Source organism: Chaetodon trifascialis, chromosome 22 (genome assembly GCF_039877785.1).
Source record: "Chaetodon trifascialis isolate fChaTrf1 chromosome 22, fChaTrf1.hap1, whole genome shotgun sequence".
NCBI lineage: Eukaryota > Metazoa > Chordata > Actinopteri > Chaetodontiformes > Chaetodontidae > Chaetodon > Chaetodon trifascialis.
In genome coordinates this window covers 5,306,216-5,562,787 of record NC_092077.1, presented here as the reverse complement: position 1 = coordinate 5,562,787, position 256,572 = coordinate 5,306,216, and the positions used below count along the sequence as shown (strand labels likewise).

Genomic DNA, 256,572 nt, shown 5'->3' with positions numbered 1-256,572 from the left:
TGTTGGATTTGTCCTCAGATCAGTCTATTCGCCAGGTGGATGCTGGAGGTAATGGTCAGGTTGTGGGAGTAGATTCCTCCGACTACACCTACTGTCTGACAAGTACCATGGCCTCAGCCTACAGTGGAGTGGGCAGCGTGAGCTGGCAGTCCCTGTCACGGAAAATGCGGTACTACAGCTGCAGCCCATACGGATGCTGGGGAGTTGACTCGAGTTATCAGGTCTACTTCACACAGGTTGGACACTGCAGTGCTTCTGAAATCTCATGTCATGTTAGCTCTTGGTGGTGTTGGTATTACTTTTAGGGCACATGAACCATACTCACTCACTGATCAATGACAACTCCATGTACGCTTCTTATGTCAGGGAATGAATGAAACCACCTGTGCCACCAGTGGCTGGATACTCCTGCCAGGGCTGAAGATGACGATGATTGAAGTGGGGACTGATGGAACTGTTTTTGGAGTGGGAACGGACGGCAAGATCTACCAAAGGTAAAGCAGTAACATTGGTAACACACTGGTCCTTTAATACTACGTCTTTTAGGGCATTAAATCTTGCATGTATGTGCAATGCATGTTAAAATGACAGTATCCATCCATCCAACTTCATTGCTTCCATGTGTGTTATAAGGCACGAGCTTAAAAGTGTGGCCACTCATTATTGCACTTACTCATTACATATACAGGACTGTCTCAGAAAATTAGAATATTGTGATAAAGTCCTTTATTTTCTGTAATGCAACTAAAAACATGAAAATGTCACACATTCTGGATCCATTACACATCAACTGAAATATGGACAGCCTTTTATTGTTTTAATATTGCTAATTATGGCATGCAGCTTAAGAAAACTCAAAAATCCTATCTCAAATATTAGAATATCTAGGCTAACGAGGCTAACCAGTAGGCTAACCAATCATTACACATCATTGACACCCTCCTGATGGAGGGTGTCAATGATGTGTAATGAATCCAGAATGTGTGACATTTTCATGTTTTTAGTTGCATTACAGAAAATAAAGGACTTTATCACGATATTCTAATTTTCTGAGACGGTCCTGTAGGTATGAATATATGCACCGAAGAAATCAGGACCAAAACAGAATTTTCTGTAAAAAAAAATAATCTCAAAGGGAAACCTTCATGAACCTTATGCAAACTGCTCTAATGGAGTGGTTAAGATGATTGTTATATATATTTCTCTGGCCTCTTTCTCAACAGAATTGGCATCCAAAGTAATTGGAGACTAGGCACAGACTGGTCCGTCACCGGAATATGTATGTCAGCCCGCCACGTGTCCTACGACCTGGGCAATCTTTGGGTCGTGACCACCTCTGGTTCAATCTTGAAGTGCACATAATAATGCTACCTGTACGGCAGGTGCTCATTGTGCACCACCGTCTGTTTGTTGTGGAAGAATCCGTTTTTTCGGGGAGTGGTGTTTTGGCTGTCATCTCTGTAATGTTCTATTCTTTCTTCAGGATACTCAGTACACAGTGCATATATGACTGGCATTTGATTTTTCTATCAATGTAAAAGCTACGGTATAACTATTCATTCATCTCCTTGTTATGAGGCTACTACTTGAGGCTTCTAGACAAAAATTGATTGAAATTTGATTTTTAGATGAATCGCATGACTCAATCAGAATGTAACAATAATGCTTTATGAATAAATCTCTTTTTAAAGATATGTACATCGCAGCAGAGTAGCCACAATGGTAAAGATTAAGAAAATACTGTAAATTACATTTTTATTTAGGTGTGTTGGACTATGAACCTGGATCATTTTTAACAATCTCAAACATGTATAACCTCCACCTGATACTTGGCATCCTTTCTACTGTTTTAATAAATGATAATGGAAGCAATTTCATCTGACTCTTTTGTGAATGAGTGTGGAAAGGAAGAACAAAGAAAGCCTTTCCAACCATGTTAAAAATGTCCAGAAGAATTATAAGACTCCTAGGCAAGGCAAGGCAAAGCAAGGCGAGGCAAATTCATTTGTATAGCAAAATAATACACCAGACAATTCAAAGTGCTTTACAGAAGCAAAAAAATACCTTAAACTCCTAAATAGAAAATACATTTCAAAGAAAGAAAGAAAGAAAGAAAGAAAGAAAGAAAGAAAGAAAGAAAGAAAGAAAGAAGGAAATTAGAAGAGAATAGAAAATAAAAAAAATAAAAATACATTTATTTTATCTTATCCTACGAGCCTTGCATTTTTTCAAGTAGTTGAACCATTTTCACTAAACGTGTCCATCAATGGTACAATAGTGTTTTGGAGTCCCAGAACACTATTGTGTTGAATGTGCTTAGTCAATTAACCATTCGCTAAACAACTGTCCAATCATAGCTTAACAACTATATCTAAGAAAGCATTGGTTTCCTTCACATGCTAGAGTGGGCATGGGGCTCAAGCAAGAGTGATGCTCAATATCTAATATCAAAGTGGCCATGTCCATAATTATGCATAAATTTAAGCCTTTATATAATTTAAACATGGAAGCTCTATCAAACTCCAACCCCAGTATACTTGTCATAAATGTGGAAATTAGCTATAGAGACTCAAACCACTTTCTGTACCAAGCTGTAAACATGTAAACATTTATTCCTGCTGTGAAGTTGGGCATTTTGATATGGAGGTCTATGGAGATTGACTCTTTTTGCACCCATCCTGGTCATCTAAGGAACTGCAGTTTTGGGCTGTTTTTCAGTCCCAGAGGCTGCTTCAACGCTCTCTTGTGGACTTTTGTGGACTTTTTTGGTTGGATACTTTAAAAATTTGCTGTAATTTCCCATTTAATTAAAAAAAAAATCTTCCCATTTACTGCAATGCTTCCATATTTTAAAGGATGATTGATGCTGAGTTCTACTCTGACTGTGGACAAAATGTAACATCTTCTGAAGCTTTGAAGTGAGCTTTCCAAAGTTGAAAGTAGTTGAGCTTAAAAAAGCCCAGGAATTTGGTGCTGTTGAGTTGCATTATGGGTCCAGTTTGGGGCCTGATCCAAACTCAGGACTAAGACTCAGGATACTTTGGCCTCCGTTCGATTTTAGCCATTAGTTTTTAATCTAAGTAAATCAACAGTATATGCATATTTTCACCAAAAGTGCAAATGGACAGACCCGTCATCTGGCTGTCAGGGGTCATATTTACACATTTAACATGTTTAAGAAAAAACAATATAAAATGACAACCTTATCTTTCATAGCTGAGCTGTTGCAACATCTGCCAGCAATAAAGCATTACAAAAAGGTGCTGAAGCTCAGGGTAATGCACTGAAACAAATCCATGATACTCAAATAACTACATAAAAACAAACAGTAAAGAAATCAGGAACAAAGCAACCCCAGTGTGTGCTTGATTCCTTTTAGGGTGTCACATTCACTGAAACGGTGCCAGTGATGAAGAGGGAAATTAAGTTCATTTACCGTTGAATGGTGGATTGATTTGTGGCTCCATTTGTGTATGTGTTGCTGAGCTGGATTGGTAATATCACAAAACTGTACGACATTAATGAGAATTTTATGGTTTCACGTTTCAGCACAGCATGGATATGTGCACATCATAACACACAAGCAGGAAGGAACTGAGACAAATGCAGGGATTTACTACTGAGTAGCTGGTTTTAGCGATGGAGTTTCAGATCTCCTCTCTTCCCTCTTGTATTAATGGATGTAAAGTATCTGCCATTTAAATGTCACCAATAAGTTTTGCACACCCATGATTTGGGAGCTTGACAGGGGTGTGTGGGACCATACAGCCTGTCTTGGGCTTGTGCTGGTTGTTAAGAGTCCTTCACCTTCTCCTCCTCCTACTACACCACCTCTCTTAGCACTTCAGCAGCATGCAGCATCAAGACGACATGTGGGTCAGACAGAAACACATTATACTATCTTGGAAAAGCTATGAGTCAACAAGATTTGGTAGTAGAGTCATGGGAGGTCCAGATCACTTTGTTTCGTGATTAATTCTGTTTGTATGCTTGTGCTTACAGTTCTCATAAGGATCAAGTGTCAGCACAAAGGTGAAGGTATCTATCACTCGACAGTTCTTCTGGTCTCAAGATTTCTACAAACAATATCCTGCCACCTTCCAATTTCTTCCCCATCCACGCTCTCCCTCTCCGTCCTTTGCCTCTGTAACTTAGTACTTAGTACCACGACCCTAAATAACATGAGGCACAGTTATATCCTGTTTATTGGTAAACAGCCCCACTTTTTACAGACTCCTGAGCAGGTATGAGGCATCAGGAGCAAACTCATAAATCCTCCAGGATGCAGTCCTGCATTTAAATTAGATTATTAAAAAGTCTACTGTAGGTTGATGCTTCATGCTTTCCTCTGTCTCCGTTCATCTCTCTGTGTTGAGCTTGTTTTTACGTACACACCATAACTTTGTTGTTTTGATTGAGAGGACAGGGTACCCTATCATGAGGTCCTGTCAACCCATCGAAGGCAAACTAGGAAAAGAAAAAGCATCAGTAGCTGGAAAATTCTGATTCTTTCCCAGACGTACAGTAACATTTTGAAGATATTGACAAATGCACACAACTTCAGCTCAGCTTTTTTTTCCACTTTCTATCAAGCTAGTCATGAAATCGTACCTCTTTGACAGCCCAAGCCTGATGGTCCAAGGCTGCAGATACATCCAGCATGTCTTAGCCCCAAAGGATGCAACTGTCCTGGGGGACACACACTGATGGAACTTGAGGCTCCACAAAGCCTCAAGGAGTTCAGGGATCTACCACCCACTCCACTCCACCTGCATCCTTGAGGCCCACAGAGCCATGAGACTGATGATTCTATCTGCTTTTTAAAATTGGAGGCCATCTATTAAGGGAACAGAGGTGTAACTGTGCCAAGTACCCAAGTACACCCACATTCATTGTTTCAATGCATCCTTTCAGTGCACTGTGTGGCCTGTATTCACTGCATCTAACCATGTCACTCACCAAGCAAGTGCCATGTTGATGATCAAAATAAGTTACGACATTTAAAGCTAGGGTTGATTAAATAATTCAGAAGCATTTTTAGTTATGTTGAAATTCTCCTTACATCCCGAAAGCAACCAATAAATGCTTGACTTAAATTGGATGCCACCTGCCTGTCCACCTACATACCTATCTCCTTTTCTCATTAATGAGAGCCCACACACCTCCAGCTCCGTGCCAAGCCAGACCATCAGTCTGTCCACTGAAGTAATATTAACCGTCTATTAAACTCACAGCAAGCAGATTCCCAAACCTGTGAAGTAACAGAGAGTTACTCTGCTAACTGACTGTTCGCAAGCTCATTGTAGCCACATGGCTCATGTGCATACATGTATTAACTATTGCAGCAACATGAGATAATCGGCAGAGGTGATGAATATTGTTTAGTGTAGTGTTTTTTCCTACACACACACACACACACACTCACACTCACACACACACACACACACACACACACACACACACACACACACACACACACACACACACACACACACACACACACACACAGGCTGTAGCAGAAAAAAAATGCCTACATTTAATATTAATATTGTTGCACAGTTTAGATGAGACGAAGCAGGAGAATAAGTCATTTCTGTGATTCTGGATATATTGTAGGCAGGGTGCTGGGTGACGGTAGTATGTAAAATGGTTCAGAATAGAGATGTTTCGACTTCTCCAGACCTTGAAAGGAAGACGTGACTGAGTGACTTTATAGTGTGATTGAGCAGTCGGGTCCATCAACTGCTCTGAGTGATGTGGCTGAAGACAGCATGAGAAACACAGGGAAGGAAAGAGAGCAAGCAGACATTTGACTGCAGAAGTTGTTTAAAACATTCTCTCACACTGAATCACCATAATTAAAAAAAAGTCTAACTTTAAAAAGGCCCAGCTCCCTTTGCTCTTTGATGGACACATTAACTGTTCAAGCACAATATTTTCTTAAAAACAGTGTAGTTTATTTGTGTAGTTTGTGTGTGACAATAACAAATGTATGTTTTGAGCACGTGTACCTATACAGGTGGGGGCTAGGTTGTAACTTACTCCTAATACATCCATGATCTATGGCTTACTACTACTGTGTATCTGAGGATGTTGGGAATTGTCAGCAGTACTTTACGCTAAATGCTGTCAGCATGATAACATGCTGATGACAGCGTGATAATGCTAAGATGCTAATGTTTAGCAGGTATGACATTTGCCAATTGCCTTGTTCAACATTTTACTTCAGGGTGTCAGCATGCTAACATTTGCTAATCAGCACAAGTACAGCTGAGGCTGATGGGGATGTCGTTGGTTTTGCAGGTATTTGGTCAGAAACCAAAGCATTGGACACAAAAGTTTAAACAAACAACACATTACAAAATCCTTTTTTTTTAAATTCTGTATTGTATATGCTGCACTGTTTTTATTTATTGTGTTGCTGTTTACTTGTGTTATTTTATGCACACGTGTGAGCACGTCCAAGACGAATTTCCACTACTTTTGTAAAAGGCAGCTCATGCATTAACTGTAGAGATATTTCAGTCTTGTCCAAAATGGTGGACTGACTAACTGATTGACATTTCCATCCCTGGAGGCATGCTGCTAACTGCTAGCAACACAAGCTATCATACTTCACTCAAACTTGCAGTCATTATTGACTTAATATACTTATTTTCATTATGAGTGTAATGAAAGACAAGGATAGGAGGGGAGACATCAGCCTCTGTCTATTCCATCCCTGCTTCCAAAGTCTCCATAACTTGACCAGTGAGCGAGCGTTGAGCAGTTGCAAGCGCGTACGTATGGTCGAGCTCGCACTTATTACATCAACGTGCTCATGGGACTGTATTTGTGCATGCAGAGCAGAAATGCTCCCTCATGAGGATGCTACTGTTCTGTGTACTCGTATTACGTGCGCACGGCTGGTGTTCAAGTGTGTGTTTGTGAGACCACTCAAACGTCACAGAGGAGCTCCATTTCTCACTCTTTATCAGTGTTTTGCAGCTTTCTCAGTGCAGCTGAGGCAACATTTCCTTCCTCTTCAAGATATAAAAAAAAGAAGAAAAATCCCCAAACCACAGCATCGAATCCTGATTTGGAATTCGATTGCATTGCTAATGGTAAAAGCTTCAGAGCATTAAGCATTCGGGCCAGCCGTAATTTAAAGTGTTCACTCACAGCTGAGGTGTTCAGTATTTTGTCTTCCATTTAACAACTGAGGTGAACTGAAGTGTGACGTTCACTGCTGTGAGTGAGCGGGTCGTCAGGCGTCCAAGCTGAGATTATCATTTACACATTTCAACAATGCAATTAAAAGTAGCTATAGCTAGCTATAGTGCAAGAGTGTGCTGACAAAATGTACTTTGCATTTACTGACTAAAAAACAAACAAAAAAATGGATATCCGAAGAACAAAAATCGGTCAAAAGTCAAGTCAAATATTACCACCCAGCTCTAGATCATATATAATATAAAACCAGCCAAGTGAAGGCGGACTTCAGTGCAGCAGCTGCTGGTATTTGGTATTCAGCGTGGAGACCGTGTTGAGCAAATGTGTTGAGAAATGGGCCCCTCAGCTGATGATCCATTTCAGTGCAGCGTTAGGCTGAATGCACTGAGCTCAGCCTCCTGCAGGCTTTCAACTCTCTCCATTCCCCATGCATCACACACGTGAACCCTAACTAGCAGCTGGCCGGCCGACTTGACGCCAAATTGCACCAAATTGTTTTCTTCTTGTGAGCGGAATCAAATCACATCGCAGTGCGGGGGAGCATATGAAGCATTATCATCCCCATTCAAACTGAGGAGGGAATTTAATAGAGGACACCTCTCAGATATAAACAGGTTTATTTTCCATCCATACTATTTATCTGTGATAAATCATATTGTGTAATGTCTCCACTAACCCAGCCTCTGGCCTCCTCGGGTTTTAATTTTTACAAAGAAAAATGGATTTCAAAATGCCTCAGTGGAAATAACTAAAAATGATGGCCTCAACTGATTTGACAGTTTTGTGCCACCAAGTTTGCACAGTGTGTGATTCCAGGTGTCGTAGGTCCTTTTAATATATTGTTGGCTCAAGGGCGCCCTCCCTCAGGAGGTAAATGTCAATCTTCATTGCAAACTTTTGACAGATCATGAGCGACAAGTCAGAGGAAGGCCGCTAAGATCAGTGTACTGACATTAGAAACACCTCTGCACGAACAATGTGGCACAAACTGCGAGTCAAAAGAGGTCAACTATTACTGAAGTTCACTTGTTTCAAGGTGGGCTGTGATTGGCTGCCCTTGACTGTCAAACGTTTAAATGATTCAAATCATTTAAATAATGTTTTGTACATTTGTGTTTGTGAATGGATTAAACAAACGGGTTATAATGTGTTAGTATGTGACCTATACATATAGCTGCTTCTTCCTGCCAGTATTTATGCTAAGCTAGGCTAATCACTTTATAGCTTTAGTTACTTAAAAGATGAGCGCTGAAAAGATTTGATTATGGATCTCAATCGATTCAGATTTGATAAGACGATTCTGTGCTGGAGTCAGATTCAATAAAATGCTGAATTAGCTGTTTACTGTTTGTGGATGGAAATGCACATGTGAAAAGGGGTTTGCTTTGTTTTGGAATTCTTATCTCTTTCTGGAGTTTGCAGCTGGGCATACTGTACGTTTAATGTTGAAGAAAAGTGACGCAAAAATGTAACTAAGCCCTAAAAGAAGCACAACTGCAGAGACTAAAAGCCTAAATTTAACTTTAAGGAACATGGCTGCAGGAGAATTTGGATATAATCTTTTCCAGCTCTGAGGTTCTGTATTGTGTAAAACGATTGAAGGGGAACTCACTTTATCGTTGAGAGTTTCATTCTAACATCCATCCATCCATTATCTATACCGCCTATCCCTTTCGGGGTTGCGGGGGGCTGGAGCCTATCCCAGCTACAATGGGCGAGAGGCGGGGTACACCCTGAACCGGTCGCCAGCCGATTGCAGGGCCACATGCAAAGACAGACAAACATTCATACTCACACTCACACCTACGGACAATTTTGAGTCATCAATTAACCTAATGAGCATGTTTTTGGTCTGTGGGAGGAAGCCGGAGTACCCGGAGAGAACCCACGCATGCACGGGAAGAACATGCAAACTTCACACAGAAAGGCCCCGTCTGACCCGGGGATCGAACCGGCAACCTTCTTGCTGTGAGGCACGCGCACTACCTGCTGCGCCACCGTGCAGCCCTCATTCTAACATTTAGATCTGTTTCTGTAGAATTTACATAGTGCATAAATACTATTGATTCTTTAGCAAGGGAAAAATGCCTGAATAAATCAATGCAGCCGTAATGTTTTCAACCATCTACCATTAAAAGTGAAATTTATGACAGCAGGCTGCGAGTGACACTAAATAGGTTAGGGTGAGCTCCAATCCATGTCTGTCTCATAAAGGCAGACCTCAGACACTGTTTTCCTCAAGGTCACATTCGAGCGTAAACAGTAAAACCTGGCTGCACCCTGGGCCTGCAGGCATCCTCAAGATTCAAAAGAAAGAATAAACTGGAGATTATAAAAGCAGCAGAGGGCAGTGCAATGGATGGAGTGGGCTTATTGGTCCAGGACTCCAGCAATGCATCCCTGCTACAGCTAATGTGAAGCTTATGTCATTATCAAGGGATGCAGTATGACTACATTTAAAAACCCATCTTACATCTTATAGCAGTGATGAAGCCTAGTGGAGAGTCAAATCTTCTTTGCATAAAGACAATAATTTTGCCACAGTTAATGTTGACATAAGTTGTTGAAGTCCACAGATTTCAGACATGACTGTTTCCATCAACACACACATATGAGGACAAAGGTAGGCCTAAGTGAATATATCGAGAATGAGCTACCTTCAGTTGAGCTCTGCCTAAAATTTGAACAAAAAAGTTAAGAAATGTGGAAAAGTTACATCTCAAAGAAAATGGAATAAAAATGTTTTACCTGTTATCTTGCACTGCTTTATTCACAACAGCAGACGGCTGCATGGCAGCTCTCAAGAAAGGCTAAGCGTCAAGTTTTAGGTAATCCTAGAGAGAGGAGTGTGTGGCGGGCTGTCAGCCCACTCACCTGCAAGAGAGAGGGGGCTCCTTTCAGGCTGAGAGAGGCAAGACTCGGCGCAGGGGAGTGCAGCTCCTTGGCTGGACATGAGGTGGCGGTGTTGCGTTCCTAATCTCTGACAGTGGGAAGGGTTCCCCATGTCCTATGGCCTCTGGGACAGGCTGGGAATGGTCAAGGAGGTCCTTGAGAGGTGGGATGCCCTGTAAAAAAATAAACATAAAAACAGAAATCAAGTTAATAGAACAGGAGATCTTCAGGTGTTTTCAAGGGAACCCAGTCAAAATATTTTCTTTCTGGTTTTTTAACTTACAATTAAATAAGAATAAAAACTAATGCTGGCCTTCATGGTGCATGCAACTGTGATGATGGCAGTAACTATGTTGATGTTGATGGTAAGTCAAGTCAGATACTCTGTAGCTGTCCAGTTTTTACATCATATCTAACATATTTAACGTTCAGTTTAATGAGCTGGTAACAATCTGCCAAGCTAATGTGATCAATTCATTGGAGGCAAGCTATCTTATCTTAAGGTAACTGGGTAAGGTAACACACGGTCTCTGCAAACCCAACTTCACTGACATGAAATGATATGAAATGTATCTCCCGATCTAAGTTTGTTAACGCTATTTAACTCTTTTTTTTCTTCAGGCTAAATGTAAATAATCCTCCACTTTAGAGGGCGCAGGGAAGTGGACAGATTGATTTCCAATATGTCTGTACTACCAGTCAGACCACTGACTCCAATTAAACCCACAGTGCTAATTGTTTAGCTCATTTAGCCTGATCTCCACCATCCCTTCTCATCAGTGGCATTTACTCAGTGGTGTTCTGCCATCTGGCATAATGGGACAAAGCCCGGTGGGCCACCACATCAGTGGGCCATCAAAAATCCATACAGGTTTTACCAGCACATCCATTGACCATGCGTCTGTAGCTGTTTCCAAAAAAAAAAAAACCCTCCAAACTCAAAGTTACCAGCTGTAGCTGAATGAGTCAATGAGACGCAGGTGAATAATAAGAATGACAGGGGAAAAAAGTTGTTCAGCTTGATTGTGGGTGAAGGCACAAATAGCACAACTGGTGGCTAAATCAGGGGAGGGCAACCATTTTCCTATCAAGGGATATTTAAATTTTTATAACATTCTTCAATGGGCATCCTCAGCAGCATGTTCAAATGTCATAGCAGGCTTTGCACCATGTTACCTCTCCCCGGCTGCACTTCAAATGATTTCCCATTTAAAAGCAGAGAGCAGAGAAGACACTTTGGAACAGTTTTACTTTGTCTGGTGCTAGCAGCTCTGCAGCAGCAACAAGACTCTCCTTCACAAATTCTCATTCTGAATGAGGTTTCAGCCTCTTGGCCATTAACTCACTCCCCACAAAACTTGCCTGCTGAACACCGTCTCTGTCAGAATGTGGTCTTGTGAAAGCTGCTTGTTGGACACCCGAACTCCACCGAAGAGCACTAACTTTATCCAAGTGCATTTATCCTTGCAGCTCCCCCAGTTTAGCATGTTTCCAGTTCCAATGACACTCGAAATTAGCCTTTTTCATCACTTTGAGTTGCTGAGTCCTGTTTATTTTGAAGGCATTTTCTTGGTCAGTTTCTGTTGGAAAGCGTGGCACTCCGTACCCACTTAGGATTTTGTTCACAGGCGCCATGTTGCCATGACATAATATAACCGCGACGCGGGTGGTGCGTTCAGGAACCGATCGGAAAAACGTTTAATTTACCATTTATGTTATTTTCTTTATCGCTGAAAAAAGTGACTGGTTTTTGCTGGGGGGGGGGGGGGGGGGGGGGGTTTATGAAGTGCCAATACCTGCTGTATATTGCTGGTATTGCCTTGAGTTGCAGCACTTGTTGTTAAGTCAGACCTCATCTGAAAGAGAGACTTTGTAACCCCTGAAAGATGAAATAACATATTCTCTTTCAAATGAAAAGCAAAGTCAGACTCACTCTCTTCAGTAGGGGTCAGTAGAAGGTTATGTTGCTGCATCTTTACAATAACAGCTTGGTAATATTGGATCACATTCTGCCTCTCTGTCCTCCCTCCAGCCACATTTCTACCCAATCACTGCCACTTTCTTTCTGTCCACAAGATGTCCACCGACTGTATCAGAAGTGCTGACAGACATGTTACTGGGTTCAACCTAAAATCGCAGTTGTGATTTTTATGTGAAGATGGCTCATTTATTCAGACATGAGATGTTAAATTGCTGTCATATTGGCGTAAAGAGGTGATTATGAGCTTTTCAGAAGGCATTATTTGGATTAAAGCAGGCTGGCTGGCTGGTCATGAAAGATTGTTTACGTCAAGTCTTCCAGAAGTGTCTCTCTATCTCAAAGGGAAAGTCCCAGAACTGCCATCAGGCTGACAGAGCTCATATTTACACATTTAGCATAACTAAGAAAAAAGAAGAATATCAAACGGTGACCTTATCTGTCATCCTTAGCTGCTGCACCATCTGCAAACCATAAAGCATCACAGAAAGGTACTGAAGGTCAGGGTAATGGACTGGGACAAATCCATGATAAATAGATAAACAGATGAATAAATACTCACACACCCTTGTGCAGGATTAGTGGTTTTGTCCAGAGCTCCTGGATCCTATCATCCAATCAGCTTGATAGATCCATATGGGAATTTCTAAACATCTTTTGCAATTAAAATGAAACTTTCAGAGCACTACACAGGTTTTCAGCGGGTCTCGCTCATATTTAAATGGCTTCACTGGGTTCTGTCTAAACATGCGAGGGAGTTTGGCAGGGATGTGGGAGTTGATCCAGCCTGTAAACCTGATGGGTGGCAAGATGTTTGACAGGATAAGACAGAAGACAAAACAGCTGATAGCTCATCTTTGTTGTTTCCTTGTGAATCACCACACAGTATAACTTTATCTCATCACAGCACTGAAAATGCTTCAAATGAAGTCATTTAAGAAGGAAAAATTGCATTGTGACGGACATGTACAAACTGACAAGTGACAAGGTTTCAATAGATTTAACCAAAATCATGATCTTTCTGTCATCTTAACCAAGTGCTTTTGTATGCCCGCCATCTACTCAGACCACCTCCCGCAACTCCAGCACAGTACATAAATGTAATGTTACCTCAAACAAGCACTGTCTCTGAACACAATCCAGGCAGTGATGATATAATGCAAATTAGTTGTTTATGAAAGTCATTTCTAGGAGACAGGGTTGCACTGGGTCACCTTCTAATTTATTCACTCTCTCCGTCCCTGTTCTCCGTCTCTACAACTCTCACTCTGTTTTCCTCTCGTCTCTGTACCTTGACCCCAAACAGCAGGACGCACAGTTACATCCTGTTTATTAGTAAACAGCCTCACTTCTTACAGACTGATGAACAGGTATGAGAGATCAGGTGCAAACTCATAAATCCTCAAAGATGTTGCCTGCATTTTAATGAGATCATAAGTTATTCGATCCTCCTCTCCTCTCTCCATGAAACAAGCAGTTAAATCACACCTCTTTGACAGACTGATGGTAGAAGACTGCAGGCACCTCCAGCACCGAGAGGCCCCAGAGAATGCCGCTGTCCTCAGGGACAGAAGCTGATGGAGGTGCCTGCGTAACTTTAGGCTCCATAAAGCGTCAAGGATCAGCACATACCTGTATACGCAGTAGAGGCCGTTCATCCATAAAGAGACTGATGACTCCACCCATCGTGTAAGAATGGATGACCCCCACAGTCAGGATGAAACAGATCTGTATGTGTGGAACACTTTAACTCTGCTTTACCATCCATGTTTAAGCTTTAAAGCTGCACTAGTCAATATTTTTATGTTAACAAACAATCAAATGATTATCTGTAATAAAGAAAGAGTCACTGGTGGAGACAAACCCACAGAAAATTATCCAGTGTTTTCAACTATATGGAGAATTTTAGTATCTTTCAGGTTATTGTTTTGGTTTCAGGGCAACCACTTTATTGTTTTGGTTTACTTTCACTCTCATTAGCATTGTTTCCAGCCACAGCAGGATACACGTTTTAATAAACCCATTACACTAGTCACCCAGTGCCAAGTTGCTCTAACAGACATTTAATGCTTATATTGATTTTTTTTTTTTTTTTTTTTTTTGCTAACATGTTAGCCATAATCACTTTGCTATGCAATATCAAGTTAATATTGTGTTTCCAGCTTGATCCACTGCCACTAACTGGTCACAAAATGTCTTATATACATTATACCCATGAGCACTTGAGAGCAATATAAGAGCTCTTTCTGGACCAGTTATACCTTTGTCAGACCTAGGATCAATTTTGAAATCAATTTAAATGGTTGCACTGCTGACAAAGATGCCATATTGCAATTACATGGAATTAGACTGAAAAAAAAAAAAAGCTGTGTATGGAACAGCACTGTGTTTGATCATTTGATCTCTCGGTAGTGGAAAGAGAAGTAGGAGAGAAAGACGGTCCGCCGACCTCCCCCTATAAGTAGTGGCACCGGCCAATCACACCTCTGGACCTGTTACCCGTAACAAGGGCAGACACAGAACAGAACACACACACCACCTTGTGCCCAGGATGACACACAGCATCCAGGATACACCAAAACAAAACCAATGAATAGGAATTATAACACACGTCACCTGTTGGTTATATATTTATGAGACCCTCTTGACGGCATCTAGCCATTTGTCTGTTCTGAACAACACAGAGCACATCTGCCTTCTGCACTTAAATGTACAATGGAACTTCATGTTTCCTCTGAACATTTAAATGCAGGGGACAGATTGCAACAGTCACTGTTAGGCTCCCAAATCTACTTTCCCTGATCATACCTATTATCATTTAATAGTCTATTCCCAAACTGCTTCTTCAAGCCTGTAGCTTATCTGCTCTGCTCTCTCTGAGATAAATCACAGTCACTCTGAGTTCTGCTTTGGAGTCACTTCTGGAATACTGACAGGTCATGTGGAAATACAGTCACATTTACAGTAAAGTAAATGGAGTCTGGAATGGTCAGGCATTGTAGGACGAGGGAGAGGGTTACAGCTACATGGGTGCGTGTTAACGTTGGTGTGAAACAGAATCCACTGTGGAGATTGAAGGTTTTCCCTGCCCAACCATCTACCCTAATCACCTGTCCTAGATGTTTTTGCAGCAGTGCAATGAAGTTATGCTAATTCTGCCAGTGCCTCTAACAGTATCTGCCAGAGATTGCATGCCAGGCCAATGATAAACATAAGATTTTAGGTGTTTAAAGTAGCATTTATTACTTGTGTTTATTCGATTGTCGGTAATGGAAAGTCAATTACTAAATGCAGTTTCCAAAACTGTTCAACCAAGCAGTTCTGATGAAGCAAGCCAGCAAGTTAAAGTGATGCTTGATGAGTCTAACCTAACCAAATAAACCAAGGGCAAACGTCATCATTAGCCTAAATATCTTCCAAATATATATACCAAGAGGCAACTCTTCAGAGAACCTCTGGAATCTTAATGAGTAAGAAGTTATCAAAAGTCCATGTAAATATTTATAAAACCTGAAACACTTTTAATTTTCCACTGATAAAGTAAAGTGGAATTGTACTGAAAAAGTACATAGTAAGTTTAAAAGGTTAAGGGGACACTGTGTGTGTGCACATCCATATTTTCTCTCCTCTTTTCCTGATTTCATTCTCAAGTTCTTTTCCCTTATCTTCTTCCTGTCCCACCACCACCTCTCCACCAACACACACACACACACACACACACACACACACACACACACACACACACACACACACACACCCTGCACAGCTATCTGCTCTTCCCCATTGAAATTCAAAGCATCATTTCATCACAACCTCTCATCTCACCCGGGTTCTTCATATCTGTGCTCGACTTCACGATCAATACAGCCAGAGGAGATGTGATACAGCAGGCTTTACTACTTCTTCTCATACCTGCGCTCACCTCTCCCCATCCCCTCTACAAGCACAACCCCATCACTTCACTGCCTGCCAGCTTGAGTTTTGTGTCGCTGCACATAAACAGTAGCAAATATTCTATTCACTCTGGTGACAGGTATAAAAACAGCATTGTAAAAAATATTACAGTTCATCTCAATGAGACACAGATTTCCTAAAATTGTACCTCACTGACAAAAAAATCCACCAAAGTTCCACCATTAATGTTCAACAATGAAAAGGTGAAACTATATTGTCTTCTGTTCCACTTATGTGAATATACTTGCAGTTGAGATGCAATAGTTGGAAAGAGTTCAGTCAAAAATCAACTTGTCAATATTGAATAAATTCAAAAATAAAAAAGACATGAACACAAACACTACCCCACAGAGAAAGCTTACACTATAGCCAACCAATGGAAGAGACAGAAATGGTCCCAAACAAACAAAAGGTCAAGTGATATTTGGCAAAGATTATAGTAGAGAAGCAGCAAATGTTAAATGGATTGAAAATAAGAGTCTTCCCTGAACCATCATTAATCCATTTTAGGGGAAGCTCTACGCCACAAGATAAAATGATATCTTCAATCAGACGCCCAACAATCACTTGGTCTAAAACCCAAGACGTCCTACAAGTATAACTATCATAACCTGCCTATCATACCTGCACATGCAACCGAGGTAATGCAGACTAAGACATTTATCAACTTTACACGTCAGGAGTTTGCCATTAATCATTTCAATAATTGCTTGATACCTACAGACTAACATGTCCCTAAGTTTTTACATTGGAAGAGCAAAAAGACGCATGCCGGGCTAGCAGAACACTAGCGAACAAATGTAAACAAACCTATGTGGACTTCCATAACAGTAACACATTCTCATTATGAGCCTTTGGCATTGACAACATCCTATTTTTCACATGAAAAGATGGCAGACAAAAGAAATTCAACCAACACGAAGGATCAATCAATTACAGGCCACTAAACACCTAAATGAGGGTATAGATTTAACTATTTTTTGTAAACATTCATGTGTCTTGTGTAAACATTTATTTGTACCATTGCCAGTGTTTGTATTCACTATGTTGCTATGAATATTGTGGGCCAAATGATGCCATCTACTGGAGTTTTTATAAGCCTACATCCTCTCTCAGCCCTACCACCATGTCCACAAGGAAGATTCCCATTGATGGAATATCACTATGACAGGGACTTTTGTTCCATGACATCTTATGCATCTTGATGCTGTTTGTTGTTAGATCTAACATGACCATGCATGACAGTAAAGGCATTTTACCTTTGAGTTTACTTGTGATGTTTGTTGGAACAAATTCTCCTCAAGTTGCTCCTTTTCACATCATCAAATTCTGACCTGAGTAAGGTGGAAAAAGAAGAAAGAAAACACAATCAGGTTCACGTCAGACTGAAGGATAAGAGGGCCCTCCAGTGGTGCTTCAGCTCCAGATGTCAGATATTTTAGTGGGGTGGTCATAGCATAGCATACCTAAACAGGTTTTGAGTGTGTGGTTCACACTCAATAAGGGACAAAATGAAGTGTACTCAGAAAGTATGCAAGAACTTTTTGAGAGTGCCATTGATGTACACTGTTGTCCTACAATGAGATATACACATGTGCAAAAAACTTAAATAAATTACAGGTAGTCATGAGACAGATACTGAAAGACTTTGGAAAACGAAAAAGATAACTATAACAGTGTTAGAAAAACGTGTTGCTTTCTCGTTATGAGGTTTTAATGGCTTTTGGTCTGTCCACACACACCCACTATATCATTTCCTGTTAGCACAAAATGACTCCACAGATATGCTGGTCGGTAAAACTTACACAGACGTTTGTTCTCAATAACTTTGGCAATCATCTGGTGCCATAACCAGGTCTACATGTTAATATGTCCAATACTTTGGTTTATGACAATCCCCAGGAGCCACAGCTACGCATTATGTTTAGTGCTAATTAGGTGGGTAATTAGCAAATGTTTGCATGCTACCATGCTAACCTAAGATGGTGACAATGGTAAACATTACATCTGTGTCCCAAATCCATAGCACACATCAATACTGAGCAAGTTTTGAGAATTTTGTTTGTTCATGCTGGAAAAGTGACAAATAAATTTTACTCAATCATAAGCTTACTAAAAATGTGATTTTTGAGGATGCTGTCGATGGACACTATTCAGTCATAATGCAATGTAGCCGTCAGTTGACAACATTAAAACTGACAAGGAACGTTGGTGAAACAGTTCCAGGAAACATGTGACAGCACAAGTATTGTAATACCAGCTGCAAAAAGCAGTGTACTCTGAAGATGACTATATAGTATACAACTGTACACAAATTAGCATTAGCGCTGAGTTAGAACACAGCATACACATACTAAACATTAGCATATTAGCATGCTGACATTAGCCTCACAGAGCCGAGCATGGCTCAAGTTTTGTAATGAGACATAGCTATCAGCAAAAATCCACCTGTTAAACATGATAAATACAAGCCAAAAAGACACTTAATTTGATGCCAGTTATATGATAAAACCTTAAGCTGCAAAAACTTTTTGCAGTGGCTTTTTTTTGTCATTTGTAGTACTTTATAGCACAGCTTTCTCTGTACTATGGATTTGTACTGTGCATTACACCATTAAATGCAAGGCTCAAACCCTCACTTTGAACAGAGCTTGTGTGAGAGCATCATCTTTTGCAGCTCACAGGCTGCTGCTGATGCTGCTGCTGTCTCTGCCACTGAGCAGAAAGTATGTTAGACGCTGCATGTGACTAAATCAATAAATATTAAAAGTTTATTTTATAAATGGGGCACTCCGTTGAAATCAAACCTCTGTGTGCTAAGGGAGCAGCTTCTAATCTGTTTAATCAAGCAGAGAGGCTTTTGATGATTTGGGGAGAAGGTCTGTCACTGCGGCGGCTTCAACATCAGCTGTGGTTAAATGTCTGCTTCAATTTGCATCAATAATACATCGGAGCTAGGTTTAAAGTTCAGCCGTGTTTAATGAAATCTGCCTCAGATCTTATGTATGATACAAAACTGATGTAGAGTCAGCACTGAGGCAGCCTGGTGGCTATCACAGGTAGAGCCATGCCAACATGAGAGAGGCACAGCCACTCAGCTACACCAGTTATTAACGCCTACATTCAATTCTCAACATCAAAAGCCAGGTGGGCATTTATCTCTCACTGTAACAGCAGTGCTCTCGTACCTAGATGTACTTCTACTGTAGCAATAACATGAGATGAAAGCATTAATATTTTTGCCAGAGGCGAAGGATTTTGGATGAATACATATGCTCTGTGGTGCATACTATATATCTCACTATTCGTACTGAATGAGCCTTGAGCCTTTGAACAGAGGCTGCAGAAAAAGTAAAAGAATACATATTTACATTTTAGGCATTGAGCCAATGCTGTTTGCAGTGCAATTTACATGGTGGACAACAGTAGACTAAGCTTTAATTCTGTGAGTAAAAATAGAGTTAAGGAAGGAAGGAAGGAAGGAAGGAAGGAAGGAAGGAAGGAAGGAAGGAAGGAAGGAAGGAAGGAAGGAAGGACACAATGGGAGGTTGGAGGATCTTTAAGAAATCCTCTCACATCAGAAGTACACTGGACTCACTTTAAAAACTGCCAGCCTCCATCCCCACCAACACGATCAGAATAGAAATCCTGACTAAAATCCACTGCTGTCACATTAACTCAGGCTCATGCTAGATGTTTGGAATATACTTTTGGGTGAGTGTAACTACAGCAACCTATGATTCAATGGTGCCATGTTTTCTGTTGATTGCAGACTGTTTGACAGGTAGACTCCAGAGGGCAAAGGTGTTTTCACTCCACTTCTATTGTCTCAACAGTTTTGACTTATATCAACGGGTATGAATGACCAGACTTAAAATCAGTGCTGGAAAGTAACAAAGTGCATTTACGCAATTCATGTACTTTAAAAAAACATGTTTGTTTGTTTTTACTTTTACTGCAGTATTTCCATTTTTATCCATTTTTATGTTATTTTATACTTCTACTTCACTGCATTTCAGAAGAAAATGTATTTCTTAGTCTATTACATTTTAATGACAGCTTTAGTAACTATACTGCATTAAGACTTGGAATAATGGTTGTACATTAAAAACACTTGATGAGCTTTGAAACATAATACATTTTTAAAGATTAAACAAGTGATGACACTTTTAGTACATTTAATAATACTTCATATTTTTATAAGGGACTATTTTCATAGCAGTTCTATTTAAGTGAAGGATCTGAGTATTTTTTCCATCACTGCTGAAAACTAACAATACAATAACAAAACTCTGTCTTGGTTCTGTAAGGAACAAACTAGCTTCAACTCAACTTCAAAAATCTATGCTGGCCTTTAGAGTTAGATAAACAAATGTCTTTTTGCTCAGTGTTTTATGAATTCAGTTTCAGATATACAAAAGAAATGCTCCACATTGTCATATACTTGTCACTTGTTCTCACAAGATACAGGAACATCAACACAATATAAAAGTAGCTGACAACAGTTGGGCCCCTGTGTTGTGGAATGAGTGGAATGGCATCAGCAGGACTGTGTATGGCTTCACTGAGTGTGTTAAATGTGTCCTCGTGATCATGCAAGTACTGCATGAGACAAGCACAATGGAAACAGTCTCATTAAAACATTATTCCTCATTTCAAAAACAGCTCAACACTTTGTGAAACACCCTGCTGACAGATCTTCTACTTAAAGGTGCGAGCACCCAGAACTTTAAGTCTGATGAAACACATCTCTGATACAAATGAATAGGAAACATATAATATAAAACCAGCCAAGTGAAGGCAGACTTCAGTGCAGCAGCTGCTGGTATTTGGTATTCAGCGTGGAGACCGTGTTGAGTAAATGTGTTGAGAAATGGGCCCCTCAGCTGATGATCCATTTCAGTGCAGCGCTAGGCTGAATTCACTGAGCTCGGCCTCCTGCAGGCTTTCAACACCCTCAATTACCCATACATCACTCACGTGAACCCTAACAAGCAGCTGGCCGGGAGACACGAAGCCAAATTGCACCAAATTGTTTTCTTCTGATATTGTTTGCATCCTGCTTGCCAGGTGAAATCAAATCACATCTCGCTGCAGATGAGAATCTGAAGCATTATCGTTCCATTTATTTTCCATCCATACTATTTATCTGTGAGGATTCAATATTGTGTAATGTATCATCTCTGCAGTAAGCCAGCCTCTGGCCTCCTCGTGTTTTCAATTTCACAAAGAGAAATGGGTTTGAAAATGCATCCAGTGCCAAAGTGGTAATAACTGTAACATTTCTGGCCTCAACTGTTTTATATTGGGCGTATGTTTATGTAAATTTCCAAGGTTTTTGGATACAACAGGGCACTGAATATGAATCCTAACAAGATTTTTATGCATCCACAGGCTGTGGAGCAGGACTATAAAGAAAAGGAATTAGTATGTGCAGTCACGCACATGTCTGAAATAAAGCTGTGAGGTTGTAGATGGAAGCTCGAGTTGTCCACAGTCACAGAGTGGTTGGAAGCAAGCTTTATGATATTTAGACATTACAAGTCCAGTGAGGGATTTTCATGTCAGACAAATCATCTCAATCGCTTTTAATTAGTTCACAATACAATTGTATTTTAGTATCGCCAGTGAATTATTTATGTTGGTAATTGTTATGTGCACAGCATCAGCAGTGCAGTGACATCCCTGCAGTGTGTGATCAGATGATCCGCTGTTGAAAGTGTGTGGAAGCCGGCTGTTCATGGTGAAATAACAGAATATTGACTGAGAGCAGGTGAAATGACCCTGGTTGGACTCTGAAAATGACATCTCTGCTTTATCATCCCTCACGGCCACAGAGGACAAGAATCTTCATTTCTCCACATCTGCAGCATCTTTTCCCATTTCATTCTCCAACAGGGCCACACTGTAATGTACTGACACTGTGGGGCAAATCATTTTCAAGGCTGTTTGTGTAAAAGTTTTTTTTTTTTTTTACCATTTCCATCAATGGGACTAATCGATGGATTTAGATTTGGGGTCAGGTTGTCAACTTCTATTCAGTTTTGATTTGTCAGTTGTCGGAGGGGTTTCAGGGGATGCAAGGATCTGTATGAGAAGTCTTAGGGCGGTCACATAGAGTGGAAGGTTATGTTTTTGCATGTTGTTGTCTTCCAGTACAGAATTCTTCCTTTGTGAGATTTATTGTAAAAAAATCAAATAAAAAACTGATCAACTAAATTAGAAAAAAGATGGCTTTAGTGTTAATCATGCTAATTGTTAGTAGGACAAGTGTTACAGTTTTCACCAAGGTTTCAAAACTGGACCCAAGGATGCAGACCAGAGAGAGGGCATGTAAAAATAACACAAATTTATTATCAACAAAAAGCACACTCAAAAGGAGTGGAACAAACAATAAATGAAAAGCGCACTATAACAGAGTGGAAATAACTAAGGGAGCTCCAAACGACGGGTCTGAGGCAAGGCACACGTGGAAGTGGCAGACAGGCAACTGGAACAACAGAAACACACCATTAAAGGTGGAAAACAAAACCTCACGCTAGCTAGAGAAGAAAGTACTTATGATAAAGATATTCAAACAGACCTGGAAGGTTCTCAGGAGGAAGGAGACTGGAACAATCCGGCAACAGGTATGGGCGAGCTCTCTCCTTATATCCTGTGCCTGATTAGCCTGATCAGCAACTGGTGTGCACAGGAAGGCGGAGCCGGCCAGGTGTAGGACACACCCAGCTGCACAGGCAGGGGAAGACGGACGGACAAAAACACACTGGGAAAAGGGAAAAAGGAAACACAAGGGAGAGACACACTGCCACGTCCTAACAACAAGTATGTTTCTGTAGAAAAACAGAATAGACATTAGTCTTTAAAGCAAATTTTTTGTAGTACTTTGCAGAACTATAGCAAATGGAAATATTAATTTTGCCTATAATCTAAGATTAATTACGGTTTGGAGCTTAATAACGCTGCAGAGGGCCTTGATTGAAACAACATTGCTATGAGATTATGGGAGGACCGCTCTTCTCTTCAATCACTGCAACAGTAAAACAACATTTCAAGGTAGCATTCATCTGGAAGTGTCTGTCTTCATATAATCAAAATAAGAAGACACCAAAACACCGTCAGACCTCTAAGTGCTATTGATTTTCTGCCTCCTTCATGAGAAAATGCTCAGAGAGGAAGAAACGGCAAAGTGGTGCAGGGGGCAGGAGAGGCGAGCTGTTAAGTGTGCAAATGTTTTCAGAGGAAAGGCGGAAAAGAAAAGGGCAAACATTTTTGTTACATTCATAAAGGTACACAATTCAGTGACCTTTGACCTTAACAAAACAAAATGCAGTTAATGTTGTTCACCTTCTGTGTGTGTTTATTGCATTATCATGTTCACACCCTGTAATCCTGACAGGGATAATAAAGTCAACTATAACCCACAACCTCAAAACACAGTTTGTTTACAGTGTCTCTGAGGAATGAAGCTTATTGTTGCACTCGTAGTAAGCTGCCATGGATGAATGCATAGAGGCAGTGTGAGCAAGGGATGAATACATAGGAGCATTTAACACGGGTGGCGGAGATGCTCAAATCCTTTCATATCAAAATGACCCTAGAAGAATTCTCCATGAAGAGTGAATAAATAAAGGTCTAAAAATAACTTTATTTCAATATGTATTCACAAGCTCTTACTAAAAATGTGTTTTATGGTGCCGTACTTGCAACTCAGCTACAGTTCAACCCAATGTGAGTGCTGTTCATCCCCTGAACTGAATTACGGTAGGCCTGCAACCAGTAATTGTTTTTGTCATTTATTACATTGCTGATAATTTTCTCAGTTAACCTCTTTATTGTTTGGTCTCTAAAAAGGTCAGAAAAGTAGAAGAAAGGCCCATGACAATTTCCCAGAGCTCCAGCTGACATAATCAAATCGCTCCTTTTGTTCGATCAGCAGTACAAAGCCCAAAGGTATTCACTTTGCTGGTAAAGGTGAAGAAAACCAGCAAAAAATCACATTTGAGACGTTGGAGCAGCTGAGTGTTTGGCATTTTTGTCTTAAAAATGATTCATCTATAATCAAAAAGGTTAGCGATGAATTTTGAGTTATAAAGGAACACTTCTGGTCTTTGTACTGAGCTCTGCTGAGCAGGTCATGGAAGCACCTCTGTAAACACTCCAAATGTTTATTCCCTTGCTTAGGATGAGTATCACACTGCACTAACTGTGCAGCAGTTGTCACTACTGATCTGACTACACATCAACATGGATCAGACCCCTTGGCAGATTGGTATCTTAGGACTCTCAAAGCCCTTCGCGGGCCAATCAGAGCTGAGCACTGAACAAAGCTGTGCTGTGTTAGTCAAACCTTAGAGATCAGTGGAAGCGGGAGGAGGGGAGCCACTTCTGACTGTTGGGACCCAAGCAGCTTCAGCTGACTCCCTGACAACTTGATAAGGGCAAGTCACAACCTGTCCGGCTGAGAAGGTAGCGGGGGCCACAGGAGAGCTGCATGAATTACCCGACTGGTCAGTCCACAGAGAATAATCAGCATCTATTCTGATCGAAGCCAAATCGACTTAACACTTCGGTCATTTTCCAAGCATACATGGCAAAAAATCATTAGGTAAGGACGTTAGCTAAATGTCCAGGAGTGTTCAAGATTGCACTAATGCGTCTTCTATTTCAATTTGAATTGATTTAAATAGCCGTTTAGCTGATACGGCCGCTGATGGGTCCGTCACAGCCCTCTGCTGCTGTGTTGCAACTCAAATAAATGTTTGAGTTGAGATTAGCGACGGGAAAAAAACTATGTTTTTCTGCATCACACTGATCAAATTAATTTTCACATTTATGATGCGTTCACATAAATAAACACTGTGTTTAAGAATTTGTGGAAAAGATTTACATTTAAGACATTTAAAGGTACCATCGTGCACATTTCTATAGAGCAGCTTTTTGTTCTTCATTACTATTACATCCTCTCCACCTCTGCGAGCATACTAATGACCGATGCTGCTTGTGCTTGCTGCCGTGCATCCTGGTCCTCAGCCCACATGCAGACACTGATTCTACTTCTACAAAGCACCTCATAAAAGCTTTGGCACCGTCTGGGTGACCGCAGAACTCAGTGTAATGAGTCATTTCAACAGGAATATCTAACAGGAAAGTGCAAAGATGCAGTGTGCTATACAGGGCAGGTCACATCAGGGAGACTAACTTAAGACCCGGTCCAAAGCCTTTACTAAACGCCAGTGTCACATGTAAGACATTTCAGATGGAAAATGTCCACATCGAGCTCAGTGTGAATTGAAACGATTTTCCAGGGGAGCAGTTTGAGAAAAGGTCAGTGTGCAACACCGAGCAGCAAAACACAGGCAAGAAAAATAACAACATCTATGTGGGAGTCAGAGAAGTTTGGAGGGAAGTGAAAAGGGCAGAGAAAGAGAGACAAGTGGAGAGAGCGAGGCAGGAGGAGCAGAGCTGAACAAGATGCAGCTTTGAGCATTAAAGGAAACGTCGGCCCTTTCTCCCTCGATGCAGTCCTAAAGTTAACCTGCTGAGTTAACTTTCCCAGAAGGCCTTATGGGGACAACCACAGAAAACATGCCTGAACTTGTTGCACTCAGCTGTGGCTCATCCCCTCAAGTTAACCATAAAAAGCCAAGCAGGGACAAGTAAAAGTCAGTTTTCATTTGCTCAGTTTTCACAACAGTTTTGTAAATTTAAACAAAAAAAAAACTCCTCAATTTGGCTGCAGAATGTCACACATGAGCCCAAGCAAGACAACAGCAGCTTCAAATTAGGTAACAATTTGCATTAAGAGTCATATTTTGTAAATGAGTCACATTTGTCAGGGGTGGAGCTCGAGCCGAGGAAAGGAGCCCATGAAAAACAGTTTTTTTTTTGCAACTTGTTTAGTGTTACTGCAGCTTTCTCACTAGCAGTCAGGGCAGCAGACGGGGAGTAGAAAACCAGCTTATCCAAACGGACATGGGCTGTGAAGGAGCAAAGAATGGAGCAATGAGAGCTTTACTGGGTTTAAAAAAGGTTAAGAGCAACTCTTTTTGAAATGTAAAACAGAATGCTGCTGAAAGGGAGCAACTGTGCCAAGTCCATTACTCTGGACAACAAACAAACCTGTTCACACTTCATCCAGTGAAAAGCTCTCTTGATTTTGGCTGTTCAACCTCTTGATGTGGTCATCTGAGTGGATGATGAGGAGCGTCAGAGAATTAAACACAGAAGGAGAACATTAGATGAAACGAGGGTTTCACAAAAATTTGTGTTGCAGCAAACCTGCGTGTCTTTGTCGGTCTCCCTCCGCTCACACAGCTGTCAACGCAGCCCTAATCAGCGTTTCACAAGTGCTGACAGATCGAGGCGCCATCTGCACATCTACAATGAAACATTTTCCACACGCGCCACTTTCCTTTGATTTGATGTTCAAATTAATTACATTTATGCAACAAGCACCGCTAACAGAATATCTGCGCTGGCTAACAGCACAGAAGATGATTCAAATATTATTATGGTGCTTAACGTAACCAAGTTAGAGCACAGTTGGCTGTGTTCTGGCAGCAAAGGATCAAAGCATGTAGCTGCCAGATTTCGGGGTTTTGGGGTGCTAACCTGGGCTGAATTGGGCTGTATGGAATTATGAAATTAGCTCCTGTTAGCCAGTGTCGGCACCTGGATTTGGTTGTTTCTTGATCACAACTTGGATTTAGTAAGAAAAGCTGGTCGCTGAAGTTTCAAAACGTGACGAGTTTCACACAGAACAACCTGACACAACCGTCCCATAGCCCAACAATACGTGCATTTGTTTGACAATTAGAGTCACTCACAAGGAAACAATCAGCACATGGAAACAGTTTCATCTTTCACAGCTGTACACGCATATTCTAAAATAAGTTTCTGACCTTTTCGGCTTGTGAAGAAGGTGAAATAGTGATTTTTAACTTCTTGAATTGTTTCATTTGAAGGATTTTCAGAAGTCTGTAAAAGAATAGTATAAATGAAGAAAAAGCTATAAAAAATAGAGAAAAGTCAAAAAACAGGACTTGTTTTTACTTATCCTTTTCATCACCTTGTGACCACTCAGATTTATCTCAGGACCCCTTTATGACTCCAGGTCCCCATATTGGAAACCACAGTCAGAAAGGTGTTATAACCACACATGGAATAAGAAAGAAGGGATGTACTTTAATACTCCAACAGATTAATACAGGCTATGTGGTCCTTTTAAAATGTATTGCATTTATTGCACTTTAAATGGATATTTCCCTCCTGCAGCACTGGCACATATTTGAATAGCGTTTGGCGGCAGATTGTGTGTATTGGGGGCTACTTTTATGCAAGCACTTGGGGCGAGTCCTCAGACACCCCGTTTGCATGCAGGGCGGGACCCTGTGTGCAAAAAAATGACTCCTCACTCCCACCACTACTTTTCGCGCTGTGGCCCAACTTATATTAGCGCCACTGGTGCTGTCCCCCTCCGCCCTCCCCGGCCTCCCATCTGTCTGTTCCAGCCGCAGAGCTAATTAAGCTGCAGGCAGCCGCAGAGACAAAGCCTTGATGATTAGGTTAAACGTATTAATAGCGGGTTTCTAGGTGCGGGGATTTACGTCTTGACGCTGTGTCACTGAGGGCGCAGATGCCGGGGGGAGAAGCCAAGTCTCTCAGCTGAAAGTCAAAGATCGTTTATGATGAAGAGGGTAACTCGCCAAAAAAAACAAACAAAAAAAAAAACAACGTAGCAGGATGGCACGTAGAACTAATTAAGTACTAAGAACTAAGTACTCGAAATATATTAGATGTCTTTTACTTGTATAAAAGTGGCCAGGTTTATCAATCAGGTATAGAAGTTGTGATTCAGATTACTCAAGTAATGTTAAACTATTACAAATGCACCTATGAAGTTTGTGTCGAGCTCCATTTCTGTCTCATATTGTCTTTTACAGTGTGGAGAACACTACACCAGGCAGTGTTTCTTGTTCGAGCGTCAATTGTTCTAAGTAAATTACCTAAAAACTGCTGACCATATTAAACAGGTTCCCCGCCGCCATTTCTGTTGATATACCCAGAAAAAAAAAACTAGAGAGTGAGATGTCGCTTCTTTCTTTAAACTCCCCTCAAGCTGGACAGAGCGCGCCGGTTGCCCCGCCAACACAACTCTGGAGGCGTGGTCTTAACTCACGCCCATTGGTTGAGGCTGAGGCGCGTACCCGGGCACAATATCACTGACTGGTTGGAGCTGCATGACGTCGCCCCTCGTCTGGGTGCTGATTGGCTAGACTGACCCAGATGCCTGAGAGCGCCAGAAAACAAGCTTGAGCGGGTGATGCTGGACTCCACGGGACAGTGCAGAGTTTCCGCTAATCGGACAGGAGTCTTTAAGGAGTATAGATACAGGCTTAGGAGGACTACCCGCTTATTTTAAAGAGGGAAATTATCTGCTATGCTGATCTGAAAAACTACGCACTGACAAGCCTGTAACAACGGACACTGAGCAACACTGGAATATTTCATTCATTCAAAATCGGAGTAAGGTGAGGAATGGTGTTTTCCCTCCAGTTGTTTCCTAGTTGTGATACGCTTATCAGCTGAGCTAGTAACATTAGCCGAGGAGCTAATTACAGCTAAGTTAGCTTTTATGACTATTAATAAGTCACAGATATATAGTCGCTGTCTTTCACAAGAACTGCCACACCTAAGTGTGTGCACTCATTTGGGTGAATTGGCCCTGTACTACGTTAATAACGTTAACGCTCCATCCTACGTTACAACTTAGATCTAACGTAACTAATTAAGGTCATGCAATAATACTTTCAACTTCCTACATTAGCTGCTAGTCAGTAGGTTTAAGGTTTAGCAATAGACCTGAGTATTAAGGAGGGAAATTGATAGTTACGTTACTGCCGTTAGCTTGCTAAGGGCTAATTAGCTGATGTTCTTTGCGCCAAATTCAAGAACACTCGTTTTCTGAGCTGCTTGAAATCTCTTAACTTCCCCATCACCCCTGCTAGTGTGTTTTACGTGCATCTGTTTCTGAGTTTCTACACGTACATTTCTTTTTTTGGACTACAGGTTACGCAGATGGAAGTTGAATGTCTTGCACTGAAAGACCTCACAAGTCCAAGGAAAAGTTTCACAGTAGAGCCAGAGGAGGAGGAGGAGGATGGGGGCCACAATGAACAAAAGGTAAGGTAGCCCACTGCTTCAATCTTCAATCCAAGGTGTGGTCAGAGAAGTGCAGCAGGTCTGGTATGTCTGCAAATGAGGGAGAGCTGCACAGCTAATCAGAGAGAGGTTTAGAGCAATGTTGTGACATGTTAAGAGTCTATGAGATATGGGCAAGGCTGCAGTGGGGTTTGGCTTTAAGCAGCAGGGTTTTCATGAGACACAGCGGGCAAAAAGTTTGTGGATTGGGGAAAAATCAAATGCGTCAGCATGCCTCAGGTGGCTGTCCTACTGTCAGCATTTGACTGCCTAAATAAAGCCATGTGATGGAAAGCAGCAGCTTTAAAATGACTGCTGGTGGTATTTCATTCTGCTGTCTCCATCACAGGAAAACATCTGCAAAGAAAAGAAAAGATCCACGCCAATGAAATCAGCCGAGTCCGTTGTTCCGGTTTTGCTGATAGGCAGAAAAGGCACCACCCCCGACATGGTCCACATCACCCCCATCAAACACACGGCTCTGGTGGAGCCCTGGACGCCCACAGCCAATCTGAAGATGCTGATCAGCGCTGCAAGCCCAGACATCCGGGACAGGGAGATGAAAAAAGTGCTCTTTAGGCCTATAGAGAACGAGGAGAAGCCTGTGAGTCCAGATGTTGTGCCGGAGGATACAGAGGTGGAAGAGTCTTGTCAGGTATGTGAGATGGAACATTTCAGCACCCACCACAGAGGCTAAGAGCTAAACAAGAAAATCAAGAGGTTTTCAAAAGCACAAATGCAATCACTCACTTATGCATAATAAATGAAGTCATATTTAATATAAAATGGCAGCCGGAGCCTAAATCGCCCTGAGCTTTTGTGGCGTGAAAGTTTTTCCCAGCCTTATAGGATCGGTTTACCTATTTATGTGTTCATCTGTCTGTCCAGTTTGAAGCCGCGGAGGAAGAGGATGACGCTGACAAAAAGCCGAGCAGGAAGCAGAAGAGTTTGGGTCTGCTGTGCCAGAAGTTCCTGGCCCTCTACCCAGATTACCCACCGCCACACAGCCCCATCTGGATCTCACTGGACGAGGTGGCGACCAGTCTTGGTAAGAGTCTGAGTCTCGAGGGAGGGGAGGGGGGCTAGACTTGTCCCAGCCTGTTTTTATCCAAATGTGAGCATGTTTTCCAAGAGCAGACAGGTCATTTCTCTGCTCTCTCACTCTAATTGTCAGGGGTGGAACGGCGGCGAATCTACGACATAGTCAATGTGCTGGAGTCTCTCATGATCGTGGGTCGGATAGCCAAGAACAGCTACACCTGGCACGGCCGTCGGCAGCTTGAGGCCACGCTGGAGGAGCTGCAGCGGAGGGGCCGGCAGCAGGGCTACCACCTCCAGATGGAGCTGGCCTCCGAGGCCAGAGAGGCTGGTCCGGGGCGCGAGGATGACGGAGCGGAAGGAGACGCTGGCAGTGGTAACGAAACAAGAGATTTCCACTAGCTTCTATTCCCCCCCCCCCCCCCCCCCCGGCGCCTTCACATGTGTTTACATTGGCTGCTCTAACAGCGGTGATAAAGGAGCTTATTGTTGAACTTAAGACCATCAGTTTGATACTGCACTTGGAAAACTTCGAGCGTGGGGGTTATTTCAGGAGAAGGTGCCACCAAATTAACACTACAGCTAAACGATAACTCCTTCCCCCCTCGCACCAACAGGAGTGAACACAAGCCTGGTTTCCATAGCGACCCAACCTCCTCTTACACGCACAGAGTTTTCATCAACAGGGTGTGTGTGTGTGTGTATGTTGACTTGTCAGTGTGGCTGGGTGACAATAGCACTCATGACAAAGAGGTAGTTTACAAAGGTGAACCCTGGGAGCAGGCTGTGATGTCCATTGAGTGGTTAGTGTGAGCTGGTATTGTTGTGGCTTATTGGATGTGATGGCCTCATATAATAATGCAGCATGCCTGTCATCAAAACAAAATCTCACAGTTTATGATGAGAGAATGTTAATATTATTATGATATTTTCTGAATTTAACCCTGTGACTGCAGTAGTGTGACATACTTGTTTTTTTTCTCTGTTGTTTGTAGCTGGTGGCAACAGGAAAGACAAATCTCTGCGCATCATGAGCCAGAAGTTTGTCATGCTGTTCCTGGTGTCCAAAACCCAGACCGTAACTCTAGACGCGGCGGCGAAGATCCTCATCGAGGAGAGCCAGGACTCGTCGAGCCACAGCAAATACAAAAGTGAGAGAGAAAGAATCGATAATATGTAAAGCAAATACTGTTTCTTCTGTTTGATCAAAACTAAACCTCACCTCTGGATCTGCAGCCAAAGTGCGGCGACTGTACGACATCGCCAATGTGCTGACCAGCCTGGGCCTCATAAAGAAGGTCCATGTCCGCGAGGAGTCAGGCAGGAAGCCGGCTTTCAAGTGGCTCGGCCCTGTTGAATTCAGCAACTCCACAAATGCTGGTAAGAGTTAAAGACTGGCTTTGTAAACTACACTGAAGTAGTTCAGAAACACTCCTGATCCCTTTCAAAGACCTCTGCTGGCAGTCATTCACATGTTGTTACTGCTGTCGTGCTAACTCAGCCTTATCGTCTCACTATCATCATCTGTAGGAAACAGCGTGAACGTGGCAGCTGTGACCACACAGCCAATGGCAGACCTCAGAAAAGCCAGGATGGCCCGCCACGGCTCGTTCAACATCACGCCGACGTCTGTGGCCGTCCAGCGGCAGGTCAGCTCTGCACCCAGCAGTCCGCGCCGAGAAGCTGCCGGTAAGGGCCTCTCTGACTCGCTGTTTCATCGGTCAAACAGAACTGTTTATTACAGTAGAATGTTTTTCTGTTCCTGTCTGAGTAATTGGTTTCTACCTTCATGCCGCAGGTCTGCCAAACCAGCCTGTGGATTATTCCAGAAGGACAAGCAGCAATGCAGTGTGTCGACTGCAGTTTGGAAACAGCCCTGAGTGAGTTTATACTAACACACGCGCACACTTGGGGCTTATTTTTCTGTTCATTCGGCTTAGATGCTGTGAAAAATTGTAGGGAAAACCCTGATCCTTCTGATTCTGCATTTCACAGTTGAGTCCTGTCTTGGTTTAGATTTATCTGCAGTCAGCCACCACAGATTTACTGCACACAATCGCTCAACAGCTGCCAGGACTGTGTCAGCACCGCTGTGGAGCGTCCACACCGGCTGCCTGTAACAAGAGATTAGATAATAATCCCGGGTCAGGCCTTTCTGTGTGAAATTTGCATGTTCTTCCCGTGCATGCGTGGGTTCTCTCCAGGCACTCCGGCTTCCTCCCACAGACCAAAAACATGCTCATTAGGTTAATTGGTGACTCTAAAATTGCCCCTAGGTGTGAGTGTGAATGGTTGTTTGTTTGTGCCCTGCAATCGACTGGCGACCGGTCCAGGGTGTACCCCGCCTCTCGCCCGTTGATGGCTGGGATAGGCTCCAGCACCCCCGCAACCCCGCAAGGAATAGGCAGTATAGAAAATGGATGGATGGATGGATAATGGTATCCAAAGCTTCGTTCAGAACATTTCACACTCACTGGCAGTGTTTGCACTGGCTCATGTGTTTAGCTTTAGGCAGCGTGCAACGTGAGCTGACTGCTGTGGACACCAATAGCGTTCGTCTCCTATGAATATATGCATTGGCTCCATAGAAACAGTGTTCAGTACTTCATGTTATTTCTATGGTCGGCCAAACCACTGCTGCCTCAAGACTGTGGCTGTTAAGTGTTTATGGAGGGAGGGAGATAATGGGACGTAGAAGTGTGTGTTGAAAGGGGATATTTTTGACATGAAGCTGGGTGAAATGCACCAGAGGCAGTGGTAGCCCACAGGATATCAGTCAGGGGTTCATAGCGGGGAGGTGGTCAGCTGGAAGTCGGCACATGAGCGAGAGAGATCAGAGAAATCGAGCCCCTTTTTTTACCACAAGGACTTTTCCAGGGGTTCAGGAATTCAGCTCCTCTGGCGTCGTTCCTGGTGCCTGGGGCGATGCATCCAATGTAAAACTACCTGACTCAGTTGACTCATGACTGACCAAAGCCTGCAGGGATGAATGCCTAACGACCGCTCATTTGTTGATACTGTCTGGTTTCTTTGCAGTAACTGTCCCAGCGCTGCATCGCAGACCTCCTTCCGCAGCAGCAACAGCCAGCTGCCCCCATCCTCCACCCATCCCACCCTGCTGGTGCCTTCCCTCCACCCGGAGAGCCTCATCACACCTTCCTCGTCCTCTCCCCAGTGCTTGGCCTACCTGCCCAGCTTGTCCCAGCCCTCGGTGGTCATGCTATACAGGGCGCCGGACAAGCCGGACCAGGCAGCTGAAGGCCAGAGATCGCCGAGGTTGGAGTCTGAGGAGGGGAGGAAGAGGAGGAGGGAGGAAGGGGAGGAGGGGGTGGCGGTGAAAAAGAGGGGAACATCTGGGTTAGAGGAATGTGACCTGGTGAGTGTTTGATGCATCAGCCATCGTTATTGTCATTTTGGTCCAGACTGACTGAGTAATATGATTATATTACGTCTCCCCCCAGATTCAACTTCCTTTTAATTAACGTGCACATCACCCAGAGAGCATCTGCACACTTAATAAATCAGAAAAAAAATATGAGCAAGCCTTTTCATTTAAAGCTCACGCATGAACAGTGAGCCAGCGCAGAGACATCAGTCCCATTGTTCTATGATCCAGCTCCTTCGATCCAGTGCGAACTCTGGCAGCTGTGCAGGAAATTTCTGCCCATCCAGTGACGGTTGTTACTGGATAGATGCCCTTTTTATGTTCTGTGCAGTAAATTCACATGCTGGATGGCAGTCAGCTAAATTGAAAATAAGAAATACTACATGCCGGCTAATGAGGATAACTCATCCCCTGGTGTAATTAAAGACGTATCACATTAGTGATGAATAGGATATTTGATCACTGGAAATCCCTCGCCATTAGCTCGGCCACACAGTCCTGGTGATTGGAAAAGTCCCACTTTTCATGATAAGCTGGTCTTTTAGAAAGGCACACCTGAAGCTTTTAAATTACTTGGCAGGAGTTAACTGGTTTTTAGTTGCTGAGGCATAAATTGTTATCATGATATTAAATGTTCATTCAAGCTGATTGTAGAAGTTGGGTCCTCTACAATTACTGTCCATCATGAGATCCACGTTTATTCATTCCCAGTGTTTGTGTTTCCTTCCAGATGAGAGCTGAAGCTCACAGGGAAGCAGCGGGGGGTTCACAAACAGGCAACAGCAGGACCTCCCCCAGTCGCCCAGCAGGCCTCTCCAGAGAGCAGCCTGCTGACGGGAGTCCAGGTGGCAACAGCAGCAGAGAGCCCGCCCAGCCATCACACTACCTCTATGTGCCCAACAATGCAGGTACTGCATACGAAACTTGTGTCTGTTAGCTTGTATGTGTTCGTGCAGCACACAGAGTTAGCTATAGCATGTGCTATATGTAGAAACATGGCTTTGATGTTTGGATAATAGATAAGCGTATTTTTACCGAATGGAAGCCTCTGGTACGTGCTGATCCTCGGTTAATTAGACTCGTAGTTCCTGCTGAAGGCAAAATTGGAAGTTCTCTGACCGTTTATACGATTGTTGTATGAAGTGGTGAAATTTGAAAAAGCAGTACCAAATTATTCAATTCTAACTTTTAAATCTTCAGCCAAAAGACTAAACAAGAAAGTATGTTTCTTGGAAGAGAACATGCCATTTTTTGCTTTACTGCAGCCAAATCAGTCCACCGTGATGATGATGATATAACAATAAAATGTCAAATAAAGACTGATGGGGCACTTCCTGTCTCAGTACAGGTCAGGAGAGTTTTTGAAAATGTTTTACAATAAAGTCACAGCAGCTCTTCTTGTTTTGTCCTCATCCACCTTCTCCAGGTCTGAACAGCCTCAACTTCCTCCTCTCTGCCAGCCAGCCACCAGCTGGTCTTGCACTTCCTCCCAGCGGTGTCCCCACCCTGGCGCTGCCCTATGTGCTGCTGCCCTCTTCAGCCCTCTCCCACTACCCCTTAGTGGCCAGCGGCCTACCACAACAAGGCTCTGATGCCCACAACAAACTGAGCTTCAGCCTGCCCGGTGTGATGTCACCTGCCCACTTTATGGTGGGGGCGGCACCGTATGGCCTGGCAGCAGCATCAGACATTGGCAGGTCATCGGTTCCATCGCCCTCCACTCCAGAACAGAGCCGACTGTACAGCTCAGCTGCAGCTACTCCACATTCTCCGCCAGGACCACGTCAGACTGTCAGCATCAACACACCAGAACCACTGGTGAGACTTTTCTAAACCGCTGTAGTCCACACACACACACACACACACACACACACACACACACACACAGGTCTCTTCTCTAAAAGCGCATTAACTTCAACATCATTTGCTTTCATAATGAGACGTGACCTTTCTGGTATCAGGCAAAATGCCACAGCACAGCTTGACATGAGAGCAAGTGCAGCATCTGTTATGTGGAAGGTTTCCCCTCATTTACTCCTTTAGACACCGTCTTTGCGCCGCAGCGGTTCAAGTTGATTAATCTCCAAGTTGTTAAATAGGGATTAATGTTCTTGTCTGCAAAGCCCAACACAGCCTGCAGGCATTGCTCTTCTCAAACAGAGGCGCATTTAGACAGCCTGCTGAGGCGCTGGATGGCAAGCGAACGCAGCGTTAGAGACAATGTGGCGAGTCAATGACTGCGCCGCACAGAGGCATCAGCCAGGAGCGTCCTCGCTTTCCCGCCCACTTTCATGTTCAATGGAAGTGGAGTGACACCTTCATGAAAAGGGCCAGCTGCTAGTTGCTGCAGTGTTTAGTCACACTGCATGCCATATCCTGGTAGAGCTGAAACAGTTGTTCGATTGATAGATAATTAGAAAGGCTGAATACTTCCTGAGTTCATCAGAGTGACGTTTCTTTGCTTATATTCATTTATAGTATTGTTATGTTATCATGTTCTGGCAGTTGTAAGCAGGGATCAGATGTGAAGCATCCAGAGAAGCTCAGATGTTGAGCAGCAATGTTTTAGCACCGAGAAAAACTCACACCTTGAGTCCTCGAATGCACCTCCAGAGAAATGTATGAAAATGCTCCTAGCTCACCACAGTATACAGTGTAAATCTGACATCGCTCTCTCCCTTTGCAGACTCCTCATACTCCAAAGGAAACCACATCTGCTTCGAAGGCTTTCTTCCAGACCCCAGGCGCACTGGGAAATGTAGTCAGCGCTGTGCCAGCTGCCCGAAAGAGGGGCTCCGCGCAGAGGAGACTGGACGTCAGCCACCCTCCAGCCAGTTAGACGCGAAAGGAGGTGGAATTTGTGGCTAACGTGCTGTTTTAACACTCAGGTGTTGATCCTAAAAGTGAAGAATGTGGTTTCAAACCATTGGTGCTTTGTTAGTTTATAAATGAACAAATGAATGGTTGATGGGGGTCGCATTTTGAAGTGAAACCCTTCCACTATTGGTTGTGATGTGAACAGTTCAGGTGCGCCTCACGGTTCAACTGTAGGACAGGAGATTCCAGAGTGAACGAGTGAAGCAGTATTGCCAATGTGACAGTGCCCTCCTGTGGTGGGAGTCGGCCACTGCTGTATTTTGTATTTCAGCCTTAACTTTCCCTCCCATACATGATCAAGCTACCTGATTCCCCATCACTTGTGTATTATAGCCCAATTGCTATTTATATTTTAGCTAATATATGTTGATTACAAGGACTGTAATGGAACATTGTCTTTGTTTTATAGCACTAAGGATATGACGAATGTATGTCTAATATTGAAGTGATTGTTTTTCGTTGGCCCCTTCAGGTTTTGTTATGTTATCAAGGTATAATAGGAAATCTGTTAGCTGCTGGTCACCGGTTTCCACTGACAGCAGCAGACAATCCTCCCTTTGCTCGTTTCAAATATCACAGTGAGGAGAAAATAACAAAAGCATTAAATGTTTACAGCCAACCGGGTATCTAAAGGAGCTGTTCTCAGACAGATGTTACTGGTGCCATGTCTCTGAGTATCTGCAACCATGGTGCTGAATGGTTAAACACCAAACCCTTTAGCTCTGTTACTGACGATGAAGGGACAATGTGACGATGCTCTCAGGTACTTGAATACTTGCGACTTTACTAGAGGTGGATTCTGGAGACATATCAGAGTACTGTAAAGATTTTTTTTTATCCAAGCAGAGTGGACTTGAGGTTATATGCTGTCTTTTTTTTAGCAGCACTGTTCCACATTAAGTTGGACGGCTCCCAGTATGACCACAGTCTGCTGTTGGCCGGCACAGTTGGGGGTTGAGTGCCTTGCTGAGAGTTGATGCCTCAGCGCAGCCATGAGCCCACTAACCTGCCTTCCAGCAACCCAGCCAGATGATTGGTGCTTTGTACGGGAATCATTCAGGAGAGCTTAGCTATGTCACGCCAAAGGGTGCACAGATGATCCACTCTGACCGGTGGGTGTGTAGTCATTAATGTACAGTTTTATGTTAAGTTTGTACATTGTATTCATAGTGCCATTTCTACTTTCAGTGAAGACTGTTAAACGCTGCTTTATTGTGTTTAAAATAATCATTATTGCACTGCTAGTTGTAGTAGTCATGTCTGCTGATCTAACTTTCAAAAAACTGAGCTGTAGCTGTGCTCTCTGTAGTTAATGACCCATTCTGGTTTTCCTCTGTATGACCTCTGCAAACTTTAATTAAAAATGTATTTTCACCAAAGCTTTTGTCATATAATTCCTTTTTTATCTTGATTTTTTTTTTTTTTTTGTTAGTATGATGTATGCTGTTCAGTTTTACTCTACAGTGGAAAAAACCCACTAAAGCAGCAATCCAAACGACAGATTTACAGATGGCTTCAGTTTACCAATTTACAAATGTGCAGATGCTACCAATAATTCAGGGTCTAATTCAGAATGGCTCAGCAGATGGAAGCCAGCCACGCTCATGTGGTCAGATGACACAATTCATCTCAAACCGGTTTCCTGTTCTCGCAAACTGCAGCGTTGTACACTCAAACATAAGATGGAACTGATGATCTGGGCCCACAGCATTACAGTACACATTGTTAGAAAATCTGATTGTGAAAAATCAGAGGCTGTTAAAATTCTAATTCCGGATTATTGGCAGACACAACTGAGGTTAGACTCTTAATTATAATGAAGGAAGTTCTATTGGGAGAACCACTGAACACATCACATGCGATCTCAGCGGCAGATAAGGCTGATTGAGCTGCACTTAAAAACACACCAGCTGTCTGAGGACATCAACATCTAACCAAAGCTTTTTATATTGGCAATAAAACCGAGCTGAGGGAGCCACCAATAGATGTTTGACCCCTGCAAGGGATTTATGACACTGAAACTCAGTAGATGGGATGATTAACTTCATATAGATAGATAGCTTAACCAAGTATCTGTTGTGGCCAAATATGCTTCGATGAAATTGCGCTGTTCCAGAGGCAAAACAGAACAATTAGCTTCCATGCATACACCACAACTTATTTTGTATGATGACTACTGCTATTACTACTACAGTAGATACTATTGCTACTCCTACATAATGCTAAGATACTACCTTTCTACTTTCTAAGCATTGCTAGTTGATACAACTGCTAGCACATCAATACTACTGATATTAGTGAGCAGTGTGGGAAAGATATCTATTACCACTTATATCTGTATTACTACTGACAGAACTACTTTTGACTACTCGTACATCGCCAGTACGACCCAGTAGTCTAACTGACAAATTAACTTGGTCTTTAGGTGAAACAGCGTCTACGATTACAGTAAAGTAAGGATTAAACTGTGCTAGCTTACATGTAGCCCTTACGTCAACATTATTTAATGACTTTATTTCAACATACACTTAAGACTCAACCTGAATTTTTCCTTTTAAAAGGAGTAGTTTGACACTCATTAGCTTTTTCACCGAGAGTGAAGATAGGAGAATTAAATGTGGACTCCTTAACATCAGATCTCTGTCCTCTAAAGCTGTTCTAGTAAATGAGTTAATATCAGACCATAATGTTGATTTATTTTGTCTGACTGAAACCTGGCTGTGTCCTGAAGAGTATGTGAGCCTAAATGAAGCTACTCCTCCGAGCCATATTAATACCCACATTCCTCGAGGCAGCGGCGGAGGAGGTGGAGTTGCAGCCATTTTTGACTCAAGCCTTTTGATCAACCCTAAACCTAAACTCGACTATAACTCATTTGAAAGCCTTGTTCTCACTCTTTCTCATGAGAAATGGAAAACAGTGCAGCCACTTTTATTTGTTGTAGTATACTGCTCTCCTGGTCCTTACTCCGAATTTATAGCTGAGTTCTCGGAGTTTCTATCAAGTTTAGTCCTTGAAGCAGATAAAGTAATTATTGTAGGTGACTTTAATGTACATGTCGACGTTGATAATGACAGCCTTAGCACTGCGTTTATCTCAGTATTAGACTCAGTTGGCTTCCGCCAGAATGTACATGAACCGACTCACTGTTTTAACCACACCCTCGACCTTGTTCTGACATATGGCATTGAAATCGAAGACTTAATAGTCTCCTCACAGAATCCTCTTTTATCAGACCATCATTTAATAACTTTCGAATTCATATTACCAGACTACCAGCCAGTAGGCAAAAATTCTTATACCAGACTCCTGTCTGATAGTGCTGTAGCTAAATTTAAGGATATGATCCCATCAGTATTTAATTCAATGCCATGTCTCAATACAACAGAGGAGTCTTATGCTAACGTTAGTCTCTCCCAGATTGACTACCTGGTTGATAGTGCTACAGGATCGTTGCGTATGACACTTGACTCTGTTGCTCCCCTAAAAAAGAAGAAAATTAAACAGAGGAGGTTAGCTCCATGGTATACTCCTCAAACCCGCAAATTAAAGCAAACTTCACGGAAAATAGAAAGGAAATGGCGTTCTACCAATTTGGAAGAATTTCGGTCCGCCTGGCAAGACAGTCTTAAAATATACAGGAAAGCCCTCCGCAGTGCCAGGGCAGCCTATTACTCTGCACTACTAGAGGAAAATAAGAACAATCCCAGGTTTCTCTTCAGCACTGTAGCCAGGCTGACAGAGAGCCATAATTCTGATGAACCATGTATTCCTTTGGCTCTGAACAGTAATGACTTCATGAGCTTCTTTAATGATAAAATTCTAACTATTAGAGACAGAATTCATCGACTCCTGCTGTTAACAGGTACTGTTTTGTCTTCAAACACAGAAATCGTAGAAACTGTTACTCAGTCTGTCGCAGTTTTAGACTGTTTTACTCCTGTTGACCTTCACCAACTAATTTCAATAATTTCATCATCAAAATCATCAACCTGTATTTTAGATCCTATCCCGACTAAGCTGTTTAAAGAAGTATTACCTCTAATTGACTCTTGAGTATTAGACATGATCAATCTCTCTTTATCAACAGGCTACGTACCACAGTCCTTTAAAGTAGCTGTGATAAAACCGCTACTGAAAAAGCCTACTCTTGATCCAGGGGTTTTAGCCAACTATAGACCGATATCCAACCTTCCCTTTCTCTCAAAAACTCTTGAGAAAGCAGTTGCCAATCAGCTGTGCGACTTTCTAAACAATAATAGTTTATTCGAGGATTTCCAGTCAGGATTTAGAGTGCATCATAGCACAGAGACAGCACTGGTTAAAGTTACAAATGACCTTCTAATTGCATCTGATAAAGGATTTGTCTCTGTACTAGTCTTATTGGATCTTAGTGCTGCATTTGACACCATTGACCATGGCATCCTATTGCAGACACTGGAACATTTCATTGGCATTAAGGGAACTGCGCTAAGCTGGTTTAAATCCTACTTGTCAGATCGCTCTCAGTTTGTACGCGTTAATGACGACTCCTCTGTGCTCACTAAAGTCAGCTATGGAGTTCCGCAGGGTTCTGTGCTTGGCCTGATTACTGCCAGACCTGTTGAATTAAGAAATCACTTAAATCATAGTGACTCATCCAGGAGGTCACAAAAGAACTCAGAACAACATCTAAAGAACCGCAGGCCTCACTTGCCTCTGTTGAGGTCAGTGTTCATGATTCAACAATAAGAAAGCCATGTTAAGCTTTGTACCCACATCCATCCGGCTCATGAATGCCTGACTGATGTATGTATATGGTTGTTTACACCACTCCTTTAAGTCGACCAGGGATTGCTCTTATTTATTTATTTATTAACTATATTTTTTGACAATTGTTTTTTATCATACCTATCCACAATTGTTTTTATCATATGTGTTTATTGTGCTTGCAGGCTTTATTTTTTTTTATTTATTTTTTCTTCTCTCCAATTTTTACTGTTAATTGGTTGATCGTTGTATTTGTTGATTGATTGTGGTATATTGTGTTGTGTTCCTGGTTATGTGAACTGTACACGCACTGATGCTCTGCACAAATGAAGTTCCTAACGGATAAATAAAGTTCTTTGATTGATTGATTGATTGATTGATTGATTGATTGATTGATTGATTGATTGATTGATTGATTGATTGATTGATTGATTGATTGATTGATTGATTGAAAGAGACTGGGCAAAAATGGCATCCATGGGAGAGTTCTAAGGCGAAAACCACCACTGACCAAAAAGAATACAAATGCTCGACTCACATTTGCCAAGAAACATCTTGATGATCCCCAAGACTTTTGGAAACATATTCTGTGGACTGACGAGACAAAAGTTGAACTTTTTGGAAGGTGTGTGTTCTGTTACATCTGGTGAAAAAAGAACAAAGCATTGATAAAAAGAACATCATACCAAAAGTCGAACATGGTGGTGGTAGTGTGATGGTCTGGGGCTGCTTTGCTGCTTCAGGAACTGGATGACTTGCTGTGATTGATGGAACCATGAATTCTGCTTTCTACCAGAAAATTTTGAAAGAGAACGTTCAGCCATCAGTTCGTGACCTCAAGCTCAAGCACACTTGGGTTATGCAACAGGACAACGACCTGAAACACACCAGCAAGTCCACCTCTGAATGGCTTAAAAAAAAAAAACAAAATGAAAGTTTTCCAATTGAAATGCTGCGGTGTGACCTTACACGGGCAGTTCATGCCTGAAAACCCTCCAATGTGGCTGAGTTAAAACAACATTATCGCACATGCTTGATTGCAGTTATTGCTGCTGTGGGTGGCACAACCAGATATTAAATTCAGGGGGACAATTACTTTTTCACATGGGGTCATGTAGGTCTGGATAGCTTTTTTTCCTTAATAAATAAAATCATTATTTAAAAACTGCATTTTGTATTTACTCAGGTTATGTTTGTCTAATATTAAAATTTGTGTGATGATTTGACATATTTAAGTGTGACAAATATGCAAAAAAAAAAAAGAAATCTAGAAGGGGGCAAATACTTTTTCACAGTACTGTATATTTGTTTCAACAGTGTTTTAAATACTCTTTTTTTAAAAATGTAGGCTTGTATTAGACTTCCTTGACACAGTTTATAGAATTGAAATGCCTTTGAAACAATAAATATGGAACTCATCGTTAAAAAAGAAATCTAAATTTTTTTTTTTTTTTGTCTTGCAAATTAACAAAACTGTGCTTATCAGACATGCCACTACTGGTGCCGACTTACATTACAACTGGTAGTACTATTATTGCAGTACCACAAACTATTAATAGCGGCACCAGACAGAATTGGTGGAGTAGGATGCAGGATATGCTCTCCATATGTTCAAGAGCATTCAGTGAACATTAATTGTCCTGTGGGTTTAGTGATCCCCCCAAAATCCAATATGGCATCTTCCTTCATTATCCTTCATCCCTCCTTCAGAAGGCAAGAGAGCATATCTCCAGTTATAACTCACATCAAATAACCTCAGAGCACTTGTGCAGTCAAAGGAGTACTATCAGACAGTGAATGAGCGTTGATCTCATGCATACAGGGTTCCGCTTTCCTTTACAAAAGGGCAACATGTTCATTTATGGGGGAAAAACATCAGCAGTCTTTTTTTCTGGTTAGTTTCAGCTCACACAAATTCTTTCTCCGTAACACTGTTAGACTTATTAAACCCAGATGTGTTGCCCAGTTTGTAAAACTTTGAACAAAGAGCTCCACAGTGAATACTAAATCATGTGAAGATGTCCTGTTATTTTATATGTCTTTCACATTGCTGTAGTGGACCTGTAGGCCTCTCTTTAGTGCAGCAATGCTTCAGCTTCACCTCAGACACATTGATAGATTTTCAGGTTCAGGTTCTGCTCTGCACTGCAGGATCCTTATATCTGACCAAGTGATGTGTTGTAGGTAAAGAAAAAAATCTATTTTATTTTAAAAAACAATGTAATTTTTGTGAATTCCTTCATATCAACAACCATCTATATATTTGTAATATATGAATAGACATTAAAGAATGGGGGAATGACTAAAATGAAATTAAAACATCTTAAATGTTGAAATCAAATGCAAAAAAAAAAAATGAGCAGAACTTCCCCTATTGTGAATTTTTTATGTAATGTATTAATTATAACCAATTCTATTTTGTACAATCACTCTAAAACCTCTACCACTTTAAGATACCTTTATATTTTCAAGTTAGTTTGATAAATAACTTTATTTTTGATTGCAATTATGAAAATATTTTTTTTCTTTTATCTTGCAAATTTTTAAATAAGGGCCCAGGTCCTATTTGATTTACAACAGATATGACTGGGCCCTGTTAATGAAAATGCCTTCACGGCATGTACAACTGCCAGATAGAAGAAAGGAGTGATAAATGTAGCGATCCCGAGCAACAGCAACATCAGGAAGTAGGAACAGGAGAAGCCCGAAAAATACCAAGGGTTGAAAGAGTGAGAAGATGTGGGGAATAAAGACAACAGTGAATCACAAGGGGCAGTGACCCACAGACTGGGAGAGTGGCTTCAACAGATTACAGCAACAACATCTGAGTTCTCCGTCCAGAATAGAACAGCTAAGATATAGCACAAATCATGACCATCATGGAAGAGTCATCCAAAGAAAACCCTCTTGTGTCCTCATCACAAAATTCAGTGTCAGAAGTTTGCAAGAAACATCTAAACAAGCTGAATGCAATTTGGAAAGAAGTCTTGTGGACTGCTGAATTTTTTTTGATCATTGCAATTGTGTAGGTTGGCGAACCGGCGCACCTGGAGAAAACCCTTATGGAGAACACAGAGGGAAGCAGGGCTGGGGGTTGAAGCCTTACTTTCTTACAGTAAATACAATGCAGCCCTAACTCTCCTCTGGTTGATTCAGACATGGCTTAGATTGGACCAGCTGTACGTCCAGCACATCTCCTGTCAGCCCTTGTACCTTTCTGGTCAGTCCAGAAGCTTCTGTGGATGACAAGGGGGACTGATGGGCCTGCTGCTCCCCCTCCTTCCCTTCAGTGTCCAGCTGGACACTATCTCAGCTCCTGTCCTCCGCCTTCTTTTCCTTGACCTCGGCGTTTTCAGCCCTAACTGTCTCGTCTTGGACCTTGTCGTCTGGCCCTCCAGTGTCTTGTCTGAGGACAGCTATTCGTGGACATTCCTCATATCTGCCCTCAACACATTCAATATTCTGGAGCTCTTGGAGGAGCTTTTGAACTTTGTTATGGAGATCAGAATTCTCTTGGCTGAAGGTCTCTGCAGCAGATGTGATGTTTTTATGCTCCATGTCAAGTGACTGTTGCTGCGTGAGCTTATTTTGAAGATACCTGAGATCCTGCCTGAGGGCAATGTTCTCATAGTAAAGCCTCTCCAGCTGAGCTTTGTCCTGATAATACTGCCTAAACCAAGGGCCTTTACTGTTGTATTCATCTGCCTTTTCCCGGATTCTATATTGGAGTTCGCAATTTTCGTCTATGCCTTTCTTTTTGTCATCCAACAGTTTTGCGTAATTGGTCATCATCAGCTCTTTATTGCGAATATATTCTCTCATTTCAGAATTCTTTGTTTTTAGGTCAGTGATGATGCGGCTCAAGTCTACATTCTTCTCCTTCTTTGATTTAATTTTCTTTTCCAAGTGATTTTGCCTGAACATTTTCTGCCTGAGGTCCTGAACTATGACCTGCAGCTGATTCCTGTGCTTGCTCAAGACATTGTTTTGAGTCTTTAGCGCCTGATATTCATCCTCCAAGGCTTGATAGTCCTTGAATCGCTCGTGTATTCTTCGAATTTCTTGTTCAAGAATGTGGTTGTCTTGGAAGATTTTTTGCGTTTCTTCTTGAGCAACCCTACATTTTCCCTCCAAGTCTCTTTGACGCTGGAGGTTAATGTCCAAGTTGGTCTTTTTGTTGAGAAGATATTTGTTTGAATCTCTAGCTGCTTTTCTGTCAGCTTTTAGCTGTTTATATTTCTCTTCGAGATCTTGGCTATCAAGCTGTCGGGCATTCTCATGCCCGATATCTTCTGTTTCCTCAGCAGCAAGACAAATGTTGTCAAGAAGACTTTCTCTATCCTCTGTGAGTTTCCAAAACCTAAACATCTTGCTGTAGTTTATGTCTACTTCAATATACAACTGTAAATGACTTGTCAAGTGTCAATGTGATACTATGCTGCGCAGTGAAATTGTGCTAACCTTATATGTGTGTAGAACCAACTGGAACACAGCCCAGCAGGAACAAAGTTCTTTGATGTGCTTTGATGTTTGTTAAAAGAAGATCAAAGCCCCGCCCCAAACATGGAAGCTCAGACTGTGATGTCACAGTGACATCACATGCCTGCCACCATGGGTTCAAAAAAAAACAAAAAAACGAACCAAAACAAAACAAAAAAGGTATATATATATATATGTATATATGTGCTGTCAAAAAATATTGCGTTGTTAACGCGGTAATGCAAATCTTTTTAACGGCGTCATTTTTTTATCGCGAGATTAGCGTTCTTCGTGCACTTGTAGTTTTTTATAAGCTATGGAGCCCCCTAAGGGACATGGGGAGAAAAAAATTTGATGGGTGAAAAAAAAACAACAAACCTCTGTGAGATCTCACAAAATAATTGCGAGATCTGCAAGATATACTGCGAGATCTTTATTCCACAACACACAACAATGGAGTATATGCATCCTCCGTGGGAGTTTACTGAGTTTTATTTTGGCATGGGCCTCACATATAAAGATATTAAAACAGTTCTTGGCTGTAGACACGGCTTTGATATAAGTGAGAGACATCTAAAAAGATTACTCAGCGTGAGGGGACTTTCTCGTCGTAAAGGGTACTCTGATCTTGCAGTCGTGGTTGAATTCATCACTAACGAACTACAGTACTCCGGCCATCTTCACGGGTACCAGTGGATGTATGCGAAATGTGGAGAACATGGACTACAATTAAGGAAAGAGGATGTGCGCTTGGTGCTGAAGGAGCTGGATCCGAGAGGAGTATCATTAAGGCAAGCGAGACGCTTAAGACGACGGAGTTACTTCTCGAGAAGGCCGAACTTCATTTGGCACATGGACTCCTATGATAAACTGAAGCCATATGGCTTTTGCATCAACGGAAGCATCGATGTCCCCATTCGTCCCCATTCCTCCAGATGGCACTGTTGATAGTTACTTGGAGGGAGCTAGCACCGACAATCAACGAATCGAACATTGGTGGGGTTTTCTACGCAGCCAGTGTGTGGAGTTCTGGCTGTCCTTGTTTGGAGACATCAGAGACAATGGGTTCTTTGACAGCGGGTTTCTGGACAAGGCAATCCTTTAGTTTTGTTGCATGGGACTCATCCCGGTGAGTTTGGATGACACTGCACAGGTTTGGAATGCACCATCAGACCGTTGAAAACATCAACGTCCCGAGTGGTCGGCCCAATGTGATGTATGCATTGCCTCAACTTTATGGGACCAGAGACTTCCTTTCCCCTGTTGAAGATGAACATGTTAATCTGTGCAAAGATGAATGTGTCTTTCGCCGGGCGATACCATGCATACCATGGCAGAGTCCCATCTGACTCTGCCAACAGATCCCTATCAGGCTGTGACCTTGTATAGGCACCTGAGGGAGGCTATCACTGCTTCTTAGTCAGAGGTATTTCATTGTAGGTGCCTGTGTGTCAAGATGTGGAGTAGAATGAGGTGTTGGTTGCACAAGTATTGCTGTCATTTCCATTTTATGAAGTTTACTTTTAAAGGAATACTCCAATGATTTGGGAGTTATGCCCTTTCTCATATCATTTTCATAGTGAGACATGATCAGTATCTTCCAGCTGCCATATCGTGGCTTAGCACAATTCATTCCAGTCTATTGGAGTCAGCATACTCTGTAAAAGTGAACCAAATAAACTTTACAATAGAACTTAAGAAACCTTGAAGCTATTGTATTTGCACATGCATTTAAAATGAAGGTTTTTAAACATTTATTCATCAAAACTAGTCCTTCTTAGTTGTTTTAGAAGAAGTTTGCTACATGGCACTACAGTATATTTATGTCATGTGCTGTGCATGTGGCAAACGGAGGTGACACACTATACTGTAGTTTCATGTATCAAACTTCTTCAAAAACGACTAAAAAAAATGTACTAAAAATATCAAGTGACATGTATTTGACAGTGAGGATATCTGTGAGTGAAGAAACTGCTGAGCTGAGTTGAAAACAGCACAAGAATCTGATATTTTTGTGGAAATATTTTATGAATTGTTCGGTATCCATTGTGAAAATCATGTGTGAAATCTGCAGCCCTGAATAAACGTAATTTTGCCCATCTGTCTGGTTTGTCAATTAAAAACAATTTACACAAATATTTACATTTCAGTACTTATCGGTTACTTCATGGCGAAATGCACTCACATACAATAAAAGTATCTGTGGTGGCATTAAGTTGTAACAGTAAATTAAAGTAATATAATGTAAATATTACAATCATTCTGAAGGCCATTTGAGCAGGGCTATCTTAGGTCTTTTCAGGTCACATTTCACACAGGCCAAATCAGCTTGTACATTTTGTAAACAAGACCCCTCATGGGTATCTTAACATTAACTGCCAAACTGTCTCTGAACAACTATCCAACTGGCATGACTTTAACATCAGCAATTAAAAAACAATTCTGACAGTGACAGAGAACTCCGTAAATTACAGAATATTACAGTGATATGCTTTTTAGAAACAAGTTTAGCACTGAAGCTGGGTTAGACTCAAAGTGATGGAAAATAATTATTCTACAGTCATTTTCAAAGTATAATTCAAAATATATAATCCATGTGAAAACAATGACGGTGTACTATTGCACCAATAAAAAAAAAAAAAAAGAATTGCAGCTGTATAAAACATGAAATAAGGCTGCTCACCACACAGTTCAGTGCATCAGATGTTTCAGTGACAACATAAACAACAAAAACAGACAAAAATAAATACACTGTGGCCTGTTGCTATTTGGCATGATCAAGATTGCTCTTAAGTTCAAAGGATGTCCATTTCCAAGAAGTTGCTTGACAGGATGTTGTCAAACTCTGTGCGAAATTCCGGGTAAGAACTGTATGTACACGGCACTTCCAGTGTAGCTCCACAGGTGTGTGCAACAGGCCTTCTGTTGAGCCCAGTTTCAACATTGTAGAAGTGCACTGCAGAAGTGCAGGATTTTCTCCGCTTTGGCTTGATCAGCATTTTTCACGTAACGCTGGAGATGGTTGAAGGTTACTTGTTCTCTTTGAGACAGCACCATCTTTGTTGTTTCCAGCAGTTGCATCACTCTTTTGCCTGTGGCCTTCTTTAACTCATACAGACTAAACACACTTTCTGCCATTGTTTCTATGGCAGGCTTTATGCTACTCATCGGAGGAAGGAAATTGGAACCCATCCCTCCTCATCACCTTCCTCCATCGTGCCCTGGAGAGCCTCCTCAACTGCTGATCTTTCAGTGAGAGGTAGGTAGTTGAGAAATGAGGACATCAAGGTGTCTGTATCAACAGTCAATTCCACTGATGCATGCTAAAATTAAAGCCAGCTGTCAGAAAAAAAATGACATATTTTCCTCCAAAATGTAGGGGACTACAAGTATAAAGTAAATGCTCAAGGAAAGTACAAGTACCTCAATCTGTTTCAAGAGGTTTAATTCTGTACCTGATATTTCCTTCAGCCCGGTAACCTTCAGCCTTCCACTCTGAATTCACCTGAAGTTGGTATTATCATAAACTGTCCCATGAACATTTGAATTCAAAACAGTTATTTAGGTTTGAATAAAGCTCGGCTGCACTGCACAAATGTTTCCAACTGGTGGCTCAGTGGTTTCATTTTAATTCTAATCTTAAATCTCATCTGTGTTACTTGCATTAAGTCTACTTTTTCTCCTGTGGCTTTAAAACCATGAAAACGTCTTTTCTGACATCACCGGCAGCTCATCTCGGCATCGCTTGCTGTAAATGTGAGCTGTCATGAGAGTGTTATGTGCCGGTGAGTGTAACATGGCTGTCACAGTGGTGATCATGTGACGAATATTATTATTATTAATATTATTTGAAAAGTACGACAAAAAGAATAATCAACTCAGGAGGTCAAATAACTGGAACGAAGGAGGCAGTCTCTGCTGGAGGACACTTAACAGCTTCTAATGAAAAAATACAAAACTCCGTTAGGGAAAGCTGACAGGCAAAAGGAAAAACAGGTGCTGGAGGGAAAACTCGACAGCTACCGAAAAAAAACCAAAAAACACTGTTCAGAGAAAAACTCAAGCTATACTGATACTCGACAGTCTCAGGTAAGGCAACAAAAAACTCCGCTGGGGGAAAAGAGCACACAGGCATACAAAAGAAAAAACAAGCGCTGGAGAACAACTCAACACACACAAATAACAAAAATCTCCGTAAAGGGTTGAGCTCACAGGCAGGAAAACAACTCACAAACGACAGCGCTGCTCGAGGGCAAGACGGCTGGAGAACACGAGGCAGGGACCAGGAGATCGTAACTGGGGCGAGACACGCAGCATGAGCAAGAGGATCATCTGGCACCAGAGTATGGGAGAAGCATGCTTAAGAAGGAGAGTCCTAATTAGCGGAGATAAGCGACAGGTGTGTCAGGTAGCTCAACCCCTGCCGTGCTCCAGCCCTGGAAAACACACAGAAAACAGAGTCAGAGCAGATCACCAACACCACAGCCACAACAGATCAGGTCTTTCCACTGATATCTTTTACTCCCTCCCTACACTGTACAAATCCCACAGTGTAAAAATCCTGCGTTCAAAACCCGATTTACAGCATCAACATTAAAAGTTCTCATTATGCAGAGTGGACCATTTCATAATCATTTCTGTTATATATTGGATTATTATTGATGCATTAATGTGCTCATCGTTTTCATGTTGCAGCTGTTAAGAAGAACGGTTACCATTCCTGGAAATGTTCTCAACATGCCCACTGCAGAAGGCTGTGTCAGCTGGAACAAATGTCCCAGCATTCATTTCAGCATTTGAGTGAAGAGTGGAAAACAGCAGAGAAAGAGGCAAATAATGGCCCTTTTTTCATGTTATTTCATCAACTCTGAGAATTTTTGAAGAGAGAAATGAACCTTGTAAAATTGACAGTTTTATGAAAATCAATGGCAAATTTGACCTTAAATTAAAGAACATCTGAGGAAATGAGGGCACTCATTGAATGGTGAGCCATTAAGGAGACCCTTTTGACTGGTATACACTGGTAAATATTAAGAGAGATTAAATGTCAGTGCTCATTTTGAAAAAATCTACAAAGCCAGAAATCTTGGTGTAGTTACAATATCAATTATGTTGATATTATTTAATCATACATGTATTAATATACATATGGGTATACAGAATAACAGTGACTGTCTACCTGTGGAATGTTTCAGGCAGGTGTTTTTGGAGAAGGGACTAAAGTTAAGTACAAGTACCTCAAACTTGTACTTAACAGCAGTACTTGAATAAATGTTCTTCTGTACATTACACCACTGAGCAGTACAGAAGCAGCTTCTGTTATTTACCATTTGGGAGGACATATTAGGTAAAGTTAATCCTGTCCAAACAGGACTTTTGTCTTGTTAAAATCTAGAGTAACTCAAAAAACCATATTTGATGACACACCAGCACTTCTTCTTTATAACCATCATAATATTATATAATACAGGGTATAGACGGGCAGGAGAGCACTGCTTGCAGGGGAATGGACATTGGTTGCCCCCCCCTGCCGTCCTCTTCCGGAGGAGGAGTCCTGTTTCCATACACATACACAGGGGCACAAAAACACACCCAAGCCCACACAAACACCCCCGAGAACGGTGGCAGCCCTAACACCCCTCCCCTTAAAGCACAAAACCAGGGGTTTTGTTACAGCTTTACCAATTACACTCTAGACTTAAAGTCTGGATAAACCATAAACTGGCACATTATCTGAGCCCTTCTTATGCCGGATGTCCAGATTATAGTCTTGCACAATCAGAGCCCACAGCATGAGGCGCTGGTTATGAATGTACATGCGGGGCAGGAAAACAAACGGGTTGTGGTCGGTGAAGACTGCAACGGACTGCACGTACACCTCAAAGTGTTGAAGTGTCAACTGTCAGGGGATTTTCTATCACAGGCCTTCTGTGGTAAGGCACCCAAAAGAGGCCTCAGACAGAGACACATTAACATATATTTGGAGGCCATTCTAGCAGACAGCAGATAGGAAGTCTCTCCTCATGAGGTCATCAAGGTCTTACAGATAAACTGTATAGACTGATATCGGACCAATTCAAGGAGGAATGATCGAGGAGACATTCTAAGAGAATTAGGTCAAAAGTGTCCTCAGTTAGAGGGATGGATGTCAGGGCATACGTAAGTATGGTATGAGCTATTGTTTGGGCTTTGACTATCAAATAGAGTACCAGAAATGTAGAAGGAGGGTACAGAATATCCATAATAGGGAAATAGTTCAAGGAGTAGAAGGGAGAACATGTGACATTGGGAATATTAATACACCCCATTAGAACGGACATCCTCAGAATTTGGTGTGGCACTACCTTGGTTCACTTGTGGACATTGTGTTGCTCATCAACTTCTCCTTGATGCATCAAGCCTGCAATAAATACCTCTGCATAAGACATCTGAAGTCTCCTGGTGAACTCCCTCCTTCAGCTCACAAGAATTTCCACCATACCAACAACAAAGCAAGGGTTTCTTTTTCCATGGGGGAATATCTAGCTTGGAACGCTCGGGAAAAGCAAGCCACCTGGTGGTCGACCCCATCCACATCCTGTCGCAGCAACACAGCACCTGCATCCCCAGCACTGGCATCCACTCCCAACCCGAAAAGGCGAGAAAGATCAGGAGCAGCGAGCACAGGCGCATACCTGAGAAGAGACTCCACACTTCAAAATGCATAAGGAGTCCACACAATATCCACCCCGGGACGTTTGAGAAACACTTCGGTAGCGCTGGATCAGCCCATTGAGCAGCACACACAGGTTCACTGATCACCGGCAAGGCCAGACAATCCGGCAAGAGCGCGTCGAGACCATCGGAGCGCGCCAGCTCCGCAGCGCTGTCACTCGAAACTGCAGAGCGACTCTCCGTTTTATTCGCCAATTCACCCTCCCCTGAAAAGGCTGTCACTGAAATATTATCAGACACGGAGACATCGTTGTCTTTTAGTGCTTGTGCACGAGTGACGACACATGAAGGAGTGAAATCAGTGCGTGTCAAAGTTTCTCCGCCGAGCTCAGTGCGCTTCTTCCAGCACTTCTAGCGCAGGAGTCACGTATATCATTCCCCATCAGAAAAGCTATCCCCTCAGGAGGGAGGGCAGGACAAACAGCGACATGGAAAAAACCTGTGACCAATCTAGACTGTACGTGAATGCGGTTTACAGGTCAGAGAACGTATCCCATCTCCACGCCACGTAATACGGCACCATACTCGCATACTGACTGATCAGAGAACGGCAACACGTTTGCAAGAATCACTGATTGTGATCCACCCGTGTCTCTGAGTATTTGCACACTCTGCTGATCGCTTGGCTCACCTGTTAGTGATACCAGGGCTTCAAAAATGAATGGTTTGACGCATTCATCTGGCGCCTCGCGGTCAAAAGTGACAGTGTTAACACCGGCTTCTGCCCTGATTAAACCAATGCCTTTCGGCTGCGGTGCACGATGCGAAGATGCAGATGCGCCACGAGAAACCTGCTGCTCTTTGCACTTACGGAAAAGAGCTTTGCTGCTACGTTTAGCAGGAGCTGAAGTCCAAGACATCTTCTTCACTGTGGATGATGCAAACAACGGTAGATATGACGGTGCAGTAAATAAGTTGAATGCCCATTTTACACCGCAGAAAAATATCCCCTATGACAGACATGTGTTTAGACAAGCAGAACAAGCACAAGGAGAGTCCACAAACAATTTTGTGCATAGATTAAAGAAGCTAGCAGCTACATGTGAGTTTGGGGACAACAGAGAGGATTTCATACGTGATCAAGTGATTGATAAATGCTCATCAAACGCACTGCGCAGACGGTTGCTGCGAGAAAAAGATTTGACACTCCCAGTGCTCCAAGAAATTGCAAGAGTGATGGAAACAGCAGATTATCAGACTGAAAGGATGGAAAAATTGACAATTAATGCTGTAGGAAAGAAATGTGACAAAAGTGGAGATAAATCTGTAAGATCCAGATTCACTAAACACCAAAGTCAGTCACCACGTGATGAGCACAGCATCAAGTGTTACAGGTGTGGGCGTGCAGTGAGTGCACAGTGACGAAGAACAAAAAGTGTAATAACTGTGGAAAAGAAGGACATTTCACAAAGATGTGTAAGACAAAGAGAAGGCATAAAGTCAACAGAGTCACAACCACAGTAACACACCAAGGACCCAGTGACAGTGAAGATGACCATGTGTTCACAGTGAATGATTGTGCTGCCGAGGGGACACTGTCCATATTAATGAATGACCAACCAGTTGACATGCTGATAGATTCGGGGGCTTCATGTAATATCGTGACAGAATCCAAGTTTGAGCAGTTGAAGTCAAAGAGTTGCATCAAGCTACAGCGCCCAGAGAAGAGAGTCTATCCATTTGGCTCTACAACACCACTACATGTAAAAGCTATTTTCACAGCTGAATTCAAAGCTAATGAGACATCAGAAACAATCACAGCAACAGTCAGCAAAAGTGATTGAAGAGGCACAAATTTGTGTGTTAGGCAGACACACTGCTGTGAAACTGGGACTTCTACACATTGGACCTATTGAACAGCTGACACAGAGGACAAATACAAAGACTGTTTTCAGGGCTTAGGAAAACTGAAAGACTTTCAGCTGAAGCTGCATGTGGATGACAGCGTACAGCCAGTTGCGCAACCTGTTCACAGGATACCTTTCAGTGTGAGAAAACAAGTGGAGGTGAAATTGAAACAACTTGAGGAAGATGATGTCATTGAGAGAGTAAATGGACCAACACCATGGGTATCACCTCTTGTTGTTGTGCATGGTAAGAAAGAGCCTAGACTGTGTGTGGACATGCACAGGGCAAATGAGGCCATAGTGCGAGAAAGGCACCCAATCCCCGTCATCGACGAAATACTGGAGGACATGACAGGAGCCACAGTATTCTCGAAACTCGATCTGAAATGGGGGTACCATCAAATAGAGCTGGAGCCAGAGTCCAGATCACTCACCGCTTTTGTAACACACACAGGCCTGTGGCGTTATAAGAGACTGATGTTTGGTATCTCATCTGCGCCTGAGATATATCAACACGTCACTGGACAAGTACTGCAAGGCATCCCTGGAGTGCACAACATATCAGATGACATCATCGTGTCAGGAGAAACCGTACAGCAACATGATGAGAGGCTGCACCATCATCCAACGATTGCAAGAGAGGCATCTGACAGTCAACAGCAAAAAGTGTCAATTCAGAATGTCCCAACTGGAATTTATGGGACACGTGCTATCCAAGAACAGGATAGGAGCAGCTCAGTCTAAGAAAATACACGTCGACCAACTAATGCTGCTGAGGTGAGGAGTTTTTTGGGTCTTGTGAACTATTGTGGCAGGTTCATCCCTAATCTAGCCACAACGTCCGAACCACTGAGGAGGCTCACAAGGCAATCCTGTAAATGGACTTGGGGATCAGAGCAGGAAACAGCATTTGTGGAGTTCAAGAGACAGCTGGCCAGTTCACATGTAATGACATACTTCAAACAAGATGCAGAGACACATGTGGTTGTGGATGCTAGTCCAGTGGGATTAAGAGCAATACTGAGCCAGAAACAAAGTGATGGAACACACAAACCTGTCTACTATGCCAGCCGTGCCTTGTCTGATGTAGAGCGTCACTATTCCCAAACTGAAAGAGAAGCACTCGCTATTGTGTGAGCATGTGAGAAATTTCATGTATTTCTCTACGGAAAAGACTTTGTGCTGGTCACTGACCATAAACCTCTAGAAACGATCTATTCACCGAAGTCCAAACCGCCAGCCAGGATTGAAAGATGGGCTTTGCGGCTGCAGCCCTATCGCATCAAGGTCGTGTATAAACCAGGCCCACAGAATGCAGCTGATTCGCTGTCACGCCTAACAGTCAACCAGCCGGTACAGAAAGGTACAATGGAGGACCACGTTTACTGGGTGGCTCAACATGCAGTGCCGCATGTCTTCACACCACGACAAATGGAGGAATTGTCAGCAGCAGACCTCACTCTAGTTACTCCACGGAACTGTATCAAAACTGGTGACTGGAGTAAATGTGAACCTGTTTGTCAAACAGTCAAATCTGAGCTTTCCACTGTGAGGAAAATAGTGTTGAGAGGTTCCAGTAATTCCTCAGGCCACACGACGACAGACGCTGATGTTAGCACACGAAGGTCATCAAGGAATAGTTGATGTTTGCAACACACGGGCTCCCAGAATGCATAGTGACAGACAATGGCACTCCATTTGTGTCAAAGGAATTCAAAACATATCTACAGGAACATGGGATCACACATCGCCGTGTCACGCCATACAGGCCGCAGGCAAGTGGCGAAGTTGAAAGGCAGAACAGAACTCTTTGTAAGGCCATACGTGCAGCTCATGCTGAAGGAAAGGACTGGCGCACTGAGCTGGACGTTTTTCTTCTGGCTTACCGCAGCACCCCGCAGTGTGTCACAGGTCACAGTCCGGCCGAGCTACTTTTCAACCGCCAGATCAGAACCAAACTCCCTGAACTGTCAGAATCCCAGCTGCAGCCTACAAGACACGATGCTGCTGTTCGCACAGCTGATGCTGTGAGGAAGGAGAAGGGAACAGCAAAAGAAAGCACGGTGACACAGGGTGACAAAGTACTCTTACAGCAACAGAAGAAAAACAAACTTTCAACACCATCTGAACGTGACCCCTGTTCAGCGATGGATCGAAAAGGTCAATCAGTCATTATTGAAAAGGATGGCAAGAAGATGATGCGTCATGTGTCATTTGTGAAGCTATGGGTTGAGCCTGAACAAGACACTGCTGAGCCGAATAGTGTAACTGGAACTGCTGAAATAGTGCCTGATGACGCTTCCCAGCAGGACAGCAGACCTCAAAGAACCAGCAGGCGGCCAACTCGTCTCTCACACTTTGTGGCTTAGACAGACAGTGCCAAAAGGGGCAGAATAATCCCCGCTACTTGTCTTAATGGCAGGGTAGTCCACCCCTCGCCATTCAGGTTGATATAGCATGAGGAAAGAAATGAAAATGAAAATGCATTATTTGAAGTATAGTCAGACTTATAAATTGAAGATTACTTGATCTATTTTGGTATACATTGTGAGTAAACAAGAAGTTTTGGTTAAACTGAATTTTTGTTTTTAATAAGGCTGTTGTTTAGACTCGTACTTTGCGGCCTTCGAACGCATCGCTAGCGCATCGCAGTGGCCGCCAGAGGTGTGGTCTCTCCTGTTGCAGTGTAAGGTGCATGGGAAAGCTCAGGAAACTGTAGCCGCGCTCCCAGTGGAGGACAGCCCCCACTACGATTCGGTTAAATCTGCAATTTTCCGTGCTTATGAGCTGGTCCCTGCAGCGTACAGACAGAAATGTAGAAATCATAAAAAAGCCCCTCATCAGACCTGCAGTGAGTTCGCCAGAGAAAAGGCTGGGATGTTTGATAGGTGGAGCACTGCGTGCAAAGCCTCAGATTTTGACTCACTGCGGGAGTTGATTCTGCTTGAGGAATTTAAGAAATGTTTGCCTGAGCGCATGGTGGTATATTTGAATGAACAGAAAGCAGCCATTCTCACCTCCGATGCTGTGCTTGCAGACGAATATGCGCTCACTCACAAGTGTTCTCCAAGGGGATCTTGTTTCTTTTAAAATCACACACATCAAATGTAAAGTCATCAGCTGGTCCTTTTGTGGAGTGTCCATCAGGGGAAAATAGGCCTTTTCCCCATGCCGCCATGTAGCTTCACTGTGGAGACTTGCAGTGAGCTCATGAAGCTGAAGGTCCAGGTTCTGACATCCAGCGGAGGTTGTGCGATGTTGTTTGTCTTGTTAGATTCTGTGGAATCCATGCCTGCTGCCTCACTGTGTGCCTTGGTAAAGGCATCAACTTAAAGCTTTCATTCACCTACAATGAAAATAATAATAATAAATTTAAAAAACAAAACAAAACATTGTTTACTATTGTTGTTACTATCAGGATGTGGTGTGTGCTGGCTTCGGGCGCTCCTTCTCTGGTGAACGTTGTGTCACTGCAACTATTAGTACAGTATAGTACTTTGTTTATTACATTCTGTGTACAGCAGGGGGCAGGATAACTGCAAGGTTCAGCGCACTGATGACAGCAGTTTAACATGTACAGTGTCTCTAATCCAAATGATTACACACATATGTAGACACATTGGTGCATAGACAGAAAAGCAAAGTGGAAACCCAGGTTGGTTATTTGTAGAAGTCAGCCGTCTCCACCTCACTTCCTGCAATCTTGACAAGAAGGACAAGGTCCCTTTCCTGCACAAATCCACAACTCTCCTCAAGTGCTCTCCTGCAATGGATACCTATGGGGGAATAATATCAAATATGGCTTGTCTGTGTTTAATGATCTGAACAGTTTTCTAATCAACACGGCTGCCACGGTACACGTTTCAGTGGCAACATGGGTGTATTTGAAATGCACTTAGGGCATAAAAGTCTTAACTAGATAGTATTTTAGGATGACTGAATTTTCTAAAACCATGTGTACAAGAGCAGCAACGATTCACGGCCGTCCATTTCTAATTTCTCATAGCACCTGAAGGCGGCAGTGTTGTGTTCACGCCCCTTCGAAAAACCTCCCCTTGCCCTGTAACGGTAAATATGTGGAGTCTGTGGCGTTTCAGCGTCAGTGCAGAGGAGAGCCGTACGGATACACACTGAAGCCATTCAGCTGGAGCTCAGCCATTTCCACATCTACACCTTACCTGCTTTTTACGTCAAGGTGACTTTTTTTATTCCAGCTCACTCTGCTTGAACTTGGTGTTGTTCGTTTCAGGTTGGCTGCTGTTAATTACTAACTAAATCACATTAACTATGTTGGTTTCATACCTTTACAAATAGCTTCAGGGCAGTTAAGCTGCAGGGTGTAAATGAACGTTTTTACTGTTTCAGCTTGGATACACCGTTTTGTTTTTTGGCATTTGTGGTCGATGGAAATGAAGCGGAGAAGGGCAGCAGTTGGTTAAACTCTAGACAAGAGCCATAGTTTTTCGTGAGCTAAGATAGTTAAAACACCTCAAAGCAAATTATCAACAGGTCCCTCAGAAGCTGAACGGCAACGTTAGCATCGACAACACGCTAGCTGAAATAAACTTGTATTTACAGTGTTGTAGTAATAACAGGTTAACGTTGCTTTGTGCTTTTATCGTGACTTTACAAAGTCGTGGCAAAATGGAAGTTATAACCTTTGTATGAGAAACTAATCAGGTGACTCCACTGACATGTAGTGAGGACCCTGAACAGACACAGACACAGACACAGACACACAGTGCCTCATGCCAAGCATCCTCTGAAAGGCTATGGAAGCAGTGCCAGGAAAGATTCATTTAATTAATTCAAACTCAGATAGAAGTTCATTGAGTGGCAGTAATGTGCTCCATATGAACTGTAGGGGATCTGTCAGGTAACCGATGACACGGTCACACACAGGAATATACACATATGTATGACAAAAAGTGTGCATCCCTGGTGAAAATGTCTGTTTCTGTGAATAGTTAAGCGAGTAGAAGATTAAGACTTAAGTTCAAGATGAAGCATTCTTTTCAACATTTTAAACAAGATTAATGTTATTAGTGCCAATGGAAAGTTTGGGCAATTAGAGAGTTTTGAGATAACTTTTTCCAAGATCTCAGACCTCCATCTGCTTTTCAGGTCTACTGCGTGATCGTAATCATCTTTTGGAAAGGTCAGGTGATGCAAACTCGGACTCCTCAACCCTTGTCCCAACAATCAGGAAGCAAAGCAGCTGCCTAGCACTCTTAAAGTTAAGACAATTGGAGAAGGAGAAGGCTCTCAGAAGACGGCAAAGCGTTTCAGGCAGCCGTTTGTCAGATCAGTGGAGGTCAAGTTTAGGTCTGGAAGACCAAGAAAGGTTTGAGAGAGAGGCGCTTGCTTGATTGCTGGAAAGGGGAGATTCAAAACCCTGTTTGACTGCAAACAATGTTCAGACAGATATAGAGTTAATATAGATGGCTCTTCTGGTGACATCACGTGGGAAATTGGAGGGCTAATGTCAGGGCTCTTTTCATCCTTTCTCATTCTTGGGCCTGTCCTGAAGTCTCGTATCCAGCTGGGAGGAGGCCTTCCTGGCTGACAAGCTGGCTGCTTTGTGTTTTCTTTTCAATTCATCATTCATTTTAAAGTACGATATGACAGCAGGCTTGCTTTGCAGTGATGTGCCAGAAAAGTCTTAAATTCGTCCCGTTTGGAACCTCAGCAAGGTCTTCTCGACACATTTTTAAAAGGGGAGTGAGTCTTTAATTACAGACAGAGGCACATGTGAGTCAGGCAGCGGATGATGCATCCTGTGGGCTCTGTGTGCTAACAGCAGTGTTTACTTCAGGCTCACGCTTCTTCCTCGCTGTTTGTGTTTGTGTCCTGTAGCTGCAGCCCGCAGACAACAAATGCCGTGAGGAACAACACCCCGACACACTCCTTTGGGTATCAGTCTGCCGTATTGTTTTTTCACTACAAATGTGGTGATAGGTGTTCTCAATGGCAGGTGGAGTTATTTCAGTACGCTACAATTAAGCCATTGTGTGCTTTAAGAAGAACAAGCACTCGCTGATTTTTCAAGGGTTTAAACAGCAGTTGAGCCATCATCAGGAGCAACACGCTCCTCTCTCCATCTGGAACTACAGATGCTGTGTCTTTGAGCGAGGTATTTACTCCTCAGCAGAGCTTATCGGTGCGGCGACGATGGTCACACACACTCCACAGGTGGACGTGCGTGTGCAAATGAATGAAAAGAAACAACCCCGCCCCAGATGTTTCAGTCTCTCACGTCATCTCTGCATCTCCTTGCAGAACCACAAGCAATGCCAAACTGGGGAGGAGGCAACAAGTGTGCCGCGTGCCTGGGGACAGTTTACCATGCTGAGGAGGTGCAGTGTGACGGGAAGAGTTTCCACAAATGCTGTTTTCTCTGCAGTAAGTTCAGCTGGAATGTCTACACTTAAATTTAAAGCATGTTTTAGCCAATAAAGAATATATTTTACATCAGATGTCTGCGTTTTCCCATTAACACGCAGACAAACACATTTGTTATTTGCTCTGTAGACATTTTAGTAGCTGTTGTGATATGATAGGAGTCATAATATAGGAGGTAACTTCTGCTGTATTTGACTGTTTTTGGTTCGAGCATCAGAGTGCCATGAACGCTCAGAGACTCAGTTTCACCTCTCCACAGCTCATCAAAGGGAGCTTGTACTGACATCTCTGACCGTTCATCGCTTGTTGACTTCCCACTGCATTGTTGTCAGGTTGTTTGACGGGTGTGTGGCTTGTCCTGCTCCTGAACCGTCCCTGAAATGTCAGTGAAGATGCTCCAGGAAAGACCTTACACAGAGGCTGAGATCATACAGATGCTTTCATTTAGCTGCTATCAAGAAGAGAGCAAAGCAATCTGAGCCACAAAAGATGAGTTTCTTGTCCAGCAGTTCCCACACAAAGGCAGCTTTGTCTGACGATCCTGCTGAAGACGTGATGAGCAAGGGGACGTGGTGTCCTTGGCTCTGGTTTGCCTTTTCCTCCGGTTTCTCAGATTGACATTCATTCTTTTCTGTGCATGAAAGACAGTTATATATTGACATAAAGGTCACTTTGAACACTTTCTGTGGCTTCATCTTCTGGATTTGCTTCTACTCTCTGCCAGTGCCAGCGCATAATGATTCATGGTCCAAGTGGAGGGGAACACTTGCGACAAATATGGTTCAGGAAATGTGAGATGAATCTGATTTGTGAAAGGCATCGGCCATGGGCTCAGAGAGACATGAGTCGGAGCATTTTTCCAGCCTGTTGTGTGAAATCTTAAGCCAGTATCAGACGGTCATACCGTGCCAGCCAGCGTGTAAAGAATTTCGATAATCCCAACGGCCAGTGTGTCGTCTTAAGCCACTGCAGTGCTTGTGTGTTTTAAACAATGTGTTCTTCACTTTGCACAAAGCTGCCAAAAACTGATTTCTCTGTTCAGGTGTAGACTGAGAGACGGGTGCAGGCACTGAAAACGGCTGTAGCAAATCAAGCGTCAGATGAACTCGGGTGACATGCAAGTGGTCAAAGTTCATACGCGCTTCACTCTGGCAGTGCTCCCACTTCCGCTGACCCTTCCAGCTCAGTTCATTGGTCACACTTAAGCTCACAGTGTTGCCCTGTCTCTTCCTAAAACCAAGAGCAGATACTTTGTTTCTCTGAGAACTTTTCAGCTGCATCCTGATCACAGGACGATACCGACACCGTCCCGCTTCCATAACTCCTTCCCTCTTTGTGCCCTCAGTGGTGTGCAGGAAGGCCCTAGACAGCACCACACTGGCGATTCATGACCAGGAGATCTACTGCAAGTCCTGCTACCGGAAGAAGTATGGCCCTAAAGGCTACGGCTATGGTCAGGGGGCCGGGACGCTCAACATGGACCGAGGAGAGCGGCTGGGAATCAAACAGGAAGAGTAAGCTGAGCTGCTGCATAAGTGCTGAAAGGACTAAGCCAGTAACTCTGTTTTGCACGTTTATAGATTCAGCACAACACAAATGACATCTTTCTGAATAGGGCGTCATTCACCGCACTTAATTGCACAAGTGTTAGCAGTGAGCTTGAGGTCAGTGGGTTCAGTGTGTCAGGATGTTTGCAAGTTGTGGCTGCTGATGCTGTCAGTGCTATTGTCTCCTAACAGCATGCATTCATGGTGCAGAACTGGAAATAGTTCCCAAATGCATACGCTTGAAAAAAAAAAAGAGTTTATGAAAGCCAATGTCAAATATTCAGCGTGAGCAGGAGTCAGTGGGAATTCAAGATATACAAGGTTTTGGCTCTCTTTGGCTTTTAGGGCCTCAGGTTTTTGTCATGTCAATAAGGAGAGTTTCACTCAGCTACAGTACAGATTAGCAGTCATGGCGCTTGAGGACTTTTAACAGGCAAAGTACATATTTAAGATCGAGTCCTCCAACTTAAACATGTCAAAGCTGAAAACCTTTGCTCTTCCCATGCTCTTGCCTCCCCTGCATCCTTTTCTGTTCTCACTGCCTGAACCACTAAGCTCGACAGGAATATTGCATACAGTCGGCCTCTTAATCAAACCCAGCTTGGCTGCAGCACATCCTAGCTGGTTTTAGGGAACAGAGTAGCTTCAACAAGAGAAAAGTCAAAGCTGAAGCCTGAGACTCAGATGAATGATATGAGTTATACCTATATCTACTTTGTCTCCATTGTGAAACCTGAGCAGTGACTGTGTAAGTCCATTCTAATCCTTATACACACATGACGTGAGAGAACCCAAAACAAGCAGGAAAACACTGACGCACACACACGTCTACCCAGAATGTTTACTCCTGCAACCAGACGTCAGGTGATGACTGTTTTGAAAGAGATTATTATGCAACCAGCAGGAGCAAACCTCCTCCTCTCTGTCCTCTGCCACAAAGGCTTTCATCCAGGGGCCTCGGGGGCTGGCAGCCGCCCTTCGATAAGCACCGGCCCCAGCATGCCCTGCTCTATTTGCCGCCACTGGCTGAGGACAGGGGATGTGCCAGGTTTATTTCTGGTCCTTTTGTCTTTTTAAAAATGGCAAATTGAAATCATTGATAAAGTTGTCTCAAGAGATATTTAATGTTCAACTGATGCAGAGCTCAGGTGTTCATAACTGCAGAGGTCAGTGCTTTAGTTCGTACTTGCTTCACTGTGAGTCAATGAGTAAATGTTTTCACAAGAAAACACATTCTCAAGAGGAGGCGTGACCGATGCTCTTTGTGTTGTGTTTCAGGGGCAGATGTTTCATTCATTTCAAAATCAAACATCTACCACTGCAACTTGAGCCTTTAGATAACAGAGTAATGGTTTAATCAGAGATCACTGAGATTTTCAATACACTGAATGACGCTTTGTACCCCCCCCCACAGGACACACACTCACAGGCCGACGACCAATCCCAACCCGTCCAAATTTGCCCAGAAGTTTGGGGGTTCAGAGAAATGTGCCCGGTGTAATGACTCTGTCTACGCAGCTGAGAAGATCATGGGGGCAGGCAAGGTGAGGTCCATCTAAAGCATCGTCTGCTGGGGGGGTGGCAACATCCGTCCACGGTTTGGTCCAGGTCAACGTCTTTGTCCAACACTTTGGTTTATCAAAGGACGCTCCCATCAGCCTCAGCAGCAGCACTCTGTGTTTACTGCTGGTTAGCAAATATTAGCATGCTAACGTGTTAAACTAAGGGGGGTAAAATGATAAACAATGTCCCTGCTAAACATTAGCATGTTGACATTGTCCTTTTGATCATGTTAGCATGCTGACTTTAGCATTTAGCTCAAGTCAGTAGAATATTCATTTTCATTGGCCATGGAAACAGCTTCATAGGAGTATGTTTTTTCTGTAGGAGTAAGGGCAAAAGGTGGAAGATTTTTTGCATTTAAACATAGTCATTCTTCATTGATATCTAGAAGATAGTAAATATACCAGCATGAACTGACAGTAAAGCCAGAAAGATGTGTTTGCAGAGTAAAACACACTCTTAATGCAACATGCAGGCTTTAAATTAAGGCATCTGCCAAGATAAAAGCCAAGTCGACTATTTGGCTTTCACAAGTGGAGCCAAGTCGCAAAAATTACGACTGCTGGCTAAGGCGAGGATTCATTTATTGTTGTGGCAACACTAATGCAGAGTGTAGCACCAGGCCGTGCCTGAGAACAAGATCTCTCCCACAGGTTTAAAGAATGCGCTCCTCTTACTCTGCTCTGATGTTTCTTGTTGACACTAAACGTGATGTGCTCCACAGACTTGAAGCTGCAGTGTGAACTTCCTTTTAAATATGCAGAATGTATTCACAGAACAATAATCGTGTGCAGTTTAACATGAACAGCCCCCACAGAAATCAGACCTCTAAACCAAGCAGTGCTGCTTCCTTGAACTCCACAAACCACGGGGGTGAAAAAAGTGCGGCTGGATCGGACACACATGGTTTTTACAGTGCTGAACCACATGCAGGAGGTTTGGTGTGGTCTCTCATAATGAGAGAACGCGAATCCTGTTTTTCTCATTGAAGCCGTTCCTTAACGTTTGGATTGGTGCTCCCTAACAGCTGGCGCTAATCGCGTGAGGGAGTCCATGGTTCTGGCAGTTGTTGACACACAGATTTACAGTAGATGAAGTCATGACGATGTTTGGTTCTGAGGAAGAACGTTGCTGTCCACCGAGGAGCAAAGAGTCGCGTTCTGAGGACTTCTGTCTCCTCTAAAAATGGGGGTGGACCATTTCCTGTCACTGATCACATGTGGATTCACACACGGGCTGATTTACAGCAGGTGATGTCATGGGGCGGAGAGCTGTTAATGTGTGCGCTAATTGGAGGAAATCTAATCTCTGGCTTAAGCACAACATGTCATTTTAAGTATAATAAAGACATTTAAATATGCCTGCGGGCTGATGGGAAACTGAGCTGCTTTGATGGGATTTGATGAAGGAAACGATGACACATGCTCCAACAAACATCTGTAATTATCAGCTCTAAAAAACCGCAAACACTAGAAGAGTTTTAATGCTGCACAAGCCCGACAGTTTAAGGTGGATTTAACTTAAAAGCATGAAGACAGAAAACTCTCTCTTTCTCTTCATAGCCGTGGCACAAGAACTGCTTCCGATGTGCAAAATGTGGCAAGAGCCTGGAGTCGACCACTCAGACTGAGAAAGATGGAGAAATCTACTGCAAAGGTGAGAGGAAACACTAACGATACTATTAACTGATGATATGTAGTGTTTTGTGACAGCGTTACAGCAGAGTGCTGTCAACACAGCCGGCATTCCCAGCAGCCTCAGCTGCACTTTGTGTTCATTCACATCGTGCTGATATTCGGATTAAAACAGACATCTGCCAAGACAACAGCCGAGCCAAACGTTTCACTTCTTCAAGCCAGTCGCAAAACAATGATCACGCCAGGCTTAGCTGAGAGCTTGAACACTGATGGGAAGTGTGAAAATTGGCCCTGAAATCTGATCAGACCACAGACTGAGAGCGTTTCCCTGTGACGTGAAGCTGTCTATTACCTGCAAAACTAGCCATCCACACCCGCCTGAGCTCTACTTTATGTTTAGCGCAAACCAGCAAATGCTAACTCGCTCGACTAAGACGGTCAACACGGTAAACATTACACCAGTTAGCTTGTTTGCTTGCTGATTTTAGCATTTAACTGAAAGCACAGATTGGGAACAAACACTTGCATGATGACAAACACTAATTCAACTTTTTCTTCCCAAATATCAATCTGTGAGTTCCACAGCATTCTGCAGAGAGCAGCTGAGTCACTGCTGTGACCATGTGAGCAAAAACAGACCTGGCTCTCATGTAACAACCCCCTGAAACATAACACACACACACAGGGTCTCACATGAGCATTGGTTTGGCTGGACGACTCTGGCCTCGTTAAGCTAACAGCCGCTCACTGTCCAGCATTTCTCAGTCCTCATCAGCACGACATGGGATGGTTTGGCTAAACAGGACTAACGCACTCACACACACACAGACGTCAGCAGATAGCTGTTTGCTGAATGTCATAATAAAACCTTGTACTGATGAGGAGGAATGTTGCATCTCAGCTCTAAACCCCAAAAAGGCCAAACTGCGCTGCTGCGCTCAATCAGCGATTTGAGACGTCCTGACTCTGGGCAGCAGCTGGATGTTGTTTGTCTCATCAGGAGCATTCTGAAGACAGATGTGGACGGCAGACCTGAGACGTACAAAGCTAAACCAGTGTTGTTTGCAGAGTTAAGAAAAAGTCAACAATCCTGCACTTCACTGTTGACTGCAACCACAACCCGATCAGTGTGCTTGTTTGAAACGTCGGTGTGAGATGAACACATGGAGGTGTTAGAGCTGAGGAAACACACACACACACACACACACACACACACACACACACACACACACACACACACACACACACACACACACACACACACACACACACACACACACACACACACACACACACACACACACACACACACACACACAGGCAGGTGTTTTCTGTTGAAGGTGGTCAAAGCTGGAATTACATGCAAACACCAGCTGCAGCTCACCTACCTGTGGAGCTCAGGGATGGTATCAGCTCCTTGATTTGGAGGCTGACTTTTTCTTTGGGACAAAAACATGCTTTTTGTTTCACCACTGTGGGATTTCATGAGGTTTTCTCAAATGAAAAGGAAAACATTTGTTTGTCAAGAGAATCTATGTGTTTGTTGAGGACATAAACCAAAAGTGCATACATTTCGGGTGCTGAAGTGATGTTGTGTGTCTGTAAATCAAGATATTTGTGTACCAAGTTAAGATCGGGTGTTTTATCTGTGTTAAAACTGGACTGTATGGAAGCCTGGAGGATGAGATTTGATCAATGTGGCATCTCAGACACAGAGAAAATGAGTTTAAATGGTGGTTATGCCAGGACACAGTTTGGAAATCTGCAGCTTGTTAATGTTCATTCTTTACTTCCTCTCCCTCCACAGCATGCTACGCCAAGAACTTTGGGCCCAAAGGCTTCGGTTACGGCCAAGGAGCCGGCGCTCTGGTTCACGCTCAGTGACGGCCGAACTCGACACTGACAGACACACCTTCACTCATTCCTGTGTTCAGCACGCCCTTTTCTTCTATTTTCACCCTCATATTTTCTGTTGATGAAACAAATAAACACATTAACAAACCAAACCGCTTGTTCACATTTGACTGTATTTTATTATTAAAGCCATTAAAACTGAACCATGCCCGTATGTTTACATCTGAAGCGGAGTTACAGTGATGTCTGAAGGTGGGCAGAGAGGCACTGGAAATGATTATGTGCTTTATCTTTTTTTTGTTTTTATTCTATTATCCCACATGGTGCGGTGAGAGGGTTGACAGAACAGACACTTGTTAGGCTGCTGGAAGAACTAGTGAGGACTGAAATGGCTTTGAATTCATGTCCTGGATGAGCTGGGGGTACTGAACTCTGCCCCCGAAAAACCAACACTCGCCCACTTTTACTTCCTGTCACTTAAAAGGCGAACACAAGTGGTTAGTTACCAGCGCTGATGTGAAATCCACAGCCAAGTCACGACCTCTGACCTTTAAAGCGCACAGAAAGTAGCTGCTGCGTGTTGTCTTTGCAGGGCAGGAGTGACATCAGTCGTTGGTGAGTAAGATGGGGGGGGGGTGAAATGGGGAATGACGACATAACCGTCCCCTTCTGATGATGCAAACAAGAGGCCCAAAAGTTTTGGGAGGCCTTCATGGAATATAACCTCCCTCTATCCTTAAAACTATTGCATGATCACATTTCAGCTTTTAGAAAACAAAAACAAAAAAATTTGGCGTCTGCCTTAGTTCTCTAGTGTCTTTGTTTTACAATTTGTACATCCAGTGGTATAACAAACCCAGCGGTATGTGACAGAAATAAAATAAAAAAAAAAAAAAGCTACAGAGTCCACAAGCATGGAACATTCAAATATATTACACACTTGCACAGGAGGGCCCGACTGGAAATCCGGCGACCTGAAAGAAAACTTCCACTAAACACACTGGATTTGAGAAAGAAACGAATTAAAAAAAAAAAAAAAAAAAAAAAGAAAAACAGAAAAATGAACGTAATGCAGAAAAGTACTTGCAAATACTTAACATTCACTATATACAGACACGTGGCTTGCTGGGCTGTCACCGTGGTGATGACGATGGGGTCAGGTCGATGGGGGGCGGCGAGAGCCCAGCTGTCCCAGGCATCGTACATGCAGTGGAGTTTCTTGGCAGGGGTGGGGGAGGGTCAGGGTAATCAGGGGTTAAAATGCCTATAGACAGCAGTGTCGGACATCACAAAAAGCTACAGTCATACACTTGGAGAACAGTCACTTCTTTCCTTTTGGTCGGAAGAAATCCCCCAAACTCAAAAAACAAAAACAAAAAAAAGTTCCAGGAGCACCTTCGACTAACACTGACAAAAAAAAAAGTTACAGAGAAATATATCGTTTATGTACAGATGCACATTCTTTACACTTCAGTCCATCCTGCTGCTGCGGAGCCGACTGCGCGCGGAGCTGGGGGGGGGGGGGGGGGTCCAGACAGGAAATGATGGGGAGGCGGCCATGTCTGACGGGCCCCTCCTCCTCCTCCTCTCTGTAAACAACGGGAGCGTCGGTGTGAAGCGGCGCCGCTGGGCCCTTTGTGTTCAGTAACGGCCAAACAAACAAAAAAAAAAACACGACGTTCAGTGCAATGTTGTAGGCAGACAAACGACAAGAACAAATAAGACTTTACAGCTTTTTGAGGAAAAAAAAAAACGCACGCGGAACGACACCTTCTGTGTAAACTCGTCAAGCCTTCTGCTGCGTCCTCGCTCTGCTGCGCATGCTCTGAGCTCAAACAGCTGCACGTGCTCGCTTCTTAACTTTTTTTCTCATAAAAACCTACTCGGCTAAAATGATGTGAAATGTAAAAGATGATGGCGCTAGAACATAGTTACTTTATCTATAAATAGTTTTAAAATAAATATACCTGTATCACATTGTCTGTAGGATATTTTCTGTCACGTCTACAGTGGTGGAGCGCTGGAGGAGTCCCAGTTCATGCACATAATACTGCACAACAATCACCCCCCAAAAACTCTGATATCTCCTAAAATTTCGTCTTCAGTGGATGCAGCTTTATCTCAGCGGGTGAGAAGTTGGACTCCTCCAGCGGCTCCAACGCTTCCTCCTCTGATAAGCTCAACTATTGGCAAATCATCAGCTCAACTCGAAAATTCATCATGGTGCAAAATCAAGACCTTACAAAGACATTCCCTTATCTCTATCATACTTGGAAACAAATGCATGATTAAAAAAAAACAAACTAAAGAAAAAAAAAGCTTTCCTTAAAGCTTCCATGGCCACCACAGTTCATTATCACAGGAACAGAGGAGTTCCTGAACCAATCAAAGAATTTAAAAATACATACAGGGCACATCAACAGGGACACCATAAATAAGGGTTTAAAGTGGGGAGGGGGAAAGAACGATACTGCCACGTTACGGCGCTGCTGTCACGGCAGGGCCACGTCTCCGGTACAAACAGAAGAGCTTTTATTTTGAAATTCCTCGCGTCCGTCGGCCTCTCTCCTCTCCATTCGTGCCTGGCAGCAACGCACCGTCCAATGGGCTCAGGAGAAGAGACGAGGTGGAAGGGGGGGTTTGATAGCAGTGGAGGTACAGTAATGAAGTCTGATGTAGAATAGTAGTAGTAGTAGTAGTAGTAATAGTAGTAAAGGTGGTGGTGGGGGCAGAGGGAGGGTGTGGTGTTTCCCCATAACAGCATGCTAGTCCTGGCTGATTTTTTTTTTCATTGTCTATTGATCGGTGAGGGAGAGATGGTCCAAAAAAAAGCAAGTGCTCCCAAGAACAGCATCGCTCCGATATGAACGCCGAGGGGGGCGGGGGGACGAGGGGGGCAATCCTTCCAATCCTTCCACCTGCCGACGCTCCACTCCCCCCCTCCCGCCCCCCCCGCCCTCCACCCTGCTCCCCTCCCCCCGCTCGTCTTCCTTCTCCTCCTCCTCTTCCTCTACACCAGCTGGTAGCCCGAGCCAGACGTCTGGTCGTATTCTATTGTGTACTGCGTGGTCCAGTCCACCGTCACAGGCCGGATCAGGCCGCAGCAGCGGATCTCAAAGAAATCTATGAGGTTTCTGAAGCAGCCGTGGCTGGAGAGAGAGAGAGAGAGAGAGAGAGAGAGAGAGAGAGAGAGAGAGAGAGAGAGAGAGGAAGGAGTGTGAGTGGGTCACAGTCTACAGACCGACCATCAAATTTAACAAAGTAAACAAATAAGAGGATGACTTACTTGAAGGGGCTTTCGATGGACGTGGCTGTGACTTTAAAGTGCTTGTACCTCCGGGCGTTCATCCTCTCGTTGGTGGTGATTCCCAAAGCCGCGATCTAAGAGAGGTGAAAGAGGTCAGCCGAACGCATTTCACAGAAAAATTCAAACAGATCATCTCTTAGCTCAGGGTACAAGGATCTAAGCCCACATATGAAAAGCTCAACTGCATGTCCTCATCTTTAAAGGTGCCGAATCAAAGGTAAACCCAGACCTGGTAGAGCTGACACATGATGAGCACCGCCACCCACATGAAGTGGAAGACGCTGTTGAGGAACATCCAGAACATCCAGGGGGAGCAGGAGGCGATCTGGGTCAGATAGAGCCAGAAGCCATCCTTGGCGTACGTGGTGGCACAGTGGATTCTCCAGTCTGAGGGCGAAGGGAGAAAAGTGAAGGGGCAGAACGAGCTACGGGTGCGAGACATTTGCAAGAGGTCTGGCTACTCACAGGAAATGCAGCCGTACATCATCCAGCAGATCATGCAGAGCAGGAAGAACAGGTAACCCATGAAGTAGCGGTGGTTCCCACTTCCTGCAGAGGAGAAACGAACACGTCTCATTCTCTTCACCTGAGTTTGCCGCTTTGGCTGCCGCTGACAGGTGAGATGAAAGGGAGCTGGATCGAATGTTTACCAAGCTCACCATCGTGCCTCGGCATGTGAGCACGCCGACGTTTTCTCATGACGAGTGGATGCATTCACAGACTCTGCTGAAACATTTTCAAAAAAGACACACGTCTCTACAACTACACTGTCCACCTATCAGACGGTCGGTGGTCGGTTAAATTGTTGAATGAGGAAGGAAGCCTATGCCCCCCCCCCCAAAAGATCACCATTGTGTTCATGATATTTTAAAACTTCTGAAGACCTTTATCAATCTTTTTCTGGGCTCCTGGTCCCAGCGGTAAAGCAGCAGGGCTTGTTGTTTGTTCAGACAGTTTCCACACTTTTAAGTCTTCTTCCTGACCACCTGCTTTCAAACTGGACGTGCTACGAGCTCCCAGCGCTCCCTCCTCCCTCCCCTCTGCTTCACAGACGCCATGACAAACCTAAAGGCCAACACTGGATCATGTACTCAACAGTGTTTATTAAAGGCCTTCCCAGCTGACTCAGATGTCCTCCACGTGTTTTTCTGATGGGAACCACGATCCGTATAAACGCAGAGCAGGGCCGTCACAACAAAAGGCCACAACTCTCAGTGTGGAAGCACATGTTGTTGACATCCTCACAAATTTGCAGTGTGGCTGACATACCGACGCAGTTCCCCACCCAGGGACAGTGGTGGTCGAACTTGGCAATGCAGCGGTTGCACACGGCGCAGTGCTTGGACCTGATGGGCTTCCGTATCTGGTGAGGACACAGAGACATAAGCATTAAAAGTGGTCTTATTACAGCTAATATCCTGCACATTGTCAGCTTCTTGAAGGAGAATTTACCAAGCAGGTACTGCAGAATATGCTCAGATCCAGGCTGCCTGTCTCTGCCAGCTCCACAATTGTCTGGAGGAAGGAAACGAGAAACAAAAGCACGATTTCATGAAAGCACACAGGAGGCACAGCAGAAAAAATGAACTAACGACTGAGAAATTCATCTCGCCAAGGTCTATTTGGCACGGCAACAAAAGGCCTACTGACAGCGTACGAGCTGAGGCTGGGAGTTCCAGCTGAACGCTCACACTGGAAGCTTGGCTGATTCACGCTAAACTGGGACAATAGCTACGACGGTATTTACAGTTTCATTCTCTCAGTTTGTTTTCAGCGTTTCAGGCCAAATCTGAATGTCCAGTGACATCAGAGGAAAAGGAGGAAGGGGACTGTGTAAGGACAGGAAGGCTATGAAGCCTTTGGTCTGAGGTGGCTGGACAGTTTAAACTGTGGCGAGTCCTCTGTTGGACTAACAATGTGGGGTAAATTTAGCTCTTCATCAGTCACAGGGCCTCTGTTGTCCTCCATCAGAGGGTAATAATGAGGGACAGAGAGGTCTGTTGTCAGAATATGTGGGGAAAAATATCCACGTTACACCAAAACAAACATGTGAAATACAAGAAAACAGCACGACATTGTGCTGTAACTTCACCTTTTTCTTCTGCTCCTCTGATGCTTTGATAATTCCTGGGTCAGACTTCCAGGATTTGCCAAAGTTGTAGAAGAGAGCCAGGGTGTTGATCAGGAAGGGCACATGGACAGTGGCAAAGGGGAGATGTGCAGCGAGGTTAAGGAAGATGGTGACAAAACTGCTTTTTCTGACTCTTTAAGAATGGGTCTGTCAGCTGGTGGCTTTTTACTTTTTTTTTCAGCCCCTGGAGAGAATCATCCTGTTTTCCTGTTTTTCTTCAACATCAAAATAATGCAGTGATAGTCATCTGTGCATCCATGGGGGACAGGAACAGCTAATAGCTAATTCGGCGTACTTTTTAATGGTGCCAAATTGCCAAAATGCATATCATGTACAGATTGCCTGACTGACTGTAGGAATATCCGCCTTTAAGCTGCAGTGCAGGATGTGTGCTTAAGATAAAGCCTCTTTTGCATACATTTAGTTGACCTTGCTTGATAACGTTAGCACTGATTCCTACAAGACGATGCTTTTCATGTTAAATCAACACCTCCTGAGACACTGGCAGCTCCAGCACAGGACAGTCAAAACCTTCAGTTTCACAGTCATGGAGAAAGATACAAAGTGCTTCAATCACAGGTATGACAACACATCCTCAAACCTAAATGAGTAGGACAAATGTCAGTGACCCCCCCCCCCCCCCAATCCCATCTGTCCCAGTTGAAGAGTACCAGCGACAGGCCGATACCAGATCTTCGGCCTCTGTCTACAAGGTAACAAGTATGTTTCATGTCATTTTAAAAACAAATCATCGTCCAAGGTTTTTGTTTTTACAAGAAAAACTAAACCGCTTTATTGAGACTTTTAAACTATAAATATTCATTTGATGACAAACAGCATGTTTCCACCAGGATCTCCTTCAGCAGTACGCAGGACTAACACTGTCATATTGTTATTGAAATACCTTTAAACTAGTGCTGTCAATCGATTAAAATATTTAATCGCGATTAATCTCATGAATGTCATAGTTAACTCGCGATTAATTGCAAATTAATTGCACATTTTTATCTTTTCTAAATGTTCATTGAATTTACCATGGCTTAAACTTTCCTTTCTTAAGTTTCCTTTGAACATAACAGCATCCATATGCCTCTGTGGAAAGCCATCCATTGTCGCCTGGTTTTGACAAGGAGGCGGCGGAGAATTCGCATTCGCCGTGTGTTTGGCCATCAAGTGGTATTTCAGACTGGATGTGCTACGGTGATAATTCAGTTCACACCAACAATACACACAGATAACTTTGATCTTGTCAGTCGACCCATCGGGCAACTTTTTGAAACTAAACTTTCCATTCAGAATCTTGTTCGCATCCATTTCGGCGTTTCGCGCTTGACATCCACACAAACCGGTTGCCTACTTTTTTACAGCTAGCGAGCAGCCAAGACCAAACATGTGCGTGGGGCGTGCCTATTGTTTTGTTTACGGTTTACAACCGGATCCTGTAGTTTTTCTTGCGTTACTAGCTGTGGCCACCATAGACATATAAAGAGACATATATGTCTAAAACATCCACATTAAGCTGTAGACTGGCTCCTTGAAGAACGCAACTGATTACTAGCAGTCAGTCATGCAGGTGTGCGTGAGTCAGCAGAATCCCACGGGAAACTGGCCAAGTGACAGCGAGAGGCCAAGAAAGCCTCAACACGATGAGCTCATGTGTGACAGAAACTGCAAAAACAGAATCGTCACTGTGGAGAAACTGAAGCTTTCATATCCAATAATTACACTCATAATTACACATCACCTGTTACCAATCAACCTGTTTCCCTGTGGAATGTTCCAAACAGGTGTTTTTGGAGCATTCCACATCTTTCCCAGACTTTAATTGCTCCTCTCCCAACTTGTTTGAAACATGTTGCTGCATCAGATTCAGAATAAGCAGATATTTACAAAAATCAATGAAGCCGAGATCAAACATTAAATATATTGTCTTTGTACTTTTTTTAGTTGAGCAAATGTCAGAGAGGATTCTATTAAACCTTTTTGTCGTACACAGCATCACAACTTTTTTGGAATTGGGGTTGTGATTACAATGTGTAGCAAAAATATAAAAGGAAGCTCCCTGAAGCTCACAGCTTTTCATAATGTGAGAAATTGTGTCTAATGCACTCAGAAAGAAACAAGACTGCAGCCATGATAGCGGCTCTGTGAAGATGTACTTAGGCACCGAACTCACTGGTGCTTGACGATATAAGTCTGGATCAAATTTGATAGCAATCCATCCAATAGTCGGTATTTCAGTTTGGACCGAGTGACTGATCAACACGACCATCAAAAATGGATTAACCTCTCAATCATGTTGTCAGGAAGAGCTGCACAGATGAGTTTCTCTTCCTCTGCTGAACAAGGCATACGTTTTCAGTTTATACAGGACGCTCGAATTCAAACTCAACTCGGGGATCTCTAGTGTCAGAACACACTTGATGTGGACACCAGCCACGAAAAGTCCCACCAAACCACCACAAAACAAACGACGGGGGAAACCATGTGAAGCACTACCAAAGGGTTCGCCGCCCTGGAGGTCTGTTGAGAAAGAAGTCATCAGCCTCTAACAACATAAGCACTGACATCACATGCCCCGACAACTTTCCTTTGTTGGTGAGGAACAGTCGACAGCTTTCATGGTCCTGCCTCCAGCAACAGTTATGACTTCACTGATAAGCACTTCCCTACACAGACAGAGCGAGAGAGGCCTCTACAAGTCTCTAAAAACCACATGAAGCCATTGATCTTCATAAGTGCCTCCATAAAGAACTGGGTGCTGACATTATCCTCCAGAAAATGATTACTGAAACACTCCCCAGTGTGCCTCACTGGTCCACTACATCAGTGACCACTGGAGCTGCAGGGCTGGTGCCAGTGATCAATGCAGCTCATCAGACAAATGGCCTCCAATGCTTCCTCAGGGAGAGATGATCATCGCCTCCCGTAAGCGTGCGTTTATCTTTTGAAAGGCTGAGGGGTGAGATGTGTTTGACAAGGTTTCCCTAGCAGCCGACAGCCGGGGCCGAGCAAGAGAGCTGGAGACGGATTTATCAATGATGTGCAGACGGGAGGAGGTGGAAGGATTCTGTATCAGCACAGTGCAAAACTCCAGGCTGAATTCAAGATGGTGAGAGAAGTTTTTGAGTTGAAAAAAGGGATCTTGAAATCGGCACAGAGCTCGTCTGAATTTTCTCTTATTTCACTCTGTCCTTTTTCTGTGATTTCCAGACGTTCACCTGCTGGAAATGCATTCATGAGCAAAGTCTGCTGAGGAAAATCTGATCCGAGTCTGGGAAAGAGAAAACTGCGGCCACAGAGCTCCACCCTGGTGATCTGATCTGTTTTCAAAGACACGTCTGAGGAGGATAATGAGCTCACAATGACTGAAAATGGGTCAGAACTGGAGGAGAAAATGTTTTAACCTGAAAGGCAGAACAAAGGTTTGCAAAATACTGGGCTGCATAACGACACCGTTGAATTGAGAGAAACGTGGAACGTCAGAATCAGAACGGTCTCCGGTCTCAAATTTCTCGCTCTTCTTGTTTACTCTAAGTAATTCTGTGAGAAGGTCATCAGCGGCAGTGAAAGTGAAATGGAAAACGTCTTCTTTCACGTTTGATAATCAGGCCACTACACTTTAAACCAGATGTTGGAATCTTTCAGCCTGTGACACAAATGAAAGGTTTATATTCTCGTCTTCAAATCCAAGTTCAATAAATGTTGACTTTAACTGCAAACGCGTACAAAATGTGGAACTCCAGGAACCCGCTGTCGGGCCCCAGTCCAGTTTATGTAAGAATGCTCTGAGGGGTCACAGAGAGTAAACTGATGCCTGCTCGGACACCACAGACCCAAGAATACAAAGTGGGACATTAGAGGAGGTCAAAGGCATCAGTATGTTTCAAACTAATTGCTTGTTGGATGGTTGAACAGCTTCAAACAAGCACCAAGTCATTCAGTCCCGCACTGCTCCTGACATGCAAATCACTTGATTTGCAAAAATAGATGTGATTAAAAAGTACTCATTTGTCTCCAAACAGTGAACTGGACAAGAGCCAACAATCCACCTGAGTGAAAGAGAACGCATGTCTGCAAGGCTGCAGAGGAAAGCGACCCTCTGTGCAGCTAGAACATGAAACAGCATGTCTTTAACCTAAACAGGCAGGCAAAAGACAGCCCTACTGGAGATGGATTTATGGCAGATACAAAGACTTAATGACAACCTTGATAGCTGAAGGGCAAAAGGGAAGCCTGAAAGAACTTGTTTTCATGAGCAAACATCACACAAGAAAGAACCTGCCAGCAGTCAAAGGAGCAACTTGCTCAAAACAGCATCTTTAAATAACCGAAAAGATCTGAGAGCACAGGTTCCTTTTTCATTAAGCCGAGGTCAAAGACATCTTCCTTTCCCTTCCCATTAGTGGAGCAATGAGCCATAAAATTAAATGCCTTTCACAAACAAGAACTCCCCTCTCACCTCCTGCAATTAGCAGCCTCCGAACAGACTGGCAATTCTTCCATGAACAAAAAAAACAAAACAAAAAAAATGTGAGAGCAGCCGCACTGAGGCCAACAGAGCCTCTCTGGAGTCGCTTCACTGGGTTCCACCCAGCAGCTGCTGCACACTAAACTCCCTGTTCACAATGCTAACACAGCAACAGGCACCAAAAAGGAAGCAGCATGCTCATTTATACATCTTTACCTAAACATCCATCACAGTGAGACCCTGTGCTTGTGGCACTTCATGTCTTCCACCTCCTCCTGCTCTTTACATTAACCTTTCCTCATTCTGCTCCTTTCATCCACTAAAACTGCTCCGTAACTTTATCTCATTGATGCTCCACACAAGCAATTTTCCTGGCAATCTTTAAATAAAACATATCGCAGGCAGCAGAAAGCAGTAAAAAGCTATTTAACAAGTCCATGTTTTATTGGGATCCTCCCTTCTTGGAGGCCACGTTTGCCAAATTTACAAACCTGCTTAATTCATAAAGGCTTTTGGCTTGTGCTGTGTGAGCATAAATATCCCATTTCAACCAGCATGTTACACAACTGCAATGCTTTGAATTCATGTCTTTTTCCCAGTAAGCAGTGTGCCAGGCCTCTGAGCCCTGACATGCTTCACACACAAGTGGATTGTGGGTGAATAAGCCTTAAACAGGTGGAGACAAGAGGCCATCTATCACCCTGAGTGGCTGGAAAGAGCTACAAAGGACCAAACTACAACTTGACTCCCTGCCTAGTGTTAATGTAGGGAAGTGGGTCAACAGTCATTGTTCAAGGAAATCCTCAGCATTATTTGGGATTTAGAGGCTAAGTGTCTCCAAGCAAAACACTGAATCTTAGCTTCTTCCTTTGTATGAGACTGAAGAATGAACTAATGCAACGAGTGCAGCATCTGCCAACATGGCACTTAGGAAAACAATTACTGACTGTTTAAACTGGAAAGTGTTGTTTGCAAAGTGTGACTGTTTCTGACTGGTCTAATACCAGATTCTGTGTGACGCTAATCAGCTGCTAACTTCAACTTCACATGTCTTTTATGTCAAACTGTGAAAAGTAACGATGTCGGAGAAAGAAAAGGATATCGTTCCAGAACCAGTAGAACCAGGTGGTGTACATCCAGAACTTGGTGGCCAGGTAGATTCCCAGTGGGAGAGCGCTGTGCATGGAGTGGTCGAAGAAAGCCCTGCAGAGCGAGAGGAGAGAGGAGAGAGGAGAGAGGAGAGAGGAGAGAGGAGAGAGGAGGGGAAGGGTCATCTGCCATTTTGCTTTTTTAGTTTGTTTTTGCATCCCCTCATCACACTTGACATAGCCTGGCAATAACACTGTTACTATGAAAGGTGTTAAAGAGTCAAATTTATTGCAACTTGGGTCTTCTTTTAGTAGTTTTGGAGACATTATCCCCCTCCCTCTACAAACACTGCTCAGCTCGTAACTTACGCGTTCAATACATCAAGGCATTCTTGCTGCAGATGTGAAACCTGCTCACTGTAGCACATATGGACAAAAGCAAACCTGAGTCTTTGATCTGAATCCTGCAGTCAGGCAGCGGCAAAAATAAACCAAACCGTGACCTCAAGGCACACTGCAGCGGTGCTCACCAGCACTCATTGTTTCAACAAGTTGGTATTCCAAGAATGGCAGTAAATGTAACGCTAACACACTGAGTGATGTGTTATTGTAGTAACAGTGGTGTGTGCTGTAACAAACTATACCAGCAGGACCAGATGGCAGTGGTAATGGGGTTTGAGCAGGGAATCACTACATGTTGTGGAACGGTGGAAATTCTATGCGTGTTTGCCTGTAAGAATATGTGCATGTATTGGTCATGAGACGTACTTGGAGAGGAACTGCACAGCGACCCAGACGCCGGCGTACATGAGGCCCTTGATCAGCCAGGAGTCGATGTCCAGGTCAGCGATGAAACCGACCAGCCAGATGACCACGAAGGGTGTTCCCAGCATCACCTTCTGCCTGAACTCCTGCAGCAGGAGGGGAGGAAGGAGACAGATGGATACAGATGGCAAATCAGGGGAGAGAGGAAAAGGTTCGTGTTTGAAGTGAGAGTGCAGACGGCAGTTTGCTTTGAAAATCAGAGGAGTTATGAGACAAATCACGGCTAAAGATGCAAAAGGTTCAGCTTCTGAATTCCACAAATGGTTCATGACAACACTGGGTCTGACACTGGGGATCAGTACTAAAGCTCAGACAAACTTCACACCTCAGTGTGACTCAAGCAATAGTCTACAATCTATTTATCAGATGTAGAAAGACAGCGTCACATACAAAAAGCTCTAGTAGTCTATCTGTATGCAAACTTACTGTCTACTGCCTCTAAGATTTACCTTAATTAGCTAATAATATCCCAGCAGATGAGTGGAAAGAGAACAAGAGTTAAAAACAGGGTTTTACACACTGACAATACAAATTTGATGCATGCACGGCTTTAACATTTAAACAAAATCAACATAGTAACAAACACAGTGAGGAATTTACACATCTTGTGCCAGAGTGGGAAACGACACACCACTGATGTTAGATGTCACTCTCTTCTGGCTGTGGCTGATATATTGGTATTTATTATAAGGAAACATGAATCATCACCCACCGGAGGCTTTAAAATGTACTTTGTTCCCGTATTTTCTGGCAATTGCGATGACAAACATAATCCATCACTTAACAGCCGTCTTCTTCCTGTCAGACTGTCTGACTTGAAAAGTAGTAAAAGTCGTAAACAGCTGACCAACTGACTGCTTTCAGGTGAAAGGTTCAGCCTGGGCAGGCTGGTCTGAGCATGTCTGAACCGAGACAAAGGGGTGTGTGTGTGTGTGTGTGTGTGTGTGTGTGTGTGTGTGTGTGTGTGTGTGTGTGTGTGTGTGTGTGTGTGTGTGTGTGTGTGTGTGTGTGTGTGTGTGTGTGTGTGTGTCTTTACAGCAAAGATTAGATGTGGTTCTAATGTAAGAACTAGCTCTTTCTGTCCAATGTTTCAAATTCGAGCAGCAGAATTTTCTACTCTCTGACTGCCTGTCCTTTCTTTTGATGTATACTATAATGTATTTGATGGTTTGTGTGTGTGTGTACCTTGTCCATCTTCAGTCTCTTCAGGTAGGACGGGCTGTCGTAGCCTTTAGCCTGCCGCGCTTCCTGTAAGTGATTGATCATCCAAACGTTCTTCCTTTGCTTGGCAAGATCTAGCGGTGTTTCGCCCTGAAAAACAACAAAAAACCAATCTGTGCTCATTTGCCCTCACAAAAACCCGTGAAAGCTACATTTCCACCATTCTTAGCAGCAGTCTCATTTGTTCACACGACAGTGGATGAAGCTGAGGGCGCTACCTTGATGTTCTGCGCGTCGACGTTAGCGTTGGCGTCCAGCAGCAGGCTGATGACAGTGGTGTTGCCGGCCAGCACGGCCCAGTGCAGCGCTGTGTTCTTGTGGTATTTGTCACCCAGGTTGACAGACACGTTGAAGGTCAGTAGCAGCCGGGTGGGATCCACACTGTCACAGAGGAATAATAAAGTCAAAACTTGTCAGACACCCACCTAGCAAACAGGCTTGTCCTGAGGAAGAGGGTGACTATACTGTGATTGTGGCTTATCTGATCAATAAAATATCATAAAACACTGCAAAAGGGCTTTTTAGAATTTCCCACAACCAAAGGTGACATCCTCAAATGTCTTGTTTGATTTGACCAACAATAAAAATATTCAGTTTATTATAATGTATCATGCAACACAAAAAACTTCACAGATCTGAGAAGCTGGAATCAGAAATTTTTGGTGTTTCGCTTGAAAAAGCATCACATTTTCATCACATCATCGATGCCATGAGAAACCTCTCAATTCCAATCAGACTTAATCTTCTGCTTCTTCTTACTCATTATCCCTTTCTTCATCGTGCTACAACATCTGTTTTATGTGGCTAATGATGTCATTCCCCCCCAAGGACAAATGAGTTAAATGACTAAGTTATAAATAGAAACGATCCTTCAGCAAAATTGCTTATCAGGGAATATTCCAATGAAGCTGAGCAGCAACACTAGGACTTGTTTTCCTGTGTTAGCAGTCTGTCTGATGAATGACCACTCATGTATACATGAGAAAGCTGTGTGTGTGTGTGTGTGTGTGTGTGTGTGTGTGTGTGCTCAAGCCTGTACATGTGTATTAGTGCACTTCTGCACAGTGCCGGTATTTCAAACTTTTTGCAGACAGTCATTCAGAACAGCAACTCATCGCAACGCTGTAGCGGCACGAGCGTATTGTGTGCACACCTGTGTGTCCTGTACGCCGCCCACATCAGAGGAGTCATGCCGTTCTGATCCATCATGTCCACATCCTGAAAGAGAGGAAAGATGCATTAAACAAACTGAGGGGAGCTGAGGGAGAAGTGAGAGGTGGAAAAGAGAAGCAGCAGGGCTCCCCCTGGTGGAGGGTACTGGTGCCAACTGCTTTCAAAACACACACTCCAGTGGCTGATAAACCACAAATGACACAGACACAAACAGGGACGCAATGATAAATCAACGGAAGAGGTTTAGTTCTTAGTTCTTCGGACCACAGTAATCATGCAAAAGATCTATAAGATGAGCACATTTGCTATCTTATGTATTGTAAGATGTATTACTTCCTCTCCCTGATGAATAAGCTGCACTGTTGCCTTTTCCCACCTGTCCTTTGGCGATAAGGTAGGCCACGATGGAGGTGTGGCCGAACTGGGCGGCCAGATGAACACAGCTGCAGCCCTCGCCGTCGATCAAAGACGGGTCCGCGCCATATTTCATGAGCTGCACCACCATGGATAGGTGTCCTTGTCTGGGAGAAGATAAACACAAAACAAACACCAATTTGAAAGAGATAGAGACATCTTAGATGCTTTGTTTCTTCTGAGCTTTACTGAGCCAGTTAAGCTGCAGGACATTTTGTAGTTAGGTGAAAATAGCCAGTAACATGCAGGAGGAAGTGACCCCCATCTTTCAAGCCAAGGCTAAGCTCAACAGTCCAAAGATGAGGGTCTCATTTACTCCCTCTGATATTAAACTGCTACACATGAAATGATGGATCCTCATATTGTACGACAACACTGAGAGACTGATTCCCTGTGTGCTCTTATCTTTTGATGTTTGTCTCTGTGGTCTGGCAGGTAATTTGTTGCATGCTTTTATTGCAAACAGTATATTGAGTTTTCAAAATATATTTGTATTACTAAGCCTGTCTGCGAGGTAAACCCCCCCCCACAGAACAATGAAGGTTTGAAACGACATGCTGTTTTAGTTTTATTTCATTGCCTTTGTGAGATGTGACGATCACTTTCACTGCACGGACGTGGGACAGTTATTTGCTGTGTGTAAACCTGAGCAGACAAAGCCATTAACACCCAACACTCAGCTCCAGCACGGCTGAGGTCATGCAGACAGAGGAGGCTGGGGGCTTTTAAAGGTCATTAGCTGGTTGGAGGTGGGGTGGGGGGAGGCAGAGGGTGACACAGGACTCCTGAGTGTCTGTGTACCGGCGATGGTGCAGTTCCATGTGTGTCAAACCTATCAATAATTCAGGACAAAAGCGCTTCGTGCCCCCCTGTCTGCTTTTGGGAGAGGGAGGTGGATGTCATGTGACCTGTACCTTCGCACAAGTTACAGCCTGTCTGAGTGATCATTACAAAGAGGAAGAAGGAAATAGAATACCTTAAAACAATCAAGCTGACATGGAGGAACTTGTCGTTAACTCGCATCGTTGATGAGCAGTGAATATTAAAATAGCAATAAAAGAGATGATGGTGGTGAACAGTTGGGGGATAACTTCAGAAATGTGTGCTTGTAGGAGTGATTTAGAGAGACAGTGAGGAAGCTGGCCTGATCTCCTCAGGCCAGGTGGCTCTGGATTTGGCACAACTGACCTTGCTATGTTTGATTAACTTTACTTGAAGTAAAATTTACTGGTTATCAGAAGAAAGAAGCTAACATAGAGCAGGTGTGCATTGGGTTCAGGTTCTTTCTGTTGTGCATTAGAGAGAGCAATTTGAAGGAATGAAAACAAACATTTAATTTTCAAGGCATGAATCATATTCAAAATTAAAATAAAGGCTTGGTGGATTAAATATGTCCACCAAATGGAAGATATGCTATCTGTGTGGTACCTGGTGGCCCAGTGCAGAGGCGTGGAGTTGAGGTCTCCTCCCAGCTGGTCCACTATGGCTCCCTTTGATATGTAGTACCTGCACAAACAAACACAACCATCAGGTGAAACTTTATCCTGCACCACGCATGAATCTGAACTCTTTCTGTTAATCTAATCTAGGTGGAGGCTGTAGAACTGGTATGAACAACAATGGGCTGACTGTTCTTGTTAACACATGACACCCATACGAACTGCAAACAGCGTGCAGTACCAAGCCAAAAACATTTCCACACGTTCTGAGTCATTTTGAGCTCACTCTCTCTCCCTCTCTCCCTCTCTCTCTCCCTCTCTCTCTCTCCCTCCCTCCCTCCCTCCCTCCTGTGATCTTCTGCTTTGTATTTTAAAGTCACACCTGGGAACTGACCAGTATTATTTCCAGCCAGTCCTGGCATTCAGACTCATAATCATCCAACCACAAGCTCAAGCCTCTAAGCTCTCTGCGACTGTCGCCACCAACTTCACACAAAACATCACTCACTTGACCAAGTCTATCCTGTTGTTGATGGCGGCCCAGTGGAGGAGTGTTACGTTTTCTTTGTCTGGCTGCCGAACATCGAAGCCCGCCTCCACCAACTCCCTGCAGCGCTCGAAGATGCCGTACCTGAGGAAGAGGGGTGGAGAGGGATTAATGTCTCCTCACACACACACACGGGCAAACACAGACGAACAGGGTTAAATACACAAAACTGAGACAAACTGACAAAATGTACACATACATAAAAACTGATAAACAGATACTCTGAAGCAAACAAGACACCCACACTGTGGCAGAACTTGGCACCGGCTGTCTTAAAGTGGATATTCCTGACCTCAAATTAAAGCAACATAAATCTGCTGCTGTCAAATATAACAACATCCCAGACAAAGCTTCTGTTGTCTTATCAGGAAGACATTTCAGCATTTCTCCTTCTCCCGTCACCGACATTCTCTCATAATTTGTGTGAATTACTTCTTTGGCATGTGCTGAATCAGAAAACCACAGCAGAAAACATGGTGGTAGTAGTTCCAGATTTGAAATTTGTGGTATCTTGATAACTCAAAAACACACAAATGAACGTGTAAACATGCTGCCCCCCTCCAGTAATGATGAGGGCTCCGTTAATAAACCCCCACCCTCGTGTTACGTGGCCTGGCAGTGAATGACACACTAATGTGCTGATGGATTTGGTGTTTTGTGTTTTTAACTATGCTAAATCAGACAATATTTGGTTAAAACAGATCGGTTATGCTTCGTGCCCTCTTGGGTCTTTGTGAAGTTTGCTGGAGGTGATGAAGTAAAGTAGCCTGGGTATTTTTATGTGAACACCAAGCTGGAAAAACATCCCTTTAAATGCTGCACTGCTTGTCAGCAACCGACCACAAGACAATTTGGCCTTGTGTGCTCGGATTAATTTTGCATGCAGTTAACACATATTTTTGGCTTTCTGGAAAAAGGAAATTCCGAGATTAAATAAATACATTTGAGAATGGAGTATTGCCTGGTGGTAGGTGGCAGAATGAGAAACTACAAACCAGCACAAACATGACAAACACCAACATAAACCAGCATGTTCTGAGCAGACACATTGCAAATACTAACTAAAAGAAATCATCTGCACTTTGGAACATAAAACAGCAAACTACTCAGCATGGCATGATGGGAAATGTGGGCTGATGGTATCGCTTCAGCTTTCAGCAAACTTGGTGCAAAAGGTGTGTGTGTGTGCATGTGGCTGTCACACTCTGCTCTGCCGAGGCTGCTAAATGTAGATAAAAATAATAATTTGGTGCCTTTTTATTGGGCATCAACCTCGCCTTCACAACATGTGTGTTCTTAAAAAAAAAAAAATAGACGGGAAGTGTAAATAAACACCCGCATTGATGAAAATGACAGATATGCTTACAATGCAGATAAGGTGCTGTCAAAGAAAAACTCACAGACTATCTGCAAGCCACTGTACGTCAAAGACGGTGTGTGTGCGCGCGCGATAATATCACAGCATCATGTTTTGCTTAACATCATCTTGTCTTTAATGTGACGATCCAAATAGTACCCATAACCTTAACTGCTCCCGTGGAGCGCAGTGCAAAGTTCTGGTGAGCAGGCATATGGAGAACGGACAGCAAGCTGATTCATAATTAAGGACTTAAAATTCACGTGTCACTCGTGCTGATTAACAGGGCTCAGCGGGCGGACGTGCTGCTCCGCCAGAAAAGCTCTAAATGCGCAGCTCTTTGTTGTCACTATTCTTGAGGTTGCATCAAAACCTGACTGACCCGAGCCCAAAGCTTATCCTGATGTCGCCGTGAGACAACAACACACATACGCACGCATCGTCTACTCACTGTGTGGCTTTGACAATGTCCCAGGTGCTGTAGTCATCCACATGGTTTTTACGGCTAACGTTCTCACTGTAGCCGTGGTTGTAATGACTCTGGGGTTTGATTTCCTGAAAGGGAAGGAGGGAGAACAAGAGACAGAAAGACAGAGATAGAGATGAGTTAGTCGTTTGTAGGTTGTGCTGCTGTGCTGGATCATGAGCAATATGTTTGAACATGTGAAAATGAACTGGGTGGTTGGGCTGTGGGGACAGTCGGTTGGTTCTGGTTAGCACTGCTATGCCGTGTGCCAGAAAGGTGTGACATAACTACAAAAAAAAAACCTTAAAAAAAACAAACAAACAAACTAGATCTATTCACAGAGCGAAAGTGACCTGTATAGTACAAGAGGCACAGCACAGGCTTCCAAAGGACAGCATGGCTGAACCACAGGTTACAGCTCACAGTGATGATGTTTAGCTCCAAGGCACTCGAGCGTTCATTTCAATAACTTATCAGAGCATTCGATAAGGAAAATAAAGGCTGCAGGACGACAACGGGCTTGTCGAGCCTTCTTGCTGCTGAAGATCTAATCTGTCACACAGATGTGGCGACTGTGCTACTTGCATTCACTTGGCGTCCGTAGAAACATGAAGGAAAAAGAGTTAGCCTCTGGATAACCCTGACACATCGGCTGTGTCTGGTAAACGCAGAACACCCTCGATGCATTGTGACTCTTGACTTTGTGAATGAGAGCTGAAGCTACTGAGTTAAGTCCCTTCAAATTTCAGAGTAACTGAATATAAGTTTATTTACTAAGACCATTCAAAGCTGTGCCGTTGCACACATGCATATAACAATGAGGAATAATGAGGCAGCCTCTGGGGGGACCCAGGACATGGCAGGTTTGCACATAGCTGCTGGGTAGCCTGCGGGTAGAGAGCCACAGAGACAGAGAGCTGCACCATCTTGCCTCTCAGTTTAGCTTGGGCTTCCCTAAAGAGCCAGAAGGACGTGCTGAACCAGCATTTCTGCCACCGTGGGGAATGGTGGTGGAGAAACAAGATGGAGAGGGTGCATGAGGAAAACTAACAGGAGCAGATTCTGTTTTACACTAAGATGGAAAATACGTCGCTCGGGCTGGAGTTTTAGGAAATGATCAAATTGTCATTTTTTCTGACCAACACTGTGCTTACTGTGATCATTTTCAATTAAACCACAGGCCTGGATTTGTGGTCTACACTGTATTACACAGGATATGAGTGCAGCAAGCGAGACAACAACAACAGGATCAAATAAAGTGATGCAATTGATTTTTAAAAACCAGTCAGTCACAGGAAAGTCACTGCCAAGTAGTCGGCTTGCTTAGGTTTCTTTCACAGTAGAGGAGGCACAGGTGTAAATAATGAAACTAACGATGGCTGAATTCCATTCATCCATCGTCTATACCCGACTGTCCCTTTTGGGGTTGCGGGGGGGGGCTGGAGCCTATCCCAGCTGTCAACGGGTGAGAGGTGGGGTACACCCTGAGCTGGTCACCAGCCAATTGCAGGGCAACATACAAAGACAGACAACCATTCACGCTCACACTAACACCTAAGGACAATTTTAGAGTCACCAATTAACCTAATGAGCATGTTTTTGGTCTGTGGGAGGAAGCCGGAGTGCCCGGAGAGAACCCACGCATGCACATGCAAAGTTCACACAGAAAGACCCCGCCCGACCCAGGGATCGAACCGGCAACCTTCTTGCTGTGAGGCACGCGCACTACCTGCTGTGCACCGTGCCGCCCTGGTTGAATTCCATTTAGCTATTTTGTCACACTGTCACGACTTACTGTGACACTTGAATAGAATGAACATCAAAAATACAAAGCTCAAGTGTGAACGTACAGATACTGGCATTTGGAGCATATGTACCAAAAAACAGCCAAAACCTTTTTGAATTTTTTTTTTGTTAACACAGAATTCATGTAAATTTGCTGCAGCTGAGTTAATTTGCCAGCGGCAGCTGTCATTACAGTCTGTGGAAACAACAGAAGCAGACTTAAAGGTGCCCTGTGGAGTTTTTCTGCAAACGAACAATGGCAAAAGCTGACTTTTCTTAAAATCTTGACACCTGCATTGTTTTACGTCCATGTTTACAAGGAGACTCCCTAAATCCATGATATGCTAAATTATAAAACCCAAATGTCATTAGTTTATCAACAAATTTAACATGACTCTGAGTATTGAGTTTTATGTGTGAGAGTGAGAGCGAGTCAAGGATAGTCACAGTGTCATCAGACAGCGATGGTAATCTTTGCTCTTCGGGTTAACGTGTCACAGATCATATTTCCAAACTCAGAAGAGAAGCGGTGGCTGTATTTGTGAAATTATGAACCCTGCTGGAAAACAATAACAGAGTCACACTCACTTCTTTCAACGAGTGTCATACATGAAATGACATTTCCTGGAATATTTTCTTTTCGGTTGGTTTGTTGGTTAAAGTGTGTAAATGGCCCTTTCTTATGAGCCCAGGTCTAACAGCTTGACAGACAAACTGAGAGAAAACTCTAACTAGTAGACAGAACTATGATGTTTGGAATCTGAAAAACAACACTGAATAATCAAGCATCCAATGTGGGACTGGTATGAGTCCTGCATCCCTGATGAGTTATAATCTGAAAGGACCAAGTAAGCTCACCACTGAGAGGTGTTGCACACACCCTTCTTTTCCTGTTAATGCGTCACATTGTGAACAACTTATTGAAATCGGCAGGAGAGTATCAGCTGTTAGCAGCTGGCGGGCGACTGAGTCCTGGTTTTGTGTTTGGCTCAACAGCTAAGGAAGCTAATAAGGATAACAGTGCTAACAGCTAACAGAGCTAACAGAACTTAGAGCTACAGTAAAGAAGCTAATAGAGCTAACACCTAACAGAGCTTAACACACAGCAGGACTCAGTACATGAACATGAACCACTAAACAGTTTGCTTTATTACTTTAAATACATTCATACAACCCTCACTAGCTTTTCAACAGTTCTGCCTGAGTTATTGTGTGGTGTCACAATATCCTGTTTTCACAAGAAATTATGTGAAATTAGAGAAGCAGCACACCACTGAAATGCGGTTTCCTTGTGGGTTTAAATGCATACCCCCACATTAGACGTGTGACCAATATTTTATGCCAAGCCTGGATATACATACAGCAATGTGATGTGATGTAATAATGTCATCCCTCAAAAACCACCTCCAAATGAAAGCTCAACATGTGCACAAGACGTCCTGACAAAACCGGTCATACATACAGTACAGTGGCATGCAAAAGTTTGGGCACCCCTGGTCAAAATTTCTGTTATTGTGAATAGTTCCAACAATCAGCAGCAATGGCCTCCTCTAAGCAGCTGTGTAGCACTCTGAAGACTACAATAATTGATGACCACAAGCAAGAGAAGGCTACAAGAAGACCGTAAAGCATTCAGGTAGCTGTTTCCTCAGTTTTTAATGTAATTAAAAATGTCCGTTAGCAGATAGAGAAGAAGACCAAGAAAACCATCTGAGAGAAATGCTCGCTGGATTGCTAGAAAGGCAAATCAAAGCCCCATTTGACTGCAAAAGACCTTCAGGAAGATTAAGCAGACTCCAGAGTGGTGGTTTGTGTAGCAGCACCTGCACAAATATGAGCTTCATGGAAGAGTCATCAGAAGAACACCTTTCCTGCATCCTCACCACAAAATTCAGCACCAGACTTTAGCAAAGAAACATCTAAACAAGCCGGATGCATTTTGGAAACAAGTCCTGTGGACTGCTGAATTTCAAATAGAACTTTTTGGCCACATCGAGCAAAGCTATGTTTGGAAAGAAGAGGGCACAGAATTTAATGAAAAGAACACCTCTCCAAGCGTCAAATGCGGGGGTGGATTGATCACGTTTTGGGCTTTGTTGCAGCCAGTCGCACGAAGAACATTTCACTGGTAGAGAGAAGAATCTAGATTAAATTAAATACTGACAAATTTTGGAAGCAAACATCACATCGTCTGTAAAAAAAAAAAAAAAAAGCTGCAGATGAGAGGAGGATGGCCTCTGCAACAGGGTAATGATACTAAACACACCTCAAAATCCATATTGGACAGCCTCATGCAGTATAAGCTAAAGGTTTTACAGAGGTCTTCACAGTCACAGTCCGGGATCTAAACATAGAAAATCTGTGGATAGGCCTCAAAAGATCAGCGCATGCAAGGCCGCCCAAGAATCCCCCAGAACTAGAAGAAGAGGAAAAACTGGCGAAAATCCCAGAAACAAGTCCTGAAAGCTGTGATACTTGCCAAATGGGGTGTCACTAAGCAATGACCATGCAGGGGGCCCAAACTTTTGCTTCATTTTTGTTATTTTAAAACTGGGAAAAGATGGAAATAAAAAAGTGAACTCACTTGAAATGTTAAAGAAAAGCATCATCTTTAATTTTATGTTCATGTTAATCAGGTCACCTTTTACTCACTTGCTTATTCACAATAATCAACTTTTTGCATACCATTATATCCATTCCCCACATTTTCTGGTGCTTTTATCCAAAGCTTATGCATTTACTTTAACAGCAGAATAAGCTTTTAATTCCTAGACCCCAAGCATTACAAATCATCTGTAGTACGGAGAAAAAGTATCAATGTAGCTGCGATTCTACTATGATGAAAGGGACAAATAAGAAAAACAGAAGCTAAGACCAGCAGAGGAGGGATTTTATTTAGAGAGTAAATCAGACTGCCGAGGAGGATGAAGGAGGATTTGACAGAGGGGATATGAAGGTTACCATCTCATATTTTTATTTCCGTATTTTTAAAGTGCCAAAGCTGCCAGGAGGCGTTTGTACATTTCGCTGCCAAGTTTTGGTCATTTACAAATCCATACGATATGTTTCAGCTACCCCGTGTGCTGTTCAGACTGGTGCAGCTGCCAGAGAAAAGAGGGGGCAGGTGAGAGTTGCTCACTTATCGTGACTGTGCTGAGCTTTTTTTTTCCCTACAACAGACTGAGAAACAGAAGCCAAGGAAATATATGGAACTCAAAGCCTCACCCTTCATCTGGATATTGAATTGAAGCAAAGTGCTCGCAATTCATTGAATGGGAAAATCCATCCCCATCAGTCGAGGGACAAGAGGAAGAGGGCCTGTCGCTAAACCCTCAGAAAGCAGATGTTAAATCACTTTCTCCATCTCAACCTTCTGTGGAGATGACCTTTGACCCCTTTCCAGTCACGGCATCCCCGCTCCCGCTCTTCACTCCCTTCAGCTATCTAAAAGGCTGATGGTGGCATTTGTAACTGTAGTGACAATTGCAGTCCGTACATTTTTCGCCTCTTAATTACATACCTGTGTACTGGTGTTGCATTCAACAACTAAGCAGGCAGCAGTGATGATACTGTCAATTTAACTTGTTGTCTAATTTACGCTAACCATTGATTTCAGGTTGGAACTTCATATGTTCAGTGAAGCAGCAGGCTTGGCTTTTGTCAATGGAGCTGGTCAGTGGGACATATGGCCACATCTCTTGGGGGGAGTGGGGGGGGGTTGATGTCACGTGCCTTGAGCTAAAAATGTCAGACAGCACCATTTCTAAAAATGCATGTTTATTGGTTAGGAATCAGTAGCAGTAATAGAATTTTGAAAACCTGCAGAAAAAACCAAACTGAACTGCCTTTTCACTGCATCTCCAATGGCCACCATTATTGTGTTCTTCCTCTTGCCGGCAGTAGCCATAGCTCACAATCAGATTTGATCTGATATGAGAGCCATTTCAAGCAGCTAATTCAATATTCAAGGCACAGTTACATCCATGGATTAGAAGGAAGCAGAGGGGGCCACTTTTTAACAGAACGCTTGTTTTCCACTTTGCGCTACACATGAAGTATGGAAAGCGGCTGAGCATGCCCCCCACCTTTAGGCGCCTTTCATGCAGGAACACTCATTTGCATTTTCAAATGAGACTGGAACCTGGGGACATTTATCCCGTACATTTCTCGAGAGGAAATGTTTGCGTTTGACATGTTGAACTGGTTCAAAGTGAAAAAGGTACATGGCCCTTCTGAGTGTGCAACCAAACTTCTGATGCTCTAATTCAGGTGCCTCATACATTCAGCCTCACTCTGCTCTCACTACAATCTATGAGATGACCCAGATTTCCAGCAACACCCTGCTGAAAAGCAGACCAACTTTATGCCAAGCCTGTATAGACATAGAGAAAAACAAACTAAATTTATGATGAAGCGGCTACCGTTAGACATATCCCTTCACTGTGGTAGCTAGGTGTGCTGCCAAAACGAGGCTCCTGTGCAATGATTTCAAGAAGCTGGAGGCTGTGGCACCTCTAAATTCATGGCAGACAGTTAACCTCTTGCAAGACTGGCTAAAAATAATCTTTGGACAGAGTCAAAGTACACTTTTGGTCTTGCATATAAAGTCAACATAATGTCATATGGTATTTCTCCAATGCATAATTCAAGTTTATCAGCTCCATCTTACCGTGACATTGGCTTCATCACCAGTGCCTGTGTGTATTAAACTTCATCTGATAATAACCAGGCACGTTTGCATGCTGTGTTTTTGTATCTTTATAACTGTATGCAGGAACAATCCCTGGATCAGCCTCCAACACTGAATCAAGACTGACAAGACGACCTAGCTAAGTTGGTCGAAGGTCTTTCAGACTTCCCAGTCAGGTCAAGCAGTGTTACCCAGACAAAGAAAGAAAGAAGGGAATTACTAACAATTCACTGTATCAAAGGACCAAAGAACAGAAGGTAATTAACCTTCCATTAACCAGGAGATCCCCTCCCCCCACCCCAACCTGATATTTCCCAAGTGTCACAGAGGAAAGATCTTCAGCAGTAATCAAGAGCTAACAGCAAGGTGATTGTCAGTCTCCCCCTGAATGTTGTGTGCCACAGTGAGGAAGCATTTTATCTACAACGGAGATAAAAAAAAAAACAATGCCCTCTGAATGCAAATATACAGAGGACCAAGCGTGCACATGTGTAACAGGAACAACACAGACAAATTACCTTACCATACTCAGATCTTAATTTCCATTTCAGAAAAGCTGTTTTCTAAAGTGACTTAAATGTGTGTGTGTGTGTGTGTGTGTGTGTGTGTGTGTGCGTTTTTGGTCTTCAGAACACACTGCAAACCTTGACGCGTAAAGCCTTGCTCATGTCTGCTTGGCTGGCCTGAAGTAAATCTTCCAAGTTGTACAGCTTTCATACAGAAGCTGCACATGTGACAGGGATCCACTAAGCATGTTAGGTATATTCAACTAGGGTTTGCCTAGGTCATGAGACTGCTGTCACAGTCTTCCAATGCATACAATTACCAAATAAGTGCCAAATACACGTTGTTTCCATTCACTTCACATCATCACTTATTACTTAATATACTTAAATGGCATTTGTGTGTCAATAATAACGCTAAATCAGCCAAAGTTGGACCCGCATTCAACCTAGTTTGGGAGGAGCATTAGGTGACATATGTTGACTGAGTCAGATCAGCTTATGTGGGTATAACCCAACTGTTTCAGTTGTAAAGTGGTATTAAATTTCACTACAGCATCTACGATAGAGAAGGTATCTCAAAAAGAAACAAGGACAGGATAACGGGATAGCATCACAAATCTATAATCTATCTTTGTCTGGGTGACAAAGATAGAGGATTCACAGACAGTGTGTGCGTTCAGAGCCATTCAACCACATTTTTTTGTTATGAGCTCATGTATGACTTCGGAGCCAACGCCACAATTTGACTGCTCAAGGTGCAGCAACATGACTCCTGCAGGTCCTAAATGTATGAACAGGACTATCACACTCTGTGCATCAACGCTTTGGCTCACCAGCCAAAATGGCTAATAGATTTTCAAGACACCTTCACCTTACAACAGCCAAAACCAGATTATAAATAACCATATCCTTTTCAACCTATTTTCACAATGTACATTAAATCATGAGGCTGTATGTACAAACTAACTGGACTTAAAAAATGAGTCATTTGAAGTATAGACCGCCAGGATTAATAGTTACTGAACAAGCCTTAAGGTGACTACAAACCTACAAGCAAAACAGGACGAAGAGAAAAGAAAGCCAACCACGATGAAGGCAAACTACTGTGAGTATCAAACTGAACTCCTCCTAATGATGCCTGGCAAGCAAAGATCATAATAACTAATAACCAGGCTTTGTTTAATATGCGAAACATAACAAAACAGTAGCTACTGGTGTATAAGCGCTCTGTAGTCAGGTACAGTATTGTCTGCACAAGATGTAGAATAAAGACAGAGGTGACTTTCCAGACTCTGGTTTATGAAGGAAATAATGTCAAAACTCCTCGTTTAAAATAGTTTAAGTTGTGATTATGGTAGCTAGTGTTTCCAGTGAAGAAAAAATAATAAAGATGGGTAACTTGGGGTGAAATACTTTTAACAACTTCAAGCTAGCGACGCGCTGAGAAGCACATGAAACAAATAATGTTACGTTCCTGCCATGTTAGCTTGTGTGTTTAGTTAAAAATGTTGAAATTAATCCTTTTCAGCCACCGTATCTTTACTTCTTATGTCATTATTGGATAGATTTATATATTGTCCTTCGTGTGTTCATTAAAACAAGCCATTTGTTTATCCCGATCCAGACACGATGAATGCTAACTTAAACGAGAAACTGACAGGTAACGTTTCTGACAGTCCCAACACAGTGGCACCGCTGCAGGTTAGCTAGCTGAGGGTGACTCCAAAATCTCATATCAACAAACGCTTATGGTTCACAAGATAAAAGTGGATTATTTCCACATTCACGGCTGTTAACATTAACTTCATATGAGCGCCGACTGGACACCACAGCTCAATATGCTCATGTACACTTGACCCCGATTTACATCATCGCAGCTAAAGAAGCCAGCTCTAACGTTACCAGTTTAGCTCTAAAGCTAACGTCGTAATACTGGAAGGATTAAGCATTAACGTTGCTTTTTCCATAACAGACCTAAACACCCAGCTACCAATCTTGTTTACTAGCTGTAAGGCGACACCACCAGGGAAAGCACCACCTAGCTTAACGTTAACGTTAACAGGAACATCTGCCCAGCGTTTACTTGCTATGCAGCAGGAGGAGGGGGGCTAGCGTTAGCACCTTTAGCATCGTTAGCTACCTGCCACCCCCCACCGGTGGTTATGCAGGGGGCATCGGAGTTTCCCAATAAGCAAGGCAAAATCACACAGCCACCCACACACAGGCTGCTGTAACATGTTTTGTCTATGTTCATATGTCTGCGCGATGGCGTGAAGTCCAAGGACCGTACCTCGGGATGGAGAATAGGGACGCAGCCAGCTTCTTTCTCATATTCCTCCATAGCGTCAGCCATCTTGGTGGTGAGGTTCGCTGAGCATTGTGGGAAACAAGAGGCTATGTAGGGGGGAAACAAACAGAGGAGGAGGAGAGAGCAGCTGTCAAAAAACACAGATGAAGGGCAGGCCATATCACACAGAGGGTCACATAATCATATTATAGTCTGTGACTACAGGCTACTAATATAGAGCAGAAGACATGTAATATCAAATAGATATACACGGCATTATTATTGCAAACACCACAGTACCTTTGAGGGTTTATGTAAGAGTAGCGTGCTGTGTGTCTCTTGCCTCTGTGGGATTATAATGGACATCGGAAAAAGAATGTGGACAACATATCCTCCTTAGACTCTCTCGTGTCACAACCTTAAAACCTGCATTGTGCGGTGTCTACTGCGAAATACAGAAACACAAATGATGGCCTGTTTCTCATATTCAAAACAATGAGATGTGTTATGTTCCACTTCCTCTTAGCCTTATCAGGGCCTGAGGCGTCACCAACACAACCCTGTCACTATAACACTACCACCAAGGCCCTCTGATCATCAAGGGTCCTAGAATTAATTAACCTATACAATGTGGACTGCACATTGCACTGGACGTATCTGAAGGAGACGGGGTACATGGACACCTGCAGAGAAAAAAAGAGGGGGGGGCAAAGGGGGCCCCACAGTGCAGTTTTCCCATGAGGTTGTAAACTGTTAACTTGACTCACCAGTCTTAATTTCATTTTGCCTCATGTTTGCTTTGGGGCCACGCTGACATTATTTGAGAGCAAAGGCTTGAGACCAAATACTATACATTCGAAACCCCTTTTGTTTAACTGTTCAGACTTAATTATTTTCAAGTGTTAAGATACTATTTCAAACTTTGGTTGCTCCGATGACGTTATTCACACTACAGTTTATTTACACTGACATTCTACATTCAGTGGCCAGATGCAAGACATGTGCAAACACAAGCTGTGTGGTCAGATGCTGAAAAGAGCAAGGCCATGATTTAGTTTGCAGACTCAGGCACTGACACCAGAAGCACAATCACTGATTTGATTTGTAATCTGAGTGATTCAATTTCTGCCACCAACTTTTCAAATATCAACTATAATCAAGTGGTTATGACGGCATTATTATTTATTCAGTTTCTGGAAAGCTGGTAAACTGGGGGCATAGACTGTGGAAGGGTGGCACACTGAAATGACATTTTTTTTTAAAGGCCCCACAGTCTTATATCATAATAAATGGTAGGCTGAGGTATTAATAATGGAACTATTTTATTTACCCAAATAATACACAGAACAGTGTAGCATCCAGCATTTAGAAATCTTATCTGACTGAGAAAAATGTTTTTTGTTTGTTTGAGTGGGTTGATCTATGCTCCGGAAGAGTATACTGGTGTATAACCTAGTAGTAGTAGTAGTAGTTTCAGCAAGATAAACGCTTGTGTTTCATAGGCATCTAAGCCTACCTCTTTGTTACCTTACAGAGACAGAAACAATCAGTTTAGTTTAGTTATGAACAGCTTTATTACAACTCTAACAACATGTTAGAAAACCATGCAGAGCACAGTATTTGTATAAGCTTTCTGAAACCTTATGGGATGGTGTGTGGTATGAAGCATGTGTTTTTCAGCAAAGCCCCTGATGATGTCTGCAAAACATTTCCTGTTTTATCAATGTTACATCTGTAATGTAAAGATGTTAAATATGTTACTGATACCAGCTGTTTCTGTGCCTTCATTCACCATCTGCAGTCAATGCATTTATGAATTTTTGATTGACAGCTGGTTCATTAGAGCCAGGTGATGCTGCTCTTTCAGCTTCAGTGATCACATTTTATTTAGCTTGTTTGTGCAGTTAAAATCTTTACTTCAGGTAGCTTTTATATTGCTTATTGTAGTCACATAAGCAGTTAAAAGCATTATAATTATACATTTCCCTTCCAAATACATACAAGTGTCATGTTCAGTTCTGCTTACTGTCATTGTTGCAGTGGCCACCAGTAAACACTAGAGGGAGCCACTCACCCACCATGAGGCAGCCGACTGCTGCTGAATGAACTCTATAAAAACTTTCTGTTTATGTTTCATTTATTTATTGATCTGCAGTATTTCCACGTTTTTCATTAAAGCATCTTTCTCTGGGCTCAGTGTGGAGTTTAAAGCTAGAAATGCTTTAAAGAGAACATTTGAACACCTTAAGCTCAGTTCATTTTGAAACTCTTCACCTTTGTGTGTCAGGTGTGATGATGATGAGGTGTGTGAGAGGCTGCAGACATGCTAGCTGCTCTGTTAGCATGACTAAATGCTAACAGCTCCGTCAGGTATGAAGGTCACCTGACAGAAGACTGAACCACTCTGTCAGGTGTGTGGTAATGACTGACAGGCTGATGGTGGCGCTGCTGTGTCTGTAGACCAGGCTGATGATGATGATGATGATGATGATGATGATGATGATGATGATGATACCTGGCTCCTGCCAGCACACATGCAAGAGGAAGGGGACGAAAATGGCGGACACTATGCAAAAGTGTTACCTGTATAGTATACCTTTAAGGAGACAGTGTTGTGGAGGAAACGGATGGATGTTAAGTGACATCTGATAAGAAGGCCAGAAACGGCCCCTGGACAGCACGAACATCACGCAGTAGATGTTCACCGTGTCCCATCATCACACATATTTCTAATGAACCTTCATCAGCCACTAGATGTCACTCTTTAGCCAAGCTTACATTCATGCAGCATCCTGACTGAAAATAGTGGAAATAATCTTTTAACTTTATCCTCCACATTTTACAGTGTGCATTGAGTGTCATCGGAGTTAATAAAATGATTATTCAACATACTCAAGAGCTTATCATAGTAAGTTTATATCAATGAATCGAAGAAGCATCCAACCATGCTATTACATTATCATTCAGAATTATACTTTTAAATATACTATAATGTTTATTTCATTACACTTAAAATACTACATTTAAAATATTGCATGGATGAACTGGCTCATAATTCTCACCCCCTTGAGGTGAAATTTATCATGTAAGTATGACGTGACACACGTCGCTAAATGGTCTTTTTGAAGGATTTTACGGGTTCAGCTTGACTGCGTTTTAAGCGAAAGTGGACTGAACCGATCACGTTTTCGATGCCCTGTCCTGCCTGGCAGATCAGGCGATATCCGAACAGAAACAAGGAAGCCTCCTGTTGCTGCGTCAAGTTAACCCGTTTGAAATCAGAGACAGGATATTGAGTTTTTAAGCCTTCAAAGTAAAGACAGGACCAGAGAATTGGTATTGGAAGTACATTATAAAAAGAAAAGTATTAAGCACAAGAGTAACTGCAGGAATAATAATAGGAATAAATAAATTAAATGATAAATTAAATGATTACATGATTCAATTTTACAAAAGGCACACTCAACCACAGTAATGAATATAAACAATATGAAAAGACTGGCAGACCGTAGTATGTGCGCCTGCAACACTGACAGAGTGGTCAGCAACACTGGAGCTCCACAGGGGACTGTTCTCTCTCCCTTCCTCTTCATCCTGTGAAGAGTCTGTGGAGGCAAGTGCTATTCTCTACGCTGTTTTGCATGCTGGGGCAGCAGGCTGAGGATGGCAGACAAAAAAACTGATCTGCAAGGCCAGTGATGTTGTGGGGATGGAGTGTGACTCTGACGGTGGTGTCAGAGAGGAGAACGTGGACTAAGCTACAGACTATCTTGTACAACGTCTCACACCCACTTCATGATGTGCTGGCCAGGCACAGGAGTACGTTCAGTGAGAGACTCATCCCACCAAAGCTCAGGACTGAATGTTACAGGAAATCATTCCTGCCTGTGGCCATCAACCTGTACAACACTTCCCTCTGAATGGCCCTTGGACTTTCACTTATGCTGTTACATATTTGACTAAATTCAACTTGCACATCCTTTTGTAGCCAAATTTATTTTGCACATCCATTTGTATATACTGTTTAGTTTTTCTCAGTATATATATATATATATATATATATATATGTGTGTGTGTGTGTGTGTGTGTGTGTGTGTGTGTGTGTGTGTGTGTATATATATAGAGAGAGAGAGAGAGAGAGAGAGAGAGAGAGAGAGAGAGAGAGAGAGGCGTTTATTTTGAAAACTGAAACCGGAAATACGTTTCATATCGACAAATTTGACCTTTGTCCTCTCATGATGGAGTGGTATAGGCGGGCTAGTGGCTAACAAGTTGACTGAATATTCGTTGTATAAAGACAGTATAAAGCATCCTAGCAACTGTAAAGTGGATTTCTAAGTATCCAGACTTTAATATTGGACCGGAATGACGCCGCTGGGCTGAGGAGGACGCAAACCATCACCAGCCGCAACAGCGAATACTGGGAAATAAACAGTAAAACGTCATCAGCTAACAGTTAGCAGACAGACAAACGTCCCTGAGGACTGCCTGCTTCTTTACAGCCAGCCGCTTCTCACCGTGAGCCAGTCAGCCAACATACCGGGAGACCCCCAACGAAGCGAAGGTAAGCGCCACGTAAACGAAACAGCTAAAATACAGAATAAACGCCTCCTTCCATCACCTGCTAATGTTGATGAAACGCAGCTAGCTTAATTGCTAATTCGCTGTGTGTGTGTCTGTGGCGAGTAGCCGTGACTCTGCAGTCGAGCAGTGCGTACTGTTATGTAATAAACCAGGGAAAGCCATAGTCCTATGTCTAGCAGCCTCTCCGTCTCCACACGCTTTCTTTACGTCTTTTGCGCCGACCCCAACTCCTTCTCCCCGGTGAACGTTTTGAGGAATAGCCGTTAGCTTGTTTGCAGTCGTGGATGTGGGACTCGGTGTGCTATGCAGCAAAGTGGTGAGTGGTTAGTCATGCCTCATTTTAATTTCCTGCAAACATACAGTATCTGGGACATTTAAGGAAGAAGCTGTGCATTAAAATCTGTTTGGCTTTGAGTTCTGTGTAAAGAAGGGTCGGCGGTATTTCCTTCCTGACCTCCCCTGCTAACTGCATAGTACCCCCCTGCATCATCCTCAAACATATGATCGTGCTGCAGTGTAATAGTCTGCAGCCTCCTCAGTCCTGGTACTCTGTTCCCACTTTCTCTTGAGGGGTGCGGAAACAGGAGACTGACTGGCAGTAAGATCTGCTCCTAATTGTGTCAGACAACCGATGCATCCGGCAGATCCGAGGCTGTGATCCGATATCTGATACCACCCTGTCATGTTATCCACCTGAGTGTCCATGCTTTCTCCTTCAGGAGCTTTCTCCCTCCTTCTGACTTGTATTTGATTTCTAATTTATGGAGATGCTAAATGGGGTTTCATATTTCAAAGCTGATTCTTCATTGGAGGCCTTGGATGTCATTTTCCTTTTAGTGAGGAGCATGATTTTCAGACAGTAGTACCATTTACAGGTCAGTTTGTTTGAAAATTGTCAGAGTTTACGCCACTGTATAATGGATTTATAATGTTAACGTAAGCCAACAACCCTGGCTTGGTTTTCATAGACAATTGCATATTACAATTTATAGGAATTGAGCTACCTTGTCATTGACCGTAGGTGATTTGAGCCACAATGATGAAAACAATAGTCAACAAATTCAGCTCAGCCGCTCGCATTCTGTATTTTCATGTTTTCCATCCTCACCTGATTTGCATGTAAATCCCAGACTTTCCATGGCAGACTTCTGCAGAGGTGAGCATTGCAATCCAGGGTCACAAGAACGACCAGCTTATTTGCCAGTCAAATTGAGTTTCCATTCTGCCCTTCTCAAGCCGCAACTGGCTGCCTGCACACTGCTCTGGTCGACACGTAGATCTAGATTTGAATGCAGAATCAACTCTGGGAGCACCAGCACTTTATTAATACTGCCATGCAAAGGAAACCAGCAGTAGAAACTGAAATGGTTTCCCACGGGGCAACACAAGCAGTATTGCTGTGCACACAGCAGAATCCAAAATATTTCTTTTTGATTAAACATGAGTGTCATTTACAGGTCAGTCTGGGCTGCGACCAACAAATATTTTCAATAAAATCAATTTCTCTCTGATGAACACCATTCATCCATCCATTTTTTTTGTCTGTAAATTTTCAGAAAACTGTGAAATATGCCAATAACAATGCCATAGAGCCCAATGTGGTGTCTAGAAAGACATGAAATTCACAACGATCTAAACAGAAAAAGGCAGAAAATCCTTGGGTTTGAAAAGCTGGAACCAAATGATTTTTTTGCAGGAAAAATGACTGAAACAATTTGATCAAAATAGTTACAGATTAGTCTAGTTTTCTGTTTGATAGAAAGGTTATTTGTATGAAGATTATTTGTATAACATGAAAATTTCCAATATGAATAAGGACGTTTCCAAATTTGAAGTGTTTCATGTCAGGTGCTCTCCGCTCAGCATGTATCCCAGATATGTGGTTGTAGGCTTAATTGACTTTAAATGAAGTGAATACTGAGGAACAGCTTCCCAATTTATGATTACAATCTTTCTGTTTGCAGAAAAATCTATTAAATTTGCAATTTCTATTTATTGTAACCTATTAAAAGCCTTTATGCAGAACTATGGCCGTGGAAAATAGAGCTTTAGTGGAACATTTACCCTGAGATGCACAGTTATATTAACTGTTAAATTATGCCAAGTGCTGCGCTAGAGGACGAACTTGTCGCAGGCAGAGAGGCTGTTTCTTTGGATACTTGCCATTTAACACAGCCTCATCTGCACAAAGCATTTTTAGCAGCTGGTTCCTGCTTTATGAATAATTACATTCGGTAAATTAAGTGCATGTATAAAATTATGAGTGTGGACAAGTCAGTCTTTTCTTTGTCGGGCAGAATACTGCTCTTCCACATACACGTCTACAGCTGTCGACGGGTTGCCTCCAAAGGAGCTTTTGTTTGGGTTTATTGTTTCATGTGTTTGCACAGGCAGGAGAAATCAAATCATGTGGGTGAAACGGGTAGGACAGAATGTGTTTTTCTTTTTTACACCCTTACTTTTCTGGTAATGGTTTGCTGAGCATGAAAGCTGTTTGCCAACACCGCCTTGTTCTTCTTATACAGACTTGATTTCAACACCCTTCCTGTTCTGAAAAAATAGAGAAGAATGTATAAAGGGAGATTTTCAGTGTATTTCTGACTTTCATTGTCCCTTGTTTCATTATACTCTATCAGTTAATGTCATGTTATGAAGAGGTCAGCAGTACTTAGTAGTTTATCTTAAATTTCCACTGATTAGGTCTGTGTAAAATAGGCTGTCAAGTGTATACTGGTGTCCCGAATGAGCTGATTCATAGTAGGTATTAAGTGTTTCAGCTGATGCATAAAGACCTCTTAAGTATTTGAAGACTTCTGTTACATTTGAAATAAATACAGTGAAAAATGAATCAGTTACAGATAGATGGACGTCTGCAGGCAGCAGCCCATGACTGTGACTCGCAGCAGCTTGACTGTTTGCCACCCTTGCAAAATGTCATATGCTGGAAACGGTTTTGGGATAGATGGTGTTCTGTGATGAAACCTGCTTCCCTTCTTTGCAGTCACTTGGTTTGTGAAAGGGATAAAACCCTTGTGCTTTTGCTCTGTCGCAGCCACATTTCTCAGAGGCTTTTGGGAATGGCAACTTTTTTTTAGGTTTGCTGTCTTTGTGAAGTCTGCATTTTAAGCTATGAGTGATGCTTTTGGATAGTAAATCGCTTTGTATGGCAGTTTTAAGGTGAAGTGTTTGTACTCTGTGCTTATCTCAGCCGATCCCCGTGGAGCTAAAAACCTGACGAAGAGTATGAATTTGGTCCTTCATCGCAGTTCGAGCCCTTCAAGGGCTTCACAGCAGCCACATTATGAAACAATTCAACAACTCCTTCCACTTGAGTCCCTCTCTGGGCAAATATTCACCTGTCAGCGAGGCCTCCAGACTCTCACACTATTAGCAGCTCAAACAAAGGCTGTGTTGCTCATGATGTTATTGAAACGCCAAGGCCAGAGCATCAGTGAAGCATTATCTACCCGGCTGGGATGCTCGGGCCACTGGCTGTGCTTTGACTGATTGGATGCATTTGCTCTGACAAATGCCAGATGTGAGATAGTTGCCTCTCCGTTCTTGTCAGTGTGGATTTGTCTAACAGCAGCACACAAATCAGGTTACATCTCAGCCCGCTTAGTTCAACAGTTTTTATTATCATCGACGAGAGCATTGGCTGAGACGTCCCGATGAAAACAGCTGTTTTTAGTCCAATGAAACCATATTGTTGTGTACCTTTCATTTCATTACCTCTGCCTCCATCATTCCGAGAATCTCGACTACCCTCGGCCCCCGGACATCAAACAAAACTGAACAAACATGCCTTTAATTCCCACCTGTCTCCAGTGATAAAGGTTTTAGTTAAGTTTCATGTGTCAGCCTTGCTCCAGGTCTACTGCTGAGCAGGATTTGGTATTTGATGAAGGAGCGTGGGCCCTTTATGAACATCCCAACCCATTAACTTCAGTGTCCACCCTTGTCGGGCCCCAGAGCATAGCTTTGGAGGTGGGGGAACCTCATTGCTGCCTACCTGAACTGCAGCTTCCTTGCGTATCACAGAGAGATCTGCTGATTTCAAAGTTACGCACGATGCACAAAATAAGTAGAAATATGGTACGATTGATCAGATAATCACACGCTGGGCTGAAGCAGACAGATCCTGACGTATTTCATCTTACTGATGTAATGACTACATGACAGATTGACTCATGACCTGAACCTTAACAAGCCTGAGTAAAAATTAATAATGTCTTTGTCTCTCCATGGAACGCAGTGACCTTGCTCTACATAAAGTAGCACTTGTGTGTTTGGTGTAAAGATAGCATTTTAGTAGCCTTTTGGATTACTAGAATCACTCTTCTCTCACGTGTTCCTTGGAGATGAATGAAGTATCTGTTAAGTGTTCAGAGAGAATTCATCTTCTTCACTCATCCCTTTTAATGTGAAAGAACTCGTCAAGTTGATTAATGCGCCCCTTCCTCCCTTTGCACTTTTGTTTGATTATCACAAGAGCTGAGTCTTCTTTGCTATCCAGAAACTGTATAATCTGAATCGGACACCTAAAAAAAAACATTGTGCATGAGCTCATGGGTGGACTTGTGAAAGCTTGGCTGTAGGTGTAACTTTTGACCACACCTATGATTGTACTGAGCGCCTTTCAGCTGCATCACACAATATCTTCAAGAGCAGACATTGTGGTTAAAACACTGACAGGTGGTGGAAATGATTACCAGCGCACCATGCTTTTACCTGAGACACTGACGTTGAATTGACTGCAATCCACTCGTGCAGCTTTCTGAAAGGATCAGCAAAAAACGTCCTTGTGTCCTTTGAACACGGTGGAATCAAAGGCTCTTGAGCATCCATTTTCTTCTCCTCTGCTGCTGTACTTAATGCGCCTTGGGTAATTTTTCTTTGTTGTCGTGGCTGTAAATATTTTCCCACAATAACAAAGGTACTAAACATGTCATAAACAAAAAGAAAAAGCATCTCAAAGGGATGTTTGATCAGAAACATAAGAGCAGGTATTTTAGTGACTGAACTAGCTGCTGCATCCCAGCGCTCTTGATGTTTTTGTTCCACTCGGTGGGTTGGTCCGCTCTCATTTTTCCCAGCTTGTGTTCTTTCTCTTTCTGGGTGCAGCTCTTATGCATGTCATACTGTTGGCCAAAAGTCTTGGTCATCAACCATTCTTCTCCCAAACAGTCATCAAATCATGCTAAAGCGCTGGAGTGAATCAAGGGAGGATGGTGGTTGCTGCTCTTTTTGAGGCATTTCCTGTCCCCATGTTAAAGCAGCTTTATCACATTTTGACATCTCATGCACAGACAGACATCCACACCTCTAATCTCACAGAGCTGAAGCCCAAAGTCATGCCTTCAGCTGTTCTTACAGGGTGTCCAGTCACACATCAGGCCTCTTTGTCCAGGATACTTTTCTTGCAGCTGTGGTGTATGTATCATGACCTGAGATATGAGTTAATGCTCTCCAGGCTCTTATAGAGATTTATGTGATTATTGACTGAATTTCGAGCTGTTTGCAGTACAAACAGGTCAGGCTGTGTCCTCGGCTTTCCAGTGTCCCAGTTCACTCATTCAGACTCCAGAGTCCTGTGCAGAGCTGCAGCTCTTTGACGGCTGCACAGTGATGCTGTTTGATGCAGAGGGACGGCGATGCTTTGTTTTGCTGAGCTCATGCTCAGATAGAGTGCACTATGTTCTGCACGGATACCATTTCAAATCATATCAGAAAGTTCGCCGCCGCTGCTACAGTAAACAAACCTGTGCCAGCTCTTAGCTTTTGAGGTATTTATTCCAGCCACTGTGTGATGACCCTCCATTCTGTTGGCAGAAGTCTCCAAAAATCACCTCAGGTCCGACTGTAATAATCCCTTCGGCCTAAGCTGCAGCCTGGGGGGAGAGGGACAGTGGCTGTGACGCAAACTTGCATACTTATGTCACTTGCATTACTCACTTAGAATTTCCACTTGGGGTGTCACATCTCTCAATTTGCAGATCTTTCTAAATAGCATCTTACAGCACAAGCAATTTGGACCAATCATGAGAGACGAGCGAGGAAGGAGGAAGCTGAATGACTAGATGGCATTTAGTTATATACTCTCCTCCATCTCCAGTTGTACAAGCAGCCATAGTGCAAGGATCAGTTTCAGTGGTGTGATAGTATCAATGACTCCCCTGCAGTGCTAACGTAGCCAGCCAAAGAAGACCTTAACAACAGAAGGTTTTCAGTTATTAAAGTTAGTAGAACAATGTTTCTGCATCAGAACTCCTCTCTCTTATTTCCCTTTTGTGCTGTTGTGATCTGCATTTTATTGTTTTTTTCAACCATATCACTGTCTCTATCTTTATACCCTCTGTTCAGGTTGGGCAGGTTTTACTGAGTCTCAGGGCAAGGGTTTGGGCTAATAGTTGGTGTTATTTGTTGAAAAGAATGCCTCCTCAACAAAGAGATTTTTAACTCCGAGGTATTTTATTAGAATTAAGCCTTTGGCTGTGCTCTGCCCTCCATTCCACTTAAAACTCTAGCAGAGTGTCACACTTGCCTCCAAACAGAGTCCACATTACAAGCCTTTGGTCTTTGACACTGCCTTCATTCTCTTCAATCCCCTTGAAGATGACTTTTCATTGCAGTGGTGTAATCTCGTCACATGGTCACAGCCATTCAGCGAGGTCAGGCGAGCTGCCCCAGTCTCTCACTCAAAAGCTCCTTTGCAGGGGAAACATTTAGTAAGATCTAGGAAGGCGCTGGGTTTAGGTGGAGTATTTGTTTCTGGATGGTGGTGATGCAATGATTCTACCTGCAGGTCTACTTTAAGCGTTACTGGGTGAACTCCTGTATCCTACCGCTAACTCGCTAGCTGACTGGGCTTGCACTGCTCTTCTGTTAACAAAGTTGAGCAAAGTGGAACTTGCTGTGAAAGTGAGTTCAGGTTCATTCGGCCCCTGTGAGTATATGCACCGACTGCAGCAATTCCACTGAACTTGATTGAATTCCCAGTGAAATCTTGCCGTTCTAAATGCTGGCGTGATCTGACTTTTATGCTGGTAATTTGCTTTCAGCAATGTCCTATTGCACTGGAAATGTGAGTTTAATGCCAAGACGGTGCTGGCAGTGATGAAGTTAATAGTCCTGACCAATGCATTAACTGATACCTGATGTGTTCTGTTGAAAAATCCTAAGTTAAACTCATTTTCAAGCAGCAACACAACAGCAGTCTTACATTTATTTCAAGAGATAAGAAATGCCTCATGAGTTGTCTGATAATCTGCCGCTGGCTGCGATCAGCTGTCAGATAGACCAGCTCAGGCTGATGCTTCACCGTTGGCTTCAAGCTTCATACAACTGTAATTGAGTTTAACATGCGTCTGTCTGTTGAGCGATGATGGAGAAGGTCAGATAGGGTGTTGCTTGTATTTCTGTTGAGCAGATGATGTTCAGAAGAAATCTTTCGCATCAGTCACTGGGTGTTTGGAATATTCAGAAGCTTTGACAGAAAATATCAAAATGGGCATTTGATTTGTTATGTTTGAGATATTTTTACAAAATGTTGATTTGCACAGAAATGTCGTCAAATGGACTTTTGATGGTGTTTTTTAGCATCAGATAGTTGTGGAAACCAGACTGTTTGCTCCTTCAGGGGAGCAACACAAACCAGTAAAGGGAAAACTTTTTTAGGTCGTGGAGGTGCTCTGATTGTGCTCCAGGGGTCAGGAAGCACTCTGCTAAGATGCTGTGAGGTGCTTTGGATCCCTACCTGGTGAACCCTCTGATGCCATGTTTTATCAAATATTGTTTACATCCAAATGCCCATGGCTGTGTGGTGCCATTGTATGGTATATGCGTGTTGTGATAGCTCTGACCTGCCTGTTCTTCCCTCAGAAACACACTCACAGCTGGCTGCTTTTGTCAGCAGCATGTTTCCCCTGCAGCTTGACTAATACATACGCACACCGCACATAATAACACAGGAACCATACATCCTGCATGTTACACACACACACACACACACACACACACACACACACACACACACACACACACACACACACACACACACACACACACACACACAGGCTATATGCCTCAAGGATGGGTAAGGACTTAGAGCATGTAAGTTTTGCCAGTTGTATGTTGCTGATTTGTTTTGCTGGTTCGCCTGTTGAACTTGCCGTTAGCACGCTCTGCAGCTGATGTGGCTAGCAGCATCTCTTATAGATGCATAAGCTGGACTATTAACATCGAGGGACAGTCAAGAGAAACTTTGTGGACATTAAGCCTCGTTTGAAGCCAGTTAAATAACAAGGGTAGTATCTTGGATGTGGGAAACCGTTTTTTCATGTTGCATGTTATGTTTAGCCAGAGCTGATGTTATCTCCACACTTCATACTGCAACACGCTCAGCTGGTTTTTTTTAGTACAGGAGAGCCTCCTCTGCTGTGTACCACCTTGGTATGTGTGTCTGTTGCTGCTGTATGTAAAGGTAGTTCATAGATATGTCCCATGTATACTGACAGTTGTACTGATATAATATACTTTCAGATTTCTGATCCTACCCCTTGTCGAACTCTGAGAATGAGTCACATGACGTTTACTGATTAACTTACATCAGGCCTGTACCTCATTTTCTTTAAAAAAAAACCCAAAACAAAACCAAAACAAAAAAACACTGCGATATAAATTTTTGATCTTATCACCCACACCAGAAGATAGACTTTCTTACCGGTTCATAAAATAAACTATTACACCCCCAAAAGGCTACTTGCACATGATAAAAACTCCTAATACTTAATTCTTAGGTCAGTTTCATTCCTCTCTTTCCAGTTGGAGTTGGGGCTAATTGGAAGTAGCATTAGCTCGTAACTCTAGCATTATTTGCCTTGGGCGCACTTCTCTTCATAACCCTACTGTCAGCACACAGGTCACAGTCTCATAGAAATAACAGACGTATTGTTTAGGCAGCGTGGTTCAGACTATAGCCTCACTCACCACTTCTTCTTTATGTAGCTCCTCCAGGAACGATATCAATCTCTCATTTATTGCATGCTGTGTGTGTGTGTGTGTGTGTGTCGGGGGGGGGGGGGTCACATCCAGCTTACACCTCTGCCATTGCACACACACACACAGAGGGAGCTCTCACTGCTGCTCCACGGCCGATACTGGCAGCCTGCAGCACTAGCCTACAATTCAGAGGAGGAGGAAGAAATATGGTGATGTCATCTCTATGTCTCTCTCTCTCTCTCTCTCTCTCTCTCTCTCTCTCTCTCTCTCTCTCTCTCTCTCTCTCTCTCTCTCTCTCTCTCTCTCTCCCTCTCCCCCCTCTCTCCCTCGCCCTCTCTCAGAGGCTGTGCTGTGAATGTAATGGTGCTTTCTGCTACCAGAGCTGCATGAGGTAGGTCCTTCATTCACCTCCCTGCGCTCTCTTGCACATGTTCATGCTGCGTCGGTCCTGTTGCCTCCACGCTTCTGTATTTGCGTGTTTAGATTTCCCTGCACTTGAAGCCGATAGCTGCGTTCTGTTTATGTTGTTGTGTGCTGGATGCTGTCACTCTTGAGGCTTCTTTTGCGTGTGTGTGTAGGAAGGCTCCGTTATGGGTAACAGATGCTAATACACTGGGGTCACATCACACCAGAGCTTGATGATGTGTCCCGCTACCCGGCTAGCTAGGCAGAATGTGCCTGATGGTGTCAGACTGCAGATAGCTGTTGAAATCTCAGGCTGAGACGAGGAGGTGAATCATACTTGTCCAGCTTCTGACAGCGCCGATCTTGTAGAGATGATGACTACAATCCTGTCTTCCAGCTCCCCCCTTTTTTTCCCAGGTGCTCTTTTCTGAAAAAGTCATTCACGGGGCACAGAGATATAAATTGTCGGCCACCGTGAACTTTGCACTCGTTACTTCCCCATGATGTCTGCAGATCCTTTTGAAGCGTAAAATGCGATCTTTAGGCTCGATGTTCAGGCATCTCAGCCTCACATCTTTTCTCCCCTTTCAGTTATGCAAGAGGTATCACACACACACACAAACAGTCATATTATTCAACTCGGGCTGTGTGCGTCATACACATTTTCACTGTAGTGGAGCTGTGGCTCTGTTCTCTCTCTGTGATTTTCCTCTCTGTCTTTGTGGTGGGGTTGGTTTGTACTGTTCTTTATGAGCCAACAGCCTGTAAGAAAGCCAAGCAGCTGCAGTGTTTCTCCTATAAGGGGATTGACCACTCTGAGGTCACCACAGTCTCCTTGACACCGCAGGAGTTCAGACCCTCTCATCCTCCTTCTCCTCCTCCTCCTCCTCCTCATCAGCATTCCCATCCACACATCGCTCTGATGGATCAGATAAATGGATGTTAGTGAGCGCTGAGTCACCTTGTTGCATTTTACAAGTGTAATTTTGCAAGGTGCTCCTCATGCCATTCCTCCACAGTACAGATGGGATGTCATAGAGAGAAGAGATTCTCTGTCATGTGGGTAGAGCAACACAGGAGCACTGCTTCAACACGAGGAACCAATAATAACAGTCATTATATAATTCTGAATCCGCTTTATTTACATGATAATGGTCTTGTTTCTGGTTGAACAGGACTCCATTTGGCTGTGCCGGTGTGCCGCATGTTATGTAGAGGCAAGTGTGTGGAAACTGGCCTTAATGGTCTGCGTGTGGCACATGAGGCGACATGGCATTGAATTTCAATCAAGTGGTGATCGAACCGTGGCCAGAAGTGTGACAGCAGATGCTGCCGGAGCAGTTACTAGTGAGGATGAGCTGAAGTAGAAACGGGTTTGCAACAGATAAACATGTTCACAGACAAGAGCGGTGATAATTTCTATTTCTCATATTGTCAACAAATTCCATTAAAAGATCAAAGACTGGGTCACATGTTCCTTTATTATCAGTACCACACAGTGTAATTTACAGCTGCCCCTATTAAACAATTAATCTATTATATTTATTACCAACTATTCTGAGCAATTTTGTAAGAAAGAAAAGTAAAAAATTCTTTCATTCCAGCTTCTTACAAGTGGATATTGTCTAGTTTTTCGTTTTGGACAAAACACAACATTCGAGGACGTCCTCTCAGGCTTTAGCAAACACTGATCAACAATTTTCACAATTTTTTGACATTTTATAGACCAAATAACAAATCAAATCATTTTCACATTTCTGCAAGTTCTATCTGTCAGCTCTGACATAACTCAAGCCAACACGAGGCTCCTGAGTGTGTCAGCCTGCCTTATAAAAAGCTTTTTATATCGTTTCTGCTTTATTAGATGGCTAAATCTCCAGGATGCTCCCAGATGCTTTATTGTGAAGACATCTTGTGTTGATAAAAACAGGATCTGTTCTGAAATGAATTTTAATCTGTGCTACAGAAATGGCTGGCAGATAATATTTAATTGTACAATGCTGCAATTATTTTTGTAAAGCCCTGCATTGGCTGGGCGTGTATTCCTACGTGTATCAGATTTAACACTGCTTTCCTCGACTTTTGCGCATGTCTATCCCTGTCAGGGGGATGAAAAGTGATTCTTATTCTGGTGAAACAGTGCTGGATTCTCTGTGGTCGAGCAAGGCAATCCTCTGCCTCTGCTTACACGGTTGAATATTCCTCACTCCCTGACCCACATGGATTAATTCTGTTTAAAGATGTCACCCCCTGAGCATGGCACCGAACTGGGACAGGCAGAAGATTACATTGGACCAAGTGACTTGAATGCCCCCTCTCCCCTGCTCTTTGTCCTGTTCTCATTTCCATCGAGGGCATTTTTGAAAACATAGTTTGACCATCAGCCCCTCATTCCTGACGAGCTGGCATTTCTAGCATAGCCTCATGTTTAATATGTCTTGACAGGAAATGACTTCCAGCATATTTTATCTTCAATAGATTCCCGAGCTCCATATGTCTTATTTATGTGTGTAATGAGAAGTGGTGGAGTGATGATGGTGCTGTATCTGCAGTGCTATAGGGGATAGACGCCTCCAGATGGAAGCTGCCAGTTGTCTTTAATGGTATGGTTATTAACTGTGTTCTGTTGTAATACTTGGTAGTTTTTAGGGTGGCTTACATTGAAGCTGCACTTTTCTTGGTGGGAGTTCAGTATGAGAAAAATTCGAGGGGCTAGCATTTAGCTCACAGCACCTCTGTGCTTCGGTGTAGCCTCACAGAGCTGCAGTACTGAGCCGTTCACCTCGAGGCAGGGTGTGCCTGGTCCTGCCCTTCTTCCTCATAATCGGTCACGTTCATGCCTCAGCCCTGTCGGTCATCTTGATGAAACCTAGCTTGAGGTTGAAGTATTTGGCATCTGTGGTTTCAGCACAGAAGAAACAGGTAGTCAGCAGTGGGTGAGCAAACAATGAGGATGTTTCCTGGTGGTTTCAGCATGTAGACGGTCACAAAGTGAAACATGAAATATTTCATACACTGTAATTTATTGAATTACAAAAACAGAGGCCTCGTTCAGAATCGTCAGAGCGGCTGACATGAGTGAATAAATCCTTAGACAAAAGCCTAGAAATGACACTTGTCTGCGCGGTGGTTTGGTGTTTGAATCCTATTACTGAAGCGAGGAGAAAGCAGGGACCGACATACAACATTGTCACAATCTCACCCTTTGCTGTTATCACTCATCTAGCATGGTAGCACACCGTATGTCTCACTTAACCACTGGTAATCATTTCCCACACACTCAGCAGTGACAGCGGTGATAGGCCGCTATAGATCTGCTTCTCCAGCTGTCAGAGAGCTGCCTCTCCTTTTGAGGACGGACAGCAACATCACTACAATCAGCTTAGGAGCCTGAAATGATTGCTGTCCTTGGCTGCCCTTGAGCTGAGTGCTACTGTTAATCTGAAAGCGATCAAAGTATTTCACTGCTGCCTGTTCATAGCGACAAGCAATCCAAACAAATATTTTCTGGCTTGCTCTTATTGTTTTCAACCAAGCATTTTCCATCATGTATGTTTTTGGTCAAAAGTCTATATGCATCATATTTTGTGATATTTGTAATGATTGACAAACTTCAGTTTGTGTTCTGCGGCCTTAATTAGACCTTAATTCTAAGTAAAATTTGACATAACTGCTCTGCATGGCAATCATTTCCTATTCAGCATCAGGACCCTGAGGCACATGACTATTTATTTAATGCCAGGGATGTTGTGTTATCATTCCTAACTGAAACATTTTGCATTTGTTATTGTGGCATTGTTTCATAAATCCACCTCTTAGCCAACGTGGGCCTTCATCTCTCCAAATATGCAATCAGGAATGGTGAAGAAAGGTCACCTGTTCAACAAGACCTGCTCATCCACCTAAAACATTTTTATCTTCATGTCCTCCAAAGGTGAAAGTAGAGATACTATTGAAACTGTAAATCTGTTAGACAGTAACTTTGGCCACAACCTTGACAGTGTTCGTGAAAATTTTAGATGATTGCTAAGATGTTACATAATGCAACTAATATTAATATTATTGTGCTGATACTCTGCCCCGCTTTGCAGAGTGTGATCCGTCCATTTGCTCATCTGTAAATCCAATCATTTGGAATGCCAGTGTTGCATATTCACCCACCTTGACTTTATGCGTTTGAAGTAGAGTTCAAATTTGAAAATGTGCCAACTAAAAACATTATTCCCAGAGGTTTCCCTGCTGTCTCTTGGCTCTGTGGAGAAACCCCTCAGCCAGTGTTTCTGCCTTTGTTTTGGAGCCACTGCCAAGCCACAAATTTCAGATTCCCTGTGCGTTTGCCCTCTGTCTTTGGCAATGATTCATAGCTTTTAGCTCAACAGACTGCTGTGGTATGACTGAAACTGTTACGTGCCACATCAGAGTGTCTGTCGCTTCCTTGACCGTTGTGTACGTATATCATTGGAAGTGTCATAATCAGAGCTTGGTAAGGACATAGAAAAAAGCTTTAACAATATTAATAATAAACAAAGTGTTTATTTATTGATTTTTGGTCTGCTAGTGACACGAGGAATCCTGCAGAGAACACGACTGTCTGTGAGAATATTTAAACACAATCCATCCAATAGATGAGACATTTTGCTCACAAAACAACAAAGTAAAGATCCTTGCCATGCCCCCATAAGCACAGCTGCTAATAGAAGGCAGCTTCAGAGCTAATGTGTCGTCATCCACAAAGGAAGCTGCAGCAGAGGCTGAAGCACATGTTGCCCTGTCACGAGTCTTTGTGGGTAAGAGTGTGAACTAAAGACTGAAAACTTACGTCAGTGGCAAAGAACGTACTCCAGACCCAGAGATAAGATGGAACACTTGTGTTTGCCAGAGGGAAGTTCAGTTGTCATCGCACTTCAGAGACAGAATAATAGCAGTAAATGTTGACAAAGAATGATGGGAAAAAATGTTTGCCTCCCTTACACGACTACAAAACATTCCCTGTAGTTGCAGGCCTTGATTTCTGTGTTATGTTCCTACCTCAGCTGTGTGGCGGCTGCTCCAGGCTGAGTCATGGACTGATTGCTAAAGCCGGTTTTGAGGAAGAGTGGAAACCATCTGTCTCGGCATGACGGGTCCTTGAGAGTGGAGGCCAGATGAAGTGTGTGTGCTGGCTGGAGCCAAGAGGCTGTTGGAGCGTTGGAGCATTACATTAGTAGAATGACTGGTGGGGGGATTTAGTGACCTTCTCTTTGTCAGGATGTCCTCCTGTCCTCTGTCTGATATTAGGACCTATTTGTCTCTGAAGTGTCTCCTCAAGCCAAATCCTTCCTTCCTGCTAGATTTCTTATACTTCCTCCATACCCTCTTTCTAAGGAAACTTCCTTTACTGATATTGGCATGAGCTGCCTGCCTGTCAACAAAACTTCAGACATACAAATACACCAAATAATCATTTGCATTTTCTTAAATTGTTATAGTTATTTTTTGCAGAAACTATATTGGATTATAGTTTCCCAAAGAAATGGGGTTCAAATAGAACATCATTGAAACACTGAATAAAATGAGTTGAACCACAATAAAATCCAGCTTTCTCAGACTGGTTTTCAGTACAGTATGGCCTCAGCCTCCTTCCTAGACTCATCTGAATCCCCACACCCTATTTTGGCTTTCATGACTTGAACCTGGAAGAGCCTTTCCATGTCCCCATGAGGTATTTATGGCACTGTTTGAGCTCTGATTGCTCAGGATAAGATTGCCCTTGCTTGTGATTCAATCACCGCTCTCAGTGCAGTTGATAGAGGCAAACCAAATTATGTGTTTTGAATCTTTATTCAGGAATGAGTGACTAAATATATTCTCTTTTTTTTTTTACCACAGCTTTGTTTCACAATTGTGAATCCAAAGACATCATTTTGAGCCCACTCTAACTGCCATGTTCCAGTATCGACTCTCACCCAGAGAGCTGCAACACCTTCAATTTAGCCTCTTTATTAATGCATACAGTAAGCTTGCAATGCTTGAGTTTTTTTCACACCATCCTTGCATCTGCATTTTCATCCCTTAAGTCGTAGTTCTTCTTTCTCAAGCGCTCTCTTGTGGTAACATCGTCTGATAAATTAGAAACTCCGTTGGACAGGGTTCATACCATTATATCCACATGAAACAGCAATCAGCATAAGTGGCTGCCTCATGTAATCTTGAAAGCATTTTTAGAACAACCACGTGTCGGCGGGCAGTTGCTCCACCCAAAATAATCTCCCTGAAAGCGTAGCCCGTAATTAACAGATGGTCCCACTTGTTCATGAAGTCGTGTTGAGGATTTAAGTGACAGTAGCATTACAATGGCGGACAGTGGGGTTAGGCCTGTATTTCATTGTGTGTAGGTAGAGTGACTGCATGGAGAAGAAATAGGTAATGAGTTGGACCATTCAAGAGCTTGTTGATGGAGGGGTGGGTGGGGTAATGAATGCTAATGGCCTGATGCACGCAATTTGCTTTTGTGTAGTTCACATTAGTGCCTGTTAGCTCTGTTTCCCATAAATTGTCAATAAAATCGTTTTGGGACTCTCCATGGAAGAGTGCCACGCGGGCCATTAGACATTGAAGTTAGCGTTAGGGTTATAGGATTCAAGAGCTTATAATTGGGTCTGAAATTTGAGATGTAGGGGAGCTTTTGTTGGATATAGAATCAATTTAATCCGTGAAGGTACTTGCTAGATACTAAAAATGTTTGTCTGTGTGTGCTCAAAGCTTATTGTATCCTCGTGGATCTAAATTTACACAAGCACACACATTCCTGTACATTCCCACTTTTAATATGCTATACAAAGAGTAGAAGGGTCACATTCCTGTGGATTCACAAAGTAACCTACAACAGATACCCTCACTGATGTACCCTTGAGTAATTCTCCAGTAGGTCAGTGGAGCGGCCAAGTGGCAGCCACCAGAAGCCTCCCCTTGATAGATAAAGGTTAAAAACAGTGTCACACTCCAACACTTCTATAGGGAAAACAAGCTGAGGGCAGACAGAAAAAGATTTTTTTCAGGACTCTCTGGGAGAAGGAGCTGACAGGTTGGCTTATCTTCTATCCTCCCCTGCTTGCACAAGGAGCAGGCTGTTTACTAAAGGCCTGGAGCCACAGCACATTTGTTTGGGTGGAGAAAAGGCAGTGGGGAATGGTGAGCAGATTTCTGATGCCTCAGTATGAAGTGACAGAAATTGGAAAACACTCTCTTTGTGTGTCTCAGTGGTTTGATCTGATAAGTAGGTATGATGTTCCAAATAAGTCCAATGTTGCAAACTAGCTGTTCCACATTTTTTGAACACATACACTTGAAATTGTGAAGTGTAATAAATGGCACCTGTGTGTGGTGGTAACACATTGCATCTCCCTCTTCGCAGATATGCAGTCGTCAGAGCATCGCTGACAGGCTTGGCTCTGGATTAGCACCACCATGGAGTCATCCTCTGAGTCCCAGCAGGAGCCTGAGAAAACTTTGGTGAGTCAAAACACCCGCATACGTAGATATAGTCCCATATGGAGGTATTCAATCCAAAAAAAAGGGGATGGTGCTTTTAAAGGATAAGAGTTTACTTCTTAACTGCTATATTCTTTAAACATTCTGACTGATTAATTCAATGTGACTTTTGTTATCGAGTATTTTGGAATGAAACTCTCTCCAAAAAGCATACCTTGGTAGGCACCACTTCAGATCAAACAAGCGATGTTAAAATCCACCCACCCTGCCTCATTGCCTTTTAGACTCTGATAACTGTCCTTAGTAATTAGTGGTCTTCACTCAACCTCTGTGCGTAGTCATTTGTAGAAACGGCTTCCTGTTTCCTGCTGTCAACAGTGACGGTATGTCTGCTCTAGGAGGACTCTCCGAACCTTTAACCTCCATCCAAAAATGTGCTTTTCTTGGTCTTGACGAGCATGATTTGTGGCCAATCCTGGTCCAATATTCAGCATACACAAATGTGATGTGGACACCTGAAGCCTCCAGTGCACATACACTGAGACTGGACGTCTTGTGTCCAGCAGTTGAATGAAAAATATTTACATTAACACATTCTGGAATTTTTTAATGAGGAAGAAGTAGTAGGTGCCATTTTAAGGATTTTAATGTGGTGATTATGCTTTTTCTTTCTTTCATAAACCGAGACACACATCACACATTTTTTATGCGCGCCTTAATACACGTGGGACGTTTAATCATTAGCTCCAGGTGCTAATATTGCTAACCTGCCACAGGGTTGTCAGGGTCACCGTGGCAGCAATTTGCTCTTTGCTGCCTTTAATTAAACTCCTATCATTGTGTGTGTGTGTGTGTGTGTGTGTGTGTGTGTGTGTGTGTGTGTGTGTGTGTGTGTGTGTGTGTGTGTGTGTGTGTGTGTGTGTGTGTGTGTGTGTGTGTGTGTGTGTGTGTGTGTGTGTGTGTGTGTGTGTGTGTGTGTGTGTGTCAGGATGTAGACAAGACAGCTGAAGTCACTTTGGCTGCAGACGATTAAAGGTCACACATAATTGTGTTTCTTCAACATACTTTTCTTAGGGACAGAAATTGTGATAAAATAGGCCAATGAAAATGAAAAGGACACAGTCATCTGTAGCTCTTCTTTTATTCTGCAACATAATATAAAGTTGTGGCAATTTTCAGTTAGGTGCTGCAGGTATCATTCCTCTTTTGACACAATTTCATTGATCATTCAGTGTTTTCTTGTTCTTGTAGACAGTTTAGTTTAGGATTTTACTCCCAACAAACCGCACAGCAGGCCTCCTTTCAGTTATCTGTCATGGTCATACATGGAGAACATATATTTTTGAATAATGTTCTCACACAAATAAGGGTACAAAGGTACCTCAGTCATACAAACAGCACCAGAAACAACCACAGACATCTGTGAATTCATGCAGTGGTGTGAGAAGTCCTTCTGTGAGTCATTCCATTTATGTCAGTCCTGACATTCGACCTGATGAGAAGATTTGGGAAGAGATGGGATATACTGAGGTAGCTTCAATAGAATACATTTATTAACAAACATGATGATTTTTTTTAGCATATTACAGTGATGAATATGGCATTTATCGGCTGTAATTAAGCACGCAATGAGAAGTGGCGTCAAGTTTTTTTAACGTGGAATGAGCAGGATGAGACCACAGGACATCTCCACTGCCAAGCACAGACATGATGGTTGATTTCACAGTAGTTTTCCTTTCCTCAAGAGAAAAACATGCTTTGTTCTGATATAAGAACCACATTTTCATCTTCAGATTCATGCCAGTTGTTTCGCGTGAGGTTTAAAAGTGAGACTGCTGTCCAAACAAGGTCCTTGTTATTATAAGACTGAACAATTTCAATTTGAGCACCATTATGTATTTATGTATTTCGGCATTGAAACATTTTGTCCTATCTCAAGTCAGATCTCTGAAGAATGTTGAAGGTAGACCAATGTTACAACGGAGGTCAACCTGTGTTCAGTCAGACAAATGCATATGAAACCAGCTCTGAGCATCAAAACCATATCTGCACTTAATATCTCATACAGGAACATTTTCTGCTGAATCAGTGGCACCTTCAGTGAGCACTCACACGTTCACACACCCACACACAGAATACCACTTCCCTCCTCTCAGCTCCCAGGACTGTGACTCTGCCCTTTCATTTCACCTTAATCATAATCCTCAGTAGCCATTTTTGCAGCGAGCAGGAGGGCAATTATAATTGCAGAAAACTGAGGTGATAACGGAGCTGGCCATCTCTCCCACAGGCCTCCACACATGCAGCGACACACAATGGAATTGTAGGGGAGCAGAGCTAACAGCGTTTCCTACTTCAGGTCTTGCAAAGAGTGGGAGTGACTTTTAATAACACTCTGTCTGTTAGCAGTGCAAGCTAATTTGTCAGCCCGCCTCCTCCGGAGCCTATTTTAGCAGCTGCAAAATTAAACTGCTGATGCATAAATTGGTTTGAAAGCCATGCTGGTGCCTTTACTGTTTCTTTTGAAGGCCTTCTTTTGGACTGAATTGAATTTGATGAATGTGTACCTCTCTGCGATTTAGCAATAATCCTTCTTTGTGGCAGCTCTGGGGCAGCGTGCTATCCCTTGATCACACGTTATGAGCGACCGCAGTGCTTGGATGGTGTGAGACTTAGACTGTGGGACGTATTGTCTTGCTGGCATATCCTGCTGCTTGCTGAAAGGGCCCGTTGGCAGAGAGGATGGCTCCCAACACGAGATGAAAGGCTCTGGGAAGCACGCCAGGTGTCTGCCGCTTCTGCCCTTGCTCTGACATCCTCACAGTCAGGAGACGCTTCAGGACGGTTTGTGGCAGGCAGCCCCCCTCCTGTTTCAAACATCCACCACCATTCAGTCCGCTGTCATTTGCATTGTACATATTGTAATGAAAGAGATGGTGACCTGCTGTTCAGGATAGGCAGCACTGAAAAGGCACATAGACGGCCATTATGCACTTGAACAATGGGTTTGAGGTAGCTTAGAGGTAAGAGAAGAGGATCTGTTAACAGGACATCTCTTACTGAGGGCATTGGAGCGGCTGAAATGAATGGGAAAAACTTTAATCCTCGGTGGCTGCTGAATTTCCCTTTGGCAAGACACTTCACCCCCATTTGTCTTCCAGAGAAGCTTTACAGTTCCCAGTACAGTACAGGACGAGTTGTACTGGGAAGCTCCCAGTGTGAATGCAACGCAGGATATTGCTTGGAAAGGAGATAAGTGTAATTTGTAAATCATAAAAGTTTGTGTGAAGGTAGCCATCGTAGTCTCTCAGGAATGAGATAGTAACCATTCCCATCTGATGCAGCTAATAACAAGTGCCATCAACCAGTTTGTCTCACACATAATTAGGCCCGTGATACTCCCCAAAGGCTCATGATTGAATCTTCATATTCCAGAATTTTCTCCCACCAGCTCCTCTGTGAACGCTGATCAGTCGTCTACAGTAGTATAGTGGAACACATCTAGAGCAGCCTGACATTCTTGATATAAGAGGCTTCTTGCTTTAGCTTGCATCGTTTCTTCTTTACTGCACAGAGCTCTGCATTGACAGTCTTTCATAATAAAAATCGACAAATGGTGTCACCCCTTAATGGACTCTTTTCATGCGTGCCGGGATGCCCTCCTCTGCTCAGTGAATCATTAAAATGAAACTCTGAACCAATCAAAGGTTTGACCATATTGATGGAGTTAAGTGTATTCAAAGAGCATTTTCACTTAAAGGGCACTTTTTAGCCATGCTAGCTCTGTGGCTCTAGCAATGGCAGTGTCCATCTGTCAGGCCACCGCTTTAGTCCAGCCTGACATACCTCAACGACTATTGGATGGATTGCTATTCATCCCTCTTGCTGCTGAAGGGGATTCGCTGCCTGGTAGTCACCACTGGTAGATGGAGGGAGTGCTGGTTTGGGAGCATAAGCTGCCGTCTCAGTCAGAAACTCTAAAAGAATTTGCTACATTAATGAGCGAGTTATGGCAAGATCATACCAGTGATGGAAAGGAGATGTTTTGATAAATTAGTTTTGGATGTTTTGTTGTTTTACTACAGTGAATCAAATTAGAAAAAGTAGAAATCCCTTTTCACTTCATGTTAATGCTCATGTTTGATTTGCGCTATTCTTAGTACCGTGTACTTTGTTCGTGTTTCGCTGCTGTGTCATGGGAATTTCCCCTCAGGGATAAATAAAGTATCTATGTTGCTTTTGTGTTGTTTTTTTCACTGATCAACAGAAAAAAGGCTTTTTAACGTCAAAGTAAAAATAGATCTCTACAAAGTGATGCCTCCGCTTCACTTAACGCTTTCCCACATATCCTAGAATGCCTTTTGACAACATCAAGAGAATGGGCATGAACTGGGATGCTGAATACCCACATGATTATATTGAAACCGATCATTTAGCTATGGCTAGCTTTGATGTGGTGCTGACCACACGCGCCTTACTTAACACGCAACATGTCTTGTGGTTGCATTGCATTTAATCAGCGGAGGCTTCTGTTGTGGAGAAGCTGATGTCTCTTCCTCTCATATAATTGATTTGTCCTGCTGGTACAGAATAAGACAAAGCACTGTCATTTTGATTGTGACACCAAAACTTGGCATTTACCAACTAAAGGACTAATAACATCAGACATAGTAGTGTTTATTAGTCTTGTTTGTGCATTTAAACTATTTCTGACCTTGCAGTGCAGAGGTGCAGGCTCTTGTTTCTTGGACATGCAGCACCACTTCATGTGACACGAATAAGCTGTGGGGGGCTGCAAGAAGCCAGAGGTGAAAATTGGCTTCAGGCTGCTCTTAGGGAATGAGAAACTGAGGCCGCATCAGCTTCTGGACATCAGTGGTCAGTCTCAGGGTGCTGCCGACAGCCTGAGCCACTAAAGCAAATGGGTTAAAGTAAACAGCAAACACAAGCTTATCCTCCACGGCTTTAGCTTGTCCTCAGATGTGGAAAAATTGCAAATGAAAGTCTGGAAATATACAGTAACTTTCAAAGACTCGAGAAAGTGAAATTTAGACGATGTGGAGGGAAATTTAACATTCAGGATTTAACTGTGGAGTGCAGGAGAAACTGAGCGTCTCCTGCAAATGTTTGTTCACTCCGACAGAAAAATCAGTCCTCTAGCCCGGGTGGTGGGTGGGCTGTTGGTTTGAGAGCAGTCATCAAGACAGTATGGATTTATTAACGCTGGTGAATGAAAGGGCAGGGACATGTGGCATCGCATAGATTGGATATTTGGTAGAAAGAAATGGTGTGCGTGTTCTCCCTAAAGATGCAGCCATTACTAGAGGACACATAGGATCCTATAGGAACACATTTAGCTCTGTTTTTTTTTTTTTTTTTTTTTTCAGTGCACTCTGTCAGTGAACTGACACACACGCACACACACACACACACATCCCTCTTGGAGTATCCAGTTCCTCCTCCAGGAGTGTAATATATTGTGTGTCAGCTCTCTGGCTGCAATTCTGGAGTGTGTTTTCTGCTGTCTTCAATACTGAGAAGAGAGACAAGTGGCAGCAATCCTCGCAATCATGTCTGCCATCGCGTGTTATACATGTTCCTTTTTACAAATCTGTCCTGTAGCTACGTGCATGGCCACTGTATACAGTCCATACATTTGTACCCATTGTTAAATTAATTCAAGCAGTCATTTGTTTATCCTCTGTTTAGTACACAATATGCATAATGCCATCTACTGTAGGAGCTATAGAATAACAGTGTTTCTGTGATACTTCCCACTTAGCGATGCCTCTGAGCATGAATGAGATAGCTCACCATGGAATATGCCAGACAGTGAAATGGCAAGCAGTTTGTATCTTGGGACAATTACACTCATCAGTTGATTTCACACACACAGTTTTAGCTCACTTTGATACAAAAAACATTATCATGTGTAGAGATGAGCTAACTCAATCGATTCCCACTGGGCCCAGCTGTTCCTGTTTTGAGACGTGGGGAGTCTGTTCCAGAAATACTGACATGTAATTGGTTAGAAATAGCTTGTTAAGCACGCAATAAACAGTCCTAGCCCTCCGTAGAGCTTCTCTCCTGTCACCGCTGCCAGCTGAAGAGTCGCTTACATTGGACGGCAGTGGAGGAGGTCGCACCAGCGTCTGGTTCAAAAGAAGTTTAGCAGAATTCATTGGCATTCACCACCGGAGCTGAGAGTGTCGGAGCAGCCAATAGACATGAGTCGTGCTGCTCTGTCTCGTGCTGTCTGGCTTTGCTCTGCCCTCACTTTCCATCACCTTTCTTCATGTCCATCACAGTTTAGTGCTAAAGTCCAGAGACAGCACTTGGTTTGTAGAGTATACTGCCTGCCATGCTTTTATTCTATAAGGCTCTGTGTTCAGTGATTCAGCTCAAAAAAAGGTGCAGTGATGATGATCCCCTGATGTGTGTGAATAAATGAATGTCGGCTTTTTCCTCAGCACACTTTAAATTCCTCTTAAATGCTTTTGTGCTGCTGCCACGGCCACGGCCGTAAATGGGTGCTTTGTTATTCCTTATTCTTTGAGAAAACATTGTCAAAGTCACAGAGTAAATCACACTCAGCAGGAGTCCCTGGCCTGCAGCTGAGCTCTTTTGTCTAATTAAAATGGCCAGTGTTCCATTGCAAATGAGCTTTACATTTCTGAATGTGATGGATGCAGTTTGTTTGTCGGGTCGATTGTACTATTTTGAGTCTCATTGAGGGAAGGTTGGGGCAGGATCAGGCGATGGTTTCTGTTTTCACATGGTATAATCAGGGTTACTCAAGATCACCGACAGGTGATCTGATTGCCGGAGGGGGCAGCGGGCATAGGAGGGCGTGGGGACAGTTATGTCACAACATCACAACATGCCAATGAAATGCCAGCAGGGACTGCTTTCTTTATCAAAGAAAAGTCACACATTTTGTATTTGGTGATATTATAGGTTTTACCCGGATGCCAAGGGTGAGCCTAAAGATATTACACAGGCTATTTGCAAGCAATATGGCATTTATAAAAGAGTGTGAACATTAGATTTAAGATATTTTATTGTAAACATAAAAAAATCTGGTTAATAATAATGTCTCATCTAATGTGTAATGCATTTAGTTAAATTTGTCTTAATATTGGCAAAAAGGATCATTGATCATCATTGTCAATATACAATCCGATTGCCATAAGCCAGTGTTTCTCTATTCCGGGTTTGGGCCCCCCTGCCCTGCATGTTTTAGATGTTTCCCTCCTCAACCACACCTGATTCAAATGATCAGCTCGTCATCAAGTTCTGCAGTGGCCTGATAACGAGCCACTCATTTGAATCAGGTGTGTTGAAGCAGGAAACATCTAAAACATGCAGGGCAGGGGGGCCCGTGGACTGGAATTGAGAAACACTGCCATAAGCCAAGATTTGTCACCACAGTACAGTGTGAGGGACAGTCCCTTTTTGAAAAGATGCCAAGAATTTATCTCATCTAAGCCCATAGTGTGATTCTGGTCTTCTCTCTCAGGGGGCCAGATGTAGCCTGCGCCATAACAACTGTTCCTTTGTCGGCCTATTAAGGAAAAAAAATAGCCAATTTCCTCTAACAGGGCAAAGCATGTAGTTGTTTTTTCATGTGCAGGCTTGCCACTACACAACTGTGAAAGAGGGTTTCAGATGTGCAAGAAGTTGAAACATACTCTTCCAGTATTGACAAAGTATATTATATTATATATCCTGAACCTTTGGTGGCCTTTTAACACTAGTGAGCAGCACTTGGGTAACATGAAGTCCATGAAATTCTATATATTGACATGAAAAGTTTGCAGTCATAATGAGTCACAAAATGCACCAAAGCGCATGGAAACAGGAAAGAAGCAATCAACCTTATTTACCTGTAGATTTCCTGTTCAGTGATGGAATATAACTGACATTTTAGGTGCACTGGCTTTAGGTTTTACATCCAGATAAAAGTGGTTTAGATAGAGATACAATGAATGTAAATAAAACAAAAGTTTGTTTAAAATGAACATTTCAAAGTGCATATTTTAAAGCTGCTATGAGCAATGCTTCTATATTATATTTGGAATAAATGACTACGTGAAATGTGAAAGGTGTTTTTCTTGCTGACAAACGCACATCGAATTGGAAAAAACATAGTTTTGACTGTGAAAATGAATATTTGATAGTGGAAGAACAAGCAGAACTGCTGCGCTGGATGCACTTAAAGCACTGCATGGTGTACAGGAGTCACAATGTCAAACGTCCAGTAATTACCATTTTTCAAACTGTTTTTTACTGGGAAAATCTGTTGAAGTCCGACATATTTAAATGGTCAAGTGATAATAAGAGTCAGGTGTTATAATATAATATTATTATATATATATAACATTACAATATTCTGGCTCTACATGCGGTTTTCCCTCCGCTGCTTCTCTGGTGTCTGTCCTCTTTCTCGCTCTTCTCCCGATTTGACAAATTAAGGGTTTATTTTGATCAATGGTGGTGATTGTTAGAGGAGTGAAAGATGAAGAAGTAGTTTTGATGAGTCCTATTCTGTTTCTGCCTCATTAATTGAAGCGTGTTTTCCACTGATAAAATTACTGTTTCTGTGAATGGAGTCTGGTTGTTTTGGCGAGAGCGATATATTGGCTGTTTCTGGTTGAACAAAACAGATCTCTTTTAAAGGGTGTATCTCTGTAGAGATCCTTAATGTTGTCATACACTTAGAATAACAATTTGAGCTGTCATCGGCAAATGCAAACACTGTTAGTGGACGTGCACTGACAGTGTGCAAACGCCCAGAGGGATTACATTGCAGCCTTTTTCACAGCTGCCGGCGCTCTCGCTCAGTACTCTATACTGTAGTCTCTGTTTGTCGCTCACACGAAAACATGGAAAAATAAGGTCCATAATCTGATAATATTTGACCAGAATTTCTCCTGTTTCTCTGGGACATTGAAATCTTCCAGGGCACGTGGACTGCCACTAATTGGAAACTGCACACAGCGCCACTTTCATTGAAAATGAAATGAAGGTCAAGCTGAAACAAGTGAATAATTCAACAACTCTGTGTAGAACATTATATTCTGTGTTTATTTCGTACCGTGTAGGTGTGTAGACCTTTTAAAGGACATGCTTTTTTCAACTTCATTGTTAAGGTTCACTCTCACAACTGTCATCGACCTCACTGCTAGACCCAGCCTGCTTTCAGCTGAAATGCTCTTATCAGTATGGCACTATAGCTGCTCAGCACCAAATGACAGACAAAGTTAGCAACTAGCTGGTGAACATAATGGAGCATTGAGCAGCTAAAGACGGAGATCAAAGCAGAGTTAAAGCAGGTTGAACATTAATCAGGTGGCCAGAAACATGACACCAAATAAAAGCTAACATTGCTCTGTGTTTGCTGCATGTGCACTCAGACAGCTGTTTGCCATGACAACCTTATAAGATGTAAGATATCAAGAAGATATGTCAGTGTCATGTTCTGCTGTCCTCAAGCAGCCAAACGTGAAATAAGTCAGTGCTGCTGTAATGTTGCTTGCTCAAGAGCACTGTGACAGGTGCTGAGGACAGGAAACATAAAAAAAACAAACCAAAAAAAAAACAGCACATGGCTGTTGTCTTGGAGTTCGTATGCTGGACTGTTTTTTGGCCTAGTCACTTTATGGAGTCTCGTCTGGTAGTCTGGAATCCTCATGCTGACGACAAGACTCCAGCCAATGGTCTGACACATAAGCGTATTCCCAAAACTGTCAACTGTTCCTTGAAAGACTCTACCTGGCAACGGACACGTTCACATATCTATTAGCAAAACAGAAAATGTGTCAAAGCAGACGGTGGCTTTGAAGGGACTTGCCAGGGAGATTAGAAAACAAATTTGGTGACATGTTTTTTTTCACAGTACACTGTGCTGTCACCAACCCTGTTACCCGCTTCTATATCTGCTTCATATTTCGTGCAAGCTGGTGACACATTTGTTGGGAACCACAGTGAGCTGCAGTCACGTCGTACCATTTCTCAGGGCAGCGGCTGCTGACGCTATGCTTCACCATCAGCCATCCTTTTCATCCTAAATGCAGAGCACTCACAGAAATTTTCAAGTGTTTTGAAAAGTAAACACTGCAGACCTCAGTCTCACCTTGCCTGAGGAGACTAAATGTGTTTGCTGATGACATCGAGAGCATTTGACTGCGTCTTGTTTTGCAGATTATTTGTTCTCATGGAACGTGAAGCTCAAATCAAATTGAATCCAATGTGTTGCTGCTTCTACATATGACCTTTGGTCAATGCATCTGCTGTGATGACAAACATTTGTTGCATATGGTGTTTTATCTTTAAGTGGCGCCCGTCCTGTGGTGTGTGGGAAACAATAAAGCAGGCTAATGGAAACAGTAGCACAGAGAGTGCATTAAAGCTGGCGTTATTGGGCCCGCAATAAGGTCACAGGGCGGCTGCGTTGTGCATGCATGTCCTCTGGGGTGATTTTCCATGATGGCCTTGGAGATTGGCTTGGCCTCTTTGGTTTATGGTGTGCAGGAGGAGGAGGGCCTCAGTCAACAAGAGCAGGAGGAAGAGCCATGTGGTTACAGTAGCTGTGCACTCGGGGGCATCCACAGAGCTCTGACTACCACTGATAACTGCTTCAATACAACAGATTCAGCCCTTTATAGCTAGTCACAGCCTACTTCCTTGTTTTGTGGTTGGGTGGTGTTTAGCTGTTTTGTGTGTCAGGTGATGTCTGTCTGAAAAACATGTTTAAAAGAGTTGTATTGTACTGAAGATGCCTGATGGGGGTTTAAGGAGAGAAAAGTAGATGAAGGAAAGGAAGGAAAGAGATGGATGGATGGATGGATGGATGGATGGATGGATGGATGGATGGATGGATGGATGGATGGATGGGTGGATGGGTAGGTACACAGCAAGAGGGAAAATCATGAGTGCTTTCAGGCTAAGATAAAAGCTGAGGAAGAGGGAATGAATTCCAGTGATGTGACAAATTTACAGAGTAGGACAACAAGGAAATTCACAAAAATAGGAAGAAGAAGAAAGAGAACAGGAAAGAGGAAAAGCACTTGAGAGAGAGAGAGAGAGAGAGAGAGAGAGAGAGAGAGAGAGAGAGAGAGAGAGAGAGAGAGAGGCTTGAATTCTCTCACATGCTCGGTCACCCTGCCTTGTCTCCTCCCTTCAGTGTTTGGTGTGTGTGGGAGAGACGGGGCTGAGCTCAGTGACTTGTCGTACCAGGTTTAGTCTGACCAGGAAGCGGTTGCGGCGACGGGATCGCCTCCCTCGACTTACTGAGACACGGTACGCATTTCCTCTCTTTCTGCTAGCGAGCCTTAACACTGTCAAGTGTCAAAACAGGAAGCAGGAGTGGGCAGGTTAGACTGAGCTCATGCTGTCGGACAGTCGCATTTGAAGCACATTCTGTTAATAATCTGTTGTCATGTGGTGTTGCCATAAAAGTGTGTTCTTTCAGATTTGTCTTTGTTATAAGGTTTCACACTTGGACACAGTCGACTGTGTTGTTTCCACTCCAGCTTGTTGTTTGCTCAGTATGTTGTCACTGAATGAAAGCCAAGGCTCACTGCCACGCTTTGCTAAGGGGCTGCATTTACAGCTAACGCAAATCATGCTGCTTCTATTAGATGGTGGATGCATGTATCTGACCCCAGTGGGCTGCTGCTGGCTGAGAGCCAAAGCATCCATCTAATGAGGGGTGGGGGTAGGGGGGTCAGTGTCTGGTTGCTTGCAGTATCATTGAGTACATTATAGAAACATGATAGCTCCATAATGCAACGCTCTCAAGTCCAATTAAAAACCAAATACATGCAAGTACAGTTTTAAAAGAGTCACGTAAACCGAGAGCAACAATGCCGATCAAGATTCTTAATTTGTTACCTAAACGTCTGACCGTGTGTGTGGCTCATCTGAACGAGGATAAATGAACCAATCATCTTTTGTTGGGATGCAGTTACGTAACAGCAGTTTTCTGGGAATTGTTGTGTTGTTGTTTTTCATGTTTTTCCTCACAAAAGAGGCAGAAATCTTGGCTGCAGCGCAGGGGTGCAGGCAGCTGGGCTGGATTGAGCGTAATCAGATTGATCGAGGCCTGTGTTCATTCATTCTGCTTCAGGGTGTAACGGTACACAAAATTCACGGATCGGTATGTACCCCAGTTTCAGGGTCACGGCTCAGGATGTTTTTGCTTGATGAAATTTACTTGTCTTCTAGTGTTAATTGTGAGATGAGAAAGGAGTGTTGTTATGTTATGTGCTCAACGGACCTCACCTGCCGTGTTGGCAGCATGTTTGGCGACACAAGAGACCGAACTGCAACTCGAGGCGAGATGTTCGTTTCTCGGTTTCAGTCTCTGTTTTCAAAACCATTACACCCCTAATTCTGAACAGCTGCTGGAGTCTGGGGTTTAGCTTGATGCTGCTTCCTACAACATTTATGAACAGCCAAAACACTTCTGTGGAATCATTAGTTACATCATTAGTTACAGCCTTGTGATCAGATTTAATTGCCTTTTTTTTTTCCATTTCATTATTTAATCCGATATTGTCTTCATGTTGGCTGTCGAATGGTGGAAGAAGTTTTCAGATGCTTTGTAAAAATACTCTATTACAAGTAGAAGTTTCAGGGTTTTTATGTTATTTACAACCAAGGTAACAGCCTGCAGCGATTGTATTGTGTCTTTAGCATTTCATCTGTTATCTAGGAGCTCTTACAAGGAAAGAGCTCTGAGCTCTCCAGCTCAAACCTGAATAAAAGAACAAGCACAGATGTTGTTCGGAGTCTGCATGCAACACCTTAAACTCTTAAACGACATACTGTATTTCCAGTGTTAACCTCAGCTGGACGCTTCAGCTGTCAAAATCCCCTAACAAGAAAGAAATCCAGATGCGATCAGTCAGCGGTTCCATTTCCTCATTGTTCAGCCAATCCTCGATGGTGAAGTGAGGTTTAAATTTCAGATGGCTAATGGCCAAGCTCACAGCTCTGCCATGCTGAGACTGGGCCGAACTGCATACTACACTGCCTTTGATCAATGGGTTGAGCATTATACTAGTATTCTAAAGACCAGCTTATTCCCCTTGTTAAAAGTGTATTCACTGCACCGTTGTAAGGTGCTTTGAATGACAATAATCACAAATTGCAATTCACTTCATTATTCTGTAGTTAAGCACTGTATTTAACCTCCTTCACAAACACTTTCTTCAATATTGCGACCACACTTCCTCTTAAGAACATTTATCCTGTCGCCTCCATGCTGTCCCTGAGCCCCGAGCCCCCCTGCAGTGATGAAACTGAGACTCCACTCTATGTGAGGCCCACGGACCCACCCAGCTACCCCCCACCTCCCCTGTTCTGAAGGCCGGCGTGCTGAAATGCTGCAGTCTGATGAAACGCTACCTGCAGCCTGTGTGAGGTCGACCGTCACCCCCCTTCACGCCTCTCCGCTCCTTCCTCATTAAAGATGAAGCACGGGCGAGACACAGTTGTAGAAATTACCGATCTGAAAAGCAACAGGTGTGCTTTTTTTTAATCTGCTCGCTTCCCGGTCACCTCTGAGGTGACACCATTATGTTTTAAGTTAGCAGGGGAGAGGGAGGATGTAAAGCAGCACCCCACTGGGATTGCCCCTGTTTGCTCGAGTGTCAGAATATGCCCTGCTGCTGAGAATGATCTCTTTGTGGATTTCCTGTCAGGCCATACAAGGATTCTGATTTCCTCCTCCACCTCTATCTGGAGCACAGGTTAAATACCTGACATCTAATTATAGCTCAGCGCCTCCCCGCACATTTTATATATTAAAAAAAAAAAAAAAAAAAAAAAAAAAATATATATATATATATATATATATATATATATATATATATATATATATATATATATATATATACACACACAGCTACATTAGCTGTAAAGTGTGTTAATTCTAAAAAGGATGGACTGGTACACACTGTTCTCAGTGGAGATTATTTTTCAATACAAACAAGAAAAAGATGCTTAAATTAAGTGAGCTTTCATGACCTCCAAGTCAGTGAAAGACTGTAATGAAAAGTATTGAAAACTACTTTGACACCTAAACTCACGGTATCTGCATATATCAGTATGAATCTGCATATATCAGATCTGTACAGTATGATGCTTCCCTGCTCCATAGAATTCATAGTGGTGTCTTATGTAAATTAATAGAAGGCTGTAACTCTTGCATGTAACTACTGAAGTACAGATGTTCACACACCATCATTCTTCTTCCAATTTTGCATATTTGAGTTATATTGCAGCATACCAGAGGATGTCAAACTGTGAGGCACACTTCCCTGGGGGCAGTGTGGCGTAGCGACAGGTGGGAGGCATGGAGGCAATGGTAGAGCGCAAGGTGAACTGGAACAAAAGTCAAAAGACTCCTCTGAGTCTGACTTTTTTCATACCTCTGTCACATCTGAACACACAGACATGATACACATATTTTTAGATTCAGTGTAACTTACACTTCCTGCGTATATCATTGTCTCTTTCAGTCATTAATAAATGTCCATGAATCTACTTCAGCTCCTGAAGTCCAGAACTCAACTAAGAATCATCAGGTTTTTAAATGCTCTTAAATATCAAAGTAAACCATTGATAGTTGTCTGTACATCCATGGGTACACTGAAGACAGAGACTACTAATGGCTAATTTAGCATATTTTTAATGGTGCCAAGTTGTCAAAATGTAAACAAATATAGGCTAAAAAACAGGCTCAAAGCCCCACATTATAAGAACTGTAGCTCCAAGACTTAGAGCATGAGTATCCCTTAAATCAGGCATGTCCAACATCCGGCCCAGGGGCCAATTGCGGCCCGTGGTCAAATTTCATATAGCCCGCAGCCTCTGTCATAAAATGGATCACTTGTGGCCCACCACGCTGTCAACCAGATTATGTAAATTACACACATACACAATGCAATTTTTTGTCACAAACGCAGCCAAATACCACACATTTCCCAGCGCTGCATGAAATGATGGACACAGTGTAAATCCACAGCACAAACGAGGAGGTATGCAGCACACATCGCATCTCTGGCTGAGGAGTTTAAACAACGCTTTCGGGATTTCGCCGCTGTTGAAAAGGAGATCATGCTTTTCTCCTCTCCCTTCTACGTTGACCCCAACGATACTCCGAATCAGCGGCAGCTGGAGCTCATTGAGCTGCAGTGTGACAGCGAGTGGCGCAGTCGACACCAACAGCTCGCTCTCTTGAACTTTTACCGCCTTTTACGATAACTGTTAGTGTTATGTTCCTGTTCATATGTTTTGACTTAAAAGTTGACAGACAACATTAATTACCAATAATATATAATATTTAACATGAACCTGAGATATATTTCAGCTTCGTGTTTTTTTCTCCTCAGACAGATTTTACTTCATGTTGTATGGCCTTCAGATATGCAAAGCAGAGTGATTTTGGTGAGACCTGTTTATGCCAATTGCAGCAAAATTTTCACAAAATGATTAATTTTCATTTAGTTTTAATGGTTCAGAGAATGTCCAGTGGAATGGTTGGCCCTCACGCATTTTCACCTCATCAAATCTGGCCCCCTTTGAAAAAAGTGTGGAGACCCCTGCCCTAAATAGAAGAAAAATAATAAAAATAGGTGTGACAAAATCCATCAATGTTAACTTTTTTCAAGTTGACAAAGATGAGGCTCAGAATGCCCGTTTCATGTTGTTCTTATGTTCCTGGAACACTGACAGTCTCATTTACTCATATGCAGATGTTATTGTCGGGGCACAGTTGTCTTGATTTTGCCTGTGTGTATTTTCTCTGTATTTTATGAATTGCTTCATACCTAACTGTGTGTACGTAACACAAGTGCCTTTGTGTTCATGTGAGTTTTTATTGCACAGCTTCTGAATGGAGCAGCACCATTAGCCTGCTTCCCACAGGAGTATTTTTGGGCTCACTGTCTGGCAGCACACTGGTCAGGCTCCTCAGTGATCACACCTGTTCCGGAGCACAGTGGTAAAAAGCTCCCTGGACTTAACCAGATTTGGATTGCGCGAGTGGGCTCGTGCCATTGTATCCCAGCAGTCATTGCACATCCATCGACTTCTGCCCACACCTTTTGTGTCAGTTCACTGGGAATCTAAAACCCAAAGCCGCCCTAACAGGAACGAGTGGCAGTACTTTTTTGAGAGTTTTATATTTGTCACTGGTCATGCTTAAAGATATAAGTCAGGCCTGCTCAGCATCACTTTGATTTTAACTCGGTAATCCTCACCTGCTCTGCATCTGAATGTTTGCTTATTATCTGCGACACAGACCCTTGAATACATGAAACACCTGAAGGCTTATAGGCTGCTCAGTCTGACAGATTGTAAGATTGTAGCCCCTTCCTGTCTCTCACATCCTCACACTGAACAGTGTTTAGTACCTTGGCTCAGGTTTTACTTTGGACAGTATCTTGGCCACCAGAGTCGCCTCTGGCCACACTCTCAGACGTTTTATTTACGGAGCGTGTTACAGCTTCACTCCAGTTGTAAATTATCCATTATATGGGCTGCTCCCAATATCAGCAGCTCATGGAGTCGCTCCCCGCCTGCCAGAACTCAGGCTTTAGCCGTGGACCCACCTCGTGCTGACAGATGTGTCAATTCTTTGATGGATAAAGCTACTCTGACACTCCCGGATTGAGTGTTTTCACACTCAGCCAGGGCTGCAGAGGGGGATGGTCGGGGAGTTGGTGAAATGCAGTACCCTGGCAGTCTGACAAACACTGTAGAAATGGCTTCTGAATTTGCCGTTGCACAGATGAGATGTCCAGAATCCTCAGTTTTACAATGAGCTTTTGTTTCATTTAGCAAATAAACACATCTAAACCTGAGCTTAAGTAGAATAATCTGTTTAGTCTTTCAGTATGGAGTGTTTTATATCCACTTGTGGATTTACATGTTTGTGCTTGATGTGGCATTGTTGGAGAGAGTGTTGAACCACATTAAGTCATTTGTCTGCCACTCAAAAAAGTCTAAATAAGCTAGATTGATCACCTTCACACTGATAATGCTTAGATTCTTAAATGCATTTGAACAGAAACTAACGTGTCATGTTGAGTCAGATCATGCAGTAGTTGGAGAAGAAATACAGTGTTTGTGTAGACGTCAGAAGATTAGCACTTAGCTTTCAGTTAATTTGTTATCATCTTAACTGGAGTTACTTTTATTATTCTTGCACCTTTCCAAAACCCTAATGCCTCCTTACTGCTGCCCTGTAACCAGCTGAAGCTGCTATCTGCCTTATTATGACATCAGCAGTTTACAGTTAGCTCTTCGCTTCATGCAGGAAATAAGGCTGGCTCAGATTCACATCATGTCATGATTCAGACGATGGTTCTACCTAGGGCTGGGCGATATGGCTAAAAACTCTATTGCGATAGATACAAGTGTTTTTTATTGGTCGATATCGATAATTATTGATATTTTTTATGACCCATTTAAAATAAGGACCGGGAGAAAAATACATTCAATTTAAACATTTTTATTTTAAATTGAACCTTCCTCTGATTATAATCCCATCAGCTATCAAGGCAGAAAGGAAATGTCAACACCACCATGGAAAACACTCAAATAATAAATGTAAAAAAAGTGTAAAAATGTAAACAAAGAGAAACCTGAGAACTTTTTTTCTGCAGGTTTAGTGCAGAAAGTTCACAGGCTGATTCACCTTCTGGTGAATAAAATGTTTTCAGATATGTGCAGTGTTTTGGAAACAGCAGAAACTGAGGAAGACTTGACATTTGTAACATACAAACAAACAAACAAACAAACAAACAAACATGATAGAACAGGATAGTACAGTAAGATTGACTGAACTATAAAACCAGCCTACACATATGAACAACTTTAGTCACTCTTCTTACACTAAACATACATGAACTATTTAATTATATTTTTATTGCAAGTGTGTTAAAAAAATAATAAAAAAATAAAAAAACACATGTAAGAGATGTTTATAACCTGGCTTCTCCTCAGTGCTCAGTGAAGCATGTCTTTAGCTATATGATATGCCGCTGCCTCCGTTATGTCTTCGTGCCTTTTAGATGATTTGTCTTCAGGCACTGAAGCAGATACCTCTGCATGGTGGTCAGCTGCTTGTGCGGTGGTGCTGCGGTTGGCGGACGTTGGCGAATACGGCTGCGCTCCAAAGAGTGAGCGTGGCTAAGGTGGTTAAATAAGTTTGTGGTGTTACCGGTCTTGGTGGGGACGACAGTCTTGCATAAGTTACAGACCACATTGGTCTGACTATGGTCCGACTTATAAAATCCAAAACAATGCCATACCGGCGAGCTGATTGACTGTTTTATCGACAATTGCATCGCGAGACATATTGCTATCGTTTTATTGACCAGCCCTAGTTCTACCTCTTAGTGAACTAGTCCTTTCAGGACAGTTAATCACCACTTACAGGATCAGGATGTGAGGCAAACTCTCTTGATCAGGACATCAGGAAGATAGCTTGTATCAGGTTGCTTAATTAAGGTGAGCACAGAGTAGGCGCACGTGATGAAATAAGATACCGTCATGTGCTGTGGATTTCCTGGAAACAACAAAATGGTTGTTTTAAGGTCACTTGCAGGGGCCTGTACACATTCCAGGTATTTTTAGATTGAATTTTAGAATATGAACAAACTTTTTCAAGCTCTTGGAAACAGTTGAAACACTGCACATTGATTTTCCTCTGTTCTAATATAGAAACATTGCAACAGATAAACCCCAGTCATTAGCTTCAGAAACAACAGAGCTCTTAGCTGGGCTGTTTAAACACTGCTGATTAATCCAGTGTCACAACAGCTGTTGTGTGAAACTTCATTATAGTGTGTGGTAGGCGGGAGACTTTCCTAATAACCTTAAATGGCTGTTCATTCACTCCCAGGGCACGACCTCAGTAACAACACAAAGGCAAATCTCAGTTTTACATTAACATGCTGAGAAGTTCATCAACATTGTTGTCCAGTGGTTGAACTTTGAGGGGCTCAGAGGCATTTCTGTGACACTGTAATAGGTCGTTCATTGATGTGTGGATGGGAATTGGGTCACTGCAACAAAGAGGGGGAGAAAGAATATTGAAGAGATCTTCACATATCACATTAGCTACAATGACTGGAGACAAATGCACTCTTTTATTTAAAGCAGCTCTTATATTTTCATATCAAGAATGGAGCAAATGACAAACCCACTGTTAAGGAGCATTTTAGTGTCTTTCAGCTCATTGTTTTGGTTTTCCAGCCTGAAACTTTGCAGTTTTGGTTCACTCTCAGCATCTCAGCAGCTCAGATAAACCCACTTTACAGTAGGTGTCTCACACTGAAGAGCAGATAGATGAAGCTAGCCTTTAGCTGGTGAACATAGTGGAGAATTTACCTTGTCATATATTTTTCTCAGGAGTTTCCAGAGAACGAAGCATTCAAACTCAAATGAATACTAATTTTGCTTCTTTTCTGCTCGAAGTGTAGCTAAACCACTGTTTGCTAATGCGTCAGCTGTATTAACTTTATAAGGAGACAGTTTGTCAAAATGTGTTTACTGCAGGTTCGCAGCTAATTTAGGTAGATTTAAGTCAAAGCTGCACAAACAGTAGCGTTTATGTAAAGAATCAAATCACATTGAAGTTATTTCTGGTATTTAAGCTCAAGTTCAAGTTCTGCAGTTTTAAAAGATACATGTAGGTGGAAGACGCATCCACACAAGGAACAAGGGATAGCTCACTGATTTGAGTAAGAACAGGATGTGAATCATTGATCTTAACCCAGCTGAACAGGGGGAGGGAGACTTTGGAGCAACTGAATGTGACAGTTCTCATCAAAACATCAAATAAGGGAACGTCTTTTGAAGGAATGTTGAGGAGCGGTCCGGGAGCAATCAGTGAATCTATGACGAGGATCAATGAAACTGCTCTGGAGGGTCATGGTGCTACAACTTACTTTGACACCATGTTGGTTTTTCTTTTCATTTGTAACGCATCTGTATTGGCAGCAGCAGTACAGCACACTGAGAGGGAAGTTATGAAAGCATGATTCACATTTTCCTACGTAAACAAAACTGAATAAAATGCTAATGTTTGGAACCACATCGTCACTGGATTTCTAAGAATATACTGCCTCAGTGTCAGCTGAATAAATGGCTGCCAGTGATGACTCAGCTGTTCAGCAGCCATCTCGCACTTAAAAAGATGTTGGTCTCCTTCTCTTTGACTCTCTTGTACAAAGACGGGGTTGGAAGATTTTTTTAAATCAATATTTTTCAGATACTTGGAGGTCGAATGCACAGGATGGCCCATTCTGTATAAGACCAGCATTTAGCTTTTGCCTTCATCAAAATGTGTGTTGATTCTAAGCTGAGTAAATGGCAAAAGGTGCCCTTCAGATATAGAAAAAAAGGGGAGGGGGGCTGCTGTTGTTACCTCTTCTTTCCCTGCTACTAAAAAGAAACTGGGTCAGGAATCTGCTGCGAGTGATGTTTAAACATTATGTAATATGTCATGGCATTTTATCCTGTGCAAGCACTCTTCATCTTTTCAGGGGCAGAGAACGTGCTGTGCTTAACGCTTGGAAGCTTTGAAGGAGATGAGGGTCATTTCTGTTAGTGTGCTTAAGTATCTGAATGAAACTGCATATAAACACACACACACACACACACACACACACACACTATATATATATATATATAGCTATGGATGTTTGATAAAACATACTTCATTCAAACTTCACAGGAACAAAATCAAAGTCACCACTTTTTGGATCATTTTTCACTCTTCCATCAATCGCCATGAACTCTGGTTTGGTTGAAATAACCTCTTAATTCACTGAATCAGGCGAGGGCAGACATCAGAGAAGCAGCGGAATGAAAACAGCGTGTAGAGCCAGAATGTTTTCACATCTAACACAGGAATTACTTTCACTCGACGTTAAGCCTGTAGGGATATGTCCGACCTCGACAGGTTTTCCAGGTAAAAAACGTTTATTACCATGTAGCAGAAACCCTGCTTCCAGTGACAGGTAGTTGTGATGCAGCTTTGTTTGTGTGTCGGTGGTCAGAGCTAGCTTGTCTGCCCTGACTCACTCGACTTTTAGCTCATCTTTGTTCTCCTTGAGGTGTTTTTCAGTGTGTTTAGTCACAGTAGCAGTAGATGACATAACATACTCAGCCTCAAGTACTGAGCTAGCTCTTTGAATCCCTCGCCCTCTGCCACACTGATTGAGAGCATATGGCTCTCAATCATACGGCACACCAACTGGAGCACTTCCTCCACTGTCCTTGTCATCACTGCAGGATGTTGTGTCGTCCCCCCCAAACTCAGACAACAAAATGTCACCCTGTCTTAAAATACAGCTTTTTCTGTTTTCTGCCTGAGAGACAACTAAACAGCCACACTACACCTTGAGACGATGATAGTACTTTTTTTTCCTCACCTTGTTAATCCTGGGTAGGTTGCATGCAATGATACACACTGATACACACACTTAAAGCTGCTCAGACTAAACCTGAACAGTGCTGTGACACTGATAATGCACTAAATGCAAGTTTATATGAATGCATGAATTTGCAGTCATTATTGAAATACTGGCCTTAAATGACACATCTATTCTGCTGTGTCATTCATGGATGACCAGATTATGTTTGGATCTGAATGTGTGAGCACTCATTGTGGGTCTATTTGCTCTGAGTCATATCCTCTGACTTCGCCTTAGTCAAACACGTCAGGCAGAGGGTTGGTCACTGTCCTGTGCTGCAGCAGTACCTGCCACGTCCAGCCTTGTTTTCTGCATTTTCAGCTGTTGACATTACTGCTGAGTATGACGGTGATACGTGCATGTCCTGGTGTCATTGATTGTTCATCTTTGGTTTATCTGAGATCTGCTGTTTGGTTTACGCTTCAATGAAAACTGACTGACTCTACCTGCAGGTACTAAAAGTCCAACGGCTGTCTAAAAAAAGAACATGGTCGTATTGGGCCTCTCACAAAGGCAGATGTAGATAGATTTTGTTAAAAGGAACAATATGATTGCCAGCTGTCATCTTTCCCAGTGTCTGTGATCAGACCTGCTGTGTGTGTATGTGTGTGTGTGCGTGCGCTGCTTCACAAGTCACACAGCGCAGCTTTGAAAGAGCTTTTTAAAATGACTGTGGATATTGAGGTTAGTGGTGATATTATTGTCACATTTTAATGGAAAATCTGTGAATAAAATGTTGCTATAACATATTAGATTCAATGAAAAATGTCCTGGCACTGTCTCATTTTCCGTTCAACACTAAATCATCCTCGAAATTTAAGTTCAGGGGTGCATTTTCCTGCAGTTTAATAAAGTGTACAGGATGGTTTAATTCTGCAGTGTAAAACATTGCAAGCTAGTTCAGCTTAAAGGAACATGCAGGAAGGTAGGAGCAGTGTATGCTGGGACATCACATGTTTTTCTTCAGGAAACTTAACATGAAGCATTTAGAGAGCTCTCAGTGGTGCATTAATTCCAATCATCATTTCAGGTCACTGGACCTCAAGAGAGTCTTCCGAAACATGTCTGCATTGCATCTGCACCTTGCACTGTACAATGCCTCTTTGTTGGAAATGATTAAAAAGATTTTTGAAAAGACAGAAACATGAAAGAAAGTGCACTAAAGTTTTACAAAGCATCAATTAAACTGTAGTGTTGAATGAGTCGAACTTAAGGCGGAAAGGACCCCTTTGATTGCTCTGTCACCCCCACCCCTGCACTCAAGTCAGCCACCAGCCTCTACAGCTTGATTGTCAATATACAGCCATAAAAGCTTTTCAAATGCTAATACAGGCCCGCCACATGCAGTGATCCAACTGTGCCTCTCATTACACCGCACCAATAAAACTCTTCTCAGGCCGCCTGTCACAGTTCATATTTTGTGCTGGTGACACTTGAGATTATTCATAGCCCTTCACTTTGTCTCTCTGTCAGTCTCTTCCCCACGCACTCATCTGCATCATTAATCAACACTAATCATCAGGTGAGGCTTCTATAAAGAGCATCCACGCTGCGTTCACACGTCAGTCTATCCGTCAGGGAGGCTGCCGACAGCTGCCATGAGTTTGCCAAACAGCACCTCTTGTTTTGGGATCAGATTTAGGCTGGAATAATTGATGGTGGCATTATTGTACACACTGGGGACAAAAAAAAAAGATAGTCGGTTTGAACCCTTGAACTATTTTGGAAGAACTATCGAGGAATCCAACCAGAATTCCAGACATGAGCTCCTCTAACCTCCATTCCCCCGGTGACTGGAGGTCAGTGTTTTGTAATCCAGAGGAAGAGGTTTAAGTGTTAACTGTGCTTTCCCACTACAAGAATATGAGCTGAGCCAAGACTGAATTAGAAAACTACAGTGTTGATGCCTCTCCACAAAGCCTTGTTAATTGACCTCTGATGCTCAGTGACAGTTTCCTAATCCGTTCGTCTTATTGTTGTAAGCAGTTCTTAGTGTCGTCTATCCTCTCAGACAGTGGCTCCAAGGATTCTAACCAATCAGAACATAGCAATTTGATTTCCCCTTCCTGATTAACTGAGCAATATCCAATCAGTGGCATTGTTTTCTTTATATTTCTCCTTACGTAGCTGCCTGTGGTAGTGTTTCGTCTGACTGGAGATCAGTGCAATCCGGCGTTGTTCCAGGTATGACTGTGACGTCGGTTCACTCCGGCAGCAGCACGGATTGCCTTCATGACTTAATTAGGATCTTATTAAATGAGCAGTTCCACGTAAACCTTTGTGAGAGCCACGTCCTCCTGAGGATGGAGGGATTAGGAAAATCCTGTGATGTGTTGACATTTTGTGTGATTGTGAGTGTGGTGATCGTGTAGCCATGTTGAGCAAATGTGATTGGATTCTTTTTTGGCCAGCTGTGAAGTGCCCCCGCCCTCTGCTGTGCACAGGATCAGACTTGTGTGTGGGCCAGAGCTCAACATCTGACCAATAAGAGCTCCTATTGGTGCTCTTAGGGTTGGATTTATTACAGTTTTGGTTGGCACTAACAGATAGAAACTGTACATGGAAATTATTTCTATTAACACTTCCAATAATGGACTTTCTGTGGAACAAAACTGATATTTTAAAGCAGGCAAATTAATTGTGAGATGGAATATGATAGGCACACACAATATTAAAAAAAAGTATCTAATATCATTATGTGTGTGTGTGTGTGTGTGTGTGTGTGTGTGTGTGTGTGTGTGTGTGTGTGTGTGTGTGTGTGTGTGTGTGTGTAGTGATCCCTCCATTTCATATTTTAAATAAGTCAAATTCTTTGGTTTACTCCCAAATACCTGTATAAACTAATGACAACATTGGTGAATGTTAGCATGCTAACAAGCTAAAATTCCACCTGGTACTGTGAACATCAGTGTATTAGCGTTGTCATTGTGGGAATGTTCCAGTGCATGGCTGTAGATTGAAGTCTTTGTTTTTGGAAATTTTATAGACTAAATGATTTGTTGAAAAAGTAATCAGCAGGTTATTCAATTGTGAAAAAAGTATTTTGTTGCAAAAAATGTCTGTATTTCAATCTGCTGATACAGTCAGATTCCATCTCATAATGAGAGACAGGGCTACAGCACAGACATGTCAGTGCTGCTGTAGTTATTGTGGATGGATGAGATATAAGTATTTACTCTTGTAAATTAGTACAAATGTGTGTGTAGAGTGGTAATGTCCTTTCTGTCCTCATGCATTGTCCATTATCCTCCAGCTTATCTCTGCCATTGCTCCGACCTGTTGCAAGTTTTGTGTCAACTTATGTCCTCCGTTAACATTTTGGTTAAACTAATGTGTGTTTTTTTTCTTTTGTTTTCTGTCTCTTGTCTCCTCTTTTTTTTATTGTTTGTCGTCCTGTGTGGCTGCGGCTTCTTCTACTGCTGCTGCTGCTGCTGTTGCCGATGCTGCCCGCTATCGCGCATCCTGCTGCACGCAAACCTACCACTGCCAACATCTGGTCAACAACACATGGTGGACGCCCCTCTTCCCTTCCCCTCCTTTAATCTTTATCCAAAATCTCTGACACACTTTTTTCAATCCCTCTCGCTCTCTGTTCCTTGTTCTCTTTTTATCACTTCTTTTTTTTCTGTCTCTTGGACTTTTCTTTTTCTGCCTCCACCCTTTCCACTGCTAGCACCATGCAGAGTTGAGAGAGCACCATGCCACCTCCGGTAAGCCAGCGACCTTTCAGAAGAAGGGCTAGGGACAGTGCACACAGACATGGGATGGGCCAGGGCTGGTATTTCGGGGTAGATAAACATAAGGGAGTGTGTGTGTGTTTTTCAAGTAGGCCAAAAAGCTAATAGTAATGGACCCATGTTGCACAATTTTCTCAGACAAATGTGCCTATAAAATTGGATTTTTTTTTCTGTTTTCTTGTGTACTTTAACTGTTCTTAGACTCCTAATAGTTTGATTGCTCTGCCATTGTTTATTAGCAATGGTCTACTCTTATTAATAAACCATTAACTGCAGTTTGTCATGGGGCAGAATTTGCATAATGTCTCTTGACATTAATTTTGCTGCAGGCTTTCTTTGTATTTGCAGGTATTGCAAACTGTATAGGTCTGTAGCACCGTTGCCTCCTTAAAAAAAAACCTTCTGAAGTGTTTTTACCACCTGATCTCTCTCTGCTGTCATGGAGGTTCAGACCGTTAAACTTGTGCCTCGTCTCTGTGGTTCTTTATGAACTGTCCTGTTTGCTACTGACAGCTGTTTCTTGGGAAATTGCGTCAGCATGTATGTGTGGTTCACCCATACCCATGACAGCACACATACATGTAAATATAGAGTACACATCCACAACGGCTCAGCTGCTGAACACTGCTGTCTGATAGGGTAGACAGGCACTGACATCACTGGATTATGATCTGGATTATATACTGCATTATCATTGTCACCTTATGTGTTTGTGTGTGTGCATACCAGCGTGCATAACCTGCCTGTTCTGCACAGTAGCTTGAGGGCGCAGCCCAGCAGAGGGGTTAGAGGCTCACTAATTTGCCACATTAAAGTTAAAAGCCATGCCCCCACTGAATTTTTAATTGAGCTAAGAATTAAAATGACTTTTTAGCATGAATCTGTGCAAAGCTATGAAAACCAGTAGAGTCCCACACTGTATCTTAAAAACAAGCCAGGGAATGAGGAGATATTTTGGCTCAAGCAGAGCACCGCTGTGTTAGCCCCACATAATATCTGACATGTCTTCACTTGGGGGAAACAGTTTCTGTTCTAAATGTGTCTCAACCTGATAAACGCAAGAGGTTTCACATCAGAAATGATTTCAAAATCTCATACTCAGACGTGAACTGTCCTGGATTTATATGATGCTAATAAGGAGCCGCCTTATAACAACATTAGGGAGTGTCCAATTCAGGACAGATAAACTCGTTTTTTAATGACATACATTTATTTGATGTTCTGCCAACCAAAGCTGCTCCCATTGTCCGGGAATAACATGCATGCTTGCTCCATTAGCACCATGTACACAAGGTGGAGTGATGGCAGAGAAGGACACGTATTGAGGTTATCAGCACTCATGAAACACCTTTTTTCAATCATAAGAAATAGATGATAACAAATGTTATGAGACAGAAGGCTGCGTGTCGTAGCTACTCCACAAGAGGGCTGCATGTATACGTCCTGTGATCTGAAGCAAGATGGCAGCGTGTCTCCTTTGTCCTTCCCTCATCATCGCTTGTCCTGCTCTCTTCCTCTCCGCCTGTAGCTGCCGTAGTGTGCGGTGATGACACCGTCCTTCTGACCCCAGGCAGGATGAGCCAGCGCCAGGTGAAGGAGCGGGACAAGGAGAGGGAGAAGGAGGCGGGCCTCCAAACACCCAACAGGGAGCACGTCGCCACCCCCTCCACCCTCAGCCCAGGGGTCAGCTACAGCCACGGTAAGATACGCACTTCCTTTCCAGCTTTGGTTTGACCAGTATTATATGAGCGCCATCATTTATCACAGATGAAAATATACACACAGCTTACAGCCTTTTCACGAAATAAGACGTTTGTGCCCATTTTGCTTGTTAAATTTCTGTTGTTCCTGTTGTTCACTGAGAATACTTCTTCCATATTTACATTTTGTCACAGTAAATTGAACATAATGGACATTTCTCTCTTAGTTCCGCTTTGTAACAGAAATACTTGTCTGACTCACAAAATATTGTTAATAGCTTCTACTTTGTGACTTTGCTTCAGCGTGAAACCATTGTTAATTAAATTCAACCACTTCCTGCAGACCCGTCACATTAAAGTGAAACTATGTTTTAAGTGAAACATGAAATAACACATTCACCATCTCACAGATGAAAAGTTAAACTGATAAATCATGAAAGGCGCTCTCGCTCAGATCAGTACAGACAAACATACACTTGCTGGCTCACTTGCTGAACACAGACCTGCAGTACATATATGCTGAGCCTCTTAACTCTTATAATCCTCCTGTCTTTGTCTTTCTTTTCTTTTTTTTTTTAAGATAATGCTTTAAGACAGTTAAAAGCGTTCCAGTGACAGTGGACATTTGTAGCTCCAGGCCAGCTTTCGGTGTTATGTTCAGCCTTTACCTTTGCCAGACACTCCTTTGAGAAGCAATGACTCATACTCATACTTGTTGAGTGGATCTCGGCCTGCTTGCAGCCACATACCTGTGGGATGATCAGGTTGAGATCTTCTCTTTGTTTGGTCCAAGGCAAACAAAAATAAATGCAAATAAGCAGCTGTACTTTGTAATGCATCATAAAAACCAGGCCATGTTAGCTGCCTGATCCTCACATTTGATGTTGCTTTCTAAAAGCTTGTGTTATCGTCAACCTTTCAGCCTGGTCATTTCAAGAGAAATTATGTTTTATTGGCACTCACTTTGGTCTAATGATATTCACTCTACTGGAAATCCCTAGACCGCAGATTAGGAATAAATCAAATAGAAGATGTGTAGTAAAACTGTCCAGAAAGAAGCTCAAGGGTAAATTGGACTGAGGTCTTACATCACCCATCATCCTGCCTGGACTGTGTTCTTATGTTACAGCACCCTCTTGTGGATTCTCTGCTGTAACTGCACTTTGATGTATATAGGGCAGGGGTGTCAAACTCAAATACACAGTGGGCCAAAATGAAAAATAATGTTCCAAGTGGAGGGCTGGACTGATTCAATGTTTATTGAAAACTGATTGAAATGACAGTATTGCGCACATTGAACCTGGAATGAAGGTTCAGCCGATAAGTTACTGCCTATAAAACAACATTAATCATTAAATAAATGAAAAATCAGTTGCATTCATTTCTTATGGCTTTATCTGCAGCTTTCCATAGTAATTTCAAATGAAAACATTTTCCCACAGGCCAACAACAGCCAAAAAATGATTTCCTTCAAACAAAAACCAAAAATGCCTAAAGACTGCAAAAAAGTCAATATATATTAAACCTGAGTGTGCTGCTCTCTGATGCGCACCTGTCTAAGCCAGACACTTGAACTTGGAACTAACACAGCTCATAAGACCGTTTTTATCCATAAACAACAACATTAAACATTGAATACAAGAAAAATCAGTTGCATTCATTTCTACTGGCTCTTTATGCAGCTTGTCCAGACTAATTTACCTTTCACAGTGTTTGGTTACATAGTGTCTTCTTACATTCTTTTTTTTCATGACAGCCACACTGTCTCCACACAGAAGACAAACAGCTTTGTCCTTCATATCCACGAACACATACTCTGCTTCCCACCTGCCTTGAAAACCCCTGTTTTCAAAGTCCACCGTCCGTTTAGCCATTTTTCGGGCAGAGGGTAGCTGAAAGTTGACCACAGGTAACGAGCTCCATCAGGCTGATGATGAACAGTGGGGCAGGGACTCGCGCTTGCGGGCCTTTGATTGATGTGCCAACGCACTGGCAATGCATTGTGGGTCTTGTAGTACTAGTGGTGCATGCAATATATCGGCCGGCCAGCTCTAATAATGATTAGATATTATCATGCTGGCCAAAGATAATTCCATCGTGGGCTGGTTTTGGCCTGCAGGCCTTGAGTTTGACGTATGTGATGTAGGGTTTTCTGTTTTTTTAAGATAGACACTTCTGATTCCTATGATGGGCAGGACAAGAATCTTATTTCACACAATCTAACATTAAATGAGATTAACAGTGTTTGGCTGCTACTGATCAGTTTCCACCAGTTTCATTGTCTGCCAGTATCATACGTCACAAGCTCTGAGCGCGTGTCTTTGCTACTGGATTTGATGAACCACAGGAAGGTTGCAGGGTTGCTCTTATGTCAGTTCACACATAAAACTGCATTTGCATGACCCAGTGTGTCATGCACATGCACACTGGATCAGAGTGTAATTTCAAACATGTGACTCATCAATGCTCAAACGTTTCTTTTATATTTGATTTTAAAACTTTTGGGACACGTTGGGTAGCTCTAATACTCCATCGTTTATTGTTGCTACCAGCTGAATCCATTTGCATTAATACATCTGAGGTAACGGCTCAGTGTCTTTATCTTCTTAATTCTAACTTCTTACCACAAGAGGGAGTGAGCACAACACAGAAACAAATACAGTAAATAAATATATTTATGTACAACATAAATACACTCTTTGACTCCCTATCACATGTGTCACACGTGACACAGAGTGAGTGTGACACGTGTGACTTCCAGTCAGAGTGTGATAAATATGTGCGTACAACAACGTCAACAACCACTTATAATAGCTTCTATAAAGGCTGGTTCTGCTGAAGCTGCCCAGCTTTTGAGCATATATTGCATCAAATCTCTGACTGTGTGTGCAGTTATTTATCAAGAATAAGACATGTCTCCATGCGCTGTACACAGACATCGTAGTTGAGGACCATCAGTGTAATGAAACTCTTTACTCCTTGGCAAATAGTTTCCTGAGAGCATTGTATTTAAGAAAGATACAGCAGCAGCAAACCTACAAGCCGACATGGCTATTGTCTGTCCAGCAACACCACCCTCTAAACGTAACCGCAGCTTGAAGCAAGTCAGCAAGAAAGCTTTTTTTCTGACCCTCGACTCCCTGCAGCCCAAAGTGGTATCCATGGCAACTGATTTTCCTTCAGCTAGCCCTTGGTCTTGCGTCAAAGCGATGACGGCATATGCCTCGATTTGCTCGTCTTGACCAGTCATGTTTGTCTTCGTTTGAAGGCCGCAGTCGTACGTTATTGAAATGTTTAATGTGAGGCTCAGTCGTGGTGCAGACTCCAGAGTCACGAGGTGATGACTGTTGCATTAACATAGTTATTTCTGAGTTGAGAAGTAGATTGTAGGAGTTGTGTGAAAATTCACAGCTAAGGTGTAAAGATCGATCACGATCATGATTTTTTTTTTTTTTTTTTAAAGTCATTTTTCCAAAGCTCATTTTAGTGACTCGATGGTGCTCAGTACACAACAAGCCTGATTTCTTGAGGATAATTCTCATAAGTTCTGCTGGAACATAATTACATTTGATTGTACCCTTGGAATGAAGGGTCTCTGACTGGCCAGTTTGATAAAGAGTACCTATGCACAAGCACTCGCTCTCTCAAACCCTTGTTTGCATGGGGTCTGCTCAGTAACCAGATTCGCCCCCTACCCTCCCAACTTGGCATCATCATTATCAGTTTGTGAAGAAACACAGAACACAATTGTGAGTCTTATATCCCTTGCAAATCACAAATAAGTAATATTTCTTTCCTCAGAAGTTTGCATTTCTACACATCATAATTTGAATTATTATTTTTTATACTCATAAAAACTGTATCAGTCAGGCTCTAATAGAGAGTAGCAGTAGTTATTTATAGTAAACTGTGTATTATTAGTTTATGACTCAGACTGCTTTCATAATGTTGTTTGGATTGTTTAGTTGAATCTGAGTTTTGTTGCAACATGACATATGTGCAGACAAACTGTGGCGTCTGTGGTCTGCCTGCCAAGCGAGCCTGCTTTTCTTTATGACTCACTAAGAACAAAAATAAACCCAGGAGGTCGTTTGACAAGGCTTCTCCAATCGGCTTTGAAGCCACTCTCACTTTAACCGCCTTTCCTGACTTGCTGTCCTCTTTCCAGGTAAACAGAAAATCTGCTTGCGCTGGAGAGTGAGAGAGGTGGAGAAGGAGAACGGTGCAGCAGGGAGAGAGTGATCCGACGAGGATGATAAGATAGTGAGAGAACTGAGGAGTTAAAAAGCAAACACACAGAGAGGAGACGGAGAATAATTGAAGTTACTAAGTAAATTAAGTAAGAGTTGAGATGGAAAGCAAGAGAGTGCAAGAGCGAGAGAGCAGGTAGGGTCAGCGCGGATTTAAGCTCAGCCTCAGGGATTACGCTCCGTCAGACAGGGTTATCAGCATGCAGGGGGCCGGTCTTATCTGCACCCTCAGCCACTGCCAATCCAGTATTTCTTCTTCCGCCCACACTCTCATCCAATGAGTTGCTGAGCCCCGGGAAGCCTGAGCGCTAAGAGGGACGAGGCTTGACGGTGGGGATATGCGCTGTAGATAATGTCTGTGTCTGTGGAAGAGGACAGGAGGAAGATGATGGGGAATATCTCGGCCTTGGGGCTGGCCAAAGGCTCGCCTGGACTGACACACCCTGGATCTCAAGCAGGAGGGATTTTAGCATGAATTGGGCGATTAGAGTCCTGTCGGCACTTGACCTTGGGGCTCTTCAGTTTTAGCCTGAAGGAAAGCAAGGTACAGTATGAAGTAGTATCAGTTGATAAGGTGCTTGTTAGAGTTTCAGCGAGAGCAACAGCTTGACATCTCTGTTGCCTTAGTTGTACCTGCTCACGTGAAATCCCTCCTCGCCACCGTCCCTGTGATGATTCCTGATCTGCGCTCTCTGTATTGTCCTTTCGTATGAGTGCGTTGTCTACGTGAGGTGCCTCTCATGAGGACAGAAGGAAGATCACACCGTAAAAAGGCCTTTTCTCAGCCGAGGTGTCATATGGACAGAAACAAGAGCAAACGTTCTTCCATTCTACAAAGTGCTCGACTATTCCTCCAGTGAGACTAGGAGGAGGGGAACACGGCAGAAGATGCCTGTAGGCCACTCTTCAGAAAGCCTCTTTGTTGCAGAGCTTATCCCAGGCTTACAGGGTCTCCTTGTAGCCTTTATGTAAGACTAGATGTGTCTGTCTGCATGTGACCTACTGTCTGCAGTATGTGTATCACTTGCACTGCGTGGTATCAGATGTATTGCAGCTCGTGGGTTACTGTGTCATAGTTTATCTGCAGCGCAATCATGTGTAGTTGTTTTGCCTGACATGGGCCCTTCCCTTTGAGGCAGCTTCACTGTTAAAACTATTTTATTCACTAGGAATGACAACAATGCAAGACTATTGTCCTCGGTGGGTTCTGCCCTTTGTGTTCTCATAGGTGTTGCTGATATCAGCTGTAAGTAAAACAGATTATTAGCTCAGAAGGCTTTGCTTTGTTCTCAGCTATCACTTACTATATCTGATGGTATCTTTTCTGAAGAGAATCCACATTTGGCTGGGGAAACTTGCTGTTATTTATTTAGGTAATAGCAAGTCTGATGGACAAATAAGACTGAGAGTCTATAGCCATGCGAGCAGCATCATGCTTAGGCACAGCGATGCTTTGAGCTAAGTGCTAACATGCTCACAGGGACAGTGCTAACATGGCAGGTGTAATGTTTGTCCAGTTCACCACTTTAGTTTAGCTTGGTATCATGGTAACATTTGCTAATTAGCATTACCCGTACCTGACACAAGCTGTGCTGATTATATGTGAGTACTGGAGCAGGTAGACATGGTGCACGAACTCCGGCCGGTTAAGACGAAGAGCTGATACTGAACAGTGCTCATATTTGTATGCTTAATAGTTCTGCATGTCCTTGACAGGAATGCTTTTTAGTAGTATTAGTAGTAGAGCATGTAGAATATTTCATTCAGGCCTCTTTGAAACTCTAACTTTAGTGGAAATAACTTGACAAATGACCTAGATGATGACTATACTTAGCAGATGTTTCTCAAATGCTGCTCAAATAGCATTGGACCAGCAGAAGCTGAAGTTTTCCTCTGCAGGGAGGTTAATTAGGTCTGGGATCTGGAATTCTACATCTACAACATCCTAATTACCTGTGTTAATTAAAGCACATTTGAATCAGGCAGGCAGAGCTGCAAATTTATCAGTTTTAAGATTTATCAGTTAGCTCACAGACACTTGTTTTGTAGGGATTTTATGTGTTCATGGACAGTTGGTAGCAAGGTTTGGTAAGATGCCAGCAGAATGCTGGAAGTTCTTTCAGGGGCTAATATGAGTAAAATAGGACAGGTCATCCGAAGGGAAGACGAGGTGCCTCGGAGACTGGGATTCAAAGATAAACCCCGATGCCAGTGCAAGCATCTCCTCAAAGATCCAGTACCCACTGGTGCCCTTCCACAATCCCTTTTCAAGGCACACTATCTTGTCTTTTGGTATGAATCACCCTGGTGACCGGAATTCCCTTTCATGGCCTTCTACAAAGCAAATAAACAAGTTTTCCTTTTTAAAAATCAGAAACAGCACAACACGACTGTTTCCAGCATTCGAAAGTGCTCAGTTTCGAAGTGAAACATGTCAAAATATTTCAGCTTTTCATCTCGGCCGAGCCACATTTATTCGCTAAAATGCAGCTGGATTTGCACCCTTGAAATAACATGATGTCCTGAAATGTGCGATGAGTGCATCACAGACGTCTGCCAACCGAAGCAATTAACAGTCAGCGTTACCTGCTTGGTTGCAGACAAAGTATTTGGTTCAAGATAGATAAACTGTATTCAGGACTCAGTGACGAGTCTTTTCCATATGATAGTCTTTGTGAATCTTCATTCCAAATCTGTAAAAGCTGAATGTAGTAAATAGGAAATCTAACAATGTGAAGGTGCATCCATAGAAAGAAATTGATTTTCTTGGTTCATATCTGGGAAATATAGCAGTGTCAGCTGAGCACTGGTGTGATCAAGAGCTTCCTTCTGTCCTCAACAGAGCTTATGTTTTGTGGTTTTGTGTGTGTGTGTGTGTGTGTGTGTGTGTGTGTGTGTGTCTGTGTGTCTGTGTGTCTGTGTGTCTGTGTGTGTGTGTGTGTGTGTGTGTGTGTGTGTGTGCGCGCACACAGTCTGATGCGTAGCCTTCGCATTTTACAAGCTGTATTGCCCGAGTGATGAAGACAATAAAATAGTGTGATTAGAGGGAGGGAGAGCATGGACATGCAGTACCTTAAAGGGACATTTCATGGCTATTAATGTGCATATTCATTAATAACAGCACACAACAGCAACCTCTAGAGCCTTTCATATTGGTGGAGAAATGAGTGTTCCTCTGCAAACCCACACCAGCCTGGGAGATGACCGTGTTTGCCAGCTTGTAAGCTCGTCCTTCTACAGAAAGCCAGGTCTGGTAGAGTTCTGTTTTGGATCTATGGTGGGATCAACTTGTTAAGCTCAGTGTCGAAGAAATCTCATTTAACAAAGCCTTTATCTTTTTTCTTAAAGTAAATTACAAAACATTCAGGAAGCTGCTGAAAACAATCTGGCCACAAGCTCCAATTAGTAGCTGTTTTAGAGTCGCCATTAAGATGAAATATAACTGACAGCGTTGGGAAAAAACAAACACTCCGTGGTGAACCTCTCTCCAGGTAAAGTGATGGATTTGTGGGCTCCTGGATTAAAATATTTGCCAGCTCTTTTTTAAATCCTGGTGGCTCTGCTGATGCCACCCTAGTTGGTAGCACTGATGCTTCTGATTTGGGCAGTCATTTCAACGGCCACGCTAGCTGCTACCTGGCTGTGTTTGCCACCAGCTGGAGGGCAGGAACACCAGCAGTCTGTGGTCTGTGACTCATACAAATCTGTTAAGTTTCTGACAAGTGACAGATCTTATACATCTTATACAAACTTGTGGGTTTAAATTTAGACAGCTGTTGTGAGAGAGGAAAAAGAAGCTAATCTTAACCAAATCCTCCCTGTGTTTCTCCCACCATTCACTAATATCATAAGAGTGGCTGGTTAGACTAAATTCTCCTGGAGCAATATTTAGAAAATATTAAAAAGTATCGCAGACGTCACAGACTTTCCACCCGAATGACTAAATATTTCAAATTTGAAATGTGGCAGAAAAGCTGTGAAGTGTCCCTTTGAATCTAAAATCATGAATTAAAAATGCAGCAGGAGATTGACAGAAGAGGAAGATGACATGTGCAGCACGAGGGCTGTTTTCAAGCTAAGACGCAGCTCTCCTACCCATCCAGAGGAGAGGGAGTAGGAGGGGCTCGGCTTATTTGTTATTAAGTACTCACAGGCTGCTGCTTTCATACACACTCACACAGCAGAGAGTGAGAGTGTGTGAGGGAGGAAGGGAGCAGTCGGCTGAAGGAAGCGTAGAGGAGAGCAGCATACTGCACTGGTTCAGTGCCTGGTGTCTGAGCTACTCTGTGTGTCTGTGTGTGTGCGTTTGTGTTGGTTGGTTTATTGCGCTTGGCTCACTAGCTGCGTGGGACAGATCGGACTTCTTGCCGACCCCCCTCATCCTTCTACCCTTGAGTTTCCTTACCAGTTCCCCACCCTTCCTTCCCTTCCTGCCACACGCCGAGGGAGCTCCCGCCGTCCCCATGATGAAAGAGGAAGGCGTCCTGAGTCGTCGCCGTTTCTCAACGTGCGGCGGGACAGCGTCACTCCGACCTCCGCACCCGGACGGACGCAAACTCATCCGCAATGCCTCTTTTGGGGGCTATAATGAGCTGTCACCCATCTCGCTGCCAGGTGGGTGTATGATAGTGTGGAGACAGCATTTTGTAGATCTTCATACTGGGAAGTATTGCTGGCCCATTAGTGGACCCTGTAGTTTTACTTTGTGATTGACTTGCATCTCTGTGGTAGTGGATGTAAAAGTGAGCAGACCTCAGTTCCTCATTTAAAGTGTTGGCAGTGATGAGCTGTGGAGAAAGTGTGTCAGATAGTTCACTACTTTCTTCAGTTGGACTGTTGGCAGTCGCTGAGGTCTCTACATTCAAACAGAAATGATGAGTTCTTGTGATCAGTGCAGTGTCAGCTTGTTTGCACTCAGCTGATTTCAGTCAGTTCAGACAGTTTAGATGAGGTTGGACATCGTGACTGACATACAGCATTTCTCTGCACGTTATGTGTCTTCAGTGAAAAGCATATTGTTAATCTTAGTGAGGGAAAGGAACCTAAAAAACTGACTGCATTACCACCATGAACACAGTCAAGGAGTAACTTTCTTTAGAAATACAGTGTAATCATTTCTTACTGATAAGCACAAATGGATGTTATCAATATTACTACATTATAAACTACAATCATACTGCAGCTGTTAAGCATAGTTGGATATGGACATATTGTCGGAATGGTGTTTCTCATGGCAGCTGTTGACTGACTTCTGAGGGCTAGCATTGCAAAGACATCCGCTGTCAACTTCTGGGGCAAGCCTCTGAAGGGGGTGCTTCATATTCAGATATTCTATGAACATATGTGCAAGACGCTTTTCCCCCTTTTCCAACACAGTGTTGCCATCAGCTGTGATTCAAGACATCTGTGACACAACATCCAACATTTGGGTGCTGTTGAATTTCTTTTCCCTGCGGAAAGTGTAAGTTATCAAGTTAGGCGAACGTCCACACTGAACGTTGATTGACTTATTTGTGTCATTTTAACACCTGCTCAATCATCAGCACCTGCAGTTACAGTTCAGAAAACTATCTCCCTTTCTTGGGTCCCCTCCTGATTGGGTAACAGCAAATCAGACTGTCAAAACCTGCAGCAGCGGATAGTCCTGTAACCTCAGCACTAGGGATGTATATCTCCACCACTGAGGCCGATTCGATACGCATCTCGATACACAGCCACCGATACGATACATTAACGATACACTGAAGCCTCTGTCGATGCGATGCAATGCGATTCGCTCCTGTTCACGATACGATGCTATTCAAAAATGATTTGATCACGATATGACTTGTTTACAAATAGATTCGGTTCGATATGATGTGATCCAGTTCGATACAGTTAGTTGTGGTACGAGAGTGTGCTCATATCAGATTTCTTATAGCATAACTCTGCTTTACTCTCTGTATCAAGTTGAGAGATGCATGTAATATTTGGTTTGTTTTTACTGAGCAAACCAATAAATCCTATTTTATTTATAATAAGCAATCCTTACTCCAAATTATGTCTCTACAATTTTACAACACGTATAAAACTTCACAGTTTAAGCAAAGCACAGTATTAACAACGTGCATAGTCAGGTTCGTTGTGCTACTGACGTAATTGATAGCTGTTGGGCATTGTTTGCAGATTGCGTGCGTTTTGTCCAGTTTACCTTCTCGCTTGAAAAACCCGAAATTTGCCACACGTTTGAGTTGTGTGTCTTTTTCGGCGCACTGAACATCTCCTTGCTGCTAACGTCATTCTTGTTTCCCTCCATGTTGTGAACAAGCTTGCGTCAGTGAAGGAGGAGTGATGGTGCATTCAGGTTGCCTCGGAAAACACGACAAGGCAGGGAATAGTACTAGAACATGAAATAATTGATTTAACCATGGAATTTACCGATGCAGACAGGCTAGAAGAGATGCACCGTAAATTCACCCGTAAATTATATCCGATGTACCTTGAATCTACCGGTGCAGTTGCATTGCAAACGTTTGTATCGGATCACCGATATGAATCGGTAAATCTCACCATCCCTACTCAGCACTATGTATGTTACCCTGTGATTGACATAAATGAAAGGTACCAAAGTCAGAGCAAACACAGGGAATATAATGTTCTGATTCTATAGCAAAACGAACTGAATTCAGTTCAACTTTAAGCGAAAAAGAAATGGTAGTGTGTTAAAAGTCATAGCAGTGATAAATGCTTTGAAACAGGTAACACTGTATCAGTCTTTGAAGGATTTTGCTTGGTCACACAGCAGTTGTTAGATGTTTGCTTGTGGCTTTTAACTTCAAGGACTCTCTCTGTATTCTGTGAGAATAAAACAGATAACCATTTCCGGGCTGCTGCAGTTTGAGCAGGCCAGTGCAAACTGATGAACGAAGACGGCTCAGGTCTCAGCCCAGCCGGCTCGTTTTCACTCCGGCTCCAGTGATACCTCTCTGAGAGTGCAGCGATAATCCTCCTTTTTAGAAGCACACCAAATCTCATACAACGTTTAGGATTAAATCAGTTTAGTGTTCATTTGTGAAATCCCTACCTCTGTGATCTTTCCTATGTTTGTCCTGCTGAAAAGGACACAAGCCTGGAGGCAGACAGCTGGCAGCCGCAGGAGCTTTGAGAGTGGATGTTCTCTGTTCCACCTTTGCAGATGACTGTTTTCACCTTTATTAATCCGGGAACAGGCTGACTGCGCACAAACAATCATTCACATAATTCAGACCGATGCCTTACGAAACCTCAGTCCTCTGCCGTTTGCCAATGAGCAGCTCAGTCAGTGCCTTGCTCAAGGACACCTGCACAGCAGTTATCGAGGGAGGGGAGATTGTTCATCACTGTGATTGTCTCCTCAGACCTTTCCATGTCTGGGGAGTCAGGCTGGTGACCTTTTGGCCACAAGCGCATTTCTTTCCTAAAAGCAAATAACTGGAGCCGCAAGACCTTGTCTGAGTCATGTTGTTATTCTCCCAGTCAGCTCCCAGCCTCGACTCCATTCATCCTTATTTTAGATGCTCTGCTAACAGCTTTTAGAGAGACTGCAGGAGACAGCTGGTGCAGGCGGGTTGCACTTACTCACTTTGTGTTTTTTTTTTTTGTTTGTTTTTGTTTTTTTTACCTTCCATTACTTTTTACGTCCATCTCCTTGTTTTTTATGTCCGCATCGGCTGCAGTCGGCAGACACGATTGTGCCTACTCCAGGATTTGTGCTCTCTTTGTGTCTCATAGAAAACAGCCTCGCATGGATGGTTGATGACTCAGTTTTTGCTTGTCTGCTGGCAATGTGTGTGGTGTCAGAAGCTCTGCTTTGTGGTTATATTTGCCAGTCAAAGAATTGTCTCTGGCCATTTCATTTCCTATTGTGATTGGAGCAGAGAGTCTTTTATCAGGTTTCATTAGTCGGGCAGATGCGATGCCTGAAATGAGTTTCATGATAATTGATCACCTTTTTTCAATGTTTCTCAAGCCAAAATGCCAGAAATTTGCTTGTGACTGCTTCTTCAGTGTTTTTGCTGCTTTTCTTTCTTGTATACCACTGCAAACTGAATAACTTTGGGTTTTGGATTGTTCCAGTTCAAGACTAGAATACTGAACTGGATTCCAAATTTGAGAAGGAAATTAAAATTGGTGTTACATGAGACCTTTTGGAGGACCTGGTCAAAAATCTTGGCAGCATTATTTTGGGCCATTTGTAAGCTTTCCGGGGAAGTCTTAGGCAGGTGACAAAGAAAGTACAATCCAACCAAGATGGGAGGAGAGTGTGTCTGATCATCGCCATCCCAGCTCGGGACACAATGGGCACAATGTTGTGCTCATCTAAGACAGGTGGAAGCTACTTAGCAGCAACTTTTCCAAGGACCTTAATTATTAAAAGTTAACTAAGAAAACGTGGTGTAGTTCTGGGACAAAGAAGGGTCAAAGTGGATAAACAGCAAATTATTTGAAATACGATTGGACATGATCAGATACCAAAGAGTTATTGATCAGAAAGAGCACACAAGAACTAAGAGAGCATCGACATTTTAAATGAGACATCTGAAGACATCACCTTGGACTCTTGGACTAATCAAGATTAATCAGTAATGAAAATAATTGTTAATTAATCATTGTGGCACAAACGAATAGGCTTGAAAAAAAGTTTGAAGTGTCTTTCTCTTAAGCCTTCATCTATATCAAATGATGGGACACCAGGTCACTGGCCTGCAGTCTTTACCAAAGGCGAAGCAACAGGCCAGCATCTGACAGTACACATGAACTCCACCAGTGGACTATAAATAGAACACCAACATGGAACAGCAGCCTTGGTAATACAACCTGCCTAATGCCCCCATTCTCCTCCAGACACATCCTGTTTGAAATATCACCCCTTCCGAGAGTTAATGTGCTTCTGTCTTGTCAAGTTGCCTGTGTGCAGACAGAATGAAAACACAACCCTTTTAAAGTGGATTGGACCACTTCAGCTCAGTTGTTGTGATGTTTGTCTGTGAAATACTCTGACAGGCTGCGTAAGAAACAGGTTTCAAGGCCAGGAACGAGGCCTGGAGATGAAAATGATCAAGTGCAGGGGCAGGCTTGGGCTCAGCTGTGCTGGTTGTTGGTGCCCCTACAAACTGCTGTGATAAGCCATAAATACACTTCATCCTAAAGAACATTTTTTTCATTGTCACTTTCTGCTGTGTTGTATACTGTTGCGTCCTCTGTAGCCTGGGACTAACTGCAAGGAAATTGATTTTGAGGTCGAAAATGGGGCTTTTATAAAGCTAACGAGACTGGAAAAAGCTCTACCCTTGCCGTCACTTAATTAGATGGAATAATGGCTCATCTTGAGGTCAGCATGACTTGGCATACTGCATGTTGGAACATTCATTGGAGTCTTTGGCCATAAAGATTTCTACGATAAGATTTTAATTACCAAGTGGAAGTGGTGTGCCTCAGTAGCAAAGAACAGAAATGAAGCTTAGAGTGGATAAGAAGGACCCAGAGGGCTAGAAAAGTGTCTGAAATGATGTTAAAGTTATTGATAAAGCTTTCTTTTAAAGGGAAACCCCACCACGTCTAAGTGCTTCCAAAGGCACTTGGACTTGATTGTGGTTCTAGAAGATGATTCGCCTCTCTCTAGAACCGCAAGCAAGTCCAGTCGCTTTTGGAAGCACTTCAAAGTACCTTGACCTGGATGAATGAGAGTCTACACAGATGAAATACCACCAATTTTACATAATCAGTTTACTGATCTCACAGAGTGCTGTTCAACCTGTGAAACCAGTTGTATGATGTCTTTGTGAAGTCTGACAAAATAATCTTGATAAAGCCATCAGGGTTATGACAGCTTGGGCTTGCAGATGACGATAACAGGCAGTCTGTGTTAATATATATAGCTTTAACAGACAGCCCGGGTCAGTGAAAGATGATAATGAATTGCCTTATGGGAAATGTAGGTTGGGATATTTTTGGAGCTACGCCCACACCACAGGTTAAAATTAAGCATATTTCTTCCTCTGCTTTGATTCTGACCATTCACTTTAAAATGTAAGTCTCCTAACTTCACGACAATACAATACTAAACTGCAATAGATCCCTTTTCCTTTATCCTTTTTGTCAAAAGTTGTATTACTATGTCCAAAGTAAGTACAACGAAATATAGTCATTATCAAAACCAACCTTGTCTTTACCTTTAATACTAGTGGAAGCTGGTTCTTTTCTGTAGATTCTTGAAAGACTGATGATGGTAATTCCAGAGAAACTTGGCAATCAAACACAGATACGTGCAGCTGAATCTTTTGAGCTGCAGCACCACACCACAGTGTTTTTTGATGCACTTGTATTGTGTTTTCATGAAGTTAAATGACTCTGCATTACTGTGGGACACCTTTACGACTCCCAACTATCCAAGCTGCAGAGGTTACAGTCAGATATTTGACATCTGGAACAGACTGTTCTCCTTCAGTCTGGATGCATTCACAGTTGCAGGAAGCCATGTTGTTTAAACTTGGGATTTTGGTGGAATATTCTCTGATCCTGCATTCGTTCTGAGCAGCAAAGAGTTGAATTCAGCCAACCAGGGCGTTCCACACAAGAACTTTTGCTAATGAATCAGTGTCACCACAACAAATATGTTACTTTACATACTTTACAGATCAGGGTTTATACAAGCTACTAATTGGATGACTTTGTGTCTCCTTTCCCTTTGGTGGACCACCCATCTTTAACTTTTCATGATTTTTGAGCCAAAATACCAGACACACTGTTGCCATGGCAAGTGTTCCACAGTAGCAAACACTCAGGCAATTTTCTACCTAAATGTGATGTATTATGAAGGGTAACAGGGCTGTCAGCCTTTTCCTCCATTTGTTGTTCTCTACCTGTTGCCATGGTAGCCTTCACACAGTTCTGCATTGCTTTTGAGTAATGGTTTAAAGAAAAATATAAGCTTGGTATTCTACACAGCTGCATTACTTCCTCCTTTCAATCGATCATGTTTTTCCACGAAGCTTTAATAAATGATAGTGCTCTTGTCTTGAAAGAACACAGTTCAGTCTGAAATGGCTTGAAAAGAATCTGCTTTTGGTGGGAGAGGCTGCTTCAGTGTTGCATTAATCATGATTGGGACGATATCAGATGATTTCAGGGTTGAGTTGCTGGATGTTCATGCACATTTTGAAAATATGTGGTTCGTATAGGAATTGATTGAATGCAGTGGTTCATCTTTTCCCCCCTTACTTTCACCTCTGTTATTGTGTCTGTCGTCCAGGGCATACTGGTGCAGTGCTTTGAGCGATCTCGACTGTATTCATTTTGTGAGGCAGAGCATTAATGCGGGGAAACAATCATTGTCGCAGCGTACAGGTCTTCTCTCCGTCTCTTTACTGTTTCTGTCTCTTGCTCTCTCTCTCTCTCTTCCTCTTTCTGTCTCCTATCTCTGGTGTTTGATGCAGAGTCAGATCACTGCAGCGCTAGTCTTTAAAAGCAAATGCCTTAGTCAGGCTGCAGTGGTGCGTGCGTCCTCTGCAACTTCAGCTCCGTACACACACTTGCTGACGTTCAGTCGCACAAAGACGGGGTTAGATTTAGCCGATGTGCACACTTGAGGTCATGAAAAGATGTCCTGTAAATATGTGCAGTGAGACAAAAGCCATGGCACTTGTAAAGACATTAAATCTAAAAAAAAAAAAAGAGCTCAAATGAAGACAGACTCATGCTGCCAGTTACTTCATTTGCTTTGACCCAGTGAAATCTCCCAAAGGATGTTCACTGCATAAGCTTTTTTTACGTTCATATTCTCATTGAGCTTCAATCCTTTGCTCCTTTTGATTTGACTTATGTGCTATCTTTCACTCTAAGCTTTCCATTTCCAAGTCGTTTGCTGTCAGAGGTCTGGAATAGACTGAACACTGACTGGATGGGCTCTTCTTTCTGCCACACTTTGTGAATTTGGCTGCAAAGATAGCTGTACATTAAAAAGATTCATTTTGCAGAGCAACAGTTGTGCTGCAGAGCTGTGCAGCCCTCTTCTTGGCCAATCCACAAAAGAGACCAGATAGGGATAACAGCATCCAAAACGTCTCCGTCTGGGAGACTGGATTTTGACCTTAGCCAGCCCCAGTGGTGTCTGTCAGCACGGTCCCCATTATCTTTGTGACAGGTTAACCAAAACAAAAAATCTTTGCCAGGTGATCTTTGCTCCTCCCAACCATTTTGTGAATCCTTCCCCTTTTTTAAAGTGAGATACTTTCAACAGCTGACAGTATTCTGAGTACAATTAACGTATTCCTACCTTTAAAATAAATCATCGTGCTCAAGCTCTTCTGTGTGAAATTCACTCCGCTAAAATCCTCTCTACCTTCAGCCACCCGGTGGTTTCACATGTTGATTGCTTCCCCGCTCTGCCATTGTCCTGAGCAGAAGAAACGCTTATCAAAATTTCCCGGAGCCCTCGTTACAAATCCCATTTCTAAGCCTAGCCATTGTCCTTCGCATTTTGCATAATCCAAAACATTTACCACAAAGGTTCATGCAGGTTTATTAGGATTAACATTACACATGAAAGATACGTCGAACCCTGTTGATGATATTAGGAGCTAATGTTTTCTAGTAATGAAGGAGAGGTGTTCCTTTGATTAAAGCGACACCTGAAATGACTAATTGCACATGATTTCTACAAATTACAGACATCTTTGGCATCAATAATCATGTTGGTACATCCATCTATTTCCTTCCTTATTTTAGACACTCTGATAAATGAACTTGTATTTTTCCAGTACACTTCGGAAGCTAAGTACATTTGGGTCTCTGAACAACAACTTGCAATGGAGTGGAGAGGTGGCCCCCTGAATGTGCCTCAAATTGAAATAGGACACTTCATCACAGTGGACTAAATTAATTAGTCGAAATGCTTGATTGGAAAGTGGAGGGCTAATAAGCATGCAAATTAGTGAGTTCATTAACTTAGTTCTCATTCTTTTTTCTTTCGAAATATTTCAGGTTCCTTTGTCTCACTTAAATTATCTGTTGGCTAAATATTTGCATGTAACCCAAAATTTACTACCACACCATCATTTTTAACACCGTGACTATATAACATTTGAATCAGCGTAATCATCCTATGATGATCAGCCAGTTTCCTCTCTACACGTAGGGACAAGAGGACGATGAGTGACGTGTCCTCTTGTTGGTTGCTATAGTGGCTAAATTGTCCTTGAGTTGTTTTCCAGCTGAAGTTGGCATGGAGATGCCCCTGTGAAGTGGGCACAGATGGTCTTGTGGGACATCTGATGCACCACTGACAGTAGTTCCACGTTAAAAGAAAGGCAGCGCTCATAAGGCAACAAAGACAAGTGCATGCCCTCAGTTCTTCATTGTTAATCGGAGCTTCAGCTAATTGAAAATAACACTGTGTAATGCTGGTGCAATCAGCTAAATGAAAGAATCTTGTTTCTAGTTTCCTCTCAATCACGTGCAATATAGGTAGGCATAGAAAACAAGAAGGGTCTTTTATCTGTAGTTACTGGTTTCAGTCTTTTTTGGCACCCCTTTTACAGCAGATGTGTTCACCTATTGCACCTTCTTTTTATTCCCAAGAGGTATTGTTCTGGATTAAAGCAGTTATACTGTGTTATGTGTTTCAAAAGCCATGAATGTTTGTTTACCAGCTAGTTAGAGGCAACACTGATGCTCTATTGCACCTTCCATTATCATACCTAGGAGTACCAACAAGCTAGCGTGTTTGCCTGGGCCGTTGAAAGGCATTGCTGCAAACAGAGGAGGCAAGGTAGAAGAGGCAGGTTATTAAAAGTAGATATGACAAACATTTCTGCACAAAATCAGTCCAGTAACACACAGAGCGTCACACTGTTGTTATTACAACTTCAGAAAAGATGTCATCCAAGAAATGTGCTGGATGAATTTAAAGTATGCAATAATAAAACAGGGAGGATGTCTGTGTTTCCACAAGCACAGACACACGGTTGTTTTATTAAAGCAACTGACTAGTCCAATAAGATGTGACTCTTTTCCAGCTGCTAAATATCTTATTTGCATGAAACTCAGCAGCACTTCCTCCCTCCTCATGGCTGAACACTGATGGGCTGTGGATAGGAGACGGAAACTATCAAATATTTAAAGGCCCTCTGTCACCTTCAGACCACCGGTGTCACTAACTGCGGGAGTCTTAGTGGGGAATCTGCTGCTGAGGTGAGACTAATTGGTTAGAAACAGGCTCACTAATAAAGATTAGAAATGCGACGGTTGAGCTGAAATGAAGAACCGCGAGGCTCTGTTTGCTCGGGTTTGTTATGACACATCATGTCTACATTCATGTCTGCATTCAGACACACTCAGTATTGTCCAGTTGGACATTTATGGAAACACACATCCCCTGTTAGCAGCCTCACAGGAGCAGCTGGTGATGGAGTATCCAAAGCTTTGTTTCTAGTTCACTTTCCACACTATAGATTAAAACAGGGAACCTCCCTGCAGCAGCCAGCCTGTCTAATTTTAGAGCTTACTTCAGATTAGGGACTTGCAGCAGGCATCAGCTTGTTGCTATCACCTCAAGGTTTAGATATTCTGTTTCTCACTGGTATAAAACAGAAAAGCAGCAAATGCTCACATCCAATCAGTTGGAGAAGTAGCGTGGTATTTCTGAAGATGAAAATAATTTTTAATAGATCATTTGCAAATCACTGACAAATTGATTAATCACCTAATTATTTTAGTACTACAGCAAGCTATAAAATGTACAGCGAATAATATATTCTTAGAAAACTTCCTTTTTGGACAAGGGAGTGCAGTAAAAATGGCACCTAAAACCAGTTGGGCAAACACAATTTTTCTTCATTTAAAACTTTAGATTCTGATAATTTTCAATGAATCAATGAGTCTTTTCTCTGTTTAATGTCATGAAAGAGTGGAAAATGCCCGTCAGTGTCCTGGAGTCTGCCTGAATTCGCAGCATCTTGGTTGGAATGGGATGCTGCAGGTCACCTGGAGAATGATGATGATGATGATGGAGCAGTTCTTTATGCTGTTGTGTTTTCTCTCGCAGGTTTCGAGAGAGGGAAGGAGGACCTCTTGCCTCTGCCTTTAAAAGAGGACTCACATTCCATATCTAAGAGCAAGGTAAGAAAAATCACTCAATATTCTATGATGGGCGGGTAGGAACAATTGGGCACACTCAATGCTGTAATGAGACCGGAGAATAAGGGAATTACTGCTCGTCGTCTCTCCTTTTCCCAGACTTGCCTCAGGTATGAGATATCCTACATTGAGATGAGTCACACATCAAGTGCACTGTACGCATCAAACATTTCACACTCAGTCGTGCTTTCAAAATCCTCAGTGTGGAGGAGGCCCGTCTGGTTTATCTGTCAAGTCCACATCAAATATGTTTGTCGGTTCAGCCGTGGGTGTCTTAGTCTCCCTCTGAGTCACAGCAGAGACACTTTCATCAGACAGGAATCCTGTTCCGTGTTTGTGAGGATTTTGTAAAGTATGAAGACACATGACAGGGTAATCATTTCAGGGACTCAAAAGCTCGAAATCAGCGAGGCTTCAGCTGATCTTTAGATTCTGCTATCAAGAATGTCCAGGATCTTAGAAAAGCTAGGGAAAAGCAGGACTGAGCCTTGGTCATGTTCCCATAGAACCTCACATGAATGCATTTCAGCCTTAGCCAAACAAAACTCTTTATGCGTTTCTGAATGTAAGAAGGATGCAAAGAGAAGATTTTCGCTGTGGTGCTTGTTATCGTGTCCCTTCAGTATTTGCCTGTGGGTGTGTAAGGCATTAAGTAGCAGTGCTTTAGGATCCCCACACATTTCTGTCTGTCTCTTCACTTTAAATCGCTCCAATTGGCTTGTGAAAGGAGCTGGCACACACCTGCACTGGCATTTATAGTCTTCATTCTGCTAACTGGGCTAAGTTTGGGCTACCAGGGAAGCAAGCGAGCTTTAGAGGAAAGAGAAAGCAGACTACTAGATGCTGTTTCCCACTGCTGCAGCAGCTCTCTGCTAATGTTGTCAAAAAATAGAATGCCATGTGCTCAGTTCAGTAAGTTCTGTTCTGTGTCATATGTGGTAATGTATTTGTTATTAAGAGAGAACACTTTGCAGCCAAGATTACGTTTTGTCATTTAGTGGATGACTTTATCCAGAGCGGCTTATACAGAGTACAGCAGTACAACAAGCTGGTGATTGTTAAGTAGATGGCATTTTGAAACACAAATCCTCACTGGAAAGCTTTGGTTAGAGTCATCAGACATGTTTGAGTCGTGTTTTCTCGGGTCAGCATGATAGATGGATGAATGATAGATACAGATTTGATATTTGACGATGTTAAGTGGAGATGAATCTGGTCTTTTTTCCCTTGTGTGTGTTCGCAGTCTGAAACAAAGCTGTACAATGGCTCAGACAAGGATGTGTCGGCATCTGGAGGAAAGCTCACCAAAAAGGAGTCCCTCAAGGTAAGTGAGCTTAAACCAGCTTAAGTCTGGCTCGATGAGTCTTAAAAAAAGCCTTATATAGAGAGTGTTATATAGCCTAAACACTACTGCTTGTTGTTTCACACTGTACCACTTGGTTAGTCAGTATGCATAGAATACTCCTAATACTGTATTGTTCCTTCAAATTGTGCACCATTGTCATGCAGTGCAGCACAGGCAGGATATATTACATTTACAGGGAGGAGTAGAACGCAGCAGATAACTCACTCCACAGTCAGGAGGTACCAGGCGACACTGAGGAGTTTGATTCCAGTCTGATTATTTCCTGACAAATGTAATTCAGTGCAAAAGCCAGTTTGGAGTATTAATATGTACAGTTGTGGGAACTGAGGTTCGTAGCATTGCCGGTTTGTCTGTCTGTCCTCCCTGCAGGTGCAGAAGAAAAACTACAGGGAAGAAAAGAAGAGGGCAACCAAGGAGCTGCTCAGCACCATCACTGATCCCTCAGTTATCGTCATGGCCGACTGGCTAAAGGTGGGAATGTCCTCCACCCCGTCCTCCTCAACATTTGACTGGACAGTACTCAGTATTTTACTTAACGATCCTTTCAAAGGGTAGAAGGTGTAGTGTTCCTAACCTTGTTGTTAATTTGTTTCTTGATTGTATTTTTCAACTTTGATTGAATATCTTCTCTATAATGGTTTGTAAGCACTAGTTTATTAGTGTCCTTTGTATTAAAGAGCTTACATCAAACATTTGAGAAGTTACAGGTGGATTTAAAAGGCATAAGTGGAATGGAAGATGAATTTAAAGAAGAGTCCCAGACTTAGAGACAGCTCAGTGTCTTTATTCTGTTATAAAAGAAAACAGCCACTGTTTCAGATCTTTTTTTTAAATACATTTTGATTACTTAATGACATCATATATACATACTCACATCATCATGAGACACAGTCTAGCAAGTTGCAGAGACGTTTCCAGTTGATTTCACTGCTGTACATTGAAAAGAGTTGGCAACACTGTGCCAGATTGGAAGTACACTTCTTAGAGTATTTACCCCCAAACTACGTTACAGGACAAATACAACACATTTTCAGCTTCTTTGCTTATTTAATGCAAATGGTGTTTCCTCAAGTGGCCAGAAGGAAGAAACCAAACACTTTGAATAAACCCCTCCAGGTTCCTCGTGGACCATAATAATACAGAATACATAATACAGAAGGTAATTTTGAGGTAAGGCCTTAGACTGTCTGGCATTTATCTGTCTTGGCTTTATTCGATCCAGATTCGTGGCACTTTGAAGAGCTGGACCAAGCTGTGGTGTGTGCTGAAACCAGGGGTCCTGCTCATCTATAAAACCCACAAAAACGGCCAGTGGGTGGGAACGGTGCTGCTCAACGCCTGCGAGCTCATCGAGAGGCCCTCTAAGAAGGACGGGTTCTGCTTCAAGCTCTTCCATCCGCTGGAACAGTCCATCTGGGCCGTCAAGGTCAGAATATACCTTGAGATACTAGGTTCACAGCCATTAGTGAGTCTCAATAGAAAATTATACATATATATGTACAGGCAATGCAAGTAGTCAGACTGACTTGTAAGAGACAGAAAAGTCATTGAAACCAACTACTTTGAGAAGTTTAAGATATAGGGAGTGACAGCAGCAAGAATAGAAGCCACTGAGCTGAGTAAAAGCTACTAACGTGAATAAATGAAAGGCTTGTAAAGGATCAAATAGAATAGTAAATGCAAAAAGAAAGCAAGCAGTGAGTGGAATTTGGCTCTCTGATAAAAATGCCCTGCCTGAACACTATTAATGAAAACCTTAAAGAGAATTTTCACCACAGGAAAGAGACACTTTCTTCTTAAAACTTCATAAAACAGCCTCTTCGTCTTCCAACTCTCTTGGGCCTAATTCCAGAGTGCTTTATTCTGGCTTGTAAAAGTTTCCCCTGATATTCAATTCCAACCTTAAGTCATAAAAGCAGCAGTTTCTTTTGAATATACTGTTATTCTGATATCAGACTCGCCCTATTGTTCACAGGAAGACTGATTTCTTGGAGGCAAGTCCATGAAAAATGAGGGATATTTCAATACAGGAAAGCAAAGGGAAAGTGAATGAAAGAAAATCTGGCCTTTAAAAGAATAGTTCAGCATTTTGGGATGTTGCTTATTCTCTTTCTTGCTGAGAGTTTGATGTGAAGTTTGAAACTATTTTCATATCTGTACAGTTTATAAATGCTACTATCAACAGCCGGTTAGCTTAGCTTAGCACTGGTAACAAGGAGAAGCAGCTAACCTTGGTCTGTCCAAAGGAAGCAAAATCCACCTACCAGAACATCTAAAGCTCACTAACACATTATTTCTTGTTTTAGAGCTTAAAAAAAAAAGAACAATTAACAGTCTTTTGGGGGAGTAGTGCAACTATTTCATGGTCACACGCCTCATAATTGCGTGTAAAACCACAAAGTTTTAATGTGTTATCTTTGGATTTTGTTACCTTTGGACAGACCCAGGCTAGCTCTTTTATTCTGTTTCTTGCCTTTATGCTAAGCTAAGCTGAACATCATAATTACCATGCAAAAATGAGACTGGTATCAATATCTTAGTTTAAGTGTATTTCTCAATGTATTGATCAATTCCTTTACCTTTAATATTGTCTTTACATTACATAATATCATTGTACTGCAGTGGAAAAAGTCTCTGACCGTATATTGTCATTATTTTTCAGAATTGATTAATAACAGAGCATAGTGCCAGAAGTTTGTTATACGGATGGATGAATTTGAATGCAGCCTGTTTTGCTGAACAAAACAAAGTGAACACAAACAGATAATGAGGAGAAATGAACTTCCTTTGTTCCCCGCAGTTAAAGCAAATAGTTAAACAAATATGGACGTTAACTGTATAATTAAGAGCTCATCTTTGTTTGATTTAGGCCATTTTCATATTTGCCAGTGCACATTTTCCATTTGTTCCTGTGTTTACAGCTTTGTTCGGTCGTCCACTCTAACTGTGATTTTGTATTCATCACTGACCTCGCTTTGTAAGTGTTTTCCCTCGTGCTTGCATCGTGAAAAGGCTTGAATCGCAATTAGCGCTCTGCGTTTTAGATTACAGCGTTCCTGCTCTCCCCATCGTCCTCTTCACTATTGAAATAAACACTTCACTCAATCAGCTTCTGTCCCCTCTGTCCCCTCTCATAGCTCATTTACATAATGGCATGCTCTGGAGTGTGCATTTACTCTATTTGCACACATGAATGATTAAAAATGAAAAAAAAAAAAAAACACAAATTGTGCAGCTGAAGCGAGGAAACCACAGAGGAACTCACTAAATCGTCTCAAATGGAAAGAAACAAAGATAAACATGACCGATGGCTCAATCAAGACAAAAACAACAGCTACCTGACGTGTGCTTCCTCCCTTTGCTTCTTGTTGTCTTCAGGGTCCTAAAGGAGAAGCAGTCGGCTCCATCACTCAGCCATTACCCAGCAGCCACCTCATCTTCCGTGCTGCCTCTGAGTCTGATGGTAAGAGACAGGCTGTCAGTCACACTTCAGCTATTGTTGTCAGCAGGAAAATATCTGTCACAAGGGCATCAAAAAACCTCACTAATACATGTGAGAAGAGGAGGTGTTTTCTAATGCATTTGGAGAAGCTGAAATGGAAACCTGTGACTTTGTTTTCCCTTTTTTTGGGGGGAGAAAAAGATTCTAATGAATTACAGAGACTTTTCCACACAGTCAGCAGGGAATGGTTTTAGCCACAGCCCATCTTGCACAGTGCCTCTGTCCATGGTGCTGAAGCATCCAATCCAGTCTCTCCCTCTCTGAGTCTCTCTCCATGGTGCTGGAACTCAAAGAGCGCTCAAAATCACTTGCTTTTTCTACTCCAGTGCGCACTCTTTACTTTCCTCCATTATATGTCAGTGTATAATTTCCATGCGTAAGTTTTATATGATGCCCTGAAAAACCGGTGTCAGAAACCTTGTTTCAGCATGTTTTCCTCATTTAGCAATTCTCAATCAAATTCAGCCCCTTCTTGTTTCCATTGCAATTACAGCACAGTCAGCCCTTGGTAAATAAAAATGACACAAAAATGTTGCATTACTGGAACTGATCCTGGGATGGGTTGATGGGTGGGTACAGGGGACCATGATGCTCAAGATTAAAAGAAAGATAAATAAACTCACAGCAAAGCCTGAAAATATTTGCTGCGTCTGTCTTCAGCAAAGTTGAACTCATCAGTGGGATTTCCTGATCTCTTTCCCAGGCCGATGCTGGATGGACGCCTTAGAGCTGGCCTTGAAGTGCTCCAGCCTGCTGAAGAGGACCATGATCCGCGAGGGGAAGGAGGACATGAGCACAGTGGCCACTGGCGGAGAACACTCCATTAATTTCTACAGCCTCCTCCGAGCACACAACATCCATGGTTTCCAGTGAGTAGGTCATAAACCACAAGCAACAACTATGTTCCCTATTTTAAAGAATGAAGCTAACCGCCATCATTGTACCACCCAAACCACTTAGGTTCAACGACAGTGACCATTTGAAAGACCCAGACCTGTACTCAGACAAGTCAGACAGGGAGGGGGAGCAGGACCATGAGGAGTCAGACCCAGAGGGCCTGGAGAAGAGTGAGGAGAGCGACAGCGACACATCAGAGCGGCAGGACGACTCATACATCGACCTGGACCCGAATGAACATCTGCGGGAAACCCCGTACCTGGAACAGTCCCATGAGGAGCTTGGAGAGGTAGGGGACGAGAGTTTGTTTCAAATCCACTGCTGTCATGCAGAGCTGGCATTAAAAACTTGTTCAGAATCAGAATCAGAATTACTTTATTGAGCCCAGAGGGGAAATTGTTTATGTTGCCGGTGCTCCTTACAAGAATAAAATTAGAAGAGAAAAGAAAGAAAAAAATAATATATATAAACAAAATATATATACTGAGAAATAACACTTTTGATGAAGTGTGATTGGAACGATACACCGTATTCTCAGAGGATTTCTAGCACCAAATTCCATCTTCAGCTTGAATCAGAAGTGCAGCTGAAAGCATAACGAGGGGGAATTAGCATTTCCTCCTCTGCTGGGGCTACCAGGAAAGCATGGACAGGCTTTGATCACAGTCTGTGTGGGTTGGTGTGCATGGGAGTGACTGTGGTGGTACGAAGATAAGTGTGAAAGCATTTCCATTCTGATGAAATCTGCGTTTGACAGCTCACTAATTAAACACCAGCTGAAGCCGAGGGAAAATCACTCTATTTAGAAGCCAATTAAAACCTCCTTTTGCAAACCAGTCGCACAAACAGTCACAGAAAACTTCTCAGCATGTGGAGACTCATGCAAGAATGTTTTTGAGGCGTGTTCAGTATTTTCACTTCTCTTCCCTTCTGTGTGTCGTCCTGTCCAGGCTGGCGAGGCTGCGCAGACGGAGACGGTTTCAGAGGAGAATAAATCTCTGATCTGGACTCTGCTGAAGCAGGTGCGGCCTGGCATGGACCTGTCCAAGGTGGTGCTGCCCACGTTCATCCTGGAGCCGAGGTCCTTTCTGGACAAACTGTCAGACTACTACTACCACGCAGACTTCCTGTCAGAGTAAGACCTTTTCATTTTCAGGTTGCCTGAAGGCTTCACATTGTGAGAAATATGTGTATTTGCTTTCTCGCCAAGAGTTAGACAAGAAGGTCGCTACGAATCACATCTTTATGCCCAATATGAGGCTTGAGCCAGCGGGCTATTGGCTTACTTTAGCCTGGCTCTGTCCAAAGTTCAAATTTAACATACTTCATTGTGCTTAACTAAGGGTCTTCTTTGCCATGTGCACGCGTTCTCCCTCTTTTGGTACAGAATTCCTTGTCTGCATAGAGTTAAGGAGTCTAACCTCTGTAAGGACTGAAATGTAGCACTTTTAGCACAACATCTAATTCAATAAACATCAGATGATTGCTTGTGATGGCCCTTCTTCTTCTTCAGTAAAAATATGAAGGTATTTTCCCATGTGTCCTCAGTTCATTGTTTAGTTTTTAACATCGGAGTACACATCTTTTTTGTTTTCATGAATTTACCAGTGACTCCTTCTGTTGCAACGGGCCTTTCTAGTTGCAGCTGAGTGACTGGTTGTTCTCTAAAATGCGACACATGGACACTTTCTTTAAAAGCTGAAAGAGATGTTCAAGAGAATGTTGTGCAAAGTTCTACATATAGAGTTAATCAGCAGCAACATCAGTCTGAATTTGTTTAATTCTCAGGGCTGCGATCGAAGAAAACGCCTACAACCGGATGAAGAAGGTGGTGAAGTGGTACATCTCTGGATTTTACAAAAAACCAAAGGTCAGAGGAATAAATGTAGAAGAGACTTCATGTTGAGCAGCTACAGTATACATACGTTCTATATACAATATGTTATGTTAATATCATAAGACATGTTGTTTCTTCATCCACAGGGGTTGAAGAAGCCTTACAACCCCATTATTGGAGAGACGTATCGCTGCATGTGGCTCCACCAGAAGACCAACAGCAAGACCTTCTACATCGCAGAACAGGTAATAAAACAGCTATCTGTGAGAAGATGACAATGGCTGGTGGTCGTTGTTTCGACTGATTTCAAACCGTTTCTTTTCTTTAGGTTTCCCATCATCCTCCAGTGTCAGCCTTCTATGTCAGTAACAGGAAGGACGGGTTCTGCCTTAGCGGGAGCATCCTCGCCAAGTCCAAGTTCTATGGTACATACACACCAGCACCGGTGTATTTATTTATTTGGCTGTGGATTTATTATTCAGAAACATCTGTCCACTGACTACCGGTGTTTGCATTCTAGGAAATTCCCTGTCAGCCATATTGGACGGGGAGGCTCGGCTCACTTTTCTCAACCGGGGAGAGGACTATGTGATGAACATGCCCTACGCTCACTGTAAAGGTCAGAGTTCAGACTGCTCTCTCTCTCACACCGTGATCTCACATCAGCATGTCACTCACAGAGAGACGTAAGACAAATACAACATAGCGCATGAGCAGTGAAAGGATACCAAGCCAGAAGGTTTGACACGTCTGTCAATAAGCTACCGAGAGCGAGAATGAAAAGTTGTGTCCGCTTTCTGAGTCTGGTGGTGCTTTGTCATCCGGTAGGCATCCTGTACGGCACCATGACCCTGGAGCTGGGTGGTCAGATCACCATCGCGTGTGAGAAGACAGGCTACAGCGCTCAGCTTGAGTTCAAACTGAAGGTATGGCTCTGCTTTCTTGTCTGAAATGAAGGAACTTCAATAAGAGTAGGAGGTGTTTTCAGTCCTTTGCTGATAGAGTAGGATCTTTAAAGCTGCTAAACGTCTTAAGAGAGAACTCATGTGACTTTTCTGAATGTCTCATGCCACCACCAACTCCTCCGCTCCACTCCCTCTCCCCCCTGAAAACCATCCCCTCCTCCATGCCACAATTCACACCTGCAACTGCATCATCCTGTGATGAACTAGCGACAGGTACATGTGAGGGAGCGCAAACAGTGGAATCAGCATTAAAACACGAACGTCTCTCATTGTTAGCCATCATGTTGTGGCAGTTTTTGCTTCTTGTAGATTAGTCGAGTGCTGTTGAATGCAGTTTGTCTGTTTGAACCATTAAGTAGAAGTACTTCCATTAAGTTTAATTGGAAGTTGACAATGATTGCTAGCTTAATTTCTTTGTTGTTAGATTGGTCTCTAATAGTTAGCGTTGAAGTGCTTTTAAGCCTGATCTCAAAACCAAGCCAGACCAAATCACACTCTACCATCCTGTTTTAAATTCCGACAGACACACCAGTACAGATAAAACTACACGTAAGAAATCACAGTATTTCTCTGCACAGTAACTGCAGCATGTAAACCGTATGTATGCGCCTCTCTCTCTTCCTTTCCCCTTCCTTATGCTTATGTCCTGACTTGCCACCCTCTCCCTGCTCCTCCTCTCTCCCCTCCAGCCATTCTTGGGTAGCAGTGACAGTGTCAATCAGGTCTCTGGGAAAATCAAGCTGGGAAAGGAGGTGTTAGCTACGCTGGAAGGACACTGGGTAAGACACGCTATTCACACATTCTTCTGATGACTGCTTGTTGCTTGTAAACGCTGACAAATACACAATATGCAATAGGGTTCAGTTCATGCCCAGGACCTGTGTTATATTTGAAAGCCTTTTCTGATCTGCAGTCTTCTCTCTCTTTAAAATCAATATTAGTTTCACTGTTGCTTGTAGGCCTTTTCTGGTGGTGTAAATGTCTTTGTTGTCCGATGGGGATGTTCAGCAAAATATTGATAAGTTAAACCTAATAAGCTTCTGATAGACCAATATCTTGTTCTGTCTTGCACAAGTAAGGACTTTTTTGTTGACGTTCCCCTCACAGGACAGTGAGATCTTCATCAACGACAAGAAGACGGGGACGGTGGACACTTTCTGGAACCCAACGCCGGAGCTGAGGCAGAGTCGACTGACCCGCTGCACTGTCCCACCAGAGGAGCAGGGCGAGCTCGAATCAGAAAGGTGGACTGCTGCCAGATTATCAGCATCAGCAGATCCTTAAACCAGAAAAAAAAAAAAAAAGGGTGGAGGTTTTATTACTCGCATACAGCTTCTGACTTTGTCCCCTCTCGATCCATCAGACTGTGGCAGCACGTGACCCGGGCCATCAACAACAAGGACCAGACCGAGGCCACTAACGAGAAGTTCATCCTGGAGGAAGTTCAGAGGAAGTCGGCCCGCGAACGGAAGGCCAAGTGTGAGGAGTGGATCCCCGCCCTGTTCGAGCAGGACCCAGTCACAGGAGAGTGGCATTACAGATATGCCGAGTGAGTGACTCCTCTCACATTTAAGTATATATATATAGCATGAATTTGGCACGAATGGACTGCAATTTCTTGTTGCTTATAGGTGGCCATATGTGATGATATAGCTTCCTGTTGATGCATTTTTAATGGAGAACAAACAATGAAAGTTTAATGTAAGATGCTCCTGACGCTCGTGTAAAAAGAGCAGCTGCCTTCATAAGAATTGCAGACTTACACTTCAGGACCTGAAAACAAGTCTGTCGTCTTGCTCACGTCTGTTTCATAACATAAACTGTGTTCATAGCTAGTACTGATATGAGATGGCTCAGATTGAAGCGTCCCTCATTTCGCTGCTCCCTCTTCCATGTTGAATTGTCCAGAGTGACAGGGTGCCATCTAGTGCTCATTCTCTATAACTGCAAGGGTGACATCGAACTCCTCTTGATGAGATCAATGCTTTTAATATATCATATGACAGACAGGAGAGTCCTCTAGGTGGCAGAATTTAATGAATGATAATACTTCTTACTTCCATCTTCTCTTTCTTTTTGTTTTTCACATTTTTCTCTTTCTCATCCATATTCTCTCTGTCATTCATGCATTTCTCTGTCTCTGTCATCTTTTCTATCTCCCCTCCCACGTCCATGTCTCTTCATCTCCCCCTGCGTCCCTCTGCCCTCTCCGCAGCACGAGGCCATGGGATCCGCTCAACGATCTGATCCAGTTTGAGAAAGACGGCTGTATCCAGACCAAGGTCCGACACCGCACCCCTATGGTACGTTCTGGCAGTCTTATTAGTCTGAGTAACCAGGGGCCGCGGAGGGACAATTGCAAGTGCCAGGTACGTCGTCCCCATCGAAAACCGCCATTACAAAAAAAGCAGCTCGCCGCCTCAGCCACCTTCCACGCAGCACCCGGTCTTCATTGTGGCTTCTTCTCTTTGTGTCACCATCACTGTGCCGCCATCGCCGTTATCGCCTCTGCTCCTTTTTTTTTTTTTTTTTTGTCTTTTTTCGTTCTTTGTCTCTGTTTTTTCTCTTCCTGCCCCGGCAGCTGCTGTTCTCTCTGTATGGAAGGGAAGGTTTGGTCAAACTGAACGCTAAAGGTAGTGGATAAGCAGGCGTTCTTCCTTTTCTCGTCTTATTGAGAGGAAAACGTGTGTTTGCAGGCTTAATCCTGCAGTGTAGAGGCAGCATCTGTAGCTGCAAATATGATTTCCAGTGTAAATGTGATGAAATGATAATAATAAACCCTGGTGAGGGGTTAAAAGTTACACTCAGAAGAACTGGGACACTATCAGATATCAGTATGACAGGAGCAATCATTTGTTTTTCTGCGCTTTATTTAGTTTTCTCCCATAAAAAGCTCCAAAGAGAGAACAGCCCCATCCATCACATCCACATACCGACCACCGCCATCAGCCAGCACGCCCTCCTCACCCTCCACCTGCCCTCATCTTCGTTTCATTTGTTTCTACGTTGTGTGTGCTCACTGGGCCTCAGCTTCTACTGAGCCGCTCCTCGTTCATGTTATGTTGAGAAGCTGCAGGCTGCAGTCGCTGCTCATCTGATTGGAGTCTGTCAAACAGCCTGTTTGTTTTTGTCGATGTGTTCAAAGTAACCACCTGCCGATTGCTCATTGGTGATCAGTCTGTTTGGTCAGTGCATCAGTGTCTGTCACCATCAGCACTGACAGCATTTGGTTTAGCGTTTGGTTTGGTTTTCTTGGGAGGTAAAATGATGATTAATGATGTTTATGCACTTTGTCAGGCAAAATCTGAAATGTGTTTTTGCCGCCAACCTCAAATCAACCTTAAAATCTGATTTGCCTGACAAAGACTGCAGGCCTGAAAAAGTGCATCGCATTCAATAAAGAATGAGAGCTGTAATCCCGCTTAATCCCTCTGAATTATTTTAATGGCCCAGCTCTTGGCAGGTTTGGTTCATTTTGGACGCCATCTGTGTGTCATTGTTGAGTGTATTAAACGGATGTGGCTGACTGATGTACCAGCATGCCTTGCACATCATATCACTGGCGCGCCAATGCGGGCTAGCATGTTTGTGTGGGAGTGTGTGTGTGGGAGGGGGGAGGGAGCTCTTGCATCATCACACCAGTTTGCTGTATTAATGTGCATGTAAACACTTCAGTTAATGTTTGACTTTTGATCTTGTGTGGATGCTAAAATGTGTTTGTGTGTGCTCTTATTTGGTTGCAGCTGTTGCATGTGTGGCCTCTTTGTGTGACCTCTTTCTCTTTGCATGTTTGCGTGTGCTTTATGTGTGCGTCTGTGCACGCGCGTTTAGGTAACGGTGCCAAAGAGGAAACCCAAGAGCGACAAGCCCAAGAGCCCAGAGAGTGGCTGCTCTTCACCCGAACCCGACCGCCAAGACTCGTCCGGCAGCGAACGTGAGTCACACACGCACAAATACACACCGAGGCTAACATGAGGAAAACTGGCTATTCTGCTGTACTATTTATGGTAAAAATCATCATTTGGTTATGTCGATCTACAGCACATCCACTTGTAACCTGGTTAAAATCTCGCTCTAAATCTGCGAAACACCAAATAAGGACAATGTGGTGAACTCCAGACGTTGTAGAATAATATGAAGTCACTGAACAGCACACTCTGGTGGTTTGATGGTGAAAAAACATGCTTCTATTTCAAATTTCATTTTATTTAATTTAGTTGAAGTGTCCATACACATGATACACACATCGGGATCAAAAATCCTAATCAACTGGAAGCTAACAAGGTATTTGTGCACTAAAAAGCTGAGAATTACTTAAACAGTGTCAGCTTTCACCAGCATACCTTCAGGTGTTAAAGAGCATTGAATTAAGTTCTCCCAGAAAGTCCTCAGAGCTGGAAGTTGCACATTATTTTCTATGTATTTGCGGCCTGTTGGGGCCCGTTATACCAGAATAAGTTTGACTGGTGTGATGATTGTGAGCACGGGAGGCTGTTTAACCCTTTTTTGTGGAATAATAGCAAGCACTGTTGCTATTGCTAGTGACAGTACCTAGAAAGCTCATGACTTTAATAGGAAAGGGACAGTTTTAGAGAAAATGTATGGCTGCCTATCTGGGTTCAGGTCACATTAATTGATCATAATGTGAGGAATAATTGTTACATGCAGCTTGGAAGCACTGACAGAAATGTGATATAAAGTCACATACTTCATGAATAATGGTGGGCCTTATTTTCCCGCCTGGATTTCCATCTCTGTCTATTTATTAGAAATGTCTTTCAAATTTAATGTGGTGAACCTCGCTGTAACCACATTTAACACGCTTTGCTGCAGGACACAAAAGCAAGCATAGCAGTCGGCTGAGGAAGAAAGGAGCAGACCTCAGTGAACTTCAAAGTGCCATTGAATCCATAAAGCAGACGCAGGAGGACATTAACAGGTGAGCAGAGTGTTCATGTCGCTGTGCTGTGGGTGTGATGTGATGCCTGCCGTTTGAGCACGGACACGTGATTTGTGTGTGTTTGCAGGAGCATCAGTGTGCTGCGGAGTCGTGCGGCAGGCCGGGTGGAGGGCAGCTCATTCCTCCAGCAGCGCGACTACGTCATCATTGTTTTCCTCATCCTCCTTCAGGTCCTGATCAACTATGTCTTCAAGTAGCAGCCATACCCCACAGAGAGAGTGACGCCCTCACACACACAAACACACTCACGTAGTGTCTGAACATTAGGCGTCACAGTGGGGGGGACTTAGAGTATGAAGTGACTACAACCGTCTTCTTCTTTGTCCTTTATTAACCACACACGTCCAGAAAAGTGGAGCCTTCCACACAAGAAGAGACTTTTTTAAAAAGAACTTGTTTGTTTGTAACCAGTCCATTCCAAAACTCCGGGGAGATCCACAGATTTCAAAGCAGAGAGGAGCAGCGATGAGGAGAGATCGCTGGAGGTGAGATGTCAGTGTGATGAAGTCTCGACTGCCACTCTGGAGCTTACTGATTTGCCTTGACGTAACAGGCAAACACAGGAGACATTTTTAGCTGTTGTTTGTGTTTTGTTCTTTTTTTCTGATGGAGCGAAACCGCTCCGTTGATTCACATTTCACCTCAAATGACAGGGAACCTTTTCAACGTGGAGAGTGTCACGACTCAGATGGTAACAGATAAAAAAAAACAAAACTTTAATTTCACTGTTTTTGTTTGTTTTTTTAAAAGAGTTTTATGTCTTTACTTGGTGTGTCCTTCGTGATTAACGGTCCACGTGGAACAAAAAGCGTCGATAAGGGAGAGAAAAACCAAGTGGTCCAATTTATGTGACTTTTATTTTTTTATTCAGATACTTTCATATTGACTGGGGGTGTCCACGCGTGGAAATGGACAAGGAAGACAAATGACACAAGTGATATGTCAAAAGGAAGAGAAGCTATAATTTCTGTTGTGTAACAAAACTTCACCTTTTGCATACAAAGTCAATGTTACAAGAAAAAAAGTCAGACGTTTGACACAATGTCATTGTATACTGTAGGTAGCATGTACAGTATTTTGTCTTGAGGCACAAATGCACTGGAAACGTCAGCTGTTTGCATTGATAGCCTCATTATTTCTTTCAAAGAACTTTCACATTTTGGCTCTGAGGAGATTTGGTGCATCAACAGAAGGTCTAAAAAATGAGGATTTTTGTGTTTTGTCATGAACTTCAGTGGCCACTGCCTAAGATGAGGCAAAGATTCAGCAGAGCTAAGTTGAAAAGATTAAGAACACTCTCGGACATGTCAGTTCAAAGCAGCCAGCACCTGATTAGCTTAGCTTAGCATAAAGACTAGAAACAGAGGAAAACAACTAGCCTGGCCCTGTTCAAATGGAGCAGTTTCACTACTTAACATGTTATGTATATATATTTTTATATATATCATTGGTTTAAGCATACACACAAAAACAGTGAAAAGCAACACTTATTAGCTTAGAGGGAGTTACACACAAGGCTCTTGTCCCCGTCACGACCACGCAGGGCAACCATCAGATATTTCAAGTGACTGTGTTCGTACCGTCCGTAAAACCACACCTTGGATTTTGTTCGGATAAAACAAGATATAATGTCTTCATTGCTGAGCATTAGAGGTGCTGGTAGGTGGATTTTGCTCCCTTTGGATAGAGCCAGGCTGGCCCGGCTAGCCTTTATGCTAAGCTTTGCTAACTGGCTGATGTCTTTAGCTTTATGGCATCAGTCTTTTCACCTAACTCACTGCAAAAGGTGAATAAGTGCATTTCCCACAATACATTTTAGCTAAGCAGAGTTAAGTTTTGTGAGCCCGTATAGGCAAAATCTGACAATTGTATTGACCAGCTGGTCTAAAGACTGCTCTCCAAGTATAAAAACACACTCCAGACTCAGCTGTGGAAGAGAAAACCCGAAGCACTCCCCCTATCTGCTGACTTCAGCATCATAATGGCGAAGTCAGTTTCAGAGCGTCGTTGCTTCCAGTGTTTTTGCGCCTCAGATGTTCACCAGGAAAACTAGAATAGACACTTTAGTAAGCTACTAGTGGAAGGAGGAGATGTACTTTTTATAATTACTACTATCACCATAGTAAACCATTCCAAATGTACGCAAGTACCAGCCAAACTCAGTGTGTAGAGTAGGAGTCGGCCCCATTCACTGTGTAAATATCCAACAGGGTGACTCGTTCCTAGTAGCGCGTGGCATTTCAACACCAAGGTTCGCAATACAGACACTCCCGCGCCCTGTGCACAAGCCAGTCTTTTCAACCTTGTGTGTCTTTCTGTCCACCGCTCTGTAGATACACATTGACATGGGCAAAAAAATAAATAAATCTATGGGGTACACAATTGGATTCACATCGAAAAAGCATCAGAATGGTCTCAAGACGTTGCTGTGATTGAGCAGCAGATGCAGAATAAAATGACTTTTTGGACATTTTGCAGGTAGTTCGTGAACATCGTGGTTCCAATCTGTTGCCTTCCTCATTGGAAACGTAGATTTTTGAAATTTTCTCAGAAGCAGTACGCTAGATAATAAAGTTCAAAAACAAATGGCTGATATAATACCCTGAAAATTTATGGGATTATGAGGACTGACTAAGTTAAGGGCTTACTTTGGACCCTGTATTTGTTTTTAGTATCAGCTAACGGTGATGGCAGCGTCGTAGAATCTACACCCGACCTTTTTAACACAGTTTGTCAGGATTTTCTCCTGAGATGCAAGTAAATAACTACTAATTGAGGCAATCCAAAAAAAAAGATCCAAACCACTTGTGGACCATATCGGACTATTGATTTTGTATAACTCTTTGCCTGACATGATGTTAGCCTTGTCGACGTTTACATATCTGATTGCCTCCGCCGTCAGCAGACTGTTGAGCGATGAAAACTTTGTAAAGCTAACACAGGTTTAAAGAAAAACTGGTAGCATCGTCGGGAGCCAGCAGTACCCCCGTAAGTTACCCGGCTGGCCCGTGTGTATCTGTACATGTATTTTTGTGTATCCTCATTGCCTCGATTGCTCAGCTTAAATAGAGAATCCAGATGCTAGAATGTGGAGAAATAAGTATAAACCAGTGCCTTCTAGAGTCAGACTGGGGAGGGGGGTAGGTAGGGGGTTTATAGGAGGGGATAGGAGGTCAGCGGGGATGTGGAGGGTGTGGTGTGGAGCATGCAAACGTAGCCAGAGTCCAAGGTGGACTCATAATGAAGGAAAAGATCTGGATTATGGGTGGGGGGGACTTGGACTGGGACCATGGTGGCAGCTGTAGTCACCGTAGTGTTTTAGAGCGGATGTGCCATATGAAGCCTTAGAAACGTGTCTGACTCGTGCTCCACAGCTCACCCCCCCCAGCTCCCACCTCCCCTCCCGCAGCGTCGCCATAGCAACTCACTCGTAGGTTATCCGGATGCTGATTCCTGCCACAGGAGAGAGAGGGAGAGAGACCGCTCCTCTCCGCCGCCGTCCTTGTCCCTCTCTCGCTCTCTCACACACCAAATTCAGAGGGAAGTGAACATCTCTGCTGTCTGTTGTCGCCGTCTGTAAAATAAGACGTTTTATTTATTCTTCTTTTGTATGTTTCTTTTGTTTTTTGCAGCTTGTAGCGTGAGGTCACTGTTCTCTTTTACTGTTCGTTTTTCAATGCTGATTTTAAGAACCGATTGTTTTACTCCACTCCTCGTCTCTTGACGTCAAACACAAGCGACTGTCCTCAACTTGTGCACACTGTCAATGTCAACCGCCCCTCCCCCTCGATTTTCCACACACACCTACCCTTTTGCCTATCTGAGTACCTGAATATATTTACTGTATCCCCATGGCAACTATAACTTCCTGGAAGTTTATGGTCACATGTAACATAACTGAATAAAAACAAATGACATCCTGGGGTCGTCTGTCTGTGTTTGGTACATACAACTTATCCTTATGCAAATTTGTTAAACGTGTAGGTGATGTCTAAGCAAGTGCATAAAGAAACATCTGGAAGTCAGTCCACATCCTGGCCAAGACTCTGGATTGGAGAAGAGAATCGAAATAACCTCAGAAAAACCAAATGGAGGAAAATAAATGAATAGCAATCAGATAAAATGAAAGTAAATGGAAGCAGGTCTGACACACAATCATGCCTGAGAGAGAGAGAGAAGTGGGACAAAGGGAATTGGTTTAGGATTTTATCAATTTTGGGATTGTTTACTTGTGATCTTAATATCTTTTTCCAGTTTAAAATATTTTTTATCTTTCCTTTTATTTTCTTGAGCATTTTTTGGCCCTTCTTTGATGCATGAAATAATGCTTATTTATAATACCAGAAAGGCCTTGAAGCAGCCAGTTGATGCTGTTTTGAGTTTTCAAACTGAACTTTTTTTCAGAGGTCTGCTCTCTGCACGGAACGATTCAAAAGTTGCATTTGTCTTATACACAATTCATGTTGTTAAATGCAAGGTCAAAGACTCATGTGCGGTGAATAATAATAATTGTAATAATGCGAAAATAAGAATTAGAAAAAAGAAAACTAAAGGATGAAAAATTCAAAGCTAAAAAATAATACATTTATGTCATAAATATTAAAATCTGTGTATTTTGCTCGCGTTAACTATGTATTGGCCTTAATAATCTAGTGTTGATAAAATATTTAAATCGCAAAGTGAAATAACAGTGAGAATTCCATTTGGCCTCTGAAATGAATATTTATCATCTTAAGTGGGATAAAAGCACCAGAAGTGACCACGCAAAATTCTTTACAGCTTGAAAGAATCAGTTCACTGTAGATCAGCTCAGCCTCCATTAGAGGGAGATAGAGACTCTTCTTCCAGCAGAGCAGCAGTTTTGTTTGTTTTTTTTTTAAGAGCTGATTCAGCCTGTCATTGTGATTTCCTGAACCACACACACGTCAACATCCAGCTGTGACCCAGTCCGTCACGTCCACCATTTTTTTCGAATAATCCGACGGTTCCTCTGTAGCCTGGAGGTTACAAAGGTTCAGGCTGTGGATCAGCCATTCAGCACTTGTTTAAGTGCCTTTGAGCAATGTAACCAGCCCTCAGGTGTTCCAGTAAGAAGATAAGACCAATTGTGCTGCAGTTACATAAAGGTAAAAAGGATTTAAGGCTTGTCTCCTAAAAATATTTCCCATAAGTTTGAATGCAGTGTGCCTTTATTTATCCTTTATGGGTCAGTACAAATGACAAGAAAGAAGATTCAAGTACAGATCATTTGATCATTCATCATTCATCATTTTCCTGTTACATACTTGTAGTATTAAAAGTGGAAATATTAAAACATAAAACAACCAATTCTGAAATCAGCTCATCTGGAATTTCAGAAAACCAGGACCAACACGCAGCCACTGTCCTTGAATTTCACCAAACTGCACCGAGAAAGTCTGTGAAAGTGACGTCCAAGTGAGCCGGAGCAGTCCAAGTCTACCCAGACAGCTCATTGGCCAGGCGTCCCCAGTGTCATTTCCTCAGCCAAGGACGTTGACAAAGGTTGATAGAGCAGAACAGTCCTTCCTGTCCATCTCAGATAACAACAAAACATCTGATATCAATCTCAGCTCTGTCCCTTCCCTACTTTGCTCCACTGTTTTGCATCAACACTCTGGTGCTGCTATGGACGGTGGGAGGGAGACAAAGGAGAGGGGATGAAAAGGAAAGGGAGGGGGGGCAAGTAAAGCCTGAAGAGAGAGAGGAGGAAGAGGAAGGAAAGAAGCAACTGAAGCTCTTGTTGTGATAGCACAATTAAAGCTGCTGCTGCTTCCATTGATGCTCCTTGCAGACAGTTTTTACAGGCACATTTCAGCTTTAACAATAATGGTTTTATTTACGCTGTAGAAGTCAAAAACTGGTCCTCCTTCAGGACCTGAGGACTCTAAGCCAACGGCAAGTCCATTGCTCCTTCCCAATCCTCCACCCTGAATAAGATGGTCCGACCTCTCAGAGATCAAAACTGATGTGTATTTTGTTGCTTTCAGTGCTAGTTTGGTTATTTCCTGTTTTATGTTGAAAATGTACCTACTGTGTCATCTTTGGCTTTACTTCCTGTGTTTTCCCACCCGTGTGATCAATTTGTTTCACCTGGCCCTCTTTAGTCTTCCCTCCCAGCCTCACCCTCCTGGAAGCCTTCGGTAAGTGAAGCTAAGAACTCTTTGTTTGCTAGGTTGGAGGATCAACATTACAATCGTTTGAGTAATTGCTCTTAGAAAAAAGGATTGCTACAGTTTTAATTTCCATTCCCTATGTGTGCAACAGATTTCAGAGCAAATCTCATGATAAGCCTCATGTTTGTGCCTGATGCAAAAGACCATCAGATGGATCGGGGTGGAGTTTCTCTGACTTTACATGCAGTAAATGAGTAGAGGTCTGCAAAAGCCCCGCTCATGATGGACGGATAGAAGAGCCAGCAAGAGCTCTGAATTCACTTTGATTTATGCACCATATAGTCCAGTAGTCATTCCCCTTTCCTGTTGACCGGCTGTCCTGCCTCTCCTGAATCCCATTTAGTTTTCCTTTATAAACCTGAGCTTCCAGTAAAATGGACTGTTCCTTGGCGGGTGGACCAGTGTTCAGGGATGGGAGGCTGGAGGTGGTCTTCAGTGTGTGAGAGCTGCTCCACCTCAGCGCTTCTCTTCATCCGATCAGAGACTCCCTCTTCCAGCTGTTTGATGAAACATCCAGCCTATTTCTCTGTTGCTCTCCGTTCCTCTATAATCATCTTAACAAGCTCAGCCAGACTTCTCTGAGGACTGCTGTCTCTCTGTCTGCGTCTTCCTCAGTCTTCACTCGTCTCTTCTGGACCACCTGAACTTCAGCCTCTGTCTCGTCCAGCTCTGCTTTCTTTCTTTCATATTCCTCTTCCAGAGCTGCTGGTCCGCCTCAGCACTTGCATGAATATTATATATTTCCATGTGCGTGTCAATTTCACGCTGATTCTTGTGATTAAAACAGAAAATCATTCCAAATGTCATTACTCTACTATGTTGATGAGAAAGTTCAGATGAATGTTGACTTTTCTTCCAAGAGGAGCAGAAAAGATGTCCCAACTGCTGCACTGTGTTTGCTCTGAATTACTTTCAATTTCACTTGAGCAAACTGATGAAAATGCTGCTGTGTTGCCTCTCCTCTTACTAAAGTTGGGCTGCTGATGTCTTGTGGTCTGCCACAGGTTTGGAAATGATCATAGTGTTATAGGTACTTTGAGAATGAGTCAGTATTTCACACTGAAAGGTTAGAAAATGCGGCGGCAGTGCTGTCTAGTGATCTAAGAGCTCAGCCTTTGAGGTTCATTTCATTTCTGTACTGTTTTTATAAGCACAAAACACATTAATAAACATTTCTGTAAATGAGCCAGCTGACTCATTTTCAGCTGCAACCCTGGCAGAATCTGAACAATATGTGCTAAAAGATAAAAACATAAAACAATAAGACACCAAAATGACAACAAAAGCAAGAAATGAACATGCAGAAGACAAAAACAATGACAAGCAACAGGAAACAGCTGAACACTGATACAGCGATGCGATGACCATGTCGACGAATCAAACAAGTGAGCAATACTTGGTAATATGTTGGTGATATAGTCGCATCACATACTAAACTCTAGCCACACAGCATGCGATCATAAGACAAAACTGTACAAACATTAATAAAATTGCAACTTTATTGAATTATTTCTATTAAATGTGTCCATACATACAGAAGCCATGCAAAGCAGATCGCCTAGAAACAGGCATACGACATGGGACCAGTTAGCAAAATAACAATAATGATACTGAGTCCAGGTAGCAAGTCTGAGGTGTGGTCAGAGTTTTTTATTTGAGTTGGTGAAGTATTTCACGTTTGAGGAGCTCTGACAGAGAGGCTGGACAGGCTGAAAGAGCTGCTGTGTCGGGGCTTATGCAGTCCCCTCTCATTAGAGCTTTTCTGCCTAAGAAAAACTGGAAGTGGTGTAGGAGCTTTGCCGTTTCAGATCTTTAACATCAGGCAGGCATCAAAGTGTTTCTGAAGGATAGTAATCCCTCATGTTGAGGATGCAGTATTTGCCAAGAATATTAGAGAGGCGGTGTGCTCATCCACCCTGATGAAGAGTCCTCACTGAGATGCTGAATCTGCATTGGATCCAGAGGTCCTGACCTCAGAAATCAGGGAGACAAAAATGATCATTTTGCTGTTTTCTGCAGTATTTAGTCTTTTCCTTTGATGCTGCTCTGACAGCATCAGCTAGAAAGACTTTAGGAACCAACACTGCTTTCAGTCAATATATATCAGCACAGTTTATCTGTGCTTTGCCGTCCACAGGATGAATATATCCATCAAGCTTATGGGGAATGCTCTTTTGAACAGCACTAGAAACAGATCTGAACACGACACATTGTTCTAATGAGTCTCTTCAGACTCACAGAAAATATAACGTGTGGAAACTCGGAAACTTTGGAGGTCTTCAATCCTCTGCTGCCGTTGTTTGTTTTGGTTATGGAATCAGGAATGGATGGTTCCTGACGAGGACATGTGAACAAACATGCAGCACAGTTGGTGTGTGTGCTATCAATGGATGTGACCAACAAACCTGAACAATTTTCCGAAAAACTGTCTGGCACCAGCTGATGGGCATTACCCTTCCTCACCCCTCCTCTCCCTTCTCCTTCCTCCAATCACTACCTCTCTCCCCTTCATCCAAAAATTCAATTTGTTTCATCCTTACGCTGAGTGGGCCAAATGTAACTGTTGCTAGGATACATCATCCTGGCCACTGGCTGGCTTTCCTTCAAGGCTAGAGAGGAACAGGGAGGGGCGGACGGAGCACATACAGCAGGAAGGGTAACGAGGAAGGGAGCAGAAGGAAGTGAAGCATATTGGGAGGAAGGTAGGGGAGGAGAAAAGCATTGGAGGAGGGTGTCGAGAAGTTAAGAAAGAGAATTTGAATGGAAAAGTGAAAGAAGATTTAAAGGAGGGAGGGAGATGGGGGAAAGGATGGAGTGAGGGCTTAACGGAGGGAAGAAACAAAAAAGAAGGGAGGAAGAGATGGGTAGGGCCACTTAGGAGGGAGTAAAGGAAAGATGGTGAGAAGCAGGGAAGGAGAGGATGGAGAACAAGGAAGGAAAGGAAGGAGGGTGTGAGGAAAGGTAAAAAGGAGAAAAGATGAGTGGGAGCGAAAAGAGGATGGGAAGAGAAATAAAAGGTAAAGGATGCTGAGACAGAAAGGAGAAAGAAAGATGGAGAGCAAACAGAAAGGGAGAGAAGGAAGGAGAGAACAAACACAGCCAGAGGGGGCGATGAGGGAAACACCTCATGCTTTGTTTATCATTATGTAATCTGCTCTCCTCGCCGGCCGGCATCGTCCTTTTCCTCAGACTCCTCCCCCTTGGCATCGTCCTGGCAACGGGCCGCCAGGCTGATGTTGCTGGGCGTGACTCCACCATAACGCTGTGCATCAGTGGACCCTGAGCATGATGTCACACTGTGGAAGAGGTCAGCTCAAAAGGCTGGTGCACACTGATGTACAGCGCGCACACACACACACACACACACACACACACACACACACACACACACACACACACACAGAAAAACAGAGCATTCTTCACCCAAGAATTTGTATTTATTCACTGATTTTTAAAAGGGGGCTTATTAATAGTTCCAGCAAATATACTGTAGTAGCTGGCAGAAGTGCACAAGCTGTTAAAGTTGTCACAGTGAAAACCTAATGGGATGTTCAAATGTCATGCTCTAAAAAGGATCTGCTTTCAGTGACATTTTGCATTCAGAGCGCCAGTCGTTGTGTGAATAAGTACAAGGTTACTCAATGATGGAGCGAGCTGGACACAACTAATAGACCTGACCCAAAAAAGGATGTTTGTGTGGGTGCTTCCACTGAGCTTGAGCTGGTGTGTGTAGTTTAGTGTCAATACTACAAAACATACATACATACATATGTTTCATCGTGTCTTTAGGCAGTCAGGTCGACAGAAGTGGGTTTCCATCACCCTCTTTGTATGCAGTTTTTAATTGTGTGGATGGAAGTGCTGGATATTGGGAATTGAAGTGTGAAACGTTGGTGGATCAATAAAAATGGAAACAGGTTCAGTGAATAAACCATGAAGTTCATGAAGCATGTGACTTCAGTGTTCACTGAAGCTTCTGTTCCACTGGAGAGACGTGAAATAGGACAAAATGAAAGGATCTGTGTGGAGCGATGAGGAGACTGTAACCTTCCTCAGACTGATACAGGGAACAAACAGAAATGTCATGCTTCCATCATGTTTTCCACATTGTTTTCATTCCTCTGAGATCTCACTGTTGCTCTTTACACCATCTCATTACATGCTCTTCTTCTGCAGTGGTTAATGCTGCCATCCATTGCAGGTATTCCAGACTCCCAGTATGAATGCTTCCCAGCACAGCTGCTCAAGAAAACATGGATGCCAAACTGACATTCGTATGACAAGTCTCTGAGCTTCACAAGCATGTCAGCACTTTAAAGGAGACCAGAGGAGGAGGAAAGTACGGCACAAAGGCTCCTATCAAGTACAGATCAGCTGAATGGAGTCACAATGACAAAGCTGAAAAGCAAAAAAAAAAAGCAAAACATGAAGCAAAAACTGATGAAAATGGAATTCTGCTTGTTTATCTCAGCTTGGAATTCCAACTCCCACTTTTCCTTGTTGGAGGTCGTGCTGTTCCAAGTTCAAAATTCAACGGATTGCAGCATTAATGTCAGCCACCTGGAGCCATGGATGTGAACGGGATGGAAACATGTACAGTATTCATTTGCTTTTTAATTAGCAGATTTTCTGTGAACACTTGCACTAAAACTTGGGTGGAAATTTAACTGACGCCATAACCAGGAAGGGGTTTCTCTTCCAGCTCTTCATTCTGCTTTTTCCCACCCTTTAGAGGTCAGAAAGCTGTAGATGAAGAGGGAAGGAGCCCCGGTATGGCCGACAGAGGGTGCGTTACGTCACCTGAAAGCCCTCTGCCCACTTTGGCAGCTGCATTTGCCGGTAGGCTTAAATGGGTTAACAGACATGAAATGAGGTAATCCGCAGTGCTTGCAGTGCAGCAGGGTTGGTGAGGTTGCGCTGGGTGCTGGCTCAGCGTTGTGTTTATCCCCCTGTGGAATCGACAGAGCATAAAAGAACTGCTGCAGCGAGCCGCTCTCATTCACAGCAGGATTAGTGGAGCATTTAGTTGTCTTTTTATTATGATTTTCTTTTTTTCGTCTCTGCCTGCCCTCGACGACACAGGCATGAACACACTATCGAGCGACCTGGCTGCCTCTCAGGGCACTGCTGTCCATACAAGCAGCTCTTTGCACTCCATGCCTGCTTTCTCCTCTCCTCCTTCCTTACATCTGGGTCACAGATAAGCAAAGTGTGACGTGTAAATTAGGCAATGCCTACAGTTCAAGGTACAATTCAAGAGCGAAAGCCTGTGCACCATCATCCTCTGTGGAGATATTCTTTGGTCTAGGTTGTTTCACAGGTATACAGCAGTGAATCTCTCTCCTTGGACATTTTCTGAGTGTCAAACATTGTGTGAGCTTCAGTTTGATTAGATGGATTTCACAATGTGCTAACTGCAAATTGCTGGCAATGAGCTCAGCCCCCCCCCCCCCCTTCTCATTTGAATGCATGCCTTGGATGGTGATGGGTTTTTTTTTTCCCTCTTGTCCAGGTTGGCAGAGCTGTGGCTATTTTTAGAAAGAGGAATTGCTTTGGGGAACCCCTATAAGTACAGCTGCCTGCCTCTCTGTCTCTCCCCTCTCTCCCAACACAACACACGCTCTCATCCACACCTTAAATACAGATACACTGCTGCCCCGGGCAATCCTTCACTGGGTTTTCCTGGGGCTGTGGAATCCAGCCCGAATCCTGCGAAAAGGCCCATTTTGTCTTGAAAAGCCTGAATAAAACAACAAAAACCAAGTCCTGACGGGAGACAACGTGGCGAGTACCAGCCAGCATGTACATCTTTTTAGGGAAACATATGCATTGCCTGAGGATCATCTGTTCACAAGCACAGACAATGTTTATCCTTTAAATGTGACATTTTGAGCTGACGTTAGCCGCAACAGCTGACAAGCTACCGTGTCGCTCAGACGTCTGCGCTTGGCACGTGGCTGCTGATGGACATACAGGAGCTGCTGTGCTCCGGCATTCATATCAGCTGCAAACTCAAACTGCATTTCACTGCAAAATAGCTTGTGATGGGAAACATCATGCAGGAGCGTGCAAATAAAATGCGTTAAACACAGATGACAGGTGATGGGAAAAGATGATGGTGGATTTTGCTCTTTTGGCAAATTATTAGTTGACATATAGTATATGTGCTCTATGTCTCTTTTGTATCCAACTATCTTGCAACTTATAGAATATGATGTTTTTTATTGAGGGATGAAGGTCAGAAAGAAAAGACTGTGGTCTAAGTACACCCACTGCTGGTGATGCACTAGACTGTTTTTTAGTTGTGTTTTAACAAAATGAATGATATCAACCTTATGAGAGCTTTGTAGGGTTTTTTTTTTTTTTGAGTTACTATGATGCTTCGCTTTAGCCATTGTCTGGCTAGCATGGTATAAGTATTAGCGCTTGTGTTTCTCAGTGGAAATGAACATGAATCACCAACAATAAATGCTCACCTGATGAAGATGATCACGTACAGCCACACGACAACAATCAGCGACAGCTAGCAGTTTTGTATATTCCAGTAATGAAACGTGTTGTTACCGCCAAGCTAGCGACAAGTGCACACCACCGTGCCATCTCTCCTGCCACCTCCTCTCCACCACCACCACCTCCTCCAAGGCCTGGGCTGCCATTTTCACCACCAGCTCTGTTAGCAGCCCTTCATACAGTCCTCATCTTGAAGAGCTAAGCTGCAGCTAGGCCCAGCCTGAGCCACAGAAGTGTAGTAAGTAGACCACAATCATATCAGCGGTATCATTATTGTGTGAACAGTTTTCCTGAATTGTCTTCCAGCTTTTAAGTGGTTAAAAATATTGGGATCTTTTTCAGTGAGTGTATTGAGTAATAGATATGTGAGTGCAGAATAAAATGTCCCCCAATGCACACTGTTTTAGCTTTGCTTCTTGGATGTGCAGTGCTGTCCATGGTGCTGAGGCAACTGTCATGACATCGCTGTTTTAATGACTTTGTTTTGCTCTAATTACTTAGGCCTCAGAGTGTTTGTGTATGAATTCTAAGTTTTAATAGTGGAATGAGACAAGACGACTTCACCATTCTCAGAAATAATAGGCTGCGCTGTTACAATTCATATTGACTAAGCTTAATTTGAAGTGTCATCATTAAACTAAAGGAAGCTTGTCTTCATCAGAGAAATGACTGTGCAGGTGACTGTGCACTTATTGTTAGGTGGTGACCTGTGGTGACTGTAGTAATTATGACAGGAGCAAAGGAGGAAGTCAGGTGACGTAGTATAGAGAGCAAGAAAGTCCACATCTGGATGTAGGTGGGGTGGATGGATGGGTCAGATAAACAGGACTTTCGCCAGCAGACTGCTGTTTGTGTCCCATGTGGAACAGAAAGTCACCTTTGAACTTCTTTAAGTTACATAATGTACTTGTGTTATATCATGTAGATAATAGTAACATTCTTATTTATCACATGATCTTTTCAGAAATCTAACCAAGTACTTTTGTTGCCAAAACCTGAGCAAACTGCTGTTGTTTTGCAGTGTTAATGATGCTGGTCAAAGGTCCAGTTATTCATGTACAATGAAGGTCTGCCTCTGTCGTACTGCCCAAAGGTGATATGTGTCTTTTTGGGAGTCATGGGCATGTTTGCATACTGATGTTTTGCAGGTATAAAGTTCACCGTTATCATTATATTTGCTTTGTGTTTTAGCATGCTGACCATTGTTAATTAGCACTAAACACAGAGTAAGCTGAGGCTGATGGGTCATCCTGTGAGGATCATGAATGTCTACACAAAAAATTCATGACAATCCATCCAATAGTTGTCAATAGATTTCATTTAAAACCACAAATGTCAACCTCCTGGTGGCGCAAGAGGAAAAGCCAGGGCTTCACCACAGTTATCAACATTCATCTTGGCACCATGAATGTCTGAACAACATTTTGTGTAATCCATCAAGAAGATATGAGATATTTCACTGGATAAATGAGGCTTTTGATCTGCTGTTTGTTCTAAATGAAGAGTCAAGTCCAGTCTGAGGGCAGTCCATCCAGCAGTTGTTGGAATATATAAATCTGGTGGTGGACAGACCAGCATCGACATTCCTAGAGGCGGCAGCATGTCTAAAAACCCTTCAATATTTAATAGTTGAGTAGGTGTATAAGTTGTTTTTCTCACCTGAAATGAGTCTCTATAATCAGCCGTTTCCACTATGTGACCCAGGTCTGCAGGCTGTGAACTACACCTGTCATTCTCCTCCTGCCCCAGAAACATTACAAAGACAAATCCTTTGCATACATTGTCCCTCTCTGTTTCATTAATAGACTCTCAGGCCCTGTCTCAGGTTTCCCCTGTTTAGCTTCGCATCACCATAAAAACAAAAGCTGATCTAACGGTGGCGTAACACAGCACAGTTCGTTCAGATACAGTTTCAACCCCGCAGCGTTTTTAACAGAGGCTTCGGACAGTCAGTGCTATGGGTGTGCACGTCCACAGCCAGAGGACTGTTTGTCTGGTTTGATGGCCTTTGACCTCCGAAGGATGTTGGAGCCGCACAGAGACTCTGATTAAGATTCTGTTGAAGGGCTTCACCTCTTGTCTTGTCGGTGATGTTATCCCTCTCTGATTCTCCCACCAGGCCTCTCGTTTCCTTGAGCCAGTTAACATCAAGAGGTCACAGATTCTGCGTGGGCGCCATCTGTCTGTTTTCTGTGAAAGATACTCCAGCAGTTTGCCAGCCAAGGACCCAATTTGTTCCTCAAATCTACCGCCGACACTCTTATTGGAACAAAACATTTGTAAGATGAAGTGTACAAAACAATGTTCTTAAATTTTTTCCATATTCCTCAAGGTGTCTGTGTCTAAGCAACTGTTTGCTAGCGTGTTAGCCATAATAACTTTATAAGCTGTGCCAGCATTGTTTTTACGGTGGGTTGCATCACCCATGAGTGGCCAAAAAACTGCATTTGATACACTCATGTTACTGTTGAACTTAGTCATGTTCCCATCTGAAACATTCTATACATCCATTCTAAGAAATGTTGGTTCTCATATCAATAGCAGTTTTTGTTTTTAAAGTCCATAGATGAACAAAAAACACCAAAAAATGTGTAAATGGCCTCAGACGTTCCCACAGTAAGCTGTTTCAACCAGGTTTTAGAATGTTGTTGCTAAAGTTACTCCAGCAAAGCTGATTCCCTGTTCATGCTGACTTTAAACTCAGTTGGAGGAGGAAATATGAGTCCAAAGAAACAACCTCTCTTTGTCTCTCCTGTTATTGTATCTCAGGCTGCCTTCATGGAGCATGGTGCCATAAATAGAGGAATCACTCTCACATCATTGGTGATGTTGCTGACATCTTTTTGTCAGTTTGTGATCATGATCAGGATTTTTGTTTTTCCTTTTTGGCTCGCCTGCACAGATCTCACCTCTTGTATCATCTTATTATCTCAGTATCACCATTCAGCAAATACTTAAAACCGACCAAAAATGGCTCGATGACTTTTTCACCGCTGGGATGATTCATATTCAGCTTCACTGATTTTGTTTTTGCACTTTCTCTGCCACAAGAGAAGCCTATAGAGAACTCATACAATACAGATATAAGACCACTACAGGCTCCCATCAAATCCCCATTTTGTCCTTTCAACCCTCTCTGCTCCTGTCTGCTCTCTACCCACTAATGAACTCCCGCAATCGTCTGAGTCTTCACTGTTCCCCTCCTGCACTCGTGGCAGCTGAAGGTTTCTCCCACTTAGCCTCTTTGTACGACTGCTGCCTGACTCCTAACAGCTTTATTTGCATGTGCTGTCACAGAGACTGATGGCTGAAACAACAGAGGAGGAGAAGCGGTGTTGGTGCTGGTGAAGGGGGGCAGCAATCAAAGGAAGCCAGGCGATGACTCAGAGATTTTGAAGCGCTGCCTCCTCTGGTTGCCAGCCTGCCTGTCTGTGTGGCCGACAATCTGCTGACTCCTCAGAGCCTTATCAGACACCTCTGTTGGTCTCTGCTCGATCTGGTTACGCTCTGTCCTGACCCAGACAAAAACGTGTCTCGAGGATTGGCATTCGGGCCAGCATTTGGGGGGTGCTAACGCTTGCTATACTGTAAATACAGGAAAATATTGTTTATGTTTTATCATACATTGTGAGTTCACTGTTCAGTCTTGCCTCAAAAAAAAAAAGCAAATGTTGTTATCAGATGCGTCTGACAACATGACAAGCTGGAAGAGCTTACTGTCAGTTCAGCCGCTGAAAATGATGAGCTGAAATTTAAAAGTGAATTCCATCTGCTAAACAACAAAGATGCCGTACGAGGCTGAGTTAATCTATGTTGGAACATGTGCTTCTCTCATCTGTTCATCGTTCAGACACCAATGCACAACGTTCCCAAGAGCAACTCTTAAAGGAATAGTTCGACATGTGGAGAAAAATACATATTTGACTTCTTGCAGAGAGTTAGATCAGCAGGTGAATGGCACTTTCTTGTTTGGGCGTGGAGGTAGACAGGAGAGCGTTAGCTTAGCTTAGCATTTGGACTGGAAGCAAGAGGGAACAATTAGTATAACTCTCTGTAAAGTTTAAAAATACAGCTCAATACTCAGCACATCTCTTATCACATATGTTGTGATTTAAATCATAGGATACAGCGACGTAGAAATGGTCATGTCATTTCATGGGATGTTATGCATTTTAACTATTTCTTGGAAAGCAACAGCAGTGTGCAGCTCTGCACAGAAGTGCCGAGTGGACAGATATGCTGCTGTTATAGTTATGACTGGACTCGCTGTAAAACCACAAATGGCCGTTTCGACATTTCTGTTTGTGTTTAGAGCGGCTGCTAAGCAAACTATGTTACCTTTGGACAGACTCAGGCTAGCTGTTTCCCCCTGCTTCCATTCTTTATGCTAAGCTAGGCTAGATTCATAAGGGACAAGCTTTTTTTATTGTTGAGAAAGCTGAGATATTCTGACTTTTAGTCCATATGGATCAAGCAACAAAATATGTGTTATTTAGCATCATTGCTTAGTGTGTTTGCTTGATTGAAAGGTGCCTCAGCAAATCACTCTCCATTGCTTCATCCCAGCTCAGTTCAACTTTGTCTCCTCTCAAGTTTTCAGCAGCTCAGACTTGCCGTCTTCAAACTAATGGTGAACCTACAGGGGACGCTGCAACCTCTCAGCCTGTGTTTATTTGTCTAGTTGTCAGCTTTGCTCTGGCTCATTTTTGAATGAAAGATATCATATATTTACACACACATTTTCTCTCTATCTATACACAGTGTTATTTTCCAGCTTCCACTGTTGCCGCTAATAGTGTTACTGTATATTGTCACATCCACCTTTGTTTTCCTGACCCAGCTGACAACCTGTTAAAACAGGAAATGGTGTGATTCTCAGCTCGGTGCTGAGGTGGGCCTCCGTCTGAGGATTTCATTCCACTCCTGCCTGCAGTGCTGTTCAACGACAAACCGCTGCAGATGTCTGCCTCTGAAATTCATATTCTAGATTCTTGACCAAAGGAGGGAGACAAAAAGGTGTAGGAGTTAAAGATGTGGGACTTCATATCAAGTGAAATGAGTAGATAATATCTTGTCCATTAGCTTTGCACTGGAAGCTCAGAGCCAGACAGTACACAGTGCATCTGTTGTTGCACCACAGCAGCACCTTCTGAAGCATGATGCTGCTGCAAGAGACAAAAGCGTTCAGTTAACGCTCCTTTGATTAAGATTTGTGTTGTGTAACCGTCAGAAGTGGCTTGAAAGAGTCCGATTTGTATCTGACTCTGTGCCATCAGGTGATATCTTCTGCACAAAGGATGAAAAGACAAGACGTGTTCTGTGCAGGCGAGACACAAAGACCTTCTAAAAACAGCCCATAAATGAAAACAGGAGAGAGCGGCTATTACAGTAATGACACTGAATTTTCAAACAGATGAAATCTTTTTTACATCCACTGATGTGTCACCTGCCTATTTATAGCAGCTGACAGCAGTGATGAAGCTTTTTTGCAGGGTCAGGCTTAGAAACTTTTCAGTGGGGGGGGGGGGCAAACCATAGCACAGCTTTAAATAGTGGTGATAAGATGGCAAAACTATATTTTCTGTCGCTTTGTGGTTGTTTTGTGCGTCTTAACAATAATTTGACTTATTATCAACAGTAAAATAATCTAAAATTGGACAAAGACAGAAGCGTGTCTTATGTTACTGATGTGACAGATGTGATGTAAGATGTAGAAATCTCTGTCAAGTCGGTGGAACACTATCAGCTAACAGTCAATGGCAGGATGACTCAGTGAGAGTGGAGCAAGTCCATGTGGGAGGAAAGGTTAAAAGAGGATGCTGCTGAGAGCTTTTGGACTGGGGAAGCTTTTGATTAGCAAAGCTCCAGATAGTTCTGTGGTCCTGTAAAGCACAGTGGCTAGATACTGTAGGACCAACGTCGGGATTAAATAAACAGGATTATTTTGATTGGATCGTGCCTTTATTTGAAAGCAGATGGTGTAGAGACCATCAGGAAACATGGGCAGATATACTGAGTTTCCAGGGTGCATGAAAACACAGGAAACTGTAGCCCCAAGACAGAGCATTGATTCCTGGAAAGGTCAGATTCCCCTGTGAGAGAGCACAAACCCCAAACCATCCACGTGTCATCCCTGGGCAGGTCTGCTGATTCACTCGATACACATACACTCTGTTGAGTATTTGCTGCTAGGTGAGTAGCATTCATTTTGAAAATGAAAAATAAAGGTAGCAGAAGCTCTTGGAGGACGAGATACAAAAATGACATGTGGGTTTGGAATAGCAGAGACTATTTTTAAGACAGTGGGTGATGTGTGAATAGCTAAAAATCCCCTCACAGCAGATAAATTCGTGGGTTCTCAGCCGAAAGGGCTCCAGAATAAACAAGGCCTCTTCTATTATAATGATTTAATGGTTGGATTCTTCAAATGTACAGCCAAGGTGCATGTACTGAACAAAAATGAAAACCGCAGACAACTTCTGATTGCTAAAGCATCTGTTTTGAAGATGTTCTTCACCGCAGAGTATATGTTGTGTGTTTGCATCTTTGTCTGACTCTTAGTCTTAATGCACCTGTCAGTTATTGCACATGTTGCTAGCTGCATTATTAACACATTAGTATCTTGGGGGACATCATTATCTTCCATTTATACCAATGAAACCAATGATGGATGTCCCTTCAGGTCTTTTTGCTGGAACAATAAGTGATGTTCTTCATAAAACAAAAGGCCTTGGTGGGCAGCCGTGCCATCTGTGTGAAAACAGTGACTCATTTTTCCCTGCTTTGACACTGGCCTGAGATCTGCATCAAGCTGCCTGTGTTGTGTGGCTTTATTGTTTGCTGTGTAGTTTATTCAGTTTTACTCCAGCCGCCTGCAGGTTTGCAGTGTTCAGCAAAGACTCTGGATGTAGCGTGAGAGCGCTCTGAAGGCCGGAGCCAGCCGACCACATGCCTGCAATCGGCTGCTGACAATGACCTCGCTCTGCTCAAACCAGCCGATGTTGCGCTTTTCATTGAACCTGAGGATTAGAAGCCAGTTGTCCCTCGTCTCCTCAGAGGCCCAGCCTGCTCCCTCTGTTGACAACTGCTCACACACTGACATTCAGTGTTGCACCTCATTTCAGTCCAAAGTTGTACATGTCCTGTGAGGGAAGGGGTCAAAAGCTATGTACACAGTTCTAACAATAATTAGAGTCCACAGCCACACGAGCTGCTCTGTGAGGTGTGCATTCATGTCATATTGTTCAACCATAATTACTGTCAAGGTCGTCTCTATCAACACAGTGAAAAGAACAAAATAAGTCCACAAACTGGTAGCACAATGACTGCAAACATAAAATTTACTCAGAATCAGCTCATTTAAAAGCAGTCAACGAACTGCTTTGTAATGTCACACCACAGAAGTAGCTAATTTCAGCTACGTGTGACTCCTGGGCTACCTGTCGGGGTAGCCATCTTGAACTGTCCCAAAAATTGGTTTGAAAAAGTTTTTTTTTTTTTTCCTGTTCTTTCCATTCTGTTGACATTGTATTAAAGCAGCATCAGACATAGTGGTGCTTTTAGCTAAATGCTAACATTCTCACAATGACATTGCTGACATGTTTGGCGGGTATAATGTTGGGTTAGCATGCTAACATGCTCACTGAAGGCCTAATTAGTTCTTCACACAAAGTACAACTAAGGTATTTAGTCACACACAAAAGTATTAAATAAATGTACATTTTGACCTGAAGATCCCACAGAGCCACTTTCCCTAAGGTTCCTCTCTTTGTGTTATTTTACTTTTATGTTTGCTCATATTTTTATCGACGGGACGATGACATGCTCCATGAATTAGCCATGTCCAGGTCCAAAAAGCCCAGCTGCTGTTGTTATAGTCTGAGAGGCTATGAATGGATTCATGTGCCTGTGAAGCTGCTTATGGATGAGCCTTGGCACTCCAGCGTTCACGGCTAATGGATTCACGAGTGGCTCTGTAAATAGGCCATGGCACAGGAGCAGGCCAACGGCAGCAGCCAGGCCATGAATAATGCATGGAGGTAAATTCAAAAAATGACTTCCGGCTTCAAGGAGGCTTCACTGGAACTCTGCTTTTGGAGAAAGTCAGAGGCAGATCCTTCACGGTTTTTCCAAGAGCCGAAATATTTTTGTCCAGCCCATTCTTCAAAACACTTCCGTCTTAAAATGCCTCTTGCTTCGTGTCGCCAATGAATTATTCTTGGCTTTATTTTACTCTTGTTCTTTATTTACACTGATGTGCGAGGGCTTTAGAGAGTGACAGTCGTCTGGAGACTGAACCTCCAGAGCTTTTTTTAATCCTCTCTGAATATTTGTGACTCAACAGTTCAGTTATATCTCCACAGTGCTGATACATTTTGTGCCACACATTTAATTAAATTTATTTTCATTTCCCTTGTCATTTTAGGGAGTTGTATAATGTTTCATCATGTTCTGGTCTTGATGTCCTGTAGGCTGTGTTCACACTGCAGCTGGAAATATCCCACACACTGAATGTGTCCTTAAGGAAAATGAACATCTGCATGGAGTCACAGTTTCTCAATTTCAAATTTTGGGAGTAAATGTAGCGTGCATGTGTCGACACAGAGATTTCAATGACAACTTTCTGAATGGCTTTTTTTTTTTTTTTTTCATATGTTCAGAGTCATCTTGGTCAGCTTGTGTCACAGATTACTGTCAGCGGAGCAGGGCTTACAGGAGTGACGCTGGCGAACGGGAGGGCGGCCCTGTTATTCCACTGCCCAGCAAGTGTGGCGACATATTGTAGTGACAGTGGTGAATAGGATTACAGAGCAGCTTGACGGCGCAAACCAGAGCTCTGGAAGAGAGGCTTTTTCATTTCACTGTAGGGTTATTTTTAAGCGCTGTCAAACCTGCCTGCAGAGAAAGAGAGCGAGCAGTCTTTTAATGATAATGAAAACACCATCATTTTGTAGTGATGGCAATGAGGGATTGAACCCACTGTTTTTTCTTGCATAGTCCCTCTTTCTGTGATTGCTTTATGTGCATCATAAGTCTGTTTTTCTTTCTCAATAAATCAGATGGACTTTGCTAATGTAAACAAAATGGTCTAATTGTCTGCATCAGGGTTCCTTATCACATCAAGTGGAGTTATATCCATTTTAAGGCCCAGAAATTAGATCAGGTGCTATTTGTAAAAGATCTTAAAACATAAAGGACGTGGTCAGTGAAAGTCACCCAACATATAATGATAGTCTAGAACTCTGTAATGCCCTCATGTATGCCATATTTTAATGTCGGTTGTATACGCTTGTGAATAGATTGTTCTTATAATGTGGCATTCTTTTTGCAATTGACATCAAAAACCTAAAGACTCAAGTCTAATTCACAAATACATGTATTGTATGTCCATATTCATATAGCTTTTTCATAGAATTAGAAGTCTGTTCTACATAATGCGAGTGTCCAGGGCAGAACTGTGGTAAACGGATAAAGACGAAACATAAAAGAGGGCATAAAAGTTCTTTCTTAAACCTGAAAAATAGAAAGTTACAGACAGTTGATATGGCAGCATTAGCATCTATTTGGAGTTGTCTTTCCTTTTAGCTCTGTTTTGGCCTCCACCATCTCCTGAGGAAAATATCTGACTCTTCAGCAGTAAATGGTCCTCAACATTCACCAGCTGGTCACGAACTGTGTCTCTGCCACTGATGCTGAGCACTGAGTTTATCAGAGCTGACCCAAAACAGTACAGTTCTGGTCTGTAAAGATCTTCGATTTTTGCTCACTGGACCAAGAGGAACACCTTTGGTTTTCATGGCCCTGCCAAACTCAATCTCTTCTTCCTCATCAGTTTGGGAAAAAAGAGATTTTAATGAATAGATGCTTTGAAATTGAAAATGTACAGCCTCATTTTGCATTGTATACTACTTCATTACTTTCTCCTGTTTGGTAAAAACCTTAAAACTCCAATCAATTTCAGTGCTTAGGCTGTTTTCATTTATTAAGGATGAGTAGTTCCTCTTTTTTAAATTGATTCAAAAAAGCTTTATCATACATTCAGCATCGGCTTTCCTCAGTTTATCTTAGGAAATGTGACGTTTTCATACAACAGCCGTGGTGCGCCCGCTGCTCGAGAGAATTGGATGCAAGTGCCACATCATCCAGGACAAACATGAGGCTGTGACGCAACATCAGAATAACATCCAAAAGATAACAGCTGGAAGCTTCACGCAGACGCAGACAGAGGGAGGAGGAGAGAGAGGAGGAGTGGGTGGAGGTGCCACACAGTTGCTGCAGCCCCTAGATACCATTACCACCCCCTCATCCCTCCCCTCTGACCTGCACCCTACTGTCAGCCTCCCGAGCCTTATTCAGTGCTTGTTACGCAACAGGGGTTTATGCCATGTGCTACAGGCTAGTTAAGTATTTATCAAGCCTCTTGTGTAAGCTGGGGATGGCAGGCGGCTGCCAGTTGCCTCTCCCTCTTTCTCTCTCTCCCCTGCCAAGCTTGATCTATTTTTCCTCCCATTTGCTATGTGTGTGCTTGCAGGATACCCAGATGTCACGGCCAATCCTTGCGATTCAGCCGCCGCATCTGTACCTGCATGCGCGAAGCCTCAGACGTGATTCAATTCTGATGCAGCATCATAACTTAACCTCCTGCTGTCCCCTGAGTGATGTGCCACGCTCCTCCTGTCTTGGAAAAAAAGAATAGGAGCCATACATCACAGTGGGACAAGCAGCTGAGACAGAAAATCAAACATGCAGTGATTGAGCTCCTCCACTGCCACAAGTCACTGTCACAAGTTTTACAGTGGCGCTTTGTGACAAAAATCCCATCTGGCAGATCAAACTGAAATTCCCATAATGCTCTGTGGTGGCAGACAGAGAGCGCAGGCTGGGATCCAGTCTGTCAGGAGCCCGGTGGATTACACCCATCACTGTCTTGTCAGCAGAGCCATTTGCGGGAGGGCAGAGCAGCGAAAGGTATCTCGCCGGCTGGGCTCTGCTGTTTGTTGCTGCAGCAGCACAGGCTGAGTATAAACTGTCTAGATGTGAGAGGACAAATGCTGTCTTGAAGGACAAATTCTGGAAATAAAGAATTATATTCCAGAGATGTAAGCTATCACGCAGTAAAACAGGGATGTTGCAAAAGCAGGAGGGACAGGAAATAGTGTGGGGACGATTGTAAACTGCGGGAGCCAGCATGCCAACAAGAGCAGTCCACAAAGCTGTTAATTATACAGCGTTTTAACCTCTATCACTGTCCTTACCCTCACTGCAGACAAACCGCATCACTCCTTCTCTCCTACTTGTCTTATTTTGTCGTATTAGCTATAAATTAAGAGGATAAACTAACAGTATTTTCTGAATAAGAGGTCACCCCTTCTCTTAAAGACTGGAGAGAGCCTCAGGATTTACTATGTCAGGGTTCAATTACATTGAATTCTGCACAAACCTGAGAAGGTCAGTCAATCAGAATGAAGGAAAAGCAAATTTCAGTCTGACTGCACCATTACAGTGGAGGGTCCAGGCATCCCCCGCTTGGCTGATGATGCATACGAAATGAACTTGTATCATGACAGGTTGACCTTGGGACTTATGTAAAAAGTTTTCCCAAAAAACAGAATAAAATACCACAAAACCTTTAAGGCTTCATGTCAAAAGCATTCAATTGGAGAAACACAGGGTTGCTTTTATTGTGAAGCAGTCTCAGGAACACAATCATTTAGCACAAATGCATCAACAAAACATGACACTGGTCATTTTCATTGTTTTTTCCATCGGTTTTCATTTTTGTAAGGCAGTGATGGAATAATGAGGAGTGACCACAGTGAGCTTTCGATGAGGAGGTGCAGACGACAGACAGCACGTCTTCAAATCCTCAGCGAACTCCTTATACTGTGCCTGCTGTCATATGGAAAACTTCAGGGGAGATTTTGCATTACATACCTACTAAGTGGTATTCAAACAAGCTTCAAACCCTTGCTGCCCATTACAGGTATTTCTGTAACATTATGTGCATGCCAGGAACAACCAGCACACTGCTGCAGGATGAAATGCATAATTAACATTTAACCTATCCTATTTGTTTTTTAACAAGAAAAAAATGCATATATCACAGCTTTAATCACATAATAGCTCAGCTTGATGCAGAAGCTTTCTCATTTTAGGCAATGAGGTGTTCGGTGTTCATTCATTTGATTAGTTTAAAGATAATTGCTCCCAGAAATTACACAGAAATAACACAGGATGCTTTCTTTGTTAAGTGTTCCTAGAGGTTATTTGTCACCATTGTGCTGCTGCTGAGCTAATAGCCCCACGGCTAACATTAGTGGTAAAGTTAAGACACTGAAACATGACATTGCCCTCCCTCCTCATCACCTCCTGCTGTGTTCACTCAGCCATCAGAGGTTTGCAGTCACACTTACAATAAGGGAGGGAAAAAGCTGGATCGTCCAGGAAAGGGTTGAAGAAAGTGGGTAGCTGCCATTAATATTTAAATTTGGCATCTCAGTCGGCCATCTCTCCTTACAGCTTCTAAGAAGATGTCGAGTCACATCTTTGCAGTTGATGACAGGGCTGTCATCAGTTCCCTCCTGCAGAGCCAAAGAGCAAAAAACCACAGAAACTGAGAATCCTGACCTCAGACTTTAGCCTCTGATGGTGCAGAAGTTGCCTGTATGTCATCCATAGTTATGACCTTGGAACACAATTTTCTGACAAAGAACAGTTTTGGTTCATTCTCAGGAGATTTCTTTATTTTTGTCCTTGTTTTTCCTCACAGGTTTGTAGTGGGCTAGGCTCAGCTGCAAAAATGGGATGCAGTTATCTGCACCAGTTCAAATGAAGTATTATTTTTATCGGAAACTAATGAGTAATTTGTGTGGTCGTTTGCTTACATTATGTGTCAATTAAATCTGTTCAAAACACACCCACATAGCCCTAAAGAAGGAAATTAGCTGAGTATTGAGCCATGTTAGCATCAAGTCTCTAGGGATGGTCATGATGGTGGGTCCACCACTTTGGTCAAAAGTAAAATATCTCAACAACTACTGGATGGAGTGCCATGAAACTGCATACAGACACTGCTGCTTTATTATTTACCACCCCACTGATTTGGTGACCCTCTGACCTTTCCTGTTGTGCAACCATGAGGTTGTAAGCAAGTAAGAACTTCCTCCTCTGAATTTTCATCCAGCACCACCATCAGGTCTAAATTTAAGTTTTCATATATTAGCATGTTAGCATGCTAATATTTGCTAACAATATTAGCATGCTAACATGCTACATGCTAATATTTGCTATAAGACGATGAACATGGTAAACATGATATCTCCTAAACAATCAGCATAACATTTTCATTGTGAGTATATTCACATTCGGATGTCAGCATTCAGCTCAAAGTACCACAGTGCAGCCTCAGAGCTGCAAACATGGTCGTAGACTCAGACTGATCTGAGGCCTGCATGAGAAAACGCAGCCATTTGACCAGTCATGTTTTAACATAGACCTGTTTTAGGTCTGAATGCCTTTCAACACCCAAACATGTTTTCATTCATCATCATTTTAACTTTGATTTTTGCTGATTTAGTTATTGATATTTAATGTAATTGAGGAAAAACTCTGGTTTTCATGCGGTTTCTATGAAGTGCACTTCACAGAGAGGATGAAGGAGCAATATTTTCCCAGGTAAGAGAGATCAGAAGGCTGAATGCGTGAACAGATTGCGAGCAGATGGTGAATTACTGTGACAAGAATTAGCACTGCTAAATATTACAGATGAGAAACACGCGCTCGCGCACACACACACACACACACACACACACACACACACACACACACACACACACACACACACACACACACACACACACACACACACACACACAAAATACAGTTTATTTAGTGCTTAATACATTCTAGCTATTGATCAACTGGGCTATGAGTCTTCAGTTATGGTAAGTGTGACACAGCGCTTATCAGGGTGCAATAACATCCCTCTGTGCTTCCCACAGAAATCACTCTGGAGCCAATTGTTATGTCTGCTCTTGAATGGAAAATTGCCGAGGTGGAATATTCACCCCCACACGCTCTGCAGCCGAACGCCTTGCCTGGGCGCTCAAGAGTCACAACTAAGGTCCCATTAGCATTTGATGGTCTCATTAAACAGCCCATTAGGGAGCCTCGCTGTGCGGACGGGAGGATCTGTCTGGCAATTTGCAGTTTGATGGCCACGGGATGCGTTTTTTTGCCGTTCTGCCAGGTGCCCTTGAGAAGTACGTGGCATTTCTCTTCCTAATGGAGGCTTCGCAGCTAGCTTTTGGGAACATTGTTTAGTCTGAGGTGTTATTATGAGGCTGCAGTTTCGACACGATTGCAAATACTAACTCTGATAATGTTGCTATCCAACCCACGTAAGTATTTACTTCAGTGTTCTCTACCTATGATCCAACTTATTACAGCAATGCCTACTATTTTCCTGCAGGCTCTGGATCATTATTCTTCTGCAGTTTTAAATGAGAAATGAACTCCTTCCTTATCACTGTGATCAGAAGTTGTGATCAGTGTGGGTTTATATTTATTTCACTGGATTCCAATGATGACAGTTTTTCACAGCTTCAAAGAAAGTATCACAACATCCATATACACTTGTAGGTTCACACCTCCAGCCTCATCCACCTCTCTCCTGTCCCTCCATTGTTTTAAAAGTTCCAAGTTGCTGAAATATGGCTAATTGAACTGCTTCCATTGCACTCATCATGCACGATCCCTCCAAGCTCACAAGCAGGTGCACACTTTGGTTTATAGGCGTTAGAACACTTCCTCTATCTGCTGTATCTGAGTTTAATGAAATGTGCTCATGATGAACCCAGCTTCGACTTGTTCATCAGTCTGAATCCTATTGTAGTTTGCTGACATGTGCATGTAGCTCACGCAATAGTTCTTTGAAAAAAGAAAAAAAACCCACTTTGTTTCATTTTTTGCTTGGCAGAAAAATATCTACTCAGTTATGTGCTGTTGGTACATAAGAGGAGCAGCGACAGATTGTGGCCAACATTTGTATGTTTTCATAAATTTCATTGTAGAATATTTATATGAACGTACAAAAAGCGTTTTCTGTAGCACAAGCTCACCAATATAGTTCATAAAACGTTAATGTTTGTGTCAAGTATGACACAAAATGTCTTGTAGAGCTTGTAAAACGACTTTCAGTTTAGTTTAGAGCTACATGAAATGCCTTTAAGGCTACTGAATGTCAGTGAACATGAGGGATTCTCTCCTATGACCTCAATGAACAAAATGAAATGAATACTGAGAACACTATAAGTTACTGTGAAGCTTGTGCTGTGCATCAAAGCGATGGAGAAGGTGTGACTGGAGGGGGAAATGTCTTCAAACATATGGAACACTTTGCAGGGTCGTGCTGCCGCATCATGCCCTCCGTTCATGAGGAGATCTCATTCGCTAACAAAGTGTCACCTCTTTCTTTTGGGTCAGCGCTTTCTGCTGAATTCAGGAGCTGCTGATTCAACCACAGGGCAAAGTTCACAGATGAGTCAAAGTGCGTGTCACAACCTGACTTTTTTTTAAACTGCATGTCAGAATCAGATGAATGTTTAAAGTTTCAGCGAGGTGCCACCTCAAACTCTTCGCTCCTGCTAGAACTAATTATATCCTGCGTGCTGGCGAGGAATAACGTCACATTTTTTACACGCTGTCAACACGTTATTCTTATATTTTGATGCCTATTATTTGATGCCTAATTGGCTGCAGACGCTCGCGGGCGTGACTCCCCTCAGTCGCAGTGTCCTTCGTCTGTTAATAATGCAGAGGGATGGTGAAACTTTAATTTTCAACTTGAATGCATTTGCAGTAACTATCTGGTGTGCATTTCCCCTCCTCTCACAGCCAGGCCGCTGTCACTGTGTGCAAACAAAGCGGAACTATTTATGCACTTAAAACTTGATAGCTCTTGTGAATCACCGTGAACAATGTGATAGTGGATCCTAGAACGAGACGCCCCATCCGAAATACTAGGCTCAGGGAGGGCTGTGACATTTCAGATAACATTTAGAGGCCCGCCAAATTAATATGAGCACGGGTGTGTTTTCAAGCCCAGTCCACTTAGCAAATTCTAATTTATTTCCCAATTACTTCAAAACAACTGCTGTCTTAATACGCCTGACTTGCTCTTTTGTCAGCTTACTCACTGCCTCGTTTCCCAGCATGGCTCCTGTCACACATACAGGCCCACACAGTGGCTTTAAGGCTAAAAAGCAGCTTGGTTACTATGGAGTCTGGGTTTGCAGATATTCCACTGCACCGGAGAGTTTGCTCCTGACATCTATTGCATTGCATGGCATAATGTCCAACATATTGTGTGTGTGTTATAGCTTTTGCTATGCTGGTAACATGACTTCAGGGATTGCAATAGCAATAAATCGGTCCACCATTTCAAATACCTTCAAAAACACTGAATACATATTTTTTAAATTTGGCTCAGACCTTCATGATTCCCTAATGATGGATCCTTCTGACTGTGGTCCTCACCTTTAATCTAGAGAAGAATTTCAGTAGAATATTCAATACTGTGTTGAAAAGTAGCCAGATTAACTAACTAACTCACTCACTGAGTAACTAACAAACATTTACTCAAGCACTGTACCAAGGCTATAGCCTACAGGAGTGTATGTGTATGTGTGTGTTTGGATTTTAGCAAATTTCCCTGTTCATGCTAACTGTACAAGAGGTGAATTTTTATATAACTCACTTAAGTTATATTAAGGCTTAAACTTGCAGAATCGCATGCATAATGCATTATGCATAATTAAGGGTAGCTGCTAGGTTTCAGCAACCAGGCTCGATTGGGCTCACCTCAGCTCTACCCTCCCAGAGTTTGGCCGACTCAGACACTGCCGAGACAGCGACGCCCAGAGCCACTGTCACTGAGCTTCACAATGGCTCTTCAGAAGCCAGTGAGTGACGTCACTGAGACTACGCCTATGTTTTATACAATCTGTGGTCACACTACATATGGTAGTCCTACATGATGCTGCAAACTGTTTGCTCACTAGGACCTGCTAACCGGCTCACAGTAAAAAAAAAAAAAATCATTCAAATTACTAACAACTTATAAGTATTTATGGCACAGACTAAAACATAGAATATCAACTATAGCTTACATTAGCTGAGTCCAGCAGAAAATGATTTTCTGACTTACAAATGACTAACAAGCAGAAATTAAGAAACCTAATATGAAATGTAACAACTTAAGTTCCCACTATGTCCTCGCCTGAAACCCAAATGGCCAAAACAAGTTCCTCAGAGACATCAGGCCTTTGATTAACCTACTTCTAATCAACTGAAATAAGTGTTTATCCAAAATGAATTCATTCTGTATAATTCGAGCTTTCCACAAAAGCCCAAAGTCAATAAAATGCTGCCCTCTAAATAGAAAAAGAACATTAAAAGAGGCAGTGACAGACAGACTGTGTAGACAGAGCAGCATTTGTGCAATTAAAGCAATTTTGTGAGAGCAGAGTAGAATCCAAGGCAGCATTGCACACGTCACACTCAAACACTGACATCACTGCTGGTGGTTAAAAGCAGGCTGACATGCAGACAATTCAGATGATTGTTGATTTTTATGTTCAGGTTAGAAAGCTTGGATCCAATATACTGCCACTCACACATCAATAGTCCTGATTTCTGATTCCCCGAATTACTGCCTTATTGACTTCCAGATCCTGTATATATCATTTAAGAATGTAGCATCCACTCTGTATATCTGTCCATTTTATGTTAATTCTATGGTGAATATCTCATACCTGGAACACCAGAATCAATTAACCTATAGAGTTTTAATGTTTGTTTGTTTTGCTAATCTTATGGGAAATTACTTTGTCTGGTTTTAAAATCTCCTGTTGTCATGGTCGAAAGTGAAAATAGAAAATAAAGTTTCTCTGCACGCTTTCCTGAGCAATTTTCCATTACTGTGGTGAGAGAGGGAAGGAATAATCAATATCTGTCCAACCAAGCTTTCCCAGTCTAAACACAGTCTCTAATGGTGGCCATTATCACTCATATCACTCTTGGATAACTACCCTGATCAATGACAGTATCTTTTCACCCTGAGGAGGGGGTTTCTCATTCACTTTTTCTCATTCAACGATTCACAAGGAATCGTTCTCAACGGCAGCAGCGGTGGCAGCGTTACAGTTTCAGATGCAAACATACCTTGACATTTCCAGGTTGGCACGCATCGTGTTTTAGCGTGCACATAGTTCGAAGCTCATCAGATATCCTGCTGACAGCCCTGGATGCCTCCATAAGTGCAAACTCAGTGGTGAGGATTATGTTCAGAGAAGGAGCTTCCTTGTTATTTGAAACGTTTGAGTGAAAGTCCACTCCTTGAAAAATGAACTGACATCTGCTCTTGCGAAATGATTGCTGGTGTGAAAATAAAGAACTTAGTGTTAGCTAATGTTGTGCTTCCTCTAACATGAGTCACCATGTTCAAGGAAATTATGTCTGGGATTAATATACTTGCTAAAAATGTTAATAAAAAGAGCAAATTCCCAACTGTTTTTTTTTAGGAGGTAAGTGAATATCAATTAGGAATCCAAGTTTTCTTGTTACATTGGAGGCAAGGGGGAAGCTCATCTGCAGCACTCTGTCTGCCATATTTTCACCAACACCTGTTCAGTGTTGTTCATCTCCCCTGTTTGTAAAAGTATGCAGGTGTTACTGCGTGTGACACCTTCACTGTTTCCTGTTGACACAGTCTGAGTGGTGTTTGTGCTTTGGCTGTTTCATAGTGGCTGTCACTGCTTATTCTGATCTTTTATCATGATACATATCTTGTTTTATCCTGTAGCCCACCAGCACTACCAGAAATTGACTGTTTACAACAGCTGGTAAATATTGCTTGAAATGAGAGGTCAAATCACTGTTCTCAACCCAGGCCAAAGTCTGTAAATCTACCCAAAACACACACTGGACATTAAAAACTACTATACAGCAAGAGTCTACAGCAGGGCTAATAGCAGGAGAAGCACAGTCATATGACGAATAGCATTAATGCAAGCTGCATTCAGTTTAGGTGATCCAGCTCAGGGCCTTTGTGTTGGACATGCTATGCTGATAGCTTACTGGACACTTAATAGACTGAGACATTGTTCATGTTATTAGTAACACCTGTCCTTTTCCTGAGATGACAAGTCAAAATGTCTGTCGTGAGGAGTTGGAATAAAAACAAACAGAGCAAAATGTGCTTTGTCAGCAACAGACTGAGCTCTTATTTGTATGTCAGGCAAAATGTTTGAGAATATTATCCTAATTTGATTGTTTCCTGCATATTCTCAACTGAACCATTTAAACAAGTGTGGCCTTGTCAGTGTTCAGTCAGAGCCATCGTGAACGCCAACTGAATTTATAATACAAAAACTTGCTTTACTGAAACACACTGATGCAGGGTTTGCTGTAAATGTCTTTTAAAGGGAGGAAAGTTAATGCAAAAATCTAAGTGTCTGTAAACAAACTTCTTCTTTAGAAACTTCAAACTGCCCTTGACCAACCTCCCAGCTGACCCAGTAAAGCTGCACCAAGCACCAGTATCAAACTGTGGTTACACCTGCAGGTGTAACTGTATTACAGGGCCAGAAACTCATCCATGAACGCCTCCACATATCTGGTCCTCTGTCTATTCCTGTGCTACTGGCCAGCATGACTCAGGGAAATATTCACTTATGAGTTTCTGACATGGACGGCGCACGTGGGAAGGCTTCCCCTGCCAGGGAAGCGTTGGATGACAGATCTGACCTTTGGGCTCATGCCAGATATCGCTCAGAGTTGACGCTGAGGAGTGCGTCTGGTGTTAGTAACACTCAGGCTGGTGCTGCCTGATGGATGAATCACTCTGAATTCCTCACAGTCTATGCCTCTGGCTTTGTTCAGGGTCAAGAGCAAGAGCTTTTGAGTCCATCTATGTTTTGAGATGTCTCATCACTCAGAATAGTATCTGTAATGTAGGTTAGGAGTTTTCTACATTTATTAACAAATCAACATGCATTTTCCTGGAAACCTAATGAGAGGTTTCCTCAAATGTAGTCGGATGCTGAATAAGACACCATTCTTGATCAGTACGACCCCCAGTAATAGGTACTCGTGTTTAGAGCAATTTATTCACACCCTGGAATATTTAGTCCTTCAGTTTTGTTAGTTTTGACAGGTGAGGAAAAATACAATTTGAACTCAGGTGGCACCAAATGACAGCTGTGACATAACTGAAAATATGAACCATTTTCACAGAGAATTTAATCTTCAACAACTACAAGAAATTACTCCAAAATAGAGAGGTTTATGGGTGTGGGGACAAGGATGTTGACCACTTGTAAGTAGCAGGTGCACGCTGGGAAAGCTTAGCTTCACAAAATGAGGTTCTTTGTGTTTCCTCACCAGGACAGAAGGGTCATTATTTTAAAAATGCACATGTCTACCACGCTTTGATACAATTTAATGACTCTCCCTTCCATCGATTCACCAAATATCAGCCCAATAATCAGGCTGCTTGTATAAGGTATGGTATAATTTAATCAGGTATGATTTAATTTGGTGAAAGAACAAAATAAAACACAAGAAAGAGAAGAAGAGTCAGCTGTAAGTATGATCACACGGGTTGTCAACAGGTGGTACGACATTAAGACAGGTGCCAATCCCATAATTCTTGTGTCTGTTATCAGGTGTAGCAGCTTCTTTCCTGCTTACAGGACAATGAAACACTTATCCCAGATAACACTGCAATGGCACAGAGTGCAAAAAACACCCCGGATGACATCTTTAATCCAATGAACCCTTTGGCAGCTCTGCCACTGGTCATTATCAGATATCTGGCTGAACTACAGGGAAATGAAATAAAATGACACTCAATGATGACATCCAGAATTTATTTTCAAATTGATGCGATTTCCTTTTGTACAACTGTGATATCCACATGCTGATGGATGACCAAAAGAAGAAAATTTCCAGTCGGTGGATCTCAGGCGACAAATTTTGTGCCATATTGATATTTCCAAGGTCAATAATTGTGATGATCGTGATGATGAAGATGATGAAGATGACTGCACTTGTGCTTGAGGAGCGGGTAAGTGATGAGGATGATAGAGCTGCTGTTACTGATGGTAATGGGACCACCATGATGGTGAGATGATCATGATGCTGAACAAGATGATGATTATGGATGAAATGGTGAGGAAAATGATGACGATGGTGATGATGAAGAAAGTTAATAATGAGAAAGAGAAAGATGATTATAATGATAAGTATGAAAAAAGTGATGAAGAGGAGTATCACCGTGATGAGAAGAAGAACATGACGGTGGTGATGATGGTCCCTCGTCCCCTGCTCCCCCCTATAGGGGCACCCTCGCCGCTGCCCCTCCCATGAAGAGCGTTACCACGGTGACTGCCGGTTTACGTGATGACGTCGGATGTATATGAGCGCGGGCGGCGGGATCTCTCTCCCCTTTTACCGCCATCGGAGCGGAGTCTCTTTCTTCCCCGGGACCTCTTCGCTGCGCAGAGCCGCTTTACCAGTCCAGCCTACGGCCAGAAAGCGAAGGTAAGGGACGGGACCTGGAAATGGCTCCGGTGCCAACGCCCTAAACTTGTGCGTCGTTTCAGAAGTGAAATTACAATTCCGCTGCTTATGTGAACCGCGGCAGAGAAAGACGGCTTTTCTTTGCTAATGCTAGTGAAGTCAGACAGCGGCAGCAGCCATTGAGACTGGCTCCACCATGATGTGTGTTAACGTTACACGCGATTAAAAAAAAATAATAAAACAACCGTTATTATGTATGCTCGTTTCCCTTGGATCGTCTTGACAATCGTTGCATCGATAGAAACGACAAAACGTTGCACAATACCCGTTATTGTCGGCGTTATTCGACATTTGTTGACACGTGTCTTTTATCTTGTATTTTTGGAATTGACCTTATTTTTTGGAGGCTGATGCTCAGGGTGGGGAACTGTGGGTGCGAGTCTGGACTTAAGGTACACAATACACGGCGTTTTGTCAAGTGGGTAATGTTAGCCGGTAAAATTACACAGCGAAAGCTGGTTTAAACATGGTTCCAAAGCGTTGGCATCACTTCCTAACTAGCCCATATTTTCTAGCTACGGCACCGTGTCTGTCGAAGCTGTTCCTCCCACTTGCTCAGCCCAAGTAGTGCGCATCAAGCTAGCAGCACATGAGCTAGCTCAACTAGCCAGCGCAGTGACAAGACCGGGCAGGCCGGCTAAAGTTAGCCTGTTTACTAGCTCCTGGCTGGTGTGTGAGGGAGCGAGCGGACCTTTGTTGTTTGACGTCGTTTCAACAGGTTGGCTGGCTCGCTTCGACCAAATGAAGTTGAAAATGTAGCTTCAGAGTGAGCAGGCAAACACCCACCTAGGGCTTTTTTGTCAGTCATTGATGGTTTGCTAGACTTGAGCATGCAACACGTGGTCACTGGGTAGGATTAGGCGAAAAAAAAAAAAAAACTGTCCGAGAAAGTAGAAGGTCTGTGTTTGGTTAGTCTGCTCAACCAGTGTTACATTTAATGTTCACACCCAGATCTGAGAAAACATGAAATCTGAAGCGGCTATTCAGTATTTTTTGGCTTTCTGTGACAGGACCGAGATGATTGAAATGTCTGATTTGCATATGCTGGGTGGTTCCATTCCAAACTGAATACGACCTGTCAGAGCTGTACTGTTTGCCAAATATATTAGATACTTCTCATATAATGACTCATCATTTGGACACATCAGATGTGGATGTTTTCATCATGAGATAGTTTGTCAGATGGTCTTCATTGTTGAAATGTGAAAGTGTTGCTTAGAAATATGTAAGCATGTGTAGATATTCCATAAACCTGCACAGTGACACATGACATAAATGTCGTCATAAGTCTTTACTGACATAGTGCGTCTTCTTTTCAAATGCTGGGTCCTCTTCTCACAGCAGAGCGGTTTGTGGAAATTCCATTGTCTACCTGCAACTACTTTTGTCCATTAAAAAGCAAGTATTGACCTCAGCTTGAAACTCCCTGTCAGCACATTTTGCACAACAACAGTATGTTTGAAGAATGTTTGCTGCTGAGAGCTTTCTACCGTACTTTCCCCATCAATAATTTGCCATTTTAGAGAATACAAGATGGCAGGGGTTGTGGGTGTCATCTTACCTTGGATATTGCAGTGTGATATGGGCCATATGTGCATTAATTCTTTTGTGCCTGTGCATTTGTTCATTTGGACCATTGTTGGCTAAAAAGTGAAAGCTCTGAAGTGTCTCTGTATGGAAAAACTGACATGATTAAAGCCACAAATCAACAAGTCAACACATAGACATCTCTCTTCATTATGCCTGTATGGAGGAAGAAACAATTTGATCTGCCACTTGACTTTGCTCTGAGCTTAGTGAACTGCCACATCAGCTCTGTAGTTAAATAATCTTGCTGTATTAGCTGAATGTAGGCCAGCTTTTATATATATATATATATATATATATATATATATATATATATATATATATATATATAGAGAGAGAGAGAGAGAGAGAGAGAGAGAGAGAGAGAGAGAGAGAGAGAGAGAGAGAGAGAGAGAGAGACAGACAGACAGACAGACAGACAGACAGACAGACATGATGGCTTTGCTGAAAGGGTATCCATCCTGCCCATTTAAAAAATTCTTAGGACAGCATTCTCTTGATTTCCTCCTTCTACAAAAATGGTTTCATCTCAGTGTCTTAATTTTCTGGTCATGTGTGACCCCAGAGGTTTGAAATTCTGGGCATTGGGACCCAGATCTGACTTACCCCTGGGATGATGGCTGAATGCAAGTAATGACTAGACAGGATGACAAGCCAGCAGGGAGGTGGCAGTCAAACACCAGGAGTGGGTTGCCTCAGCTCTATGTAAGTAACCAACTGAAATGGTTCCAGTGCAGTCATAAGTTACAACTTAAATCTGACACTGGGCCCTTAATATGCGTAAAGTCCTACATAAAGTAGTGGTTGGCATGGCTTATTGTTTTGAAAGGTAGAAGAGGAGCAAATTATACTGGCTGTTTTTTGGTAGCAACATGTTCATGATGATAGTACACAAACTACTTATGTAACAGTACGCAGACTGTCATAATGCATGACTGCTCTTTTGTGCCTTTTTGTTGTCGTTTGGTGATTAGCCTTAGCTATTTTTTAGCCATTAGCAGCTTCACTATTGCGTATTAAACTGTTCAGATGTTTGGACATGAGAGACAATAAGGTAATAAACACTGTCTTAAGAAAAGTGCTTTTCCCTCACATTTGCAGCAAGTAATTTTTGATTCTTGGTTGGAACTGGGCAATACAATTGAAGAAAGATGATATTAATGTCTTCCACATCTAATAATTAGCATAAGGCCAAGGAAGGGAAAATTCCAAAAAAATGATTGATTGTCAAAATGTTACCAAATATGAATGAAATGAAACACATCTGGAATTTTTCAGAGTCAAAGGTAATGTGTTGTTTTGGCCAAACCTTTCAAAATCCATCGACGGAGATCTTGATTCTATAATTTGCAAGTAAAGAATGTGTACAGCACAATGTGCTGCATGTAAGAGGGGCAGGATGGACCAGTGGGGCAGATAATTTAGTGCTGGTAGGTCTTGTTTACAGTTGCGAATATTGTCTTCCTTCCTTGTCGCCTTTTCTGGTGTCATTTCCATGCCTCCTGAGGCAGCAAGAGCCTGGTGGAGCAGGAACAACCCAGTCAACATAATTCAGAACTAGCTTTGAGGCCTGTGCATGACCTGTTACACATCTGGGTCTTTGTCACTTTAATGTGGATCAGTAGTGGCCTGAAGTTCCACTGATGGAGGTTGCAGATATTTAAGGCCGACCTAACAAATTATCTTCAGTAACTTTGGGTCTATTCAGGTTCAACACCAATTTAGAAAATTTCTACCACCTTAAATGAACTGCACATATGACTCTGTTAGATGTGAAAAGCACAAGCCTCCCCCATGTATAAACCAGCACCACACAGCTCAGGGTTTGAGTTACTTACAACCACCTTAGTGATTGTGTGTTTTGACAGCTTCGTCACTTCCAGGTCATGATCTATTGCCTCACTCTCTTATGGGTACCAATTGCTTGTGCAGGTCTCTCTTAGCTACCCCTCCTGAAAAGAATGCCAGGTAATCCATCTCTGTAAAGGCAAGAAGGCTCTGGGTGGGTGAGTCACAGCCAAGGTTGATCTTGTCTGGACCAAGAAAGGCACTTCTTTTGTAAGCATGTGGTACGACTTATCCAAATCAAGGGTTTAATAAAAATGCTCTTTGTACACTGAAAACAGGAGGTTTATTTCACAACATGTAAACTGAGAAAAGTAAGGTTGTTCGCAATTCCTGCAATGACGTAAGTGTATGTATATATATGCGCACACACACACACACACGCACCCTCACACTCCTGACCTCCGTGGCAAATTTCAGCCTAGGCCAAAGGCTGAGTAAATTTTTGTCGACCGACCAGTTGACAGAACAAGCTATAGAGCTGCTTGTCACAGCTAAAAACATTCCTTGGCCGAAATGATCAGCAGGGATTCATGTCCATCACTCCTTTGTGCATGATCGGGTGCAGGGAAAGCATGAATCCATACAATAATGCCTGACTGCATTATCGGGAATGTTTCTGCTTTAGTGATATGACCGATAGCTATCAACAGCACGGTTTGTCAAGACAATTTCCACGAGTATCTTTTTTCAGCTGCTATTTTTGTTATTGTTTTTCAAGAACATGTTGTGCTTTACTTTGATCTTAGTTGGTTGCAGGCTGACAGTGAAGTGTTGTTGACTGCTGCATAGGGTTCCTTTTTGATATGCATTTTTTATGCATTTCCTCTTTGATGGCGGCAGTGCACAAGCAGCAGTGTTTTGCAGGGGTAGGATTTTTCTTTAGTTTGTTTTCATTTCGTTTCCATCAAAATGCTCGGGATCATTTTAAAAGTCGGAGAGTTTAAAGCCTTGATGTAAAATCTGGGTTACGTAATAGAAATCATTTAAATTATTTGTTCTGTTCTGCTAAGGCTGAAGTTTTCCTGGTGTTTTTTTACTGTCACACACTGAAACCTTTTTGGGAATCAGTCGGCTACTCAAGGAAAGTACGATGCAGCTGTTGTAGTAGCTTTTAATGACTGAAGCTCTGTGTGACCTGAATGCATGAAAACATTATTTGACTTAAAGGAGGAAGCCTAATCTATACATGTGTACCAGCATTTAAAAAAAAAAAAAGCATAACTGGAGATTGTGACTCCTGCAACTGACATGATGCAAACTGGTAGAGAGAAGACATATGATACTGATGTTATAGACGTTTTTCTCCCACAAACAATCTTTGACGAGTACTTACACCGGCGTGTTGAGAGCACACCGACCTGTCAACCTTTGTCAATTTTGGCCATTAAGTCACTCACGGAATTACATTAATTGCCGACAGCTGATTTGACCTGCCACCGGTGCATTTGTCAGTGTGACTGGAGAAAGTGACAAGTCAGCGCCAGCTAAAAATGAAGCTGTTACTCCAATGTTTTGTACATGGAGCTTTAATAATGATAAATGGCACAGGAGCTTAGCAGATCTGTGTATGTTGCCAACCCAGGTGTCAGAACAGAGTCACTCAACCGGTGTGACCAAATAATTTTTCACACTCATTTTGCAGCAGGATTCTCAGTGTCGAGCCTGGCTGTTTGTAAAGGAGAGCAGCACTACAATATCAGCAGGCTGAGGTGGACAAACACAGTAAAGACACGATCAGATTTTGATCAAAATCTGTAGAAATCTCTGGAATAACTGCTAACAAAAGTCTGACTGTCGTATAATATATGGTACTACACCTGTGTAGTACTCTAAGCAAATTAGCATCATGAGTTATTTGCAAATGTTGTTTGACCTAGATCTGGTGACAGTGAAATGTTGTCAAAATTTGTTTGTCGTTCATTGTTTCTAAACTAATTTACTTTCTTGTCTCTCTTTTTAGCATCACTTGAGACTCAGCTAAGATGGCAGACATCGACAAGTAAGTATATCTTTTACTAATGCTGCTCAGGATCAAACACTGTGCCTCTCTGCCACCTGTCTCCTCTTTTGGTCTACTGCTCTTGGTGCCTGACGTAGGCTGCGAAGATATACGACATCACTGATTTGGGTGCGATTAGATATACAGCATGATTAAACCTATAGAGGGCAGTGCAGTAGGCTTACCCTCAATGAGGCACAGTTGTTTACGAAGGCTGGGGCTGGTTGGGATGCCACACCCAGGCTCAAGTTGCATTATCACAGTCTGACACATTAGACACACAGACCAGACACCTCGCAACATCTGAGTGATGGACATAAACATTGTTCCAGCAGGCGTGATGCTCCAGTGGCTGTCACACAACACATGGACAGATGCTGTCTTCCTCACACATTCTGCTCGACTGTTTGCCATTGATTTTCAGCTCGTGCAGCAGACTGACAGGAGAATGATGGGCTTTGCTGCTGATGCTGTGTTGTGTTTAGTATTGAGCTCTCCTGCACTGCATCTGAAAGTAGGGTGTCATGTTTCAGTGCTTAGAACAGCATCATGGGGGGGAAAAAGGCCTCCAGTTGTGATTACTGCTGGAGTGTTTTTAGAGCTACAATGGCTAAATTTAAAATGACTGAGAATTGTTTATTATCTAGCAGGGAATATGACTGGACTTAAATTCCTCCTTCCTTCAGTTACCATCAAATGTCCCCTGTGAGCAAGTGGGGCTGCAACTATCCCTTACTTTCAGGGTCAAGCACTCTATCGATCAGTCTCATTTAGGGTTGGTGGGGATTCGGCAATACTGTTTCTACCATGGGAGCTATCCCTGCCATATTTACAGCACTCTTCTCTGCTTGCCTGTATGTTGATTTCCACTCTTTCGTTGACACGGCGGATATGTCCAAATACACGTAGTATTGATATGGATGTAGAAACCGTCATCGTTATGGATGAGTCCCCCTCTTGCTCTACCCTGGTGCCACCCCTCACCTAAACCAAACAGAGTATTTCCAGTTGGTGAGAATGCATCTGACATGGACAGATGTGCTGCATGTGTGAAAGGACCTTTCTGGACAATGTCCAAGCCTGATGCTGTTCATATGGAAAAACAGCTTGAGTGTCTCTGCTGTATATTCAGGGCAGGCAGTGCGATGTAGCAGTCGAGCTGCCTCGTAACATCACATCGGCAGCATGACTGTTGCCATCTTTGTTCTCATTTGCAAGTAGTTTGGTGGTTGGTGTTAATTCTATGCAAACAGTCTGATGCGTCTGTGTTTTGGCTGACCTTCCCTTATAACTTCCTCCCCCTCTGTGTCTCCCTGAGCAGCAAAGACCAGGCTGAGATGGACCCGGCAGATATGGAGGATGTGGAGGAAGTGGAAGAGGAGGAGACGGGAGAAGATGAAAACAGCAAAGGTAGGTCTCCGTGATTTTTTTTTTTGCATAATATTATACATAGTTTAGATGTATATAGAGATAATTTCGTACACGTCAAAAGATTTTTGCTCAAGATTTGAATCATTCAGCTGTATAAAAATGTCGTTTCAGTAATGGAGTAACAGTCTGAACTCTGTCCCTCTGCCTGGTATTTAAACTGAGCACAGTTATTTACATGATTTTGAATTGTCGTGAAGAGCTGGGAGGCACTAATCCGTTTTATTTTGGGATCTTGATGCTGTTTATGCATCCTTTGATGCTCAATAAATGATTCCAACAGTTTTTTCAGATGTTAGCCTACTCTCGGTTCACTGTGGATAGATATAGATGCTGTTGGACCATGTCTATTTATAGCAAGTTTGAACGGTCTTTCTAAAAGCCACACTTGAAAGAAGACTCATTCTGACTGCCTACGACTGATCTGTCATATCGACCACACTCTCAGGAAAGCCTTACATGAGGTCTGGAAGCTGTGGGGAGATTTTAAATGCATGACTAATATACTTAGAGCTTGCCAACGTTAACATACAGTGCAAACTCTTGTTAAGAAACCTGTCCTAACAACCCTCATAAAGGCTGCCATGAGACAACAGTAACAAACTTGGAGGGACCCACAAAGTCGGGGCACAGCTCATAAGATTCGTGGAAGTGAGCCACTTAAAAGGTTGAAACAATGTCTGCTGCCACTACAGTGTAAATTGAAGAACAACCTGCATCCTCAAGAAGCTGGAATCTGAGAATTTTAGTCTTTTCTTTGTTCTTGAAAAATGACTCGAATTAGTCAATTTTCAAAATAGTTAGTGATTAATTTAATCGTTGACAACTAATCGAAGAATTGTTGCAGCGCTGCATAGGTGTATGGGTGGAACTGGGTGGGTGCACCAACACTGGCATCAAACATATAACCTAGCACGTGTTTGTACCATGCTGAATTGAGATCGTGGCACTGGAGGAGCTGGAGTGAACAGCAGTAAAGGCAACAGTGACTTTTAAATTTCACATCTTTGCTCATGTATTTACAGTGAAGAGCCTAATAGGTTTTCATTGAGCATCTGTAGTGATGTGATCCCACACTCCATGAGAATCTACAGAGCATTGCTGCTGTGTGACTTGATGAAAGAAAAGGGTCCTAACACGCCTTGTTATGAGTATCCTCAGTCTGGGATCTCAAAATGGCTTTGGACAGGGGACAAAAATTTGAGATTTAACTGGCTTGTATAGAGCAGTACTTCAGGGCTGATCAAAGTCAGAAAGTGCATGGTAGTCAGGGCCAGTGCTTGGTGGGGCACACATACTTCACCTCAAAAAGGCAACTGGCCCTGAGGCGGCTGACCCTCATTGATGTATCCACTAAAAGAAGCTTTTTCTACCACAGCGTCCAGCCAATAGCTAGCGTTGTGTGAATTCAGACAAGCAAAGGTGTATTTATTTGAGTGGATGCGGACACTTGGACAACCGCTCTCTGCTAGCTGGTAACACATTACAAGCAAAATGCCCAAGGTGTGCCAGCAGAGAAAAGTGACTTCCAATCTCTTTAATCTTCTCACCTGCCAGCAGTCATCTGACTGAGCTTTGATAGGTGCAAGCAATGTGTCGGGACACTCCAATTGTACCATCTGTCACCTGTCTGGTTGCACAAAGGGAGAGCACCCTTTATTGCTGACTGCCACCTCTTGTGTCTATGCAGTGCTTGCAATGTAACATTAGTAACCCCATTCAGTGTTTACCTTATTTACCTCAAATGACACGAAACCCAAAATATGCAGGAAACAAACATGTTCAAATGTCATTGAGAGAGGACTGAATGCCCTGAGCGGGAAGCTGCATAGTACAAGTAGCACAGACATACAACACAGTGGTGCATGATTCTCTACAAAGCAACAAATTTATACATATCTCTAGTTGTTACCTAGACAGGGTAGGGGAAACACTGTGACCAAAACAAATAAAAATGTGTGCTTCAGCAGTGGTTCTTGTCCAAAATATGAATTTGCTTATTTGAGCAAGGCATTCATTTAATCAGACCTCCAAGTTCAGGTCCGTCCTCAAGGGTCTTTTTCATACTCTTAATTGATTCATATTGCACTTTTGACTGGACATGCGTGTTTGTGCCCTCAGCTCGTCAGCTGACTGTGCAGATGATGCAGAATCCACAGATCCTGGCTGCGTTGCAGGAGAGACTGGATGGTCTAAACGGTTCACCGTCGGGGTACATGGAGAGGTGAGATGTAATCTTATTTTTCAGTTAATCTTTGAAAACATTTATGCAGCTTGCTCCCTTCTGCAGTTGTCATCGAGTAGATGTTCAGTCCACTTTCCATCATAACACTCCTGTTTGTTATTTTTCTGTAATATTGGATTCAGTGTAAAACATTAAATCAAGATAATGGGTTTGTTTTTAATCTCAAACTTTGTAAGTAACTTGCACAGTGGATGTTTTTTTTAAGCACTCTGTTGAGTCCTGTTGCTTCGGGCAAGTCATAGGTTGTAATCATTTACTTGCACTTGGATGGTGGGTGGGTGTTTTTGCTTCTCCAGTAGCATACTACATGCTAATTACTTTCCTAAGCGGTGACCATGCCTTGTTGAGTAGCGGTGCTTTTATGCAAATCAAGTTCAAGCAAAGTTCAGTCATATTCATGTTTAGCAGCAATATTCCAGTAAAAGATAAAACCACCGAATCCAAAGGTGAGGATGCATTAAAGGAGCCAACATTCAACCTGTCGCTGAATGGCTGAGTCCATGCGGAGGCTACAGAGAGGATTCATTGTGCTACTGCACAAGTCTCAGCCCACATTGGGTCAATTACTGACCATCTCAATAGCAGAAAAATTGGCACAGCTTCACAGGCTTTACTTTGTATAGAGCAGCTTAACAGACAGCCAGTGAGTGGCCTGTTTAATATACAGCAATTATTTAGCTTAATTTTGATTGGCTCAATTGACAGAAAGAAGACAAAGGTCAGCGGAGGTGACCTGAGTACAGGCAAAAGGATCTGGTGATGGGTCTGCAGTGATGTGTCCCGTCTGTTTCCTGACTCTGAACATGAATAAGTACTAAATGGAGGGCAGGTTGGCGCATGGGATTTTTTTTTTTTCTGCAGTCCTGACTGTCCATTGTAGTCTGTAGTCTGTCCCCGTGACGTTTGGTGGCCGATCCAAACCAGACGGTGATGGATGTGCAGAGACCTGAACGGATTGTTGCGGTATAGAACTGCATCAGCTCCTGAGGCAGGTTGAACTTCATGAGCTGGTACAGGAAGTGCAGCCTCTGCTGAGCTTTTCTGATGATAGAGTCGATGTTGGACAGCCACTTTATGTCCTGGGAGACTGTGGATTAGGGTCGGGTGAATTGACAAATATATTGGCAAATGGCCGAGTCCATTGCCGATTGTGTTTTTGTTTTTTTTTCCCCGACAGACTCCGTTGAGCAAGTTAACCCAGTAGCACAATGAGGCCATAGAGAGGCAGCTTAGAAAAATAGACTTGAATAGCCCAGAATATTTTCTCATCTAACTCTGTGAATTAAGGATTTATTTCAACCAAATTAGAGTCGGTGGCAGAACAGTGGAAAAACTAACCAAGACGGTTTTGGTGAGTTTTATTTTGTTTTTATTTTGTTTGAATGAGGTGTGTTTTATGATTATTTAATTACACAGTTATTTCAGTGAAAGACTGCACACAAACCTGCAAGAATATGTCTGCAATTGTCTGCTGTTGGGCTGATGAGGGCTGGTTGGAAAATCTGAACAGATTGCTCAGCCCTATTGTGTGTTCCAGAAACTTGAAGGTTTCCACGGCAGACACTGTGTTGTTAAGCCTGTAAGGGGGGTGGTGTTCTTCTTCAGTCCACTGTCATCGCCACAGTTTTGAGTGTTCTCAGCTCTAGTTTGTTCCACCTTCAGCAGAGGACCAGTTGTTCAGCCTCCCGTCTGTATACAGACTCCTCATCGTCACAGATGAGGCAGATGACCGTTCTGCTGTCTGCAGACTTCAGAGTTTTAATAGACAGGTCTCCTGAGGTGCAGTTGTCTGTGCAGAGGGAGAGGAGCAATTAATGCCGAGACCACTTGGAGAAGTATGAATGCAGCTATTCTGATGAGACACAGATTCAGCCTATTGCACCTGTACAAAATATTTACCTGAGTGGATGGAAATTCTGGCAATCAGTTGTTTTGTGTGTTATAGTTGTACATCGGGTCAGTGTGTTTTGTCTTTGTCAAAAAATCCCAATTCCACCCACTGTCATTCAGTTTAAGATTAATACTTAACGTGAAGACGTGAGAGAGGGGTGAATGGTTTTCATAGGTACCACACATTTCTGTTACTCATGGTCTGACGGGATGCACTAGACCGATGACTAAACTATTAAAGTAACCTCCAAACAGAGGTACAGTCAGTGATGGTCGTATCTGACATGCTGTGTGAATGTAGTCGTGTGTCTGTGCCGCGGGGCTGTGCCACCCACTGCTCCTCTTCTCAGCAAAACTATCAGCAAGCAGCTCTTTGATCAACTTGTCAAGTGTTTGGCAGTCACCAACAAACTCAACAGTTACAACATCCCAGCACTTGGGACCAAACACGCATTCCCTTGCCAGGATAGTGCAGGCGGTCTAATTTACCACACTGCAGAGAAACTTGAGTAAGTGCAGCCTCACTACAGTTCCCAGAGCCTGGTGACCACTATCATGTCATAATTGCTGCTCAAAAATAAGTCGATTGATGTTCAAGGCTTCAGCCCCAGCAGGGCTGTCTGAGGCCCAGACAAAGAAATTGGATTTCATTAATATCTATGCAAAATGAATGGTTGTTGAAACTTTTGGAGCAGTGTGGCTATTTTAGTCATTTCACATGTCAAAATGTTCTCTTTTAAAACTCAATGCTATCCTGCCAACAACACTAATAGCATCACTAAAAATGTTATTTTTTAATTCAGCCTGTATTTGTACAGGCCATATTAGTCCTTCACTTGATTTTGCAAGGATATCCTGTGTGTTATTGATAAGAAGAAAACATTCAATTTCTAGTACAAGCAAGATAAGAGGACTTTAAACCATTAAAACATTCAGAACAGCAACTGAAAGGAATAAAAAGAATGTTAATAATGAAATCTTGAAGCTTTACAATGTAACCACGTGTACGATCTATGTAGGACCTACCAACCTACATTCTGGTCTCAGGCTGCTGTAGGGCATTGTAAGTCAGAGCAGATATATAACCAGTCTAAATTCTTAGTTGTGACCTGAATGTTGTCTATGTGGAAGGTTTCGCTCTGAGGGTTTTTTAGGCCTCAGTGTATCACTTAAAAGAGAATTTAGAGAATGTCCTCACAATATTTTTTCTAAATCTTATAATCTTGAGGAACTCACTGCATCATCCCCTACAGTACCAGGCCATGAATTCCTCAAGCATAGACCAATAAATCTGTGTGCGAGTAAGACATCCTTTGTTCACTCTGTTAAATGAAGCAAATCTCAATAAAACTAGTTCCTGGCATGGTTTCAGTTTGTTTACTGGAAGGCCACCCTGACTTACTGGAGATCCTCTGGGGACAGTGCTGCTCAGCAGTGTGTTGCTCTGCTCTAAAGCTCTCAGCAGCTTAACTTATGAGGCAGGGTCCTCTGGTAACATTTTCTCCCCATGAAGCACATTTTGTCCCGTGTTTTTAAACTCAGAAGAATGGGAGCACATCACAAAATGATTATACACCAAACCTATAGATTGTATAAAGGGTCGCACTAACAGACTCCAGCTGTTTTCATTCGATATCGAGTGTACTTTGACTGCATTGGACTGCGTAGATTAGTCACATTGGAGCGAAAACTTGACCTTGATGCTAGTATTTTCTCTTGATTGTACTCACATCTTTTCTATTCATGTCTGTCATCCCACAGTTTACCAAAGGTTGTAAAGAGACGCGTAAATGCCCTCAAGAACCTGCAGGTCAAATGTGCCCACATCGAGGCAAAGTTCTACGAAGAAGTACATGAACTGGAGAGAAAGTACGCAGCCCTCTACCAGCCCCTCTTCGACAAAGTACGTCATTTTTACACTTTCTTTATTGTGACCTTCAGTAGTTGTACTATTTCTGCAGCTGCACCGACTTTGTGCACCAAACGTGTTTCTTTTTAGCTAATATATTGTATGTGTTTCTTTAGTATAAATATGTTTTTCTAAATGCAGTGAAACTATCTGGGTTTCCTCAAAGCACAAACTGCTGTCATCACAATTCAGTTTCCATTAAAAGTATCCTGAACCTTTGATTGTTGGTTGTAATGTGTAAATGGACAAGAAAACAACAAGCAGTTATCTCTCGTGTTGTCAAACACATATGTGGTAGACACATTCATCCTCATCTGCTGCCTTGAGCGGGCCGCCATGTTTTTGCTGATTTGTACTGCTGTATATCCAGCCAAACAACACACACACTCACTCTCACACACCCGGCCCTATCTTTGAAGCAACGTCAGGATTTGGAAGCAGCTCAGGCAGTTCCACTGATCCAGTTTAGAGCTCAGATATAAAAGGGATCGTTCGGGTCATCTCTGTGAAGGAGATGGCTGTAAACATAAATGCTCCTATAGTGGCTAAAGCATTTTATTTTTACACTACAATTCAGTTCAATTCAGCTCAACTTGACATCAACATATTACGTTGGCTCTACAGTGACATCAGTTGTCAGCTGCAGAGAGGTATCTTGGCCAATATAGATTCTTTCTTAGTGGAATTTCCCCTTGTGGGACAAATAAAGGTATATTGAATTGAATTCACGGTTTGTAGTTGAGTAGACACCTGTAGATAAAATGACACCAATGGGCATATTTATGCTTTTTCACATTGTCCACAGTTGAAATCATGGTAACTCAGATATTTGACATTTTATCTCATCGCAAACCGTGTAAAGGTGAGATCCACTGCATTTGAATACAATGTCTCAACCCCAGGGCCCACTAAAAGAGCACAAACCAACACGACATTTCCCAAATGCATGGCCAGCGGTCTGAAGATGCGTCTTTGACTTCATGTCTAACCTGGCGGTTGTAGTTTCACTGGATTGGCACCTTTTGTTAGGGGTGATAGTATTATACTGCGTTTAGAGGCATGACTCAGCAGTGCTGACAGTGTTGTTCAGTGTGGAAGAATCCCATAACATGATATAAGTAGAATATACTTTGCTTGGAGGCCCTCTGGTACCAATGTAACTTGAATCGTTTCCTCCTGTTCTGTGCAGAGAAGTGACATAGTGAAAGCAGCATACGAGCCTACAGATGAAGAATGTGAATGGAAGGCAGATGAGGAGGAAGAGCTGACAGTAAGTAAGCAGGTACAGGTGACGTATACACCTGCATGCTTCCTGTCTGACTGAACACGTATTCTCTTTCCCTTCTTGTTTCACATTTAATGCATGCTAATGGTCTCATCCATAACAGAATAAGCTTCACTTCCCAAAAAGGAAACACTGCATGCAACTAATAACCTAACTCTCACTGATTTTGGTGATTTGTAGAGAGAACGGTTGAAATCAGTGTGATATATTGCAGTTGTTTGTTTAGCACTGGAAGGAGCTACTTCCCTTGCTCTATTCTTTGTCATGTCTCCATGGCTGAGTACTGTCTTTGTGGGTGTCGGTGGTAAAGAGCTCTTTGTATCATGCTATGCTATGTGAAAAGAAAAAATGTTTGGGCAAGCGTCATTTTGAAGAGAAAATGTCTCCCTGAAACAGGAAGAGATGAAGGAGAAGGCCAAGTTAGAGGAGGAGAAGAAGGATGAGGAGAAGGAAGACCCCAAAGGCATCCCCGAGTTCTGGTTAACGGTTTTCAAAAACGTGGACTTGCTCAGTGACATGCTGCAGGTAGGTTCATCCAGACGGCTGCTGGGGAGGCAGTGAAAATGGGTCACAGACAGTGTTTGCTTCTAGGAGTGAAAAATCAGGGTGTGCTTCCACCTGCTGGCCAAGTTGCGTAATGCAAGTGTTTGCAGAGTAGATTATGATGAAATTGGTTACACTTCTAATCTAGTTAAAAACTGAAATATGTGCTGGATGATCCTCTAAATGCTGTGGTGCTTTCTCTCCTCAGGAACACGATGAACCCATCCTTAAACATTTACAAGATATTAAAGTCAAATTCTCAGATCCAGGACAGCCCATGGTGAGTGAGCCCGGCTCATATCAAATGAAACCACTCAGTTAACTTGACCCTGTCGGTAACTGTCGGGATCTCGTTTGGTCTTCCTCAGAGCTTCACGTTAGAGTTCCACTTTGAGGCCAACGACTTCTTCACAAACACAGTGTTGACGAAAACCTACAAGATGAGGTCAGAGCCCGATGAGACTGACCCCTTCTCCTTCGATGGACCAGAGATCATGGGCTGCACAGGGTGAGTACAAATCCCACTTTTTTTGTTAAGGCTTTATGTTGGGAATTCAGTTGTCCAAGTCATAAAGAGAATTCCTGTTCATGCTAATCTGTATTGCAGAGGTGTTACTGGTCTCAGAAGATGAGAACTTTCAGGATTGTCATTGTTTATTTGAAGCCATACTGTCTGAAGTTCTCCATACTGTTTCTAATGTCAGCCTCATTCTGACTCCTGGCCTGTTGCTTAATAAAACACCCCCTCAGCAGCCATCAGTGACCTTTGCCAACCATTTCTCTCTGCATGTCTATTATCTCTGACTTTTTTCCTCTGAGTCATTTCTCAGTTGATATCAAAGACCTCACCAGCTAGATTCCGAAAATAAACCCAAGATGTCATTTAGACTTGACATTTAAAATGTTGGATACTGACCTTGCTTTCTCCCGCTGCCTCCTCCTCCTCTTCGTGTTTCACCACAGCTGCACGATTGACTGGACGAAGGGCAAGAACGTCACGTTGAAAACAATCAAGAAGAAACAGAAGCACAAGGGCCGCGGCACAGTGAGGACAGTCACCAAAACAGTCCCCAACGACTCCTTCTTCAACTTCTTCACCCCACCAGAGGGTAAGGATGGCACGGCACAAATATCAAACACACCAGGGTCACACCTACACCATCTTTGTGTCTGTTAGAGCTGTGCGGTTAAACTAACTTGAACTGTCTCCATCTATTTACAGTTCCAGAAAATGGAGAGTTGGTAAGTCCTTGTACTTCCTCCACACTTGTGTAAGCATTTCAAGGTTTTATCACAGTTCATAGAGCAATGCAGGATAATTAGCTTGATCTTAAAACAGTGCTCTGGCTATGCAGTTTCAGTTTTAGAAAATGACAAGTGATTTACACAAAGAACCTTAACTTATGTGAGCAGCTCTCAAAGATTTACATCTTCAGGAGGAAGCAGTGGGCTTGGGGCTGAGTGCCAAACATAGGCGAGGGAGGGCAAAACGGAGAGATGGATCTACAGTGTTAGTTCAGTCTTTTCAGGGTTTTGTGGCAATTAAGACAAAGGCTGACTAATACTGCCATTATCCCTTTTAAGGCCAGTGTGTTCATAGATGTTTTTCTTTTATTTTGAAATGGGAATATAGAGAAAACTCCGTTACCACTCAAAGAACAATGCTTCAGGAAAAAGAAAAAAAGAAATCCACGTCAGTTTAGCAGCACCTTCCAACACTCATTGCTCATTTCCAATAGTCGTTGCATGAAACTGCTGAGTCATGTTGGCCTTCTCAGGTTTCAAGACAGCGGGGGTTGGGGTCAGTACCAGATGTGCTTATTAAATCAAAGGTTTTTCAAATTCCTCATTGAATCTGTTTATCTTTCAACAGCTGTAAGCGAGACAAGCCATAAATAACTTTAGATTTAAGAAGCAAAATAATACAGTATCGCAAGGTACACTACAAATTTAACTAAATGAACATTTTCTTCATCACTCTTTGCAATGCAGATGATTCAAGATTTGATTTATTTGAGCCTGGGCTTACAAAAGTGGGTGCTTGACAAACTAGACTCAGATCTAAATTGGAAAATCCAGTTGGAACAGAACTCTACAGTCTGAGATGCTTTCTATAGAAACCTAACCAAGTGCTGTTATAAGGGACAATAAAACAAACAAACAAACAAACTGTGATTTGTGCTCAGGATGAAGACTCGGAGGCGGTCCTGGCTGCAGACTTTGAAATTGGCCACTTCATCCGTGAGCGCATCGTACCTCGAGCTGTGCTCTACTTCACAGGAGAGGCCATAGAGGACGACGACGATGATGTGAGTGTTGGCACCCGAGCTCAGTCTGCCAGCTTGTGTAGCTTGGCTGAAGTTGTTGTTAACTAGGCCATACTGGAATGAACATGCTCTTTTTTCAGCTGTTGTAAGGAATGTTCTAGTAATGGGCTTGAAAAGACATTATTTGTTACTATGTAATCATTTGCCTTCACGGTAATTAAGATAATTGTCAACTGTTCAAATGGAGGATTCTTTCGTAGTTGGTGTTCTTTAGTGAAAATATATGAGCTCCACTCTAATCCTCATGTTTGTGTTTTACAGTATGATGAAGAGGGAGAGGAGGCGGATGATGAGGTAAGACTGTGTTCCTGCCACAGTTGATTGACCACAGCATACAGGAGATGCACGGTTTGAGTGCTGTGACTGACACTGAGGAGACTGAAGTTGCTCTGTGATGTGTGTTCAGGAAGGTGAAGAGGAGGCTGATGAGGAGAACGACCCCGACTATGATCCCAAGGTGAGATCACCCCTCCCAACACACACACACACGCACACACAGCCCCTCCCTCTCTAAAGAGCTCTGGTGTCCTGAGAAAGACCTTACTCAGCTGTTCTCAACTTTGTTGGCTCAGGATGCTCTCTCCAAAAAGTGAATCGGCTCTTACTGGAGGCCATTGATAGCTGCAGTGATCTCTGAGGCTTCTCCGGTTCACGAGTGAATTTTAATGTCGCCACAGTGGCAAATGTTTTGCACCTTCCCGTGCCCTTTGGGTTTCCTGAGCCGCAGGTCGAGAACGGCTGTCCTAAATTGACTTGTCAGATGTCAACATACAGAATACATACTGTCAAATGCATCTCATTTTACACCAGCTTTTGGTTTGCTTCAGCTTTTTTTTTGTTGTTGTGATCTTGATTTGGCTTCCAGCACTTGTAGTTGATATTTTTCCCTCTTCTCATTGTTATCTTAATCAAATTGAAACCTGTATTTTCAGAATAACTTTCCACCAGCTAGTAAAGTCTGATTGTTGCATGTTACTACTAAAACCTTTAACCTTAAGAAACACTCCAGTAGATCTTAAACTGAAGGGTGAGGACGCCAGTAAAATATACAGTTTAATGATAGCTGCTAATATTTTGGCCATATTGAAATGCATTATTTGCGTAGAAAAACCATGGCCTGATAAAAGCATAATAAAACATATTTAGTTTGAATCAAAGCACACACCGTAATGTGCAGAGGATTATTGCAATTCCACTGAGACAGCTAAATAACAGGTCCTCTCCTGTAGGCTGTTTATTCACTGATATTTTCTGCTTCACTACCTTTCTGATGGAGGTAATGTAGCTGAAAAACTCTGAATAAACAGAGTGTACAAAAGAAAAGCTGTGCAAGCTCAAAAGAATTGCAGGCAGGAATATGACAAATGAAAGTCTCTTGATACATAATATATTAAAAGTGTTGCCACACTGGTGTCTGCAGTGTTTGTAGCTGCACAGTTAGTGTCCATCAGGAAATTTTCACAGTGCACAAACACTGGTTTAGGGCTTTTAAGTGTTCCTTGATTGAGTTGACCTGAGTTCAGCGGCTTTTTTTTATTACTAGACTGGAGCAGCTTGTAAGTTTGACAGCACACAATGTAAACAAGCACGACCTTTGCTTCTTTGTTAAACAAAATTGTCTTTGACATTCTGTATTCTGCTAGTTTTCCTTTTTATTATTATTTATTCCTATTCATTAATGTTTCTTCATCTCCGGTCACTTTGGCATCTTTTGTCAGCTACTCTTTAAATTTTTCCTCACTAGGTTTAAGTGGTGACAGTAGAAAAATAACCCTATCCTGGTAGGTACAGCTTGTGAATTGTCAGCTTACTACCATCACACCCCTGCCCATCACCCCCGCCCTCTCAGTTTTGGTTTTTGCTTTCCTTGTCCTCCTGTTTTCCATCCTCCATCCATCTCTGTGCACCCCCCTCCCCCCAACCCCACATAAGCACTCTCCTGCTCTGCCGCCGTGCTGCACCCTCCCTAGTTACTAACCCCCTGGTTTGTTGTTTTTTTTTTTAAAGTTTAACCCATAGTGAGTTCTGCATTTGCACCTGTATTATTTCTGTATGTTGAAGCCAGTCCAGCCCTCCCTTTTCTTTTTTTCTCCACCATGTTGAACTCGTCCCGTCCACAAACGCAGGCTAGTTTTGAGTCTTTGTCAGGATGACGATTTGTCTGCCATAAATACTGTGCTTTGTTTATGGATGTTTGTTTTTAACACCCATTTAAACATCATTGGTCCATTCGTCCGTGGTTTTAATCTTCCTTCCTGTTCACGTTGGTTCTGTTCAGCTGCCATTTCTCTATAGATCTGCTTTTAATGCAGGGATTATGGCCGTGGTGAGGTGTTTGTGTTTCAAGTAGGGCCTAACCAGCAGTTGCCGCATTACCACAATACAAGACATGCCAAAAAAAGTGTTTATGTCCCTGAGGGTGTCATCCTTGTCATCAAGAAATGACCTGTTTTGTTTTTTTTATTACAAACTTGCTTGCAGCAGATAAACAAAAATGTTTTAAACAGACGCTACATTGTAGTTTTAAAAAAAACCCCAGCATAGTATATAAAATCTTGTCCTGCACAGATTTCAGCTGCAGTCAAATATATTACACAATAGCGAAAATGACCTTAAACTGGTCAGTCAGTATGGCATCATGCCATGGAGAGCAGCCTGAACAGCTGCAGCGTGCCATCACCTCTAGAAGTGTCTAATGTCTGCTGGAAGGACGCCCTACCCTAAGAATGATGGGGTCCTAATTATCTTTCTGTGCACTTCTCATCCCTTATTTACTCAAATGTTGCTTTTGGTTTTGACAGCTAATTGATTTGAGCACAATGGCCAGAGGTTCTGTTTGAAGTGTTTTCATTCATTATCCTGTAGCAGTAACACCAGATAAAGCACCTTTGGCAGGTGATCAGCTATTTTAATTCCATTTACTCATTTCTAGCCCAACATTAAGTGTTCTCTAAACTACAAGAAATACCAAACATTTCCATTAACCAATGGAGATTATGTAGCTTATGTGTCCGAAGGCTCTATTTGTTATGTCTGGTTTGTGCTTATTTATATTTAAAAGCCCAACCAATACACTGGCTGTCAGCTGATCTAGCTTATCGTACAGTCAAGTGTTGAAACTGTCAGTTGTTGTCGTTTGTTGACAGGAAAAAAAAAAAATTTCCTTGTAAAAACAGAGTGCACTGATGTCTCCTTTGTTGACATGACTTAGTCTTGTACGGTGGTGGACATCGCCAAAACAGTTCTTTGCTAACAGGACCCTTTGCATGTTGACACATACAGTTACTTGTCCCCAGCAGAGGTGTCAGTGTAAAGGACAGTGAAATATTGGTTTATCCACATCACTCAACATGGAGGGGAGGACATGTCCAAAGCATTGATTTAACTGGCTAAAGGAAGAGTTTGACATTTTTGAAATGTGCTTTCATCCTGAGGGGCAAGATAAGGAGCTCAATAGATAAGGAGATAAGGAGCTGACAGCCACTCAGCGTAGCTTCACAGGCGAGCAATCTGTGGATGTACTGGTGGTTATGTGGTCATTGTACAGATTTCAATAGGTTAGGACTTAAGTGCTGAGAAGCTGCTTTTGTTACCCTTGGAAAGAGCCAGGCTGTTAGCTGTTTCCAGTCTTTATGCTAAGCTAGCTGTGTCCTGGCTCCAGCTTCATATTCAGCAGACTGATATTAGTGCGATATCGAACTTCTGATCTAACTCTGCTTGAAAGTGCATTTATTTCCCAAAATGTCAAGCTATTCTCTCACTATTAATATGCACTGATTTTAAGCTGGTTGCACCAGGAGCACCATAATGGCTCATTGGCCTCCAGTGTGTTAATGTCAGTCTGATGTCCAGGTTTAAATCCAACCCAGGACCTTGTCAGGTCATCTGTCCTTCTACATCCAAGTCTTGATACTTTGATATAAAAGAATAGCTCAAAGTCTTTAGAAACACACCCAGAATCTTTGCACCACGGCAGATAACACTGTCATGTGACGATCCAAAACCCTGTTTGCAATCATTGCATTCCTAAAGGCTTCAACGATGAACCATAGTTGTCATAGTGTGTCTGATCTCCGTGTGTCATATTGTCCACGTTCATATCTGTGATTATTGTTTGTCAAAACAGTCAGGAGATGATAAACGTTTGAGGTGTTTTTGAGAGTTTCCAAGCTTGTTGAATGTTTTAGGACTTGAAAGGGCTTGGTGTGTGTTGTGTGAGTGTTGTGGGGTTTTTTTGTTGTTGTTTTTTTTTTGTTTTTTGTTTTTTTTTTGTCTTAACAGCACCACCCCTGTGATTTTCTTACAGAAGGATGCAGCCCCCCCAGCTGAGTGCAAGCAGCAGTGAAGCCTGGCCCGGCTGCCTTTGAGGATCAACTGCACTGTAACGGCTTCTCAAAATAAAAAATAAAAAACAAAATAATAAAAGACTTAAAAAAAAATAGTTACTTACCGCCTTATAATGTTTTGTATTTTTCTTGGTAGAGAATTTGAAGAAGAAAAAAAAAGTTTCAAGATTTTTGTTACAAAAACTCATGGTAATATACTGGGAGCTGTGTGGCTCAATATACATAGTATTTTACTAGACCTGTTTTTTTCCCTCTTCCTCTTTCTCTGTACAATAGATAGAATACAGGAAAAAAAATCTCCCTCAAAAAGCATGATCTTGTTTCTTCACTGCTAAGACTAGTTTGGGTTCTTGTGAAGTCTTTTGTTGTATTTGCTCTTAGACAGCAGCTGTGGTTTAGACTGCATCGCGGCGACGTCAATTTATAATCCCCGCCCCGTTCTTCCTTCCTCTTCCTCCTACCAAAGTTCCAGGTTGGTCAGTTCTGATTGTCCCAGGTGAATCTTTTTTTACTCTTAGTGGGGCCTTTAGCACTTGTAAAAGCACTGTAGCATTTCCAGCTCTAGTGAGGGAGGACGTGCAGCCCGGTGTCTACTCCAGTTTATCTAATCTTGCTGAGCATGGGATCCGGAGTTGGTGTTTTTGGCCACTTCCTGCGCCACTTGTGCTCAACTACTTTCCACTCTTGATACATTCCAGTAAGCAGACTGGCTGGCACCGTTGGTGAACCTCTTCTCAAAAGGAGTCCACTTCTCTTTAACTGGGCGGACTCGTCTAAATTGAATAAAAATGAAGCTTGTTTCGACCTCTTTGTCACGTAATGGGTCACTCCCATGGCTTGGTACAGCCTGGTCGAGTCTCTTTAACATTCCAGAGGATTCTTTAGATGTGAAAGGGGATGAGGCAGTTTGCAGGATGGCCAGTTCACAGCCCCCCCCCCCCCCCCCCCAGCCCCAATAACCCAGTGCTTCAGGCTCCTCGTAGGCTCACAGTGGCGTGGCTGTCGTCTGTTCAGTAGCACTTTGTATTAGCGTGTGGTGTACCAGTGGCGTCCTGTCATCGGTTAGCTGTCTGAGTATTCCTTGTGAGCAGCACTTTGCTTGGTGCCCCCTGCCTCATCGGGTACAGAGGCCGGTGCTGTAACCTCACTCTGTGGAGGGTTCAACTTGTGCTATCTGATTTTGATTTTTTTTTTTTTTTTTCTTCACTAGGGGAGGCACGCGGCCTGTTCAGAGACGCTGTAGGAACAGGGTTGGGCAGATGTAGCACAGTGAATGACATGGAAAGGCCAAACCTGGTGTTGAGGTGTCTTGTTGACATGTCAGGTTCACCAAAACCCCCTTCTCCCTCATCAGTCTGACATTTACCTCTTGTGTCGTCAACGCGTGACTGGTCAGGTGACTCACATGGACCTCAGGACAGCCCCTGAGGTTTTGGTTCTTTTTTAGCACTGTGAAAGAAAGAGGGGAAGCGTGATAAGGCCATTGTGTTGGCTAATGACCCACCACCCTCCCTGCCCCTAAACTCCTTCCTTTGTTACCCAGAAGGCCACAGAGAAGCATGTCAGAGCAATACTTAAAGCCAGGAGGGGGACCGCAAAGAAACCGTAGCCTGCCTCCCTCGCTGTCCGTTTTTAATGCCTTTTTAAGTTGTGAAAACAGCCAAGTGTTGGTTGTGTTGGACAGCATTGTGTCCACTGTGGAGAGCCAGGGTACTTCTAATTCTGCAGGGAGTATTCAGATGATGTTCATTGGAAAAGGACGTGAAAGGGTTTCTGTAGGGTCCTTCTGAGCAGCTGTTGTCAAGGCAAAATGCTATGCTACAAAATACTAATGTACTCAATAACTGTTCGTGTATGTTCATGAATAAATTGGTTAAACATGTCTCGTGGTTGACTGTTTTGTGACCATTAAGTTTGTTTTTCCAATCACGCCTACCATCACAAACCTAAATGATTATTTTCTTCTTCATTACAGCTGTAAACACATCTATTCTGCCAAAATATTTCTAGACATGAAAGCAGCTGCTGGCCCTTGGACTGGTGTTATGGCAAGCTTGTGCCAGCAGAGGGTGCTGTTACTGTAAGTTAATGCAATATTGACCTGACCTCCGTCAGGAATATGGTTTGTAATGAAATAAGGAATGGCCACATTAAATACCACACTAAAGCCAGGACAGCCATTAGGCTTGATCCTGGAGAGGGCAGTGTTGATGATCCAATTTAAAAATAGACTCGTTGCAGGCGGCCATGAAGATTATGCCAAAGCCAAAGTATGAAGACTTTTAATTGGTTTGTCTGTTCAAAGTTCACACATTCACTGTAGTACAAATTGATCTGTTCATATATTCAGAACGTGGCCAATGAAATAATGTGATACAGAGGTAGAAGAATTATTCTGGTCCTCATGTAGAACTGTAAAATACTAATATACTTCATCAGAGGTCATCACCTTGCTGTGGATGCTGAGGCTGTGAAGTAGAAGTACCTAGAAGTTTGTACTTTGTTGCTTTCAGGAATAACATTACTGTGGGGTGTTACTTTGTGCAGCTGTTTATTTCCTAGAAAACTGAAAAGCCACACTGAACTGTCAAACCAAAGAGTTACCAACGCTTTGAACGGGCTTTTATATAGAAAGTAGCAATATCATGCAAATCCATTCTTTGGATTATACAGCTGTGTGTATCAAGATCTTTTCCAAATAAAATGTAATGAGGGGGCTAAAATACTTTAGTCTTTATGCAGTCATAAACTGCAGTATATACAGTACAAACTGCATCTACTTGCAGTGTAACTCAGCATCTCATCATATTACAGCCGGCCTAATAATATTAGCTCAATACTATCAATGAACTTTTAAAATACTAAATCCAAATTTCAAACTGAAGCGCCTGTCGGAATGAAAAACTGCTCATTCTGAATAGGCTGTTACTGTTTTCAGGGTCTCGGGAGGCTGGGTGTCACTGAGGGGGGCGGTGCACCTCTCTAAAAGACCCATCCCGCCCCCAAACCCCCCTCACACACTGTGATCAGCAGACAGTCAGACAGGCAGGCAGGCAGGCAGCCCTCTCACTACAGCCATCACCACCGCAGTCACAGCAGCATCTCATGCCTCCACCTGCTCCGGGATAGACAGCCGTCCATCTGTCCCTCCGTCCGTCCAGTCAAGCAGCGAGGGAGGTGGAAGCCTGAGGCGTCCAGGTGAAGATGCTGGAAAACGGCAGGAAGGTGTTCAAGGAGGGTCTGCTGGAGAAGCGGAGCGACGGGCTGCTGCAGCTCTGGAAGAAGAAGCACTGCGTCCTGACCGAGGACGGCGTGCTGCTGCTGCCGCCCAAGCAGCACGACCCGCCGCATCACCACCAGCCGCACCACGGCGGCGGGGACTCAGGCAAAGTCAAGGAGCTGCACTTCGCCAACATGAAGACGGTGGATTGCGTGGAGCGGAAGGGCAAGTACGTCTACTTCACCGTGGTCATGACGGAGGGGAAGGAGATCGACTTCAGGTGTCCGCAGGACGAAGGCTGGAACGCGGAGATCACCTTGCAGATGGTCCAGTACAAGAACCGGCAGGCGATCCTGGCCGTCAAGTCCACCCGGCAGAAGCAGCAGCTGCTCGTGGTGCAGATGCCCGGCCAGAAGGCGATCCGCAGCTCGCCAAACGTAGCGTGACCTGCGGCGCGTCCCGCGGACAGTGGTGCGCCATTAGCGGTAAGACAGCTAAAGAGATAGCGAGATTGAGGGGGGGTTTCCAGGTCCGGGACCACCTGGGGACCCCCTTGCAAATTAAGGAACCCGTTTTCGTTTTTGTTTAAACCCTGGATATGTGTGCCATGAATGAGGACGTCCGTTTTCATCATAGGTTGCAGTCCTCCCTCACAAATCAAACCCTGAGCGAATATTCTTCCATGAAGGGGACAAAATGTGGATTTATTTTGGTTTAAACAAAAGTTTGGGAGCCCATGATGTTGGCCTGTCAATCTGTGTCCCCCTCATGGAGCTGAAATCCCCCGCAGGATATCCATTCCCAGCAAGGTTTGATGTTTCAGACAAGGAGGGCTTCTCATTATCCGACATATATGGCTTTACGCGCGGAGAAGAGCAGGTTTAAATTACGCACGTTGCGTAATTATTTACACCAATACATGAGATATGTGTATTTGTTTGTACAATCCATTCAAAACTGGACTTCCATGAGTGATTCAATGTCGGAGCAAGTCCACAGTGTTGAAGTTGAACATTTGAGAACTGGTAAAATTTGCCTCAGTTGCTCTAAATTAAGCGTAACGACGCACAGATTGCGTACAGAAATCAGGCGGTCAGGTGAACCCCCCATGTTTTTCACTTCATGCTCATAAACTGACTTCCAAATTTACTCTGACACTGTACCCTGCACTGTAGCACAGTCTCAGCAATATATGCCTCACCAGAGCCAAGTATATGCACCATCACAGTCCCAAGACACCCAAGCAGCTCATCTCACTCAACCTCAGAAACAAGCTGCTTTGAGTGTGTTTGGACAACAGGGATTTGGCTCCTGGTCTCAGTATTTCCAAAATCCAGCAGTAATCCTGACTCTCTTACACATGCTTATTTCTTTTATGTATGGTCAGTTACACTTTCAGAATAAATAAGGGAGAAAAGTTTTTCCAGGATGTCAGAGTGAGTTGGTGTCTGTGGTTTCGAACCAGACTGTTGAAATGAAATGCTCAGCCTGAGGTCCCTTTATATTGAGTCCATGTTTCAAGTGACTGTAGCTCTCCTTTGCCTCCTGTGTCAGGCACCATCAGTCTGCAGCCTGTCTAATTGATTGCACCCACAGGTTAATTGGACACTCAGCTGGAGGATGAATATCAAGCCGGGCTGCATCTCCCCCTGCCGCTTCACCACCGAGCTCCATTCTCCAGGAGAATTCCTCTTCCATTTAGTGGTTTCCACAGACCAGTACCCCCGCCCAGTCCCTTTTTCAATACAGAGACTTATTTCACAAAAGACTGATGGACAAAAAGCATGTGAGAAAACTACTGTATTCTACCGTGCGATGGGTTCGTCCTTTATTTATTACATGTGTATATATATTTTCTATGAATTGTTATGTTGTTGATGAATGTTTGGTGTGGTTGTTGCTAGAGTGGAACAAGAAATACTCGCTCGGCGGTTCATGGCCTACATGTTACACACAAAGCCCACTGGGAATAAGCTTACATACTTAGGATGATTGCTGTAGGTTGATGAAATCGCTTCATTACTGGTGAAATGTGTCGTCCACATTTTTGATTTTCCAACTGAACCAAAGAATCACTTCATGACATTTCTCTCTCTTGTGCAGTGTTACAGCTCAGAATATACTATACTCAGATACTATAGATATATGATGAGATACCTGCATGTCCTATTTGTGTGATGGCTTGATTTGTTAATACCTACAGTGCATCTTAGTATTTCCATTGTGTACATTGATAATTTTCCATCATTTTATTTGGCTGTGTTCATAGATGTATGAGCTATTTCTGGCATTTTGTGTGAGTCTTAAATCTGAGTAAGAAACTAGTTTATTACCCAGTTTGTTGCCAGTGGTTCCAGAGAAAAACTTATTGATATAGTAAGTAAGACGCAGAGTGGTGTTTTTGTTCTATTGACAGTTTTCAGGAGCCGAGCTGCATTAAATCTTCATGGGTGGGGACAAATTGCCACTGTTTCCTGGCTTGGTACCCACAGTCTTACACTAAAAGGTGGACAAACAAACACCGCTTCAAATGGATAACCAAGAAGGAAGAGGAAGTACCTCAATATTTTCAGTTTGGTTGAAATTCAGAGATACTTCCTCTGTGTTTAAACTTCTTGAAGCCACAGTGGCTCGTTAGCTGTCTTCCATCCTGTTTTTATTCAGCTGTCCTTTGTCAGCTTCTCCACAAAACAGGCAGGGTTTGTAGACAGCCACGAGACAGGTGGAGTCGATGGTACAAATAGGTCTCTTGACTAAACTGTGTCAACTTATTGCCCCGTAAGCAACTGTGCTAACTAGCTAGCTTGTTTACTGTCAGTTCACAAGCTAGCTGGCAAGCTAGTGAGTTACAAGCTCTGTTAGGACTGACTAGTACTAGTAATGTGTTAGCGTTTAGCTCACCAGCTAGCACAGTTCACGAACTAGACCTTCTAAACTTCTAGAACCACATATTTCGCAAACGCGTGGTTGTATTTTATTGCTAGCACTTAAGAGACTGGCTTCCTGCTGTCCAGCGTGTCATGTGACCTCCAGTTCTGCGGGCCACCAAAGTGTTGTGTAATCATGTTTGTAGCTTGTTAGCTAGTTGCTGACTTTCTAATATGACAAATGCTGTGGACTCCACCCACTGACATTTACCACAACCAATCAGATTGGTCCTGTTTCTGGAGCAGTTCTGCCCCTGAGAAATGTTCACAAAACGGCACCTCGAACCTGCAACGTCTGCAAGGCCTGAAATGCCTTTTGTGAGAAAAAGAACAAAGTAGACAATGTGAATGAAGAAGGATGTCTGGGAGAATTTTATTTCACTACAGCTCATGTTGTTTCCTGTTTGCTGGAAGTGTTTCCCACTGCTTTTCCATCTTGCCAGTGTCTCACCGCCAAACCAGCACATGCCTCTGTGTTGTTGTCATCTCCCACACAGGGTAATAGCTATGCCCTTTTATCTAATGTGACTGGTGTGATGCTTCTCTGACATGCCTTTCTGTTGCCATCATTACACACACAGTTATAGCTGTGCCCTTTCTAGCCACTGTTCAATTTCTTGTTTCAATGTGAGATCTATTTTCATACCTCGAAAAGATACATTCCATTAAAAAAATGAAAGCAGCACCGTGTCTTATGTGGTTTCTTTCCTTTTTGTGCACAACGGCAGATGAACGTCAGAGCCCTGCGGTTCAGCGGGGTCACCTGAACGACCTGATTAACTAGCTGCTGCTCTGTCGTTCTGCAGCCTTTCATGCTTTACAAACGCTGAACCTTTCACCTCTTGTTTCCTGATCTAAAAGTAGAAGCTGTGTGGAGAATTGGGTTTCACTGCCAGTTGTTGCCGCTCAGATAAACTGCCAGCGCGTAATGTCAAATGCACGCGTTGCTCCGTCTACACTCCTGTCTAAAACCGAGCTAATTCAATTAAACGAGGTGCACATGACGGCATCCTTTCTGACACATGAAGAGTTTGCTGCTGCTGAAGTGGAGGAACATTGATGTGTCAGGAGGCAGCTTGTCTCTCTGAATATTGAAGTCTGGACCTTAAAGCCACCTGCTTCCCCAGTCCTTGAACACTGCTTTTCCTCACCAACCTTAATGAAAATTGTTCCTATCTAAAGTGAGTTGAAAAGTTTAAAGATTTTGATCTCCACCATTACAAGCAAGAAATATTAAAGCAAGACGATGTAAACTTAGCTGAACACCTGTGGCCACAAGTGGCAATTACATAATAATGGTAAATGTTAAAACTTAGTGCAACAGTAGCACACAAACAGAGAAGAGTTATATAATTTGCTGGACAGCAAGACTGATATAAAATGAGCTAACATTAGCTGCCATAAGATACTGGTCAAATCAGACCAAGTGAGGCTGCAGCAGCAAAACCTCAGAGTTTATTGACCTGCGCAAGAGTATGTTTTATCACCTCTGATTTAAGCTTTGACTTTGTAAAAAGGAAGTGTTAGTTGGTCTTTCAAAACTTACCTTGTGTCATTTTAAGGGATGCTGATGTGTAATGTATGACTAATCTGTGACTAAGAAACTAATAAACTGAAATCTCTGCTAACACTTTATTTTATGAGTCAATAAAAGCCTAATCATTTTTCTTCTTTTTAGTAGGTTGGTGGTCATTTTGCACAACTTAAATGTGCAATTTATCTACAGGCAGGCACACAATTTAGCATAATATATGAAGGGTAAAGTTTCCAATTTACAGACTAAGACTAGGTGGATTTTTGCACAGTTTTGCACCATTTACACCAAGTAACATGGTACTTTATGTACTTCAAGGAAATGCTAAGACATAATGGACCAGTATGGTAAAGCATTACCACAGCTCAACTTTCTCTGTCATATAACACATAAAGTAGTTATTTTCTGCACAGTGGTGCTGTGTTCAAATTAGCCTACTAAAAGGGGACAGAGGATCAGTGAGGACATGTTGCAGTTACAGCCTTGGTGTTATTGACATCCTCTCATCGCGGCGGTGTTCCTTTGAACTCCCCAGCAGCAGCTGTTCTTAAAACATCGCATAAGAAGCCTCTGTAGCTCCGTCTTAGTGTGTAGGTTGACTGCCAACTTATTCCTCACCATCTCTCTCTTTGATCAGGAGGGAGGCTTGCGATGGCGGGTGCATGAGACTATAAGTGACCTCCGGAGAGCTTTAATCCAGAATTGTTGGGTCTGTCCTGAATCGGCATCACTTTTGTTTCACCATAGAACTGGATCCCAATTTGACCCTTGGCCAACTTGCAAGATAGTTAAGAACAGTTTTGGGATTATTGTTATTTGCATCTAAAATAGTTCTTTCCAAAGATTATTGATCTTGTAGCAAAGACGACTCTTGCACACTGCTCTTGATTTTGAGATATTTATTGTATCAGTACATTAATCACATATACAGATAGATGGGTAGATGGTGGGGTGGGGGGCCACAGGTCTGAGTTGAGCTCAGGCTACTGGTGGCAACATGGCCAGGTGAGCTACCTGGCTGCCCCACATTACTGTCTTTTTAACAGTGTTTGGATGACAACAACACAGCTCTATGGCACAGAGGAGCTGTATGAAACCTGTTACAATGAACACTGTATGTCCGTCTTTTTTGGGGGTTTTGTTGAGAAAAATATATCACTCATCTTAAGATGCCACTATATCAGATGGGCAAACAGCTTTACAAACTGCTGGGTCAGCAAGGTGCCCCCACATAGTCTATTTGTGAAGAAAAATGTGTTTTTCAGTGAATTTTAGGTGGCAACATTCTTTCAGAATGGATGCATCCTGCAGCACAAAAATGGAACAAAAGGTCAAATAAATCTGAAACTGCAGCAGCTTCAAGCTGTTCTTTGGGACTGACTCGCTTCATAGTAGTCTTCCTGAATGGACCGCATGCATCGGCGGGCTTACACCATATGGTAGGTGTGACCAGTCTGACTGAGGAAGACAATCATGAGGAAGTTACGTTGACAGACAAGTCTCCCTCTCAAAGCTCATGTGTCTATCTCTTCTGGAGACACAAACCACAGTGGACTGCATTCACTCCTCACTGACTTATTTTTCCCTTCCTGCCATGTTGTCAGTGACATAACGTGAGACCTCTGTCACACAGTGTCTTTGATTTTCTAGAGTTTATTTGTCACGCCTAATGTAACATAATGTTCCTCAAAGACTTTCATTTCAGCTGACCAAAGCACTCTTTGCAGGGCCTTGCGGTCCTGTTTCTGTAGAGTATAAATTCCTCAGTATCTGAGGTGAAACACTCTCTTTGCCTTTCCTACTGTTGAATCAGCATGCAGCATCCAGGTCAAGCCCTCTGTCCACGCTCTCCATTGTGGACCAGCTGATATTTAAAGGGGAGGTAGTTCCTTCTCTGCTTCTTCACAAAGTTCACTCTCAGCTCCTAGGTCCTTGAGCTCTGTGATGAGCCCAGAGGGCACTATGGTGACAAAAGCTGAACTGCAATCAATGAACAGCAATGACTGAGGGCATGCAGGTTATGGTCTTCAGGTTAGCCTGATTGAATCTCCAGCAACAACCAGGGCAGCATCATAATTCAGGGTCTGTGATCAGATCACGTTTTTGCAAAGATCTGGCAGGGCTGCCTCTGATAATGACCTGTGTGAATTGCCTTGGTGGAAGAGTCACCTGGTTTGGTGAAATAAAGGACATTAGAGTTGCTGATGTTGGAAACTGATGTGGGTATGGAGGTCATCCAGTTTGTCATCCAAGGCCTGTACACTGATTAGCAACATGTCTGGCAGAGAAGATCCATGTGGCTGGCGTTTATTCCTGCCAAATTTACCTCAGTGTTTCCTCTGATGTTGAGATGGATGCAGAGATGGTCTTGCTTGTCTATGTAGTCAGGATTGTAGAAGGTGTTTACAAGTAATATTTATGAAAATAAGCATGAAGAACATACATTTGGCAAACTTCATAAGAGATACGGACAGGCAACTGGGTGAGTCCATGTTTGATTTCCACTTGAACTGGACTCAAGTCTGTCAGGTCAGACCAGAGACCAGCTCATGCACTGCATGTAATACTGATCTGTCCTAGATTTTTGGCTGTGTGGTGAGAAAACAAGCCATTTACAGACCATTTGTATGCATACCACAACACTGCCTGTCAAACGGTGCATGAAAGTTGTCATGCCTTGTTTACTTTATTGTTCTGCATTCATGTGTTTAGAAATCCCAGGATATTCCTGGTAATCAATAACCTTCCCAGAATCCATTGTATCTGAGTAGGCTGAATGTCATTATGAGCGCTGCAGTACAAGCATGCCTCACAGCCTTATTGATCTATAAACTGAATATGACTTGAAAGTATGAAGAGGCTCTTAACCTACACACTTCCTATTCAGATTACTGTGATATAAAGATTATCAGTGATAACCTTTGACTGTGCAGCAGACTATTTAGGGTTCTATACAAATGCTCCACAGGCTAACAAGAAGATGGTGCTAAGATCTCCAGGTCTATTTGCAAAAGTGTTGGCATCAGACCGTGTACAGCCAAAGCAGTTCTGAGTTATCCTTGTGAGTTAAAACCCACTTGTCATTTGAATTCTAAACATCTCTAATACTGATAATACAGAAAAGTCTTCATGTTTGGAAGGCTTGGGTGGGCTATGTCGAGGAAAAGATGGCATGAGGGCTGGTCTGATTTGTTAGCCATGATGCAACGCATGAACCAGGCCTGTGCAGAGGGAGAGAAGGTGAAGTCTTTTGGATGGCTCAACAATTTGCAACTTTATGCCATTTTTATCCTATAAAACAATAACACTGAGCTGTCAATAATAAGAGAGGAAGTACCCAAATCAGAAGAGGCCTACCAGCCAGACAGCTACACCACCATCACCACCAGCTTTGCAAGAAGGTGTCATGTGGTTGATGCAGAGTCCAGTCCTGCTGCTGCAGGTGTGTCATGCTCATTCCTGCCTGGCCAAGGAAGCAGAAGACTCAAACAGGACCATTGTTATGTTAAAACTGCAGAACATGGGGCTAAGTTCTCAGCATGCGACCACAAGTGGAAGGTATGCCATATTTTCAAAATTCTGTTTCTCACATGTATTTGTGGTTGAACAACAGCCTAAACAATTGTTACTAGTAGCTCTACTTGCTGATGTACAGTTCTTTCAGCTGACTAAAAACTGCTGCCTGCTGCTGCAAAAGCAGCTCTGATAAGAGCAGTGAGAGTGAACCAAAGCAGTAGATTTGTTGGTTGTTAAAAGTAGCTAAAATGCTCGCTTCGGTGATAATTCTCTGTGTTTGTCACCATGAGTGATATCTTTTGCATGACACATCGATTAGCCATCATTAATCTGAAAGTAATGATTAGAGCAGCTTTAACTAAACAAGAAACATGTTTTGGGATATTTAGCTTTCCGTTGCTACAGTTGATAATGCACATAAAGGTGTTTGGGTGGAGTTGTTACTTGAACCCATATCTGCATGCAGCTGACTCCGTGCTAACTTCATGATATTCCCAGACACCAAACACCACCCCTGTGCTACCTGGCCGCAGGTTTCCTGTGCTTCTGCTAAACCCATCTGACATACAGTGAAGCTCAAGTATTACCCACTCTGTTCGGCTGGTAATCCAGTCTTAATTAAAGGCTTTGCACAATGTGCTAAACATACATATTATGCTAATGCATGAGAATGATGCATGAAACATACAGTATGCTTCACTATAAGCCTCATCCATTAGACATGCACAACATCATGCAGCATGCTGAATCTACTGAATGTGCTTAAAAAGTAGTGTGATCCATAAAGCATACAGGCATTCATTGTGCTCAAGTGTTAGCGTCCTCCCTGAACTGGTAAGATATTTATTTGTGTTTTTTTAATATTATTTTGTATGTCTATTCCCATGATGGTCAAAGACGCCTTCCAGCACTGCTTGACTGGTTGCCATTCCAACCTTTGCAGAAAAGTGTGTTAATGGTCTAAATTGTTCTGGTTTTATTCTTATATTTGTTCACTGTCTTTTCAGACAGCACACAAATGTTCTTAACTGCTGTATGAAAGCCATAATCATCTCTAGGATGTTCATTACTTAGATTACAGGGACTCAGCTGCCACTCTTATCAAGCCACATCCCTGTCATGTCCGTAATCATAGATCACTCAGCGATGTGGATGTAGAAACCCCTCAGATTGCTTCATTATTCAAAGTGGCTGGCGACGAGATAACAGGTACACAAAGAAAGGCCCATTATGCTGGGACATCTGGCGTCAGCCCGACTTCACGGGCTCCGTCAGACGGTAAAGTGGCTCATCAGTACAGAGAACGGAGAGCAGATTGTTCACACATTCGCTGTTTTGTTTTCTCTCAGCTGCGTAGGCGGAAGATGGATACATTGTAAGATTGCTTTATGGTGCTTTATTCAGGCTGTGTGTCAGATCCAACTTGTTTGTGCCATTTTGTGGATATCTGATTAAGTGTGGATGCTAGTGAGTTTTTTTTATATTGTTCCATTATCCTGCAGCAAAGGATTATGGGAACATAAAATGAATAATCCCATACTTGAGATCTTCATTCTCACTGCTCAGCATTATTAAACCATTACACTTTATGCAATTAGCCATTAGCAGGCTGTGCAGTGTTGTATCAGGATATAAAATTCCAGAAATACTTAGCCATCTGCTCATTAGTTCATAAACTGTGTGTTTTATACTTTCTATGTAAATGACCCAAATGGTAAGAAAAACTGAGAATGATGAGCAAGACAAGCTGGCTTTGGGAAAAAGTATTTCAGCCTGTCGTTTTGCCCGTTTCGCTCCATGTGTATATGTGTGGGTGCAGATTGGAGTTTCAGTTATGCAAACATGTCTTGGAGGCAAAGCTGCTCTGGTGTGCAAGGTCATCATTCGCCATCTCAGTGATTCATAGATGCAGTGCCTTGTTTTGAGTTTAGTTCTGTTTTCTCAGCTTCAAATGGACATGTGCTAGACATAATCGGATATGTTGAGCTACATCACAGTTTTTATGGTGAGGTGAACCGAGCCCTGTGAAGAAGGGGAGAGAGAGGTGAGGAGGCTAATGCTACTGACAACGGGTGCTTTTGCTGACTCTTAGACTTTAACCACTTCTACTTTTGCTCTTACATTTGATTAGACTCATGCAAGTTGGTCAGTTTCATGAAAATAAACTAATGTTAGGCCTAAAGGTTAGCAATACTTCAAGGCCTCAAGGTATCTCTGAAAGAAAAACTGCATTACTTTAAAGCTGCAGTAATTAATATTTTGTTCGAAAAAAGTTTGAAAAGAATCTTAGTGTACATGTTGATTAGGACCATGTTAGATATGAAAGATTTAGACAGCTTTATGCTTTGCTTATATCTTTCTGGTGAGTGGCATGGCTGGGCGCACTCATGGAGTCTTGAAATTCACATCAGAGATTCTTGATTTTCATTCATTTTCAAGACAGTTAAATATAAATAACCACACTCGCCTTTACTCATTTTGTATCCTGTATCATAATCAGAAAGCCTGCTGACCTTCCGCTATCATAATGTGACATGACTCATCGTCATATGAATAAAAGAGGTCATTGAAATAGATTGTTTTTGTGTTTGGACAAAAAATTCTTCTCAGCCAGTCAACGTAGCCACTTGGTGAACACGCCCTGCAAAAAGAATGAGCCATAAATTAAACAATGAGGAATGAGGTTGGATTTGTACCTCCACAGCAGCCATGGCCAATGTGTGTATGAGTACAGTTTTCTCTCTCTCACACTGTGTGTGTGTGTGAGAGAGAGACACACACACAGTGCGTAGAGTCTGATGTGTTCATGGACTATAGATTTGGCTCTCCTGCATCTACCTGCCCTTTGACCCTCTCTCTGCTTGCTGGCTTTAGTCTGAGACCAGCCCCCCAACACACACACACACACACACACACACACACACACACACACACACACACACACACACACACTCTGCAACACCTGTTGCCAAACGACCCGGCGAAGGCAGCGCTGCTCAGCTGGCTCAGCTCACCCTCTCTCAGCGATTAGAGCAAGAAGTTGGTGATAAGAGCAGAAATGTCACCTTGGTCTGTGCTGCTCCTGAAAACTCCATAAACCCCGACTGAACGCTCACACACACACAGCCAGCTGTAAAACTGCTTTATGGGAATACATTTTATTGTCTTTGCGAGTTACATGAACACAACTGCTATGAGCTGATAATCCTGTTCAGACAGAATTCAGGTTAGGATCCTATTTAATCTATGATTATCTGCAAAGCTTTTTGTCTCATTCAGCACTTCCACACTGAATAATCACATTTACTGAATCCCCCCAGTATCTTGACACTGGTGTCATTGGTGATTGGGCAGCACCAAGGAAGCCTATTGCATCGAGGTAAATATTTGGGTGCTTGGGATGGGACCACAGCATGAAGCCTTACCCTACTCAAGGTTAACAAAAAAGAAGATAATACCACAGAAACTGAATATTTTCATATGTTTTCTCTGATGGTCTAATGGGCGTCCTCCTCCAAAATAATGTCATTTATAATATATTTAGAATTACTGATGTTTGAGGTATCTATTCCTAGATTTTGGCTATATATCATTATTTTGAGGCATTTTCTTTATTTACCACTTCAAATTGGGTGTAATATCTCCATTAGCACTGAAATCCTTGATTTGAGGTGATTGGAAATGCAAATAACCCACTGAAGTGGCTCATTGACATGTGTAGAATTTCATTGGCTTTTTGAAGTGTCAGTCATATGCAACATAGGTTGGGATTGACTGGATCTTCACACAGAAGAGACCCTTTTTCTCCACTTGGACTGTTATTGGCTGCTGTGGTTGCTTGGTTGCATATTACAGATCGTGATTGGTCAAGTGAGATGTCATTTGAACCTGGGACTCCAGGAGACAAGATGGCGCCCGTCTCCAAACATTCTGAAAGTTGCAACAGGGGGAAACACAGAACACAGTCTTTCTGTGGATTATTATCATGTTTTGGACTAAATACTTTGACTGCAGTGGATCATCTGGACCTTTGCTGATGTTTCCAGACTATTTTTGTTGGAGTGTTATTGATCTGTGGATCACTGAGAGACGTAATTGGTGAGTTGCCTCAGTGTTGCTTCAGTTTTAAAAACTGATGTCTGCCGTTGGCGTTCACTGTGCCTCCTGCTGTGATCCTGTTGGTTTGCACCAATGGATTTTTTAATTGTGTGTAATATGAGTATAATCATGAATGTAGCTGTTGTGTCAAAAGCCTGTGGGCGGGCTGTTGGATCAGGAAGAGGTTCTGGAGATGTTCCCATCCTAAACTGGGACTTTTTGCACACATGACCTGTATGTATGAAATCCTCTTTGGCCTTGGAAGTTCTGCTCACTCATTACTGCTAACATTTGTATCTTACATTAGAGCACTCAAACACAGTTGAATCCATTCCTTAAACTTTTCTCACAGATATGTAGAGAAACACAGAGCTTGATGGCCGCCATGCCTAGCAACGGCTGCTCAGTTGTGATCGGTTGTTCAGGGGAGGTGATTAGTGCACATTTAATTAGCAAAAGCTGCCATTTGTGCCAGTTTGTATCATGCATTCAAAAACCTTTTCAGTACATCACACACCTGGGAAAAGAGTCAAGAACTGAAATAGCACAATCCACTGCTGTACTACTCTTCGCAGAAATGTGATTTTAAAAATGGACGCAAGAATGACAATTATGAGTCAATTCCCTGAACTGGTGAAAGGGACAAGTCTGAACCCCTCCGCAGTTAGAGCTAGAAATTAAATCCATACGTGTGTGTTCAGCTGGAGGATACCTTATAGAAGAGTATTAACCGCCATGTGAAAGCGTACAAAACATCTCATTAAATTTGCAAAGTGGGTGTGGATTTGCATGCATTCCTCAGGCTGTGTGCGAGACATTAAGTTTGCACAGCAGGTATGCAAAACACCTTTGACGCTGTTTCTTGAAAATGTCCTTTGTTGTCAGCAGTTAAGGAAAGATGACATCAGCAAACCAGAGAACATATGTATTTATGACCCGCATTGTATCCTCTAATTCAACCAGGAGCCCTCGTCTGCTGTCTTTTTGTTCAGACACACACACACACACACACACACACACACACACACACACACACACACACACACACACACACACACACACACACACACACACACACACACACACACACACACACACACACACACAGAGTAAATATCCTCTCCCCTATCAGTATAAATATGCAGGTGGTAAGCTGTAGACTCCTGAATACAAATATACAGAGACAGATGCACTCAGTCTGTACAAGCGCAAGCAGGCATGTAGACAGGCAAACACACACACACACACACACACACACACACACACACACACACACACACACACACACACACACACACACACACACACACAGACACGTAGCCGCCCCCTCGCCCACACACACAGGTGATATGGTGTCTGCCAGCGATAACAGCAGCCGGGCAGCTGAGCGGACACAACCTCCTCCTCGCTCCCTCAAGGTCACTGATAGGCCGGCAGCGGCAGGGATAGCTGTCTCTCAGCCAATCGTCGACCTCCCTCTGTTTGTGTGAAAGGCTCAGTTCCTCTTTTGCATGAGATAACACCGCTGTTACTCTGGGATTATCTTCTCTCAGGAGCCAAACAGCAGTTAAAAACAATGCAAATGGAGACGGCGAGCCACTTTGCAGGCAAATTGATCTGGAAAATGGAGAGCTAGCCAGGACTGGTTTGGCAACTAACGATACAGCTTTTTTTGGTCTTCCTCCACCCCCCTTCAACAGCTGTAGATTTTATTTCCCTGGAAAGGGCCAGCAGGAAATGTTAAAAGGGATTTGTGATTCCTCTGATTTCTCTAAATGCACCCACTTAAATCATTTTTCACATTTAATCTTTCTACGTTTGTCTCCTTCAGCCACATGACTCAGGTTCAGTCCCTTGTGTCAAACATCCCCGCTGATGTAGACAAGTGAAGGGACACATTTCTGATTCAGTGCAGTACCATGTAAACTAAAATGAGCTCCTAAATAGGTCCTGTCTTCATAAAAAAAAAACCTTTCAGTGCTTGAGATGCACTCAAATGCAGTTAACAGACAGAATCTTGCATGCGGCCTTGACCATTGCCATGGTTCCTAAAATGACTGGCAGGTCTTTCACCGTGTGGATTTAGAGTGATGGTTGGATCTGAGGAGAGGATGCACTCAGTGCTGGGTACTGCTTACTTCAGTGGAAGAAATCACCTGATTGGAGGCAGGAAGTGTGCACGAGATGCGATCATTCGGCTTCAGCTAGATTCAAAGACTGTAACGGTTGCAGTAGTCTCAATGTGTGGGTGCCTGAATGTGGGATTATTAGGATATCAAGTCAGATGCTTCTGAAGACAATTTCAATCTGACAGTAAGATCATTTTCCATGGTTCGTATTCTCAACGCCTTTGTTTGATTTCTTTATTGCTGACATGTCACTTCTAATCTCTGTGTGAGATTGATGATCGTCTTAATGTTAGGTGCTGACTGTGAGACAGTCCCTCGCTTTGTAGCAACCCCCCCGCAGTCTTGCTTTGTTTCTGTTATCAGTGCAGCCCAAAATGACTGAAGTACATTTCCATTTCCCTTTGTGCAAAAGCAAAAATGAGAATGAAGTCAATCAGTTTGATATATCGCACAGCGTCACATCACAATGTGTTTTAAGTTTTAGGTGTCTGCTTATAGTTTTCTCCTCAACTGAGTCCATAAGGTGACCTTGGTGTACCACAATGTCAAAAAGCTCCTTGGAGCTTGGAGCGATACAGTACATAGGCTGTGGTCAAGTGGCTCCTGAGAAGACTTCTAGAGAAGCAAAGCTGTTTCTGTTGCAGCTGACAAGACAGTTGTCAGAAGTGTTGAAGAAATGGATCGCTCTAGTGAGGCAAACTGAGGTGATTGGTAAAACTGGCAAACATCCCATTGGACAATTTTCTGTGGGAAAATAGTGGGTCACAAGTGGGTTTGTCATGTAGGCATCGTTTGGTACCTGTGGAGAGAGTGTCTGCAACTTTCAGTGATTTCATGTATCCCTGGCCTTGACCTCCATGCTTGAATGTATGATGCATAAAAAAACAGTTTGATTACCAAACCAGTTTAATTCATTCATGTTCCCACTGCCTGCTCGGCTGTGTCTGGCCTGGTTCGCTTTATGAAACTCTTTGATAGGATCGAGCCAGACACAGAGATCATGTGGTGACGTGTCCTCCAGGCTGTGCCGCCTCGGTGACAACACCAGCTGAACTGACGTTTGCCAAATCTGTATGAATACACAACCTTTTGCCTTTGAAAGGCAACAACAGACCTGACATCTTCCATTCATTCCTCTCAAATTACAGCGTCTTTATTACCGTTCCTGGCAGGAGGCTCCTCTGTGTTTTGCGTATCTTCAGGATAGATGCAAACATTGTTCACTCTCCTGGAATGTGAATGAGCCAGACACACTGTGAGTCAGCACCTGGGCAGATGTAACAGAAGCGAGGCTGCGGCTTATAACTGCATACAGGTAGGCCGATAATATGGGTGTGTTCGGTTTTGTGTGTGTGTGTGTGTGTGTGTGTGTGTGCATTGAAAGTGAGAAGCCTCCTTTTGACATTGACGTGTGCCTGCTAAACAATGTAGAGGAAGAAAAGCGCTCCGGAACAAACTTTCCTTCTGTTCTCAACCTCTACATTTGTTTTTCTTTGCCTCCATTATGAAAAAACCTATGACGCCAATTATCGCTGACATTTTCATATGAATTAATGTCTCTTGAGTACAGCACAGTGGTAACTAATCATGTAACCTTTTAAATCTAACAATTTTAGAACGTTCTAACTTCAAAATATAATCAGAGTAGAGTTAATATAGATAGTTATGATCTAACATTTAAAGCGCTTTTAAAGGGCTTCATTATTGAGGCTCAGCCACAGCAGCATTTAAAGCGGCAATTAGGTTGAAAGGAATTGATTTTGCTGTGATCTGTGGATTCGCCGAGGGGGGCGAAGTAAATCTGCACCAATCATTTAGCGTCATGTTCAACTTTGGTGAACTTTAGCACATTTATCCGCGCCAACTGGCCAACTGTTTTAACACTCTCAGGTGCAATCCTGAGAGGTAGTAAAAGGCACTACAGAAAAAGGGTGTGACAGACTAGAGGCAGCATCTGGCTCGTTCTCATTTCCACCTCTCATGTAGTGCCATTATATTTATCCTCTCTCACACATAGTTCCTGGTAAATTACTGGGATAATCTGTCTTAGGCTTTGCGAGAGATTTTCACTATTACTACGCATTCCTGTCTTCAGATTTTGCTGACACCACAGTATGTGTCTTTTCAGATGGACCTTTATGTGCTTGTACCTTCAGTGTTACTGTTTTCATTCCCAACACACACGTAAAGGAATTTTCCCTGGAATGTTACCTGGTGTTTGGTAGGAAATTGGTGGTTGGACAATCCCCTTTATTTATCACACAACATACACGACACACAGTGCAATTGGTGAAATTTGTCCTTCGCATTTGACCCATCCTGGTCGTCCTTCCTCCACGGCAGACCAGGAGTGGTGGGCTGCCATCTAACCGGTGCCCGGGGACCCAGTTTCCTTTGTCACCATTGGTCAGGTGGTGATCTTCTTGCATGTTTTTAGTGGGGGTTATTAAGGAGAATACACGGGGTGAACATGCAAACTCCACACAGAAAGGCCCCTTTCCTCGAGCAGCAGGCACTGAAGGCATGGTGGAGGACACACCCCCGGCGCCCACAGCGGGAATCGAACCCGGGACCTTCTAACTGTGAGGCGACAGTGTTGCCACTGTGCATATTCCTCTGAATATCAATCTATGATGATGAAATGCAAGAAATGTTCCTGAACATTTCAAGGATAGACCGCTTGTGTGAAGTTACACTTGAAAAACAAAGAGGCTACCCACTGCTGTTCAATCCTCAAAGACTCTTTTAACCACCTGGATGACAAAACATTCCATCCACTTGACAGTATAAAAGATTTTGATGTGTTTCTCAAATTGCATCACTGTTTCCTGTTTCAAGCAAAAATGGCAGCCCGTGTACTGTGTTCAATTTGTATGGCCTTAGTGCCGTTCAAAGTGTGACAGTTTTCCAAATAATATCTCTGGAAGTTGTACTTATGATTAGTATTTTTCCAAAAAAATGGATACCTGTCCTTATGTTACCAAACCTCAAGCACTGCTGATTTTGCAAAGGAGCATTTTAATGTGCCGTGTTCTCAGAGGGGAGGCCTTTCCAGGAAGAAATGCCAACCACACTGCAATTTATGTATCATGCAGGGATACTAGATAATAATGTTTTTCTGACCATTGACATAAGCCCCCTCCAAAGTTAACAGTGTTCATACTGCACATCAGTCTAACTCCATATTGAAAATGTACCTTTAACCAAACTCACAGTCTCATTTGGAAACCACACAGGAGAGATTTGCTGGCAGAGCAGATAAGAGCTGAGATTAGTGTGTGTTGACTGCAAACAGAACAGTCAGTCCTTACTGATTCCTACAAGAAAACCGCATGAGTGGTATGATGTCCCACACACCCACACTGTTTGATTGACAGGTGTCCACCAACGCTTTGACTTTTTTTTTTTCCCTTTTTTTTCTTGAGGAGATCAGTATTATCTTATTAGAGCACAATTTCAGCTCTGATGTAAAAGTTTGCTCAAGGAAGAAGTTGATCTTTGGAGGGTGGTCCCCCCCCCCTTCATTTGGGAACAATGAAAGTCTTTCATTGTCAAAGACACACTGAAGGTCAGGGAAGTCGATTCAGCTTTTTATTGTTTGCTGTTCCATCTGATATCTGGGATGTGATGTTGATAGTGGTGGCTGCATTGTTATCAGCTTGGTAGTGTGTTTAACATTCAGAAGAAACCAGTCTGCCACTGAACACTGCTCAAAGCCTTTTGGTTTAAATGTCACAGATGACAGTGCAGAAGAGTTTGTTGGTCGGTAGCTCATCTTTAAATATGATCTGTCTCCATCTTCTCATCTTTTATTTTCAAGCCTGTCCCTAAATAAACTACCAACCTGCTGAAATGTTTTTAAAGAATAGTCTGCCTTACCTGCAATTGCTTCCCTCCTGATCACGATGTTCCTGTTGTTAAAGGAAAATTCCACTTTTTACAAAGTGGGTCTAATTTTCACCATCTTTTCTACTGGCTGTACTAACACTCAATTCACCAAGTTATTTGCTGAGATCTTGGAAAACTGGGAGCAGTATGAGCATAATCAAAACTATGAAAATAAGAGCTGAGTTGGAATAAATCCTAATTTTCCTTAAAGGTCATCATTGTGAGAAAACAGTGTTTTATTACTCAGCGTAACAGTTTAGTCAGCTGGGGTCTACTTCCTTGTCTGCTTTCGTCATCTTTTGTCATAACTCCACTTCTTTTTCTTTTGTCATTTCCTTCTTTTATCCTTTCCTTCTCTTTCAACTTCTCTCCACTTTCATATCTCTCCTTTTATTTCCTGTCTTTTCCTATTTCCTGTCTTTACTCTCTATCCTCCCCTCCCTCCACTCTCTTTCTTCCGCCTGTCTTCATTTTTCACCCTTTCCACTCAAGCTTTCACCACCCACTTCTCTTCATTTCTTTTCTTTCCTCACTTGTAATTTCCCTTCACCTTCCCTTCCTTCCTTCCTTTTCCTATCTCTTCCCCTTTCCTCCATTTGCCTTTATGTCTTCTTTTATTGTTTGCTTTCTTGTTACCTCTTTCCTCTTCTCCTTTTATTTCTTGTTTCCTCCTTTGCTTATTCCTCCTTCCCTCTCTTCATCTCTCCTCACCCTTCCTGCACCTTTCATTTTCTTCTTTTCTATTCCACCCTTCTCTACATCTCCCTTTAACCCGCTGGTAATTTCCTTCTCTGCCCCCTTCTTCCTCCCATCAACCATGTAATTTTTCTCCTCATACCTTCTTTTTCTCTCCAATTTTTCATTTCCTCCTTTCTCCTTGCCTCACCTCTCCTTTCATTTCCTCTCCTGTCTTCTCCTTTCCTCCCCTCTCCTCATCTACTGTCAGCCGTCCTCTCATTTTCATTTCACTTCCTTTTCCTCCCCTCCCCCCATTCCTTTTCCTCCTTTTGCATTGTGCCGTGCTTTGTACTGAAGGACAACGATCTCATTCACATCCGCCTTGGGAAAATGTTTGTGACACTCTGGAGTGCTGACGGGCACTCGTGCAGTGCCACCAGGCTGCCAGGGGACCCTCACAGATGGGGGCAAATGGGGGCGGGAGGTGGGTGAGAGTTGGTGGAGGGAGGTGGATGATGTGTGGGAGGCGAAGAGCGTGGTGTGAGTGACTAGTGGAAGAAAGGGATGGAGTAAAAGGGGACAGAGGGGCTTGTTTCAATGTCACCCTGTAATCCAACACACTTCATCACTTCCTCTTTCTGTCATCCTGTCCCTCCGCCCCTCCAGTATTTCCTTTCCTATCCTCATCTCTCCCTCTCCCTCTCTCACCCCATCTCTTAATATTCTGTCTTGCAGACAGGTGAATGCATTTTTCTTCCAGAAAAGATACTGTCACATTTCTGAATGTTTGGAGAGGGCAGGGTGGGATGTGAGAGTGAAAGAGACTGTGATTTTAAATGTTGTGATTGCCACTGTCAGGACTACTGCCACTGTAGATTGAGAGGAGTCAGCTCAGTAAACTCTGAATAGTTTGATTTAGCCTGTTTTCCATGTAACTCTCCACTAAGCTAATTGGTTAGTTCGAGCAATAAATTGCGCAGTAGGCAGAGACAGGCTGAACCGGAGTGTGTCATTAAGTCTTTAATTGCACTGAGTGGTTGCATGGTGAGCTGAAGCTGTCTGTCCAGAGCGAGGAAAAGGAAGGATGGCAGTGAAAATGAAAGCCACCTGTGCAGAACATGGGAAGTGGCTACATAATAGACATAGATATGGTGGCAGAGAAAGACCAGAGCGACTTGAAGCTGCACTAATCTGTATTTTTATATTAATAATGGGTGAAATTGCTATGCACAATGTGAAAGGGATCACTCATTGTGGTGAATCCACAGAGAATTATCTCCCGACTCAGCAGTTCCCTCAGCTCAATGAAGCATTTTAGCATTTTTCAGCCTTTTTCGTTCTATGATCCGTATCTTCATTGTTGTGTCGTTCAGTCTCATGGCTCTCATCATGTTTGTAGTTCTTACAGCTTTGATTAACTCAACAACAGACCAACACTGTTAGCGATTAGCTCATGAACATAGTGGAAAATTCAGCAGCTGAAGAGCCAGATGTTTCCCTCAGGACTTGGTGGAGACCAAAGCAGAGGTAAAAGGAGAGTGAATGTTGGAATTGTGTGCTATTGAATGCTAATATTGCTCTGTGTCTGCTGGATGTGTTAATTGACAGCTGTTTGCTTCTGAAGCTGCCAAAAAATGGTTTAAGTGTGAAAAAGTTGAGATACAGTTGAAGGTTCTAAGAATTCTGGAAAGTTCACCTTGAATTAGAGATAATTTTGTTGAAGTAACAGAAAACACAATGTGAAACTGCATGCAGAACACCAGAGACAACTGATAACAGGCCCAATGTGGGCAGCATGACACAATGCTTTGATTTTTCTAATGGGGCAATAGTGGCATTTGATGACAGAAAACTAGCAAAGCTAAAGCCCTCCTGGAGCTACAGGACCTCAAAGTTAAAAGAAAATGCTTCTCTTTTCACTCACCAAACATACAGCATGTAAATCTGAATAGTTTCAATGACTGTGCCCGTACCAAGCAAAGAAAAACTGAACACACGTAATCATGCAGCATTTGTGCGTCATCTGTAAAAAATGTGGGAGCGATGAACTGTGGGGCTGCAGGATCTAATAATGTTTTACAATAGACCGTGCCGACTGATTGAGAGAGGAAAAGACACAAAAACGGTCCTTTCCAAAGCATCAAGAGGATTCAAACATCACATACCGCTGCTGACACTTTGATAGAAACCTTCCCAATCAACATTTTTGAATGCCTGCAGGAAGAACTCCCCAGCAAAATACTAATGTATCCACCCTCCAGCAGACTGAGACAGTTATTTGTCTCGTCCTCCCTCCGAAATCCTTCAACAAAAACACTTTTCATGCTGCTATAAACTCAGTTTCTCAGCACAGTACAGAAGAACTCCAGTTTACGTTGACATCCTTGAATAAATCCCAAAGTCTCTGGCCTCGTGCTGCTTTTTTCATATGCTGTAACCTCTTGAAACAGTGATGACTCTAAATGGTA

At 42.8% G+C, this 256,572-nt stretch overlaps 7 protein-coding genes across 20 annotated transcripts in view; 6 read left to right on the top strand and 1 right to left on the bottom strand.

Annotated features, from left to right (window-relative positions):
- LOC139350720 (fish-egg lectin-like) overlaps nucleotides 1–1,574 on the top strand; it is a 2,184-nt gene extending 610 nt beyond the window's left edge. The window contains exons 3-5 of the mRNA XM_070992266.1: nucleotides 19–236; nucleotides 367–494; nucleotides 1,224–1,574. Of these exons, the coding sequence (XP_070848367.1) occupies nucleotides 19–236; nucleotides 367–494; nucleotides 1,224–1,362 (485 nt within the window). The 3' untranslated portion in view covers nucleotides 1,363–1,574. The remainder of the gene's footprint in view (nucleotides 1–18; nucleotides 237–366; nucleotides 495–1,223) is intronic.
- A 27,542-nt stretch (nucleotides 1,575–29,116) lies between these two features.
- e2f7 (E2F transcription factor 7) lies at nucleotides 29,117–36,609 on the top strand. Its single transcript, XM_070992360.1, has 12 exons — nucleotides 29,117–29,221; nucleotides 29,589–29,894; nucleotides 30,128–30,287; nucleotides 30,414–30,653; nucleotides 31,273–31,428; nucleotides 31,514–31,657; nucleotides 31,808–31,966; nucleotides 32,076–32,157; nucleotides 33,314–33,653; nucleotides 34,393–34,570; nucleotides 35,089–35,480; nucleotides 36,349–36,609. Exons 1-12 carry the CDS (start codon nucleotides 29,117–29,119, stop codon nucleotides 36,499–36,501), a joined length of 2,415 nt encoding a protein of 804 aa, XP_070848461.1. The 3' UTR covers nucleotides 36,502–36,609.
- A 21,817-nt stretch (nucleotides 36,610–58,426) lies between these two features.
- On the top strand, nucleotides 58,427–69,241 carry csrp2 (cysteine and glycine-rich protein 2). The gene is made up of 6 exons (XM_070991935.1): nucleotides 58,427–58,523; nucleotides 60,608–60,730; nucleotides 62,076–62,244; nucleotides 63,692–63,821; nucleotides 65,403–65,496; nucleotides 67,285–69,241. The coding sequence occupies exons 2-6, from the start codon at nucleotides 60,619–60,621 to the stop codon at nucleotides 67,359–67,361; spliced, it is 582 nt and encodes a 193-aa protein (XP_070848036.1). The 5' UTR covers nucleotides 58,427–58,523; nucleotides 60,608–60,618; the 3' UTR covers nucleotides 67,362–69,241.
- Nucleotides 69,242–70,262: 1,021 nt separating this feature from the next.
- Nucleotides 70,263–95,117, bottom strand: zdhhc17 (zinc finger DHHC-type palmitoyltransferase 17). Its single transcript, XM_070991934.1, has 17 exons — nucleotides 95,042–95,117; nucleotides 85,756–85,859; nucleotides 83,909–84,031; nucleotides 83,390–83,467; nucleotides 81,924–82,068; nucleotides 81,528–81,592; nucleotides 80,593–80,755; nucleotides 80,339–80,464; nucleotides 79,097–79,239; nucleotides 78,343–78,443; nucleotides 72,731–72,855; nucleotides 72,091–72,153; nucleotides 71,908–72,001; nucleotides 71,104–71,187; nucleotides 70,868–71,025; nucleotides 70,618–70,712; nucleotides 70,263–70,480 (listed from the first exon to the last, which is right to left on the bottom strand). The coding sequence occupies exons 1-17, from the start codon at nucleotides 95,102–95,104 to the stop codon at nucleotides 70,342–70,344; spliced, it is 1,869 nt and encodes a 622-aa protein (XP_070848035.1). The 5' UTR covers nucleotides 95,105–95,117; the 3' UTR covers nucleotides 70,263–70,341.
- A 4,135-nt stretch (nucleotides 95,118–99,252) lies between these two features.
- On the top strand, nucleotides 99,253–180,284 carry osbpl8 (oxysterol binding protein-like 8). 11 transcript variants are annotated; one of them, XM_070991687.1, is made up of 25 exons: nucleotides 99,283–99,602; nucleotides 108,964–109,013; nucleotides 116,421–116,518; nucleotides 141,668–141,704; nucleotides 143,260–143,430; nucleotides 162,743–162,816; nucleotides 164,078–164,158; nucleotides 164,570–164,671; nucleotides 165,423–165,626; nucleotides 167,579–167,663; nucleotides 168,406–168,571; nucleotides 168,663–168,888; nucleotides 169,550–169,734; nucleotides 170,388–170,469; nucleotides 170,583–170,681; nucleotides 170,765–170,861; nucleotides 170,957–171,055; nucleotides 171,265–171,362; nucleotides 172,091–172,180; nucleotides 172,509–172,645; nucleotides 172,765–172,950; nucleotides 173,617–173,704; nucleotides 175,233–175,335; nucleotides 176,235–176,340; nucleotides 176,429–180,284. In XM_070991687.1, the coding sequence occupies exons 3-25, from the start codon at nucleotides 116,474–116,476 to the stop codon at nucleotides 176,556–176,558; spliced, it is 2,691 nt and encodes an 896-aa protein (XP_070847788.1). In that variant the 5' UTR covers nucleotides 99,283–99,602; nucleotides 108,964–109,013; nucleotides 116,421–116,473; the 3' UTR covers nucleotides 176,559–180,284. The 11 variants fall into 11 exon arrangements, with proteins under 11 accessions (XP_070847792.1, XP_070847788.1, XP_070847784.1 ...); XM_070991683.1 differs by having other exon boundaries at nucleotides 173,617–173,770; XM_070991685.1 differs by lacking the exon at nucleotides 99,283–99,602 and adding an exon at nucleotides 99,847–99,938 and having other exon boundaries at nucleotides 173,617–173,770.
- Nucleotides 180,285–210,556: 30,272 nt separating this feature from the next.
- nap1l1 (nucleosome assembly protein 1-like 1) lies at nucleotides 210,557–233,996 on the top strand. 4 transcript variants are annotated; one of them, XM_070991565.1, is made up of 16 exons: nucleotides 210,557–210,668; nucleotides 216,103–216,141; nucleotides 217,463–217,551; nucleotides 219,691–219,793; nucleotides 223,466–223,607; nucleotides 224,803–224,883; nucleotides 225,295–225,423; nucleotides 225,650–225,721; nucleotides 225,810–225,949; nucleotides 226,405–226,550; nucleotides 226,664–226,683; nucleotides 227,628–227,750; nucleotides 228,030–228,062; nucleotides 228,175–228,225; nucleotides 229,513–229,549; nucleotides 232,075–233,996. In XM_070991565.1, the coding sequence occupies exons 2-15, from the start codon at nucleotides 216,125–216,127 to the stop codon at nucleotides 229,516–229,518; spliced, it is 1,152 nt and encodes a 383-aa protein (XP_070847666.1). In that variant the 5' UTR covers nucleotides 210,557–210,668; nucleotides 216,103–216,124; the 3' UTR covers nucleotides 229,519–229,549; nucleotides 232,075–233,996. The 4 variants fall into 4 exon arrangements, with proteins under 4 accessions (XP_070847666.1, XP_070847665.1, XP_070847664.1 ...); XM_070991564.1 differs by having other exon boundaries at nucleotides 224,803–224,895; XM_070991563.1 differs by lacking the exon at nucleotides 229,513–229,549.
- On the top strand, nucleotides 233,990–238,945 carry phlda1 (pleckstrin homology-like domain, family A, member 1). Its single transcript, XM_070991566.1, has 2 exons — nucleotides 233,990–235,819; nucleotides 236,931–238,945. Exon 1 carries the CDS (start codon nucleotides 235,319–235,321, stop codon nucleotides 235,778–235,780), a length of 462 nt encoding a protein of 153 aa, XP_070847667.1. The 5' UTR covers nucleotides 233,990–235,318; the 3' UTR covers nucleotides 235,781–235,819; nucleotides 236,931–238,945.
- The last annotated feature ends 17,627 nt before the right edge of the window (nucleotides 238,946–256,572 follow it).

Excerpts from the sequence above, each read along its gene's own strand:
- e2f7 (XM_070992360.1), top strand. The coding sequence starts at position 29,117 with ATGGAAGTTGAATGTCTTGCACTGAAAGACCTCACAAGTCCAAGGAAA. Across the intron at positions 29,895-30,127 it reads AGGTGGAAGAGTCTTGTCAG|TTTGAAGCCGCGGAGGAAGA; the intron begins GTATGTGAGATG and ends CTGTCTGTCCAG. Across the intron at positions 31,429-31,513 it reads GAGCCACAGCAAATACAAAA|CCAAAGTGCGGCGACTGTAC; the intron begins GTGAGAGAGAAA and ends CTGGATCTGCAG.
- phlda1 (XM_070991566.1), top strand. The coding sequence starts at position 235,319 with ATGCTGGAAAACGGCAGGAAGGTGTTCAAGGAGGGTCTGCTGGAGAAG.
- osbpl8 (XM_070991684.1), top strand. The coding sequence starts at position 116,474 with ATGGAGTCATCCTCTGAGTCCCAGCAGGAGCCTGAGAAAACTTTG. Across the intron at positions 170,862-170,956 it reads CGCCAAGTCCAAGTTCTATG|GAAATTCCCTGTCAGCCATA; the intron begins GTACATACACAC and ends TTTGCATTCTAG. Across the intron at positions 171,363-172,090 it reads AGCTTGAGTTCAAACTGAAG|CCATTCTTGGGTAGCAGTGA; the intron begins GTATGGCTCTGC and ends TCTCCCCTCCAG.
- zdhhc17 (XM_070991934.1), bottom strand. The coding sequence starts at position 95,104 with ATGGCTGACGCTATGGAGGAATATGAGAAAGAAGCTGGCTGCGTCCCT. Across the intron at positions 82,069-83,389 it reads CCTCTGCACTGGGCCACCAG|ACAAGGACACCTATCCATGG; the intron begins GTACCACACAGA and ends ATCTTCTCCCAG. Across the intron at positions 70,713-70,867 it reads TCATGTGTCAGCTCTACCAG|ATCGCGGCTTTGGGAATCAC; the intron begins GTCTGGGTTTAC and ends CACCTCTCTTAG.
- csrp2 (XM_070991935.1), top strand. The coding sequence starts at position 60,619 with ATGCCAAACTGGGGAGGAGGCAACAAGTGTGCCGCGTGCCTGGGGACA. Across the intron at positions 60,731-62,075 it reads CAAATGCTGTTTTCTCTGCA|TGGTGTGCAGGAAGGCCCTA; the intron begins GTAAGTTCAGCT and ends TTGTGCCCTCAG. Across the intron at positions 62,245-63,691 it reads CTGGGAATCAAACAGGAAGA|GACACACACTCACAGGCCGA; the intron begins GTAAGCTGAGCT and ends CCCCCCCCACAG.
- nap1l1 (XM_070991562.1), top strand. Across the intron at positions 227,751-228,029 it reads TAGAGGACGACGACGATGAT|TATGATGAAGAGGGAGAGGA; the intron begins GTGAGTGTTGGC and ends TGTGTTTTACAG. Across the intron at positions 228,063-228,174 it reads GAGAGGAGGCGGATGATGAG|GAAGGTGAAGAGGAGGCTGA; the intron begins GTAAGACTGTGT and ends ATGTGTGTTCAG.